The sequence below is a fragment of the Grampus griseus genome, assembly GCF_964374135.1.
Source record: "Grampus griseus genome assembly, chromosome: 14".
In the NCBI taxonomy this organism is placed as follows: Eukaryota; Metazoa; Chordata; class Mammalia; order Artiodactyla; family Delphinidae; genus Grampus; species Grampus griseus.
The window spans coordinates 85,119,087-85,375,471 of NC_139008.1; the positions used below are offsets into that span (position 1 = coordinate 85,119,087).

General features: G+C 49.6%; 1 protein-coding gene across 1 annotated transcript; it reads left to right on the forward strand.

Annotated features, from left to right (window-relative positions):
• Positions 1–4,861: 4,861 nt before the first annotated feature.
• On the forward strand, positions 4,862–241,475 carry PHACTR3 (phosphatase and actin regulator 3; the record flags this gene model as incomplete). Its single annotated transcript, XM_082671318.1, has 13 exons — positions 4,862–4,970; positions 143,594–143,755; positions 147,796–147,873; positions 155,048–155,230; positions 163,971–164,183; positions 166,707–166,881; positions 167,698–167,945; positions 206,013–206,166; positions 231,941–231,996; positions 236,044–236,105; positions 237,135–237,275; positions 239,083–239,159; positions 241,166–241,475. The coding sequence occupies 13 exons, from the start codon at positions 4,862–4,864 to the stop codon at positions 241,179–241,181; spliced, it is 1,674 nt and encodes a 557-aa protein (XP_082527444.1). The 3' UTR covers positions 241,182–241,475.
• Positions 241,476–256,385: the final 14,910 nt, after the last annotated feature.

A 256,385-nucleotide genomic window follows, 5' to 3' on the forward strand; every position in this document is an offset into this window, starting at 1 on the left:
ACCGTTGGTTCAGAGCTGGTCACGTAGCCGGGGTTATAAGGCCAGTCTCAGGGCTGCATCGGGAAGGAGAAGGAAGGTGTCTTGATGAGCGCTTGGACCCAGGTGTGCCCCTCACGCCCTCCTCCTCTGTAAGCTCGTGCATGCCCTTTCCGCTCCAGGTGGATGCATGGGGATTTCAGCCCATTGGAGGTGGAGTGAGGAGGCTCCAGTGGGGGGCTGGACGGCTGGGCAAAGTGGATGCCCTGTGCCCGTGGCTGGAAGGAGAGCTGCTAGCTGCCCTGCCTCTCTCAGCCCTGGCTTGTGTCAGACCCCGTCAGCGGGGACTCCTGCTGCCCCTCCTCTGTTCCGTGGCCCAGACACATCCACGGCCGTTCAGGACACTCCTGCTGCTGTAGACTGCCGGAGGTCCTGGGGCGTCTGTCCACTTTACCAGCCAGGGTCTCTTCTGGGGGACTTGCTGCCAGCCTGCCTGGCGCTCTGGTCTAAATCAATACACTGACAGGCCCTCGTGGGCAGGAGAGGCTGCACCCAGGACTGGCCTTAAAGGGCCTTCAGGGATCCCGGGGGCAGCGGTGGGCTCTTCGGCGCCCTGGATTTCTCGCAGGGGCTGCCCTCGCCAGCCTGCATTCGGCCTCAGAGCTGCTTGCAAGTAACATGGTCCGTGGCCAAGAGCGTGGGTCCTGGAGCCCAGCTCCCAGGCTTGAACTTGGTCATCCAGGCATTAGCCGTGGGGCCTTGGGTAACCTCTGTGAGCTTCCGTTTCCTCATTTGTAAGAGGGGGATAAGTCATAATCCCTTCTTCGTTGGATTGTTGTAAAGATTAAGTGGGATAAAGTGTTTAGTACGGGGGCCGGGCAGTGAGGCGTGTTCCATAAATGTGAAATATCATCACATTTCTTTCCCCCTCACGTTCTCTCCTGAAAGAACTTGCTCAGCCCCCAAAGAGACCAGGGACCCCAGACCCCAGCGGCTGGGTCGGGGGCGTCTGCTGAGCCTCGGGCGGGGCTCGCCAGCTTTGCTCCTGGTTGTGGCGACTCAGGACGGCCGTGCAGTCCTGTCACGTGGGGTGTTGTGTCGCCTGCAGACAGATGAGTGGCATCGAAGGTAATGGCCTGTGGACGGGCAGGGGAGCCCAGGAGCTGAGAGAGGGGGAGGGGGAGGGAGATGAGGGGACAGAGGGAGGGATGGGAGGACGGGGAGGGAGGGAGAGAGAAGGATATTAAGAGAGAGAGAGAGAGAGAGAGAGAGAGAGAGAGAGAGAGACCTGTCATAGTACTTTGCTTTTTATTATTGTTTTTTTATGACAGCCTTATTATTTTGCAGTCTTTGTGGGTCAGGACTTTGGACGCCCCTGACTGAAGGTCCCTCCTGAGTTCCGGTTGCTCCTGGGGGACAGTCTCATCTGGATGCTCCCCTGAAGGGCCTTCGCCCTGGCGCTCAGACACACACCGTCTCACAGACTCAGTGGCTCATGGCTGTGGGTGGCAGGCCACCGTCACGTCCCTGACGCCTGGGCCCTGCAAAGGGCGGCTCAGGGCGTGGCAGCTGCCCGCCATCGGGGAGAGCGAGGGAGACCTCACCCGGGACAGATACTGTAGTCCTTCTGTAACCTGATCTCAGGTACGACATCCCCCCTCTTTTTTTTCCAGTTTATTTTTATGTGGTAAAACAGACGACATAAAATTTACCATCATATCCATTTCTAAGTGTACAGTTCAGTGGTATGAAGTACATTCGCATTGTTGTGCAGCCGTCACCCCCGTCCACCTCCAGAACTCTTTTCATCTTCCCCAACTGAAACTCTGTCCCCGTTAAACACTACCCACCCACCCCCGCCCACCCCACCTCGTTCCCCACTCCCTCAGGCCCCAGCAACCACCATTCTACTTTCTGTCTCTATGGATCTGACTCTGCTAGGGACCTCAGGCAAGTGCAATCATACAGTATTCTGGGGGTGCTTATTTCACTCAGCATAAGGTCCTCCAGGTTCATCCATGTTGCACCATGTGTCAGAACTTCCTCCCTGTTTAAGGCTGGATAATATTCCATTGTATGGATGGACCACATTTTCTTATCCATTCATCCACCAATGGACGCTTGGGTTCTTCCATGTTTTAGCTGCTGTGAATATTGCTGCTATGAACATGGGTGTACACATATCTCTTCGAGACCCCGCTTTCAATTTCTTGGGAAATAGATCCAGAAGTGTAATTGCCGGGTCATATGGTAACCCTATTTTTAGGTTTTTGAGGACCCTCCATACTGTTTTCCACAGCAGCTGTACCATTTTACACTTCACACTCCCATCAACAATATGCAAAGCTTTCCATTTCTCCAAATCCTCACCAACCTTTGTTATTGATTATTATTATTTTTATTATTATCTGATGATAGCCATCCTAATGGGTGTGAAGTGATACCTCATTATAGTCTTGGTTTACATTTCCCTAATGATTCGTGATGTTGAACGCCTTTCTGTGTGATTACTGGCCATTTGTATATCTTTGGAGAAATGTTGAATTATTCAAATGCTTTGCCCATTTTTGAACGGAGTTGATTGTTTTCGTTGTTGGATTTTAGGAGTTCTCTGTGTTCTGGATATTAATCCCTTTTTAGCTATATAACTTGGAAATATTTTCTCTTATTCTAATGATCTCTTTTCGCACCAAGGCTGAGGGGGGAAAGGAGATAGCAGGCAGAGTGTGATTGAAAATTCTAACCCTCCGTTCAGCTACCTTCAGGCATAGCTGGAACCAGGGGCTCAGCCCCAGCATCTCTGAGATCCTCCCCCTTCCATGTTGTTTCAATTCTGAAGCATGTGATGGCTCGCAGAAGCGCTGACCACTCACATCAGGACCAGTGGATTAAAAGGACTCCTCTCCCAGTCCGGTGAAAGTCCTAAGTGTGTACCTCCATAAACAAACTTTCCTGAATCGGTTATTGAGGCCAAATGTCTGGACTATGCTGATTGGTCAGACTGGGTCACCCCTGGCATTAGGGAGGCCGGGGAGGAAGATGCCCAGAGGCAAATGGAAATTTTTTTACCAGCAGAGGAAGACAGAGGCTGCAAAACAGATGTTCATTGACCTGAGTGGGCCTGGGAAGGTAGCGACTAGGGCCAATGCCTGTCCTCTCCAAGCCCAGCCCAGTGGGGATGGGGCAGATGTGTGGGTGCCTGACTGCATAGTGATGCCGTTTGTGCCCAACAGAAGGTGCGCCCGAGGCTGGGGACATGGACACGGGAGAACCAAGCGCATAGGGTGGGGAAGCAGGGAGGCTGAAGGAAAGACTTCGGAGCAGAGGTAGTGCTTAAGCTGGGTCTTGAAGGATGAGTAGGAGTTCGTCAGGGTGTGCCCAGTGGGCCTGGCAGAGAGCAAAGGCACTGAGACCTTGACTGGGGTTTGAATCCTGATGCTTCCTCTTCCTAGGGCAAGTTACATCATTTCTCTGAGCCTCGGCTTCCCCCTCTAAAAAATGGGGGAGGATCACTGTGCCTCCCTCTGAGAGCTGGTGGAAGAGGCAATAGGATGAAGCAATTGCTCAACAATTCATTCAAAGTCCCTGCTCTTCTGGAACTTGTATTTTCTCATCTGTAAAGTGGGGATGATCATTGTACCCTCCTCAAGGAGTTGTCATAAAGGGTAAATGAATATATGAATATACGGCACAGTGCCGCCTAGTGTTAGCTGGTAACTGTTGTTATTATAATCCCAAACTTCCGAAGATGAGTGACAGGTCTGCGGGGGAGATGCTGGAAGCAGGTGTGTGTGCCCAGGGAGGATGCAGGTGGGTGGGATGCCCAGCTACACCCGTGACAGCACTGCACTCAGCATCCACGTGGCCACAGACAAGCCCTTCCTTTTTGTTGCCTGCCCTCCTGCATCTGGAAAATGGACCGTATGAGGGCACCTGCGCATGGAGTTGCTGGGCCTGAACAGGAGGACCACTGAGGCCCTGAGCAGAGCTGCATTTGGGTGGTGGTGATGAGTGTTGTTGCTTTCGGGCTCTCGGGAACTGTGCCTGTTACACTGAGCCGGTCAGTCTGATGGCCTTGGTGCTGACGAGGGCCCTGAGGCCATCTCAGGCCAGAGACCCTGCCTCAAATGCAAAGCCCCCAGGGTCAGCAGAGCCTTTTCATCCTCTCAAGACTGAAGGCTCCCGGGTGGGTGGGTGGCAGAGGAGTTGTGATTGTTCTAGAGCTCAGAGGGCCTTGGGAGAGGGGCCTGGGCACACGGTTCTTGAGCTGGTTGGTGGCAGCAAGCGTCCCACATACGGTTGTCACCAAGCGAAATAGTAATGTTTTATTTTATTAAAAAGATAAATACTACGTATGTACATATATATAAAGCGAGTGTATGAGAAGCGCAGCAATGACTCCTGCATTTCACAGCAGTTATAGCAAAGGCGGCCAAGGCGCCTCCCGCATCGGGAGGGTCAGGCCCTGGCGCAGTTCTAGGCTCACTCTCATCTCCTTTCACCCTCTCCACGCCCATTTTACACACCAGGACACTGGGGCTCAGAGAAGTCAAGCGACTCGCCCAGCGTCCCACAGCGGCTCAACTGGGCAGCTTTTTTACAACGTAATTACGCGGGCGGCTGCACCTCCCGCCCTACTCTCCCTTTAACGTTTCCAAGGCGTCCTGGCTCTGAGGTCCCTCATCCCGGGCTGCGGAGCCCGCCGGGTCTCGGAGATCAAGGTCACGGCGGCGCCCCTCGGCGCCCCCTCCCGGCGGAGGGGCCGGCCTCGCATGGCGGCCCCGCCCCCGCCCCGCCCCTCCCCGCCCGGCGCTTCCCGCAGCTCTGGGCTCTGCGCGGCGCAGGGCGGCCCCGCGGACGCAGCCCCGAGAGGCCCTCCGGCGGGATGCGCGGCCGGGGCGGGGGGCGCACCCGCTGGCCGGCCCCTGTGCTCTCGCTGCTCCGCGCCTTCGGGATCCGGGACGCCGCCGCCACCGCGCGAGGCCCGGCGCAAGGTAAGCGCGCGGCGCGGGGGGCGGGCGCGGGGCTGGGGGGCGGCTGGCCGGGAGCACGCGCCCTGCCCTGGGCCGCTGCGGGGTGGCTGGGATACCCGCTGCGCCCCCAGCACGGAGGTGGGCGCCTGCTGGCTCGGGCTGTCCCCGCAGTCGAGGCGGGCCACTCTGTCCCCAAAACAAGGGCAGTCAGTGCGCACAGTGGTCCGGAGCGCTGGCCTTGGCGTCGGCGGTCCCGGGATTGGAACCGTCCTGTGTTAGCTGCGTGAGCGTGTGCGCGTGGCACTTGACTTCGTTGTGCCTCGGTTTCCGCATCTGTAAGATGGGGTGCGATCCAGTACTTAAGTCTTGGGGCAGTAGCTGGGATCACGTGAGCAGCGCTTGCTACCCAGTGAGAGTTCCACACGTGTTCCTGGTCCCTTGTTCCCTCAGGAAGGACAGCGGGCCTCCCTCCACCTGTGCAGGGCGGGAGCTGCCAGGGTCCCTGCAGATAGACACCTGCTCCTGGAGTGGGTCCAGCTACAGTTAAAGGGACAGGATCTCAGGCGCGGGACTGAGGAAGCTGGAAAATGGCAGGCCTCCACCTGGTCCAGGGGAGAGGACCTGGGAGTGGGCGGGGCTTAGGTCTCCCCCTGTGGAGGCCAGAGAGCTTTGCCTGGATTTGCCGGCCATTGGTACGGTTGGCAACCAGGCTGAACACTGGTGCGGCCCTAGGAGAGTTAGGCCAATGTTTACCCCAGTGGCCCCTTGGTTGGAATCCCTGGGGGATCCCACCCCAGGCCTGCCCCTTAGAATCTCCTGGAGTCTGTCTTTTTAACCAGTGCCCCGGGTGATTCTGGGATCCAGCTTGTCTGGAAACTGGTTTAGAGACATCAGTGGTTCTCACCAGGGGTGTCCCCCACGCCGGTTTTGGTTGTTACAACTCCTCCCCGCAGTTCTACTGGCATCCAGTGGGGAGAAGCCAGGGAAGCTGCTGAACATCCCATGATGCCCAGAAACCCCCCCCCCCCGCCCAACGCCATCCCCCAGAAAAAGAAGGAAAAAGAACGCGCAGATCCAGGCCAGTGGTGAGGAGGTTGGGAAACTCTGAGATCCACCGAGTCACTGGGTCGAGAAGGATGGGACTCTGGGGTTGTTGGGACCAGCAGGCGTCATTTGAGAGCCTGTTGTGTGCCAGGCCCTTTGCGGGGCCCTGAGGATGAGAAGCCCGCGGAGAAGCTTTGGGGCACCTCCGTGTGGTGAGAGGAGCCCCAGCCTAGAGGATGGGCGGCCCTTCTGTTGGTGAATCCACTCATCGTGAATACCAAGCACCCGTAAGCGTGAGGCCTTGTGCGGAGCCCTGGGGGTGCAGCAGACGAGAGGGAGGTGGCCCCCACCCCGGCACTCACCCTCTAGTGGGGGCAGAGGCGCCCTCACCCCGTGCCTGTACACAGTGGGTGCACACGAGCACCAGCTTCCTCCCCTGAAAGCATTCCCCCAAGCTTTACTTGGGTACTGAGTTTGTAGCAAGGTGTATTTGGGGTTAGATTTTGAGAAAGGACATTTCAAATTGTGACCTTCAGCCTCTTGGGAGTGTATTCGGAGCCGTCACAATGTATGATCTGCCTGTGGACATGATGCAGTTCCTGCCCCACATGCTCATTTCAATTGTTGGGCATTTTTAAAATAGTTCCGTGGCTTCCGTATGAGCCTTGAAGGATGCAGGGCTCAGCCACTGCTAACCCACTTTCGCCAAGGAGGAAGCCGACTGTTTAGCGGGTCAGCAAGTGTTTGTATTAATCACTGAAAATGGCTCAGGCACTGACCTACATGCTGGGAATGCTGCAGAGCAAGGGGGTCAGCTTCCTGCCCTCAGGGAGCTTTGATTCTGGTGGGGGGAGAAAGACAATGGGCGTAGAGGCAAATAAAGTGAAACTAAAAGATAACCTCTGTGCAGAGCAACGTTGGAAGAAGATAAGGACAGAGAGGCGGTGATTGAGGATGGGAGCTGCTTTAGCCGGGGTGGCCAGGGGAGAGTCTTCCAAGAGGGATGTTTGGCTGCAGACTTGAATGGAGAGAAGCAGGGAGCCATGTGAGGATAGGGGGCGAGAGCATTCCCAGCATGAGGAAAAGCAGTGGCAGAGGCCCTGCATGGGACTTGGTGGCACTGGAGAACAGAAGAGGGTCATGAGGCTGGAGACCCTGGGCGAGGGGAGATGAGCCATGCCTGGCCAGGTGGGCCAGTAGACCCTGGACCCTGTGATGAGCTATGGGGGTTTCACATGTGCAACATGAGGCCATTGAGTATGTGGGTTTCACGTGTGTAGTATGAGGCCGTTGGCCAGCTTTAGGCTCAGGAATCGCATGAGTGGCCGTCCTGTGGCAGCAGGCCCCTGGTGGGGAGAGGGCCACCTGCTACTGGGAGGGCAGGGGTGGGGACAGTGGGCAGCCCCGGGACCCTTAGGTGGTGGAGCTCACAGGCCCTGCTGAAGCCTTGGGGGCCTGAAATCCGGGCTGCTGGCTCCTTAGGTTTTGTGTCTAAGCCTGGGGTGGGAGCTCCTTCTGTGGACTTGCGGAAGGCTCGCTGGAGGAGGAGGGAGACTGCTGGGGGGGAAGGTTGGGGAGAGGAGGCCACGTTCGCTAGGATAGGCCTGCTGACATCTTCGAGGATGTGCCGGATAGGCCGTCGTCTGTCTGAGTCTGAAGCTTTGGGTGGGCGGGCGGGCGGCCTGGAGCCTCCCATCCGAGATTCCCCGGCACCAGGCTGAGTCTTTGGGTTTCAGTGTTGCATTTCAGTGTTGGGTCAGTTAAGACCCCGTCCAAATACCGAATTTTGGTTTGGAGCAAGGGTCCGGGGACGCGGGGTAGAGCCAGGCTATGTGCCCGCCACTCTGGGTGTTCTGATGGTTGGGCAGTGGAGGTGTCCCCTGACCTCCCAAGGTCTGGACCCGGAAGGGGATCTGTCTGGCCGCCACCTGAAGCTCTGCTGCCCTGATTCCCGGAGCTTGCTTTGGGCAAGTCCTAGCTCCCAACCTTGAAGGGCTGACGGGCTGTGTCTGTGGCCGGTGCTGCTTTAATTTAGGGACAAATGACCTGCTTATTCTTCCAGAGTTCGAAGTTGGCTTTGGAAACGCTGAGTTGTACTGGGATATTTCTGCACCACATGCGTTGTGGTTTTTTGTTTGTTTGTTTTTAATTTTTTTGAAGGGAAAAGAATGATTGATGAGAGCATGACATGTTCGAGCCGATGCTCGTTACAAGTTGTGGCGTTAGTGGCTGCACGAGGCCACTGCAAATGGAATGCTGGTCTCCCTGGCCCAGCCCAGGGCTCAGAGTTAGGGCTGCGCCAGGCTCCCAAAGGCAGCAGCTCTGAAGACCCAGCTTGGGGCTGAGCTGCCCAATTCTTTGGAAATCATAATGACAACCAGGTGTATTTAGCAGACTTTTCTGGTAGCAAGTGACCAACAATTTAGGAAACGGTAAATCCAAAGCTGGGCAGTCTCGGTAGCTCCAGCTAGCATCCTTTTGGCTGTTCAGGGCTCGGGCTGGGTCCCACCTCCCGCCCTTGGGAATGGGGGGTGCTGCGTGGCTGAGTCCTAGCTCACGGGCCAGTCCACAGGCTGCCCAGCCAGAGATGGAGCCTGCATCACCTCCGTAGCCAGACCTGAGGACCCCCGCTCCCGCCCTCCCTGGAGAAAATCAGTGTGATGGCAGCAGAAGGAGAGTGGGTGCTGGGCATTGCAAACCCCAGCACGTTTCCAGCTGCCCCAGCAGCACGGGAACCCCATACCTGTGCGCACCTGACCTGCAGAACCCACCATGGATCTGGAATCCTCTTCTGGCCTCAGCCTTCTTTCCTGTGACAGGTTTGTGTTTGAAGGCAAAGGCAGGGATTGCAACCTCCAGGCAGCAGCAGAAGGTCCTGCGAGGGTTCGCCATCCAGCCGAGACCTTCCCTTCCCTCCTGTCACCTGCCCAGGTGCCCAGGGAATTTTCCCGCCACTTACCCCTCATCCACCTAAATCTGCACCCCATCATCTTAAAGCTGGCTGATGAACTGGGCCAAGATGAATTGGCTGGTCACTCCATTTTTGCTTGAAGGGAAATGAGTGGTCCTCAGGCTTTAGAACAGGTCTGGCCTGTAGCTGGCACTTGGTAAATATTTGTCAGATGAATGCATGAGATGTTCTCCCATGCAGGCAATAGGTTTCTTTGGAGGGGAAAAAAAAAAAAATATATATATATATATATATAATTACATTAGTATTTCATGAACACCTTCTCCAAGTGAGAAGTGAAAACATTACAGGATCTCCTTGGAAAAACACTCCTTCCCTGCCCCTCCCTGGAGGGAACCCCTGTTACCATGAGTGTTTTTCCCACCAGACTGTCTTGCCACGTGCGTGTGGGTCTCGGCAGAATATGTACAGGATGGTTTCCTGTAAGTGTTTTTAAAGAGGTGGCGTTTGAATACAGCCGTCTTGTTCGGAAACTTACTGTTTTTATTCAACAGCATGTCTGGGAGATTTATCTGGATTCGTGGATTCTTCCTAATTGCTTTAGAATATTCCACCATTTGAGACCTTCTGTGGCTGCAGGCCGTGGAGGGCGTCCTCAGACCCCCTGTTCCCGGTGGTGCCTCTGTGAACATCCTCTAGGTGCATTTGTGCAAGTGTTTCTCTACAGGGCACGTTCTAAGACGTGGAAGTCCTGGGGCATAGAAAGAGCCTGTTGTAAATTTTACTTGGTTTAGCCAAATTGTTTCCCACAGTGGCTCTGTCACCCCCAAGGGCAGTGTGTGAGGAGCTAGCTTCTCTAGGTCCATTTGTTGAAGGTTGTCAGTCCCACAGGAGAAGAGTGGGACTTCTTGGTTTAATTTGTATTCCCGTGATGGCTGGAGAAGGTTTTTCTCATGCTGATTGGCCCTTTGGATTTCACTTTCTGTGAGTTGCTTCTTTGCTGTGGGGTTGTTAGTTTCTTTTTGTAATTGGTGTGTAAGAGCTATTTGTGTGTTCTGGGTTCTAATCCTCCATTTGCTACAGAGATTTTTAATCTCCCTGCGGCTTGGCTTTTAATTTTGTTTATCGTGTCTTTGGCTGAGTAGAAATTTTAAAGTTTGTCTTTTTTAAGATACGGTTGACATATAACATGATATGAGTTTAGGTATATTACGCAATGATTCGCTGTTTGTATGTATGGCGAAATGATCAACACAATAAGTCTAGTTATCGTTCATTGCCACAGAGTTACGTGTGTGTGTGTGTGTGAGTGTGATGAGAACTTTTGCCATCTACTCTCTTAGCAACTTTAAATGTACACTTCCAGTAACTATTGTCACCAAGCTGTACATTCCATCCCCACGTTTTCAGTTTTGAAGGGTGAAGTTCATCACGCTTTTTCTTTTTTTTTTTTTAAATAAATTTATTTATTTATTTGCTTTTGGCTGCGTTGGGTCTTCGTTGCTGCACGCGGGCTTTCTCTAGTTGCGGCGAGCGGGGGCTACTCTTCGTTGCGGTGCGTGGGCTTCTCGTTGAGGTGGCTGCTCTTGTTGCGGAGCATGGGCTCTAGGCGCACGGGCTTCAGTAGTTGTGGCACGTGGGCTCAGTAGCTGTGGCTTAGGGACTCTAGAGCGCAGGCTCAGTAGTTGTGGTGCACGGGCTTCGTTGCTACGAGGCACGTGGGATCTTCCTGGACCAGGGCTCGAAACTGTGTCCCCTGCGTTGGCAGGCGGATTCTTAACCACTGCACCACCCGGGAAGCCCCCATCCAGCTTTTTCTTTATGCCTTTGCATTTTGTGTCTTCTTTAAGAAATCCCTTTCTGCCTCACATTTGGAGCAAACACCTTGCCCCAGTTTGCCCAGGATGGTCCTGGTTTTAGCACTGAAATTCCTGTGTTCTGAGAACCCCTGAGTCCCAGGCAAACCGGGACAGTCGGTCATAAACATCTTCACCCATGTTTCCTTTTAATGAGTGTACAGCGTTTTTCTTTACATTTATGTTTCTAATCCACTGTACTTTACTTCTGTGAATAGTACGAGGTAAAATACGGATTTTTAAAAAACTTGAAGTAGAGTCGATTTACAATGTTGTACTGGTTTCAGGTGTACAGCAGAGTGATTCAATTACACGTGCATATATATATTTCAGATTCTTTTCCATTATAGGTTATTACAAGATATTGAATATAGTTCCCTGTGCTCTACACAGGGTCCTTGTTGTTTATCTGTTTTATGTATAATAGTGTGTATCTGTTAATCCCAAGCTCCTAATTTCTCTCTCCTGAATACAGATTTTTAATCAGGGGTCCAGGAGTCAAATGTTTCGCTCAGGGAACCATCGGTTCTGGTGGAAACATCCAGCCGTGCATATGGGCAGAGGAGGAAAGGTGGCCTGGGGGGCAGGCGTGTGACAACGGGGCAGACCATGTCTCCCGAACCTAACATTGAAGCAGGTTTTGGGCGAGAGTTTCGTTTCTGATTTGATAAAATATATGGTTTTATTGATAACGATCAACGTTTCATTTTGCATTTGAGAAACCCCTTTTACCAAGAAGCACCGGCCCACAGGAGTCAGCTGTTTGGAGAATTCCAGGGGTTCCTCCTCATGGTCCAGCCGCTTCTCCCTCCCCCTTCCCCCCGGAAGGAGCCCTCCCCCCCCCGTGCCCGTGGAGACCTGCATCCTCGTGACTTAATAAAACCAGGGCACTGAGTCCCCCAACCCCTCCTCTGTTTGAGTTTCATTAAGGCAACCTGCCGCCTTTGGGATTTCTTCCAAAACTCAGTTGCAGTTTATTTTAAGGAAAAACACCACTACAGCAGCTCACACCCCTCGCATCAGACTCCTCCCAGCCGGACTGGGGAGCCAGCTGGGACGGTGGTGACGAGAGGGGCCGTGTCCCAGTGACTTGGGGTCTGCACTGTGTCCTCTGCAGTTGGGGGGGTGACGGAGGACAAGGTGGGGTGCCTGTTGTCCTTTGAAGACTGGTGACCTTGGTTACCTGGGAAGATGTTGATTTTGTGTAATTGTGATATTTTCTGGAAAGGTGACTCGTTCCACCAGCCACTGGGTGCGAGTATGTGTATCTTCATGAGGTCTTTCCCGGGATGGAATCCAGGAGCCCTGGGTGCTCAGAGCTGAGCCGTCCCTCTTCTTTTTCCTGCCCTTGGACACCAGCATCCTGGTTCCCAGGCCTTCAGGTTTGGACTGGGCCCGTACCACTGGTTTTCCTGGGTCTGCGGCTTGTTCCTGGCAAACCATGGGGCTTCTCTGCGTCCATAACCACGTGCCAGTCCGTCATCATAAGTGTCTGTCTGTACGTCTATACATCTCCTACTGGGTCTGTTTCTCTGGAGGACCCTGACTAATACAGCTGGTGTATTAGTCTGGTAAGGTTACCATAACAAACAAACTACCACAGAAATTAAATTTCTCACAGTTCCGGAGGCTGGAAGTCCAGAATGAAGGTTTCGTCCGAGGCCTCTCTCCTTGGCTTGCTGACGGCTTTGCCCTCACGTGGCCCGTGTCCTCTGTGTGCGCCCCGCTGTCTCTCCCTGTGTCCAGGTTTCCTCTTCTTCTAGGGACGCCAGTCAGGCTGGCTTGGGGCCTCCCCAGCAAACCTCATTTAACCTTAATCACCTCTTTAAAGGCCCTGTCTCCAAACAGCATCACATTTGGGTGTACTGGGAGTGAGGGGCTTAAGTTCATGAATTTTGAGGGGACTCAATCCGTCCAGAACCCCTGTGAGGTTAGTGCCACTGTCTGTCGGTGGGGAGCTCAGCGGGGCTGTGGGCTGAGCCTCAGGTCTGCTCCACGAGGCCTTTGCATGGGAACCTGGGTCCCAAGAGGGAGCTTCCAAGAGACACAGCCTCCAGTTCTGACACCTTTTGTGATCTGGCCTTGGAAGTCACACCTCATCACTTCTGCCGTAGAATCAGCCCACCCAGATTGGGGGTAGGGAAGCAGACACCCATCTCTTTTTAAACATTTTTATTAAAAAATTTTTCTTTTAAATTAATCTTTATCGGAGTATAGTTCATTTACAATGTTGCGTTAGTTTCTGCTGTACAACGAAGTGAATCAGTTATACATATACATATATCCACTCTTTTTGAGATTCTTTTCCCATATAGGTCATTACAGAGTACTGAGCAGAGTTCCTTAGGCTATACGGGAGGTCCTTGTTGATTATCTGTTTTATATGTAGTAGTGTGTATATGTCAATCCCAATCTCCCAAATTATCCCTCCCCCATCTTCCCCCTTGGTAACCATAAACTTGTTTTCTACATCTGTAACTCTATTTCTGTTTTGTAAATAAGTTCATTTGTACCATTTTTTAAGATTCCACATATAAGCGATATCAGATGACATTTGTCTTTCTCTATTTGTCTGACTTACTTCACTCAGTATGACAATCTCTAGGTCCAGCCATGTCGCTGCAAATGGCATTATTTCATTCTTTTTATGGCTGGGTAATATTCCATTGTATATATGTGCCACATCTTCTTTATCCATTCATCTGTCGATGGACACTTAGGTTGCTTCCATGTCCTGGCTATTGGCAGTAATGCTGCAGTGAACACTGGGGTGCGTGTATCTTTTCGAATTATGGTTTTCTCCAGATATATACCCAGGAGTGGGATTGCTGGATCATATGCTAACTCTATTTTTAGTTTTTTAAGGAGCTTCCATACTGTTCTCCATAGTGGCTGCACCAATTCACATTCCCACCAACAGTGCAAGAGGGTTCCCTTTTCTCCACACCCTCTCCAGCATTTATTGTTCGTAGATTTTTAAATGATGGCCATTCTAGTGTGAGGTGACACTAGACACCCGTCTCTTAATGGGGGCCATGCAGACCCATGTGGTGAGATGTGAGGTGGGGTCGTATCCTGGCCGTATCTGGGAAATACCACCGGCCACACCATCTGAATGACCCCGACACAGCCCCCTTCCCAGTTCCCGTGTGGCCCTCACCGCTGAGTGTGCATGAAAGAGTCGACCCAGCAGCCTCTCTGCTCTCCCTAGAAAGGCCTGCTCGAGGGGTCGGCCTTCCGCTGGCGTCTGAGAATGTGGACTTGGGGAGGGTCCCTTCCATCTCAGGCTGGGAGAGTGGCTCCCTGCGCTAACTGTTTGCACAGAGAGTCGGGTGCACACTGGGGCCCTGCTTTCCTTCTGGGGTCTGCCTTCCTGCTCCCTGCGGGCAGACGGTGCCCACGGGACCAGCCCCCCAAGAGAAACGCTGGGCGCTGAGTCTCCAGTGAGCTTCCCGGGGCGACCACCTGTCTCACGTGTGGTCCCAACTCCTTGGTGGAGGAATTGTGTCCCGTGACTCCACAGGGAGAAGGTTCTGGAAGCTCATGACTGGTTTACCCGGGTGTCACCCACTCGCCTTGTCCCTTTGCTGACTGTGCTCCGTGTCCCCTCTGTAGTGAATCACGGCCGTGAATACGAGCGTACCTGAGTTCAGGGAGCCCCTCTAGTGAGTCCCCAAACCTGAGGGTGGTCCTGGAGACCCCAGCACCGTGGCCGTCTGTTCACTCTCTTGTTCGTGCTCCATCTTTCCCAGCCAGTATCGACCCAGGCTCGCGGCGACCAGCTCACTGTTGTGTGCACACCTGTGCCTAGCACGTGGCAGGTGGCCTTACCGAGAGCACGAACCACAGGTGGGGCTGGGAAATCCCGCCTTTTCTCAGCCCACGGAGAGAGCCATCCTTGGGCTCCAGAAGTTTCTTCCTTCGGACAGCATCTGTTCTAACACAGAGCCTCTGGCTTCTCTGCAGAGGAGACCCATTTAGCAGAAAAAGCCCCCAACTCAGCAGCACTTTCCCCCCAGAATTGCAGGGAGCAGCTCACAGCCTCTCCGAAGCATCTCTCTCGGAGAGGCTACCCTGCTCTTCTGAAAGCGTATATTTTTAGACCGTTTCGAATTATTCACACACCCTTCCTACAGCAAACTTGAAACAGGTGTACGGAGGCCTACCTGGGCTCCATTCTCCAATACCGACCCCATGTACTTTGTACAGGTACTGACAGGCGCCCTTGGCAGGCACCTCCATCCGAGTCTTAATCAAAGCGTCTGCCTTGTCCGTTTCCCAGTCTGTCCGGGTCCGATTCTGCCACCAGCAGGTCTCCCGGAAGTCAGGCAGGCATCCTGCTGCTCGCATTGTGTGCATCGTCTATTTGGATGGTGGGGTCACTGCCACTGACCCACAGGGTGAGGACCAGAAATAGACCCTGCCCTAGATGAGGTTTCTGATACAAGGGAAGGACTGTCTCTCTCCACTTCATAGTGTGCAGAACAGCTGTGTGGAAAGGAATGTTATCTTTCGTCTGTGACTAAATCTCTTTTAACTCCTGTAATTCACACGCATGCAGATAATGGGATGCCAGCACGAGAGGAGGCTGCAAATTTCTGTTTCTATTTTTATTTTAAGGGCTTTGCTGTCTGTGCTTTTCCCTATAAGCCACACCCCCAAATCATGGTAAATTAGCTCCAAGTTTTTACCTCTTCCTTAAATATTGTGAGGATAAAAAGTAAGAGGAGGGATGCCTTTCATTTGTAGAACAGAGTGATTTCTAACTTGGAGAATTATGATGAAAGTGATGGATGTTTTGTAATGATCATCTGCGCCGGCTTTGTATGGGAGTCACCACGGTGGGAGAAGCCACGATGAAATCTCCCCTGGGGGGACAGTGATATCACACGAGCCGGGGCCCTCAGCTCTGCCCCTTTGCCTGCATGTCTGTATAGGAGGTGTGACCCCATTTGTCAGATGAGGAAAACCGAGGCTCAGAGAGATGGAGTAACTTGCCCAAGGTCACACAGCTGCCGGAGCTGCACCTGAACCTGGGCGGTCGACTTTGGCAGACGTTGGATTCTTAGCCCTTTGCTTGTTCCTGCCTCAGAATTTATGTTCTCTACCTTTTGTTCTGGAAGACAGTGCTAGTTCTTGGTACCTAATACAGGGGTCCTTAGTGAATGCCCCAACTCAGGCTGCACCGTGGAGGTGCCTGACTTGGAAACAAGGGGTCTGGTGGCAGGAGAGAGCCCTGCCCTGCAGGTGGCTTTCTGTGCCCCGCAGGTGGGACACCTGGGTGGCCGTCTCCACCTGTCCTCCTGTGTGGTTTGTGCCCTTCGTTTGAGTCTTGAGTGGTCTTGAGTCTTGGATGTGCGCACATCCCTCTTCCCAGGTGGTCTATGCGGGGTCACCCAGGGTCGTGCAGGGGTGGGAAAAGGACCCTTGCAGTCCGGCAGACCCGCATGACCAGCCCCCGAGCCTGGCCCTCCTGTGGGTGGAGGATACCACCGGGACTGGCGTCCTTGGTCACCCGGGAGGATGCGTGCGTTCCTCTTCTGTGGCTGCTGAAACGGAGGACTGCGAACTTGGTGGGCTAAGTGACATGTGTCTATCGTCACACGCCCCTTGTGGGTTAGAGGTGTGGAGGGCTCAGTGGTGCCCTGCTCTGGGGCCCACGGGCCAGAGGTGCGGGCAGGTCCTGGCATTCTGAGAGGGAAGCTGAGTCCTGCTCACAGGTGGCAGGACCCGGGTCCCCGTTTCCCTGTGGGCTGTTGGGGGTCCTTCTCTGCTTCCAGAGGCCGCTGTGTTCCCTGGCTTCTGGCCCCTTTAGGACCCGCAGTGGTGGGCCGCATCCTTCTCGAATGCCTGGCCCTCCCTTTGCGCCCCTCGTGCTCTTCTGTCTTCTCTCTGCTCTGAGGGCTTCTGTGATTACACAGCCCCGTCTGGATCATCTCGGATAATCTCCCTGTCTTCAGGTCAGCTGATTAGAACCCTGGTTCCGTCCGCAAAAGCCTTCACGGCAGTGCCTGGGGTCAAGTTTGATTGAGTAACCCGGGGCTGGGAATCTGGGGAGATTAGAATTCTGCCGTCCACACTGTGGGTAAGTGGATTAGCCCGGGGACCGGCCCATAATGAGCTACTAGGTGCGGACAGGGTGACACCACTGTGGTGAGATCCAGTTAAATCAGCCACGTGAGTTTGTGTTGGGGGAGAGCAGCAGTGTCCAGCTTCGAGGAATCCTGCTATTAAAACAGCCCCCCTCCCCAAATTATAGAGCACGTCAATCAGTTGGTAACTATCTGAATTGTAGCAGTTATCGTGTGTAGGAATTTTGTTTTATTGCAGTTCAGCCGGCATGGTACCTTTGCATCAGGAGTGGGCGGGACATACATAGTTACAATGTATCTGGGCTCTGCCCACCACCCTGCATTCTAGGCTGTCTGTGTCTCTCCCTGTCTGAATTGCAGCAGCCCCTGTCCACCCCCTCATCTCCCCGGCCCCTTTTGCCTCCCTCCAGTGGCCCCATAACCTTCCAAGAGAAGGGAAATCCGTTTTCTTTCCTGGATGGAGACCCTCCTGGGTTTTTCATTCCTCCCAGGATAAAATCTGTTCTCTGCCCCATGGGTCACGAGGCCCTTTGAGTCCTGGGGCCTGTCCCCCACTCTCACCGCGTGCCACCCCATCCCCAGCACTCCAGCTACCCAGCCCCTTCTCAGCCCTTCAGACCGCCCACTGCTCCCACCCCAGGGCCTTTGCACGTGCTGTTGTCGGGAGGGAGCCCTCCTCTCCCCTTCCCCACCCCCTGCAGTGCCTGGCACAACTATGAATAAATGAATCAATCAGTGAAACCCCAAACGGAGGCCTCATGTTCCTTAGGACACATCTCTTGAAACCCCAAACGGGGGCCTCACGTTCCTTAGGACACATCTCTTGAAACCCCAAACGGGGGCCTCACGTTCCTTAGGACACATCTCTTGAAACCCCAAACGGGGGCCTCACGTTCCTTAGGACACATCTCTTGAAACCCCAAACAGGGGCCTCATGTTCCTTAGGACACATCTCTTGACACCCCAAACGGGGGCCTCACGTTCCTTAGGACACATCTCTTGAAACCCCAAACGGGGGCCTCACGTTCCTTAGGACACATCTCTTGAAACCCCAAACGGGGGCCTCACGTTCCTTAGGACACATCTCTTGAAACCCCAAACGGGGGCCTCACGTTCCTTAGGACACATCTCTTGAAACCCCAAACGGGGGCCTCACGTTCCTTAGGACACATCTCTTGAAACCCCAAACGGGGGCCTCACGTTCCTTAGGACACATCTCTTGAAACCCCAAACGGGGGCCTCACGTTCCTTAGGACACATCTCTTGAAACCCCAAACGGGGGCCTCACGTTCCTTAGGACACATCTCTTGAAACCCCAAACAGGGGCCTCACGTTCCTTAGGACACATCTCTTGAAACCCCAAACGGGGGCCTCACGTTCCTTAGGACACATCTCTGGGATCAAGGCTGGTGGCTCCGTGTGGTCTTCAGACCCACACCTTTCCGAATGCAGGGCCAGCCCCCCGTCTTTGCTGTGTGTTCCAGGTTCTGGTCGGAGCTAGAACCAACCCCACTCTAGATTTCTGCCCCTCCACTCCCTCCTGCCAACAGACCCCCAGGGCCCATTCCCCTAAAATCCTGGGGTTCCCTTTTATACCACGGTACCCCAGGTAGCCCTTGAAAAGAATGAACCAGGAGGGTCAGAGGCCCCCCAGAACTGCCACGTGGAGTGCCAGGACTGATCTCTGCTGCGCCCCAAGTCGTAGCCTCCACTACACGCGGAAATGAATGCTGTTCCCCCGTCCGCTGTGGAAGTCACTGGCACTACTGTTAATATTCCAGAATGCGGACTGGTGAACGCACCAGGATCGAACTGCCTAAATGACTGCCCCTCCCCCCATGAAATCCCAGCGGAGCCACCAGCTTTAAACTGCACAGCGGGTTAGTGAAATGTAGGCTCTGAAAGCGATCACAGCGTCTATGAAAATACGGACGCAGCCATCATTATTTATAGGTTTGCACAAGTGGCTTCTTGGAATTATCGCTCCCGCCAAGGAACTTAGGAAGGATTTTTAAAAGTTTAAAGTACTATAAACCTGGTGCTATGAACTTTCTGTAATTAATGGATCGGGCTCGCTGCCGTGTTTGAACTGTTACCCGGTAAAAGGCTGTCTCCCGTGCCTGCGATGGGTTGTTAGAGACATAAATCCGTGTGTGGTGAGGCAGTAAGCCCAGCTCTGGGGTCTCCCAAGGGAAAGGAAAGAAGCCCCTTTAGAATATAAATCCAGTAAACATACTCCAGTGCACACGTTGAATTGGAGGAAAGAGAAAGTGTCTGGGTGACAATGACCATTGTTTAAACATGAATTATCTTCTTTTAAAAGCCAGAGTCAAGTGGCTGGACCGTCAGGGCGGTGAGCATAACTGCTGAAGAGCATTGCCAGTTTGCCCTTTTATTTATTATTAACATTCTAATCATCCACGTCTTTCAGAATCCCTTTCTCCACAGTTGTGGGCATCCCGTCCTCACGTGTGTCACTCCAGGGTCACAGGGTGGCTGCTGGAGCTCCAGACCCCGCAGGACACTCGGACAGGAGGCAGGCACGCTGCCGTCAGCACCTGCCAGGGTGATGGTGACAGCTGCCTTTTCTGTGTGTCTCCCCGTCCGTCCATCAGCGGCGTTTCCCACAGAGGAAGCCAGCCCACTCCCTTCATTAGCTAGAAACAGGGCACACGCATCCTCCAACAAGGGAGGTGTATAGGATGTACCCAGGACGGGAGGTCCCCTGAGACTTTCGGCTTTGTGCTCCAACGCACCCCGGACACGCAGAAGCAGGAGCTGCCTGGGGCTGTTTTCTTTCCTTCCTGCAGAGGGCGCCCCCATCCCTCCCCTGGTTCGGCTTCTTGCTCCGTATTCTTTTGCCTCCATCCCTGCCATCCTATGGGGCCCTCCCGGCGGCCTGGATGTGCTTGGGGCACGTAAGACATCAGAAGGCCAGCGTCTTGCACCAGAGGACTTTTTGTGTCTCGAGTGCTGGGACCGAATGCCAGCACCCTACGAGGGAGGCCCTTCCCCGACTCACACGCGGGCTTAGAGGGGACACACAGTTAGGAAGTGATGGAACCCCCTCTCGTGCCCGGGTCTTAGACTCCGGCTCTAGATAGCCTGAGCACGGAAGACACTCTGAGGAGGGCTAAGCCTGGGGCCACCCACGGCCGTTTCTCAGGCCAGCTGTGGCTGCCGATGCCTTTCAGGGCGGGGACCATGGTTGATGACATGGAGGCTTTTGTTTTAGAAGAGTTGGGTGTGTTTAGAAAAGAGCCACGGCTGGTATTGCATTGAGCACCACCCTGAGTAGCCTTATGGGCAAGGCTGGTGATGGAAACCCCAGCAAGGTCAAAGGGCAAAAGAAGCCAAGTTCAAGGCTAGGTCAGCCCTCAGGTCAGGGGAAGTTCCCACAGGCCATTGTTGGGCGCAGTTCCTTCTGTGACCAGCAGAGGGCGGGGCTCCCCTCCTCAGCGTGGGCTCCGTGGGACCTGCTTTGTCTTCACCCTTCCCTCTCCTTTGGCCTCCAGTCCCCACCCTGGGGGATGCTCTCTGGACCCTCTTCCATTGTTTCCGTTTCCCTAAGAGCTTGGACAGAGACTGTGGCTGGAGCAGTTCTTTTTAAGCGTTTGAGTTTGCTGGTTTAATTCTGTTCTGTGACGGGTAAGGAAGGGTCCCTGGAGCCTCAAGGAGAAACCTCAGGTCTGGAGGGCAGGAGCTGACGTGGGTCCTGAGGGTGCTGGGCCCCCCACTTTTGGAGCAGCGATGCGTTGACGCCCCCGTGCGCAGTCGTTGATTTGGTCAACGGATACCAGCTTCTTGGGCACCTGCAACGCCCCAGGCTTCTGCCTGACAAAGATCCCTGAACCCATGGTGGCGACCTGCTGGGGTCCCAGGTCCTTGGGCCATCAGCTCTGCAGGGGTCGTCGACATGCAAGGGGTCTCCAAGAGCACCGCTAGCACTGGTCCAGCTCTTGCCACGTGACCTCTGGGAACGGCCGGGCAGGAGTGACCATGCTCTTTCTAAGATGAGGAATCACAGTTCCAGAGAGGGGTCCCCAGCCTGCAGCTGGTACCAGAGGGCCTGTGGGACGCAAAGCATGTGCCCTTTTGTCCCTCTCTCACCTGGGGTCCCTTCTGTGTCACCAGCTGCAGGAATCCTCTGGGGACCCACTTCTGAGCTCAGCACTTGTCTTGCACCGTGCTCACGACAGGGACCACAAGACACTGCATGGACAGGGTCCACACCCCCTCCTCCAGCCTAGCTCACACCTGGCCCCTCACTCTGCCTCTTTTTGGGGACTTCAGAGCTCTGTGCTGCTCCCACCTCATGGCCTTTGCCCAGACAGTTCCCTCTGCCTCCTTGACTTGTCTGATTAATCCCACTGAGACTTCAGTTTCAGGAAGAGCATCACTTCCTCAGACCAGGCTCTGCTCACCCAGGTTGGGCATCCCTCACTCTTGTGTTCACTGAAATCAATGGATTGATGGATTGCTTAGTTCTGAATCCTCTCTTCTCTGCAAGATCACGAGCTCTGAGAATTCAGGGTCCAGTAACGTCTTGTTTCATTGTGGTATTCCCAGAAAAATCCTACGTTTTGTCACAAAATAGATACTCAGGAAATATTTGACGGATGGCAGTAATCTGCATCTTTTTAAAATTGAGGTATAGTTGGTGGACAATATTCTATAAGTTTCAAGTGTACAGCATAGTGATTCCCAGTTTTCGTATTTTTCATCTGCACTTTGTGTAAGAAGGAAACCAACCCTGGAGACACCTGTGGGCGGGCTTGGGCCTCTGTGTGGTCCTTTTTCCACACACCTGCTAACAAGGGGCACGTCTGTGTGTATGGGTGGCTCTGCCAGCCTCAGAGTCACCTCTGCTGTCGTGCCCCCACCACGCCTGTCCTGGGCAGAGGAAGGCCCTCCCTTTCCTTCACCACTTCGTGTTTTCAGAAGGGACGAATTTTACAGGCTTCGTCATCTTTGTAGTTCTTTGAGGCAGCTGTGTTGAGACTGTCAGGGCTGCCCGGAGTCAGCAAATGGCTTTGGGTTTCTGATCAGGGACCAGAAGGGTGACCCCTGGGAGGACTTCAGTCTGATTCGGAGCCCAGGTCAGGGACAGGGGAGGTTGCAGTGAGACTGTGCCTAGCAGAGGTGAGAGGTGGAACCCAGTCATTCTTCAGATCAAAAGCTCAGCCCAGGTGCCTCTGTGTACCTGGTTTTGTTTTTTAAAACAGCCTCATTGAAATACTTTACGAACCATAAAGGTCACCTGTTTAAAGTGTAGAATTCCATAGCTTTTGGTACATTTACAGAGTGGTGAAACCATCACCATAATCTTATTTTAAAACACTTAGAACGTTTCTATCACCCCAAAAAGAACCCCCTTCCTCATGAGCAGCCCCTCCCTTTGCCCCCGTGCCCCCTCCCTGCCCTAGGTAACCACTAATCTGCCTTCCGTCTCTGTGGACATTTCACATAATGGAATCATATAGTATATATATGTATATTTCACATGCTGGAATCCTAGAGTATATATATGTATATTTCACATGATGGAATCCTATAGTATATATATGTGTATTTGTGTGTGTGTGTGTGTGGCTGGCTTCTTTCACTTGGAACACTTTCAGGGTTCACCCATATTGTAGCAGGTGTCAGTATTTTATTCCTTTTTATGGCTGAATGATGTTACATTGGACGGTGCACCACATTTTATTTATCCGTTTATCATGGATGAAGACCCCCATGGGACCCTCCAGGCTGGGACCTGCGGACAGCAGCCTTCTGCACCCCTTGTGGGCCAGATCTTCCCAGGCCTCTAGACGGCCCTGGTCTGGGTGTGGATAACTTGGACGGCCTGAGTCTCTGCTGCAGGCAGTTCACCAGACTTCTGTTTCTACTGATCATTAGAGGTGGGGTCACTAATGTTTTTAAACCTCAAACTATTTTTATTTTGGATCATTTCAAAGCCAGAGAAAAATATGATGACCAGCTCCACCTCTACCCGACTCAAATCAATATTGTACCAACATACACGCTGAAGAACTAACGTATTTGGTGGTCACCCTTGTCTTCCGTCCCTCACCTCTCTGAGGGGACTGCTGCTAAGCGCCCAAAGCCCCAGGTGCAGTGAGGACCCACATTTCCCCACACAGTGCTGTCCTTGGCCCTTCACTGGGGTTCACCCAACACCGCCAGGTGCTCCCCCTGCACCCCAACCCTGCTTTAGGTGCTGGCCGGATACGAAGAAGCAGCCCCAGGAAGGTCCCCAGCCCCTGCCCAGCTTCAGGACCCCTGGCAGGCTCCTCTGAGCCCCGGTTGTTTTCATCACCCACAGTAGGGCTGAGAGCAGCACCCTCTACCTGGGGTGGCTTGAGGGGCTGAGACAGGATCCTGCCCATCAGAGCTTCTCTGCACAGCAAGGCCGGGGCTGGGCGCACCCTCCCCCGGCGTCCCTGTGGCCCTGCCACCTGAGAGTCTGGCCCCCTTCTTAGCCCAGGCTGTGTGACACAGCTCCCCTTTCTGTGTCCTTTACTGGGCTTTCCTCTTCTTCATCGCCCGAGCCTTAGCCGGAGGTGTGGGAGTTGCCTCTCTTTCTCCCACACCACCATCTAGAAGGGTTAGAATTGCTCATTAGCCCCTTGGGGGGCACTTCTGTAAGTGGCAGCCCTAGGCGGTGTCACCTCCCTTGCCTTGCCTGGTCTCATCAACTCCATCAAGGAATCTGGGGGAGGCCTCCCTGGAAGGTGCCAGGTGCCCCTCTGCCTCTCTCCTCCCCGGCGAGGGGCTGAGGGCTGGGGGGGAGGGGGAAGGAGGGCTGGGCAGTGGGGAGGAGGCTGTGGTGGGCGGGGACAAAGCTCCGGAGTGCCCCACCCCCCATCCCACGGTGGCCTCCAGATCCCCGAGAGAGGAAGGGCCCTGAAGCTGCTGGGGAGATTAGGCCCTGACCTCCGAGGGAGGCACCCTCAGGGTTTCCTCCCCGCCAGCGGGGAGCCGGAGGAAGCGGGATGTGGAATCCTTGTTTCCAGAGAGCGGCTGCGGTGGGAGTGGGCGGTTCAGAACCCAGGATTCAGCCCTCTTCCTCGGGGCGGGCGGCGTGCAGTTCAGGTATTTGAGACCCCGCCCCATCCCCACGCTGGCTCTCGCTCCCCTCTCTCGTGACGTCAAGCTCCTCTCGCGGGGCATGATGGGAGAATCCTAATGTTTTCCAACAGATGCTCCAAGAACAGCTTTCAGATTAAAGCAATCGCCAGAGCAAAGATTCTTCTTTTTTCCTTTTTTTTCCCCCGGGGGGTGGGAGGTGGGGTGGGGGGAGGGAGCGCCCCCAGAAATTCTCGGGCATCACCCCCTGCCCCAAGCACGCAATAAACACTGACAAGAAAAAGTTTTTATTTCCTGGTTCAACTTTTTTTTTTTTTCCTGGAATATAGACTGAAGAATGGGAATAAACACGAATAAATAACAGAGCGAGGCCGCGCACGCCGGGATGCGCCTGGCTGCAGCCGCGAGGCTATTGTCTCACCGCCCTGAAGCCAGCCCCGGCCTCGTCCTCCGGCTTCTTCCCTTTCCCTGTCCTTTTTTATTTTCCTTTTTAAAAAGCCGCCCCCTCCAGTCCCCTGGCCAGTGACCTTGGCCTCCTCGGATGCTCTGATTACACGCGGCTCCCACCAACTTGCCCCCACGCCGGCCGGGCCCATGGCCACGTCCGAGGACGGGAGCGGCTGCCTCGTGTCGCGGGGCCGCTCGCAGAGTGACCCCAGCGTCCTCACCGACTCCACGGCCACGTCCTCCGCGGACGCCGGGGAGAACCCAGGTAACGGGGTGGGCGGGGGAGGGCGGGGAGGGCCGGGGCAGGGGGCGCTGGGCGCCAAGTCCCGGGCGCTGCTGCGCGCCGGGGCTGCATTTGCGGAGCCGCGGCAGGACCCGGTCGCTCAGGCTCCCCATAAGGCGGCGGAGCCCTTTGTCCGGGGAGGAGCCGGTTCCCCGGGTAAAGCCCGGCACTCCGCATCTGCCCTCCTTGCGGGTTGGTGGGATCTGCTGGCCCCTCCGAGGGGCTTCCCTTCTTTGGGTGCTGACCAGCTGGGGGCCGGGAGTCAGACCTGTGGCCGCCTCTACCAGCGCCGGCTCCGAGCTCTGCTTCCCTCCCCCGCGGCCCCAGCTCCGGTGGCCCAGGAGGCCCGGCTGGGGCATCCCCCGCCCGGGCAGGGCAGCGCTTATGCGGCCGCCGCGCAGAGGGGTTCCGCGGGGCGCCCAAGTCGGCGGGGCCTGGCGCACCTGGGCGCGCCCGCCCGCCTCCCGGGACAGGTGTGCTGGCAGAGCTGCCACTGGGAGATGAAGGGCATGCGTGCACCAGGACGGAGCCTGATTTCATTAAATTATATGGACTTCGTTCATTCCCCCACCCCCCGCGGCAGCGTCGATTGTTTAGGTGATAAATCCGGTCACAAAGGAGTCTATACGGCTTGATTGATTACTTTCCAAAGAGGAAGAAAGGCCTAATAAAGCAGGAGGGGGGTGGTGGGAGGTGGGCTGTGCGCCCCGTCACCATGGAGACGCAGGAAGCAAAGTGATCATTAAAACCTTTCTCCACCAGAAGGCAATTTTCACTTCACAGGGAGAAGTCTGAGCTTCTGAAATGTAGGGTTCAAAAAAAGAATCAAAGCTGGTGTTTTGGTATCACGCCACAGGACTCCATTCGAATCTTAGAGAAGCACCATCCTGTCACAGGTTCTGTTTTGACAATAAGTTGCTCTTACCTTCCTTTGAGGATTGTCCCTCTCTAAATTCACTGACCCCAGATGGGGACTTGATCACGGTAAATGGTGGGCATCAAACTCCTGATACTCCCTGGGGCTGGGGTGAACCGGCTTTGTGGGGAGGGATTCCTTCACTCCGCTGGAACACAGAGGAGCTTCACTATTTAACTGCAAAGAAAGACGGGTTAAAAGGCAGCTCTGTGGGCGCCAGGGCCCAATCTGAAATTTTAAACAATAAACCCATGCAAGGCTTGTAAGATTTCTTTGTTAGGACTATTGACACTGTCATTTGGTCAAACTAAGGTACCCACCGGAGGAGATCCCTGGCCCTTTTTTTATATCTGGGAGGGCAAGTTAATTTCCTTAGAGTTTCAAGCAGAGGTAGCTCTGCGTAGACCCTTAAGGCTTTAATTAATCCATTTATTAGAAATCTGGGATTAAGCCCTCAGCACTCCATGGTGGATTGGTTTTCTCTGTGTTGGAGATGCACATCCATGATTGTTCCAATTATGGAAGTTGAGTGGCTCGTCATGAGAAAATCCTTTTCAGCTCCTTTTGTCTCCCTGGCAGTAAAAGGAAGCAAACTTGAAACAGGAATTATGGAGGATTTCGCTTTTTGGCTGTCTGTGAGTTGATGCCTCCGTGGGTGGGAACAGAGGGCTTGACAGGTGTCTTGTGCGGGTCCGCCTGGGAGAGAGGTGGAAGGGCTTGGATGTCCGTGATTAAGTGATACCACGGGAGGCTGAAAGCCCGAGTTCGTCTCTGGTTCAGATGCTCAAAATGGGACCCAGCGAGCAGACGCTTGAGGTAAAAAAAAAGTCTCTAGTAGGTATAATTCTGTGAGTGGTAGAACCTTACTAAAAAGCAAAAATCAGTGAAGTATTTAAGGATTGTGTTCAGCACAGGAGTTCACGGTAGAAAGAGATTCAGAATCTTCAAGTTGGAAGCGACCTGGGAGCTTGGAGTGGGAAGGGTGATCAGGGAGCATTATCTACACCTGCTTTGCTTGGTCGGCTTGGCATGTGCTTGCATGCCTCTTCTGATGGGGGACTCACTTCTTTCCGATGCAGTGCATGCGTCTCTTTGGGCAGACCGATTTGAAAAGTCTTTTTCAAACGATCTGGGAAGGTCTGCTCCCAGTCAGTTCTGATGTGATCTTCTCATGACGCACGTTACCTGGGTTTTCAGAGAGTCTGGTGTTGTTAGTTATCGCGCCCACCTGAGTCACTTCCTCACTAGGTTGAAGAGTCCCAGCCCTCGCCTCCCTTGCCCTGTGGGACCTCTCCCATTTGTCCGCCTGCTGCTCTAAAGAGCTGCTTCTGAAATGTGAAACTCACAAGCCAGCTGTGGAATAACCCGGTGCAAAGTCAGATAGAAGTGTCACCTCCTTCCGTCTACATTCTGTGACTTTATAAAAACAGCCCAAGGTTGCATTTACCTTTCCCCCCTCCAAAATGCATCCTTAACGCGTCAGTATTCTCTCCACAAAAACTCAGAACAGGGCTTCCCTGGTGGCGCAGTGGTTGAGAGTCTGCCTGCCGATGCAGGGGACGAGGGTTCGTGCCCTGGTCCGGGAGGATCTCACGTGCCGCGGAGCGGCTGGGCCCGTGAGCCATGGCCGCTGAGCCTGCGCGTCCGGAGCCTGTGCTCCGCGACGGGAGAGGCCACAACAGAGAGAGGCCCGCGTACCGTAAAAAAAACACAAAAAACTCAGAACATTATGGGAAAGGTAAGCAATGACACCCCTTTCTGTCACTCTCCAGAGGTTATCTCTGTGACGAGTTCGGTGGAGCATCTGGACCTTTTCCTGCGTGTTTATATCTACAGGTTCTTGGGGAAAGGCATTTAAAAGAACTCAAGTGGTAACACACTGTATGGAAGGTTCTTCCATTTGGGTTTCTACTCAACACTGGGTCTCAGCGATCTCCCTTTCTTAATAACCACATAGTGTCCCAGGGAATATATTTTTCTCAGTTGAGCTATTAGATATTTGTGTCTTCAATTTTTAACTATTACAAGCAGCACAGCAGCGGTCATCCAGGCAAAGCCTTCTTGTGCTCCTTTGTGAATTTCCTCTAGGGTATATCTGGGTCACAGGAGACTCACATTGAAAATTTTTCTGATACTGCGTCCTCCTGGAAAATGGACCATTGATGCTCCTTCAGAATCTGAGAGCACCCTTTCTCCAAAGGCTTGCCAGCACCTGAGGTCATCAATCTGGTTTTTTCTCTCACACGAAGGGTGACGGGGGTCTCTTGTGTTTATTTGTGGCTCTTTGACTGCTGGTGAGCGTGAACATCTTTTTGTGGCCTTATTAGTGTGTTAAATCTCTCAGCGGCCAGGGACTGCGTGGCAGGGATGAAAGATTCTCCCAGAGGGTCGCCCTAATGCTCTCTCCACACCGTTACTCCATTCACGATTCCTTTGGCAGTTTTACCGCGTTCTTCACTGCAAATCCTTACTCTGTACCCACAAGCATGGTTAAGATTTTCCCCCAGGGCCTCCCTGGTGGCGCAGCGGTTGAGAGTCCGCCTGCCGATGCAGGGGACGCGGGTTCGTGCCCCGGTCCGGGAGGATCCCACATGCCGCGGAGCGGCTGGGCCCGTGAGCCATGGCTGCTGAGCCTGTGCTCCGCGACGGGAGAGGCCACGACAGTGAGAGGCCCGTGTGCCGCAAAAAAAAAAAAGGTGACTTGGCATCCCATCACCTTGCCTCCCTCTGAGGGGTTCATACTCGCGAGGAGAAGTTTTGCTTTTTCTCGTTCCATTAGCTCTCAGGCCATGGGATGGGCTCTGCCCTGGCGTTGGTCCCGTGTGGACCTCCTTCTGGTCCGAACCCACGTCACCTCCTCACCTTGTCCCTTCACTGCTCTCGCCCGCTCATCCCCCACTTCCTGACACCCTCTCCTCCCCGGGTTTTCCCTGCATCCCGCGGCACGTCTTCCCAGCGCATCGCATGGGGGTTCCCACAGGGCCTTCTTCCTCCATTCTCAGCTCTCTCCCTGGTTCCCAGATGCCAGGACCAGAGACTGAGCCGAGTCACCCTGGACAGCTGTTTAGAATGTTTCCATGGGGACCTGCAATTTGTCTTTTTGAAGATTCTGCTGTGCAGCCAGGTGGGGGACCCTTTGATCTAGAGCGGGTTTCTCAACCTCGACACAGTTGCCATTGGTACTGGGATCCTCCTCTGCTCTGGGGGCCCCCCTGTGCTTTGTAGGATGTTCAGTAGCCTCCCTGACATCTGTCCACTAGACAACAGTAGCACCCCTGGTTGTGACGATCGAAAAATGTCCTCAGACGTTGCCAGATGTCCCCTGGGGGCAAAATCTCCCTGGAGAACTGCTGATGGAGCTCTTTCATTGTCAAACCCTAGCAGTGTATCAGGATCGCCTGGAAGGGTCGTTAACCGCCCCCCCCCCCCGCCCCGCGCCGCCCCGGTGTTTCCAGTTCAGCCTATGTGGTGGGGGCCGGTGATGTGCATTTCTAACACGTGACCAGGTGACGCTGATGCTTCGGGTCAGGTGAGCACACCTGGGGACCCACTGAGCCTAGTCCTTTGCCACGGTCTCAGTCTGTGCTGACAAGTTCCGTGTGTGTGTGTGTGTGTGTGTGTGTGTGTGTGTGTGTGTGTGTGTGTGTGTGTGTGTGTGTGTGTGTGTGTCTGTCCATGTCCGCGTGTGTGTCCGTGTGGGACCTGCCTTGACCTGTCTGGCTCCTGAGCTCCAGACGTCTGGGTCCTGCTGACCTCTGCTTGCCCAGGTCTCGGGCCGATCTTACCTCCTCAGAGGGTCCTCTTTGTTCACCTGATGAGACGAAGTAGCTACCCTGCCCCCACCGCCCAGACCCCCTTCCTCCGTCCCAGTTTGCTCATGATCACCACCTGGGACTCTGGGCTCACTCTCGGTGGGCCGGGCTCCCTAGGCCAGGAGCGCAGCACAGACTTCTCCCACAGGAGGCCTCGGTAAGCATCTGTGGAACCAGGCACAGTGTCTTAGTGGACGAGGCCTGGGGCTGGCCAGATGGCTGGCCAGGGCCTCCGTGGATAAGCAGCTCAGTGGCAGCCTGAGAGTGGCTGGCAGGTCAGTGTGGAGGAGGCTGGGACCACATCTTTCTGCAGGGACAGATCCACCTCTGCTCATGGCCGGGAGAGGGAGAAGCCTCTCAGAGCATCCACTCCCCTCCTGGGCTGCAGACAGACTCACAGACACATCCGCACCCCAGACTCCAGGCTCCGGCATCCCTTTGCCTGAACCTTTTATTGGTGCCCCAGCGCGGGGTGGGGATGAGGGGGTCGCGGCCTGCTTTCTCCACGGCGTGGTTCTCCCCGGCTTCGTTCCTTGCACGTTCCCTTGCTCCGGAGTCCTGAGTTTTGGGGATCTCACTCTTGCAGAGTGTCTCCATGGCTTAATTAGCAGTAGAACTATGCAGTAATTACCTTGTCAGCTTCTTCTTGGGGGTTATTAAAAACAAAAGCTGCATGCTTAAAGAAATATGGAGTTTAGAAAACTTAGAATTTTTTCTGCTTATGAAAGTAGGAGGCTTTTGAAACTTCCCTTCCTCAACCCTCCTCACCCTATTGTGACACAGAAGGCAGTGACAAGGGACAGCTTCATCCCTGGGACCTTCCCAGGTGCCAGGTGTGGCTGTTCAGCAGAAGGCCAGCCACAGGCAGAGCCCAGGGTCTCCCTCCCGCCCCACCCCATCCCTCTCGGTCACTTCAGCCACTTTGCTTCTCCTCACTGGTCGCTCTGTGAAATGATCTCACTTATTTGACCAACTAACTTATTCTCTGTCTCTCCTGCCACATAGCACCCAATACAGTAGCCACTAGCTCCTTATGGCAATTTAAATCTAAATGAAATAAATTAACCTTAAAATTTTCTTTCCTCAGTCGCACGGGTCACATTTCAAGCACTCAGTTGCCACGTGTGGCTGGCGGCAGCCATGTTGGATCGTGTGGATCTAAAACATTCCATCCTTGGCGGCTCTGTCAGACAGCACTAGTCGGTGGAACACCCTGAGGGTCCTCTTGGCTGTGCTGCCCTTGGCTGTCCCCCCGGGGATGTTTGTTGACTGAATGGATAAGTCGAAGTGTGATTGACGTGGTCATAGAGCTCTTCTGCTGGAGCCCTTGGTTGATCATCTCACGCCCTTAAGGGGAGGACACCCAAGCAGGAGTCATTTCTTATCCACACAGGATTAATTTATTTCAATGCATTGAGCTCCTCCAGAGAACCTAAAATGTGCCATGGTTGGCCCTGGCTGGATGGGTCTCTTTGACAAAGAGAACGATGACAACCGAAGAGATTCTTTGCCTGGAATTGGATGAAGGGGTCCCAGGCCTGGCTCTGCCACGTACATGCTGTGTGACCTTGGGCAAGTCATTTCACCTCCTCTGAACCTCCATTTCCTGTCTGTAACATGGTGGTAGAGAATGTCCATAACTCCGGGTGGGGGAGGATTACTCAGCTGTTGTCTGTAACAGATGCTAGTCATTGGTTTCACAGCTGTGAAGAGGCAAGGCTCTCCTAGGACATCCCCTAATCGCCTTGAGATAATTCCATCTTCTGTGAATAATGTCGTAAGGGTGCAGACCCTGTGATGAAGACGTGGAGACAGCCTGTGGGTTGATCTGCAGCCCCTCCTCTAACTGGCTCTGTGTCAGGGCCAAGCTGGTCAACCTCTCTGGGCTTCATTTCCTCCACCTGTGAAATGTTTGTGCTGCGTGGACCTGGCCGTGGTCCCTGCGAGGACTCGGGGACCCACACCCCTCGCTGTCTCAGAACAGTGAGACCACAGGGTCCGTCCTCAGGAAGCAGTGATGAGAAGAAGTGGGGGGGTCCGGTTCCGATTCTGATTCTGGTCTACCCAGAGGGCAGCAGCAGCGTGCCGTGTGGACATGTTGGTTCTAACAGTCTTCCCACCAGCCCGGGGCTCCTGACCTCACCTGCCCTTTCCCACACCGACCCTTTTCTACTCCCCGCAGCCTCCCTCCCTGCCCGGCCCCAGGTCTGTCCAGCCATCCTCATATGCTGCCCCCCGGCCCCCTTCCTGCCTCCCCCGCCGCCCCGACTGCAGGCCTACTGGAGTCTCCCCACCTTCTTTAAGTTATTGACTTTGGTTCTCTAATTATGGGATAGCACATTGGTGGTCTTGAAGTCAGATTTGAATGTGTATATATATATATATATATATATTTTGATTGTTTCATGAATTTGGTGACCTCTTAGGGAAAGGTACCTGTGTTGAAGGACACAGGTGACTCATTTTAACACTAGGCCTGGGAGTGGCCAGACCACCTGCAGGAGGCCGTGGGTGTGGAGGATGGGAATGTTCCAGACCCCTCACCCATGCTTCCATCAGAGCATCATGTATGGGGTGGATGTCAAATGTCACAGGAATAGAGGCGAAAGGAAAACGTTTGAATATCAACAATGTATATCAGAGGGTTTGAGACCTACCATTATTGAATTTGAGAGCTGGGATCTATTCCATGTCCTATAAAATGGTTTAACCCAGGCCCCCAACTACAGTGTCCACAGGGGCTGGTACCCCCGAAAATGGCCGAGTCAGGGAGTGGGATTTTGCACAGAACTGTTATCACCAGGCAGGAATGTGGTCCCAGGGGGACCCGAGTATCCTATTTTAAGAGACATGCTGGAAATCCCGATTTTTATGTGAAATGTGGTTTTTAAATATTAGCAAGTTTGTCAGTTAGGGATTGGTTTGGCTTCATGTAATAGAAAACCTAAGCGGTACTGGTTACAATAAGAGACGGGGCATTTTACGTTCACCGGAAGTGCGGGCAGCACACCGGCCTCCCTGTCTCAGGGCCAAGGCTCTGCGATTTCCTTGCCGCCTCCTGGGGGCAAGAGGGTTGCCGTAGCTCCAGCCACACATACGCTTTCTAGGCAGGAAGGAGGGGATGGTGACGGGTGGAGGCGTGTCCAGCTGCTTGGTCCTGACCTGGCTTTCCTGGGAGCCCCGCCCAGTGACATCCGCTTACACCTCCTTGGCCAGAAGGGTGTCAAACAGCCACTCCCACCTGCAGCGCCTGGGAAATGGGACGTTTGTTTGTTTTTTAAATTGACTATATTTATTGCAGTATAGTTGTTTTACGACGTTGTGTAGTTTCTGCTGTAGGGCAAAGTGAAGCAGCTATATGTACACACATCCCCTCCGTTTGGGATTTCCTTCTCGTTTAGGTCACCACAGAGCATTGAGTAGAGTTCCCTGTGCTATACAGTAGGTTCTCATTAGTTATCTATTGTATACATAGTATCGATCGTGAATATATGTCAGTCCCAGTCTCCCAATTCATCACCCCCCTTCCCCCTTGGTATCCATACGTTTGTTCTCTACGTATGTGTCTGTATTTCTGCTTTGTAAATAAGATCGCCTATACCAGTTTTTTCAGATTCCATAGATATGCGATTAATATACAATTTTTTTTTTCTATTTCTGATTTCCTTCACTCTGCATGACAGTCTCTAGGTTCATACATGTCTCTACAAATGACCCAATTTGTTTGTTTGGTTTTTTTGGGTTGTTTGTTTTGGGTATGTTCACGGCTACCCCTAACAAGAGCAGGTTCAGAACATGTGAAGAATGAGAGTGACTGCCAGGTGGTCACCTACTGTCCTCCTCACTTAAAAACAAAGCACGTGACCTGAGCCCAGCATATCTGGGGCTACATGTGGCCGGTAGGCCACCCTTGGAAAGCTCACACAGAATCTCAGGGGAAGCTGAAGCACTTTTTTTTTTTTTTTTTTTTTTGCGGTACGCGGGCCTCTCACTGCTGTGGCCTCTCCCGCTGCAGAGCACAGGCTCCGGAAGCGCAGGCTCAGCGGCCATGGCTCACGGGCCCAGCCGCTCCGCGGCACGTGGGATCTTCCCGGACCGGGGCACGAACCCGTGTCCCCTGCACCACTGCGCCACCAGGGAAGCCCCTGAAGCACTTTTTATACTTACGATATTTCTTTACCAAGAAATTAAAGGTTGGCCTGAGATGTGTGACTCAAGCCTGAACATTATGTCCATCCAAATTTTATTTAATAATATTAATCCTGGGAACAAGACTGACCCTCACGTAGCTGACAGTCTGGCAAATCATCAGTGGCTGGAGTGAAAATGTGCTTGTTGTCGCCTCTGTGTTACACATGGGGCATCTTACTTTTATTTAATCTTCCTCCAAACACTTGAGGTAGGGTCAGAGGGTGCGAGGGCCGTGGGCACATGTGTATGAAGAGCAGTTTGAATCTAGGTGAGTTTAATGCCTGGCCTACTCGGTATGCCCCGCCCACCCTGCATGCCCCGCCCACCCTGCCCCGCCCACCCTGCATGCTCCACCCACCCTGTATGCCCTTTATTGGCTTCATTCTGCATGTTACAGGAAGGCCTTCTGTGCTTTAGATGAAACAGATCCCTGTGTTTATCCCATTCCTGGTTCAAGCAGCCTATCCCGTAGATGCATGCACATCTGTAGTCACATAAACACACAGACACAAGCAGATGTACTCTTCATTTTCCCAGTTCATTTCACTAGCATGGCCACTAGGACAAGATTTATTTATCGAAGGTCAGGCAAGGTGATGGCGGAGGACCAGCCATGGGCAGAGTTGTGGAAGGTCCTGTCTTTAATGGGCTGGGGCGAGTCATTTGGGTGTGTCTCTTGGCAACACACCTTATCTCGTGGCCGTGACATAAGTAGACTTTGACATCGATTAGTCAGCAGTCAGAAAATGGGTTTGCCAAGACCCGAGTGGAAGGTGGGAGCTGTGGCTCTGGACTTAATAAATATGTTTATTGCACACTGTTGTGCAGCTGTTTTTGTTAAAGTTGCTGGGTTGGTCTTAATACTGTTACTCATGAGCGGTGTTGTCATTACTTCATTTTTTGGTCCCATTACTTCTTGGAAGTTTGCATCCATGTGCAGCAGAATTTTTGCCTTGCTGTAATCAGTAGCTCAGGGGATTTAAATAGTCAGGAAAATCTGCCAAAAATGATCTTTCTGCTTCCCTTTGGCAGGAAAACATTGTCTTGGGCAACGTGAATTGTGGGGTGACTGTGTTTCTGCAGTCACGAGTCAAGTCATTGCTGACCTTGGCTCATTTGTCAGCAGGGTCTTTTGTGCAGAACTCCCCAGAGCTCGCCAGCCTCAGGGCTGTCCCAGCCTGAGCATTGCTCTGTGGGGTCCCCTTGGCCTTGCCCCACCTGCTCTATTTCCCTGTTATCCTCCAGGTGACCAGGGTTACACTCTCCATAGAGAGTGGTGGAATATGGTCCTCCTTCAAGTCACATTTGTTTGCAAACAAAAGAAGATGGGCTTAAAATATTAATACAGTAGCTGTGGTCATCCGTTGAGGAGACACAGGTGTGGCAGAAGTCACTAAGGTGGGATGGGTTTCGGTGAAGTGGGGCATGGTTTTATCATCTTGTACATTATCATCCATTCCTACATGTTTACCTGCTGACGTAGGAAGTGCTGCTGTGTGCAGGGGGCATGGTGTGTGGGTGATGTGAAGAAGTATTGCCCCTCCTGGAAGCTCACCCTCTGGCTAGGGGCATACCGTTTTGACTTGTAAAATGACAGGACATGTATGTAATAAGTACCAGACCTCCCACGTTTGCCCCCTTCTGTGTGGCATCCACTTTGTCCTCTGCTGGAGCCTCCAGGCCTCCATGCTGCAGTGCTGGGCGCTCTCCCCTCAGCTGTCTGCGGCTGGGCAGGGTCTGCAGTAGGCTGGGCAGCTCTTCTCCGCGCGCAGCTCATCCTCCTTAGACCCAGCGATGTTGTCTCATGGCAGTGGGGGACAGGCGCGGAGTCCCTTAGCGTCCGGGGCTCTCACTTCAGTCTAGTTCTGTTAGAGTGGGCACATGGCCGGTTTAAGTTCAAGGGGAGGGAATACAGCCTACCCCTTGGTGGGAGGGGCTTGGTCACATTCACGTTGGACTCTCCTGCTGCCTCTACCATGGTGGGGCCTTGGCCTTGCGGGGGGGGGGGCAACAGACAAGGTCTTGAGAGGAGCTGGCAGGTGCATGGACTCTTTGGCGTCCCCTGGTTTGCAGAACTTTGACAGCTCCACCTGACATCTCTGAACCTTGGTTTCCCCCTACGTCAAATGTCCCTGCCTGAGGGGTGGTGGTGAGGATTTGACGGGTTGGTTTCTGTGAAGCTTTTAGCACGGCGCCTGGAGCGCAGGGAGGCCCTGTCGCCATGAGCTGGGGTTCGCCCCCGCCTGTCGTCATGGACGCGCTTCCACCAAGGTCCTCTTGGAGGCCTCTGAACATTCTGGCTGATGACGGTGGGAAGCCCTGATTCTGGGCAGTTTTGAGACATCCATGGCTCCTACTGGTGCCTCGAGATCTTGAAAGAAGGGTCCCTCCTGACCTGAGGTCACCACTGCTGGGAGAAATCAGGCAGCCCTGTAGGACTCTCCCATCCTCCCCCCTGCATGGCCCTGGCTGGTTCCAGGGGTCGCCGGTGTGCACTGGGGGCTCCTCCGGGGGCACTGTGCCCGGCTTCCTAGTCGGGGAGCTGATCCGGGGGAGCCAGGATGCAGAGGTTGTATACCTGGCCCAACTGAAAGGTCAACGTCAAAGGCTGAGTCACACTCCAGCTGGGACATGAGGCTGCGATGCTCTGAGCTGACCGTAGTCCCGGGGCTCCTTGAGGTCGGCTTGGGGCTCAGGAAGGAGGACACGTGGACGGTGGAGCCAGCCGCCGCCTGCGCCTCAACTTCTGTTCTTTCTTCTCCTAATTCTTGCGGCTAGCTGCCTCTGCCTTAATGGGAAATAATGCGAGATTTAGGGATAATTGATTATTTTATCTCGTCTTTTCAGTGGGAGGGGTGAGTAACGGGGGACATTTAATAACACACAACATGGAACAAACCAAGTGCTGCTTCCTGCTTGCGTTCTCCTGGGCAGGTGCTCTGGGTCGGGGGTGTGGGGACCGCATCCCGTTTGTCTCCCCGCCGGAATCTCATGGAAGTTGTCTTTTCCTTGAGATCCTTATTGCAAACAGCATTGACATTTTAATGTAATTATTTTCTTCTAATATTTTTCCAGCTCTTTCCGCCTTCTGGGAAATGTATTTGTTTCTTTTTACTTTATAAAAATATGTCTTGTCCACTGTTCTGTCTTCAGCTCCAGGCCAGAGTCTTGCTTATAGTAGGTGCACAGGAAACATTCGTTTTATCGTAAGTACATGGTAGTGATACCAAGCAGCCCCTCCTTGTTCCTATTCCTATTCCATAAGGAAAAGTAAAATCGAGGGAAAAAATCCCCCACACAGGCAACAACAGCAAAGCATCAGGTTAAATGGTCTTGCCCTGTTGGAAATTCCTGGAGCAGGTCAACAGGCAGAGAGGGTGGTAGCTCAGAGGACAACGTATCAGTAATACTCGTGGCTAAAAATAAGCCTACAAATTTGTTAATAATTGGTCTCTGTCTTTTTTTGGGTTTTTTTTTTTTTGTTTTTTTTTTTTTGCAGTATGCGGGCCTCTCACTGCTGTGGCCTCTCCCGTTGCGGAGCACAGGCTCCGGACATGCAGGCTCAGTGGCCATGGCTCATGGGCCCAGCCTCTCTGCGGCATGTGGGATCTTCCCGGACCGGGGCACGAACCCGTGTCCCCTGCATCGGCAGGCGGACTCTCAACCACTGTGCCACCAGGGAAGCCCTCTGTGTGTTTTTTTGTTTATTTTTTGTTTGTTTGTTTGTTGCAGTACGCGGGCCTCTCACCGTTGTGGCCTCTCCCACTGCAGAGCAGAGGCTCCGGACGCGCAGGCTCAGTGGCCATGGCTCACGGGCCCAGCCGCTCCGCGGCATGTGGGATCCTCCCGGACCGGGGCACGAACCCATGTCCCCTGCATCGGCAGGCGCACTCTCAACCACTGCGCCACCAGGGAAGCCCTCTGTATGGTTTTTTAAATTAACTAATAACACTTTATTCCAGGAGGATATTAGCACAGAGCAGCTGTTTGCTCATAGGAAATGGAAATTCCAGTCACTGGGGTTTTCTCTGTTTGGTTGCATCTTGCTTGGTGAGCTCTTTGACTGGGAGGCTGTGGGAGCCCATTCACACTGCCCAGGGCGACATCCCAGGAGCCAGTGCTGGCTGGAGGGGCACGTGCGAGCCTGGGAGAGTCACACAAAGATGGAGGCCGGTGCCTGCAGCTCACTGCGTGTGAGGTCCTCCTTCCCTCCCCCCCTCCTTTCTCTTTCCCACCCAGCAAATCGGTGCCTTCTATTAGGCCAGGCATGATGCCAGGCGAGGGGCTGCCGCGGAGAGCAGAGATGTGGCCCACACTGAGGGGTCTAGTGGGGTTGGGCTCAGATGCCAGTCGGGGGGGAAGGGGTAAGAGCTGCTCTGGGGCTGGCAGGCTGGGGGAGCTGAGGGAAGGTGTCCAGGGGCAGTGAGTTGAGACCCAGAAGGTGGTTGGAGTGAAGCAGCCCGAGTGGGAAGGAAAGGTGTGCTGGGCAGAGAGAACGGCCGTGCAAAGGCCAAGAGGCAGGAGGGAGCTTGGGGGGTTCGCGGGCTGAAGTCAGCCAGTGACTGGAGGAGGGTGAGGGTGGCTGGATGCGTCATGGCACGCGTGTGTGCACGTGTGCGTGTGCCCTGCTGTAACTTATCCTCATTTATAAAAGCCACAGGCAGTCATGGGCATGGTTAGGGCCATGACACGGCCCTCGTCGCTCCTGCAGACAGCTGGAGCCGTTGTGCCTGGGTGCCTCGGAGCTGGCCTTGTGGTCAGGCTAGAACCCCGGCCCTGCCAACTGCACCCGGCTGACCTCAGCAAGTCCCTCTCTCAGGCGGCGCCTCAGTTTCCTCGTCTGTAGAATGGGGGCAGTGATGGTTCCTAACTCCTGCGGTGGTTGTGAGGCTGGGTAAAGTATGTGACCCCAGCCCAGTGCCTGCGCTGAATGTAAGTTAACTGTCACCCGCCTTCGGGCGCCTGTCCCGTGAATGTCACCAGTAGAGCAGAAGGCTCGGCCCCGGGGAACAACACCCTTTTCCTGGTTCACGCTGGGCAGTGGGTCTGCTGAGGCCACCTTGTCCTGCCTGTAGAGGGTGGTGCTCCGTGGTTGCTGGGAGACCTCAACCCGGTGCAGTTAACCATCTGGCCGCACACAGGAGGGTCTCTCGTGTTTCTAGCCCCTCTAGCTCCAGGATGAGCAGGGGTCAGAGATATCCCGTGAGCTGAGTTGGGTGCCGGCCCCACAGGGAGGAGGGTGGCCATGCAGCTAGAGCCATCTCCGGCCAGGCTCTGGTTATTCCTGGCACCCCGGAGATGCACGTCTGTCCTGAAAGCCTTGAACTGCCATCTGAAGAAGTCCGAGCTTATCCTGTTGGAGGCGAACACTTGGGCTAACAAGTTGCCCCGTTGTTAAATTTATTTCGAGGAGGGCTTCTAACACGACAGCAGCTTTGACCAAAAGAAATCTTCAGCAAACACCCAGAACCGTGTAGCCACGTGAGGTGTAGCCTTCAAAAGTGACCGCCCCCTTGGAAATATTGGCAGGGAAAGGAAAAGAAATGCTTTTCATGGGAGGTGGGGGACATCATTCTTTTTACAAACAGGTTTCTGGAGATGGGAAGAGTGGTATGTGCGCATGTCTTGTGGAGAAGCGTCTGTGATGGCCGGAGACGGGCGGAGCAGCGTTGGGAGGTTGGCTTGGTGTAGTCAGGCCCGGGCTGGGGTCTGTTACTTGTCAGCTGTCGGTTCCCCTTCTTTGGGCCTCAGTTTCCTCCTCTGTCAAATGGGAGCATTGTGATCATCTCCGCACCATGCGGTCACGGGTAGGATGAACTGACACAGTCTGGCAAGTGCACGTTCAGTGAGCGCTGTCCTTATCGTCCTGCAGACCGACCCCCTCTTCCTAGAGGCACCGCCGATGTTTCTTGTTTCTGAGATGCTCTCAGAACATGTCTGTGCATTATATTCTTCCTCTTGTTTTTAATCACAGAAGGGAGTGTGCTCTCCCCACCCCTCCCCCCAGCCCTGTTCTCTACTTTGCTTTTTCCTCTTAAAACTATATCTTGGAGATATAGATATGAACTTTGAAAAAGTAGGGGCGAACCGGCCGAAGCGTGATGAGGGCAGAGGATGCGGGTCATGACCGTTCCAGGCAGAGGGAGCAGCAGGTGTGGTGGTCCCGGGCGGGAGGGGGCGTCGTGTTTGAGCGTGGGCCGCACGGCGGGGGGTCGGGGGGGAGATGGCAGGGCCCAGCCCGTGCAGAGTGCTGACGACCTCGCTGAGGCTTTGGGTCTTTATCCTGGGAACAATGTGGAGCCTTTGAAGGTTGTATGAGAGGGTGACCAATGGATTTGGGACTGGGAAACGTCACCTGGCTGCTGCCTTGGGGGCACATGGGTCGCGTGCGCACGTGTGTGTGTGTGTGTGTGTGTGTGTGTGGGGTGCAGCTCCCTGAGAGAGAAGATGGGCCAGAGTCTGGAAGAGGTAACGGAGAGAAGTAGATGGAGGTGGGGTTCACAGGACACAGGTTGCGGGTGCAGGCAGGGGCGGCGGAGGGAGGGAGTGAGGACGACACCAGGTGTGTGGCTTGTGCCCCTTGATGGGGGGATTGGAGGAGGACCCAGTTTGAGGGGAGGGGAAGAATTCAGTCAGAAGAGACAGTCAAAGGCAGATGCTCAGGAGGAACTGGATAGAAAAGGCTGTACTTGGACTGGAGAGAAATAAATCACATGGACATACAACTAGAGGCTTGTATGTCAATGGGATTTGTGAGTCTCCCTGCACAGCCAGGCTCCTGGGACTTTGGGGGTGACTTTAAATGTCCCCCAGACTCTTCCCTGTCCGGCCTTACCCTGGGAGACCCCACCCAGCCAGCCAGCCGTCTGTCCACCCGCCCGCAGTGCAGGCAAGTGAGTTCCCTGTCCCCGTGGAGCGAGGCTCAGTGACCTGTGCTGGGCACACGGATGGTTTATGTCAAAGTCAGAGCTTGAGCTCTGGGGGTCGGTGGGGGGTGGGCGCTGCTAGGTTAACCTGCTATAGGCAGGTTAGGTTGTGTGGCTTCCAGTCCTGACTCTGTGTGACCTCAGGCGAGTCACTTGCCCACTCTGTGCCCTCCACCTCCTGTAAAAAGGGGATTATGCTATTCAAGTTGTTTCTACAGTCGGCCTCACTCATTCCCTCAGACCCCACCGCCCTTGTGCATGTGACTTTGTCAGTCCTCCCATCAGGCAGGGAGGCTGCCCCCTGGCATCCTTGTACTTGCTCTGAACAGAGCACAGCAGGAGTGACGCAGCGTGACTCCTGGCCCAGAGCTTGGGCGCCTGGCAGCCTCTGTTCAGCCCTCTCACCTGCCGTGTGAAGCAGTTTGGACCATCCTGCTGGGGAGAACTGGGCGCCCCGGCCGACAGCTCTTGAGAGCAGAGCCGTCCAGGGTGTTTCCAGCCTGGCCAGACTCCCAGCTGAGGAGTGAGCCTGGCCCTCACCACGTCCAGCAGAGGGGCCCTGCCCAAGCCCAGCCCACAGCAAGTGGACAATGAAATGGTTATTATTTGGGGCCCCTGAGTTGTGGGTAGTGCGTTACGTCTCATAGATAACTGATAACCCACTCCAACTAGAGCATTTGAGGAGCCCGGGGCTACTTCTTGCCCTGAGTTACACTGTGGTCCTTTGTGCTGAGCTGCTGGGCAGGTGCTGACTTTTAAATGAGGTTTCTCTGTTTGTTTCTGGCGGACTCTGGCTCTGCGTTGAATTTGGAGGGGGTGCCCGTTACATCTGTGACCGTGTGCACCTGCCTTGTGGTGGCAGCTTTGGAGGTTTCTTTCCTGAGAGCCAGTAAGTGGGAGATCTCGGTGCTTGTGTTGTGCTGGGGCAGGCCGGCCCACCAAGGGCACCAGGGCTGGACCTGGTCTGTTCAACCCAGGAGTCGTGAGCCAGGAGTGGTCTTCACAACCCCTGTGGGGAGTTGAAAAAAATGAAATCAGTCTGAACTTTCTCCCTGGAATTCGCGATTGCTGGGTGTTAACAGGTGTTTCTTGGCCACCTGCTTTATGCCTGTCATTGTTTTCGGGGCTGGGAATTTAGCAGTAAAGACTGTGGTGTCCCTGCCTTCAAAGAGTCAGTAGTCTCCTGGGGCAAGGGAAGCAGAGAAAGAAATAGATGTGTAATGTGATGCCAGGTAGTTTTCAATGCCTACAGCCAGGCTGGCGGAAGGGGAGTGGTAGGGAGGGGTCAGAGGGCCTCTGAGCAAGGGCATCTGCAGAGAGACGAGGCAGAAGTGAGGGAATTAGTCCTGTAAATACCTTGGAGAATAGCCTTCCAGGCAGAGGGAACAGCAGGTGCAAAAGTCCTGAGGTAGCTGTGCACTTGAATGTTGGTGAACAGGAGACTGACGTGCAGTGACTGTTGGAGGTAGGCGTGCTGAGGCCAGTGAGCCCAGAGGCTCTGGGGGTTAGGATGTGGGGAGGCCCAGGTGGAGGCTTGGCCTGTGTCTCCAGAGCTAACACTTGGAAGGGGGTTGGTCTGCCTGCAGTGTAGAGGTTCGACCGTGCTGCGCAGGGCAGGAGGAGAAGGGCATTTAGTGAGACACTGTGGTGGCTGGGAGCACACTGCTTGCAGCGGGCATGTCTGGTGCCCGTGTCACCTGCTCCTGGACCCCCCCGCCTCTTTCCTCAGTTGTGCTTCCAACTCAACCCACGTGATGGGAGACAAGCTACCATGTTGGCACAGAAGAGGCAGTGGTTACAGTTTCAGGAATGCTGGGAGCTGGTGGATACTATGTTGGTACTTGAAATCCTCCAGGGTGGGAGCGTTTACACTGTGAACTTGGCGATGCCTCGTCACCTGCTCCCCTCCGTCCACCAGGGGGTTGTTAAACCAGCACACCACCGCCAGGACCTCACGTCCAGCGCGAGCTGGGTGCTCCGCAACCCAGTCCCAAGCGGCAGAACTGGGGTCAGGACATCAGCAGAGTTAATGCCCGAGGGATGATCCTCTACTGACAGGATGGGGTCAATGTCCCAGTGTCCCATCCTTCAGGTGGGCGGTTCGTACAGAATCAAAACCCCACTGCCGGGGTCCCGTGGTGGGGCAGGGCGGGGACTGGCACTGGGGCCGGGGTCCCGTGGGGCGGGGCTGGGGGGGGGCGCTGGGACTGGGGCCAGGACCCGTGGGAGTGGGTGGGGGTCGCGGCTCCGCAGGCGGCGGGGGTCCCCGGGGCGCTGTGTCCCTCGGAGCCCCGGAGAGCTGCAGGGCGGGTCTTTGTCACGTTGAGAACCTGGGCCGTCGCCTGTGCAGGTGTGCGGGCTCGTTCATGGGAGGCGTGCGCTGGGGGAGCGGGCTTCCTGCACAAGGTCGCCCCTCAGGGGCTGATTGGAAGGAATCTCGTGTCACCCCAGATTTTTACCATTAAAATGGTGGATTAAATGTTCATGCTGGTTCATCCTTTCCCATGATGGAGTGTGCACAGGACCCTGATTTGCAGCTCTGCTGTTTCTCTCTGTTTATTGAAAGCATCTACCTCACAGGACTGCCAGTATTGGTCCGTATCCTGTATTTCAGGAGCATTACCCTAACTGGCCATGAATACAGCTGTTGACAGGACCGAGGATTATGGAGTTTTGCACCTCCAGCTCTGTACCTGGATTCTGTGAGATGGTCCCCCATTTGCCCCGCACCGTTTGGTGAATGCTCCATGTTTTCTCCGTTGACATGAAACACATCCCAGGAGATTCTTGGGCAGACTTCATGGCTTCTGAGCTGAGCTTGTGGTGACAGTGGTTCTTTGTGAAACCTCTCCAGGTGGGCAGAGACCTCAAACACGCCATTGAGAGCTGCAAACAAGTCAGACCTGCACCAGTACCGGCGTAGGTGAGGTCTCCAAATTGCAGCTTGGAATGATGTGAGCACGTGATTCCCATCTGGTTGGTTTCTGCACTCCACATACCATCACTCCAATAAAGTCAGGAGGTGACAGGGAAAAAAAAACAAAATCAAAAACCCCACTGCCTACAGCCATGACCTTGAGGATGTACTGAGTTGGGTTTTCCTGCATCCCTCCCTCCCTCCCTCCCACTCACTGACTCCTGCTTTCTGTGACAATCTTCCAGATAAACTGCCCTAAGTCCACGTCCAGCTCTGCTCTCGGGGAAAATCCAGCCAAGACAGTGGTAGAGCCGGAAGTGGTGAGAAGTGGCCACAATCTGGGTGTATTTCGAGGCAGGGATTTGCTGATGGATCAGATGTGTGGGGTGAGAGATAGAGAAAGGTCAAGGATGACCCTGAGGGTTTCGGTCTGAGCACCTAGAAGAAGGAAGGTGTCCCAGACAGAGACGGGGAGATGTGGAGAGAACCAGGTTGGGAGTCTGAGCTGGTGGGTGCTCGCTTCAGTTTTGGGCAGACTCTGGTCCTGCCCACACTGAGTGGAAGTGGTGGAGGAGCTGGGGAGAGGTGTGTGTGGATACCTGGGCTGAGACGGTGTGGATTAGTCAGGGTCCCCAGCTGGCATCTGTGATGCAGCTGTGCCTTCCTGTTTAAGAAGTACTGTTCTGGGCTTCCCTGGTGGCGCAGTGGTTGAGAGTCCGCCTGCCGATGCAGGGGACGTGGGTTCGTGCCCCGGTCCGGGAAGATCCCACGTGCCGCAGAGCGGCTGGGCCCGTGAGCCATGGCCGCTGAGCCTGCGCTTCCGGAGCCTGTGCTCTGCAGCGGGAGAGGCCACAGCAGTGAGAGGCCCGCGTACCGCAAAAAAAAAAAGAAAAAAAAAAAGAAGTACTGTTCTTTCTTCCTTTCCCTCCTTCCCTCCCCCCCCACTCTCTCATATCTCATCTCTCTATCTAATCTATCATCTGTTTATATGTGTCTATCATCTATCTCTCATAAATCTAGCTTGTATCTATCTATCTCTTTATTATCTGTCATCTATCATTTGTCTATATCTGTCAAGCATGTATTTATCATCTATCTATCTATCTGTCTATCTGTCACGCACCCCTTTGTCCATCCATCACTTGCTTCCCTCCCTCCCTCCCTTGGCATCCTGCTCAGCTAGAGCCTTGCCCCTGCTTGAATGCTCCAAGCGGTAAGCAAGTCCCTACCTCTTAAGGATTCTGCTTACAAGTTTCCAACTCGTGGGACCACTTCAGAACACTGTCTTCCAGGGACGGTGCTCACTCCTCTTTCCCGCCCCCCTCCCCCAGGCTTATTTCCACTCTTCACTGGCCAGGAGAGAGGCGCTTAGGAGTTCAGAGCTGTAGGTGCTCCCTGGCAGGGCCAGCCCCCAGTGCAGGGGAAGGAATGGGGCCAGTCCCAGCGGGGGAGGTGCTCCCGTCTCAGCTGCAGCTCCCTGCTCTTGGCTGCCGCGCAAGGGCGTCTTTGTGCTCCTCGTGGACAAGGCTCGCCATTGAGACCGGCCTGGGGACACTGTGCACAAGCGAAGGACGGCTAGAAGCTAGAATCAGGCATTTCACAGGGAGCAACACCCGCACCCGTCCCCCAGCGGCTTCCGCGTGCCCGGAGGGGCCCTTGGCCGTGGGGCTGCGCTTCGAACAGGCTCTTCTCACTCGGGGAGAAAGCCCGCTCTGTTCTCTGCCCACATGAGCCCAAACACAAAGAATCGAAAGTGCGAGAGGATTGGTTCCTTTTCTCCTGCTCCTAGTGGGCCTCCAGCCCTGTCTGGGGGTGCGTGAGTGTTCTGGAAGGTTCCCCGCAACTCATCTTCAGAGGGGCCGAGGGAAGCAGGCATTGAGGAAGACTGGCAGGTAATCAGACAAAGGAGGTGGGAACACAGAGGAGACCAGACTTGGCTTTTTATAGTTTTGTATGTTTCCTAAACTTTTTTATTTTGAAATAAACTCACATGGAACTTGCAAAAAGTAGTACCGAGAGTTCCCCCAGCTTCTCTCAACGGTGACACCGTACCTGGAACAGGACGCTGGTGGACACGGGGAGACTGCCCTGGTGCAGTACTGTCACTAAACCAGGGGCCACAGCAAGTGTCACCACGCTGTACGTGCACCTTTTGTTTTTGGTGTAAGTTGCATGACACTTTATTACATCTATAGAATCACCACACTTTTGGCCCCTGAGACGTGCAGGGGTGTTGGTGCCCACAAGCGGGGAGGCAGGCCCTGCCCCCAGCCCCTTGACTCCACGTGGTGCCCCGTCCATGCCCCAGGGGCAACGTCCTCTGGACCCCCCAGGCCCTGCTTCCTTGGTTCCCAGAGAGGCTTGGCACCCCGTCCCCTTCTGCCCGGGAAAGGCCGGGCTGCAGGGGCCCCCATCCCCTTCCTGGGGCTACAGGGGTTTCCTGGGGTGGCTGAACAATACCGCAGGCTGGGTGGCTTGAGGAATGGAAAGGGATTCTCTCCTGGTTCTGGAGGCTGGAAGTCCCAGATCCAGGTGTCAGCAGGGCGGGTCCCCTCTGAGGCTCTGATTCATTCCCGGCCTCTCCCCTGGTGGGCAGATGGCCGTCTTCTCTCTGTGTCTTTTCACGTCATCTTCCCTCTTTGCACATCAGTGGCAGTGGTTGTGCATCAGGCCCACCCATACGTTTTAACTCGTTTTAACTCATCACTCCTGTGAAGACCCTCTCTCCAAATGAGGTCACGTTCTCAGGAACTAGGGGCTAGGACTCCAGCACGTGAATTTCAGGGAGTTTTGGGGGACACAGTCCAACATCACACTGGCCCTCCCTCCCATCCCCCTGAGGGCAGAGGCAGCCCATCTTCTTGCACCATCACCTCCTCCTGTTAGGCCCCCCTTAACCCACCACAGATGCGTCTCAGGCCTCCTTTCTCCCCGCTTCTCCCTTGGATGCAGGCAAGGGATTCCTCACCCTGGCAGCAGTGACCTGTGACCCTTTCTATTACCTGTGCCACCTGGGGTCTGCTTCCCAGCACGTCCCCCCGAAGCTGGACCAGTCAGCTTTCGGTTGCAAGTGACAAACATCCCAATTCAAATTGGCTTACCCTGGGGAGGTGGGAGTACTTACTGGTGCAGGTGGGAAACAAGCCTGGCCTCCTGCCCCTGGGTGTCAGCCATGTCACCGGAGTCTCCTTCTCTCCCTCCTCCTCTCTCGCTCTTCCCGTGTTGGACTCCTTCTCAGGCAGGCAGGCAGGCGTCTCCATAGGGTGGCTCTCGGAACTTCATAACTTCCTTCCAGCTTAGCAATCTCTGCAAAAAGGAAGTTCCCCAGGGAGGCAAATAAAGTGCATGGGACCGATGCTGATTCAGCTTGCCGGAGTCATGTGTCCAGCCTTGACCAATCATTGGTCAGAGAGTGAGGATGGAGGAACCTGATTGGCCAGCTGGGTAACACACCTGCCCTGAGCGCCTATGGGTGGATCAGCTTCATTGAAGCCCATGAACTGCGATGGGGAGGGTGGTCCCCAGAGGAAAGCTGGGACGTGGCCAGATGCAGGGGGAGTGGGGGCAGGGCGGGCAAACAGAGAACTGTCTGCCATGGCCACTCAGTGGAGTGGAGGTGAGCTTTCCAGGGCTGGCGCCCAGCCTTTGTTCCTGGGTGGTTCTCAGCTGCGTTTGTTGCACTTTCCATGCCATCAGCCACCTTCATCTTCAGTGTCTTCACCTTGGAGTCCGACCGGCCCCCCACCTCTGGCCCACCTCGCTTCCATTCTCTCTCTCTTTCTCTCTCTCTCAGAGCTTGTGAGCATTCTGTCCTAACATCCTGTTCTAACATTAAATACTTTTTTGCATTTACAATTCGTCCATGCTTCTAGGGATTCTTTGTTTACCATTTCCCTCTCTCACTAAGCTCCACCGCAGTTATGAGCTCCGGGGAGGAAGAGAGCCCATCTATGTTGTTCCCTGCATTGGCCAGCACCTGGGACAGCGACGAGCTTATTCTCAAATAGCTGTGTTGCCTGGGACAAGTTACTTAACTTCTCTGGTCTTGGGTTTCTTCAGCTATTACCTGTTGATCGTGGTTCTCACTTCACAGGTTTGTCGTGATAATGTCATGAGACAGCCTATGGAAAAGCACGTGGGACTTGGCACTTAGGAAGAGCTGAACACATGGGTCCTGCTATGATACGTGCTGTGGCTTTTGACCGTGAGAAGTGGTGGGACGTGGTGGTTAGACTCTGGGGGCAACTGCCCGGGTTCTAGTCCAGCTTTTACCACTTACTAGCTGGGTGACCTTGTGCAAGTTCATCAACCTCTCTGTGCCTCCGTTTCCTCATCTGTAAAGTGAGAGTGGCAATAACACCAACCTGTAGGAGTTATTTATTAGCAAAGCACTTATGACGTTGCCTGGCTTGGGTGAGCCTACAGAAGCATTAGGTGCTGTCCTCGTCATTGGTGTTTGTTACTTTCATGCCACAGCTCACACGTTAGTTCTCTGGAGCTAGCTGTTAGAAGCAAGTTTATAACATCTTGCAAGAAATGAACAAAGTGCTTGGGATCTGGGTTCTGTTTCCAGGTCATGTTACTCTGCTTTAGTACGAATCCCTAAAGAATCTACTGTCACCCTCCCTGTCATCCATTTCCCGAGTTCACGTGACCGTGCCTTATGTAGTGTGTTCCCCGTGTTTACCTCCTGAGCGCATGTCCTGCCTCTGTGGTCTTTGCCGAGAGAGGTCCCGTGGGTGTGTGAGCTGCACACGTGCCCCCAACAGATCCCGAGGCTCCAGGCTGCTGCCGGATGCCACACAGGGCGCTGTCCAAGGGCAGCTTCTGTTTTCATGTCAGAAAATGGAGCAGAATAAATACAGTCGTCTCTCTGGAATCGGAGATTAGCTCTTGTGATTTTGTGTAAGTTCTTCAAAACATAAAAAGAAAAGAAGTATCTTCCCAGTTCCATGGTTGTTTTCCTCAGAATAATCCCAGCGGGCGACACTGAGTAAGCGCCCTGCTCATCAAGATGGCCACTGTGGACCTGAGTTCTCACGCCCACGACTGATGGAGCGTCATTGGGCGGAAGCACCCCAGCTCCCGATGACAGTGATGATAAGTGACACCCGTGGGGATGGCTATAGACTAAGACCCCCCTGCAGCTGAAGGAAGAAACACTCGGGCAGAATTAAGAACACTGGGCAGTGGTTTAAATCCCAGCCCACCGTGGGGATGTTCGGATGCCCGCTTCCCAACCAGCCGATTAGAATGCTGATCTCCTGGGAGTCTATTGGGTAATTTTAGGAGGGAAGTGAACTGTTATATAAAGAATGTTTAAATTAGGTATACGTTTGCTTAATTTTTTTATTAGGAAAATAGTGCATTTCCATTCAAGTAGATGCCAAAGTTTTCCTTTTACACTTATTTAAGGAAACATTAAAAAAATCTATTCATTGCAGGGAGGGTGGTGGCCGAGCGAGTGCAATTTGGAAGACACCGTGTTGTGCAGAGTTATGAAGCCGCCGCGTGGCAGAAGTGCTATTGGAGGTCCGGGGGGCATGGAGGAGGGGGCACAGTCCCGCACACCCTCAAGGAGCTTGCAGTCTAGAAGAGGGAAAGAGCGGCACACGAGGTGTTGTCATGGAAACAGGGAGTTGATAAGCCTGTCCAGGAAGCTCCTTAATGCTCTAGGAAATTCGAAGAGGAAGATTACGTATGTGGTGGAGGTGGAGGTGGGCGGAGGGATTTGGAGACGCTTCATGAAGGACAGGAGAGACTCTGTGGGGATTCTGGAGGTAAGTGGCCCCTGGCACGGCAGCTGGCACGTGGTGCGGGCTTGGTGACTGTTGACCGTCCTTGTTGAATGGAAGTCAGGCTGAGAAGAGCAGTGTAGACCTTCCGTGCTGGGAGAGAAGTGGTTCTCAGGGATTTATGGTCTTGAACTAAAAACCCGGGGCCGATGCCCAGGCTCGGGGGCCCTCTAGTGGCATAATTAGTGAGAAGAGGTCCTTGGTCTAGCTCTTATTAGACCTCCACGTGCACCCTAATCTTCCGGGGAACTTGGTAGAATGTGGATTCTGACTCATCAGTCTGGGGTAGGGCCTGAGACTCTGCATTTCCAGCAAGCTTCCAAGCGATGCTGCCGCTCCGGTGCCCCCCATGGATACTCTCAGCCATCCCCCTCGAACGACAGGAGAAGACTGCTCGCTCAGCAGAGGCCAGCGGCCTGGGAGAGCTGACTAGGGCAGAGGAGTGGGGTATCGTCTTGGTCCCGTTGGTAAATATGGCTCAACCAAGACAGCAAGGGTGGGCAGAGGTTGCCAGCTTTTAAACTTTAACCAAATAGAGCTGTTTTAAAACAAAAGGACAACAGTGAAGAAAGCTCAGAACATCCAACTATTGTCACCATTATTTCCTAACAGAGGTAGAATTTTAAGTCCAAAGACTCCGGAACGCTCCACGCTCCAGCGGAGGACCACCTTTTAAAGTACGTTCAGCCAGTCTCAGGAACGCCTCACTGCTTGTCCTCGTTTCGGGGGGACTCGGGATGTGTCGCCCACAGGCTGGCACGGACCCACAGGCTGATGGTTGGGGCTGTGGCTGTGAGAACGGGGACTTCCGTGGTCCTCACCCGTGTCATCGTGTTCCTGAGAGCCCCCTGCGGGACCTCTGGTGGATGCTCTGTCCTTTCCCAGGAGGAAGGGGCCAAGCGGCGCCTGGGTGAGCAGAGCGCCCTCCCTTCCCCTGCACCTCCCTCCCCAGAGGTCTTCATCCTGGGATGTTGCATTAGCTCTGGGATTTGGGCTGGTGGCTCTCATCTGTAGCTACTGTGTGTCCCTCATGGGCCACGTGAGTCCCAGGCATCACTGCCTCAGTTTCACTTGCTTCTTCTCCACACGCTGCGGTTGAGCCCCAAAGCTGGGGAAGGTCCTGGGAGCCCACTCCTCTCCCTCCAGTGGTCCCCAGGCTGTCTGGCCGTGAGCGAGCACACACCATCTCCATCTAAGTGGAACCAGCCATCACCCTCCACTGTCCCTCTGCCCAGGGTGAGTGGTCCTTGGATGACTACATGGAAGGTTTGCCCATTGAGAGTCTATTCCAGGACTTCAGTTGGAGCTTTTGGAAAGGGGTGTTTTCTCTCCACTAAGAGGTCGCTAAGCTGGTGGGACTCGAGCCTGGAGTGGCCGTTTCCCCAACCTGCTCAGGTGGGGCCTGCCTGAGAATGGATCCAGCCCAAAGGAAGGCTGAGCGAGGAGGTGAACGTTGACTTCTGCTGGCATCCTTTCAGCCCGGGATCCGGTTGCGAGTGCAGCTGGCGCACCCCTGTATGTCTCAGTTAAACGCTTATATTCCCTTTAATGCTTCTGCTGGTTGGAATTGGGGTTCTGTCACTTGCACCCAAGAGCTCTGATTGTCACAGGCGCCTAGAGAGAGGAAGTGGCTTTGCACAGATCAGAGGACTGATGGAAGTGCTGGGACCACCATCCAAAGACCCACCTGCTTTCCCCACAGCTCACTCTCCATCCTTCTCCCAGGCACCTACCCAGCCCTGTGGAGATGCCAAAAGATGACCCGTCTTCCCCATCAGTCTTTGGGGTGTCTGCCTCACTGAAGATTCCTGAGGTTTCAAAGAGGAGTGTCCTTGGCCAGCTGTGGGAGTTGATGGGGGCGTGACAGGAGGCATCTATCGGTGGCCTCTGCTGCTGGGAGGACCTGTATGACACCCAGTGACTTAGGCGGTGCTGGGGGTTCAGGCCTTTTTCACGAAAATGGGGCTTTGCTTGGACACTTTCACGTTGCCTGGGCTTGCGTGTCACAGAGAGCTCCGTAAGTCACTGACGAGGGTATTCTCAGGAGTTGCTAATGTCATATTTGATTTTAATAATGAGACACCCATGCTCACTATTTATTACCCACTGGTTCCTTGAGTGGTTTAAGAGTTCGAGGTTAATGGATCACACTATTAATTATTTAGAACGTGGAGACAGGAGGCTCTTACAAAACCAAGACTTTGTAATAGGTTAATTAATAGGTTCCTAACTGAACTATCATTTTGAATTTTCCAAAACCACTTTTTCTCCCAAACCACGCAGCTGTGGAAAGTTATTGGGAAACATCTGATTTTTACATCATTTCTTTGCTAGGTTTAAATATTAATATTCTTATTTTCCCACAGCCATTCAGTTCAGGGCTTTTGTTCTTCATTTTACATTTTATTGCCTGTGAAATACATACAGTGGATTCAGACTTTCTGAAGCCTGTGGAAGGGTTCGCAACACAAGGTGATATTTTAATGCTTCGGAGGCCAGAAATTCGGTGGTAAAGTTTCCTTTCATTTTCACTGGACTGTGGATGGTTACAAGTGTAGCCGTTAGGGTCAGGGTGACCTAGGTGTGGATCCCAGCCCCTCCACTTAGGTTCGTTACTTGAACTTTCTGGCTCAGTTTCCTCCTTCAGGCAGTGGGGATACTGGTAGTCTTAACCTGCTTGGGTCGCAGTGAAGAACAAATTAAAAAATGCAGCTACAGCGTCTATGGTGGTACCCAACAACAGGGTAATAGGCTGAGTGTTGGCTGTTAGTGATCATAAAATACTAGTGTTCACTACAGCAAGCATCGGCAAACTATGACCTCCGAGCCCGCCTCCTGTGTTTGTAAATAAAGTTTTATTGGAACAGAAGCACGCTCCTTCGTCCACATAGTGTCTGTGGCTGCTTACGCACTTCAACAGTGGAGTTGAGTCGTTGCCCGGAGACGTCTGGCCCACAAAGTCTGAAATATTGACTTTCTGGCCCTTTATAGCAGAACACATGTGCTGCCCCCTGCACATCCTTTCATGCTTTTATCGTTTCTGGTAACACTTGAGAGGTTTCTTTACAGATGAGCCGTCTAACAGCTTTCTGCAAGGATGGGAGAGTTTGCATCTGGGCTGTGCTGTCCAGTGTGGCAGCCACTGGCCCCCCGTGGCTACTGAATGCCTGCAGTGAGGCCAGTGCTTGCAGAACTGAACCTTGCATTTGATTTAGCTTGAATTAATTTAGATTTAAATAGCTGTCTGTGGCTAGTGGCTAGCCCTTGGGGCCAGTGCAGCGAAGTGCTCTTTCTCCTGTCTCAGCGTGTCGGCCAGGTGGTATCTCATGTGGTCCCTGTGCTGAAGTCCTTTCTGGAGAATGCTGAGGCGGAGGTGCTTCTGTCTTTGGCAAGCGTCGGCAAGCTATGACCTGTGAGCTGAGTGAGGAGCACGCGGCAGGCTGCCTGCTTTGTTTGCTCTTATGTTTTTGCTTATTAAAAACATTTTTGGTGGCAAAAATAAATCTGTTTTTTTGGGGGGGTGAAATATTTGCTAAATGTAGAAAAGCACGAAGGAGAAAACTAAGATGTCTGATCCCGTGATTTAGAGACAGAGCCCCGTCAGCAGTCTGGTCTTCGTGTTCGGTGTCACTTTCACACATTTGTGTACTGCAGAAGGGGGATGGTAGCGTCCACACGGTGCCCCCCCACGTTGTCCGTGGCCCTACACACACGGGCCTCCTAGGAGTCCCGGTCGAGGGCTGTGGGACTCTCAGTGGTGCAGCCGCCTCTCCGCAAGGCTCTCTGGGCTCTTACAGTAGGGACTTTACAAGCAGTGCAGTGACCAGTGCCCTTGCTGTAAAGTGTCTTTGTGTTTTTCCTGTTTATACAGAGTGGCCATGCGTCCTCCTAAGAGGCTTTTATCAGTTTATGTTCCTGCCAAAGGCATTGGGGTCTCTGCTCCCTCGCACGTTTGTTGGGGGTTCATGCCCCCAAATTACTGGTCTGCATTTGCATCACTGTGATTTTGAATAAGATATGTCCCCGGAAGTCACTGCTTGGACATACCTCTGGTCACGTTTCTCACTCCTTTTAATTTCTGGGTTGGGCCAGCTGTTAGGATGTGGTTCCTGGATCTTTGCGCTGTTTGGTGGGGCATGGGTCGGGCCTGCAGAGAGCAGATTTTAACAGCCGCTTGTATTTAGTGAGGCCTACGCTGTGCTTTGCAGGTTTTAGCTCATTCATTCCCCATAACCACCTGCAGATCCAGATGCTTTCCATCCCCATTTTACGGATGAGGAAACTGAGAACTCCCTCAAGTTCAGATGAGTGGGTGACACAGCCTGGACTTGATTGGATGATGGACGCACACAGTGGGAGGTGCGGTGGAGGAGACAAGTGTGGGAGACGGGGCAGGAGACTACCCAGAGTAGGATTCACAGGCTCCGTGGCTCTGGCCAAAGACCTGTGGCCTTCTCAGAGCCTCAGTTTCCCCAGCTCCCAAGCAGATACCTTGCAGGGCCGTTTTACAGACACACAGAGAGTGTGGAAGGGCCCTGGCACCCATCAGTGATAAACGGTGGCTGTTATCTGTATCAGCAACTCTTATTAACACAATGATGGAAAATGTAGCGTAAAGATGATAAGTAGAAAGTGTCTGATACGTAGTAGCTACCAGGAGTGGTAGCTGTTATTTATTTTGTGAACATGTTACAGTGTGCGTGTTGCCACACTCTAACATAACAAGCGATCCAAACTTTGCTCTCCCAAGGACAGTGCTGAAAGCCCCTGATGGGCCTCAGACTGTCGTCTCGCAAACACAGACCTCTGATCCACGGCGGCCAGGAGCACTGCAGACTGACGTAGGCCAGAAGATTGCCGTGTTTCTAAAGCAGGCTGCTCCCCCAGGCTCCCCAGGGGTGTCGCATCCTCCCTGGCTTATCACGCCTCCACAGGCTGGCGGTATGTTTCGTCCGTGAGGTCTAATCATGGCTAATCGGTTCTGTGTCAGAGGGGGAACTTGCCACCAGCACTGGAGCCTCTGCTTTCCCGATGTTCTCCTGCAGCGCCTGACCGGCTGTGTCCGGGGACGGTGCTGGTCCTTCCGTTGCAGGCTAGAGACATCACAGCGTGAGCGGGTGGCCGGGGCTATGGGCGCATCCTAGGGCAACCTTCATTTCCAGTCCAGCTGTGCCTTCCACCCTCTCGCGGGGTTATGGAATTAGCCAGCCCCTGACATCTTAGTTCCCCCTGTGCTAAGTTGACTGCTGGTCAAAGTTCTGTGGATTAAATTCTCCACGAAGATGTACATCCACAGTGGAAGCATCTCTTCTCAGAAGTGACGTCTCTTCTTAAAGACTTGATTCCTGACTGTCCCTCTCATCCCAAGCATCGTGCCCAACTTGAACAGTTTGGAAATGAGCCTTGCAACCAACAAACAGACCACGATGAAAAAAAAATCCCAACAAACAGCAAGGAAAAAGTCATTCTTTTGGCAGATCTGCCTCTTCTGGGGCCCGGATGATGGTAACTTTCACTCTTCTGGCAGAACCATCCTCCTTACTGCATCTTCCTTGTGGGGAAGTTGCTAGAAGGGAAGGTCAGGGATGGTCCTGTGATGGCAGCTAACGTCTTTATTGACGACTGCTCCTCTCTGCCAGGTACCACGCTTAGCTCTCACCTCACCTCCCTCAATCTCGGGGCAGCTCTAGGGGATTCCCACTATTATTATCCCCATTTTGAACTTGAGGAAACCGAGGCCCAGGGAAATGAGGCTGTGCACCCACAGCGCAGGACAGTGGCAGGGTCAGGATTCAAACGCACGCTGTGTTGCCTCACGCCCGGCTCTTAGCCCAGTGCTGTATGAGTTGCTGCCTGGGTTCTTTGACGTCACCCCACCAACCCCAAACCAAGCGGGGTCTTCTTGTATCAGTTCTTTCAGCATTTTAAAAGTACCTTTGTAGACAAATACCATATGAGATCACTTATATCTGGAATCTAAAAGGTGACGCACATGAACCTATCTATGAAACAGAAACAGAATCAGGGATATAGAGAATACACTGGTGGTTGCCAGGGGGGAGGGTAGGAGTGGGAGGTTGGGATTAGCAGATGCAAACTGGTATATATAGAATGGATGTACGACAGGGTCCTCCTGTATAGCACAGGGAACTATATTCAATATCCTGGGATAAACCATAATGGAAAAGAACATGAAAACGAATGTATATATATGTATAACTGAGTCACTTTGCTGTACAGCAGAAATTAACACAACATTGCAATTCAACTATACTTCAGTAAAAAATAAATGAAAAAATAATAAAGTACCTCTGTAGCACTCATCAAAACTGTCACTTAATTGTTATTTGGGTACTTAGTAGTTGGAAGTCTGTTCTGTAGGCGGAGCTGTGGACTTGTGAACACAGGGCCAGTATCCAGCTTGCTCTCCCAGTCCCTATACAGTGCCTCACACATAGTGGGTCTGAAGTGCTGGATGGGTGGATGGACGAATGGATGGATAGATGGGTGGGTGGGGAGATGATGGATAGGTGGATGGATGAATGATCAGCGGATGGACAGATCCACTGTGGTTGATGGATGAATGGATGGATGAGTAGGTAGAAGGATGAGGTGTGGGTGGACAGGTGGACGGATGGACAGTGGTGGAAGAATGGGTAGCTGGAAGGACAGATGCTTAAAGTAGAAGCAGAGACGTACTCTGGAGTAGGGGAGTTTCTCTCATGGCCCCCCAGGTTTGTTGTGATCAGCTCCTGGAGAAGCTTGCGACAAAGAACCTTGCATGTCTGTGTCTTCTTTCCTTTTGGCCAAGATGCCCTCATGGCAGTGCCTTGGTTACAGTCAGGAGAAGGTTCTCCCGGCCACATAGAAACCCAAGAGGCGGACAGGCACATCCCTGGTCAGCCTCCAGCTAACTTGACTCTCCAAACTTGAACCTTATCCCCCCCGCCCCCCGCTCCTGTCCTGGGCCTCTTCTGGGATGACTGACTGGAATGAGAATATTCACAAACCTGACTCTGAAGGATCTTGGGAGGCAGCTACAGAGAGGATCAGCCTCAGAAGGACTTAGGTTTGAGTTCCAGCTCCACCACCTGCTCGCTGTGTGGTTTGGGGCGAGTCCCTTTACCTCTCTGAACCTCCGTGTCCACGTCAGGATGCCTGTGGTTCTGCTAAGGGGGGAGGGGTATGTATGCATGGAGCAAAGTCAGCACTACATCAGTGTCTAGCAGGTGTTAATTTCCCTTTCCATTTCACCCTCTTTGTTTCCTTTTTCTTAGACTCTTGGAAGAGATGTACTGTGTTGGAATTAGATTTCTGTAATTCTACTCTCTTCCTTCCTCCATATTCTCCATGAGAATGCAAAAAAAAAAAAGGACCTGACAAGCCAGCTGTGTTGCCCACTAGGCTGGCAGACGTTGTCTTGGTTCCAGTCCTGGCTCTGTGAGAGGAACTTCTGTGGACCAGTGGAAGAGGAGTCCTTGGTCCTGTGTGAGCCCATGGGGGGTGTGCCAGGGGATGGGGGTACAGCAGGAGAGCAGAGCAGATGGTTGATGGTGTAGGTGTGGATTCAGACCTACCTGGGTCAGCCCCTCACGAGCTGAGAAGTCCTGGGAAAGGTTTTGACCTCCTGTAGCACCAGCCTTGGAGGGTAGGTAGGACCGAGTGCAGCCAGTATGGAAAAACATGTCGGATGGACTCTATACCAAAGACTTTCCCCCGAGAGCCTGGTTGGATGTGGGCTGGGTCAGAGCAAGGTGGGGGATGCACATGGTCCTGGGGCCAGGCAGGCATTCACCGGCCAGGGTGAGTCATAGTGATGGGTCCCAGCCTCAAGGTGGGGAGACACGGGGAGCCCCTGCCCTGCCCGAAGACGATGCTGCTACTCTGCCCAGCTGGTTATGATGACGCGAGAACATGGGGTCAAGGGCGCTAGCTCTTGAACTTGAAAGTCTAGATTTTCATGGGAAATTTCTTGACTCTAAAAATGTTTTCTTCTGATTCATATCTTTAAAAAATGTGATGCACACCCAGCAGCGTATTTCTTACCCCAGCATTGCAGAAGGCAGAGATGAGAGTAGAAATGACGAGTCAGATGATGGGAGGAAATGGAAAATATGAATGGCCAAACTGATGAGTGCCTCAAACCAACAGGAGCGAAGGCAGCAGGAGAGGACATAAGCTTGGGTTCTAGGGAGATCACATGGACGACGGTGACTGTTTTGCAGTTGTGAACTTTTACCTTGCATCTTGGAGGAATGTGGTGTAACTTTAGAATAGGGGTGTTGCAAATGTAACAAACTATAAGGAGGATACTGACAAATACACCTGTCGTGCAAAAGGATTGTAAATGTGTCTTTGGAGATCAAGCCCTCAGCTTCTAAGTTATAAAAATGGACCAAAAAATGGACCAGCAGGGTAGGGACACATAACTGAATGTATGGTATTATTGTTATATGTCTCTCTCTTTCTCTCTCTCTCTCTCTCTCTCTCTTCCCCCCCCCACCCCTTTCCTCCTCCCTCTGTCTCAGTTTCTCTGTGTCCCTCTGTCTTTCTCTCCCTCGATAGGTACGTAGATGGATAAGTAAATCTACAGATATGTGTGTACGTGTGTCTATAAAATATAATTATCATGTCAAGGACAACTCACAGCCTTCAGGGAGCAGTTAACTCCGCCCTAATGGTTCTCAGCGTTTCTTTATGTACAAATAAAGTATACAGGAACGATGCCCTAGTCCTATTTTATTAATGACTCTTCTGTTTGTCTGTTTCAAGTCAAAGTTCTCAGAGCCCCAGTCTTCTCATGAAAAGCAGGTCCCTGTCGCTTAGGAAACCTGAATGGATGACCGATGGCTATTCTAGTCTCAGGGAGAATGTGGACAACTTCCCTTGTGACACACTCCCTGGTTCTCTGGGTGATTTTGTCCTGTTGAGGTCTGGACATAAAGTAGACTGCCTCTCTGCAGAGAACTAGACTCCCAGAGACTAGAACTAGACTCTCTCTGCAGAGAACTAGACTCTGGGAAGAAGAGGTCTGAATTAAATAGAAAAAGTGACTCAGACACGGGCAAGCACGCCAACCCCGATTCCACGTTCTCTGGCTTCCTTGATTGGGACAGTGTTATTTCTCTATTTCATTGTTTGCTTGTTTGTCTAATGCCCCTTTATTTTGTTTTTCTTTTTAAACTTTTTTTTTTAAGGAAAAATACTCACTATTGAACATTTAGAAAACAAAATTAGTGAGAAGGAAATAAAAACGATTCACAAGCTCCCCACCTCCATCCAGAGATAACTCTTATGGCTACTTTTCAGCTCCCTTCCAGACGTTTTTCTATGTAAACTATTTTTACTGTATTGGCATCTTTCAGTCTCTCCTTTATTACATTCATGTATCATAAGCATTGCACCATGTCTGTCTGTATACCTGAAACCATGATCTATAATGGTTTCATAATGCTCTCAAATACGAATTTGCCGAAATGTATTGATTGATTGCCCATTCCTCTTTCATCAGAAACTTAGTCTGTCTTGAGGCTTCTGTTTATTTTGGGGGTTTTCGCTATAATAAAGAACTCTGTGGTAGACTTCAGGCTACATACCTTTTTTGTGTGTATCTTTGATTATTTCTTCAGGCTAAATTTCTAGTAGCAGGATTCCTGAGTGAAAGGGAGTGGAGCAAGCCTTCAGATACGTTGTACCAGCATGTTCTCTGGCTGAAGGTGGAGTATTCATGGAGAGAAAGAGCAATCTAGTTGAACCAAATAGGCTTAAGTGATTTAACTTTTTTTTTTCGCCCTTTGGCCGCACAGCATGGCATGTGGGATCTTAGTTCCCCGACCAGGGATCGAACCCGTGCCCCCCTGCAGTGGAAGCGCCGCGAGTCCTAACCACTGGACCGACAGGGAAGTCCCCGCCTTAAGTGATGTAATTCTGCGCCTCAAAGCTGGGGATCCGAGTGAGGTGGGAAATGCCTAGCACCGCACCCCAGCACACAGTCAAGGAATGCTTTCCCCTTCATGTCTCGTAATTTTTCCCATCTGTGAGAATTGAGTTTACACCTGCTTCCTTCCTCTCTCTAAAGGGGCCTTAACTGGGAAAAGCACTGAGGGAATTCAACACACGTGGAGCGATCTGTTTTTATTATTATTTCAAGCAGCTTGATGTAATATGATCCAACCAATTTTGTTAAGTTATGCCTGTTTTTTGAGTAATTCTACACAAAACTGTGTCTTTACTCCAAGAGGAGAACAGACATTGGCGTCGATCTTCACGAGATAATTAGACTCTAAAATTAGAAGGCAAACGGTGCCTATTCAAATGCATCTAAATAAAACCCCAGGGGGGAATTCATCCTACTTGGCAGTGCAGGCGAACTTGGGTGCACGCCTGATGGAGCAGTGAGAAGCTGAAAGGGAGCGATGGGGGCTGATCCGCGTGGAGCGCTCAGGGCACCTGCCTCCATGCTGCTGACGCAACCCCTTTCTTTTGTCTAAAAATACTTGGTTCCAAACGAAAGGGAGGCGGGGTTGGAGACCTTCCTGAATGTCTTGCGTCGTCCCAGTGTTCAGATCCTGCGAGGGTAGCCCCGGGGAGGTGTCAGTCCCATTTCCTGTTGTTCTGTGAGCCCATTGGAGAGCATTCCTGGCTGTCCTTGAGGAAGGAGGTAGGTCAGACAGCTCAGGGCTGAAGTGGCGTTTCCTGCCTTGATATAGCTGACCTGGAAGGTTCCAGAGCAAGCCCTCCATCCACCCGTCCAGCCTGCAGATGTTTATTTCGTGTCTGCTAAAGGTCATGGATGCAATGGGCAGCTTAGAGTCTAGTGGGGTGAGAGAGGCTCCTTCAATAAGTTAAGGTCCATCGGATGCCTGCTACATGCCGGCACAGGGCTGGGGCCGCGGCCCCCCCATGAGCAAAAGGGACGTGACATCCTTCTCAACAGAGCTGGCCCTCTGCTGGAGAAGGTGGCCACTAATCCATGAATCACCAGCAAGTTTATAGTGAAAAAGGGAGCTAAGTGGGCCGTGTCCCTGGAGAAACATGTATGTGTTGCACTTTGTGGTGAAAACAGCCTTGGATGAACTTTTGTCTGTTGTGACGTGACATGAAATGAAGGGTGGAGAAGAATGACTGTCACATCAGTTGTTCAGTTTCAAGTTAATCTTCTCTTCCTTGTCTCTGTGTACCCCCCACTACATTGTGAACTCTGAAAAGGTGGGACCCCAGGGTCTAGCCCAGGGCTGGGACTTAGTAGCAGATCTTGTGTGTGGGATGGATGGATGGACGCGCTGAGTCTGCAAGACGCTCCCCTACTGTGCTGCAGTGCGGCCCGAGCACCTGGATATGGCGCTGTAGGGAACAGGTGCGTTCCCAGCCAGGTCGATCCCTTTACTGCCTTTGCACCTGCCCCTTCCCTTCGCATCAGCTACCCCGCCTTGCCGGTACTGCTCTGTTGGCGGGTCTTTTTTTCTGTTGTTTTTAACCAGGGCTGAGCTGACCTCCCTGAACCCAGATAACAGGTGCTCAGTCTTTTTAGAACAAACGGAAGTCCTGTTTAGACTCTGGAGGGAAGGGTGGGGGAGGGAGAGGGGAAGGGAGGGAGGGAGAAAGGGAAGGAAAGAAGGAAGACCTTTGCCTGGAACAGCCTTCCCTCAGATCTTAGCACCACTGGCTCCTCATCATTCCCGTTTCAGCTCCAGAGCGCCCTCCCCGGCCACCGCAGCTCAGTTGTCCCCCCACAGCCACCCCTGCACTCCCCTCCTACTCCCGCTGCATTTCCCTGGACACACTTAGCGCCACCCAGAAATAGATTATTTATACACAATTGAATCTTGCTTTTATCAGTTATATAGGAAATGCAAAATATACATTCGAGTGTGTGTGCACCTGTTTTCACCCTGTGAATATTGTTTAAATGAAAGCAGTCTTTCCCAGCACCCAGCACAGTGCCTGGCCCACAGTGAAGGCTGAAATATGACTTGAATAAATGAATGAGTTTCCCTTTTCCCTCCTCTTTGCTGTATTTTTCATGAGGCTGTTGAGCCCAGGACCCCTGCCCACTGGCTATTCCAGGATCTTAACACCCCTGAGGAGACCCCATGGCGTGTCTCCAACAGAAACCCTGACAGAGACAGTGTCAGGCCCAAGTCCCCTTTGATCTTTTATTCTTTTCTTTCTCCTTTCCCACTGATTTCCTGAATCCCTTTGACAGACGAGCTCCACAGTTTCAGAAGGAGAGAAACATGTTATCATCATGTGTGTCCACGTGTGGGCACACATGCCCCGTAGAAGGTCATCTCCCACAGCGTCCAGATTCCTAACTTGGTTTCCTGAGTGTAATAAGGATGATAGGATCCCCAGATCCAGGTCCCAGACCCGCCACTCACGTGCTTGTGACCCTCATGGCCTTCCTCAGCTGTGGTTCCTCATCTGTGAAGTCTAGGACTTGGATTATGTCATTTCTGCCTTTCCTTCCGGTTTTGGAACTTTCCACGTGACTCTGTTTCATGTAGCCTGTTGATTGTGGAGCACATCCCTGTGGTTAATTGCACACGATGTAGGTGCCTTCCCTTCAGAAGGCTTTTTATCTCATCGGTCAAGATTCTTTTGGTTGCGTGTGGCTTTAGTTGCCATCGAGAAACCCAAGTACACTGGCTTCATGTAAAGGGTATTTATTGGCTGAAAAATCTGATGAGTCCGGGGGACCCTGACGTGCGCCCGTTGGATCCAGAGGGTCTCATTTTATCATCAGTGTTCACTTCCTCTCCATCTCCTGACCTGGGACTCTGTGCTGGCCCGCTCCTAGGCCAGCTCTTCCTTCTTTTGGGGCCCTTGTAGGCTCCAGGCTCCAGCCCACTCGGGGAAAGAGGAGACTTCCCCTTTCCTACTAGTTCAAAAAGAAAACAAAACTCTAGGAAATTGTGTCTTATTGGCCTGGAGGTGGTCAGCTTCTGTGAAATCATATGGAAAGAATTGGCAAGGGGTGGGTCCCCCAAAGGAGACCCAGGGCTGCAACCAGAAAAAGGGCATAATGGCTGTTGGGTAAGAAAAAAAGTCCGTCTTACAGTCTTCAAAAGAGCTCTCCTTGAAAATTTCCTAGCGATTCCTTAACCAGCGAGAAAATGTCTTGAATCTGGGGGTGGGGGAAGGAGTTGGAAGACCTTCTGGGGTTGATGATACCATTTGCCTTCCTTCCCTGAAACAGGCTTGCACTGACCTTGGTGCTTAATGTGGGCCTGTCCTTTCCTTCCTCACCAGCATCCGTCCCTGTCACGTCCTTTCAGCACTCATTAAAGGGGAGACTTTGGGATTATTAGGCTGATGGTTTGGGTCGATGTGATTCAGTGTGGGGTGTGTGAGGGTGTGAGAGGCTCTTAGAGAAATGACATACAAATAGCAGTAGAGAGCGTGCCTCGCCGTGGAAGGGCTGGGGATGACTTGGGAACTACCTCCTCCAGAAGGTGTGCTCATAGTAGGGGACCTCATTCTCCTCTGTTGGAAACACCTGTGATGAAATGATAAGACGGGAGGTGTGGCCGTCGAGTCTTCCGTTTCCCTTGCTCCATCCAGCTCAGTGCTGCTGACTTAGAAGTACAATCAGGAATCAAATGATTTTCCACTCCAGAGTTTGCGTGCTGGGTCGTTGTTTACTGAGTTCAGTTAATTTCTGAGTTTTCTTTCTATGACTTGACCTCACTTTTTTTTTTAAAAAAAAGGCTAATGAGAGTGAAATTTTATGGTAAGCACCTTGAAAAGCAAATAGCAAATAATGAAATTATTATATGAAATTATTCCATCTATGAAATTGTTATAAGAAAAGTTATTATGGTAATGGTTAGAGTAAAACAACTCTATTTAATGCCTGATGGTTGTAGAGATTACAGCCAAGATATAGAATTGTATTTTTCTTTAAGTATTTTTCAAAGCATGCATTTTCATATGATCTCTGTCGTACACGGTCACATGCATTAATGCAGTAAACTCATCAAAGGGTAAACCACGTGTAGTGGCCTGATGTTTTCTTTCTTTAAATACAGTGCATATTTCATGTTGTAAATTAGGGGCTAAATTATACCAGGTACATTTTGTGGTAATATAATGGGGATTTGGGGTCTCATTGAGTTTCTATTTATTTTTACTTGGTTTTGAAGGCCTTCTCTGTACCTCAACCTATTAGAAAGAAGCATCCTTTTAGAATCACAGTTAGAAATGCTTGTTCCTATTAAGAACTCAGATGCCAGTACCAACTGATTACTTGAAGGCTTTTTACCGGTTCATGACTCAGTAATATTCAGTGGCGTCTTTCCCGTAGTGTAAAAATATCACTGATAAATTGGAGTGTGTCTTCCGTATAAGATACAGATTGTTCCACATGCACGTGATCAGTGTTTACCTTCACGTGTTGAAAATAAGAAACAGGGCTTCCCTGGTGGCGCAGTGGTTGAGAGTCCGCCTGCCGATGCAGGGGACACGGGTTCGTGCCCCGGTCTGGGAAGATCCCACATGCCGCGGAGCGGTTGGGCCCGTGAGCCATGGCCGCTGAGCCTGCGCGTCCGGAGCCTGTGCTCCACAACGGGAGAGGCCACAACAGTGGGAGGGCCACGTACCAAAAAAAAAGAAACAAAAACCTCATAATGCGGTTTTCCACATTATCTTTGTTGGCAATGAGAATACACTTCTACAAATTAGCTTTTATTTGACTTACCTGAGTTATTTTAGAGATATTATTGCACAATTGCTAATTGGTAGGTTTCTAAATTCTTTAGTGTTGAAACTCAAGTGGTGTTTTCCCGTATACTTTTTTCCCTTCAGGTCAAAAGTTAAATTTGGCACATCTGTTAAAACACAAATGAGTAATTTATAGAGGTGCATGTATTTTATTTTTATGGATATAGAAATAGATATAAAGGGACTTGTGAGACAAATGAGCATAAAAAATCAAACTATAAAGAATGAAATACTAGACTCTGGGTACAGGATAATATTCATAATACAAAATGTGGAGAGTTTTTTGGTCATGTTTTCAAAAACAGGGTTCTTAGAAGTCTGTATTTCAGCTGTGAAACACAGAAAACAAAGAAATAGTTGAACATCAGCAGAACCACCAATTCAGAAACAAATCGGGAAATTCCAAACGGATCTGCATGACTATGTTTGCATTTTTCTCTAAAATTAATGAAGTATATGCTTTATATATCTGCACACGTCCAAGATTTATATGAGGGGTTACAGATGCTAAGTTCTCAGGGATGAGAATAGATAATACAAGCTGTTCTCTGTCTTTTGCATTATGTCGATTGTTCCTGGAGGGGGAAAAATTCACTTTAAAAAGCCAATTGAAAGTAAATTTTCCCATTCCGTTAACATTAAAACAATGAGATCCTATTTCCACCCATCAGACTGGCAAAAACCAAGCCATAGGAGGACGGCAAGTTTTTGTGAACTTTGGAGAAACGGGAACTTTTACGTGCTGTTGATGTTAGCATAAATGGCTACGGCCAGTTTGGAAAGCAATGTGGCGTACGTCCTTGAGTTCGAAACGCTGTGACCCAGCAGTACCTGCCCAGGCCTTTACCCTGGAGAAGATCGCATCCATGAGCAGGAGGAGAGTCATCAGGGATGTTTATCACAGCATTGATTCAATAGCAAAAAAAAAAAAAAAAAAAAAAAAGGGGGGGTGCATAAAAGGGGAACAGGAAATCGTGAGCAGGAAAATTCACACTTCAGTCAGTAGTCATTGCCTCTGTAGTGGTGGCAGGGTTGGGGGATGTGAGTGGGCTCCTGAGGTTACTGCAGGGGCTTAAGCTCCATCTGTAATGTTTGTTTCTTCTAATAAAAAGAAAACCCGTCTTAAGCAACTGTGGTAAGTGTTCATCTTTGCAAGTTGTGGCTGTTGGATATACACACGTTTATTTTCTGTGCATGTGTGTTATTTAAAAGAGATCAACCCATTCAGACTGCATTCTCTAAACCAGTGGAATTTTTAATATTAGAAACTAGAATAAGAACCACCGAAGAATGTTGTAAGTCATGAAGTGTTGCCTTCATAGTTAGTTGCCAGGATGTCCTGCCAGTGTGTATTAACTAATAAAAAAAAATAGTTAAAAAAATAAAAACACTGTTATATTGTCATTACAAACTGGCTGTATAAGCCTTATGGAAGGAAATTGGGCTATATTTAGCAAAATTACTTATGCAGTTACCCTTTGAACCAGTAATCCCACTTCTAGGAATCTATCCCAAAATATCTTGGCAAAATATAAAATAGCACAAATGCAAACCTCTTTATTTTGTCATTATTCATTATAGCAAAATGTTGGAAACAACCCACATGTTCATGGTAGTGGATTGGTTAGATAAACAATGGTATATCCACACAGTGGAATACTGGATGGTTATAAAGAAAAATGAGGTTGCTCTCTTTACCACCGTGGAGTGATCCCTAGGATATATCACTGAGTGGGAGAAAATCAAGATAGAACAGTGTTTATAGTATACTAGCTTTTGTGTAATAGGGGGGAAGAGATGTATGTGTGCGTTTGTGTGTGTGTGTGTGTGTGTGTGTGTGTGTGTGTGTGTGTGCATGTGTGTACTGAGATTATCTAAAGGAAACTCTGGAAGCATAAAGCAAAAACTAAGAAAAATGGTTGCCTGTAGGGAAGAGAGCCACAGGGTGGAGGGGACAGATATGGAAGTGAGACCTCTATAAGAGTACTTGGTTACATAATTTTGAGCTCTGAAACGTATATAGTTTACATATTCAAAAACTTAAAAAGGGAAAAATTGAATCAGATGTATTAATAATAATTGAACCTAACTGTATATCAAGTTGGTGGCTTAACCTCAGAGGAAGTAATTTCTTCAAGTGACTTTAAAACCAAGTATTTTAACTGTCTATTCCTGGTGGGGTATAGTTTAAGGACACACATGCATATATAAAAACAAAGAAGTCATGAACTGCATTCATTAGTCTTATTGTTAGTTGTAATATTGATATTGTTACTTTGAAATTATTATAGGAATAATTTTGCAAAAAGCAAATAAGAAATACGGTAGTGTTAGGAATCAAGATTCTTAGCATGATAGAAAAGATATAATTTTTAAAGCTACCTAGACTCCTATAATATTAAATCTGAATTGGAAATACCAACATGAATTCATAATATTCTTTGCTCTTACAATATCTACTTTACAACCTGTTCACTGAAAACACTTGGAAGCAGTGATAGCCCTGTGGCAGTGAACACCCCCTACTGCCCAGATTTTGCTAGCTAAATACCATTTCCCATTAAAAGGAAGCAGTTTCTTGGAGAAATGACTGATTCCTCGTCTGAGATGCGTTATCATGCCAGAAAGCAAGGAAGCTATCAAAGATTAATGGGGTTATGTCAAAAGAATATAGGAACTAAATTGGATGATTTTCTGCTGGCTAAGAGGAGGTGCTTGCATGTCAAACAGAATAATGACTGCAATTGATTGAAATACATCAAAATTATTTTTAAAAATCCATGCTTTCAGAATGATACTTCAATAGATAATTGGTCACCATTTTATGTTGCTAGGGAACCAGCTCACTATTCTGAAAGTCACCAAATAAAAATCAAGCATTTATTCTGCCTACCATATTTCAGGGTATCCAAATAGTTGCTGATGCAAAGTTCTCCTCTGTAGAAAAGTTCCAATTAATACATGTACAAAGAAAGATAAAATTAGAAAATTACCTTTTGACCACCTTAATGAAATAACAGGTCTAGGTAATTATCATCAATGAGTGTTACATCTTTTCCCATCCTTTTACACACAACCTGTTTGCATCTTTGATTCTAAAGTGTTTCTCTTGTAGACAGGGTAAAGTTGGATCTGATCTGATTTTTTATTCAGTCTGTCAATCTCTACCTTTTGTTGGGTTCTCTAATCTATTCACCTTTAATGTTATTGACATAGTTGGTTTTGCATCTGGGTATTTTAGTTTTCGTTTCCTATGACTCATATGTCTTTTTTGTTCCTCTATTCCTCCTTCACTATTTTCTTTGAATTGGTGAATTTTTAGTGTAACATTTTAATTTCCTTAATGCCTTTTGAGTTATTTTCTTAGTGGTTTCTCTAAAGCTTACCAAATACATTTTAACTTATCAGAATACTTCAAATTTATGCTAATTTAATTTCAGTCAGGTATAGAAACATTACTCCTATAACGTTCTCTTCTCCTCTCTTTTTGTGCTATAATTATTACATATATTACATCTATATATGTTGCAAACGCTGATACATTTTTATAATTATTACTTTATATGAGTTTATATCTTTAAAAAAGCAAAGAGAATAAAGAATAGCAAGTATATATTTATAATGTTTGTTACATGAACCTTCTCATTTACCATTTATGGTTCTCGTTCTTTGTTACTGAGGATTCAAGTTACCATCTGGCGTGATTTCCTTACTCCCGTACAGCTTTGTCCCACACACTTCCTTTGTATTGTTACTGATATGTAATTGGTTTTTAAATCAGTTAACAAAAGAAAGCAGAAGGATATGCATTCACCCTGTCATATATAATTGCAAACATACATTTATAATTATGTAATCACTTTGCTGGTGTTCTTTGTTTTTGCATGTATGTTGATTTGAATTACTGTCTGGTGTCACTTGCTTTCAGCCTGAAAAATTTTCCTAGCATTTCTTATAAGGCAGGTATGCTATCAATGAATCCTATGTTTTATTTATATATGAATATCTTTAATTCACCTTCATTTTTAAAAGATAGTTTTGCTGGATATAAGATTCGTGGTTGACAGCTTTTTCCTCAGTTTGAATATGTCATCCCACTGCCTTCTGGTTTCCATTGTTGCTGATGAGAAGTCAGATGTTAATCTTGGGTCCCCTTGTTCATCACTAGTTGGTTTTCTTCTGCTGCTTTCAAGATTTTCTCTTTGTTTTTATCTTTCAACATTGTATCTGGATGTGGATCTCTTTGAATTTATCTTCTTTAGAGTTTTTTTAGCATCTTGGATTAATTTTTTTAAAAATCACGTTTGAGAAGTTTCAGCCATTATTTCTTCCAGCATTTTTCCTGCTCCTCTCTCACTCTCCTCTCATTCTGGGACTCCTGGCGTGCATACGCTGGTGCACTTAATGGTGACCCCAAATTTTCTGAGCCTTTGTTTATTTTCCTTTGTTCTTTTTCTTTACTTTTTTATCTCTGTTTTTCAGATTGAATACTCTCCACTTTCAGGTTTGATATTTCTTTTTTTCCTGCATGTTCAAGCTACTATTGATCTCCTCTAGTAAATTTTTCATTTTAGTTATTGTAATTTTCTATTCCAAATTTCCATTTGATTCTTGTAAATAACTTCTCTCTCCTGCTGATCACTTTTTGATAAGACATTGCTGTTAGACCTCCCATTTCCTCTCTAAGAATAGTTTTCTTTTTTTTCATTTTAACATCTTTATTGGAGTATAATTGCTTTACAATGGTGTGTTAGTTTCTGCTTTATAACAAAGTGAATCAGTTATACATATACATATGTTCCCATATCTCTTCCCTCTTGTGTGTCCCTCCCTCCCACCCTCCCTATCCCACCCCTCCAGGCAGTCACAAAGCACCGAGCTGATCTCCCTGTGCTATGCGGCTGCTTCCCACTAGCTATCTGTTTTACGTTTGGTAGTGTATATATGTCCATGCCACTCTCTCACTTTGTCACAGCTTACTCTTCCCCCTCCCCATATCGTCAAGTCCATTCTCTAGTAGGTCTGTGTCTTTATTCCCGTCTTACCCCTAGGTTCTTCATGACATATTTTTTTTCTTAGAATCCATATATATGTGTTAGCATATGGTATTTGTCTTTCTCTTTCTGACTTACTTCACTCTGTATGACAGACTCTAGGCCTATGCACCTCACTACAAATAACTCAATTTCGTTTCTTTTCATGACTGAGTAATATTCCATTGTATATATGTGCTACATCTTCTTTATCCACTTGTCCGATGATGGACACTTAGGTCGCTTCCATGTCCTGGCTATTGTAAATAGAGCTGCAATGAACATTTTGGTACATGACTCTTTGAATTATGGTTTTCTCAGGGTATATGCCCAGTAGTGGGATTGCTGGGTCATATGGTCGTTCTATTTGTAGTTTTTTAAGGAACCTCCATACTTTTCTCCATAGTGCCTGTACCAATTCACATTCCCACCAGCAGTGCAAGTGTGTTCCCTTTTCTCCACACCCTCTCCAGCATTTATTGTTTCTAGATTTTTTGATGATGGCCATTCTGATCAGTGTGAGATGATAATCTCATTGTAGTTTTGATTTGCATTTCTCTAACGATTAATGATGTTGAGCATTCTTTCATGTGTTTCTTGGCAGTCTGTATATCTTCTCTGGAGAAATGTCTATTTAGGTCTTCTGCCCATTTTTCGATTGGATTGTTTGGTTTTTTGTTATTGAGCTGCATGTGCTGCTTGTAAATTGTGGAGATTAATCCTTTGTCAGTTGCTTCATTTGCAAATATTTTCTCCCATTCTGAGGGTTGTTTTATGATCTTGTTTATGGTTTCTTTTGCTGTGCAAAAGCTTTGAAGTTTCATTAGGTCCCATTTGTTTATTTTTATTTCCATTTCTCTAGGAGGTGGGTCAAAAAGGATCTTGCTGTGATTTATGTCATAGAGTGTTCTGCCTATGTTTTCCTCTAAGAGTTTGATAGTTTCTGGCCTTACATTTAGGTCTTTAATCCATTTTGAGCTTTTTTTTTTTTTTTTTTTATTTGCGATACGCGGGCCTCTCACTGTTGTGGCCTCTCCCGTTGTGGAGAACAGGCTCCAGCCGCACAGGCTCAGCGGCCATGGCTCACGGGCCCAGCCGCTCCGCAGCATGTGGGATCTTCCCGGACTAGGGCATGAACCTGCATCCCCTGCATCGGCAGGTGGACTCTCAACCACTGTGCCACCAGGGAAGCCCTGAGCTTATTTTTGTGTATGGTGTTAGGGAGTGTTCTAATCTCATACTTTTACATGTACCTGTCCAGTTTCCCAGCACCACTTATTGAAGAGGCTGTCCTTTCTCCACTGTACATTCCTGCCTCCTTTATCAAAGATAAGGTGACCATATGTGCATGGGTTTATCTCTGGGCTTTCTATCCTGTTCCATTGATCTGTATTTCTGTTTTTGTGCAAGTACCATACTGTCTTGATTACTGAAGCTTTGTAGTATAGTCTGAAGTCAGGGAGCCTGATTCCTCCAGCTCCATTTCTCGTTCTCAAGATTGCTTTGGCTATTCAGGGTCTTTTGTGTTTCCATACAATTTGTGAAGTTTTTTGTTATAGTTCTGTGGAAGTGGTAGTTTGATAGGGATTGCATTGAATCTGTAGATTGCTTTGGGTAGTAGAGTTATTTTCACAATGTTGATTCTTCCAACCCAAGAACATGGTATATCTCTCCATCTATTTGTATCATCTTTAATTTCTTTCATCAGTGTCTTATAATTTTCTGCATACAGGTCTTTTATCTCCTTAGGTAGGTTTATTCCTAGATATTTTATTCTTTTTGTTGCAGTCGTAAATGGGAGTGTTTTCTTGATTTCACTTTCAGATTTTTCATCATTAGTGTATCGGAATGCAAGAGATTTCTGTGCGTTAATTTTGTATCCTGCTACTTTACCAAATTCATTGATTAGCTCTAGTAGTTTTCTGGTAGCATCTTTAGGATTCTCTATGTATAGTAGCATGTCATCTGCAAACAGTGACAGCTTTACTTCTTCTTTTCCGATTTGGATTTCTTTTATTTCCTTTTCTTCTCTGATTGCTGTGGCTAAAACGTCCAAAACTATGTTGAATAAGAGTGGTGAGAGTGGGCAACCTTGTCTTGTTCCTGATCTTAGTGGAAATTCTTCCAGGTTTTCACCATTGAGGACGATGTTGGCTGTGGGTTTGTCATATATGGCCTTTATTATGCCGAGGAAAGTTCCCTCTATGCCTACTTTCTGGAGGGTTTTTATCATAAATGGGTGTTGAATTTTGTCGAAAGCTTTCTCTGCATCTATTGAGATTATCATATGGTTTTTCTCCTTCAACTTGTTAATATGGTGTATCACGTTGATTGATTTGCGTATATTAAAGAATCCTTGCATTCCTGGAATAAACCCCACTTGATCATGGTGTATGATCCTTTTAATGTGCTTTTGGATTCTGTTTGCTAGTATTTTGTTGAGGATTTTTGCATCTATGTTCATCAGTGATATTGGCCTGTAGTTTTCTTTCTCTGTGACATCCTTGTCTGGTTTTGGTATCAGGGTGGTGATAGCCTCATAGAATGAGTTTGGGAGTGTTCCTCCCTCTGCTATATTTTGGAAGAGTTTGAGAAGGATAGGTGTTAGTTCTTCTCTAAGTGTTTGATAGAATTCGCCTGTGAAGCCATCTGGTCCTGGGCTTTTGTTTGTTGGAAGATTTTTAATCACAGTTTCAATTTCAGTGCTTGTGATTGGTCTGTTCATATTTTCTATTTCTTCCTGATTCAGTCTTGGCAGGTTGTGCATTTCTAAGAATTTGTCCATTTCTTCCAGGTTGTCCATTTTATTGGCATAGAGTTGCTTGTAGTAATCTCTCATGATCCTTTGTATTTCTGCAGTGTCAGTCGTTACTTCTCCTTTTTCATTTCTGATTCTATTGATTTGAGTCTTCTCCCTTTTTTTCTTGATGAATCTGGCTTATGGTTTATCAATTTTGTTTATCTTCTCAAAGAACCAGCTTTTAGTTTTATTGATCTTTGCTATCGTTTCCTTCATTTCTTATCTGATTTTTATGATTTCTTTCCTTCTGTTAACTTTGGGGTTTTTTGGTTCTTGTTTCTCTAATTGCATTAGGTGCAAGGTTAGGTTGTTTATTCAAGATGTTTCCTGTTTCTTAAGGTAGGATTGTATTGCTATAAACTTCCCTCTTACAACTGCTTTTGCTGCATCCCATAGGTTTTGGGTCGTTGTGTTTTCATTGTCATTTGTTTCTAGGTATTTTTTGATTTCCTCTTTGATTTCTTCACTGATCACTTCGTTATTAAGTAGTGTATTGTTTAGCCTCCATGTGTTTGTATTTTTTACAGATCTTTTCCTGTAATTGATATCTAGTCTCATAGCGTTGTGGTCGGAAAAGATACTTGATACAATTTCAATTTTCTTAAATTTACCAAGGCTTGATTTGTGACCCAAGATATGATCTGTCCTGGAGAATGTTCCATTAGCACTTGAGAAAAATGTGTATTCTGTTGTTTTTGGATGGAATGTCCTATAAATATCAATTAAGCCCATCTTGTTTAATGTATCATTTAAAGCTTGTGTTTCCTTATTTATTTTCAGTTTGGATGATCTGTCCATGGGTGAAAGTGGGGTGTTAAAGTCCCCTACTATGAATGTGTTACTGTCGATTTCCCCTTTTATGGCTGTTAGTATTTGCCTTATGTATTGAGGTGCTCCTATGTTGGGTGCATAAATATTTACAATTGTTATATCTTCTTCTTGGGTTGATCCCTTGATTATTATGTAGTGTCCTTCTTTGTCCCTTGTAATAGTCTTTATTTTAAAGTCTATTTTGTCTGATATGAGAATTGCTACTCCAGCTTTCTTTTGGTTTCCATTTGCATGGAATATCTGTTTCCATCCCCTTACTTTCAGTCTCTGTGTGTCTCTAGGTCTGAAGTGGGTCTCTTGTAGACAGCATATATATGGGTCTTGTTTTTCTATCCATTCAGCCAATCTGTGTCTTTTGGTGGGAGCATTTAGTCCATTTACATTTAAGGTAATTATCGATGTGTATGTTCCTATTCACATTTTCTTAATTGTTTTGGGCTCATTGTTATAGGTCTTTTCCTTCTCTTGTATTTCTTGCCTAGAGAAGTTCCTTTAGCATTTGTTGTAAAGCTGGTTTGGTGGTGCTGAACTCTCTCAGCTTTTGCTTGTCTGTAAAGGTTTTAATTTCTCCATCAAATCTGAATGAGATCCTTGCTGGGTAGAGTAATCTTGGTTGCAGGTTTTTCTCCTTCATCACTTTAAATATGTCCTGCCAGTCCCTTCTGGCTTGCAGAGTTTCTTCTGAAAGATCAGCTGTTAACCTTATGGGGATTCCCTTGTGTGTTATTTGTTGTTTTTCCTTTGCTGCTTTTAATATGTTTTCTTTGTATTTAATTTTTGACAGTTTTATTAGTATGTGTCTTGGTGTATTTCTCCTTGGATTTATCCTGTATGGGACTCTCTGTGCTTCCTGGACTTGACTATTTCCTTTCCCATATTAGGGAAGTTTTCAACTATCATCTCTTCAAATATTTTCTCCGTCCCTTTCTTTTTCTCTTCTTCTTCTGGAACCCCTATAATTCGATTGTTGGTGCGTTTAATGTTGTCCCAGAGGTCTCTGAGACTGTCCTCAGTTCTTTTCATTCTTTTTTCTTTATTCTCCTCTGCAGTAGTTATTTCCACTATTTTATCTTCCAGGTCACTTATCCGTTCTTCCACCTCAGTTATTCTGCTATTGATCCCATCTAGAGTATTTTTAATTTCATGTATTGTGTTGTTCATCGTTGCTTGTTTCATCTTTAGTTTTTCTAGGTCCTTGTTAAATGTTTCTTGCATTTTGTCTATTCTATTTCCAAGATTTTGGATCATCTTTACTATCATTATTCTGAATTCTTTATCAGGTAGACTGCCTATTTCCTCTTCATTTGTTAGGTCTGGTGGGTTTTTATCTTGCTCCTTCATCTGCTGTGTGTTTTTCTGTCTTCTCATTTTGCTTATCTTACTGTGTTTGGGGTCTCCTTTTTGCAGGCTGCAGGTTCGTAATTCCCGTTGTTTTTGGTGTCTGTCCCCAGTGGCTAAGGTTGGTTCAGTGGGTTGTGTAGGCTTCCTGGTGGAGGGGACTAGTGCCTGTGCTCTGGTGGATGCAGCTGGATCTTGTCTTTCTGGTGGGCAGGTCCACGTCTGGTGGTGTGTTTTGGGGTGTCTGTGGACTTATTATGATTTCAGGCAGCCTCTCTGCTAATGGGTGGGGTTGTGTGCCTGTCTTGCTAGTTGTTTGGCATAGGGTGTCCAGCACTGTAGCTTGCTGGTCGTTGAGTGAAGCTGGGTGCTGGTGTTGAGGTGGAGATCTCTGGGATATTTTCACCATTTGATATTATGTGGAGCTGGGAGGTCTCTTGTGGACCAGTGTCCTGAAGTTGGCTCTCCCACCTCAGAGGTACAGCACTGACTCCTGGCTGCAGCACCAAGAGCCTTTCATCCACACGGCTCAGAATAAAAGTAGAAAGAAAGAAAGAAAAGAAAGAAAGAAAGAAAGAGAGAGAGAGAGAGAAGGGGGAGGGAGGGAGGGAGGGAGGAAGAAAGGAACAAAGAAGATAAAATAAAATAAAGATAAAATAAAATAAAGTTATTAAAATAAAAAATAATTATTAAGAGAAAAAAAAATTTTAGTAAAAAAAAAGGATGGACAGAACGCTAGGACAAATGGTGAAAGCAAAGCTATACAGACAAAATCTAACACAGAAGCATACATATACTCAGAAAAATAGGAAAAGGGGAAAAATCATAAATCTTGCTCTCAAAGTCCACCTCCTCAATTTGGGATGATCCGTTGTCTATTCATGTATTACACGGATGCAGGTACATCAAGTTGATTGTGGAGCTTTAATCCGCTGCTCCTGAGGCTGCTGGGAGAGATTTCCCTTTGTCGTCTTTGTTCGCACAGCTCCCAGGGGCTCAGCTTTGGATTTGGCCCCCCGTCTGCGTGTAGGTCGCTGGAGAGCGTCTGTTCTTCGCTCAGACAGGACAGGGTTAAAGGAGCCGCTGATTCGGGGGCTCTGGCTCACTCAGGCCGGGGGAGGGAGGGGCACGGAGGCGGGGCGGGCCTGCGGCGGCAGAGGCCGGCGTGACGTTGCACCAGCCTGAGGGGGCGCCGTGCGTAGCTGGGGAAGTTGTTCCTGGATCCCAGGACCCTGGCAGTAGCGGGCTGCACAGGCTCCCCGGAAGGGGGCGTGGACAGTGACCTGTGCTCGCACACAGGCTTCTTGGTGGCGGCAGGAGCAGCCTTAGCGTCTCCCGCCCGTCTCTGGGGTCCGCGCTTTTAGCCGCGGCTCGCGCCCGTCTCTGGAGCTCCTTTCAGCGGCGCTCTTAATCCCCTCTCCTCGCGCACCAGGAAACAAAGAGGCAAGAAAAAGTCTCTTGCCTCTTCGGCAGCTCCAGAGTTTTTCCGGACTCCCTCCCGGCCAGCCGTGGTGCACTAACCCCCTGCAGGCTGTGTTCACGCCGCCAACCCCAGTCCTCTGCCTGCGCTCCGACCGAAGCCCGAGCCTCAGCTCGCATCCCCGCCCGCCCCGGCGGGTGAGCAGACAACCCTCTCGGGCTGGTGAGTGCCGGTCGGCACCGATCCTCTGTGCGGGAATCTCTCCGCTTTGCCCTCCGCACCCCTGTTGCTGTGCTCTCCTCTGCGGCCCCGAAGCTTCCCCCTCCGCCACCCACAGTCTCCGCCCGCGAAGGGGCTCCTAGTGTGTGGAAACCGTTCCTCCTTCACAGCTCCCTCCCACTGGTGCAGGTCCCATCCCTATTCCTTTGTCTCTGCTTATTCTTTTTCCCTACCCAGGTACGTGGGGACTTTCTTGCCTTTTGGGAGGTCTGAGGTCGTCTGCCCGCGTTCAGTAGGTGTTCTGTAGGAGTTGTTCCACGTGTAGTTGTTCCACATGTATTTCTGGTGTATCTCTGGGGATGAAGGTGATCTCCGCGTCTTACTCTTCCGCCATCTTCCCCCTCTCTCCAAGAATAGTTTTCTTTAGTCTTCGAACATATTTATAATAGCTGCTTTGACGTCTTTGTCTGTTAAGTCCGACATCTGGGTCCTTTCATAGGCTGTTTCAGTTGTTTGCTTTTTTCCTTATGTACTGGTCACGTTTTCCTGTTTGTTTACACACTTTATAACTATTTTTCCCCAAATGGGGGTTTTAGATAATATATTTTAGCAACACTGGATACTGATTTTCCCTTCTCTCAGGCTTGTTGTTTGCTTAGTTATATGTTTTGTGACTTAGATAGGCTGTTTCTTTGTTTAACACCACCCCCACCCACCCCCACCCACCCCATCCCCAATGTGGAGTCCTTGGCGTTGCTTCTCAGCGGATGCGTCCTTGGAGGTGTGCACAGTCACTCTGGGATGACGGTACTTTTAGTAGGTCTCTCTCTGAGGGTTTCTTTTCCTAATTTTTCTTTTAAGCTGTTGACTTCTGTTGGTGTCACACGAAGCTGTTAGGCCCCACTAACTGCCACCTGATTGCTCTGTTACTTCCAACAATACGCAAGGGCTTAAGTTGCTCTACAGTCTGATCCAATTATACGTGTACCCTTTTGCCAAAGAGCCGATCTTTGGCCAAGAGGGCTATTCTTAGCTGTCTCTTTCTCTGATAAAATAGCTGATCTACAATTTAGCTTGTTGCTGTTGTGGAGCTACCAGCCTCCTATACCTGTCTTCAAGTTCACTGATCATTTCCCTTGCTCTGCCTAGTCTGTCATTAAGCCCATATAATGAATTCTTCATTTCTGATATTGTATTTTCCACTGTAGCATTTCTATTAGGATCATTCTTTTAGTTTCTATGTGTTTCAATTCTCCATCTCTTCAGACGTGTTATCTACCTTCTACACGCCATTCTTTAGGATTTTATCATCGTTAAAGTCCCTATCTGTTAGTTTCAATAGCTAGTCTACTGAAATTAAGAGGAATTTATATTTGGAGACTACCTAGGTCTTCTCCTCTTGTCTATCTTCTCCCTTGATCATGGATCAAATTTTATTGCCTCTTCACGCATCTTACTTTTTACCACATGTAAGACATTTTGTATCAAATAACAGTATATTCCTCTTCTTTCAGGCTATCAGTGGTGGAGCACAGAGTCAGTCTTGTCCATGGTTGAGCTGAGTCTGGACTTTTTGTTTTGTTTTGTTTTTGTTTTTTTGCGGTACGCGGGCCTCTCACTGCTGTGGCCTCTCCCGCTGCAGAGCACAGGCTCCGGACGCGCAGGCTCAGCGGCCATGGCTCACGGGCCCAGCCGCTCCGTGGCATGTGGGATCCTCCCGGACCGGGGCACGAACCCGTGTCCCCTGCATCGGCAGGCGGACTCTCAACCACTGCGCCACCAGGGAAGCCCTGGACTTTTTTGTAGGTTTGGTTTGATACAGTTCACTGCAGCCTTCAAGTGCTTTGGAAGGAGGGTCAGGACTTTCCCTCTGCATGGCTTGGGCTCTGAGCACTGAGAGGTCTCTTTCTGTTTACATCTGAGGTCCCAGCTTTCTGAACCTTGAGACTTCTTCCTCTGTGTTGTAGCCTGGCTGGCAGACATGGGGGCCACAGAGACTTACTGTTGCTCTCTGGCCCCACTGGAGAGCTCTCTCTGGTCTGTTGCCCTGCTCCCAAACTTGGGAGGGCAGTTGTCTAACACTCAGTGAAGGTCTGTGATGCCTTGAAGGGGTTTCCTCCACTCTCCCCTGCACGCTAGACCTCAGTAGCTGAAAGCCTGGAGTTTCCAGGATGGATTTCTCTTGAGTTTCCCCCTTGGCCCCCCACTTTCAAAGGGCTGCTGTCTGTCACTTGGGGAAGCCACTCCCTATCTTGGGGTCTTTCAGTCTTCTCGATTTACCTGTGGGAAAGAGGAGCCCGTGGATACAAACTCGCTCTGTGGCTGGAGCTGCTCCACCCTCTAATCTGTCATCTGGCCATCAGAGCTTCCTTCAACTGGCAGCACGTTCCTGCCCGTCCTGTGCTTCCCTCACCACTCTCTCAGGGGTGAGAGCAGTCAGCTAGCAAACTCCTTCAATAATATTTTCTATCACTCCATTACCATACTCTGGATTTCATACACATGTTAGTCATACGGAAGCGCTGCATGTTCACAGTAAGGACAGCGTTTTCTTGGAGAGCCAGAAAGTGAGTTGTTTAATGAAACATCTCTAATTTAGTTAATTTTTTTTAAAACAGGGAAATTTTATGGTAGTCATTGCCTTTGTCTGTGAAGATTATAGAAAAGGGAAATCAGGAGACCAGCGAAGGAAATCACTCCACTTTTGGAAAATACTTTGTTTGCCCTTACTTACGTCCTTTTTCAAACTTCTGAAGGTTGAGGAAGAGAATGGGGCTGCCTGAATATCTGTTTGACGGGATCTCTTCATGCTGTGGTTTCTCATTTTTCTAATTTCAACTTTCAGAATTTTAAAGCAGACAGTGGCTTGTCCAACTTTACAAAGCTTCTTAGTTACCTGATAGTGAGAGGAGAATTGGGCTGAAGGCATAATTGGCAGAAGAGCTCACCCAAGTACCATGACTTTACTCTGATTTAAGGAAGTTTCAGCCAGAGAAAGTGGTCATTTCCAACTGGGCTGTTCTTATATTGCTATGTTGTGAGGTGTGTGATTCCAAAGTTATTCCCTGTAGTAGGGATAAATCCAAGTGGTCATTTCTATCGTAATGCTCCATGGGTAATTGCCAGGATCCTCATTTTAGGACTTGGTTCTTTGACTGCCATGACTGCAACATGTATCCGTGAATACGTTTGGTCCAATCTCCTTAACCGTGTTGGAAACTGGTCCAGCTTGGCCTCCCATAGGGAACTCTTTCTGTGGCCAAAGATGCCAATACATGTAATTTCCTACATGCTTGTGGCCTCAGCTCCCTCGGACGTCAGGCTGGCCATGCAGTGACAGACCTGCCTCTCAGTGGGAGTTCTCAGGATGTCTAATCAGATGGAAATCTGACCTGTATGCACGACTGGCCTTGGCAGTTAGATGGTGCAGAAAACCAAATCTGCCCTGGCTTTACTAGTTCACGAGGTGAGTGCTGGCCACAGTCCCGCTTGCTGTGGACCCATTGCCTTCCAGTTGGATGTCTTTGGGTTGGATCCGTTTCTCGTGAACCCACAAAAGGAAATCAGCGCTGTTAGGAGATCATGTGGAGACGTAAACCCGGAACTCCAGGGACTTTCCAGGTGCATCTGTGGACCATACATTCATTCATGCACTTACCTCCATCTGTTGGGGACCTACTATGTGCCAGGCTCCATGCAAGACCCTGGGGTTATGGGGGTAACCAGGAAATAGTTCTGCCCACAGGGGGATCATAGTCTAGAGGGAGAGATGGACACAGAACAAGAAATGACAGATGGGCATGTGTGCAGAAGCCAGGATCTGGTGGGCACTTGGCAGGGGACCTTGACCGAGCCTGGGGTGGGGGCAGGGGCAGAGGTGGTTTCCCCCAAGGAAGCCGCCTATACCCTGAGATCCCCAGGAGGAGTAACATTCCCAGATGAGGAGGGAGAGAAGCGGCAGGCGGAGAGTATTCAGGTAGAGAGGACCCGGTGTGCAAGGGTCCCCATTGGGAGCCGGCAGTGTGTTTCCACGAAGGCAAAGGCCAGCGTGTCTGAGGGCAGGAAGGTGAGATGATGTGGAGAAGTAGGTGAGACCACGTCATGGGGCTTCGTAGCTACGTGAAGGAATCTGGATTTTATCCTAAAAACAAGGGGGAAGAAGTAGAAGGATGCGAAGTAGAGGAGTGAGCTGATTAGATTTGCATTTTCTTTCTTTTTTTTTTTTTTTTTTTGCGGTACATGGGCCTCTCACTGTTGTGGCCTCTCCCGTTGCGGAGCACAGGCTCTGGACGCGCAGGCTCAGTGGCCATGGCTCACAGGCCTAGCCGCTCCACGGCGTGTGGGATCTTCCCGGACCGGGGCACGAACCCGTGTCCCCTGCATCAGCAGGCGGACTCTTAACCACTGCGCCACCAGGGAAGCCCTAGATTTGCATTTTCAAGAGATCCCCCTGGTGCAGAAGGGGCTGGAGGGTGCAGCTGGTGGAGGGAAGGGGGCTTCTTTGCAGACACCCAGGCAGGAGGCTCTGGGGCCCTGGTCCTGGGCTGGAGGTAGGGAGTGGGTTGGAGCGACCTGGAGTAACTCTGAGTATTTTAAGAGTAAACTTCATGTGACTTGATGATGGAATTAACTGGGTGGGTGAAGGACAGCCTGCGAGTTTCCTCAACAACAAGCACAAACTGGGGAGCTTAAAACAACAGAAATTTATTTGTTTCCCAGTCCAGGAGGCCAGCAATCTGAAATCAAGGTGTGAGCAGGGCCATGCTCCCTCTGCAGGCTCTGGGGGAGGGTCCTTCCTGCCTCTTCCAGCTCCTGGGGCTCCTGGCATCCCTGGCGTGTGGCTTCATCACGAATCCCTGCCTCCGTCTTCACGTGGCTTCTCCCTGTGTCCTCACCTCTTTTTATAAGGACGCCAGTCATCGGATTTAGGACCCACCAGGGAGATCTCATTTTAATGAACTAATTACATCTGCAAAGACCCTATGTCTAAATAAGGTCTCATTCTGAGGTTCTGGGTAGACATGAATTTGGGGGGGAGCACCCCTGAACCCACTACAGGGAGGGAGGAGGAGTCAAGGATGGATCCAGACTTCCTGCTTGAGTAGCTGGGTGGGACAGACAGAGAGCAGCGTAAAGACATCAGGACCACTGATCCGGGGACACGAGATCACGGGTGCGCGGGCGGTGAGACCGGACCTGGTGGCAGCCTCGGGCGTCTCGCCTTAACCTCTTCTCCTTTTTCACGTGAGTGAGGCTGGAAACCTTTCGGTTCATCCTTACTTGGCGAAAGCTGTTCTGAAAAGCTGATGCCTAGATTGTCGGCTCAGCTCAGTAAAGGCTGTGAGGACCTTCACAGCGTGGGGACCCCCGAGGCCTCACACAGTGCCAGGTTCAGCGTCGGGGCTGGGAGGGCCCAGCTTCCCCGGGCTCTCGGCGCTCACCAGCTTGGCCACTTCCCAGCTGTGTGGCCTCGGGGAGGTCTCTGAGCTTCTCAGGTTGCTTCCTTTGTACAACAGAGTTGAAAACACGAACAGGGTCATGGAAAGAATCATGTAATGCTTGAAAGTGCTCGACACAGAACCAGTCTGGGTTTGGTTTTGTTTTTACTTTTAATGGAGGAGTTCCGCCTCAGGATTCTACTTTACATTCACCAAACCCGTCGGCTGGAGAGTGTCCGCGATTACGCGACGCTTGGTGAAACGTCCACGTTCCTCCTGAGCGTGAATTATTGACACACGCTTGTGATTCGTCCTTTCCTAAACACTCAGGTGAGAAAAATCCCACTTCATTGTAGATTCTCTTTTATTAAGGAAATACTTTATTTAGGAGCCTGGGAAAATGGTGGTTGATGGATAAATAATAAGCAGGTGGATAAGAAAAACGGTAACCTTCCCTCAGAAAAAGACGGCAAGGAAGTGAAACATCAGCGAAAGGAGTGATGCTAAAGAACTTTGCATTTAGAGAGAGAGAGATCACTTGTCGGTTCCTGTCTTCAGTTTCCTTCGGTTGCCCAGCTTCCTTGCCGCACCCTTAGAATGGCTCTTCCTCCAGCACTAAGTCAAGCAGCCAGCACTCTATACAGCTGTGCTTGCCCTCAACCTCCACGTGACTCTGTACCCCAGCCCCCCTCCTTCCTGTCCCATAGCCCTTTCCTGGCACGGTTTCCTCGCTGACCCAGCCTGGATCCCAGAACCAGGCATGGTCTCAGTCTCCGTTGGATCTCAGCCTTGACCTATAGCCCCCATCCCCAGCCTTCAGACGTCTCTCTCCTGGTCTCAGGGTTCCGGCTCCTCATTGATGGCAGAAATCACGACCGTGCCTTAGCCATTTCCCCAGCCTCGGCCAAGCCCAGAGAGCTGCTTGCCCATCTTCTTGTATATCCCAGTCTCACAGACTTGTTAAGACCTTCATCCAGGTCTCATGTGCCTCACTTACTGGAAGCACCAGACATCTTCTGCCAACCATCTGGATGCCAGGATGCTGTCTTTCACAAGTCAGCTCTCAGAATCTGACGTCCCCTGTGAAACCTTCTGCCCTGATTCATCAGAGGACAGTGAATGTCCTTCTGTTAACCATTATAGCCTGGACCGAGGCTTCTCCTGGTCCCTTCACATGTTCTCAACCCTCACACGTGCCTAAGGTGCTTGCTCTTACCTCCTACCCTGAGAGTATGACACGCTTACTTTGCACCTGGTTCACTTTGTTTTCTTTTCTTTTGTCACCAAACGTAAGGATTTATTGCAAGTAGTCCAAACTGAAGTTTAGTTTCCAAAATTGCAGGCATGAGCAGTGTTTCTCAATGGAATACCCACTTTAGTGAAATTTACTTCAGTGGTCCTCCTTCTGTTGGATAATTTGCTTCAAAGTTTTCAGCCTGGTTGCGAATACAGCAGAAGAGCCTTCGTGCATGTGGTGTTCTCTGTATTTAGGGCTCTTTCTTCAGGATAGATTCTGAGACATGAAGAAGTTCAACGTTCTGCACCTCTTGAAAAATAATGCAGCATTGCCATTCCGGGGGCTTGTGGTGATTTAAAGTGCTCCTAGCAATACACAAAGGTGTTTGATTTCACCACTCCCCCTGGAGGAGTGGGAAATGAGATAGAACATCAGCTGGGGATGAGGAGAGAGCCTGGAAGTGCTCAGTGCCCAGTCAAATACAGTGAACGTCTCACCTTCCCATCTGTCCTAAAGGTCCAGGTAGAATCCCAATCTCATGTTGACCCAGCAGGTCACCTGTCTCTGGGGTTTGGTCTCGTAGACCAAAGGAGACGTGAGCACAGAGTTGGCCTCCCTGCCAAGCAGCTGTGCGAACTTCACCCTCTCAGCAGCGGATTCCCGGTAAGTCTGACCGAGAGCGTGTCTCGGGAAAGTGAGCTTTGCGTCAATCGTTTAGACCCTGCTCTTGCTTCAGAGTCGGAATCATCTGCTTAATTACTGGCTGGAGATAACCAGTGGGTTCTGCTGAGCTGGCCACAAGTGTGTGCTGGGAATGGCAGGCTCTTTCCTAAGTCCTAGTGGGGCTTGTTTGTTTCACGGAGATGGTACAGCCCCTTGCTCCGTGGCCGTTTTGATTTGTTCTCAGAGAATACAAAGCTGTCCCCCATCAGAAACATACATCCTCCCTCTCCATAGAGGATCCTTCTTCCGTATCAGTCCAGGTTCTCCCAAAGTAAGCTCCTTCCTGGTGGGCAACTCAGCAACGACGTACCAAGAGAGATGGACAGTTCAGCTGAGCAACAGAACCTTAAGCTTTGTTAGCAGACACGTGTCTTCAAGTTCTGCCCCTCTCATTGGCTCGTGGTGTGAGCTCAGCCTGGTGGCTGGAACCCTCTGAGCCTCACTTCCCACATCTGTAAAATGGGGACAAAGGCTGTCTCTGCCCCCTCGGGCTTCAGGCAGAGCACTCCGTGTGCTCTCCCCCTCCTCGCCAGGGAAGCTCAGAGGTAAGTCACAGTTCCCTCTAAGCCGTGATGCCTTCTCCTTTCTCTCTTAAGCCTGGTTGAAAGCCATAGAGTCTAGAGGCAGCCCAGGGAGGTGGCCCAGCCCTGCTTTTCTCTGAATCTGGCAGAAAGGAAGGATAGAAACCCAAGGTCCAAACAGGCAGCCCGGGGGCCAAGTTTAGCCTGTAGATGTGGTTGGTTTGGTTTGAACGGGGTGTGTGTGTGTGTGTGTGTGTGTGTGTGTGTGTATAACTGAACGAGGATTTAACAGCTGGGGGATTCTACACAAACATCTGGACTTCTGGCATGGCTTGAAAACCTCAGAGCTTCAGGCAATGCCGAGCTGCCACAATGGGCCTCTCTTGAGGACAAGGTTTCCCTCCATTTTGTTCACTGCTCTGTTTCCACGGCCTAAAGCCATGCTTGGAGGTGTTCTCGATTTGCAAAACTGGAAGAACGGATGGCCAAGTGCTGGCCGCCCACTTTGGGCAAGACCCACCCCGTCCAGTGTGTCAAAGCCCCCGCCCCCTGCATGGAGAGCTCACACCTGGTCCACCTTCACATACCTGTGTCCCCAGCCTGGCCTCTCGGTAACAGCCGTGGGCATAAAGTGTGTGTCCTTCATTCTAAAATGTGGTCCATCAGACCCCAGCTAGAAACGCTTCCAGAAATTCCGCCGCGAGGAAGCCTAGATGCCTGCGGCTGTGACCACAGCTCTCACGAGTGACCGCATTCTGGGGCGGGGTCAGGCAGACGTCATTGGCTGCCGTTGCCAGGGCAGTGCCCACAGTGTAGTGTCTGTGCTGCGTGGACAAAGAGAAGGGATGTTGTTTAAGGGGCCAGCAATGCTCCTCTTATTGTGCATTTTCCAGGGAAAATAAGTCTCGGACCCCCAGTTAGAGGCAAAAGCCGTACAACCCACGTCCAGATGTCCCCGTGTTCTTCTTCCTTCCAGAGCAGCGGTTCTCCACTGGGGGTGGTTTTGGCAATGTCTGCAGACATTTTGGTTGACACAACTGGGAGGAAGTTCTATTGGCCTCTAGAGGGTAGAGACCAGCGACGCTGCTAAACATCCCGCGGCGCATGGGGCACCCCCATGGCAGAGCATGGCTGGGCCGCAGCGTCTGCAGCGCCGGGGCTGAGAAGCCCTGTGCTAGGGCCACAACACCTGGTGCTCCCCCAGCCCTGCTTCATCGCTGCGGGCCTCGGCCCACCGCCTCTCTGAGCCTCAGTTTCCCGTCTCTAGTTCGGGGATGATAGGAAGGCCCATCCCTTGTGGACACGTGGGGCTGGAAAGGAGATAACCTGTGTGCAGGTCCCAGGCGTCCCGGGAAGGCAGTAGTCATATAGCGCTCGGCTGCGAGCTAACTGTGACCTCAGGCTTGTCACGTGCCCGCTCTGAGCCTCAGTTTCCCCTCCTGGACATCAGGGAGAGTGATATCGCACCCTTCTGGGATGTGAGATTAAACAGGACTCTGCCCGTGCTCGGCACACGGCACGTGAGGATACCCGTGAGCGTTGCCGTCTGCCTCTCAGCCCCTGCTCCTGGCTTCCCCTGGCACAGCTGTGCCTTAGGTGCAGCTCCCCGCCTCTCCCCCTGCCCTCACAGCCGCATTCCTCATCCACGAGGTGGGTAAACCCACCCCGACCCACACTCTCCAGGAGGATTCGGGAAGTCCGCTGAGTCTGACCTTTGGTGGATGGACAGCTCACAGGGGAGCGGGGAGACAGTGGATGGGCTTCCAGGGGAGAGATGGGCGTGGCTTAGTCTAGGCTGGTGTTGATGGGGGTGGCGAGGAGGGGACGGAATTGAGAGAGATCCTGAGGGCAGAGCCCAGCGGAGTTGCCAGTGGATGGTGTGGTCTGTCCCAGAGAACTGTGAGGTGTCCGGGGACGGGAGCGCACCTCGTTTCACTGGTTTCTCCCCAGCGTCTGGGTCGATATGGTTTGTGGATTTAAATAAGCTGGGAGCTTTCGGGGCCTCCTTCTGGGATAATCCTGACTCATCTGTCATCTTCTCATGGTTTATATGCCATTGTGGCAGGAGTGTCCTGAGACTGGGGTGGGGTCTCCCTCCCACCTGAGCCTCTTTGGGTCTCAATTTCCCCATCTGTACCATGGGGATGAAATCCCTCCCTCCATGGCCTCTTGTGAGGATTCAGTAAGACCTGGTATTGGAAGACCCGGCAGTGATGGGGTCCCTGGAGCACAGATGGGAGGAACGTGATGATGAATCGTCCTCGTGAGAGCTGGTCCCGGGGCGCTGCGTGCCTCCTGGGAGCCTGGCACCAGGCTCAGCGGCGTTTCTGCTGTTAACCCCGTCTGGCTCAGTGACTTGGCCTGGGTCACTGCTCACAGCCGGGTTCTGGGGCTCCGCGTGTGGCAGGTGCACAGCTGGGTCGGGAGCTCCCGGGAGCAGGCCTTGTACCTGACCTTGCTTGGTGCTCCCTTGGGACTGCCCTGAGCTGGACAGTGATTCGTGGACCCTGGATGTCGGCACCTCGGAGCTGCGGAGGGCCGCCCCCAGGCCCGGGTCAGACAGGAGTGGCTTCTGTGCCACCTCCTAACGTGTGGCCTTGGGAGCTCATTTTACCTCTTGCAGCCTCAGTCTCCCCGCCAGACAGAAGTGCCCGCCCTCAGGACGCTCACGAGTGAGGGTGAGACCAGGCCTGGCAAAGGGGGCCCGGCGCTCCCCCCGCCTGGCAGCCCCGCGCTGCCTGCGGAGCTGCTTTGCACGCGAGTCGAGGGAGAGTGAACCGTTTATGTTTCCGTCCTCTGCCTTCAGCCGAGATTCCAGTCCTCAGTCTTCCTGACCCTGAAAAGGGGCAGAAATTGGCTGCCCACTTCAGCTGTAAGCGCATCGGGCTGGCCCCTCCCCGGCGGGATGGCAGAGAGGTCCCATTAGCAGGGCAAGGCCTCTTTTCTGAAAGGCAGAAGCAGCCTATCCGTGGCTGCTGGAATTAGAGGTTTCCAGAGAGACCCCAAACGCGGCTAACTCCCAAAAAATGTTCCGCGTTTGTGTGCTCGCTCCAGGGCTGTGTGAGGGGGGCCTGACTCTCCTCTGAGCCCTGCCCTTGGGATTACCTCCCCCCCCCAACCCGCCCCCCCCTCCCAGCTCTTCGTTGGAGCCTTTACTGTGTGATAAGCACTTTGCTTACCTCACACCAGCCCTGGGGAGGGGGATCCACGCTGTACACTTGGGGAAACGGAGGTACACAGTGGGGCGTGAAGCCCTGGCTGCAATGTGGTGGACACAGAACTCAGGCCCGGGTCAGCCTTGCTCCAGAGCCCAGCCCCCAACACCTGGGTTTTTCCTCCATCAGCAGGAAGGATCTGGGCCCCTCTGGGTGTGCAGTGAAGCAGACTCAATAGCAAGACCTTCACTAATCAGCTCCTGGCCCTGGCCTAAACCCCTGACAGCCTTATTACCCCCTTTGCAGGTGAGAACACTGAGGCCCAGAGGAGTTGTTGCTTTCCCAAGTTGACACCGTCATGAGGTGGTGACAGCAGGATTCAGACCCAAGCTGCCTTTCTCTATATTAGAAATCCCAGCCAGGGACAGTTCTTCCCCCTCCAGGGGACATCACAATGTCTGGAGACACTTGGGTCGTCAGAATTGGGGCTGGGGGCTTCTGGCATCTCATGGGGAGAGGTCGGGGTGCTGCTGGACGTCCTACGATGCACGCTACGGGCCCCCGATGCCAACAGTGCTGAGGCTGAGAAACCCCGCTCTGGGCCCCTCCTCGCTGGGCGGTCATCCCTAAGCCAGCCATAGAGGTATAGATGCAATAGGTGCTGGGCCTTCAGCTGAGCCTCCCCTTCCGTCTGCTGCCCATCCGGGCCTGGAGTAGAAGGTGCAGTGAGGGTCCCTGCCGTCAGCACCTTTTGACTGAGGTTGGAGGTCAGAGTCCCATTCTCCTGCCGTGGTCCCTCCCAGCTTGGCTCTGGGCAGCCTCCCTGACCTAAGCCTGTAGCAGCCATCTCGTGACGGTGCAGGGCCAAGGTGCCCTCTCCCCAAGGTCAGCGTGGCAGCAGTGGGGGTAGAGGAGAGCACCCCTCTGATCGATGGGCCCCGCCTTAGGCCAGGAGAAGTTGCTGGCGCAGTGGGTTTTGAATGTGGGACTTAGGGCTTTGGTTCTGGTGACTTCTGCCAGACTGCGGCCAGCTGCTGGCCTGGGCAGTGTCCTGCCAGCGCTGGGGAGCAAATCGTGGGCACTCAGCAGAGCAGGGGGGGCTTGGTCCATGAGCTGATGGCTCAGGCCCTGGGCCGCTCTCCGCACCCCATCCCCACCTGCACTTCTGTAATGTCTGCATGTAGAAATGTTTACAGATAATAATGGTGTTCGGCCCCAAAAGGCAGACAGGAGCGTCCTGACAATTGCAGTGCGGCTCCGGGTTGGAGCTTTTCTCAGGGAGCTGAGCTAGTCCGGAGCGCTGCAGGGCTGTTTGCCAATCACTGCCTCCGAGGGAGGTTTGGAGAGACAGGATCCAGGCGCCTGCAGGGAGACAGAGTTCCCTGGGAGAATGAGGACCTTAATTCAGAACGATTCTTTGACCAGAAGGTAAGTGGGATTCCCCCAGACGCCTCCGAAGGAGGGAGGGGTGTAGGCGTCTTCTGTAGGGGAGGCCTCTTAGGAAGGCACAGACTTTGCAAAAGTGAACAGAACCAGGGCCAGCGGAGGGGGAAAGACTGCCCCGCCCCGCCATGAATCAGATGGCCAGGTTGGGAGTCTGGGCTGAGAGATGGGTGTGCCCTTCTCCCCACAGATGGGTCGATTTTATGTGTCTGGTGGGTCAGGCCAGGATTAGCCAGCAGTCCTGCCCTTCAGCCACAGAGACCAGAAAAAGAGTCTTTTGTTTCCACAGGAATGCTATTTTAACCTATTACTTCTGGGCTAAAAATAAAAATCCCACCTGGATGCCTTTTCATCTCCAGCTTGTAAGCTGATTCCCAGGGAATAATAGATGGTCGTCGATGTGCATTTTGACTGCGTGGGGTCCTATTCTGAAGCCAGGTTTTGTCAAAATTCAAAGTAGGGGAGGTTTCCAACAGTGGAGGTTTAAACCTTCATTTAGCATCAGGGAAAAAGATGGCACAGTCAGGAGGCTTTGCACTTTGGGAATCTCCACCACAGAATCCCTGCTTGGGAGGCGGGGCGTGGGGAGGAGCGTACATTGTGCTTTTCTGTGAGTTTGCATTTAGCATAGTTTTTGGATTTGGGGTTCTGAAGAATGGTTTGCCGGTGAGGTTGGATATCTGAAGTTGGGGCCAAAGAGGGAAATGGGGAAACTAATTCTGAGTGGTAATATGGGTCGTGGGCAGTTCTTGAGAGCAAAATTGGTTCCCGACTGTGCCCTGCTGTCTTCCTAAGCTGCAAGTTTTTGGCCCCAGAGGGAAATGGTGATCTGTATCCTAATTTCTTCAGGAGACGGCAGTTGTCTGAACGCCAGATCCCCTCCCCTGAAATGCTTGCTTTTTTTCTTAGCGGGGGGGGGGTGGGGGTGGGGAGCAAAGATGGTAAGTTAGCAGTTCTTTTGTGGGATGTCCTTGGCATGTTACGCTGTGAGGATGAATTACAGATTTATGCAAATTCATAATGATGGTAACCACTTACAAAAATCTAAGCGTAACAGATCATTAAAAAACACCATGCTTGAAGTTCATTCAGAAATCATCAAGGGTATATTGTTTGATTAAGGAGAGAAGGGAACACTTGTCCTAGAGCCATCATGTCAGCTGTCACCTAGGTGTGACTCTCTGAGAAGCAAATATTCCCAGTAAGACACGCTGCAAATTTGCTGCTGTTTAGTTTAATCTCACAACTTTTACCAGGCGAGCTGAAAGAAGAAGCCCTTATGAAAGCGCAGTTTCCTTACCATAAAGGACCTTCCCTCCAGAGCCACACCCGTGGGTGGCTTGGCAGTTTGTAGTTCTCTGCCCACATGGAGTAGATATAGACTTTCTTTTCCCTGTATTATTATTATTATTATTTTGGCATTAACTCTTTGGTTACCAGGCAATTGAGCCCTGAGTCAGTATGATTGGCAGCCTGTGACTTATGCGATTGTTAATTACATTGTTGTTACATAAGGCAATAGCTTTACTTGTGGGGTGACTGACTGCTGTACCTTGCAAGTGCAGAACGTTCTATTTTTAGACTGTAAAGTATCATCCTGGGAGCAACCTGCTCACTCCTGCCTCCCCTGGGGCCCTTCGCTTTGTACCCGTGGAGCTGTGGGCATGAGGGCACATGGTATATGGACAGAGCAGCCAGCTTCTTGTGTCCAGGGCCCGCTGGGACCTAAGGAGTGGCCAGAGGCTGTTTTTCTTTCTGGTCCTGGAGTTGATGAACCAGAGCCCTTTCTGCTCAGCCTTGTGGTGCTATTTTTAGCTCCCTTTCTTCATTGCTTCTTGACACAATTTGACATGTCACAGCAGAATCCCATCTACTTGCAGAGCTTACTGTGTTCTGCAATCTGTTTTTTGTGGGGCAGAAATAATCTTTGCCTGAGCATATTGTATTGTCGTTACTTAGGCGGGAGGTTAAGATAATACCCATTAACTTCAAAAGATACATGCAAAATAAAATCTAACGGTTTATTTTATTTCTGTGCTAATTTCCCGGCTGGCTGGCTGGCTGGCTGGCTGGCTGGCGTGAGCACCTGGATGGGAGGGAGGGAGTATTCTTCCAGCTGTTGGCTCAGAGGGCAGAGAGCAGTGGTCCAGAGTTTGAGAACCTGCATCAGAATCCCCCGGGGAGGGGGGCAGGGCTTGTCACAGGAGCCATTGCAGCCCCACCTGCAGAGTTTCTGATTCTGCAGGTCTGGGATGGGTGTGAGAATTTGCATTTCTAGTGTATTCCCGGGTGATGCCCCTGGTCCGGACCACTCTTAGAATCACAGTGAAGGTCAGTAAATAATTAGAGTGGGGAGAAAAGGCCTAATTCTAGAGCCAATTTAGAAAGTGTTCAGATAGCAGAGCAGGAGGTTTCTATTGGTTTGTATCCTGTCCACATGGTTGAAGATGAACTTGATAGGAAAAGAAATGTTTACAGAAAAACTTTATTTCACAAAAAGGCTGAGTATTAGATGATCCAGGGACTCAGTTGGTTGGATGTGACATTACTTCAGGGGGATAAGGCTGAACTGTGGAGAGGTGAAGTGTCACAATTTTAGACCACTTACTTTGAGATGGTTCAACAGTGCCCACGGTCTGTAAGAGACGTATGTGTGAGTAAATATATGAACACATAGAACAAAATATTAACAATTGCTGAACCTGGGGGTGTTCATTATCTAGTCTTAACACTTTTCTGCACGTTCAAAAATCACATTAGCACGTTAGGAACCGTAATAGGGCTGAGGGCTCATCTTGTCTTTTTTGTGTGTGCCTCATGATGGGTGTTTAGAGCTAAGTTGCTCTGGGTGTGTCGGGCACGTGCGTGGACACACACGCAGCCCCGTCGCTGTTACAGTTAGTCCCTGGGACACGATCATGCCCCTGGTTCATGTCTCTTTCGGGCTGTCTTACTGGCACTGGTGTAAAGTTCCTTCCTGGAACTCGGCTTCTTCCCTGACATAAGCCCCCTACTGCAGTTGCGCCCCTGTGTTGTTAACAGAAGAATTCCATACGCTTAGGACCTGTGACACTGCGGGGAGAAGCTCCTAGAACCTGACTGGGGACAAAGAGGTGGGTGGAATTAGTACCAGCTGGAGAGCTCTTCTCCCGGAACAAAAGGGTGGCCCGGAGTCGAGGCTCAGGGCTCTCGCGTCGAGGGGGAAACACGGTGCAGGGGTGTGTGGGGTCAGGCGCCCACCGTGGGCCCCGCGAGTCGCTGCCATCAGGCCCTAGGACTGTCTCCTTTCCTTCCTTCCTCCCGTTCCCATCTCTCCGTTTTCTTTCCTTCTTTTTCCCGCACGGCTTCTGATCCAAGTAAGTAGCACAATAGGAATCCAGAATTATTAAATTTCACCCTGGGAAATAAAGCACCTCACCTGTGTCTTCCCAGCAGCTCCCCCCCCCCCACCACGGGTGAGCACACAGCGCGTGCTGGCTCTTTGCCCATCTCCCTCATCCTCACTAGGGCCTGGAAGGCAGGTCCTACCGTTGCTGCCATTTGACAGATGGGCAAACTGAGGTTTAGAAGTGTAAGGAAGTTGCCCCTCATCCCAATCTTGAGCCCATTGACCCCCAAGCCCACATTCTTCCCCACTAATGTGGTGGGGAGAGCAGGGCAGGGTGGGGAGTCCTCTGGTCCCTTCTGGGCTCTGCTGCCCACCCTCAGGCCTGGCTACTCACTCCCTCGAGGGAGGGTAACCAAGTGCTCAGCCTTGGGGCTTGGAGATAGACTGGCCGGGTCTGCGTCTCCCGGCGAGTAATTCGTGTGAGCTTCCAAACAGGGGGTACTTGATACGGGGACCGTAGGCCCACACTGATGAGAATATTTACTGTCTGGCCTGTTGCAGAAAAAGTTTGCTGACTTGTGATTTTTCCCATGAGGTAGCTGTCTGGGTGGAGATCAGACACACACACCACACAGAGGAAATGCAGCAAGATGTTAACAATTGTGGAGTCTCGGTGGTGTATATATAATTGTTCATTTTACTATTTTTTCTACTTTTCTGTATGTTAAAAAAATGGTAAGACATTTTGATAACTGTAATAGTGCTGACCCCCAGGTCTCTAGAGGAATGCCACAGGGCTCTGTCCTAAGTCCTGCAGCATCAGTATTTGCCTTAACACCTTGGCAGGTTAACAACTGGGTAGACGATGGAATTGATAAAAGCATTAACAGTGTGACCGACGTACTCAGGAGTCCAAGAGGCAAACATATATCTCAGCAGACCCCTTGGGAGGCTGAGACGACAACAAGTTTCATGTTGCTAAACTTCAAGCCCCCAGATTAGATTCACAAAGCTCACTGCCCAGGCCCCACCGGGAGTAGCCGTGGGTGGGAATCTAGCCTCTTCATTGAACTAAACCGATGTCTACTGCCCCAGAGTGTGGGCACTGTTCTGGCTGTCGGGATATCGGTGAGCAGAGCAGGCACGTTAGCTGGTCCCTGGGGGCCTGCATCTGATGGGAGAGGGGCGGCAATAGCCAGTACCCATCACCGGTAGGGAATCACCCCGCACGCTGGTCATAAATGTGGTGGGAAATTGGCAGGGGAAGGGAGGGCAGGGGGACGGGAGCCTACATGTGGTGGGCGGGAGACAGCTGAGTGTTTGAATCAGGGTGGGCATCACTGAGGAGGTGACATTGGAGCCAGAACTGGAGGGCAGTGAGGAAATGAACCATTGGATATCGGGGGCAGGGGGGCGGGAACCATCAGGGCAAAGGCCCCCTGTGGGAGCCCCCGGGGGTCCAGGAGCTGTAGGAGAGAGCCGGCAAGGTCGTAGGAGGGGGCTGCCAGGACTTTGGGTTTTGTGCCCAGTGTGCCAGGAGCCATCGGAAGGTTTGAAACCCAGAGACTTGAGATCGGACGTAGGATTTCGGGGACCCCCAGGCCACTGTGTGAGGGCAGGCAAGGGCCAGGGAGTCAGGCCAGTCCCGAGGTCACTGCTGCGATCCAGGTGGAGATGGCAGTGACTGACCACGGCAGGGCAGGGGTGGGCGCAGGTAGAAGGTGGAGCCAGTGGGATCGGCCGAGGGAGTGACAGGACGGGAGGGCTGAGGGTGACCCTCAGCTTCTGTCCTGAGAATCAGGAGGACGGAATTCCCTTCCTGGCCTTGGAGGGGACGGCCGTGGGTAGAGCAGGTTATGGGGGAGAGAAGTTCATTTGGGCCACGTTGAGCTTGAGGTGTCAGTGGGACATCCACTGCTGTGGACACAGCAGGTGGCACCTGGTGGCCTGAGCCTGGCGTCCAGTAAAGGGCTGGGCAGCAGCTCTGCATCTTGACGGCTCTGCATCGCGGATGTGGCGGATAGACATACAGCACGTTCTCTGATGAGCCCTCTCCCAACTCGCCTGTCTGCCACCTTTAGGGTACTTGGCCGAATATTTTCTTTTAATTTTTTTTTTTTGTTTTTTTTGTTTTTGTGGTACGCGGGCCTCTCACTGCTGCGGCCTCTCCCGTTGCGGAACACAGGCTCCGGACGCGCAGGCTCAGCGGCCACGGCTCACGGGCCCAGCCGCTCCGCGGCATGTGGGATCTTCCCGGACCGGGGCACGAACCCGTGCCCCCTGCATCGGCAGGCGGACTCTCAACCACTGCGCCACCAGGAAAGCCCTCTTTTAATTTTTATTAAAAGAAAGTCTATTTATTTTTACCTAAAACTCGTTTTAAAAGGGAATCTTTTGCTGTGACTTCAAGTGGGAAACCCCTTGCTTTTAATAAAAGGTAGCCATAAAAGTAAAACAATGACTATAAAATAACATTTAGTTCAAACTAGACATGACCTCGCACCAAGATCTCTGACCCAGAAGACCCTCTGTACTTGTTAAAACACCAATATCTGCAAGGGTAGGGGGGCATCAGAATCATCTTAGCCCCGAACTAAGACTCTCCCCTACTGTCCTCTGGAAGAGTAGAGGGGAATTGAAAAGGGACTAACCTCTGTTACTTTGCACTGGGTCCATGAGCCCCCGAAAATCACCTTATCACCCTCGTATCTGTGCCTGGATCTTTCTGAGCGAGCAGCTGATAGGTGGAGAATGTATACAGTAGTGGAGCTTAGGGTCTAGCTTGACCCTCTGCTCAAGGTTGAGTTCCCTTTGAGATGCTGTGTTTTCTGGAGGACTTTGGCAAACTGGAATTTGCAAGAACACTGAGAGGGACTGTGGCTGTTTATTCTAGAACAGACTGAAGGGATAGCAACCCTGGAAAGAAAGGGGGGGATTTGTCCCTCCTGGTTCCAGAGGGTGGCACTGGGACCTACAGGGAGGCTACAGCAGACAGCTTTCAATTCCCTCTGAGCACACGCTTCCGCGCTGAGAATTCTCATTGGAGCTTTTGTTTTTAAATTAAATCATCCGCTTCCTGACTCATCTCTTTCCTCTGGGGTGTTGCTTTTTCCTGTTTCTGTGGTCTCTTTTTCACGTTGCAGCCTTTCCTGCAGTGCCATGGTTGACCTTTTCTGAAGCAGCAGAGAGCAGCAGAGCGCACAGGGGCTGGGCGCCTGCGTCACAGATTGTGCCTCAGGCTGTCCTGGTCTGGAGCTGGCCTTTGTGCTGAGGGCTCTTGCAGATGCTTCTCATTGCGCGTGGTCTGGGGGCAGGCACAGGGGGCCCAGTATTCTGTGCCTGGAGATGGGAGCTGTCTGTGTTATCTGTGGTCCTCCCTTTGGCTGATGGTGAGAAAGGAGTTCACCGTCATGGGAAGTACGTAAGCAGAATCCGCGGATGGAAGGGCTTTTGGACCTCTGAGGTCCTTCCTGTTGTGCGTTTGTATAGTTTTGCCTCTGCGACCTCTCCTTCAGGACTCCTTCCCTCGGTGGGGAGCGTCTGGAGCGTAGTGTCTGCTGACCTGCTGTCACATCACGCCCAGCCCCAGTCGGGCTCTGGAATGTTGACTGGGTGGGTGGGTGGAAGTATCTGCCGCTGAAGCCAGCTGCCCGACGCAAGGCCACCGAACCCAGCTTGGCCCCCATGTCCAGCCTCCACGCCTCAGCTGGAACGTCCTCATCGCTCCCCCCCAGCTCTCCAGGTCCTGCCTGTGCAGCCAGGACCCCTGTTGTATGAAGTCTTGACCCGCCACCTCCACCTCAGTCCCCTTTGTGGCCCCCCTGCTACCGTCCTGCGCCCACCCACTCTCATTTGGCTTCTCGTGGTCTCCCTGCTCCACCCTCACCTCTGGGAGAGCCCGGGAGGCTCTCAAAGTGCAGATAGATCTTGTCCCAGCCCTGCTTCCCATTGCCCTTGGATAAAACCCATCCCCCCAACCATGGCCTCTGAGACATGCCTCCCTCGGTCACCGCATCCTCCATCCCTGGGAGTGGCGGCTGTGTGGTCATGGTCGGGAGTTTGGAGTTGGAGCCTCGGACCACCTGGGTTTGGACCTGGCTCCCTGCTTGCTTGCTTTGTGGCTTCCTTTCTTATTTTCCTCCTCTGTAAACAGGTGATGCTGAAAGTACCCACCTCATAGGTTGTTCTGAGGATAGACAAGTCAAGGGTGAAAGGCTGAGCACACCTCCAGGCTCACGGTTGGTGCCACCTAAGTGTTTTCTTTTGTTGTTTCTCTCCTTGCTACGCACAGCTTTCTAGCCCCTTTCACCTTTCTTTTTTTTTTTTAAACATCTTTCTTGGAGCATAATTGCTTTACAATGGTGTGTTAGTTTCTGCTGTACAACAAAGTGAATCAGCTCTGTGCATGCGAATATCCCCGTATCCCCTCCCTCTTGCGTCTCCCTCCCACCCTCCCTATCCCACCCCTCCAGGTGGTCACAAAGCACCGAGCTGAAGATGTGACACATATATACAATGGAATATTATTCAGCCATAAAAAGAAACCGAGTTATTTGTAGTGAGGTGGATGGACCTAGAGTCTGTCATACAGAGTGAAGTAAGTCAGAAAGAGAAAAACAGATACTGTATGCTAACACGTATATATGGACTCTAAAAAAAAATGGTTCTGAAGAACCTAGGGACAGGACAGGAATAAAGATGCAGACGTAGAGAATGGACTTGAGGACACGGGGAGGGGGAGGGGTAAGCTGGGATGAAGTGAGAGAGTGACATGGACATATACACACTCCCCGTTCGCCTTTTTTTCACATTCCTTGAATTTGTCAGATGATTTCCCATGGCTGCTCGTCCTGTCCCTTCACTAAGGACACTGTCCCCTGTCTTGTCACTGTCCCTGTTATTTTGGGGGTCTCGGGTTAAATGTCACCTCCCCTCTAACCATCCCATTTAAGGTAGGTGCCCCCACCCACGTTCCATGGGGTGCTTTTGTCTGCTGATGAGTTGCGTTTGCGCCAACCAGAATGTGCCCGTCACAGGGCTGTGGGCCTTGCCTGTAGTTTCCTCCGCTGCTTGGAGGGAGGCCGCCAATGACTGTCTGTCTGTTACCAAACCACACTCAGGTCCTCTTGCCCACGTGCAGTACAGCCAGTCCGCTGACGCTGGGTTGTGGTGGAGGAAAGCACAGCGTTTATCGCAGGCGCCAAGCAAGGAGCTGTGGGCAGCTGGTGCTCAGGAAGCCCGAACTCCCCAGTGGGTTTCAGCAAAGCATGTTTACAGGCCAGGTGAAGGAGGGGGTCCCAGGGCGTGTGATCAGCTCGTGCACAATTCTCTGACTGGTTGATGGTGAGGTTACAGGGCGGTGTCACAGGGGTTAACAGAATCCTCTGGTGCAGGAGGTCTGGGGGCCGTGTGCTCAGTATCATCAGGTCGTTAATTTCTTCCATTCGGTGGTGGTTTTAGCACCTGATAAACAGCTCAGGAAACGTGCATCAGATACTTTTATGTGGGTGCTTCAGAGAGGAGCTAAAGCAGAGGATATGGGGGCGGGATCTGTCCCGAGAAGGCTCCACAGCGTCCCTCGGGGTTATGTGTCGGCTGAATGAATGAAGGAAGGAACACACGGACTGTTGAACCACGGTGCGAGGGGCTGTATCATTCACACGGCGTGAGGTGTGGGCCGCACCCTATGCCTAACTTCTCCTCTGTGTTTCCCCTCTGAATGCATAAGGTGCCGGCCTCAAGGGCAGGAATGCCAGCTCGTGCCTTGCAAGGTGTCAGGTTCGTGGGTGCAGCGCCATGCTATGAATGAGACTGAAAGGGGATGAGCAGAGGGGGTCAGGGTCGTGGTTCTGGAGGTCACGTGATCCTGACCCCTACTACTCATGAGCCCAGTGACCTCGGCCAACTTTATTTTATCCCTCAGTGCCGCAGTCTCCTTATCTGTAAAATGAGAGTGATAATAGTACCTGTCTTAAGGGTTGTTGGGAAGATTAAATGAGTTAGTTCTATTTCAAGGTCTGGACCAGTGTCAGTGTCTGGCACATGGTAATTGCTGTGTAAATGGGGCTGATTTGATGATGATGATCGATGATGATGATAATGTTTTGTAATAGATTTAAAATGTGGAGTAGCAGAGAATTAAAGAAAAGGCTAGCGAACTAAAGAGAGGAAAGCCAGGATCCAGGAAACGTTTGCCAGGGAACGCATGAGCCCTGTTTGCAGTGTCAGGTGGATTCAGACTCATGAACTTTACTGAAGCTGAAATGTACTGAAACTGATGGCAGGATCCATTTCCCAGAGCATGGACGCAGCCCCCAGCAGGTGTCAGAGATGATTTTCCAGCAGTGCGTTTCACATTCTCCGTGGAATAGGACCTGTTTTAAAATTTCCAATATGCTACAAACTATTTTCTTTAGTGCGGAGAGGAACATTGTGGTGCTTCACCCTAGAGGGAAGAGGGTGGAGTGAATGGTACCTGGGACAGATCCCTACCTTGTTGCCACTGGCTACACACACTTGCCCGGTGGGCAGTGGTCCCAGATGCCCTGCTGCTGTTTCTGATGTAACTCAGATGGGGCTTTGACTGTCATGGGATCCCATGGTCGGATGGCTGTTCTCTTTGAATTCTATTTCCGTTTTCTGGTTGTAGATCAAGGAGAAAATTTTAGTTTGTGGCTGGTGTGTCTTTGACACTGGATGCTGGTTGATTTCTCTTTTCTAGCAAGCAAAGAACAGCCTCAGACAGGGAGCCCTGCAAGGGTACAGAGCCTGCCGGAATAGAATTATATCGACTTGTTTCCATTGTAGTTATTTTGTGGCCACTTAACATTTCTGGAAATGGATTCTTTCTTATTAAAGCAGAGGTGTAAAGTTTCTTTAATAGATACATTTATGTAGGTACAAAAAGTGAGTTGACTTAAGATGTAAATTATCCTGTAGCTGATTGTACATATATGACAAATATAACGAAAATGGTACAGGAAGGATTCTTGACAAATCTGCAGAAGACGAATGGAAGGTGGGGTCAGGGAAGTGGGAGTTGATGGAGTGGAAGTTTGGGGGTCATTTGGGGCCATGTGAGCCCCTCCCCAGCTCCCTGGTGGGATAGCATAAAGAACATGCCTGCTCCGCCTTGAACATCCACTTTGGGAGAAGCCACAGGAAGCTGTTATTCTTAGTACCAGAGAAGCCTGGTTTGCTTCATTTTTCAGATTCGGAGAACGTTGTGTCTGGTTTTGTTTCTGTCTTCACCAGGGTTGCTAGGAAGCCCGGCATCCAACTTCATTTCAAACCTCCAATCTTTGCACAGAATATAGTATGTGTTTTGTGTATTTAAGCCAAAATCATGTATTTTCTTTCCTCCTCTAGTTTTATCTCTTTTTCTTTTTTAGATTGCTGTAGGCATTTTTGTAAGCCAGCTTACCTCCTTTTTGGAACACGATGGGGGTGATGATTAAATGCTGGATAAATAAATAATGATGAAACTCTCTTCTGTAACTGTGAGACTGGGGGCAGCTTCGTTACCGGAGCTTCTGGAGGTGATCAGGACCAAGAGGCAGGCAGAGCATCGTAGGACGCGAAGAGCCTTTGTTCTGAGAGGCTCGGGCTGGGTGACGTCACGGTTGTTCTGAACGCTAATTTCTATTATTTGGTGGTGTTCATATCTCAGGCCTCTATTTAAGATACAACATAGATTTCAAGGCACATATTTGCATTCTGTGTGGGCTGAGGTGCCTGGCTTCATTCTCTCTAAATATACCCACACCGCCCCATGGGTATTTTTAAATGCACGTCTTAAGAGCCAACTTTTCTACAGGGAGTGGGCTTATCATTGTGCCAGGGGAATTGCCATGTGGGTTTGCCAGGGCTGAGGGCAGAGACATTAACTCCCTGGGGGGAGAGCCCTTCCCCTTGCAGCCCGTGGCAGGGCTGCCCTGGGGGATCACTCCCTAGCAGGGCGGGACTCAGTCCCTGGTGTCTGTCCTCACAGTTGCTGGAATGGCCAGGAGGCCAAGTGGCCTGAAGGTCATGTCTGAGGTCAGGTAGGGAGGATGACTCAGGAGAAAGATGGTTTGTCAAATAGTGGAGCGTGACACAGACAGCAGGGCCTGGCGAGATTGAGTCCTGTGTTTTCTCACGCTTGTCTGAGGGTCGTTCAGAACATCGTGGGGATCCCCCAGGGGCCTGCTTGGAATTGAGGGGCGCCAGGCTGTGTGGGCTCCGTCCCCTGTCCCCTCTCATGTGACCTGTTTGGATACTAGGATGCTGTGTGAATTGGTTTGGAGTCCAGACTTGGCCCGTGAGACAAGGGGGAAGTCCCGCAGTAGCCCAGCCCCCTGACTTGACACGATGGGAAACCGAGGCTCAGAAAGGGACCCAAGGCTGCGATTCCTCATCCTCCTGCAGTGTTCCCAGGGGATGACGCTGAGTCTCCCCTGGCCACTAAAGCCAGAAACCTGGGAATCAACCTGACTCGGCCTTTTCCCTTCTCACCCTGCATCCCTGCATCCTGCAGGCTCCGCCGCTGAGTACCTCTCAGATCCATCTGCTTCCCATCACCCCTAGCCACGACCACCGAGGTCCAGGCCTCCTCCTGTCTCCTCTGGGAGGATGCAGCTGCATCCTGACCCACCCCTGCTTCCTCCGGTAGGCCCACCTAATTGGGTTTCTGGTGGGTAACTGGAGTGATCTTTTTAAACCTCAGATCTCATTATGGCAGTCTCCCAATCCCCGGCCCCCGCCCCCATGTTCTGATCTTGCTTAAAATTTCTCAGGGGCTGCCCATGACTTGTAAGACTAAAGACACCCACACTCCTCACTGTACCTGTCCTGCCTGCCTGCTCCGGCCCCTCTCTGCCCCTCTGGCCACATGATGGTGTGGCAGTCGTTCCAACCTCAGGACCTTGACACATGCTGTGACCTGCACTGGCACTCTGACGGGTTCCAACCCCTGCCACTTGTGTACACACAGGTCTTTCCTGGCGGACTTCTGCTCTTCCTTCCGATCCTAGACCAAGCACCCCGTCTTCATACGGCCCCAGCACGTTCCTGGTCCTTTGGGACACCCAGAACCAACTGTTCGGTGTCTCAGTTGGGGTCCTCTCTGACTTTCTCTCTTTTACCCACTGGACTGTCAGCTCCATGAAAGCCAAGTACCCCTACCTCATGCCCCCCGAGTCCCGGTGCCTCCCAGGGTGCAGTCAGTATGTGCCGAGGAGACAGAGACCTTAGGTGTTATGTGGAGGCCGTGTGATGTACGTAGACGTCTGAGGTCCAAGCGGGAAGTGTCTTCCTTCTCATAGTCCCGCTAGTAAATCCTTCTTCATTGGGCCACTGAAGCATCATGTTGTGGAGTTTCAGATTCAGGGACCCCAGGCAAGGGGACCATCTTCAGTTCACCATCCCCAGAGCCCCTGCCTTTTGTACCCAGAAGGGTCTCCAGTGCTGCCGGGACTCTCCCTATTTAACTGATTATTTGCCATCTGTCATAGCGCCAGAGCCTAGCCATCAAAGGTCACCGGTGACGGTCCTGCAGTAGATAAGCTAGTTTTGTTGCAGGAGGGTGTGTATGGGAGGGTGTCCACCCAGGGGCCTTGGTAGCATCCCGGCCAGGAGGGCTGGGAGGGGCTTCGTACATGGTTTGGGGCATGCGATGGTTGATAATAGAAGGAATGAGGAAGTGAGGCCCAGGATTGGATATTGTCCAGAATAGCCTTCCACTGTGGGGTATCTCAGTGGTCTTTGCTGAGGAGCTGGGAGAACAAATTGGGTGGGGATGTCTCGGTAGGAAAGCAGGATCCATTCATATGAGGGATCCTTTGTACTTTCCGTGTGGCCTCATGTGTGTCCTGGTGGAAACCTTGTCTCTCTTCTGCTGGAATCGTCCTCTGATTGTCAACAGGGATGATTTTCACTTTGCTCACTTCTCTACCATTTTTTTTCTTTCTTCTATTTCATATATTAGGGAGTTTAGCTGTTTGTCTGAGGTATGATTTGCAAATATTTTTTCTTGGTTTGATGACAGTCTTTTGACTTACAGTGATTTTTGTCATACAGAAATTTTCATTTTTATGTAGGGCGAATGTATCAAAATTTTCTTTCTTTTGTGGCTTCTGGGTGTCATGTCATCGTTAGAAAGGGCTTCTGTAGCCCAAGCTTATTTTTTACATGTTTTCTTTTAGTAGAAATAGAATGTTATACAGGTGAAACTGATATGATGCTATAAACCAACATGACCTCAATAAAAATTTTTTTTTAAATCAATGTTTCCTTTTACTTTTTCTATGCTGTCATTTTCTTTTTATGTTTAAAGCTTTCGTAAATCTGGGATTTATCTTGATGTCAATGTGAGGGACACCATCCTACTTTTATTCCAGTTTGCCACCAATTGTTGTAACTCCCTGTATTGAGTCATCCCACTTTCCCCTGATTTTCATTGCCTTCTCTATAAATATATTAAATCCATGTGATTTGGGGTCTGTATTTGGATTTTTCATTTTGTCCCATTGAAATCTGTCTGTTCTCGCAACAAAATCACTTTGTTGTCATTATGATCATGGTATATGATATGTTTTGATAAGAGGGAAGTTTGTTCCTTTCATCTTTATTCGTCTTTCAGTCTTTTCCTGGTTCTTCTTGTTTACTTTTTTCATTTAAATTTTAGCTTGTCTACTATCTGTCTTTTAAATCTCTGATCAATTTCTTACCAGGAATTTAGTCCCACAGGAATGACTGGATTTAAACCTGGAAGAAGGCTTGGAGAGCCCTTGTCTAACTCTCTCATTTTCTAGAGAGAACAGTGATTCTATGAAAGTGATGCTGTGAGTTAGCAGTGGTGATGAACCAGGAAATCCCCCCATTCCCGTTCCTCAACTCGATTCCCCACTCCCCAGCCAGAGCCTCTAGCTCGAAGGCTGGTCTTGCCCACTGCCAAGGAAACACTTCATCAGCGAGGCTTAGTGCACCCCTACGAAGTCAATTTGATCTCAGTCAAAGCTCCTCCTTCTGCTACGTTGATTTTACTGGAAAGGATGGAGCTGAGGGATTCAACCTCGATTTTCATTTTGCTATTCACATTCTGAGCAAAGCTACAATGTAGTCAACACCACTTCTTTGTTTCCGTGTCGGGAAGGGAGTTTTATTGGAAGGGTCGGCTCCATTGAACTTGTGGGCAAAATCTTAAAAGTACCCAGGGCAAGGCATTCAGCAAGGAAGTGAGCGGTGTGAGACGGAGTCTGAGGAACAAAGGCCTTGCAAGCATTGACCCAGCGGGGCCGCTGGACTGGAATGGTAATAAATAGAATTGGGTGAGAATCCAGGAGGTCACACGTGGTTCGGTTTCGGAGGCGTCCTTGTTTGTGCTTTGCTTGGAGTGAGCATTGGCTTATAAATAGCGCCTGGCCAGCTGCCCGATGATGATTCTGACTGTCCCTTGCCGAAGGCCTATACTGGTAGCTGGGTTGTGAGACTGTCATGGGTCTCTGTGACCTCACTCGGAGGGGGAGGGTAGGCAGTGACAGATGCTGCTGCTATTAGCAATGAACATTTCTGGACCACACGCCCGGTGCCGTCCTCCACATGCTTTGTGAATTAACCCTTTAGTCTTCAAACAACTTTTTATCCCCATATTACACACGAGGAAACTGAGCCCCAGAGAGGTGAGGGCAGAGCCACCTACTGCCCACAGCTCCCCGCTAGGATGTAGGTATAGGAAAATAAAAACAGCATCAGATGTAACCCCACAACCCAGAGATGAGCACTGTTGACATCCTGGTCGAGCCCATGACAGTGTTTTTCCCTCTTTGTGTGTGTGTAAGTATGGATTCCATAAACAAAACTGGAATCATGCTGTTTACGCTGTATCCTGTGTTTTAACCTCATGTTACTTTGTGGACGTTTTCACATGAATATCTTAGTGACTGAGTATTTTTGGCTCAGGCATTTTCATCTTACCTCTTGAAGTCAATTTCTATCTAGAAAATGGGGGTGATCACGAGATCAGCCTCATAGAGAGTGTCTATTTTGCTTTGATTTGGGGAGGGTTAAACGAACTCATGCACTTAGCCCCATCCTGTAACATCCGCTCTAAACTTTAGTACATGTGCATTTATTTGGGACGAGAGCAAACAGTGTGCTAGGCTATTTGGAAGGTCATATGTAGAGAGAAATGCTTTGAAGGCTTTGGTACTAGCACAAAATAAAATTAAATGGAGGTCAAATCATAGAGCACTTAGGGATTCCCGAAGTGTCCAGACCGACAGTGGCTGGCTGTAAATTACAGAAGTAACCCAACGGTGCTGCCTCTAAGATTCTGAACACAGCATCAATTAGCACCAAACAATGGACAGCCAGCCTCTTTTCAGGGCTTACTGAGAGCCTCTAAAGAGTGTCACCAATGGAGGGAGAGATTGGAACAATGACCTGAGATGCTGCCTTTAAGTGTGTGTTGACCTGTCCGGAAGGAGGGACCTGCCCGTTCTCCCTAAGTGGCCGAGCGCGGTGGGAGTCCACCTTGGGCTGTATTTCTTGCTCCCTTGCTGCTTTAGTGGTGCTCATCGTACCTAAGTGCAGTTTGTACCCTCAGACTGGGGCGTTTGTATTCCAGCCACTTCGCTGAGAAGGCCCAGGGCGACTCGGTGAATGCTAAGGAACGGCTCCTGCCCTGGCCCAGCCTGTGCCCAGCTCCCTGGGCAGCTGCCCGGTGTGGGGGGGAGGTGGGAGACGCATGCCAATGGGCTTTGAAGAGAGGCTGGTCAGCTTCTGACCACTTGGAGTTGACAGTTCCCAGAGTGGCCCCTTAGGATGCCCAGATCTGCTTCAGGGAGACCTTGAAGGCCTCTGAATTTCCTCCCTGCCTCATTCTGGCTTTACCTGAATCAATATGGGGACATTGCTGTGTGTCATGCTTTCCTATTGCGGGGTCTCTGGCTCACCAGGTGGATGGACACTGAGACTGCCAGCAATAATAATAATAAAAAAACTCTCAGCGTTGAACAGCGGATGCTGGGATTTAAGCAGATGTTTGGGCAGAGAGGAGGAGCAGGGCTGGGGGTGGAGCTGGAGGATGATGTGACAGTATCACTCATGTGTCGTCCCCTTTGCTTCTCACTAGGGATGCATGAGGTTAGTGTCGCCCCACTTACCAGGTTATGAAACAAAGGCTTAGCAGGTGGAGGTAAATCAACCCAGGTGTGGACAGGGCTTCTCTAGGGCCTTTGACAAAGGATGTAGGCACTTGTGGTCCCCGTGGGAATCTTCCTCGCCGCCTTCTTTGTCAGTGTGTGCGCTCATAATGTTTTGAGTTGCTGCTGGAAGACTGAATTCAGATGCTCCCTAGATCCATGTCATGACTGTACGGAAATAGGAAAACCATACTTATTTCCTTGCTGGCTCAGACCTACTTCTTTATCCCTGTCCTACACACAGAGGCCCCTACAACGTATCAAGTGGTGGGGAGGGGACTTCGGAAGCCAGGAGACTTGGCTGCAGACTCATCCACTGTTTCTTAGTCCTGGGGCCTTTGGCAACTCACCTCCCACTTCCTCGGCCTCCTAGCAGCTGTGGCTACTAGTCACCCGTGAGGATGGAGGACGTAGTCATTTGTGTGGTCATTTCCAGGCGAAGAAAGGACTGGAGAAGATTAGAAGGAAGGCGGGAGAGAAAAGAAAGGGCAGGATATCTTCCACCCAAATTTGCCAGTGTCATGTGTTGGCAAAAAGGTGGGTGAGACAGCTTTCAAACACTGCAGATGTAAACCGGGATGGCCATTCTGGAGTGGCAGTATGGCCATATCAAGTGAGATTGGAAACGTGCATGCACCCCATATCTATTTCTAGGCAAGGGGAAGTGGGCGCGGAGGCGTGGGCCAGGGTGGACCTCACGATTAGAGTGTGTGTGTCATAATGAAACCCTGAAAGCAACCTAAATGGCTGTTAGTAAGGGGCCAGATATATCAGATACGGTGTGTTCCTACCTCGAGGCTCTAGGCGGTCGTTTAAAGCAATGAACTAAATTTCTGTGACAGAGGAGAGTTGCAAGACCAAAATTTACAGTGTGATATTATGTGCGTAAACCTAAACCTCCCCAACAAAACAATATGACGCATATCAGATAAGCATGGTATGAGGAAGGGGTGCGGAGGGAGAGAAGGGGGAAGGAGGGAGGAGAGAGAGAGAATAAGTGAGAGTGTGTGAGTGAGCATTCTAAATGTTGGGCTAGAAGGACGTATAGGAAATCCATGATCATTGACCCCTGCTGGGGGTGTTGAATGCGGCAAAGGAGGAGTTCACCTTTATCAATAATGCTCCATTGTATATATTACATATATCATTATGCACTATGTATATTATATATGTCATTACACACTATGTATCATACACGCTATATATTGTATATATCATACATACTATCTATGTTTTAGATATCATTGCACACTGTATATGTCATATATATCATTGCACACTACGTATATCACACACACACACCAAACGAAAGCTTTAACAACCTCCAGTTTTGTACGTTTGATATATTGTTCTGTGTGCTTTAAATTTTTAAAAAATTATTCAGAGAAATTAGAGAAACAATTTTAAAAGAAAGAGATTTGTTTGGGGAGGGAAGAAGGCTGGACAGCTGAAGATTCATGGTTTAAGTTCAAGGTCAAATTTGACTGACTTTGTAAGGTACTCTTCTTTTCTCCTAGAGAGTGTTTTTCAGCAGACACTTATTAATCGCCTGTTGTATACACAGTCTACAGGACTGTCCACGGTGCTAGTTCTTCAACTGCTAGGCTCGCAAATAAATCCCCTAATTGAGATCATCTTTGATGATCTTTTCCTCTCTGATAAGGACTCACATTGTCACATAAGCTTTGGCCTGTATGAACTACAGAGTACTGAAAGTGAATGAGCAATGCCTGGGAAGTACATTCATTCAGAAGCATGACTTTCCCAGATGTTCTGGTGTTTCTGCTGATCCCAAATTCCCAAGGCCAAAATAAGTACAAAGGTCACATCTGAGCTGCACAAACATCAGAAAATTGTTGGCGTATTAAGTGGAAGGGGTGTCATTTCTTATTTTTTATGGGCCCGGAGGACTCCAAGAATAGGGAAACATCTCGGACCAAACCCGAAGAGGACAGACCTGGCTGGCCCATTGGCTGTTATCTTTATCTGCTTCCACAGCGTGGGGTTCGGGCTGTGGTTTGCAAGGAGACGGCACTGCTGCCTTATCTTGTTCTAAGTCTTGGGCTGGAACCAATATGGCGCCCTCTAGATTCTGAGCCAAGAGCTACGAGAAACATGGCCCGAACAAACCACTTCCTATCCAGAAGTCACTGGTTCTTGAGGAATCCACTGATTGCTCATTCACCCCTAGTGACTCGTAAAGACCTGACATTCCTCTTTATGCTATTAAAACGAAGGCTCCCAGTTCTGTCGACTCCGGTCTCCGGTATGTTCTGATTCCTTTCAAATCTCTGTATGGGCTTGGCAATTATGTTTGGTCTGGCAAATGTTTTTCTTTTTTCCCCCTTCTTCCTTACATTTATTCTAAAAATATTTGAATAGATAATATTTGACTTGCTTTTGTAAGGTAAACAAATTAAGCATCATGAGAGATGGGTAATGCTATTGTAAGTACTATTTCTACCATCACCATCACTTTTACTAGACAGTACAAAGGTTCCCTTCTCTGATTCTCTGGTGGTTCAGTCCTCTTCGGCTGGGGCAACCACTGTTCTGAGTTCCTTCTTTGTGACTCCTGGCAGATATACTTAAGTCTTCTATGTGCATATGTGTGCATGTGCGACCCTGCTTTTTCACCGTAATGATGGTTCACTATATACATCATTACATCAAGGCTGTTTGGTGCCTTTCTTACTTGCCAGTATTTCCGGTAGATCATCCCATATCCATTTACATCAATCTTCCTCATTCTTTTTTTTTTTTTTTGCAGTGCGTGGGCCTCTCACTGTTGTGGCCTCTCCCGTTGCAGAGCACAGGCTCTGGACGCGCAGGCTCAGCGGCCATGGCTCACGGGCCCAGCCGCTCCGCGGCATGTGGGATCGTCCCGGACCGGGGCACGAACCCGTGTCCCATGCATCGGCAGGTGGACTCTCAACCACTGCGCCACCAGGGAAGCCCCTCATTCTTTTTACATGTTCCTGATGTTCTAAGGAGAGCAGGTAGCAAACTGCTCTTCTCTGGCACCCCATAGGTGGGCACTGAGGCTGTTTCTAAACATTTGTCCATAAAATCAGCTCTACCGTGAATAATCTTATACCTGTGTATCCATCTTTAGTGTCAGGTTCAGGTTCATTTGTAACATCTGTTCTGAAGATTGTAACTGCTGAGTCAAATCATACGTGCATTTTAAGTTTGGATAGATATGAAACATTGGCCTGCAAATGTATTATACCAATTTATAATCACACCAGAATTAGTAGGGACTCTGTTTTCTGACCCCCTCACTAAGCCAGGTCACTGAAAATTCTAAGAGATGTGTCAACAAGAGTAGTGATCTTAAAACACAGAAGTCATTTTTTGACTTAAATTCAAGCTGTATTTACCATCGAAATGATGTAATGTCTTTGCTTCAAAATAATGCAGCGGGGCAGGGGTGATTGAATGGGAGTTGGCGGGGGTGTACATGAGAGGCTATCCCCCACGTATTAGGAGTCCTTGGAGCTGAGTGGTGGGTACATGGCCGCTCGTTTTTTTCATGCTCTGTACTTTTGTAGGCACTTGCATTTCTTTATACTTTTTATAACGGGAATTTTCAAGTCACATGTGAAACAGTTTTTACCGTCTAATCCACACAGTAAACATTTGGACAATAATCGATCATGGATTTTTATTTTTCTGCCTGCGTTCAGTAAAAGCTCATCGTGTACCAGGCAGCAGACGAAATGCCTGATGTGATCATCTTTACTCACTCCCGGAATCCCTGCAAGGTCAGGAGGTGATGATTTCATTTCTGTTTTACAGATGAGGAAACAGAGGTTTTGAGAGATTAGAACCAGGAAAGCAAGACATCTGACAAAGTGTCACACCATGTATGGCTGGCTGGCCCTTTGCCTGGTGGTTGCCCCCTGAATGCCACCTGCCTGCCAGCCTCTGGGGACACTGGTCACTCAGGTCCTGTCCCAGCAGGACAGGAGAGACTGGAATAGATGTGAATGGATTGTTTGAACATCCCACCAGCAACTCTTCTTTTATAATAGGTTTAATTTTCAAGAGCAGTTTTAGGTTTGCAGAAAAATTGTACAGAAGACACAGAGTTCCCATAGACCTTCCCCACTCCCCACACCCAGTTCCTCCTCTTATTAGTGTCTCGCATTAGTGTGGTACATTTGTTACCACTGAAACGCAACACTGATACATTGTTGCTAACTCAAGTTCATACTTTGTATCAGGGTTAGGTCTTGGTGGTGCACGTTCTGTGGGTTTTGACAAATGTGCCATGTTGTGTCGCCACCATTATGGTATCATACAGAAGAGTTTCACTGGCCTGAAAGTCCCCTTCGTGCCACCTGTTCACCCCCCCTTCCCCCGCCCCGAAGCCTTGGCCACTGCTAATCATTTTACTGTCACTGTGCCTTCCCCAGGCTGTCCTATCGTTGGAAACATACAACATGCAGCCTTTTCAGACTGGATTCTTAGCAACACACCTTTAAGTTTCCTCCATGTCTTTTTGTGTCTTGTTTTGTTTCTATCACTGAATACTATTCCTTTGCATGGATGTACCACAGTTTGCTCATTTACCTGTTGAAGGACATCTTGAGGGCTTCCAATTCTTGGCACACACACAAAATTGAAATTTACATTTTCAAAATGGTTAGATTTCACTTGTGAACCTTGTTGCACTTAGAGCACCATCAGATGCTCCCCACGGCCTGAGGCTCAAATGACCTGGGCTCCATCGCCCTCACCTCCCGGCCTGGCTTCCTCTCCTGCTTGCGTCCCTTCCCTCCTAATGTGCAGCCGCTCCAGCCTTCTTCCAGTTCTTCCACATGCCTTGCTGGATCCCGCCTCAGCACCTTCCGGCTTACTCTCCCCTCTGTGCAGAAAGCTCTTACCCCAAGTTTTTGCACTGTCTAGGTCCCAGCTCAAATGACACCTCCTCTGAGAAGCCCTCCCTCACTGAAAGAAATCCGTACTTCCCAGTAACCCTCCTTCACAAACTCCTGTTTTGATTTCCTTTAGTGCATTTTTCGCTCCCTGAAATGGTCCTAGCTGTTTGCTTGTTTGTTACCCGTCTCCCCACAGACAGAGGGCGGGACCACATCTGGCTCATCCCTGGCTGTATCCCCCAGCCCTAGAACAGTGCCTGGGGCACAGTGAAGAGGCTCGAAGAACATTTGTGGGATGAACGAATGATTCATTGATCGGTATGACTGCTCTGATGCCCTCAAGTTGATAGCCTTACCTCTGCACTGATCACATTCGCCCATTAAATATAAGATGGGGAAAGTACATCTTCAGTGACATGTGTTGTGTCTCGGGCAGCTTATGGGGAGACCTGTAACATGTTTTCACGCAGCTTCTGCTGGAGGTTAGTCTACACACCCCCTCCCTCTGTAACAGCAGGATGGAGCCGTCAGTGTAACAGAAGGGATGGAGACATCAGTGTTGTATCATTCTGAACCAACATGTTACAAGAATCAATTTCAAAGAGATCCCTTAGAAATGCCTCTTCTCTCCTTTACCTCCCCATCTATTTAGACCCTGAAAGGTGTTTATGTTGATTCTGCCATTCTCCATTCCTGAGGTGCAGATAAGCACCATAAATATGTTAGTATTGAACAGGTCTTGAAATTTACTGACATAATTTCCATTGTCTTGTCAGTTCTCACAAGCACGAATGGCCTTTTCTTGGTGTGTTGAATGACCCACAGTTGGGGACGGTTCGAAGGCATTTTATGAGGACATTTAGTCATTGGGGACCACTTGTTTCTGACTCATGCATTCATTTTAAGTCTAAATCTTCTGAAAGGTCATTTAGATTTTGCAAACGTAGTAGGCGGGTCCCTGTCTCACATCCTTTCTCCTTGCCCATTCTTGCTTTCAACAAAGGAAATTATTTTCAGGAAAAGAAGATTTAGATGATGTACAACCAGCCCAAGAAGAATATAGCTTTATACACACATTGGTGAAGTGTTTGCATCTTTTCTTGGGGGAAGGATTGTGTCCAAGGTAGGAGGTGGTGAGAATTGTAACCAAAGTCTCTTTTCTAATTATGAAATTCGCACATGTGTATGATGGAAACATTTTCAGGTAAGTGTAAGAAGAAAATAATTATTATGCAAGGACCTCTAAATATCACATTCTGGTGTATTTCCTCTGTGTGATCTCATTAGTCTGTAAACTCGGCCCCTGAGAAGATGCTCAGTGACAATTTACTGAATGAATGAACGTACATATGTGTCACATCTTTCAAAGCAAAGTTTGGCTAGTTTTCTGTATTTAGTTTTGTATTCTTTTTTTCCATTCAATACCAGCCATTCCTCATTTTCAAAAGGTTTTTTGAGAACAGGGTTTTAAGTGGCGGGATGTTATCTCATTTTATTCCCCAGGTTTTTATTAGTTATCTATTTTATACATATTAGTGTATATATGTCAATCCCAATCTCCCAATTCATCCCACCACCCTCCTCCCCGCTTTCCCCCTTTGGTATCCATATGTTTGTTCTCTACATCTGTGTCTCTATTTCTGCCTTGCAAACTGGTTCATCTGTACCGTTTTTCTAGATTCCACATATATGCATTAATATACGATATTAGCTTTTCTCTTTCTGACTTACTTCCCTCTGTATGACAGTCTCTAGGTCCATCCAAGTCTCTACAAATGACCCAATTTCATTCCTTTTTATGGCCAAGTAATATTCCATTGTATATGTGTACCACATCTTCTTTATCCATTCATCTGTTGATGGACATTTAGGTTGCTTCCATGACCTGGCTATTGTAAATAGTGCTGCAGTGAACATTGGAGTGCGTGTGTCTTTTGGAATTATGGTTTTCTCTGGGTATAGGCCCAGTAGTGGGATTGCTGGGTCATATGGTAATTCTATTTTTAGATTTTTAAGGAACCTCCATACTCTTCTCCATAGTGGCTGTATCAATTTACATTCCTACCAACGGTGCAAGAGGGGTTCCCTTTTCTCCACACCCTCTCCAGTTTTGTTGTTTGTAGATTTTCTGATGATGCCCGTTCTAACCGATTTGCATTTCTCTGATAATTCGTGATGTTGAGCAGCTTTTCATGTGCCTCTTGGCCATTTTTATGTCTTCTTTAGAGAACTGTATGTTTAGGTCTTCTGCCCATTTTTGGATTGGGTTGTTTGTTTTTTTAATATTGAGCTGCATGAGCTGTTTATATATTTTAGAGATTAATCCTATTGATTCATTTGCAAATATTTTCTCCCATTCTGAGGGTTGTCTTTTTGTCTTGTTTATAGTTTACTTTGCTGTGCAAAAGCTTTTAAGTTTCATGAGGTCCCATTTATTTATTTTTGGTTTTATTTCCATTACTCTAGGAGGTGGGTCAAAAAAGATCTTACTGTGATTTATGTCAAAGAGCATTCTTCCTATGTTTTCCTCTAAGAGTTTTATAGTATCCAGTCTCACATTTAGGTCTTTAATCCACTTGCAGTTTATTTGTGTGTATGGTGTTAGGGAGTGTTCTAATTTCATTCTTTTCCATGTAGCTGTCCGGTTTTCCCAGCACCACTTATTGAAGGGACTGTCTTTTCTCCATTGTGTATCCTTGCCTCCTTTGTCATAGATTAGTTGACCATAGGTGTGTGGGTTTATCTCTGGGCTTTCTATCCTGTTCCATTGATCTGTATTTCTGTTTTTGGGCCAGTACCATATTGTCTTGATTACTGTAGCTTTGTAGTATAGCCTGAAGTCAGGGGCTCTGATTCCTTTAGCTCTGTTTTTTTTCCCTCAAGATTGCTTTGGCTATTCGGGGTCTTTTGTGTCTCCATAAAAAATTTAAGACTTTTTGTTCTAGTTCTGTAAAAAATGCCAGTGGTAATTTGATAGGGATTGCATTGAGGCTGTAGATTGCTTTGGGTAGTATAGTCATTTTCACAATATTGATTCTTCCAATCCAAGAACATGGTATATCTCCCCATCTGTTTGTGTCATCTTTGATTTCTTTCATCAGTGTCTCATAGTTTTCTGAGTACAGGTCTTTTACCTCCTTAGGTAGGTTTATTCCTAGGTATTTTATTCTTTTTGTTGCAGTGGTGAATGGGATTGTTTCCTTAATTTCTCTTTCTGATCTTTCATTGTTAGTGTATAGGAATGCCAGAGATTTCTGTGCATTAATTTTGTATCCTGCTACTTTACCAAATTCATTGATTAGCTCTAGTAGTTTTCTGGTGGCATCTCTAGGATTTTCTATTTATAGTGTCATGTCATCTGCAAACAGTGGCAGTTTTACTTCTTCTTTTCCAATTTGTATTCCTTTTGTTTCTTTTTCTTCTCTGATTGCCATGGCTAGGACTTCCAAAACTATGTTGAATAATAGTGGCGAGAGTGGACATCCTTGTCTTTTTCCTGATCTTAGAGGAAATGCTTTCAGTTTTTCACCATTGAGAATGATGTTTGCTGTGGGTTTGCCATATATGGCCTTTATTATGTTGAGGTAGTCTCCCTCTATGCCCACTTTCTGGAGAGTTTTTATCATAAATAGGTGTTCAGTTTTGTCAAAAGCTTTTTCTGCATCTGTTGAGATGATCATATGGTTTTTATTCTTCAATTTATTAATATGGTGTATCACATTGATTGATTTGCGTATATCAAAGAATTCTTGCATCCCTGGGATAAATCCCACTTGATCATGGTGTATGATCCTTTTAATGTGTTGCTGGATTCTGTTTGCTAGTATTTTGTTGAGCAGTTTTGCATATATATTCATCAGTGGTATTGGTCTGTAATTTTCTTTTTTTTTGTAGTATCTTTGTCTGGTTTTGGTATCAGGGTGATGGTGGCCTCGTAGAATGAGTTGGGAGTGTTCCTTCCTCTGCAATTTTTTGGGAGAGTTTGAGAAGGATGTGTGTTAGCGCTTCTCTAAATGTTTGATAGAATTCACCTGTGAAGCCATCTAGTCCTGGACTTTGTTGGAAGATTTTTAATCACAGTTTCAATTTCATACTTGTGATTGTTCATATTTTCTATTTCTTCCTGGTTCAGTCTGGGAAGGTTATACCTTTCTAAGAATTTGCCCCTTTCTTCCAGGCTGTCCATTTTATTGGCATAGAGTTGCTTGTAGTAGTCTCTTTTGATGCTTTGTATTTCTGCTGTGTCCGTTGTAACTTCTCCTTTTTCATTTCTAATTTTATTGATTTGAGTCCTCTCCCTCTTTTTCTTGATGGCGTCCAGCTAAAGGTTTATCAGTTTTGTTTATCTTGTCAAAGAACCAGCTTTTAGTTTTATTGATCTTTGCTGTTGTTTTCTTTGTTTCTATTTCATTTATTTCTGCTCTGATCTTTATGCTTTCTTTCCTTCTACTAACTTTGGGTTTTGTTTGTTCTTCTTTCTCTAGTTCCTTTCTCTAGGTTCCTTTACACCTAAAGGTGTAAATTGTTTATTTGAGATTTTTATTGTTTCTTGAGGTAGGATTGTATTGCTATAAACTTCCCTCTTAGAACTGCTTTTTGCTGGGCCCCCAGGTTGGGAAGCCTCACATGGGGCTCAGAACCTTCACTCCAGTGGGTGGACTTCTGTGGTATAAGTTCTCTCAGTTTGTGAGTCACCCACCCAGCGTTTATGGGATTTGATTTTATTGTGATCGTGCCCCTCCTACCGTCTCATTGTGGCTTCCCCTTTGTCTTTGGATGTGGGGTATCTTTTTTGGTGAGTTCCAGTGTCTTCCCGTTGATGATTGTTCAGCAGTTAGTTGTGATTCTGGTGCTCTCGCAGGAGGGAGTCCAGAATGTTATCTCATTGAATGAAAAGCTGTGTTGGAAATCCTCTTGTACTGCAAAGTTTGAGACCATCTTCATTCATTTCCTTGCAATCAGTCTCTAGAAGTGGAAGTCTTGGATTAAAGGGCCTGAACATTTTTAAGGCTTTTATACATTTTTGCTAAATAACTCTCCAGGGAGAAAGTGCCTAGGTTCATTCCCATCAGCAAAGAAGAAACTGGTTCTTCTATTCATGCCCCCAGAAATGCGGTGCTGGGGGTCCTCTTACCGTATCGATATATTTCTGTTGTGTATGTTAATATTTTCTGCAGCGACTCAGTAGCATTCTCAGTTGTCTTTAATGGGATATTTTCACGTTCAGAAGTTCTAAAGATTATTAGAGCAAATGTACTAGTATCTTTTCTTTACAGCTTTGCCAATTGCTTTTATACTTAAGAAGGTCATCCCCACCACCAAGAACCTTCTTCTTGTTCTTTTCTAGGTTCTTTTTCTTTATATTTGACCTTCAGCTCATGCATTTTCATGTGAGGAGTGATGTCCTGACCTTCTGAGTTAGGTCAGAGACTCAGCCACACCCTTCAGGTAGTTCATATTTGCCACTGATTTGAAATGCATGTTTTGTAATATACCTACTTCTTTTATTTATATTAGGTTCTTCTCCTGAACTTTTAGTTTTCTTTTATTTACCTGGGTCTGTCCTTTTAATAACTACAGTTTTAGTATATATTTTAATATTTAGCCTCCCTAAAAACCTATTTATATATTAAAATTAATTATAACTATATATTAATTAAAGTATACTTAGTATATACTTTAATAGGAGGCCTCCCTCATTATACGTCTCTCAGTTTTATTGGCCATTCTATCATATGTATTCTATAAGAATTATTATGATTTATATCACATTAGATTATAATATACAGTTAGAATTGCATGAGATTTACAGAATCATCTTAGAGAACTGATATCTTCACCAAATTGAGTCATCCCATTCAAGAACCTGATAACATATCTTTGGTTTTTGAGACCTTTTTAAAAATCAGTGTAATTCTCAGTTTAGATGTTACTGTTTCCTCCCGAGGAATTCAACAATTTTTTATGAGTTTTATGTCTCTGTGTTTCATGTTTCGCACTTGTTACTGTGAATGGGATTTTCATTTTCTTTGTGTCAGCTGGGTGACTGTTGCTAACTAATTAGGAAGAAAATACTGATTTGGGTCCATTCATTTTGTAACAGATTATCTTAAAAACTTTCACAGTATTTAGAATAGTTCTCTAGTTAGCTCTCTTCAGTTTTCTGAGCGTAGATTTAATTGATCAGCTACCCACATAGCCAATAATGACTGACGCTTTCTGTAGAATGTTCAGCCGTGGCTCACAATGTCCACCCTAACTGAGATGGCCCTGGTTCAAGGGCAGTTCTGGTCCATGGTTCCTGCTCTGTCTTCTGTGGAGAAGGATGCTCTGGCTAGCCTTAAATTGCCCTTTCTCTCCAGTAGGCACGAGGCCCCAGAATAAGTAAATAAAGGTTAAGCAGCTCACCTCTGATTAGCAGTTAGTTGGCAAGTGGCCACGTAGGGCTGAGACCCTGCCTTCTGAGGGCTGGGCCCTCCTGTTGCCCCCGTCCTGCCTTTTTGGGATACCCTGCCGCTTGTCCGCTTGCTGGCTCCTGTTCTAATCCAGCGAAATCTCCTTACTTCACACCTCTTCTCTGCTGCTCCCTCTGCCAGGACAAGCATCCTCTCCCCTTCCGCATCTTGCTTATGCTGTGCATTCAGAACCTCCTCTTCCAGGAAGCCTTCCTGAACCTTCCCACTAAGCCAGTCTCCCTGGTCCCTGCTTCCAAGACGAGCGCTTTCATTCCTCCTCCCCACAGGATTGTAGGCTCCCCCGAAAGGGACCCTTGGGTCTTGTCCGCAGATGGGGCCCAGTATGTAGTGAGCACACTATGTATGCAGGACCTACCTGGCAGGTGTCAGGGGAATGGTGGGAGGGGCAAGGGTGCAAACTAGGTCTGTTTGTTATCCGGGTCTGCCCCTGCCCACCCTCGCCCAACAGGCAGGCAGCTGAGGGTGCTAGCCTGCAGCATCTGGGCGTCTGTAAAGGATAGTACAGTCGATGTGGGAGCTTCAGACTGTGGGTTTATGTCCCAGGTAACGGGAAGAATCGTGTACTGCTGACAAAGGCCCCTCAAAGGGCAGGTGAGGTCTGGGACTGTTCTCTAAGAGAGGAAGAAATGACCTCGAGGTTCCAAACCTGCAGCGAGTTTCAGATAATTCCTCCCCCGTGCCTTTCTGACAGTCTTTTCTGTGGCTTTTGCGAACATGGGAATAGTGACCCATGGCACCCGACACCCCCTGCCCCGCCCCCCAGTGGCCTGACCTGCAGGATGCTCGTCAACGCCACGCCCACCGCCAGGCGTCAGGCATTTCCAGCTCCCGGAAGCCAGGGCTCCTTAGCCTCCTGCCTGGACCACACTGGTATTAGTGGACATCACGCCTGGGCCTGGAAGGATAATTGGGCTGTTTCCCCGAGAGCTGTTAATTGGGGAAAGAAGTGTTTGTTCTGCTTTGCTGGTTCCAATCTTGTGATTTTGCATAGAACGTGAACACAATCGGTCACACACATACACGAAGAACCAGAACAACTGAGCCCTTCTGTTTGAGAAGCCAAGCTCGCCCAACGGAAGGGGAGCCGTGCCCAGCCTGGCTTCTGGGGGCGCAGCCCTGGGCTCTTTCTGCGTTGACCTGGGGAGGAGCCATCAGCATCCTTTCCTGGTTGTACAATACCCACAATTGCTCAGGACCTCAGATGTCTGTGGGCCGTTACCTCAGAGCTTCCCCCAAAGCATCTTATTATTTTCTCCTAAAGAAATGCACATCTCTTTGTGTTTCCTAACCTGCACAGGGGAAGAAGGGTCTGACTTGAAGTGGTGTAAATGAAAAGGGCACTGATGGAATCGCAAGGATGAAACGTCCAAGGTTGGCCAGGCAGCTGTGTCCAGTGGTACACACTGTGTCAGCAGGAACCTTCTCTCTCATGTCTGCTCTGTGCCCATCTGGTTTGGCTTCACCCCCCAGCAGGCTCTCCCCACGGAGTAGCAAATGGCTGTCAGAGCCCCAGGCTCGTGTTCTCATAGTTTAGCAATCCTTACTTGGAAACCCAAATGTTAATCCCAGCAGTTCCATAAAAAGTCCTGGAGTTGATTCTCATGGGTCCAGCCCAGTCACACGTCCATGCCTGAGCCGATCACTGCGGCCAGTGAAAAGCGACACTCTGATCTGCTCGCTCAGGCCTGGGTCACGTGTCTGTACGTTAGGGCTGTGGGTGGGTGGGAGGGAGAGCTGGCCGCGCCCGAGAGGGGGATTAGTCAGGATTAGCTGGGCTCCTGCTGCTATAACATCCTGAATGTTTGAGGGGCTCACGACCATGCCTATTCCTCTCTGATTCTCTGCGTTGATTATGGGACAGCAAAGGGACTCTGCTGACCACATGCTCGGGAACCAGCTTGAAAGAGGCTCCATCTCAACACGTGTCTCCATGGCCATAGAGGCCAGATACGGGAACACGGAGATCCATGTCGTGGCTCCTAAAGTGTCCGCCCAGAGTGGCACGTGTCACTTCCACGGATGCATTGGGTCAAAGCCAGGCTTGGAGTTTTCCTTCTCTCTACTTTTTCAGGTTGGTTCCTGGAAAGATTTCTTTCAATCCTCCCTAGCTCACCCCCTTGACTCAGTAGTCTTATCTTAACAAGCCAAGAGTCCTATTTATTTGGGTACCATGGATAAGAGTGGAAAAGTAGAAGCAGCCTCATTCATCCATCCCCTTCTCCCACTTTTGGTCCCAAGCCAGCTGATCCAGGGGTCTAAGTGGACCTCAGGAGGGATGAGTCTGTGAGACACCAGATGATAACAGTCCTCCTGGATGGTGACTAGGCTCTAATTTTTGGAGCTTGATTTGTTCTTTGAGAGACAGGGGTAGGGTTAAGTTGGGGCTCAGAGCATCATCTGACCTAGCAAAATGGACAGCTGAGTTCACTGGCCACCCCCTTCAGGCAGACACACACTTTCTAATTCCCCACAGTCTCCAGCTGGCCTTTTAATTTATTTATTTATTGAAGTAGGTTTACAATATTGTGTTAGTTTCAGGTGTACAGCACTGTGATTCGGTTATACCTATGTGTGTATATATACACACATATGAGATATCTATATTCTTTTTTTTCAATTCTTTTCTGTGATAGTTTATTATAAGATATTGACTATAGTTCCCTGTGCTCTACAGTAGATCCTTGTTGTTTATCTGTTTTATATATGATAGTATGGATTTGTTAATCCCATACTCCCCATTTATCTCACCCCCTTCCTTTTAGAAAACAAACCATAAGTTTGTTTTCTATGTCCATGAGTCTGTTTCTATTTTGTAAATAAGTTCATTTGTACTGTTTTTAAGATTCCACATGTAAGTGATATCATATAATATTTGTCTTTGTCTGATTTCACTCAGTATGCCAATCTCTAAGCCCATCCACGTTGCTGCAAATGGCATTGTTTCATTTTTTATGGCAGAGTAATATTCCATTGTATATACGTACCACATCTTCTTTATCCATTCATCTGTTGAGGGACATGTAGGTTGCTTCCATGTCTTGTCTGTTGTATATAGTGCTGTCCAGCTAGCCTTTTTCATTCTTTTTAAGTTCTTATGTGTTTCCTGGAAATACCTGACCCCTTTCACCAGAGCCTTCAGCTCTGCCAGTTTCATATGCAGCTCCATCAGTGACTTCCTAGTTCCCAGGTACATCTTTTTCATCCTTGTTAGCTGTTAGTCTGGAGTTCAAGTCCCTCCAGGGTCTGCCCCCACCTTTCCTTCTCACCTCTCTCTCCGTTGCCTCCCCTCATTCCCCAGCCCAACGTTTTGCTGTTCCTGCATCACAGCTTTCCTTTCGTCTGAAAGCTCTTCCCCACCCGTCAGGATCCTCCCCACCCTTCAAAGCCCAGGTCAAATGCTACACCGTCAAGAAGACATTGGATGGCAGGAATGGAATATTTTTCCTGCATCTGAGAACATTACATGCTTATTATAGAATATTTATAAATGAAATGAAAATCACCTTCCATCATGTCACCCGGAGTTAATCACTGCAAATATTTGCATATATCCCACGCATCCTTTTTAATGCAAACATATGCACAGACTCTTTTCTAATACTGATACCATATTGTAGATATAATTACAGATCCTGATTTTAAATATAGCATTGTGTCTTGAAAATTTTTCAACATCATTAAATATTTTTCAAATACATGATTTTTATTGCACGCCTGAAATTCTGTCCTCTCTCTCTTCTGCAGTATATATAAACATTCCTCTTACTGTTGGACTATTTAGATTGTTTTAGTGTCATAACTTATTATAGAGATTCTTTTGGATTTTCTAAAAACATTTCTCTAGGGAACAAAAGATGGCTTCATTTCTTCCTATCCACTCCTTAAAGTTTTTGTTTCACATTGTACTGGTTAAAATCTTCAGTACAATCTTAGACAAAGACATTTTTTTCTCATTCCCAATCAGAAAGAAAACTTTCAGTATTTCATCATTAAGCATGAGTTTGCAACAGATACTTTGCATGTATTCCTTTTTTTTTAACATCTTTATTGGAGTATAATTGCTTTACAATGTTGTGTAAGTTTCTGCTCTCCTCGTCCCAATTTGCTAAGTTTTTGTTTGTTTGTTTGTTTGTTTGTTGGGTCTTCGTTGCTGCATGTGGGCTTTCTCTAGTTGCATTGAGCAGGGTCTCCTCTTCGTTGTGGTGTGCGGGCTTCTCACTGCGGTGGCTTCTCTTGTTGCGGAGCACGGGCTCTAGGTGTGCAGGTTTCAGTAGTTGTGGCACGCGGGCTCAGTAGTTGTGGCTCCTGGGCTCTAGAGCGCAGGCTCAGTAGTTGTGGCACACGGGCTTAGTTGCTCCACGGCATGTGGGATCTTCTGGGACCAGGGATCGAACCCATGTCCCCTGCATTGGCAGGTGGATTCTTAACCGCTGTGCCACCAGGGAAGTCCCCAGTTTGCTAACAGTTTTTAATCCTGAAAGGGTGTGGAGTTCTAGCAAATGCTGTTTTTATGTCTATTGAAATGATCATATGATTTTCCCCTTTATTCAGTTAATGTGGTTTAATCACTGACTGATTTTTTAATGTTGAACCAACCTTACATTTGGAATAAGCTGGTTTGTGATGTTTCTCTTTCTACACATCTCTGTTTCTGATTTTTAACGTTTGTGTAGGGTTTCTGTGTCTGTTCACGAGAGAGGTTGGCCTCTTGTTCTCACTTCTAGTGATGCCCTTTTCTGGTCCTGGCATTAAGGTGATTCTGGCCTCCTAAAATAGGTTCCCTCTTTTTTGATTCTCTCTGAGATTGATGTTATTTCTTCCTTAAGAGCTTGGAGGGATTCACCATTGAGCCAATGCATCCTTCAACAGCTACTTGAATGTTTAGAAGAGGTGACATCATTCTCAGACGTTTGCAAACTAAGAAAAACGGAAAGAGGTAGAGGCAGAGGTGCCTGTCCACATTCCCCTTAGGGGGAAGGATTCATTCATTCAGTCAGAGCGTCTCAGATGTCTGGCCCACACCACACACTGCCAGGCGTGGGGATACGCGGGGAGGGAGCCACACACAGAGGTGCTGCCCCTGGGACAGAGGAGTGTTCTCAACTCGGGGATGAGCATGTGTCCATGCACTTAGGACCCCTCGTCCTGTTACCAAGTCCAAGCTCATACTGCTCACTGCACGACAAGCCAGTAAATTGAGAGATGAGTTGTTGGGACAAGGAATAGTGACTTTATTCAGAAGCCAGCAGACTGAGAAGAGGGTGGACTCGTGTGCCAAAGAACCATCTCGCCTGACTTAGAATTCAGGCTTCTTTATACTAGAATGGGAGGGAGTAAAGTCACACATTTCCTGATTCCGGTCGGCCTCCAGAGGGGATGTGTTCATTTCTTCCTCCCTGCAGTCATTCACAGGTGAGCCTGGTCAGGAGGTTTCCTGTGAGCAAAACAAAGGTATTTTAGCTTAATGCTCATTACCTGGGAGGCAGGGTCCCCAGAGATGGGCCACTGTGTATAATTTAAGCTTATAGGCAACATCCCTTTAGGGATGAACTTAGAACAAAGGCTCTTTCCTGTTACAGTCCCACCCCTCACCCTGCATATTGGCCCCGCCTCCTTCTCCAGCTTCACCTGGCTCTCTGCCCTCCATGACTTTAGCCTGCATTTTCATCTCTTAGGTGTGAGGTATATAGTATAGTAATAGATTACTTGGGGTATAATAGGGCAAGAAACTAGGAGCTGACCGCTACTGAAGAGATAGCTTGCTATAGTTCATGCTGTGCCACGGGGGGGCCCACTTAGGGGGTGGTCCCCGCAAGTACTGGGTGGGCGAGGGGAAAACGTGGACGAGAGCCTTTATTGTGGTTTCCTTGGGAGGGAACAGGCAGGGCAGGGAACCTAAGTTGGGGGTGGCGAGTTTGAATAATTCTAACAGGCTCTGGAGTGTGTAGGGGATGTCCCTCTTGGTCTGGTACCTGGCCCCGGGGTGATTAAGGCAGGTGGATAGTGGCCCAGAATATGAGACCCCAGTAAGGGCAGGGGCTGGAGTGTAACTCTGGGTTGGCTGGTCTATATTGGAAACCATGGTCATGGGCAAGTTGTATACTGTCTCTGGGAGTTGGCTCCCTGGGGGACCATAGTCCCTCAAGGGTCAGCAAGGCTCTAGATGTCAGAGCATCAGAAAACAGAGGACAAAAGACATGGTCATACACACACCCAGGCTAAGTGAGCTTCTCCAGGACCACAGTCTCAGAGCCCTGTGCTCTTCCCTCTCCACACGTACTGTGGTTGCAGTTTACAGACTTGCAGTTTAATTGTGTAATTATTTTGGTTTTAATGTCACTTGTCCTCATCAAATTGCGGTGCTACTTAAGGACAAAAGCTGTACTCATTCTGCTTGCCAAGGAAGCCCTTGTGCCCAGTGCAAGGCCAGGCACACAGTAGGTGCTCAATAAATGTGCCTTCCCTTCCTTTCTAAAGGGTTCCTGAGGGCCATTAGTAGGAAGAAACCCAAGTGCAGATTAAGACCAAATCCAGCTTGCTCCTGATGTGTCCCCATTCCCAGCACTGGTCGCTGTTTCATTATTAGTGGAATGAACGAAATGAATCAATGAAGTGTAATTGAAGTTTATTATACTCATAAAGGAAGACAGAGATTAAATAGAGTCATCACAGTAAGATGATTTTGAGAAATTACTTTAGTCCTGCACTCATTTTGTTTCCATCACTAATGGTACACAGAGACAATTTTTTTTGTTGTTTTCATGAAAAGTTAACAGGACCCTTGAGTGTTCATTCAGTGTATCCTTTTTGGCAGGATTAATGATCTTAATAATGAAAATAGCTGGCTAACTTTTTTAATTGAACTTTTTATTGAGATTATTGTAGATGTACATGCAGTGTGAGAAGTCATGCAGGGAGATGGTGTGGCCTTTGCCCAGTTGCCCCCAGTGCTAAACTAGAGAGTGATAACCCAACTGGGTTATTGACATGGATGCAACCCCCTGGACTTACCACGTCGGCTAACTTGTCATTTACATTCGCGGCGCTGTGCTGAGTGCTTCATCTCATCTAATGGATAAAACCACCCTCGAAGGGAGGCTGCATTAGGGCGTGTGTTCTAGGGCCTGGGGCTCCCACTCTCAGAGCTGGGAAGTGAGTTAGCCTTGGTCTTGCAGATCCTAAGTGGTGAAGCTGAATACACACCACGAAGACCGACATCCCAGCCTGTGCCATTTACCACGTTGACAGGAACGTGATGTCAACATGACCTGCCCCTCGTTAGAGATCTTTAGAGAAGAAAATGACTTGAGGAACAAAAAGAATTTTGTTGTCAGGTGTGTTTTTTGAGTATTCCTTCAGAATCGCATTTTCTGAAAGTCTAAAGAAAACTGCAAAAATTCAAGGCACCCAAGTCTCTGAGGAAGCTCTCTGAGTTTACCTGTGTCTGATTCATAGTCTTTCAACTTAGCGGTAGATGGAGTTATCCTCCGTGGCAGTGCCTTCATATCCTGGGGTAGCTCCCCCATCCAGGTTTGCAGACGTTCCTACAGGGCTTGGGGAAAGGTCCTAGGTGGTAAGAAACCTGCGTGGACAGTGTCCTCGTGTGTTCTTAGAAGCTAGGTGGCCGGGGCAGCCTAGACGTTAGGTGGCCAAGAGCAAAACAATTCTTTTTCTGTCTTTCTTCCAAACACCTTGTCACTTGGAAGATTTGAGACGGCTTCCGCAAGGCCTGGTGACTGGGCAGTTGTGTCAGCGGGCTGCATATTCTCTCCTGCTCATGGGATGGTGTTGAAGGCCACCTGGTTCTCCCGGTCGCCGTGTGGCTGTGAATGACCCTGGACTTCTTACAGCCCGACATTTCCATCTGGTCCCATCGGGGAGGGGAATGTGGAAGCTGGGTTTGTGGCCGAGCTTCAGTGGGACCTCAGCCCCAGGATCACTGGTTCCACTTGCCTGGCTGGACCTTTGGCAGAAATCTTTCCTTGTGTGTGAAAGTAGAAGAAAAGGGCAGTCAGTTACAGCGTAAGGAGAGGCTCCAGTGCGGGGATGACCCCTCTTGATGATGTAGGGAAGACTCTCCCCTGAACACTTCTAACCCTATTTCATCTTCGTTCATCTCGTAATAAAATGAGATCTAATTTTAACTTCTGTTAGGCTGAACTGTACAAAATTACCATTTTTGCAGGTCAGTGACTGCCGAATTTTGGCTGTTTCGAACGGCTCAGTCTAATCTACAACAAGTTAAATTAAACCTGAGGCATATGCAGATCATCACTTAGCGTGGCTCTTGTTTTGAAAAGGATGTCAAGATATTTCAGCTGCGTTTCTGTCCTGTGTTGTGAGCACCTGTTAATGGTTAAGGCACTGTGGTAGCGCTACGCGTGGCCTCCCGCTGTCACTGAAAGCCCTCGGCCTCTCCGAGGGGCAGAAATCTCATCGCCAGGGACATTCCTTATCTAGATGAGAACCCATCAGATCTCATGAAAACTTAATGTGGCAAAGGGTATAGTTGCATGAGGGTTTTTTTTTTTTTAAATAAATCAGTTCGTAATCCTTGGTAACACCAGATGAACATAATAATGGGTCTCCCCCGGGGGTTGTGGCGCTGACAACGCTAGGGTGGAATTCACTCTCTCTTATTTGCGGTTTTCCCTTAAGGAGAATTCCTGCCTTTTGTTTTTCCTTCCTGAAGTAGATTTCAGGGTTGACAGATTCTGGGGGTTTTGACTGGATTTTGTGCTCTTAGCCTGCAGGATGGAGCAATCTAGCCCTTTAGCCTACCCGCCCCCCCCCCCCGAGACGTGGTGGAATCAGACCTGCAGACCCGAGCTGAGCCTCGATGTTGGGGGGCTTTAAACAGGCTTTGGGGGAATTTGTCAGGCTCACCCAAGCATGCGTCTTTGCGGCGGGTTCCCCTCCAGGCTCATCACAGACGTAGCTGATGCTGACGTTAGCATCGTCGCATATCCGCATATCGCAGTCAAGGACCCCTGGGAGACCCGGAGGGGTCTGTGACCTGCCTGCGGTCATGGGGCAGCGTGACGTGGAGCCACCCGCCTCTCCTGGCTCTGGAGCCCAGGCTCCTTCCGAGATGTCCGATGGGATCGTAAGCTCCTTGAAAGCAGGGCCCTGTGCTTGCACGACTCAGTGTCCCCGCCGCCCCGGCTTTGTGCCATGAGGCGGGCCGTGAGTGCAGGGGAAAGGCCCCTTGTGCTGCGGGCTGTGGAGGTCTTCCAGTGAAGAAGGGGCAGCACCACCAAATGGCCCTCGGGAGGCCACCAAGCTCACCATCCCTTTGTGTGAGCCCTGCACAGAGCTGAGTGGCCACGTTGGGTGCACGTACATATCAATAAATGTTAAAACCACCCACGAGGATCCCAGGGTTCACATGGACAGGCACGTGGAGACTGAAACAGATAGAGGCCACGGCCTCTTAGGTCTCCCAATTCCTGTCCCCTTTCCTGTCCAATAATGCTGTCTCTGGTGACCCCAACCCCGGGCGACACACAGCTGACGGCATCCGCTCAGCACGCTGCCGCGTTCGCTGGTCCCCGTGTTTGTGCCTTTGGGCTGGTCTTCCTCGTTCAGGACCTCAAGGAGCATGAGCCACACAGAGTTCTCTACCTTCCTTTGATCTGAGAACGCTGGTTCTTCCTGGTTTTTGTTTGCTGTGCACTTCTTCCCAGATCTTTAAAAAGGACTGTGCTTCGTCCAAGCATCTTAAGGCTCTTGCTATAATGGCCACTTCTCCTAAAAGCATCCAACCCAGTCCTTGCAGATTCCAGGAGGAGCCACTGATCTTTTTTTCATTCATCTTTGGTGTTTTGCCTTTAGAAGGGAATATCCGTCCTGTTGAAAATGAAAGACTTGATAAAAGTGCTCTCTATGACTCCCTTGAAAATTGTGAGATCTAGCCCAGGATCTCCGTGGTATCTTCACTCATCCAACAGATATCTATTGAGTATCGACTGTGATTCAGGAAGGCCACCCAAAAAGCCTGGAAAAACGGATGACAAAGATGCTGTGTGCTGGGCACCGTATCAAGCTGTCCACATGCATGAACTCATTTCATCCTGCCAACAACCCTTTGGGGTAGGTACTCATGTCATCTCTATGTCATGGATGTCAGGAAACCGGGGCTCAGAGAGGTGAAGTACTTTGTCCAAGTCTCAACAGTTAATAAGAGCTTGCATCCCCACCCGGTCCGTTCTGGCTCGTGGAACCCAAGCGTGGCAATGCTGCATGGTGCTTTGTGGGATAAACCCACGTCGCCTGCTGTTTTTTCAAGGATCCTTACGGAGGGCTTTGTGTGAAATTCTGCCCTGACTGATGGTGGGCGAGACACACCTGTCTCTCCTGATGGCGTCATTCCAGCAAGAGATCCAGTGAAACGAGCAATTTGGATGCTGTGAGTGAGATGTGATGATCGGCGGGGGGGGAGTGGTGATGATATGAGGGCTCAGGGTGCACAGAGCAGGGCCCCCAGTCCTGAGCTGGGAATGGCTTTTGGAAGGAAGTGAAATTTAAGCTGTGACCCAGAGTAGGAGTTGGCCAGGTCAGGAGAAGGGTGTTCTAAGGGGAAGCATGGGTAAAATTCGTGAAGCAAAAAAAAAAGACCCTGCGGAACGAAGTTGCGGCCAGTCTGGTTGCAGTGATGAGCGACGAGGTGGAGGGAAGGCAGCACCAGACCCCACGGGGAGGACGCTCTGGGCCTCTTGCGCTCCCATCCTCAGGGCAGTGGATCTGAGCAAAGGGTGACTTGGCGTCCAAGAGAAAGTTACTGAGCCTCTGCTGCCCTGGGTGAACAATGGTGGACAGACAGGCAGAGCCCCCGCTCTTGCGGAGCTTGTGTTCCAGTGGAAAAGCAGGTAAACACACAAGACAGCGTCAGAGAGCAACATGTACCCCAAAGGAAGTGAACCAAGGTGAAGTGAGCTGCAGAAGGTACGGGAAGGCCGGGTAGAGAGGGTCGGAGGGGAGGGATTTGGGGATGAACAGTAAGCAGTGTGGCAATGTTGGGGAAAAACATTCCAGGCAGGGGTGACAGCGGGTGCAAAGGCCCTGAGGCAGCAACAAACTGGGCATGCTCAAAGACCACAGAGCACAGTCAGTGCGGCTGGAACGCAGAGAGCGAGGTGGGGCAGGTGCCGGGAGAGGCCAGAGGGGCCTCAAGGAGTTTGGATTTGATCCTAAATGCGGGGGAAGCCACTAGAGGCGTAGGCTGGGGATGGCAGAGGCTGATTTTATTTTTGACCATCACTCTGCTTCTGTGCGGGTAACATTGTGGAGCAGCAAGAATGGAAGTTGGGATGAGGGCAGGGACGTGAGCTCCTGCCGTTGTCTACACTACAGAAGGTGGTGAATTGACTTGAGCGGTGGCCCTGGGGAGAGGAACCCAGATGGGTTTGGGAGATGTTGCAAAGTGAGCTTGCTTTGATACGGAGCCTTTGATTGGATGCAGTGAGGGCCACAGCTTATGGGAGACAGTCCGGGTTCTGAGTTCCATCCCGACATCAGAGAGACTCCCACCCAGAGAGGGCGGGAGGGAAAGACCCCTGTGGTTCTCAACCAGCTCAGAGAAGGACCTGAATGAGGATGCGGGCAGGCCCTGACCACCTTGTGTTTTTCTCTTTTTTCAACAGCTTTTTTGAGCTATAATTCACATACCATACAAGTCACCCACCTTACAATTCAATGGCTTTTATTAGTATATTCATAGGGTTGTGCAACTGTCACCACAATCCAGTTTTAGAACATTTTCATTACCCTCCCAAAGAAGCCTCATACCCATTAATTAACCCCATGTCCCCCTCCCCCAGCCCCTGGCCACCACGAATCTATTTCCTGTCTCTGTGGATTTACCAATCCTAGATGTTTCATTTCAATGCAGTCATAGAACAAGTGATCTTTTGTGAGTGGATTATTTCACGTAGCGTAACGTTCTCAGGGTTTACCCATGTATCAATATTTCATTCCTTTTTATGACTGAATCCTATTCCACTGTATGGAGACCCTGCATTTTATGTATGTTCATCCTTTGTTGACTTTTCCCCCCACTTTTTGGCTGATATGTTAAAGCTGCTATGAACATTCATGTACTTAATGGTTGAGGAAGGAAATGATTTCTGAGGCCAAGACCTGAGGGGTCCCCAAGGGCTTCGTTTAGACAGTGCATTTAAACTTCCACGTGGGGATTTGCTTGTTATGCTGGGAATCGTAACCAAGGACCATCCAACATTTTACGTTGATAGAGGGATCTTGAGAGTAATGACTCTTTAAAAAGGCATTTCGATGGGAAGGACTGAGGTCGATTGGGGTCCACAGCCTCTCTGAGGTTTGTGAAAAGCATCCAGACAAGGTACCCTCGGGGCCCTGGTACGAGTTGAAGCCCACTCTTCACGTTACCAGTGCTGTGTGATCTTGGGCCAGTCACTGTGCCTTTCTGGTCTGTACTTGTCTCATGGTCCCATGGTTCCTGATGGAAATGTGGGCAAGATGCATGGGCAGTGAAGATTTTCATAGAAAGGTGTGAGTGTGAATATTCCAAGCTGCCTCTTTCCAGGTAGTTTTGCACTTCTTTTTTTTTTTTTCTGGATAAAAATTACTCAGCCCATCTCATCCTTCTCATCTGCTCTGGAGTACCTCCTTGGGGTAGTTTGTCTAGTCCCCCATCACATGCTCCCATGCAGCTCTCTCCCATCTACCCCAAAATGCTTACCCGGCTTTCGTGGTGCACTTACGCATTTGGTTTGATGGTTGACGTCTGTGAGCCCAGTGAGGGCAGGCACTGCGTCTAATTTTGCTCATTGGCTTTCCTCCGGCACCTCACCCAGAGTAGACGGTTGTCTTTGTTTGGTATTTTGCAGGGTGACCCTGGGATGAGGGTTTGAGGGTGAGTAACTCTTAAAAGCGCTCCCAGGAGAAACTGGTGACAGAACAGGGGCAGCTGCTCCGGGAAGGGGAGGGGCAGGCGGAGGGTGATCTCAGGCCGTGTGGCCCCCATTACCGCCTTCTCTCCGTGCACGAGGGCAAAGGGCAACTCAGCTGTAGGAGCCCGAGGGGTGAGGGGTGAGGGGGCAGCTTAGAGCAAAAGCACATGGAAGCCGGGCAGGGCCATGACCGTGGTGCAAGGACTCCAGGACCTAGGGAGAGCCCTGCCAGTGCCTGTCCTGGGTCAGTCCCCAGCCAGCGTCCTGGCCGCGCCTTGAAGAACTAAGGCGGCTAAGGGCTGCCGGCGAGTTCAGGATGTGCACCGTTTCCCGTGTGCTCAGACACAGGGAGAGTGTTTTGGAGTGCCAGCTCAGGTGGCCCCACGTGGCGACGGCCTGAGCCCAGTTTACCATCCCCGCAGCCAGAGCGCTTAGACATGTGTGATCCTTAACGCGTTTGTAGTTTAGGGGGATTGCAAAGTCTGCGCAAAGCGTGAGCCTTTTTGTTTCTATGGCTCCTTCAACTCGGCATGAATCATGGGCCTGATGTATGTGTGGGTTATTGTTTGGCATCCTGACCAGCTTTCTTCTGGATCCCAGAGTCCTAATTCTGTGAAGACGACACGTGTGAACGAGGAGGCCAGGCCCAGAGGCAGCCTGGAAGTGAGTTGGCATTGAGTACCCGGCACAGACCTGCTGGGGCTGGGATCATTGCATCCTTTATTCCCCGGGACACCGGGCTTCCTCGGCACCAGGCCAGGCCCCACTCAGATGCAGGCGAGCGGGAAACCATACGACCCTTTGCTTCTCATTTCACCCAGAAACCACTGGGTGGGCTTTACAGGTCTGCCTCCGGCTCTAGGACATGTCAGGGAGCTCCACTGGGTCGGACAGGCTTTCTGGTTTTTAATTGAGCTAAAAGACCCGTAACGTAACATTTAACATTTTAACCATTTTAAAAGGTACAATTCACATTGTTGTGCAACCATCCCCATTCTTTAATTCCAGAACTTTTCAGCACTAAACAGAAAGTCTAGACCCATTTAGCAGTCACTACCCATTCCCCTCTCCCCGCAGCCCTGACAACCACCAATTTACGTTGTGTCCCTGTGGATTACCTGTTCTGGGAGTTTCATGTCAATGGGCGCAGATGGTATGTGGTCTTTTGTGACTGGCCTCGTGTTTCCTGTGTTCATCCACACTGTGGCGTGTGTCAGTGATTCATTCCTGCTGGGGATGTAAAATGGTGCAGCCACCCTGGAGGATGGACTGGCATTTCCTCCAAAACCGAAACTTATACCAAAGGGGAAAGTGGGGCGGGCAGAGGGATAAATTAGGAGTTTGGGATTAACAGATACACACTACTATATACAATATATATAAACTAGATAAACAACAAGGACCTACTGTATAGTACAGAGAACTATATTTAAAATCTTATAATAACCTATAAAGGAGAATATATAAACCTGAATCACTTTGCTATATACTGGAAAATAACACAACACTGTAAATCAACTATACTTCAATTAAAAAAAAAAGTGAGGGGCTTCCCTGGTGGCGCAGTGGTTGAGAGTCCACTTGCCGATGCGGGGGACACGGGTTCGTGCCCCGGTCTGGGAGGATCCCACATGCCGCAGAGCGGCTGGGCCCGTGAGCCATGGCCGCTGAGCCTGCACGTCCGGAGCCTGTGCTCTGCAATGGGAGAGGCCACAACAGTGAGAGGCCCACGTACCCGCAAAAAAAAAAAAAAAAAAAAGTGAGGTATTTCCCTGGTGGTCCAGTGGTAAAGAATCTGCCTTACAATGCAGGGGACGCGGGTTCAATCGCTGGTCAGGGAACTAAGATGCCACGGGGCAGTTAAGCCCTCGTGCCACGACTACTGAACTTGCATGCCTCAACTAAAGCCTGTGTGCTGCAAACTACAGAGCCCATGCGTCCTGGAGCCCGCGCGCCACAACTAAAGAAGAGAAAACCCGCCCGCCGCAACTAGAGAGAAGCCTGCACACAGCAATGAAGAGCCCACGCACCACAACTAAGACCTGACACAGCCAAAAATAAATAAATAATAAAAATAAATCTAAAAAAAACAAACAGAGCTACCACAGGACCCAGCGATTCCACTCCTAGGTATATACCTAGAAGAATTGAAAACAGGTGTTCAAACAAAAACTTGTATGTGAATGTTCATAGCATCACTATTTACAACCACCAAAAGGCGGAAACCACCCAAATGGCCATCAGGGGATGAATGGAGAAACAAAATGTGATACATTCAAACAATGGAGTATTATCTTTTCTTTTTTTAGTATTTATTAGAGCTAACTTAACTCTTCCTGACATGTCAGAGCTCACCACAGGTGTCCTCACTTTCCCAGGAAGTCTTACCTGAGTCCGGAGACCAGTCCTTTCTCTGCCCACAGAATCCTGCCTCAGTCTCCATCACAGTGCCTTGTCCATCATCAGTTCATTCACTGATTCCTTCCAGAGTATCTCCCAGGACCCCGCTGTGGCTGGGCCTGCATCTCTCCAGCGGGCAGAGACTGTGAGATCAGCTCACCTCAGGGAGGGGCGCGTGCTCTGAAGGGGTGAGGTGTGCTGGGCCCGTGCCGGAGTCTCACTGTGCCTCAGTGCACCTCCCATGGAGGAGACCGTGGTACCAAGACCCCAGAGACGAGAAGGAGGCTGCTTCGTAAAGGCGGGAGGGAGAGGGAGCCTCCAGGGCCGCCAAGTGCAGGGGTCTGGAGGTGGAAGGAGGGTGGAGAAGCTGAAGACCCCCAGGGTCGGGGCTGCTGGTGAGGGCAGTGGTCACGGGGCGTGAGGAACCACGTGGGATTTTATTCCAGGTGCAACTGGAAGCCACCGGCGGGGTTTAAGCAGGGAAAGGTGGGGGTCAGGGGACATGGTGTGACATGACCCAGGGGAGGATGTTGCAGGAACCTGGGAGCAATGAGGGTGACCGGGACCCGGGTGGGTCCAGGGGAGGGAGGAGTGGTAAAGTCGCACTGTCTTAATTGCCCATTCACACGACTGTCACCTTCTTCCACCCCCAGACCCTGGGACTGGGCGGGCAGGGGCCAGGTCTCAGGCACAGAGTAGGCGCTCAGGAAAGTGGACCGAAGTGTGAGCGAGTCAGTGCAGTGTGGGTGCAGCGGGGAGTGGACAGAGCTGGCTGCATCCTCCACCCTGAGCGGCTCCCTGGCGGCCCAGAGTGGTGGCTGGGACCGGTGCCGCTTGGGCTGGCCCTCGCTGGGGACGCCAGAGGGGGCTGCTGTCCAGCGGCAGCGGGAGGTCCTTAGGGATGTCTGAGCAGACAGGTGACACCGCAGGAGCAGGTTCCCAGGACTGGCCCGTCACTGGCTGTTGCTTGTCCCCAGGAAGAGTGTGCTGTTCGGTTGCTGGCTTGTCTGCCGTCTCCATCTTGTTGTGTCGCTTCCGTGACAGTCACCAGAGGTGCCAGGGCCAGAACAGGGGCCTTCGGAGAAGCAAGAACCCCGATGACAACAGATGTGCAGATGCTTACAGGTGTTCAGGCATCACATCCATGGCTCTTGGGTGAAAGTTCTCGGTGAGCAGCCAGAGCTCAACCGATGAGGTGCCAGAAGGAGGCCGAGCCAGGCGAAAACATAGCACATGGCAGGAAGGCCCATTCAATTCACGAGGGAACCCAACGTGCGAAATCCTGAGAACCCTGCCTTGTTCTGGTAGGATGATAACCTTCAGATGTGCCTGGACCAGCTCCCCACCCTGGGCAGGGGCTGTGAACTTGATCATAGAAGGATCTGTAGCTCCCCTCAATACCTGCTGAGCCCTTGCTGGGTCCCCCTGGGCTGTTTGGGGGTTAGGGAGGCAGTTATACAGGACACACTTGGTCTCTGCTTGTAACAGGGAAGAACCTTCCGTGGTCTCTTACAAGTTCATCACTAAGGGGATGTTGCCTATAAGCTTAAAATTATGCATAATGGCCCGTCTCTGGAAACCCTCCCTCTCAGGTAATGAGCATTAGGCTAAAATACCTTTTGCTCAGAGGAAACTCCTGACCAGGCCCACCTGTGAATGACTGCAGGAAGGAAGAAAGTAACACGTTCCCTCCGGAGGCTGATGGGAACCAGGAAGTGTTTGACTTTACTCCCTCCCCTTTTAGTATAAAAGAAGCCTGAATTCTAACTCAGGCAAGAGGGTTCTTTGGCACGTGAGTTCACCCTCTTCTTGGTCTGCCAGCTTTCCAAATAAAGTCGCCATTCCTGGCCCCAGCAACTCACCTCTCGATTTACTGGTCTGTCGTGTGGCCAGCAGTACAAACTTGGACTCAGCAACTTGCTCTCGTGGTCAAATAGCCAAGATGGACATTAAACTAATGAACATGAAATCAATAGCTAATTATAAATTCTATTGAAGACTATGGCAGAAAAACTAACAGGAAACCTAACAGGTGAGTATAGAGGATGGGGCCATGAGGAATGAGTAAGAGTTCATCAGGGAAAAGTGTGGCCTCTAGAGGGATTGGCCTGGGAGGCGGCCCTGTGGTGGGAGGACAGAAAGAGACAGACAGAACTAGAGCATAGTGGGGCAAGGGCTTGGCATGGTGTGAGATAAGCAGAGACCAGGACTCTGGGGTCACAGTTGAGGTTTTATATTTCATTCTAGACGCCACTATGACATTAAGCAGGGCAGTGATGCGAGGCCCCGTTTGCTTAGGGGAGCAGGATTAGTGGATGCCTGGAAACCAGGGAGGAGGCTGCAGAATAGGGTGGGCAGAGTGCAGCTGGCCTGGAGCCCAGGGGTTAGAGGTGGGCAGGACAGTAAAGGCTCAGAATCAGAAAATGTTCCTTTTCTCCCTTTTTCTTCCTGGGGTGTCCAGTAGTACTTTTTCCCTGAAGACATTTCCAAAGGGACCATTTAAGGCAGGCGTTGGCAAGTGACAGACCGTGGACCAAATCCTCCTGCCGCTGGTTTTTGCAAATAAAGTTTTATTTAAATATAGCCACGCCCATTGATTTACATATCATCTACTGCTGTTTTCATGCTACGGCAGCAGAGTTGGGTAATTGTAGCAGAAGTTCTCTGGCCCTCAAAGCCCAAGTGACTTACTATTGAAGTCTAAGATATTTACTATCTGGCCCTTTACAGAAAATACTTGCCCATCCTTGACCTAAGCAAAATGCGTCTGGGACACATTTTCTAAACACAAATCTGTGGCTTAGAGTCTTCCCAGCATTTAAAACGTGTTTAGTTCCTGTGAAAAATGCTAACGTATGCATATTTTAAAATTAACATTTGTATGTCCTTAAGCGTTGACTGACATTATTTAAGAATCTCATCTTACACTTGAGGGTTGGAAAGTCAGAGTTGGAACTTGGGCTTTGAAGATGTTGGGCGATGTTATTTGTCTAAATTTATACTGTGATGCTAAACTCTCCTGATGCATTATTTTACCGTTTATGTCTTCTCTCTGAAACACTGCTTTGTCTCCGCTCTGTAAAATAGCGTCTTTAAGAGGATGCCTCTGAAACCAGCTTTTAGTCTTTGCAAAGTCTTTGGGCTTCTTGCAAAATCATTTTTATGAGCGTTTGCTTGTGTGCAGATACAGAGCATCCTACGAAACCCAATGACGACAAAGCCGATTTTCCAGATCCTTCCTTTTTCCTTCCCTGACCCCGTCGTCTTCATGTTTCAACTCCTGGTTCTAAGCTCGGTGCAGCCTTTTTGGATTCACTTGATTTACAGATTTGAGCTGATTTCACTTGGAGAATTGGCCATATGTCTGGCAGACACCCGCCACCATTGGCAGAATTACGGGGTTGATGCTAAACAGATGGGCTTTCTAGTTAGATGTGCTGTTTTTTCCACGATACATATGAGGGAAAAAAGAAGCCACTTTTAATAATGTCTTGATTTTTCCACTGGTGTCAGAGGCATGAAGGATGCCCATTTCTCTAGAGTTAATTTCAGCATCATTTCCGTGTAGGAGACCTTAGACAGCTGGAAGAGGCTTAGAGACTCGGGAAATTTTGAGACCCAACCTCTGCTAAGATCTTAGAGAATCCTGTTACCCTTGGAATACAGATATCGGGGAAAAGAGTGTTAACTTCCAAAAGTAAATTGTCCTTAGCACTACTTAGCAGGACTACGTTGAAAGTGCTTAATCTCAGGTCTAGTGCTCAAACTCCATGTGACAGCTTTTGTGGGGTTCTTGCTGTCTGGGCAGCAAGATGTAAATGCGGGTTGGCTGACCCATCTGTTTAGGAAAAGCTGGCCAAGCGGCTGAACGGGATTGCTTTTACTGCAGGACTTCTCAGAGGCTTTACTATGATAATATATGGCGGCGCTCTTCAGAGAAGGCTTTTGGTGTAGGTAGTGTTTCCCAAGTGTCTTCATTCACAAAGCATCGCCCCTGCTAGGGTTCCATGGGACGTGCTTTGGGAAACACTGGTGTCATGCCCAGATGGGGAACTTTAGGTCGGAGAACTTGGGCTCCAATGCCGGACCCACCACTTCCCAGCTGTATGACTTTCCACGCGGGCCCCCCATAGCCTCCACTTCCTAAATGTAAAATGGAGCTGCAAATGTAATCCCCGCCTCCTGGGGTTGTTTGTTTGTATTGAACATCCAAAAGGATTTGGTGGCCTCCCTGCGAGCATTCAAAGGTATGTTCTCCTACGAGAACATACTCCTACTGTTCCATTCACAGTATTCCAGGGGCTGTTATTCACTCGGAAGCTCAGCCAGGCTCTTGAGTTTCCTTCTGTATGTTCCTTAGCACCTCCACTAATGGGGAAGGGAGAGAAAGGAGATGCTGTCTGCTTAGGGGGTGGCTGGGAGAAATGGCGGGGCAGCATGGGGCCAGGAAGTTGCTTAGGAATTATAGTTATCCCCCTCTGGCAGGGGGCACAGAGGTGGCTCAGCTCTTTGTTCATTACCATTGACCCGCGTTTTGATTCATTTTCAGTTTTTGTATCACAGGATCAATCTCTTTCATTCCTTCATTCATTCACTCGGGTCCCCAGCACTGTCCTGGGCACCTGAGAAGGAGGAAGAGCCCGCTGTGGGGTCTCTGTTTCCTCCAGACTGGAAAGGCAGCAGTTTTTCCACCCCAGGGGGCTGTCAGCGTTCACAGCTTCTGATGCATTCGCTCGCAGAGCTGTAGGGAGGACTCTGCAGAGCTGCTGGGAATAGAGCCGCAGACCTTGAGGAATTCTTTCCCCCTAGAAATAAATGCTCCCGTCTTGCTAAGCCTGCCTCCCCTGCCACACCCCCTCCTGGAAGCTGTTCACCGGTGGCCCTAGTTCTGCGTATTGATCAGTGCTCCCCACCTATCCTGTGCTTCAGTCATTTCTCCAGAATTTTCCAGTAGGAGTGGAGAGGGTTGAACCAAGAATACTTTTACGTCTGGGAGATTTCAAATCCATTTCGTAACTTTGGTTTTGGAGGTCAGGACCCATCCAGGTGGTGGGTCTATTAAAACACCCAGCACTTTCTTAGAGGACAGCAGCCGTCAGGCCACATCTCTTGCAGCCTGGCCGCAGCCATTGGTCTTTTGACCCTAAATGCCGTGATTTTAGTATACGTGGCTTTTTTTTTTTTTTTTTTTTTTTTTTTGCTGTACGCGGACCTGTCACTGTTGTGGCCTCTCCCGTTGCGGAGCACAGGCTCCGGACGCGCAGGCTCAGCGGCCATGGCTCACGGGCGCAGCCGCTCCACGGCATGTGGGATCTTCCCGGACCGGGGCCTGAACCTGTGTCCCCTGCATCGGCAGGCGGACTCTCAACCACTGCGCCACCAGGGAAGCCCAGTATATGTTGCTTTAATGCTCTTCTCTCCTCCTTCACCCTGTATCCCAGATAACAGTGCTGTCATCATCTGCTCTGGGGTTAGGACGAGGGCTTTGGGAGCAGGTGTCCTGATTTCCAAGCCCACTGTGTCACTTTAGCCACGTGACCTGGGAAAACTGTTTCCCATCTCTGCTTCCATTTTCCTCATCATAACGAGAGTGATGACGGTAACGACCTGCCTTCTTGGGTCTTGATGGGACAGGAATGAGCTGATTCACGTCAGGTGCTCAGGACACAGCTGTCACACAGTAAGTGTCCAGCAGATGCTGCAGTTGCTGGTGACAGTGGTGACAGAACAAACCTTGGTTTCCTTGACTCTTCTGTGTGTGTGACTGGCCCACACTGGTTTCTCACCCGGCTCTGGCGAGGACTCTGCCTCAGCAACGTCTCTGGATTCCTGTCTCCCTTCTCTGCTGTCCCACTGCTCTCGCCCTGCCTGTCCCTTCTCAGTGGGCCTCCTGGCCGTCTGCTTTGTTCCATGAAGCTGCCGCCCACACGGACGTTCTCTGCGGGGCTGATCTGGTACCAGATCCCTCAGTGATTCCCTGCCCTCAGGGCTCCTATCACGGCCACATACAGCTCTTCTTGTCTGGTCCCCAGACTGCTGTCCATCCCCTCCATCGAGAAACCAAGAGAGCTCCAGCCTAAGGGTTCTCAGGTTCAAGTACACAGACCCATGCCAGCAAATTAGGAACACGAAGGACAACACAGGCTTGCTCTTTTTTCATTTATCAATATATTTATCGATATATCAGTAATAAAGATGCCTTTCTTACTTTGAGATGAGCTTTTCCTGTTACTGATAGTCGGTGGTGATGATGATGATTTTGTTTCCGTGTGTGTGTGTGTGTGTGTGTGGGTGGGTGGGTGGGTGTGTGTTGGTCGTTAGCTGGCACCGTGGGAAGCTGGTATCTCTCTGTGGATCCCCGTTTTATACACGGAGATTTTCCGGGGCTCTGAACCTCTGACTGGCGGTGTCAGATCTCGCTCCGCTGCTTTACCATTATCTTCCAAACACCATGTGCGATCACGCTTTTATGGGTTTGCACCTTTTATTCAATTCCTAGTCAACCTCCAAGGCCCAACTCCAAAATCACCCCCACCTGCAGTAGCCTTCTCCGAGTCCGCCCGCTCCAGGCAAGAAGAGTTACTTCCCCTGCGGTTGAAATCCTCCATCCTGGTTCCTCCTGGTGATTCCGTGCACCTTGATTTTCTCCGTGGTCAGTGGGCCCACTAGGGCAGGGGGGTGTCCAGCACCTCTTTCTTCTACCTCATACCTGGCACAGTGCTTTGTTTAAAGACGCTGGTCGCTACGTATTGCCAGATGGATTCTTTGGGGGCAGGGAAGGACTCACCGAAGAAATAGAGGCCACACTCTGTTGACCCACATCCCCACTTCCATAGCTCGTATCACGTTCTGAAGGCGTCTCACTGCAAGCAGGCGAGCTTCACGCAGAGCAAGACAGCGTGTCAGTGTGCGTTCACTGCGCTGTCTCAGACTCAGAGCAGCCCTGGCACACAGCAGGCCTCAGCGGACGCTTGATGAATGAATTTGTGAGTGAATGAATGAAACAAGCAAAAGGTCCTGTTCGAATATTGTCTGATACGGATGGTGCCTGTCTTCCCTGTGAGGCCAGCCGTGCAGCACGTGGCACCTGGTAATCGGGGAGCGGAGCTTCCTTTCCACTGTGTTTTGGGGAAGGTGACCTGGTGAAGTGGAAGGAGACAGGGCCGGGTCAGGGGATAGAAGATGACGAAGCAGAAATGCCAGACATCCCTAAGGCGAGGACTGTGGAGTCAGATGGACGGGGACCACATCCTGGCTCCAGCCCTGGCAGCTCAGCATCTCAGATTCACAGGTCGCACAGGTGTTTATTAGAGCACTTCCTGGGTGCCAGGCGCCAGTAAAGATGCCAGGGACCCATGACGAGCAAGGTGGCCACAGTTCCTGTTCTCATAAAGCTTAACGTTGGTTCCAGTGGGAAAGATAGATGATAACAATAAATAACAGATCCCAGGATGATATCTGAGGGTGATCAGAGCTAGGACGGAAGAGGATATTAGGAAGAAAGGAGTTGGCCCTGAGCCAGGCATGGAAGTTAGTCCGTAAGCTCAGTGCCCTCAGCCATGGCATTGGTGTCCTTCACTGCCTGGTTCTAGAAGTGCCTGACTTGTAGGTCTGTGGGATCCGTTGATGGCGTGGTGGCAGTGGGTCCTGGGGGCCGAGGGCCCTGACTGCCGTTAACCTCAGAGGGGACGGGGAGAGGGCTGGAGTTGTGGAAGGGACCAGAGATGGGAGGGGCTGGAGCTGCACCTTCAGCCCCAGGGCGGGGCGCCTGGCCCATCCATCGTTTGGGAGCCTGGACGGCCTCCTGCCTGCCCTGCAGCCGCATGTCGTACTTTCCCAGCAGATGCGGGGAAACATTTTTCATTAATTAACTGCTAATGCTTCACAGGTGGCAGAGGTGCCCCTGGAGCTTAGCGCCGCGTGCTATTCAGAGGCTGCAGGGGTCTGCTGATGTGTTGGATCTGGGAATCCTCCCTGATGTGGGAAGGAGGTTCCCGGGCAACTCCAGGGATGCTGAGCGAATTCAAGGGCTGGGGATAGAGGGTGGTGGCGGTCCCCCACCCTCCCTTCTCTCTGTGTGACGCACACGTACAGGTGCACGCACGCCCTCCCATATAGGCACACGCATGCACATATGCACACACCCTCTCTGCTAGACACGCGCCTGCCCACATTCACTCCCACCCTCCAGTGTGAGTGGGCCACACGGTACCCAGGAGGGCCCGCCCCCCCTCTGCTCCCTCGGACCCCCATGCACACCGTCCGTGACCCATTCATGCCCTTGGGTGGCTTGTAAGTGATTCCTTCACTGGACGGAGCATCTCTTCTGAAATTGCTGGCCTTGGGTTATGAGTGACGGCCCTCGGGAGCCCTCACCCTGCCTGGCCCCGGGTCCAGGCGGGCGGAGAGGGCGCTGGAGGTGCAGGCTTCAGACCTCTGGAGCCTGTCCCCACCTTTGCTCCGCCAGTGACAGCAGGCCCCTGGGGAGTCGCTCAGACTAAGGTGTCTTCCTGGTCGCGCACATTGGATATTTGGTAGATGAACAGATCAGGTCGTTTGAGCTGAAGAGACCCAGTCGCTCCTGCTGGATTCTGAATCAGGTTCAAGCCCTGCGTGCCTCCCCAGCTGCATCCGTGGCCCTCATACCCTGCGCTCTTCCTCCAAGCCCTCGACCTCGCTCTTCCTCTGCCTGGGACCCTCTTCCCTGCCCCCGCTCCCATCTACACTGCTGGCTCCCTTTCACCCAGGCTTCTGCTCCAGTAACGCGCTCAGAGCAGCCTTTCATAACCCTCCGTTGCCAGGCAGCCCCCGCGTCTCCCCCGGCTCCCTGAGCAGATGCTGGGTTCTGTCCATCCGTCCTCATGTCTGGAAGGATCTCCTTCACCACATGGGTTCCTATCTTACGTGTTCTGGGCACCAGGGATTCAGCTGCAAACCAACCATCAAAGGCAGACCCTGCTCTCAAATTAGGGAGGTGACTGAGCAAAAGGCAAACAAATAACTGTGCATCTGCGTGTGGGTCTGTGTGCGTGCGTGTCTGTGTGTGCGCACGCAGACATACACACACACACCAGGTGATGAATGTGATGGGGAAAGGTAAGGAGAGGAAGGCAGCAGGGAACTAACTATGGGGCGAGCAGGGTTGGTTTCTTAACGTCCCCCCTCCCGTTGTCCGTCTCCCGCTGGCCGCTAGAAGCCCCACAGAGGCAGGGATTCTTTCTGTTCACCTCTGCACATTCTCCTCCTGGTGCGATTCCGGCACATGGCTGGTGTCAATAAGTTTTTGTTGAATAGATGAATGAATGAGTGAATGGATGAGTGAATGAATCCTCAAGGGGAGAGTGGTGTGCAGTCTGTTCAGTGGTCGGCGTGCCCCGCCTGTGCCCCAGGCTGTGCGGTGAGGACCCAGGTGTGTCAGAAGTGAGGTGGGAACCACAGTACCTGCTCCAGCCACTGTGGGGAGGGAGCAGGGAGGCAACGTATTAAAATAGTGATGGTGGGGGCTTCCCTGGTGGCGCAGTGGTTGAGAGTCCGCCTGCCGGTGCGGGGGACGCGGGTTTGTGCCCCGGTCTGGGAGGATCCCACATGCCGTGGAGCGGCTGGGCCCATGAGCCATGGCCGCTGAGCCTGCGCGTCCGGAGCCTGTGCTCCACAACGGGAGAGGCCACAACAGTGAGAGCCCCGCGTACTGCAAAAAAATAAATAAATAAATAAATAAAATAGTGATGTGGAGGGAGGGGGGAAGGGGTGTTGAGGAGGGGGCCACAATGTCCCTTCTGCCCACCTCCCATTGGTTCAAGCAAGCCACATGGTGAGCCCCCAGGTAAGGACTTGGGAAATCCCTTGTACGCCCTATTCCCCCAGCAAGGCTGGGGTAAAGGTGAAAATGCAGGGAGGACAGTGGTGTCAACACTTCAGCCCCAGGTAGTGAATGACAGAGCCAGGGTGTGAGCCTGGATCCCTGCTTCTGGTAGCTGCATCCTAACAGTTACGACGTTCTGGTTTCCATAACATGCCATAGATGCTAATGCACAATAATGCTGCTGATGAAATGGAACAGGGGGCTAGTGGGCAGGGGTGAGGTGGGCGGGGCTTGGGAGCAGATTTCCGAGACCTTTACAGCCTTGGCAATTTTGCCCTAAATGAGAAGGGAGGCCACAGGGAGTAAGCAGGAAAGCGATACGATCAGAGTTACATTTATAGGGGTTCACGGGGACACCAGTTAGAAGGCTTCTGTGAGCATCTGGGGTAGAGATGCTGGTGGCCTGGACTAAAGTCACAGTGATACAGGGGGCAGATGGAGTGAGGTTTGGGGTCTGATTTGTAGTTTATTCTATGTGCTGCTCCTTTTTGCTTTGGCTGCCAGGAAGCTCAGAGCCACACGTGGTGTCTCTAACCCCTGATGCGGTGGCTCTGTCCAGACTCCCCTTCCTCTGGATTTCCTCGGACACTCATTTGTCTTGTTGGGCATGTGTTTCTGATAATGGCTGCCCATCCTTTGTGGAGTAAGATGAGATATAAATAAAGCGATGACAGTTCTTCCTCATCTACATGCGTATCTCTGGGGATCTTCGTCTTTATCTTCAAACCAGCCTGGAAGCTTGGGGAGACCAGGCCGTTTCTTTCTCCTTTGTGCCAAAAATGCCTCCAGGACAGTCAGCTTTTCTGGGGCCACATGGCACCGGCGGTTCCACTCCCATCTGGCATCCGTGGGCGGAGGAAGGAAAGGAGAGGATAATAACACGCAGTGAACTGACTCTTGAGGAGAGGAGGACCATCTGCATCCTGCACGCCTGGAGTGCGGCGCTGGGGGTCGTGACCTTGCCCTGGCTCACTGACTTCCCCACCCGAACTTCCTGGGCCCCTACTAGGCGCCAGGCACTGGGCTTACAGCTGAACCCAAGGTAGAAAATGTCATGGGCTTAGGAGTCTGGCTGGTTTGCTAAGTCCGCAGAGAGAAGTCCTCCAACGAGACCCCTGGGCTGTCTGTCCACACGAGGTTTCTTTGTGGACCCCCTGCGGACCCAGCCTCTGGTGTACACTTAACACTCAATTAAATAACAGCTGTAGACAGGGGCTTCCCTGGCGATCCAGTGGTTAAGACTCTGCGCTTCCACTGCAGGGGTCGTGGGTTCGATCCCTGGTTGGGGAAGTAAGATCCTGCATGCTGCACGGAAAAAAAAACAGCTGGAGAGAGTGGTTGGCTTTGTTTGGACGGTGTTGGTTTACACCTCCTGTTGTGTTCCATCCATGTGTGTCCTGCTTTGGGTGATAAAGTTATATCGTCACCCTAGAAGCAGCTTAGAGATACGAGAGGGGCCTCTGGAGTCAGGCCGCCCGAGGCCATCATCCCCTCGCTCTGGCAGCTAACAGAATGGCTTGTGGCTCCGAGCCCCAGTGCACCCATTTGTAAAATGGATATAATAACAGGCTCCACCTCATAGATTTACTATGGGGGTAAAATATGTTAGCACTCGGCCCAGAACAAGTAGTGACTAACTTTTGCTCCATAGTAATTATCGTATTACTTACACAATATAAATGATTATGAAAATGTCTACTGAGAGCCACCCGTGCTGGCACGGCATGTTAGGCAGAATGGGTAGACAGTTTCAAAACACAGATAACATTACTTCACGTGGATCGTAACATGCTATCGATAAACTGTGTATTATGTGTGTCTACCTGTTTCCAGACGTCATGGCCACCGTATGGTCACACAGAATTTTCCTCTCAACCCTAGGCATCAGGGATGATGATAAGCTTCATTTTCCAGATGTGGAAACTGAGGCTCAGAGGGGCTGAGTGGCTTGGGCTGCTGACGGGCACAGCCCTCTGGAAGTCAAACCTCAGGGGTTGCTCTGGAGGCTGCCGGCTGGGGCTGCCTGTCCCTGGGACGCCCGTCCCATGGGGCGTTGGGCTGGGTCTTTTGATGACCGCCCATCCCAGGTCCTGGCCCCTCCGACTGCTGGTGGCCCCCCCGGCCTGGTCCTCGCTCTCTCCAGCCCTGCTGTTCCTGCATCTTTGGGTGTCTCTAGGGCTTCTTGGTTCTGGATAAACTCTGCCCCTTCTCACAGGCAGCAGGAGGTGAATTAACCCAACTGAACGTGGGCTGGTACATGATGGAACAAGCCCCGTCTCCATCGCCTGGCCCACCCTCTTGAGCCCCAGGCTTTGGAGGATCACTGGTGGCCCCAGGGAGGAGGGGAGTCACCTCGGGCCCCCCAGGCTGTCGTGTGGGCTTGGTCATCACTGACCGCCTCGCTGGGTTTTCGCCTTCCAGATGAGATGGACCAAACCCCCGCAGTGCGCTCTGAATATCTGCTCTCAGGGATTCGAACTCCCCCCGTGAGGAGAAACAGCAAACTGGCCACCCTGGGCAGAATCTTCAAACCCTGGAAATGGAGGAAAAAGAAAAATGAAAAATTGAAGCAGACAACGTCTGGTGAGCACCAGGGAGAGGGGGCCTGGCGTCACCGTCACCGCGCTTTCTGTGGCTGGTGTTGGGAGGGGCAGGCTGTGCTCTGTGGCCTGTGACGGCCAGGAGCTGTTCAACCTCCTGCGGGTCCCCTCTCTCCACCAGCCCTTCCAGGTCCCTGGTGGGGGCGGGGGCGGGGAAGCAGCTCTAGGTCCCACCCGAAGCCCACTCACGCCCAGACTGTAAGGGGCACACACGTCACCCTCGACCTAGTTAAAAATGCAGACTCAAGGTCACTGCAAGGCCAGGCTGGAGCTGAGGCCTGGCTTGTAACCATCTCTCCTTCCTGACCACACCGGAGTGGGGAGCACCCAGCCCTCCTGCACCTGGACCCTCACTTTGACAACCCTGGGGCCTGGGTCCCACCGTCCCCAAGAGCCCCCTGGGGGATTCACTCAGAGGGTCGGGGCCTCAGTTTGGCCTCGATACTGACGCTCGCCGGCTCCTAAGCTCCTCCTGAAGAGGCAGCTCCTACCTGGGCAGCCCCGTCCGGATGCCCTCCCACTAAAGGACCCCAGAGCTCCCCTCACTCACCTTCAGCTCTGTGGGAAGCTGGGTTACGAGAGGCTGGACCGCTGCCCCCGCCCCCTCGAACTCCAAGCCAGGAGCTCTGGCCACGAGACTGATGCAGGGGATGCACGTGGTGACGACAACACAACTGGCCGTAAGAGTCAAAGCGACACCGCACGTTTCTAACAACGAAGTGCTCAGAAGCCCCCGTATCACAGCGCCCCTGCCCATGTCAGGAACGGGAAGCGGGATCAGATGGGCAGCCGCTGCCAGGGCCAGGCAGCAGCAGGTTGTGGGCTTGGGGTTGGAACCCTGGCAGCCGGGCTCGGGTCTGGTTCCTGGGCGATGGGGTGCCCTCGGTGAAGCGGAGGTCGGTGCCCTGAGAAGCAGACCCCAGGGGAGACAGCATCTCGGCTCCCACAGGCCTGTTAGCTGCTGCTGGAAACAGTCAGCGAGGGAGCTGCTCGTGTGGAGTTAGTCCTGGGCCTCGGGGACCCGCCTGCTAAGTGCCCGTCTTGGGCTGTTGCCTCTGGCGGTCCCTGTGGTCCCAGCCTTGAAGTGGTGCAGACTCCCGGGCTCAGGGGACGGCAGAGGCAAAGCCAGTGGGGCGGGGGGCAGGGGGGGCTCCTAACAGCAGCGGGGGGTACTTCCACCCACACTTTTTATGCAATTTACAAACTTATTTTTTTAACTACCCAAGAAGTTGATGGACAGATTCTCCTCGTCAAGGATGAAAGCAGAACAAACGTCGATATTCGATGAACCTCGTGTGGCTCCTGTGTGCCAGGCACAGAGTAGACAGGGAGACCCAGACCCTGCCCGCTTAGAGCTTTCCGCCAACTGGGGGGCCAGGCGACAGACAAGCACGTGTGACAGTCACGACCTTGGCGGGGCTGAGGAGGAGGTGGGGGGTGGGCGTTGCCCTGGGCTGAGTGGCCTGAGAAGGTCCAGGTGAGGAGGTGACACTGAGCTGAGACGTAATCGGTTCCCTGGAGGGAAGCAGGGAAGAGCATCGCAGCCAGGGGAACAGCTGTGCAAACGCACCGAGCTGGGGAAGCCTCGCCCGGGCATCAGTGAAAGGCTTAGGGGGCCAGAGCAGGGTGACCTCTGTGACCTTGGGGAGCCCCTGATGCTCTCTGGGCCGTGGGGTTGGAGGGTGAGCTGCGTGCTCTCGGAACCCTGTGTCCCTGGCCCACTTGGCACTGGGCTGCGGGGAGCAACCTGTGAGTTTTTCAGGATGCTGTGCGGGCCCTGCCGGGGGACTGAGGGTCTCCAGGTTAAGACCTGCAGCATCCCTGCCTTCGGGCAGGCATCCCCGTTGGGCCCTTTATCAGGCATTTGGAATTCTGCAGATAGCGCTGCATTTCGTTTATTTATGCTAAACCGTTCTTTCCCCCCAGAGTGTGGGATGTTATTTATTTCAGCCTATCCAATCCCCGTCTTCACAGGCATCCTTGGTTAGGATGAGATGAAGTAAAAATAAAGATGATTTAGAGAGAGGAAAAAAAAAAAAAAAACAATGCAGACAGTGGTTTGGGCAGAGTGGGGACCAGTGACACCATGAAGGTGGCTCTCGGAAGCCTGAAGTCTGGGAAGTGGCATCTGAGCCCGTACCTGCTCTGGGAGGAGGGGAGGGGGGCTTGGGCCGTGGGGACAGGTGTCCTGAGTTGCAGACAGCAGCCCCTGGCAAGTGCCTCTTCAGGTCATTGGGAGGACTTCCAAGTCAGTGCATCTGAGCAGGGTGCTACCAAGGCTGCCACCAGCACTGGTCACAGCGCGGTCCCTCCATCCTGGAGACCTTCACCCTCGTCCTGCTCGCCTCTTGTTTTTGGACTGGGCGGCACCTCCCAAAGCCAGAGTTCCGTTTCTCAGTTTTATCCACACTGCTGGCACCTGGAAATTGGATTGGAAATTGGACTCAGAAAGGAAATTATGTTCCCTTTGCCCCCAGTTGTCTTTTTCTCGGTATGTTTGGGTTTTCTATATTCATCCCTCAGCGTAAACACCCTCAGGGAAGCAGCCGTGTTTCCCCAGACGCCCTGCCCCCATGCCCTCTGGTTCTGGTTGATGCCACTCGCCCAGATGTTTGTCATCTGTCCCAAAGCTCTGGCTCTCAGGCAGAGTCCATGCCTGTCTTGCTCCCCTGTGCCCGGCACACAGTAGGTGCTCAGTAAATATTTTTTAATAAATAACTTCATGGTCATTGCCTGTTTGTCATTGGCCACTAGACTTTAAGCTCTGCTACTCGAGCGGCTGTTTCGTTCCCACGTGGGGCAGGGCATTCATACATGTGGGTGACCCAGGGCCCTTTGTGATCCAGGCTTATAGCCGGTACTTTGTCCGTATCTTTTAAAGAGAGGGTCTGAGGGGTGTCATGGGTTCGTGTTTGGAAATTGGATTCTACTGCAGGCAAATTGTTTTCTGGACAGTTAGGGAGAAGAAGGAGAGAAGAGTGAGACCGGCCCCTGGGAGGGGAGAGGCAGGGGCAGGGGGCCAGTCGCTGGAGGGTTTGCCCTGGGATGAGGGGGCTGGAAGGGCTGTTCCAAAGGAGGAATTGACGAGGTTCGTTCCGCACGTTGGGCTCGGTGGAGGGGGATCGGGGCCCGGCCGCCTCCTTCCTGTTCGATTGGCACATTTTTTTTTTTTAAAGCTACTATTTCTTTCTTTCTTTTTATTTTAAAGGAACATTATTTATTTATTGGCTGCATTGGGTCTCCGTTGTCTGCACATGGGCTTTCTTTAGTTGCAGCGCGCGGGGGCTACTCTTCATCGCGGTACGCGGGCTTCTCGTTGCGGCAGCTTCTCTTGCTGTGGAGCACGGGCTCTAGGCGTCGGGCTTCAGTAGTTGTGGCATGTGGGCTTCAGTGGTTGTGGCTCGTGGGCTCTAGAGCGCAGGCTCAGTAGTTGTGGCGCACGGGCTTAGTTGCTCCGCGGCATGTGGGATCTTCCCGGACCAGGGATCGAACCCGTGTCCCCTGCCTTGGCAGGCGGATTCTTAAGGGAAGTCCCTACTGGCACATTCTTTGAAAGCATGAACCTGGGGCTCATCGGAGGAGCCTCTGGTGGGACAGAAGACTGGTCTGTGAACAGACAAAAGGGCGGTCGGGATGTATTTAGCAGGTGAAAACAGAACCGCAGAAAAGCACCCCAGGGTATTTGGGGGACAAGGTCTTGGGCTGGAAAATGAAGGCGTAGTCGGCGGAGGGTGGGGATGGGAGCCTAGAGAGGGTGGTACACGGGGCATCGCTTCTCAGATGAGCCACGCAAGCCACTGCCTTAAACAGTGCTCACGGTACCTCCCTTCTGCCCTGCTCAGCACATTGCTTAGGGGGGAGCTCGGGTTCCTGAACCACAGCCCCATCTGGGGGCCCCTAACCCACGGTCACCTGCTGCCTCTCTGCTGTCTTCCTACGCTGGAGGTGGCGCTGGCCGGGCTCGGGCGGGGCCCTGCGGCGCTCTGCCCATGACTCACCTGGATGTCTGTGTTGTGTGTGCAGCCTTGGAGAAGAAGATGGCCAGCAGGCAAGGTCGGGAGGACCTCATCAAGAAGGGGCTCCTGGAGATGATGGAGCAGGGTAAGTGGGCCACCCCGGGCCGGGCTGGGGGTCTCACGGGGCTCCAGCAAGCCCATCAGGGTGGCGTGGAAGTCGGAGGAGTCCGGTGTCCAGCTGTGGCTCCTGGACCTGAATGAGGCCTCCGTGGGTCCAGTGAGGACCCACGGCTCAGCCCCCGGGCCTCTGAGGACCCATCGGTGAGTCTAAGAGTCAGCTGCTCATGGGGCGTGGAGCTGGGTGCAGCCACCTGCCCTGGGGATGAGGGGTGGCTTCCCGCCCCAGCTGGGTGTGGGTGAGGCTAGTGGCTAGGCCTGGTTTTTTGTTTTTTCATATTCAGAGTTTAATCCTGGATTCGGGTGAGTTATTTGTTCCCCATGACCACCTAGTGTTACAGCTACCGTTTATTAAGGATCAATTATATGCTGGGTGCTCTGCTGGGCGTTCTACCCACCTTCAACCTTTTGTCCTCACAGCATCCTTGTGACTGGGTGTGGTGTTATCACCCGGTCTCCAGGTGAGCAATGGGAGGGCCTGGGAGGTAGCTGCCCTGCGTCACGCAGCCGGAGGGCCCGGATGCTGTTCAGACTCTGGTCCAGAAACCTTCGTCACCGTGGTGTCTGCGAAGCCGCCCTTGTTTGCATCTTTCAGAAGCACCAGGTTTTATCACTCACACAATTAATTTAAGGATTCTTGGGTTCGCCCATCTTCCTCCCTTGGTGATGGCGTGAGGCACAGGACTTGGGTCCTGACACTAAACTTTCATGCTTTCCAGTTCTCTGAGACCCTAAAGCTTGGCAGGGGTGGTGGGGTCTCAGACAACCTCACTGCTGCCTGCAGGTCTCTCTGGAGCTGGACCAAGCTCTTGCCTCCTGATTGAAAGAACCTGGCCTCACAGAGCCAATTCTGTGAGGCTCACGTGAATAAATGGCATTCCTTTCTGCCTTTTAGCCTTAAAATATTATTGGTGTCTTTGTCATTTGGCCCAGGTATCAGGAAGTAGAAAGGGAGCCCATGGAGTCCGTGAATCCGGATTTATAACGTGCTCCGCGTCTGGTAGGGCCCTTGTGGTCATTCCTCTTCTTTAGATGCAAAGGGAAAAGTACTTTGGTGATGATGCTGTTTTCATGGGAAGCATACGTGGGAAATTGCTTAGTGCTAATAATCAAACTTTGTCTGTAAAAAAAACTTGGTATCAAGTCCTGTGACGTTCGGATGTTAGACGCTCCAGGCTGACTCAGATTTGGGAAAATGTCTTTGCCGAGATGGAGATCTGGACTGTGTGAATTTGGATGGAACCAAAAAGCTCCAAACTCTGGCATTTTGAATATGTTGCCAACAAAACTTACCTTAACTCTTGGGGCGGGAGGAGGGAAAATGAAAACAATTTGAAGGTCTGTTTATCATCTGTTTTTAAAAATATTATCACTGATGAAGGAAAACATGGATTTGATTTCCGTCAAAGATAAAGTGATAGGTGAATCATTAAAGGGAAAACCTTCCAGGAGAAGGGCGGTTTTTCCTTTCCTAAACTCTGAATCTTTGTAAAACGATTTTGTCTGGGGCCTCAGTACAGAGAGCCGGCCGCCGAGTTGATGGGGTGAGCCCGTGGCTGACGCGCTCAGGGGCCGGCTCTCCTGGCTTCTGTGTTTGGCGGGGAGATCTCACGCCGGCCCACCTGCTTTAGATTGGGGTCAGCGAGCCTTTTCTGGAGAGAGTCAGACAGTAGATTATTTTAGGCTGTGAGGTCCATACTTACCCCTGCTGTTATCAGGCACAAGCAGCCCCAGACACTACACAAAGTTGTGGGTTTGGCTGGGTGCTGGTAACACTTTATTTAGGGACATTGAAATTTGAATTTCATATAACTTCCATGTGCTATCAAGTATTATTTTTCTTTTTCAGCCATTTAAAGAGGTAGAATCCCTTCGTAGCTCGGGGCTCCGTGGAACAGACGGCGGGCTAGATGTGGCCCCCAGGGTGTAGTTTGCCAACCCTGACTTTAGATCACTCTTTCTCTCTGGCTAAGTGATTGTGGACCAGGAAATGGAGGGGCCTGAAACACAGTCTCTTTGCTCAAGAATTGACAATGCGCTCGTTAACTGACGCCGCACCATTTTACTGAGCATCTGCTAGGGGCCAGGGTCTGTGTTAGCTGCTGAGGATACAGGTGAGCAAAATACCTTTCTCCCAGAACTCACAGTCCCGTGGGGAACAAACATGAGATAATCCCACAAATCAATACAAAATCACAGCTGAGCTGAGTGTGGTGAAGGAAAGCACGTAGCACCTGAAGAACGTGAGTTGGGCCCCTGACCTGGTCCGGGGCTGGGGGGAGGTGATGGTGGAGTGGGTCTAATAGCAGGAGTCAACAGGCTGCTTCTCAGAACTTGCTACAATTAGGGTCACCTGGAGAGCTCTTCAATCAGAGGTGCTGGGGGTGGGGCCTAGGCGTCCGGAGTTTATAAGCCCAGCTGCTTCCAACGTTGGTGCCCCAAGGCTGAGAAGCAGAGAGCGATGGGAGGCTGGGGAGCGTCTTCCAGCCCAGTGGAGCAGCCCGCGCAGGACCCCGTGGGGGAAGGAGCAGGCACCCCGAGGAGGAGGAAAGAGAAGGTGGGTGCGGGTTAGGGGAGGTGAGAAAGCGGGGGCTGTCTGACAGGGTCTTGCGTCCTCCTGCCTCTCCCTGCAGCATGGACGGAATGGAGAGAATTCGACTCCCCAGCAGGCGGCTGGGTGACAGGCACCCCTGTGGCCGTGGCACCCCGGGCAGCCACGGGACACGTGGGCTGAGTCTGCAGTGAGCCTGCGGGGCTCCCGCTGGGGGGTGCGTGTTAGAAGCAGGGAGCAGGCGTTGCCCCTGGGAAGGGACCGGGTCTGGGGGAGGGGGCAGGGGTGTGGGCTCACCACCCACTCATCTCCCTTAAACTCTTAACTGTATTACCTCTAATGGATGCACAGGGGTAAGGGGAGATGTGAGAGTGTTTGCCGACAGGCTCCTGGGGTGCATACCTCTTGGAGCGATTGTTTCTGTCCTGCACTTGCTGAGAAAATGCCTTTTCTCACTGGGGTGAAGTCGAGCTCTAGGTCAGCCTCTGTCGGTCCCGAATTTGTCCTGGAGGTGGGACAGCAGGGCTCCTGCTGGGTTGATCCGTGGCCCCGGGAGTTGAACCGCCCCCTCCCCCTTCAGAGATGGCCCCCGGCTTGAATTCAGGAATCATCCTCATCGCCACCACCTGCGCCCAGCTCGGCTGGCCGGCTTCGTAGCCAGGAGCGCCCCCTGTGGTTGGCTGCCCCCTACCCCGCACTGAGCCTGGACTTCACACCCAGGGGGCACCTGGGGGGCTGAGCGAGACTCCGACACTGACCGAGGGGCCCAGAGAGGCCCCCCACAGGCTGGGGCCACAGACCCTCCCAGAGCTGCCTGCAGTTCTTAGCAGCCTCAGGAACTCACACTTGAACGTCCTAGGCCAGGCCAAACCCAGGAAGGTCCTCTGCCCTGCACAGGTGTGCACACGCGTGCACATGGACACGCCCCTGGGTCAGCCCCCTGGAGTCTGCCCACAAAGCGGTCAGGAGCCGGCTGCTTGAGCCGGCTGTGGACGGGCCTGCAGGAGAGAGCCTGCACGTCCCGGAGGTGAGCCTGTGTCCAGGGCATGGGTTTGCCCTCCCCGCTCTCCGGGGAGGGGTTGTTATTTTGTGATACTGTGAACACATGCGTTTTATGAACCCCTCTGACCTATCCTTGGTTCCTGAAGGTCTGGGAATCTGCCGGATCGAGGAAGGACCCTACTAGTATGGTTAGGAGTTGTGTGAGATGCGGCCAGGTCTGCATGAGGGACCGGGAGCTGACCTTTTCCTCTCACTCCGTCTTCACAGCTTTGACCAGCAACACATCTGTGACAGGCGAGGGCAGGCTGGTGTCCCAGCCCCTGCACCAGGTCCCTGGCCCACATACGATGAGTGAGGACAGGAGCTGGCCCATTTCTCTGTCCAGACGCCGCGTGTGCCCTGAGTGACGTTACTCCATCCTCCTCAATGTGTCTGCTTGACTTTGCCTTAATAGTTTAAGGACTTTCATACTCTATCACTGGATATAAGGAGGAGGTGGCTGTTACCGCGGTGCTGTGTTCCGTGACCTGAAAGACACGAGGTCCCTGTCCTCGGGGCAGTTGGCAGTGACGAGTCAAGTCTGTCTGGCTTCTGTGTGGCAGGAGCGCCAGGGGCTATGTGTGTGTGCGTGCACGTGCGTGCAGGCGTTTGCGTGCGGGGTACGTGTGCATACAGGTGTGTGCGTGCGCATGAAGGCGTTTGCGTGCGGGGTACGTGTGCATGAAGGCATGTGCGTGCGGGGTGCGTGCTTGCTTGGGGCATGTCCCCTCTCAGCGTGGCTGCTCTGCGTATAACCCAGCCTCCGGCCCCGGCTCCCCTCTGCCGCCCTCAGAAGCGCCTGGCCGGGAGGGAGCGCCCACAGTATAGTGAGAGGAGCAGGGGACCAGCTGCCCACAGCTCCCCCCGCCCCGCCTGCCAGCATTGCTTAGCAACGACCCTGCCGCCCAGGCTATTTTGAGAACTGTGACTTTTCACTGAACATGATTATGAGCCGGAGCTCTGAGCACAGCCCAGAAAAGTCCTGCAAGTCCGCTAAGACGTAAAAGTAGGTGGAGGAATCCCGGGGCTGTGCGTCCGGGTGCAGCCTTTGCTGAGCCCGGGTGGAGGGTGGGGACCTTTGGGTCTCGCAGTTTCAGTGTTCTGACCATTTCGTTGATGATGATGGAGATGCCGTTACTATTAACAACGGGGATCGTCACCAGCAGCAAATGACCCGCCGCTCCTAAGATTCGGTGTCACCATCTGTAAAGAGTGGGTGGTAGCCACACCTAACGGAGCGGGGAGCTGTGACATTCAGGTGAGATGGTGCCAGCAGAGTGCCGTGCTGTGTCTCTAGCTGTGCACAGCCTCAGTCAGTGCTGGCTGTCACCTCTGTCACCAGCGGCCAAGTAAGCTGGTAGCAGAGACTGTCACAGCTGTGTTTCAAGTATGAGTAAACCAGTCATGAGAGAGGGTCCAGGAAGCTGTAATTTTGAGCTTGGTGACCTCTCACTGTGTCCACTGGGTGGCTTCTCTTGGCTTGTGTCTTGGTCTTCTCCTGGGTGGAGGTTGGTTGGCTGCTGGTCACATCTGGCCCGAGGTCTGTCTTCTTAAAGCCCCCTTGAGCTAAGAATGGTTTTAAACTTAAAGGACTTTTGTAAAAAATAAACAACAAAGATGAATATGGACCATGGATTTGTGGCATGTGGCCCAGAAAGTCTAAAATACAAATACTGGCCATCGGCTTCTTTCTAGGGAAGGGTAGCCGGTCCCTGGTCTAGACCCACCCCCCAGGCTAGGTGACATGGCTGCATAGATGGCATCTTCCGAGACCCAAGTCTCTAGACTCCTGCTGTTCTGCCCTCCCCGCTAGGGGGCGTGCAGCAGACGGTAGATGGTGAACAGTGATTACAAGTGCACGTCCCCTGCAGGGTCACCTTACAGGCCTGGGCTGAGTCCTGGGCGTGGGGAGGGCCCTGTTGATACCACGTGGGCCGAGGGGCCCAGGCCGAGTGGCAGACCATCACCCTTGTCATCGTCCTCCTTGTCCCCTTTGTGAGCAGCAGTGAGGGTAATGACAAGCACGTGCATGGTGTTTGCTTCATGCCAGATGCGTTATGGACGTTCACTCACTGAATTCTCACTCTGACTCTGCGAAGCCAGGAGTATTAGCCTCATTTTATAGAAGAGGAAATTGAGGCCTGGAGACATTTGCTGCCTGGGCACAAGAAACCCCATGTGCTGTGGGGTGGGATGAGTAGAGAGGGTGACCTTATACCTTTTGTCCCACCTGGGCACTTTGGGGAGTGGAAGGGACACTGCTACCTGACAGCAGGGAGGAGCCAGGACTGACTTAAGCAACGGACCCCCGGTTCTGAAATAAATCTCTCCTCTCCCCGCTGCCTCCAAGCAAGGCTGGTTCCCCCACGCTGCTGCCTCCCAGCCGTGTGGACGTGTGCAGCCTACGCTGACACGCTGCACTGCGGCGGCCTGGATGCCCTGGCTGTGGGGCCTAGGGTTGAGCCGGGGGCTTTGTGGGTGCTGCATGAACTGGGCTGTGAGCTGTGTCTCCAAAGGCTGAGTACGATCGGCTGGCTGAGCCTCCCTGCCTGGACCTGCCACTCTGGTTGTGTGATCTGGACCAGTTGTTATGCTCTTGAGCGCCCGGCCCCACAGCACTAAGATATGACCCAAGGTGATCAACCAGTCAAAGGCCAGACCCTCAAAGGCTTCAGCCACTGAGCCCCAGCAAGGGGAGGGCCGGGTCCTCCTTTCAGCCCTACTAGGAGCCTGGTGTCCTCCGTTCTGAGATGCCACCTGCCTAGACCAAGGACTCCCTGATTCCCGCCTCAGCCCTTGGCTGTGCCTTTGTTGGACTGGCAGTGCCACGTGTGGCCAGCTGTGTGGCTGCCCACAGTTTAAGCCACCTGGGGGGGGTAAGGATTGTCTTGTTAATCTCCGTCTTTGCACCGTTGGCACAATGCTGGACCCAATAAACGAGAAGCGTTTGTGTGACGGGGGACTCATGGTAGGATGGTGGGTGCTGAGGTGAAAGGTAATTTGTAGCCTCGATAGTAACAACCCAGCACCTCCGGGATGGGCAGCAGTTAGGGCTTGTCATCACCTGTCTGGGTGGCCTTGGCTGGCAGGATGGGGGTGCCTTGGCTCTGCTCCCCTCCCCCGCCATCTCTCATCCCCAGCAGGCTGGCTGGGCCTGTCCTCAGGGGAAGGTCCGGGTACAGGAGAGATGTGCAGGAATGGGCAGGTACTTTTAAAGTCGCTGCTGCTTCACACCTGCTCACTTCCCATTGGCCGAAGCCACAGGGCAGAGGCCGAGGGTTGGGGGTGCCACAAAGGCGAGGACATGGGTGGGAGGCATTGTCGAAGTAAGAGCGCGCAGGCTGGAAGTGGTGCGGCCAGAGGGCAGCGGGTGTTGTGACGCTCGGTGCTGCCTTAGGAAGGCTCTGGAAAGGGATCCCCAGGGTGTGCGAGAGCGTGCAGGGACCACACCAGGCCTGGGATAGCGGACTTCCCAGGAAGTCACTTCGCGCGTGAAGGAAAGCAGGTAGGAAGGGAGTCAGGCTCAGCTGACAGCTGAATTTCCTTGCAGACGCTGAGAGCAAGGCATGCAGCCCCGACGGAGATCCCCGAGTTGCACAGAGTGAACCTTCCACTCCCAAGCAGGAGCCGCTGACCTCGGCGGAAGCCCAGCTGGGGAGCCCTTTGGCCACTGGGACGGACCAGGCTTCCCTGGATGAGACGCTGTCCTCGGACACCCCTTCAGACGATGCAGGTATTGATTGGACCCTGGGCTTGAGCTGCTCCCAGGAGGCCATCCGCCTGGGTGGCGACTGAGGTCCCCAGCCCGAGCTGGGCAGCAGCCGTGGTAGAAGACCGTCCTCAGAGGCGCAGCCGTGCCCCGAGCCCTGCCACGCTCCACCACGTGGTTGAGTTTAAATGTTTGCTGGGTGTTTCTCCAGCATCTTCCCAAGTCCGGCAGAGCAGTGGATGAAGGTGCTTCCAGATGGTCACAGGTCCCTTACCATCCACCCTCCTCCCGGGGTGTCTTTGCTTGTTCCCTCCGAACTTCTGAGCGGGAAAATTCTCTCCAAAGAAGCCGATGTCTGGGAGCATCTTAGCTACCCCAAGGCAGTAGGGCAGGATGGAGAAAAGAATGGCCTGTATCGGGTTATCTGCGGGGTGGGAGGAGCTCAGGGCAGCGTCTGCCACGTTGAGTGATTCTTGGTGGGAGCCGTGGTGGTGGTTCTTGTGATTTCAGTTGAATAGACCAGGGCAGTTGTCAGGTATGGGGAAGGGGAGGAGAGAGGGAGTGAGGGAGGGATGGAGAGGAGGAAAAGCACAAACCCACCACAGAAACTGTGTGCTGTGAAGTCTCTACCCCCTGCTCGCTCTGACCTGTTAGCAGTGTTTTCATAGAAACCTTCCAGGCAACCTGGCCGTCAGGCAGGAGGCCTGCTCCTTCGTAGAACTGCAGCTGTAAACATTGCCAGGCCCGGCGTGGCGGCTGCGACGTGTCCTGCGTCCCCACGGTGTTGGGCTGAGAAATTCGGGCGTGTGCACGGGCCTCTTTGGCCGGGGCCTCTCTGGCTGGCTCTTTGGTTTCAGAGCCGGGGGTTGAGGGGGGCACCTGTGCTCCGCTGCTGCTTCCCCAGACACCACTCACACCTGCACTTTCCCCTGCTGCCCCGGCATCCCTCTGGCCTTCGCGGGCACCTGTCGAGAGGCATGCCCTACTCTCCCTGGGGATGGCTGTCCCTCTCCAGTTTCACCCCAGCTTGGAGACACGATAGGAGTTTGGGGTCTGAAGGGCTGTGGCCCTTGGGACAGTCCTGGCCTCTCCTGCAGAGACCCTTCTGTCACCGCCGTGTCCCTGTGTCCCCCACCATCTGACTTCAGTCGGGCCAGCGGTTGGCGGGATTCTGATGGCCAGCTGAAGCATTGCCTTCCGCCTGGAGTCCTAGCAGCCCAGCACTGCCCTTGACCGCGGAGCCTCCCTTCTGCGGGCCGCTGCACCCCGCCTCCCACTGGCGCCCCTCCCTGGCAGACTTTCTGCTCCCGTCGGCGCCCCCTCTAACCTCAGGTGCTTTCTGTCCACGCTCTTGATTTGGGGATGGATTCTTGAGACCAGAGTTGGTTTGTTGAGATCACAGATCTGCATGAAGGACTTTTCTCCTGGTGAGACGTGCTGTTGGGTCTGGGGTTGTGATGATAATGTGTCTGGGTCGCTCCTCCCGGGTGGGTGTGAGCAGGTGAGCAAACCTGGTGACCCCTGGGCTAAGTCCCTGCAGGGCTCTGGAGCCTGGGACAGCCCAGCTGGGGTAGAGGGATGAGTAGAACTTGTCCGGCCAGAGAGTGAGGGAGAGAGCGTCCTGGCGGGCAGAGGGACCCTTGCAAGGACTGAGAACAGGGTCAGCTGCTTTCTCTGTAAAGGGCCAGCTGTAAATCTCATTGGCTTTGTGGCTAGGAAGGTCTCACCTCTGCCAGGTGAGGATGTGCAAAAGGAAGAGGAATGGCTGGGTGCTAGCAAGCTTTATTTGCAAACAGCCCACGGACTGGACTTTGGTTGCTGTGGGTGGCCTGGGAGTAGGAAAGACCGTGGGACTTTGGCAGAGCTGTAGGTAGATGTGGTCAGAGCCAGGATAGGCTGGAGAGAGAGAGGACTGGGCCGGACAGCCCTTCCCCGAGGGCAGCCCTTCCCCGAGGGCAGCCCTTCCCCGAGGGCAGCCCTTCCCCGAGGGCAGCCCTTCCCCGAGGGCGGTTGGTTGGAGCCACAGTGGGGTTTGCACTGTAGGAGAAGCCCTGGGCCTCTGGTCAGTGTGTAGTCTGTGGTGATGGGAGGCAGCTCCATCCCTCACTGGGCCTCTTCCTTCGCTCTGGCCCCAGAGGTCCTGAGCCCCTGGGATGGGAGAGATGATATTATCTGGTGGCACGCGTACACAACTTGAAAACGTTTTAGTAGTAATGTTCATTTTCATTAATTAGAGCAAGTGGTATGGGTTTCTCATTCAGGGTAGTGCTAGCTTCTTAATAAATAAATTGAAATTAAAAGCATGGCTTCACTTAGAGTAAAATACAGCAGACAAAAATATGGAAAAGTACAGGGCCATGTCCAATCTCCAAAGCAGGGCTGATTCATTCCTTTGGGCTGTGGTCAGTGTATTAGCAGCTACTGACCTTTATCATAATGCTGATGACAACAGGGGCCATCACGCTCGGCCGCTTGTGTGCAGGACGCTGTTCTAAGCGCTGTCATGTATATTGGCTCATGTGACCCCCAGGTGATCGATTGATGCTGTTTGCCCCCTTTTACTCATAAAGGAGGTACCCAGGTTAAGTAACTCATCCAAGGGTATAGAATTAGGGAATTGAGAGCAACGTCTTCGACATCAGGTTGACCTGGGTTTGAGATGTGACCGGGTGCCTCACCAAGCTGTGTGACCATGGACAAGTCACTCAACCTCTCTGAACCTGAGTCATCAACTATAAATGGAGATAATGTTGCACTTCTCAGGGTTGCTAAAATTAAACCACTTAGCTCAGTCGTCACTCACACTGAGCGCTCAGAAAGTGTTTGCTGTTGCTCCCAGGGATTGTCCTGTCTTTATCATCATCATCACTTTGTCATTGTCATGGAAAAGCAGCCCTTGGAGGGAGGGTGATGCATTAAAGCCTGGTATTGGGTTGCCTGCAAATGCCCCACAGAGGCCCTGCGTCTAAAAGCACGTGTGGGTGGGGATGTGGGTGCACCTGCACTTTGCTATTGAGCGGGGGATCCCCCCCACCCCCCACCGGAGTCTCTTGCAGCCCTGCAGGCCTGGAATCCTCCACCAAGAACACTGACCAGGGCTGCGGCTCCTGGTCTCTACCGAGAGGACTGGCCTTGAGCAAAGCCCCTTCAGTGAGGGAGTGGATTGTAATCTAACTCAGACACCTTAAACTCATTTCTTCAAACACTGCCTGGGCTTAAAAATCGGGAGCATTCGTGAAAAATCCACACGTGCAGCTATAGCTGCTTTTCAACAATCAAAGTCCGCGCCCACTGGGCCCGTGTTCCCACGCAGCTGCGGTCTCTGGGAGCTGAGAAGAGGTTATCTCCTTTGCGGGGGGAGCGGGGGGCAGGGTGCTCACCTCTCAGCTCCTGCTTGGGCCCTTGGGTGTATGAGTTTGTGATCCCTTCCATGAAGGTGAAGAGCCTGGTCTTGGGAATCAACCCCTGTGCTGCTCTGGGGGCGATGCCTCTCCTTGGCCAGGTGGTGACACCTGGATTGGGGCTGCTGCTTCTGTGTGCCCCAAACCGTGGGGTAGGGCTGGGGGCATGGGGGTTATAGCCAAGGATTGCAGATAGCTCAGGAAGGAAACACCGTCAAAGATTCTGACCGTGGTTTTCTTTGATCCTCAGTTTGGGTTTAGTGATTTGGGTTGACTTTGGACTTTTGTGTTTGGGGTGATTCCTGGTTTTGTTTGGGTCATGCTGTGTCAGCCACAGAGCATCCCCTAAACAAAGCCCAGGAGAACCCCTTGTTTCAATGTTAAGTGGGACAGGATCCCGTTCAGTGTTTCTGTCGTGCAGGGGCTGAGCTCTGGCGTGCCCAACAGTGCACTAATTAAAAGGAAAAGTGGCACTCGGCATCTTCTGTGTGTGCTATATTATCTTAGCCCCATTTTTTGTTTTTGCTTTTAGATTAGAAAGCAGTGGCCCAGAGAGGTTAAGTCACTTGCCCGAGGCCACAGAGCACATAAGTGGTAAAGCTGGGGGTTGATCCAGAGAACATGCCAGGTGTCACTGGGGTTCTGTGAAACTGACCACGGCAGCTGTCCCCCCATCCCTCTAGGTCCCTCCTCTCAGGCTGGTCTCTCTCGGTCTCAGAATGTCTCCAGTGGGTGATAACTGGGTATAAAGCAAGCCCACCACCCAGCAGCACGCCCCAGGCAAAAGGGCCTCGGCTGGGAGCTCAGTTGGTGAGAAGCGCCCTCTGCTGGTCAGGGCTGGACAGGGACAGCCCCGATGGAGGGATCCAGATGCGGGGAACATGCAAAGCTGATGTCGGCGTGTACATTTAAAAAAAAATTTTTTTTGGATATAACACTTGAGACTTTAACAGATGTTAACGTTTCAGTTTTGAGAAGATTACTTAATACAGTGGTAGCTGCACACTCGCGTGAGATGTGCAGAAAGATGTAGATTGGCAAAGGAGGCGCTGAGACGCCGGTTTCCTAGACCGAGGATCCCTCAGACAGGTCAGGGTGTGAGGGGGGTCAGTGTGGAGAGACATCAGAGGAGGGTGTTTGGGGTGAGTTCCTGGTGTGTTGGGTCCCGGGGCCCTCAGAGCAGAGGGTGGGGGACCCGCTGCATCTTGGGCTAGTGGCAGGGGGGACCTCCCTGGGGCTGTTAGAATCTTACTCTGCGACCTCTCTGGTTGAAGGGCTGTGACCACTGACTCGCTCCCAGAAATCCAGAGCTGCCCTGTCCACTAGCTGCGTGGCTATTTCAATGAATTAAAACCAAAGAAAATAAATCTATCTCCCCCGTTGCACCGGCCACTTGTCAGCTGCTCGCTGTAGCAGACAAGGAGGCGTTTCTGTCATCTGAGAAAGGTCTACTGGGTGGCACTGAGGGTGAGGGGTGGCGACACGTCCACTTGGGTGCACAACCAAGGGAGTTTGCTGTTCGGGTCGCCAGCCCTTCCAGAGTTTTCTGCACCAACAGAGACCTTATAACCTGCAAAGCCAAAGCCCTTTACAGAGAAAGCTTGCTGACCCTCATTTAGAGAATGGGTTTGGGGTGCCATGGGCGGAAGGGAAGGAGCTTGAAGGTCATTGCTGAGGTTCAGGCAGAGGCTGTGGCAGCTGACACTGGGAGGACAATATTTCCGAGACATATTTTGGAAGCAGAGTGCCCAGGATGTATTCGTGAATTAGATACGAGGGGTGGGCATGAGATGGAGAGGACAGGAGAGGGATTGAGCATTGTGTCCAGTCTGGCTGGACAGCTTGGGGGGTGGGGGGAGCGTGTACCGAGTCTGGTGAAGGTGGGGCTCTGTCTTGGTCAGTGCCGTGTCCACAGCTCCTAGGGCCCCATAACTGTTCAAGGACACTTGTGGGATGGATGGATGGATGAGTGAGAGAGAAGAGGGACTGGGGAGGGGTTTCTCCTGGGAAATCAAGAGATGGGTTTGCGCGTGATTCATTTTGACTATTTGACCTCCAGATGGAGGTGTCAATGTGGCCGATGATGGATGAGTCTGGAGCTCCGAGAAAGGGTCAAGGGGGTTGACAGAGATGAGATGGATTTGAAGCCAGAGGACTGGAGGAGAGAATTAGGTGAGAGAGTGGGTTAATGGGGAAGAGGACCAAGGGCTGGGTCCTGGGGCAGCCCAGGGGGAGCCTGAGAGGGGCTGAGCAGCTGCAGCTAGAGCAGCAGGAGGGAACCAGGGGACGAGGTGTCCAGGACCGCAGGGGAGGGTGCAGGGATGGACATGGCAGGACTGTGCTGAGACAGAGCCGGGGGGACCTGCTCTGGCCAAGCGGGTGTGGGGACCCTGACCCAGGGCCGTCTCCTTGTTAACCCTTCTCTCGGCAGCCCTCCCAAGGGGACCCATGGAGCCCAGTTCAAACACGCCCACCCTGTCCAGACTCCCAGGTCCGTGCGGGGAGACCAAGGCCCAGAGGGAGCAACTGGCTGGTCGGGGTTTCCATGATGGCAGCGCCCGGGAGAGTATGTCACAGCTGTGGGTCTCACCACAGGCCTCCCTCGCCAAGAGACACCACAGAGCATCCCCTTAGAAGTCTAAGTAGTGTCTGCCTCAAGCAGGGGCTCTCAACCACGGGCGTCCTCCCCTCCAGGGGGCATGGGGCAGTGTCTGAAGATAGTTTTGGTTGTCACTCCGGCATCTGGCAGATAGAGCCCAGGGCTTGCTGCTGAACATTTTACAGGCAAAGAATTATCTGGCCCCAAACGTCAATACCGCCGAAGTTGAGAACCCCTGACCTAGAATGAGAGGAAAACTCATCCATGTTCCAAAATAATGCTTCGATCCCTGGCAGTGTGGCCCGTGACCGTCCAAAGTGCTGAATAGCTTCAGACATCCCCTCCGCGACCTCATGGGAGTCTCCCTCCCTTGTAGTGGGCAGGAGAGGCTGTTTTATACAGATGTTTGTACAGATGAGGAAACTGAGGCTCAGAGAGGTGGAGACCAAGGCCGTTCCTCTGGAAATGAGTCAGTCACAACAGAGGCAAAGGATGGATGGGGGAGACTGGTGTGGTGAGCTTGAGGTCAGGTGAGCCATTCCTGTGCCACCTGTCTCCCCCGAAACCGTGACATTGGGAACATGCTGGATGCCTAGAGGATAGAAACCAAGCCTGGACCGAGTGCTCAAGCTCACTCCGGCCCCTCAGCCGGTGCTTCCGGCTGCAAGCTTGGCCACTGAGGGCCCGGGAGCATGGCCTCCCGAGGATCAGGGTCCACTGCCCTGCTCTGATTCACACAAGCCAGGAGGCCCAGTGCCCACATGGAGAAAAGGGACCTTTCCACACTCACCTGTGGCCTAACCGAGGAAAACACACAACTGTTTTTACCTAGAAGCACAAAATGTTTATTTTAATGTTATTTTTGCAAAACTTATTAACTAAAACAGTCAGAATTGTAGAGTCTTAGAAGTTGCGGGTCACAGTTCATGGGACATAACAATAGTCTTGAAGTCTAGGAGTCTTTAGAAAAAACGCCTATGAACAAATATTACTTTTGAGGACAGTTTTATTATTATTGTCAATAATAAAATAAAACCATGGTGTTTTCACATGGGTATCCGTGCAGGGCATAAGGTAAGGAGCCTTCTGTAGTGGCTGTTCTCAGCTCAGACTAACCTCATGATACAAACCTGACTCTGTCTCTGCAGCGGGTGGGAAGGGGACGTTTCTCTTCCCAGATCTTGCTTATCAGGATTTGGGAGGGCCACAGCCCTTCTGAGGCAAAGACTGCATTTCTGTGAGCTTCCCAGGGAAAAGGCCTGGCCCGAGAGGTATTCAGCTGCCAACAGGGATGCCAAAAGGACAGAAATGGTGATAAGCAATGGGATGCCTGGGCCTGCAGTGGTCCTTTCTAGAGGTTCACTGAAGCTTTGTGAGGGCCCTGATCAAGCCAGCCTCGGTCAGCACCATGGACAGTGCCACCCCCCCCCACCCCCCCCACAGAAGCGTTCTCATCCCGCACGGTGACTTTGGGGCCAGCTCTGTCAGGCTGTTCCCAGAGGATGTTAGGATCTTCCCCCTTAGGTGGTTGCAAAGATGAAATTAGACGTTGTGGGGCGGGGCACCCGGGGTGTGTGCTCTGAGCGGGCAGGGGGGCTGGGGTCCCGAGGTGGGGATGGGAGGCCGCCTCTCTTCTTGTGTCGGGGATGGTAGGTTTGGGTTTGAGCTCCCCCCAGCCCCTGGTCTGATGGGCTCATTTTCCCCTGTAAAGCTGGAGGTGAGGCCGCACAGGAGGAGGGCGTGAGAAGCTGCAGGTAGGAGAGAGAGAAGGTCTGAAGCAGAGTGACCACCTGCTGGGGCAGAACCAAGGGCCCTGAGGGTGGTGGTCCTGAGATGGCCAGGACTGGGGCTTCTGTGTCGCCGTCTGTCTCCCACAGCACTCCCCAGGGACAGGAGCTGGCAGATGAAGGCTTCATCCAGAGATGGGGTGTTCCCAGGTAGCTAAACGCAAAGGAAGGGTGGCAGAGGGCTTGGGGGTATTGGTGAGACGGCTCTTGAGTGATGGATGGTGGAACTCGAGCTGGAGAAAGAGAGGAGGGGAAGTTGATGGGTTGGGAGAAAGCCCAGGGGTGGACAGGCCAGGGGAGGGGGGAGCAGTGCTTCGGGAGGGGGAGAAGCCTGAGCCAGCAGCTGGGAGGAGAGGGGATGGGGGCTGTGGACGGGCTGACCCTTCCTCAGAGCTGAAGCTCCCTGCTGTTCCCCTGCCACTCAGCTCACAGCCCTCACTCGGGCGGGACTGTTGTTACCCGGGCACGTAAAATCAATCACTGCGGGATCTGAGGGTCTGCGGCGCGCCAGCCGCACATCTCATTGTCGCTTCTTGATTAAATCTCACAATCCTGTGAGAGACTCTTGCTGTTAGTCCGATGTCGTCCACGGGTAAATGGAGACACAGGAGATTAGGAACTCGTCCGAGGTCGCAGAGTAAGTGCAGGGGCCAACTGACATCTGATTCCAAAGCCTGTGTTTGTGACCAGCAGCCGCAGGTGAGGTGGGAGCTTCAGTACTACCTACTGAGTGGAAAAGGGACAGCATCGCCCACGCCCTTGAAGTTATTTCCCTCTCTCCCCGCTCCCTCCTCTCTGCTTCTGATGTTTCTGTTGATAGTAGAACTCACGGGGAGTGACATGTGTGCGAGAGGTGACCCCTCTGTACCCTGCTCCGTGATATCGAGCCCACCCAGCCAAGCTCCCTTGCTGTCTTCACACCCACCCCAGCCAGAGGAGCTGTGGTGTGTGAACTCTCTGTTTTGCTTTTGAACCAGCCAAGATGTCGTCCGCATCCAGAGATGAAGAAGCAGGTGCTGCTGGCAGCCTCCCACCCTCCACGGACGAGCTCTCTCAAGCCTTAGCTGGGTCCGACCCCCTGGACAGTCCTCCCAGACCCCTGGAGAGATCCGTGGGCCAGCTCCCCAGCCCCCCGCTGCTGCCCACCCCGCCGCCCAAGGCAGGCTCCAGGACCACGAGGAGCGTCACAGGTGGGCCTGCGTGCATCCACCCATCCACCTTGCTGCCTTTTTCCTTCCGTTCATCCATCCATGCCTCCGACCCATCCTGACTGGGCTCCCGCTGCGGGCCGGTTCTCACCCTTGGCTTCTGCGATGCTCTGGGGCTCTGGGCGGGTCCAGGGGAGCAGAGCTGGAGAGGGGAGGGCGGTCCTTAGCCAGGAGGAGCCCTGGTTGTCAGAGGCAGACAGCCCGGGCTCCCTCAGACACATGTGGGGCAGCGCTCAAAGGTTTCTTCCGGAAGGGATGCAGGAGGCGCAGCCACAGCCCCCAGGATGGGGGCTTTATCTTTCTGGACATTCAGGTGTCTGCCTGTCCTTCTCTTTCTGCTTCTGAGTCAGTGTCTGTCTGTCTGTCTCCTTACCTCCCCCCCCTCCCTCTCATCCCCTCTTTTCTCTCCCTCCCTGCCACTCCCTATCTCCCCTTCCTCTGTCTCTCTGTCCATCTCATGATCTCTGCTCATCTCTGTGAGAGCTCCGTCCAGCAAGGCGGAGCCAGGAATCCACCCTGGACTGTAGGGTGGTGGTCAGAGAGGGGAGCACGGCTGAGCAGAGGCCCGCGAAGGCATCGCCTCCTGTAGCTTTGGCCACACTGGCTGAAGGGTCCCAGGAAGTAGGGGCGTTGTCTTTTCAAGTTTGGGTATTTCTTGTCCCGTCCCTGCTGGAAACAGGAGACACACACTGCAGGTCTCAGGGGGAAAGCAGGCCTTTCACAAAGAGGCGATTGTTTAAGAGTAAAGCCTTGCGAGCCGCCTCTGAGGGCGGGGCCAGGAGGATGAGAGTGGATAGCAGGGTTCAGCTTTGCTCTAATCCTTGGCCACCACCTGTAATACGACTACTCACAGCTTGTCAGGATCTGCCCACCCCCAGGCACCGCAAGGAGGCCAGCCCCTCTGGGGAGGGAACGTGTCCCCACTTGACGGTTGAGGGAACTCTGCCATCACCCCTAGTCCCAGCGCCTGCGTATAGCAGGTGCTCAGCGAGTGTGGGTAACTGTGATCGAAGGAGCAGGCAGGTGATCTGACCCCTCTGTCTGCTTTCTGCCTCTTTCTCCATCTCTGGGAGTCAGTCACTCCCAGAGTGACATGGCCACACAGACTAAAGTTTTGAGGCAAATAGTCTGCATCTTGTTACGGTCTGTGTGCGAATCCCCCTTCCATCCATTGAAACGTGAGACAGTTGGAAATCCACTGGATAAGGCACCATCCGCCCCACTTCCTTCGGGCTCCTGTATAATTAGTTCAGGGACCCTCTGTCCCCGTTGTGCTTAGACAGGATCAGACATCAGCCTGTTTCATGTCCCGTGAGTCCTCTCTCCCCGTGTCCTAAGTCCTGGGTCAGCTTCTCTGACTCCCCCCAGCCCCTCAGGGGCGAGGAGCTCCTGAACCTCGGAGACCTTTTCTGACAAGTCACCGAGGAGGAGTCGGGACTGGATTAGGGCGGGAGGGGGGGGAGGGTTACAAGCTTTGGCCTGGATCTCTTACAGCTGAGACTGCATTTTGGCAACTTGGTCTTCATTTCCTTTAGGGGGAAATAGTTGCTTCAGCACGTGGCCACTAGGTGGCAGCAGAGGAAGAGAAAGGCCCTTCACCTGGGCTTAACTGGGGCACGAGGGGACGGGCGCTACACACTCCGTGCTCCCCACCCACCCCGGTGCTCGCTCGGCTGAGATAGCCACAGCGGCCCCCAGCCCACGCGCTTCCTCAGCCCACCCTCCCCCAGGTGTCAGGGAGCCACCTGCACCCAGATCCCACACACAGACTTGCTGTGCTGGGTCTGCGTGGTGTCTAATATTTTAAAACTGTGTTGCCAACATTTCAAACATATCAAACTATGTTTAAGTATTAAACACATTATATATCTATATTTATCTGAATCACCTTGCTGCACAGCTGAGACTAACACAACATTGTAAACCAACTATACTTCAATTCCAAAAAAGAAAAAAAGGAAAAAAATATCAAATATGTTTAACGGGCAGCCTTTGGGGCCCTGGGACTTGCCGTCATCAGGCCACATCTCGTCCCAAGGAGAATGGGAGAGCCGTGATCAGAAGGCCCCTTCTGGTGAGGTGCAGGGTTGGCGGCGGACGTGAACGGATGGCGTGGGGAAGCAGAGGGGGCCGTGGGAGTGGTCCAGGATGAGCGACGGCTGTAGAGCTTGGGGAGTTCTTCCACGTTCCGCAAAAGGAAGTATGGCTTCAGGAGTTTGTAGGAGAGACATGGGAAGGAGGCTTTCGGTGCCTGAGACCTTGCAGGGGGCCTGTGGGCACTGCCATGGGCTCAGCTCAGGGATGGAGGATGGACTGGAACCGGTCAGGGACAAACCTCGTCTCCGGCTTTGGGGGCGAAGGGACATGGTGTAGCATCTGGTACTAGTGGGTTCCCCTGGCCGGGAGCCCTGTGTCCCCTCTGCTCACAGGCTCCTGTGTTTCTGCAAAGCCCCACTTCCCCGCCCCCAAAGACTTATCTTCTTGTTGGTTCTTCTTACGCCCCAGGCCAGGCCACACTCTTCCAAGGCTCTGGCGGGAAGAGTACTGACCCTCCTGTCCGAGGCCAGCTTTCCACGCCCACGGGGTCCCCACATCTCACCGCTGTCCACCGGCCGCTGCCCCCCAGCCGAGTCATCGAGGAGCTGCACAGGGCGCTGGCCACCAAGCACCGCCAGGACAGGTGAGGCCCCTCCCCTGGCAGCGGGACCTGTGTGCCCACATCCCTATCTGCTGCCAGCCTTATGGATGGCAGTTATGGGGGGCGGGCTCCGGGTTGAACTCAATGCTCTGCTGTCCCCGGCTTGGAATTCCTAGCTTCTGAGCAAGGAGCTCGTGTTTTCATTTTGCACTGGGCTGTGCAGCTGGTCTGTAGCTGGTCTCAGTTGCCACTTTCCGGGCGGGGTCAAGTGGGTGACGTGCACCGTGGGGACCAGCCACAAAGTCCCTGCATTTCCCCCGGAGGATCCAGGGATCCAGGGTTGGGTGGGAGCATCCCGGGGGAGAATTGAGAGGGAGAAGTAGCTGTTACGTTGTCTCGGGACTCTGACGGCTTCCCGTTTTCATCAGGCAAGAGCACAAGTAAGCCTGCTCGGAAGCTGACTTTTATTCTTGGTCTCATATGCCTCATAGACTGAGGATAAGTGAGTCATCGAAGGGCAAAACAGACAATGGGATACACGTGTGGCTTGGCAGAAATATTGGACAAATAAAATGCCCTGCTCAGTTCTGAGGAAATCCTTGATCTGAGTGTTTGCTGCTCTCAGCCTTGGCGGGGTTTATTACGTGCATGTCTGTGACATTCGGGTCAGCACGTCCTAAGCAGCCGTTTGCCTTGGACTCGGAGCCGCGTGTGCCTCCGGCGCGTCTTGTCCTGTGTATCGGCTGCACATACTTGGGGGTCGTCTTTGCAACGCCCGTTATAAGTCTTCAAGTCGACTTTGCAGGGTTTGCAGGTGAAGCTGGACAACATATAACACGAACTGCCTTTCTGGTTCAGTTTCCAAGGCAGGGACAGTAAGGGGTCCCCGAAGAAACGCGTGGACGTCCGGCTGTCGAGGACGTGCAGCGTGGAGCGGGGCAAGGAGCGGGGCGAGGCTTGGAGCTTTGATGGAGTCTCGGACGGCAAGTGGACCGTGGCTCAGGAGTCCGAGGAGAATAAGGAGAACCTGATCATGAATTCCGAGCTCAAGGATGACCTGCTTTTGTATCAAGACGAAGAGGCCCTGAATGACTCCATCATCTCTGGTGAGCGGAGGGTGGATCCCGCGGGGTGGGAACCTCCCACCAGAGGTGCGCATCCGCCAGCACAGAGGGGGCGGGGGAGTGATGGAGAGAGATACCCCCCCCCCTTGTTTCATGAGCAGGCTGCCTGCGGGCAGGCTCAGGGCACAGTTAGGATGGACCTGAGTGAGTTTGCTTTATTCTGCCCATTGCATATTCATTTTCACGTGTGTTGGAAAAACAGAAGTGGCTCAGTAAGTGACAGAGCATCACTGCTTGGGATGACACGGCAGGAGGTGGTGTCGGTGGCACTCGGATGGCCAGCGTTTGGAAAATGTAGCAGAAAATGTTAATAGGAAAACGAGATGAGATGGAAGTGGGAGGGAGGGAAGGAGAGAGGGGCTGATGCCAGCAGTCGTCTCGGAAATACTATAAGCCCGGCAGCATCTGTTAGTTCAGGACCACGTGTTCACGAGGCCCTAGGAGGTCTCTGTCTGTCCTCACAACATGTTCTAAAGATCAGGGTATTTGGTCTGTCTTACCCTTGAAGATCTGGGGACTCAGAGAGACAGAGCATCGTAGACCCCTCGTGATGCAGGTAAAAGGGTGCTGAGTCCTGGTGCAGGCTGTGCAGGCTTCGTCTCTTGTAGGAGGGTCAAGGGTGGACGTGCCTCTAAGGCCTTTGGGGGAGGATTCTTGTTCCTAAGTGAGGGGTTATTGTTCTTCCTGAAAGCATCTCATGGTGACCATCACTGTCACAGGCAGAGCTCTGGGTGGAGCCACTGGGGACCTGGTCTGGTGTTGGTGGAGAGTCGGGAAGGGGCTGGCATTGAAACTGAGCTGGCTGGTATTAAGCGGGTACAGGCAGGGCGAATCGTGACCAGGTGGACAGACCAGGAGCCCAGGGCTAGACACTGGCCTTGACTGTCATCCCCTCCTGTGACCTCGCGTACCTCTGGGCCTTCTCCACGCTGGCCTAGAGAAGCACTTCCGGGAGCATGTGCTGCGGTACATGTGGGGTGACACGGCACCCACGAGGTTGGAAGAGGCTGATAGATAGTCGAACTGAGGTCTTCGTGGCAGAAACTCACAGCCGTAGGGCCCTGGACGTCTAAGAAGAGGATGAAGCTTGTGATGTTTCCCAAACTTCTCTGGCCCTGGGACCCTTTCCCTTAAACACCCGTCAGCATCCTGCCGGATGGGGTGACGTGGGACACATCTGAGAACGGCTGGCGTAGACAGGGCTCACGGGCTGGAGCAGGTCCCTCAACCTCGGCACCAGTGACATTGGGGGCTGGACAGTTCTCTGTGGTGGTGCTGCCCTGGGCCTTGTAGGGTGTCTGGAGCGTCCCTGGCTTCTGCTCGCTGGACTGCACTCCCTCTGGCTCTAGGCGAGGGTTCTTCCTGCCTCTTTCAGCTGCCGGGGGCTCCAGTGGTCCTTGCCTTGTGGCCACAGCGCTCTGATCTCTGCCTCCATCTTCACATCAGCTCTTCGTGTCCTCTCCTTTTCTTCTAAGGACACTCATCATTGGTTTTAGGGCCCAGCTGGATAATCTGGGATGATCTCCTCATTTTGAGATCCTTACCTTAATTACATCTGCAAAAGCAAATTACATCTTTTTTTTTTTTTTCCAAATAAGGTCACATTCCCAGGTTCCAGGTGCACCAATCTTTGGGGGTCACTGTTCTACCCAACACTGTCACCCCGATGGTGTAGCATGTTCCTTTTCTTATTGAGCCAAGGTCGCCCCTGGGACCTTTTACCCCCAACCCCACGCCCGGGTCCTCAGCAGTGGGACCAGTCCACGCGCCTCAGACGAGACCTGCTGTGGGAAGGAGCGGGTCCCCGCCTGCCTCGCCCCCGACCCCTCACTGATCAGCTCCGACCTTCTCCTCCCTGTTCTGATGACGGCGCTGTGAACCTCCCTTCAGGGCTTTGACACAGTTGCCGTTTTACCCTGACTTCTGTCCTTGTCTGACTGTTGTCTGTCTCCCCACGAGTCTATCATTATTCAGTTGTTACTGATGACCTAATGTATGTGTTTGACTACTGTGCCCCCTCGTCCCCATGTGCCTGGTTCTAAGCAGGAGTCAGTGAGCAGCTGCTGGATGAGTGGCTTTAAATACCACCTGCCAATCCGACAGGTCCTCCAGCCCACGTGGCCCGAGCTCCAAGGGGTTGTCCTGTTAACTCAGCACGTCCCCCTGGGGTCTTGGAGGTGCGGCTGACCCGACATCTTTGGATCGGAGCTCTTGATCTTTGCCTTCAAACCCAGACCGTTCCCTGTCCTTGTGAGCAGGGCCTCTGACCTTCCGTGGCCTGGGGCCACCGTGCCACTCTCTGGACTTTGCACCTGACACGCAAATGACTCCTCCTTGGAGACGTCGGGCCAGTCCCCCTCTGCTGCGCTCAGCCTCCCCCGAGGCTCCCTGCCTGCGCCATCACCTCTGTTCTAGCCTCTCCACACAGACAGACGTCAGGGAACGTCACCCCTTGCTCACATTCCTCCAGTGGCTTCCGAGGGGTTGAACGCCCTGACCTCACCAGGATCTGCATGGCCTGTCCCTGTCCCCCGGGCTGTCTCCTCTCCATGCCCCCTGGGACCCAGCCACACACCCTCCCTGCTTCTTACACGCCCTGACCACAGGGCTCCCATGCTCACCACGCAGGAGGTGTGTGCGGCTCCACGGGGTTTAAAACACCGCTTCCTCCAGGAAGCCGGCAGGCATAACAAGCGACTCCTCTGCCAGTCCCTACGCACACAATAAATGTCAGTGAATGATGGGGTGTCGGGATGAAAGGAGATGGTGTCTGTAGCCTCACGTGGCAGATCAGCCATTTCGCCACCTCCGAGGGTTCTCCCAGGATGTGGGGCAAACCTGAGTCTCTTGTTGTCTTCTCAAACCGGCGTCCTTAATTGAACTTGGCGTTTGACTGTGGTGACAGGAAGAGGGAGGGTGGAACTCATTCTAGAAACTCTGCTGTTGTTAACATGCCCAGGATCCCACCAGGCTGTGCTCAGGAAGGAGTGCACTGACTCTGTTTGCAAACCCAGGTAAAGCCACCCCTCTTGTGGGCATCGTTGTCTGGGGCTCAAGGTCAAGGGCTCACATCCAACCCTAAGAGCATCCTGTGGAGGGCTGGGCGCATTGCACGCAGTGAGGCAGATCTGGGGATTCCCGACGCCCACACACTGACCCCTGACATCTGTAGTTGAGGCCACGGTACACAGTCCGGGGTCCCTGAACCCCTGAGATCCAGGGCAGAAAGTGGATTCTTTGCCTTTATCATATTCTCACGTGTGTTTGCAACTCCCTCAAAGTTACGAATCTCTGGGACACTATGCTTGGAGGAAAAAAAATTCAATATCGGTTCTGGGAAAAGTCTATAAATCTTACTTTTGGGGCAAAGTGGTTCCTAGCGGGAAAGGCTCATAAACGTATTCTGCTTGGCCTGGTAGCACGGTGGCAAATATCAGCTTTTATTTCCTTTGCTCGAGTTCAAACCCCGCTCCCAGCATCACGCTGGTGTGTTCTTTGTAGATCTCTGTGGTGCAGAGGCAGCGGCTTCATCCATTATTAACCATAGGAACTGCACTGGTATTTATTTAGTTATCCTCATAACTCACTGTCGATGGAGCCTTTGCAGGTGGCGTCTCATCCAGCGTGAACACCCCAGGACGTGCTTGTTACCGAACATCTCGCCAGCCTGAATTCTCTAGTAGTAGCTACATCAGGGTTTAATTTCTGGGGGTGGTGGAGACCCCATCCGAGGCAGCCCTGCTCCTGAATCAGCTCCAACACTGTCCTGCTGGATCCGGTTGGAGTGAAAAATGTATTTGCTTTAGTCTGGGTCTGGCCGTTGGATTTCCATGCAGGGCACGTACGATGTCTCGATCAACACAAAGATGCGTTACAGGCTGTTGTGTTTGTGCCTCGTGTGCTGTGTTTATGCTCCCACATAGGCTTGCATGTGTGTGTGTCCACACGGTACCTTTGTGGGCGTGTGCAGTCAGTGCCAGGTAATTGGGGACATTCTCAAGTCCATCAAAGGTGATTTTTTAAAAGATTTTGTTTTTTAGAGCAATTTTAGGTTCACAGCAAATTAAGAAGAAATATAGACTTTTCCTTGTTCCCCTGCCCCATACCTGCACAGCGCCCTCCATTAGCAGCATCCCCTCCAGTTGTTACAACTGATGAACCTGCACTGGCACACGGTCACCTAAAGTCCATAATTTGTTAGAGTTTATTCTTGGTGTTGTACGTTCTATGGGTTTGGACAAATGTATAATGACGTGTCCGTCCTTACAGTATCATATGGAGAAGTTCCACTGCCCTGAAAATCCTCTGGGCTCTGCCTGTTCATCCCTCCCTCCCCCCAACCCCTGGCAACCACTGATCTTTTTACTGTCTCCATAGTTTTGTCTTTTCCAGAAGGTCGTATTTGGAATAATATAGTAGGTAGTCTTTTCAGATTGGCTTCTTTCACTTAATAATATACATTTATGTTTCTGCCTTGCCATTTCATGGCTAGATGATATTTAATTTTTTTTCTTATTTTTATTTTTTCTTCCAGTTTTGTTGAGATATAAATGACGCGTAACGCTGTGTAAATTTAAGGTGTATACAGCATAATGTTTTTCACTTACATACATCCTGAAGTACCACAATATGTTTAATAAACATCCATCATCTCATATAGATACAAATTTAAAGAAATAGAAAAAATATTTTTTCCTTGTGACGAGAACTCTTAGGATTTACTCCTTTGAAACTTTCATATGTAACACACATCAGTGTTAATTACATTTATCGTATTTCTCGTCTTGTACGTTACATCCCTAGTACTTACTTATCTTATACCTGGCAGTTTATACCTTTGGACCACCTTCATCCAATTCCCCCTGCTTCCATCTCCCATCTCTGGCAACCACAAATCAGATCTCTTTTTTCTACGAGTTTGTTTTTGAAGTACAGTTGACCTACAACACTGCATTAGTTCCTGGTATACACCATAGCGATTCAGTATTTCTGTACATTTCAAAATGATCTCCATGACGAATCTAGTTACCGTCTGTCACCATACGAAGATATCACGTAATTATCGGCTATATTCCCCACACTGTGCATTTCATACCCGTGGCTCATTTATTTTGTAACTGGGAGTTTGTACCTCTTAATCTCCCTCACCTGTGTCTCTCCTCCCCCACCCCCTCGTTTCTTTTTAATGCAGAATAATATTCCACTGTCTGGCTGTATCCCAGTTTATTTATCCCTTCACCTACTGAAGGAGGTCTTGGTTGTTTCTAAGTTTTGGCAACTATAACTAAAGCTGTTATAAACATCCATGTGCAGGTTTTTGTGTGGGTATAAGTTTTCAGCTCCTTTGGGTAAATACCAAAGAGTGAAGCGGTTGGATCATAGGTTAAGAGGATGTTGAGTGTCGTAAGAAACCACCGAACAGCCTTCCAAGGTGACTGCTCCATTTTACATTCCGACCAGCAACGGATGGAAGTTCCTGTTCCCCCACATCTTCGCCAGCATTTGGTGTTTGTTAGTGTTCTGGACTTTGGCCACTCTTATAGGTTTGTAGTGGTACCTCATTATTGTTTTAACTTGCATTTTCCTAATGACGCATGATATGGTGCATCTTTTCATGTGTTGATTTAACATCTGTATATCTGCTTTGGTGAGGTGTCCGTTAAGATTTTTGGCCCGTTTTTTAATTGGGTGATTTGTTTTTTTATTGTTGAGTTTTAAGAGTTTTTTAGTATATTTTGGATGACCTCCCTTTATCAGATGTGTCTTTTGCAAATATTTATTCCCAGTCCATGACTCTTCTTCTTATACTCTCAATATTGTCTTTAACAGAACAGAAGTTTTAACTTAGTAAACTCCAGCTTATCAATTTTTTCTTCCTTGGAGTGTGCCTTTGGTCTTGTATCTAAAAGTGATTACCATACATAAGGTCACTTAGGTTTCCTCCTAGGTGATCTAGAACTTTTAGAGTGTTGTGTTTTGCATTTCAGTCTGTGGTCCATTTTGACTTAATTTTTGTGAAAGGTGAAAGTTCTGTGTCTAGATTCATTTTTTATTTTTATTCTTTTGCATGTTGATGTCCAATTGTTCCAGCACCATTTGTGCAAAGATTATCATTGCTTTATTGTATTGCTTTTGCTCCTTCGTCAAAGATCAGTTAACTGTATTTATGTGGGTCTATTTCTGAACTCACTATTTTGTTCTATTGATGTATTTGTCTATTCTTTCACCAATACCACACTATAAACTAAGTCGAGTAGTGTCAGTCTTCCAACTTTGTTCTCCAGTATTGTGTTGGCTATTCTTAGTCTTTTGCCTGTCCATATAAACTTTAGAATGTCTGCCAGTATCCACAAAATACCTTGTTGGGATTTGGATTGGGATTGCATTGAACCTATAGATCACATTAGGAAAAACTGATGTCTTGACAGTATTCAGCCTTACTGTCCACGAACATGGAATATCTCTCCATTTATTTGGTTCTTCTTTGATTTTGTTCATTAGAGTTTTGTAGTTTTCCTCGTATAGATCTTGTGTATATGTTGTTGGATTTATATATAACTGTTTCATTTTGGGGGCTGTTAATATAAAGGCATTATGTTTTTAATTTCAAATTCCAGTTGTTCATTGTTGGTATAATGGAAAGCAGTTGACTCTTGTATATTAACCTTGTATCCTGCAACCTTGCTACGATTACTGATTAGTTCCAGGAGTTTTTCATTGATTCTTTTGGATTTTCTACATAGATATTGTGTCATCAGAAAACAAAGACAGTTTTATGTCTTCTCACTCTGTGTACCTTTTATTTCCTTTTCTTCTCTTTTTGCATTACCTCCTATTCCAGTATGATACTGAAAAGGAATGATGGAAAAGACATCTTGCTTTGTTCCTGATCTTAATGGGAAAGCTTTGAGTTTCTCACCATGAAGGATGTTGTTAGCGCTCGGTTTTTGTAGATATTATCAAGTTGAAGAAGTTCCTCTTTGCTAAGTTTACTGCTGTGGTTTTTTTAATTGAGGTAACGTTGGTTTATAACATTATGAGTTTCATGTGTACAGCACTATTTACTTCTGCATACACTACAGTGTGCTCACCACCCCAAATTGAGTTTCTATCCATTATCATGCAATCGACCCCCTTTGTCCATTTTGCCTTCCCCATTGTTTCCCTCTGGTAACTGCTACTCTGTTCTCTGTATCTACATTTTGGTTTGGTTTATTTATTTGTTTTTTATGTTGCACACATGAGTGATTTCATTTGGTGTTTGTCTTTCTCTGTGAGACTTGTCTCCCTTAGCATAATCTCCTACAGGTCCATTCATGCTGTTGCGAATGGCAGGATTTTATCTTTTTTATGACTGAGTAGTATTCTGCTATGTGTGTGTCCGTGTGTGTGTATGTATGTATGTACACAACTTCTTTATCCCTTCATCTCTTGATGGGCAGTTAGGTTGTTTCCATATCTCTTGGCTATTGTAAATCATACTGTGATGAACATAGGAGTGCATATATCCTTTTAAATTAGTGTTTTTGTATTCTTCAGATAAATAACCAGATGTGGAATAGCTGGATTGTATGGTAATTCTATTCTTATTTTTTGGAGGAATCTCTATATTGTTTTCCATAGTGGCTGCACCAACTTACGTTCTCAGCAACTGAGTATAAGGGTTCCCTTTTCTCCACATCCTCTCCAACCCTTGTTATTTCTTGCTTTTCTGATAATAGTCATTCTAACAGGCATGAAGTGATACTCACTGTAGTTCTGATTTGAATTCCCCTAATAATTAGTGATGTTGAACATCTTTTCACATGCCTGTTGGCCATCTGTATGTCTTTTTTTGAAAAATGTCTGTTCAGATCTGCCCACTATTCAATCAGATTTTGTGTTTTGGAGTTGTTGAGTTGTATGAGTTCTTCATATATTTTGGATATTAACCCTTATTGCATATATGATTTGCAAATACCTTCTTCCCATCAGGTAGGTTGTCTTTTAGTTTTGTTGACGGCTTCCTTTGCTGTGCAGAAGCTTTTTTAGTTTGAGGCAATCCTATTTGTTTATTTTTGCTTTTGTTTCCTTTGCTTGAGGAGACATTACATGGAAAGGTATTGCTAAGACTGATGTAAAAAGAGCATCCTGCCTATGTTTTCTTCTAGGAGTTTTATGGTTTCAGGTCTTATATTCAAGTCTTTAATCCATTTTGAGTTAATTTTTGTGTATGGTGTGAGACAGTGGTCTAGTTTCTTATCTATCTATCCAGTTTTCTCAGCACCATTTATTGAAGATACTGTCCTTTCTCTGTAGTATGTTCTTAGCTCTTTTGCTGTAAATTATTTGTCCATATATATGCAGGTTTATTTCTAAGATCTCAATAATATTCTGTTTTTGATCTATGTATCTGTTTTTCTGCCAATTCCATGCTGTTTTGATTACGGCTTTCGTAATATAGTTTGAAATCAGGGTGTGCGATACCTCAAGATTTGTTGTTTTCTCTCAGGATTGCTTGGGTATTTGTGGTCTTTTGTGCTTCCATATAAATTTTAGAATTTTTTGTTCTATTTCTGTGAAAAATGTCATTGGGATTTTGATAGGGATTGCATTGACTCTGTAGATTGCTTTAGGTAATGTGAACTTTTGAAAAATGTTAATTCTTTTAATCCAATTAGGACACAGAGTATCTTTCTGTTTCTTTGTATCTTCTTCAACTTATTTCAGCAATATCTTACATTTTTCAGTGTATGAGTCTTTCACCTTCTTGATTAAAATTACTTCTTTTTTGGTACCAATTGTAAATAGAATTGTTAATTTTACTTTATGCTAGCTTATTGTTAGTTTATAGGAATGCAGTGGATTTTCATATATTGTTTTTGTACCCTGCAACTTTATTGTAATCATTATCTTGAGTAGCTTTTCGGTGGAGTCTTTGGGATTTTCTATACATAAAAATTATGTTGTCTACAGACAGTGACAATTTTACTTCTTCCTTTCCCATTTGGATGTCTTTCATTTCTTTTTCTTGCCTAATTTCTTTAGCTAGGACTTTCAATACTGCATTGAACAAGAATGGTGAGAGTGGGCACCCTTGTCTTCTTCCTGATCTTAGAGGGATAACTTTCAGTTTTCCACTATTGTGTATAATGTTAGCTGTGGGTTTGTTTGTCAAATGAGGCCTTTATTAGGTTGAGGCACATTCCTCATATACCCATTTTATTGAGAGTTTTTCTCATAAATGGCTGTTGAATCTCGTCATATGCTTTTTCTGCATCTACTGAGATGATCATATGATTTTTATCCTTCATTTTGTTAGTGTGGTGTATCATATTGATTGATTTGTGTATGTTGAACCATCCTTGCATCCCTAGAGTAAGCCCCACTTGATCATGGTGTATGATCCTCTTAAGGTAGCACATGTGTTCAGTTTGCTAATATTTTGTTGAGGATTTTTGTGTTTATGTTCATCAGAAATATTGGCCTGTAATTTTCTTTTTTTGTGTTGTGTTTGTCTGGTTTTGGTATCAGGAAGATGCTGGCCTCTTAAAATGAGTTAGGAAGTGTTCCATTTTCTTCAACTTTTTGGGTGAGTTTGAGAAGGATAGATATTAAATCCTTGAATGTTTGGCAAGATTCACCTGTGAAGCTGTCGGCCCTGGACGTTTGTTTCTGGAGAAGTTTTTTTTATGACTCTTTCAGTCTTCTTACTAGTGATCAGTCCTTTCAGATTTTCTATTTCTTCATGATTCAGTCTTGGAAATTTGTATGATTCTAAGAATTTTTTCATTTCTCCTAGGTTTCCCAGTTGGTTGGGAGTACAGCTATTTTCTCTCTTTTTTTTTTTAAACATCTTTATTGGGGTATAATTCCTTTACAATGGTGTGTTAGTTTCTGCTTTATAACAAAGTGAATCAGTTATACATATACATATGTTCCCATATCTCTTCCCTCTTGCGTCTCCCTCCCTGCCACCCTCCCTATCCCACCCCTCCAGGCGGTCACAAAGCACCGAGCTGATATCCCTGTGCTATGCGGCTGCTTCCCACTAGCTATCTACCTTACGTTTGTTAGTGTATATATGTCCATGCCTCTCTCTCGCTTTGTCACCCTTCCCCCTCCCCATATCCTCAAGCCCGTTCTCCAGTAGGTCTGTGTCTTTATTCCTGTCTTAACCCTAGGTTCTTCATGACATTTTTTTTCTTAAATTCCATATATATGTGTTAGCATACGGTATTTGTCTTTCTCTTTCTGACTTACTTCACTCTGTATGACAGACACTAGATCTACCCACCTCATTACAAATAGCTCAATTTCGTTTCTTTTTATGGCTGAGTAATGTTCCATTGTATATATGTGCCACATCTTCTTTATCCATTCATCCGATGATGAGCACTTAGGTTGTTTCCATCTCCGGGCTATTGTAAATAGAGCTGCAATGAACATTTTGGTACATGACTCTTTTTGAATTATGGTTTTCTCAGGGTATATGCCCAATAGTGGGATCGCTGGGTCATATGGTAGTTCTATTTGTAGTTTTTTAAGGAACCTCCATACTGTTCTCCATAGTGGCTGAACCAATTCACATTCCCACCAGCAGTGCAGGAGTGTTCCCTTTTCTCCACACCCTCTCCAGCATTTATTGTTTCTAGATTTGTTGATGATGGCCATTCTGACTGGTGTGAGATGATATCTCATTGTAGTTTTGATTTGCATTTCTCTAATGATTACGGATGTTGAGTATTCTTTCATGTGTTTGTTGGCAGTCTGTATATCTTCTTTGGAGAAATGTCTATTTAGGTCTTCTGCCCATTTTCGGATTGGGTTCTTTGTGTTTTTGTTATTGAGCTGCATGAGCTGCTTGTAAATTTTGGAAATTAATCCTTTGTCAGTTGCTTCATTTGCAAATATTTTCTCCCATTCTGAGGGTTGTCTTTTGGTCTTGTTTATGGTTTCCTTTGTTGTGCAAAAGCTTTGAAGTTTCATTAGGTGCCATTTGTTTATTTTTGTTTTTATTTCCATTTCTCTAGGAGGTGGGTCAAAAAGGATCTTGCTGTGATTTATGTCATAGAGTGTCCTGCCTATGTTTTCCTCTAAGAGTTTGATAGTTTCTGGCCTTACATTTAGGTCTTTAATCCATTTTGAGCTTTTTTTTTTTTTTTTTTTTGCGGTACGCGGGCCTCTCACTGCCGTGGCCTCTCCCGTTGCGGAGCACAGGCTCCGGACGCGCAGGCCCAGCGGCCATGGCTCACGGGCCCAGTCTCTCCGCGGCATGTGGGATCCTCCCGGACCGGGGCACGAACCCGCGTCCTCTGCATCGGCAGGCGGACTCTCAACCACTGCGCCACCAGGGAAGCCCTGAGCTTATTTTTGTGTATGGTGTTAGGGAGTGATCTAATCTCATACTTTTACATGTACCTGTCCAGTTTTCCCAGCACCACTTATTGAAGAGGCTGTCCTTTCTCCACTGTACATTCCTGCCTCCTTTATCAAAGATAAGGTGACCGACCATATGTGCATGGGTTTATCTCTGGGCTTTCTATCCTGTTCCTTGATCTATCTTTCTGTTTTTGTGCCAATACCATACTGTCTTGATTACTGTAGCTTTGTAGTATAGTATGAAGTCAGGGAGCCTGATTCCTCCAGCTCCGTTTTTCGTTCTCAAGATTGCTTTGGCTATTCGGGGTCTTTCATGTTTCCATACAAATTGTGAAATTTTTTGTTCTAGTTCTGTGAAAAATGCCAGTGGTAGTTTGATAGGGATTGCATTGAATCTGTAGATTGATTCTGTAGATTGATTCTGTAGATAGGGATTGCATTGAATCTGTAGAATCTGTAGAGTCATTTTCACAATGTTGATTCTTCCAATCCAAGAACATGGTATATCTCTCCATCTATTTGTATCATCTTTAATTTCTTTCATCAGTGTCTTATAATTTTCTGCATACAGGTGTTTTGTCTCCATAGGTAGGTTTCTTCCTAGATATTTTATTCTTTTTGTTGCAGTCGTAAATCGGAGTGTTTTCTTGATTTCGCTTTCAGATTTTTCATCATTAGTGTATAGGAATGCAAGAGATTTCTGTGCATTAATTTTGTATCCTGCAACTTTACCACATTCATTGATTAGCTCTAGTAGTTTTCTGGTAGCATCTTTAGGATTCTTTATGTATAGTATCATGTCATCTGCAAACAGTGACAGCTTTACTTCTTCTTTTCTGATTCGGATTCCTTTTATTTCCTTTTCTTCTCTGATTGCTGTGGCTAAAATTTCCAAAACTATATTGAATAAGAGTGGTGAGAGTGGGCAACCTTGTCTTGTTCCTGAGCTTAGTGGAAATGCTTTCAGCTTTTCACCATTGAGGACGATGATTGCTGTGGGTTTGTCATGGTCTTTATTATATTGAGGAAAGTTCCCTCTATGCCTACTTTCGGCAGGGTTTTTATCATAAGTGGGTGCTGAATTTTGTCAAAAGCTTTCTCTGCATCTATTGAGATGATCATATGATTTTTCTCCTTCAATTTGTTAATATGGTTTATCACATTGATTGATTTGCATATATTGAAGAATCCTTGCATTCCTGGAATAAACTCCACTTGATCATGGTGTATGATCCTTTTAATGTGCTGTTGGATTCTGTTTGCTAGTATTTTGTTGAGGATTTTTGCATCTATGTTCATCACTGATATTGGCCTGTAGTTTTCTTTCTTTGTGACATCCTTGTCCGGTTTTGGTATCAAGGTGATGGTGGCCTCGTGGAATGAGTTTGCGAGCGTTCCTCCCTCTGCTATATTTTGGAAGAGTTTGAGAAGGATAGGTGTTAGCTCTTCTCTAAATGTTTGATAGAATTCGCCTGTGAAGCCATCTGGTCCTGGGCTTTTGTTTGTTGGAAGATTTTTAATCACAGTTTCAATTTCAGTGCTTGTGACTGGTCTGTTCATATTTTCTATTTCTTCCTGATTCAGTCTTGGAAGGTTGTGCATTTCTAAGAATTTGTCCATTTCTTCCAGGTTGTCCATTTTATTGGCATAGAGTTGCTTGTAGTAATCTCTCATGATCTTTTGTATTTCTGCAGTGTCAGTTGTTACGTCTCCTTTTTCATTTCTAATTCTATTGATTTGAGTATTCTTCCTTTTTCGCTTGATGAGTCTGGCTAATGGTTTATCAATTTTGTTTATCTTCTCAAAGAACCAGCTTTTAGTTCTATTGATCTTTGCTATTGTGTCCTTCATTTATTTCTGATCTGATTTTTATGATTTCTTTCCTTCTGCTAACTTTGGGGGTTTTTTGTTCTTCTTTCTCTAATTGCTTTAGGTGCAAGGTTAGGTTGTTTATTCGAGATGTTTCCTGTTTCTTAAGGTGGGCTTGTATTGCTATCAGCTTCCCTCTTAGAACTGCTTTTGCTGCATCCCATAGGTTTTGGGTCATTGTGTTTCCATTGTCATTTGTTTCTAGGTTTTTTTTAATTTCCTCTTTGATTTCTTCAGTGATCACTTCGTTATTCAGTAGTGTATTGTTTAGCCTCCATGTGTTTGTATTTTTTACTGATCTTTTCCTGTAATTGATATCTAGTCTCATAGCGTTGTGGTCGGAAAAGATACTTGATGCAATTTCAATTTTCTTAAATTTACCAAGGCTTGATTTGTGACCCAAAATATGATCTATCCTGGAGAATGTTCCATGAGCACTTGAGAAAAATGTTTATTCTGTTGTTTTTGCATGGAGTGTCCTATAAATATCAATTAAGTCCATCTTGTTTAATGTATCATTTAAAGCTTGTGTTTCCTTATTTATTTTCATTTTGGATGATCTGTCCATTGGTGAAAGTGGGGTGTTGGAAGTCCCCTGCTATGAATGTGTTAGTGTCGATTTACCCTTTTATGGCTGTTAGTATTTGCCTTATGTATTGAGGTGCTCCTATGTTGGGTGCATAAATATTTACAATTGTTATATCTTCTTCTTGGATCGATCCCTTGATCATTATGTAGTGTCCTTCTTTGTCTCTTCTAATAGTCTTTATTTTAAAGTCTATTTTGTCTGAGAATTGCTACTCCAGCTTTCTTTTGGTTTCCATTTGCATGGAATATCTTTTTCCATCCCCTTACTTTCAGTCTGTATGTGTCTCTAGGTCTGAAGTGGGTCTCTTGTAGACAGCATATATATGGGTCTTGTTTTTGTATCCATTCAGCCAATCTGTGTCTTTTGGTGGGAGCATTTAGTCCATTTACATTTAAGGTAATTATTGATATGTATGTTCCTATTCCCATTTTCTAAATTGTTTTGGGTTCGTTATTGTAGGTCTTTTCCTTCTCTTGTGTTTCTTGCCTAGAGACGTGCCTTTAGCATTTGTTGTAGAGCTGGTTTGGTGGTGCTGAACTCTCTCAGCTTTTGTTTGTCTGTAAAGGTTTTAATTTCTCCCTCAAATCTGAATGAGATCCTTGCTGGGTAGAGTAATCTTGGTTGCAGGTTTTTCTCCTTCATCACTTTCAGTATGTCCTGCCACTCCCTTCTGGCTTGCAGAGTTTCTGCTGAGAGATCAGCTGTTAACCTTATGGGGATTCCCTTGTGTGTTATTTGTTGTTTTTCCCTTGCTGCTTTTTTTTTTTTTTTTTTTGATACATGGGCCTCTCACTGTTGTGGCCTCTTCTGTTGCAGAGCACAGGCTCCGGACCCGCAGGCTCAGCGGCCATGGCTCACGGGCCCAGCTGCTTCGCGGCATGTGGGATCTTCCCGGAGTGGGGCATGAACCCGTGTCCCCTGCATAGGCAGGCGGACTCTCAACCACTGCGCCACCAGGGAAGACCCTCCCTTGCTGCTTTTAATATGTTTTCTTTGTATTTAATTTTTGACAGTTTGATTAATATGTGTCAGTGTATTTCTCCTTGGATTTATCCTGTATGGGACTCTCTGTGCTTCCTGGACTTGATTAACTATTTCCTTTCCCATATTAGGGAAGTTTTCAACTATCATCTCTTCAAATATTTTCTCAGTCCCTTTTTTTCTCTTCTTCTTCTGGAACCCCTATAATTCGAATGTTGGTGCGTTTAACGTTGTCCCAGAGGTCTCTGAGACTGTCCTCAGTTCTTTTCCTTCTTTTTTCTTTATTCTGCTCTGCAGTAGTTATTTCCACTATTTTATCTTCCAGGTCACTTATCTGTTCCTCTGCCTCAGTTATTCTGCTATTGATCCCATCTAGAGTATTTTTAATTTCATTTATTGTGTTGTGCATCATTGCTTGTTTCATCTTTAGTTCTTGTAGGTCCTTGTTGTTTCTTGCATTTTGTCTATTCTATTTCCAAGATTTTGCATCATCTTTACTATCATTATTCTGAATTATTTTTCAGGTAGCCTGCCTATTTCCTCTTCATTTGTTAGGTCTTGCGGGTTTTTATCTTGTTCCTTCATCTGTTGTGTGTTTTTCTGTCTTCTCATTTTGCTTAACTTACTGTGTTTGGGGTCTCCTTTTTGCAGGCTGCAGGTTCGTACTTCCCGTTGTTTTTGGTGTCTGTCCCCAGTGGCTAATGTTGGTTCAGTGGGTTGTGGAGGGGACTAGTGCCTGTGTTCTGGTGGATGAGGCTGGATCTTGTCTTTCTGGTGGGCAGGTCCACGTCTGGTGGTGTGTTTTGGGGTGTCTGTGGCCTTATGATTTTAGGTAGCCTCTCTGCTAATGGGTGGGGTTGTGTTCCTGTCTTGCTAGTTGTTTGGCATATGGTGTCCAGCACTGTAGCTTGCTGGTCGTTGAGTGAAGCTGGGTGCTGGTGTTGAGATGGAGATCTCTGGGAGATTTTCACCATTTGATATTATGTGGAGCTGGGAGGTCTCTTGTTGACCAGTGTCCTGAAGTTGGCTCTCCCACCTCAGAGGCACTGCACTGACTCCTGGCTGCAGCTCCAAGAGCTTTCATCCACACGGCTCAGAATAAAAGGGAGAAAAAGTAGAAAGAAAGAATTATTAGAAGAAGAAAGAAAGAAAGGAAGGAAAGAAGGAAATAAAGAAAGGAGGGAGGGAGGGAGGGAGTGACGGTGGGAGGGAGGGAGGAAGGAAGGAGGGAAGGAAGGAAAAAAGAAAGAAGATAAAGTAAAATAAAATAAAGTAAAATATAATAAAGTTATTAAATTAAAAAATAGGGCTTCCCTGGTGGTGCAGTGGTTGAGAGTCCACCTGCTGATGCAAGGGACAGGGGTTTGTGCCCCGGTCCGAGAAGATCCCACATGCCACGGCGCGGCTGGGCCCGTGAGCCTTGGCCGCTGAGCCTGCGCGTCTGGAGCCTGTGCTCCGCAATGGGAGAGACCACAACAGTGAGAGGCCCGCGTAATGCAAAAAAAAAATAATAATTATTATTATGAAAAAAATTTTAAAAAAACAACGGACGGGTAGAACCTTAGGACAAATGGTGGAAGCAAAGCTATACAGACAAAATCTCACACAGAAGCATACACATACACACAAAAAGCGGAAAAGGCGAAAAAAATCATAAATCTTGCTCTCAAAGCCCACCTCCTCAATTTGGGACGATTCGTAGTCTATTCATGTATTACACGGATGCAGGTACATCAAGTGGATTGTGGAGGTTTAATCCGCTGCTCCTGAGGCTGCTGGGAGAGATTTCCCTTTCTCTTCTCTGTTAGCACAGCTCCAGGGGCTCAGTTTTGGATTTGGCCCCGCCTCTGGGTGTAGGTCGCTGGAGGGCGTCTGTTCTTCGCTCAGACAGGACGGGGTTAAAGGAGCCGCTGCTGATTCGTGGGCTCTGGCGCACTCAGGCCTGGGGGGAGGGGAGGGAGGGGCACGGAGGCGGGGCGAGCCTGCGGCGGCAGAGGCCGGCGTGACGTTGCACCAGCCAGAGGCGGTCCGTGCGTTCTGCCGGGTAAGTTGTCCCTGGATCCCGGGACCCTGGCGGTGGAGGGCTGCAGAGGCTCCCAGGAGGGGGGTGTGGATAGTGACCTGTGCTCGCACACAGGCTTCTTGGTGGCGGCAGCAGCAGCCTTAGCGTCTCCCGCCCGTCTCTGGGGTCCCTCCGCGCTTTTAGCCGCGGCTTGCGCCCATCTCTGGAGCTCCTTTAAGCGGCGCTCTTAATCCCCTCTCCTCGCGCACCAGGAAACAAAGAGGCAAGAAAAAGTCTCTTGCCTCTTCGGCAGCTCCAGACTTTTCCCGGACTCCCTCCCGGCCAGCCGTGGTGCACTAACCCCCTGCAGGCTGTGTTCACGCCGCCAACCCCAGTCCTCTCCCTGCGCTCCGACCGAAGCCCGAGCCTCAGCTCCCACCCCTGCCCGCCCCGGCGGGGGAGCAGACAAGCCTCTCGGGCTGGTGAGTGCCGGTCGGCACCGATCCTCTGTGCGGTAATCTCCCCGCTTTGCCCTCCGCACCCCTGTTGCTGCGCTCTCCTCCGCGGCCCCGAAGCTTCTCCCTCCGCCATCCGCAGTCTCCGCCCGCGAAGGGGCTCCTAGTGTGTGGAAACTTTTCCTCCTTCACGGCTTCCTCCCACTGGTGCAGGTCCAGTCCCCATCCTTTTGTCTCTGTTGTTTCTTTTTTCTTTTTCCCTACCGAGGTACGTGGGGAGTTTCTTGCCTTTTGGGAGGTCTGAGGTCTTCTGCCAGCATTCAGTAGGTGTTCTGTAGGAGTTGTTCCACGTGTAGGTGTATTTCTGGTGTATCTGTGGGGAGGAAGGTGATCCCCGCGTCTTACTCTTCCGCCATCTTCCCCTCCGGCCCCCAGCTATTCTCTTGTAATCCTTGTAATCCTTTGCATTTCTGTGACTTTCATTGTTATTTCTCATCTTTCATTTCTGAGTTTATTTATCAGAGTCTTCTTTTTCCTTAGTGATTCTTCCCAAAGGTTTGTCAAGTTATCTTTCCAAAGAGCCAACTCTTAGTTTCATTGATCTTTTCTATCATCTTTTTAGTGTCTATTTTATTTTTTAAATTTCTGTTCTGATTTTTATTATTTCCTTCCTTCTACTGACTTTGGGCTTTGTTCTTCTTTTTCTAGTTCCTTTAGGTGCAAGATTAGATTGTTTATTTGAGATTTTCCATGTTTCTTGAGGTAGGCCTGTATTGCTATAAACTTCCCTCTTAGTACCACTTTTGCTGCATCCCATAGATTTCAGTATGCCATATTTTCATTTGTCTTTAGGTAGTTTTAATTTTTTTTGATTTTTTGTTGACCCAATAGTTGTTCATTAGCATGTTGTTCAGTCGCCACATATTTGTGATTTTTCTAGTTTTCTTGTAGTTGAGTTTTAGTTTCATACCGTTGTGTTCGGAAGAGATGTTTGATATGATTTCAGTCTTCTTAAATTTACTGAGCTTTGTTTTGTGTCCCAATACGTGGTCTATCCTTGAGAATGTTTCATCTGCACTTGAGAAGAATGTGTATTCTGCGTTTGGATGGAATTTTCTGTACAAGTTTATAAAATCCATCTGGTCTAATGTTTCATTTAAGGCCACTGTTTGCTTATTGACTTTCTGCCTGGATGATCTATCCATAGATGTAAGTATGGGGTTAACTATTATTGTGTTGTTGTTGTCAGTTTCTTCCTTTAGTCCTGTTAATAATTGCTTTATATATTTTGGTGCTGCTGTGTTAGGTGCATGTATGTTAATAACTGTTATGTCTTCTTGATGAATCGTCTGCTTTCTCATTATATAATGTCCATCTTTGTCTCTTGTTACCATTTTTGGCTTGAAGTCTATTTTGTCTGATATAAGTACGGCTACATCCACTTTCTTTTCAGCTGCTGTTCGCTTGTAGTATCATCTTCCATACCATCTCTTTGAGCGTATGTTTGTCTTTAAAGCTGACGTGGGTCTCCTGGAAGCAGCATATAGTTGGGTCTTCTTTTTTGTCCAGGTAGCTGCTCTGTGCCTTTTGATTGGTGAGTTCAATCCATTTATATTTAGGGTGATTATTGAGAGATGAGGACTTAGTACTGCCATTTTATCTTTTGTTTTCTGGTAGCTCTATATCGCTGTTGTTTCTTTTTCCCTGTGTTTCTGTTATTTCAACTTGGTGATTTTCTATGCTATTTCTTCAGTTTCCTCTTTTTTTATGCTTTGTGTCTCTGCTCTAGATTTATGTTTTGTGCTTACCATGATGTTTGTATAAAGCATATCATAGATAAAATAGATAAAATTTTATCATAGATAAAATATGTTTTTATTGTCTCAAATTATCCTCCTTTATGTTGTGAGTTTCTTACCAAATTGAAGGTAGCTATAGTTATTTTTACTGCTTTTTTCCTCTTTAACCTTTATACTGTAATAAATGTTTAAAAACCTATTCTGGGGGCTTCCCTGGTGGGGCAGTGGTTGAGAGTCTGCCTGCCGATGCAGGGGACACGGGTTCGTGCCCCGGTCTGGGAAGATCCCACATGCTGCTGAGCCGTTGGGCCCGTGAGCCATGGCCGCTGAGCCTGCACGTCCGGAGCCTGTGCTCCACAACGGGAGAGGCCACAACAGTGAGAGGATCACGTACCACCAAAAAAAAACAAAAACAAAAAAAAACCCAAACACCTATTCTGATACATAGTTGCAATTTCTGATTCTGTCTGTTAGCACCTTACTCAAAGATTTGTGTACTTTGGCCTTTTTGTATCAGGTAGAAGAGTTCCTTTCAATATTTCTTGTAATGCAGGTCTCGTGCAGGTCTAACTCCTTAGCTTTTGTTTGTCTGGGAAAGCCTTTATTTCTCTTTTGTATCTGAATGACGGCTTTGCTGGATAGAGTATTCTTGGGTGACAGTTCTTTCAGTATTTTGAGAATGTTATTCCACTGTCTGTTGGCCTATAGAGTTCTTGCTGGGAAATCTGGCGGTAGATAATGGGAGTTCCTTTGTAGGTTATCATTCTTTTTCCTTGGCTACCTTTCAAATTCTTTCTTTGTTACTGACTTTTGACAGTTTTAATATAATGTGTCTTAGAGAAAGAAGGTCTTTTCTGAGGTAATTAGGTGTTCCCTTAGATTCATGGACTTGTATATCCAGTTCCTTCCCCAGGTTTGGGGTGTTCTCAGCTATTATATTTTTAAAATAATATCTCTATGCCCCTCTCCTTCTTTTCCCCCTCTGGGATACCCACTATCCTAATGTCCTTCCTAAAAGAGTCATTTTGTTTTCATAGAATTTCCTCATTTTTAAAGATATTAATTCTCTCTCTTCTGCATGAATCATTTCTAGATTTCATTCTCCAAGTTCACTCATTCTCTCTTCCATGTGGTCTGCTCTATTTCCAGTGCTTTTCATTGTGTTCTCCATCTTGGTTATTGAATTCTTCAGCTCCATAATTTCCATTGGGTTCTTTTCTAGAGTTTCAGTCTCTTTGGTAAAATATTCCTTCTGTTCTTTCATTTTATTCCTGAGCTCACTGAACTGCCTTCCTGAGCTTTCTTGTAGCTCATTGTTTTTTTCATCACAGCGTTTTTGAATTCTCTATCGGTGAGATCGTAATATTCCGTGACTTTCAGTTCGGTTTCTGGAGAATTGTCATTTTCTTTCTGTGGTACAATGTCACTGTGGTTCTTCCTGGCACTTGGTGAGTTGTTCCTCTGCTGTTGCATTTGCACTAGTAAACACCTTTTTTCTTTAGGTAAAGCTTTTTTTTTCTTCTTTTTTAACTCGATTCTAACAACTCAACAGGTTATAAATTAGAGGCCTTTCTTTTCTTTTCCAGTAGGTCGTGCTATAGCACAAGTTTTTGGTTTCTCTTACCTGAGTCGCCTTTGAGAATCGGCACTTTGCGCCCTCCACTGGGTGCCCTTGTTGTCCATGCTTGAGTATCTGGGGGTCATTGGTGCCTTGCTGCTGCTGGCCACCACCTGGGACACTGGGATGACGGGCACTTCCACTGTGTCTGGGGTCTCCTGAGTCACAGGCTCCACTGTGGTAGGGGAAGCCAGGGTCGTGAGTGCCTCTGTCGTGTCCTGGGTTTTGGGGTTTATGGGTATTGCTGCTGCAGGCAGGGCGGGGGGCCAGATTTATGGGCACCTCTGTGACTGGAGGGATGGATCACAGGCCCTGCCTCCACTGCCACGTGTTCCCCTGTGGCTGTGGATGCCACCGTGGCCAGGAGGCTGGAGTTGTGTGCACTGTCTCCTCTGATGCAGCTGAGTTCTCTGGGGCTGTGGGCTTGGCTACTGGGGCTGGGGTTCCAGGATCACAAGTACCACCTCTGCTGTTCCCCAGGTTCCGCCGCCTCTGTGTGTTCCAGTCCACCCACCTTCAGATGCACGGATGTATGGAGTTTTCTGGTGTCCTGACACGGTGGGCAGAGGCAGCTTTGTTTAGCTGTGGTTGTAGATTGAAGAGGAGAGACAAGGGGGCGTCTCATCCACCGTCCTGCTGACGTCATTCCCTGACCAGGGATTGAACCCAGGCCCTTGGCAGTGAAAGTGCAGAGTCCTAACCACTGGACAGCCAGGGAATTCCCTGCTGACGTCGCTCTTGACTGAGTTTTTTAAGTCATAAATGGTTGTTGGACTTGTCAGATGCTTTTTCTGCATCAGTTGATATGATCATGTGATCGTTCCTTTTTAGCCTGTTGCTGGGATGGATGTTAATTGGCTTTCAAATGCTGTACCAGCCTTGCATACCTGGTATAAATCCCACTTGGTTGTAGTGTATAATTCTTTATACATTTTTGGATTCGATTTGCTAATCTTTTAAGGATTTTTGCATCTGTGTTCCTGAGAGATACTGATCTTTGATCTTGTACTGTCTCTGTCTGGTTTTGGTGTTAGGGTAATGCTGGCCTCATAGAATGAGTGAGGAAGATTCCCTCTGCTTCTGTCCTCTGAACGAGATTGTAGAGAATGGATATAATTTCTTCCTTAAGAGTTTGGTAGAATTCACCTGGCAACCCATCAGGGCCTCCTGCTTTCTGTTTTAGGAGATTATTAATGATTGATTCAGGGGATGTAGTAGAGGCTTGTTCAGATCATCTACTTCCTGTGTGAGTTTTTGCAGCTTGTGTTTTTTCAAGGAATTCGTCCATTTCGTCCAGGTTATCCAATTGGTGGGCACAGAGTTGTTCATAGTATTCCTTTAATATCCTTTTAACATCCATATTACCTATAGTAATGTTCCCTCTTTTATTTCTGATATTTGCAATTAGTGTCCTCTATCTTTTTCTCTTGGTCTGGCTAGATCCTATTGATTTTACTGATCTTTTCAAAGAACCAGCTTTTGGTTTTGTTGGGTTTTCTCTGTTGATGTCTGATTTTTAATTTCCCTGATTTCTGCTCTAGTTCTTGCCATGTCTTCTGCTTAGTTTGGATTTAATGAGCATGTCTTACTTTTATCATTAGCAAATCAGTAAGGATAGGCATTTTTGGAAAAGACCCCATTTCTGCTTTGGGGAGTTCTCAGTCTTACAAACACAGAGGCAGGCAAGAGTAACACAACTCAACGATTCCTGCAACAGAGGAGCTGACGCCTGGGCTAAGAACAGGTTAGGTGGTGGGCGGATGTCAGGAGGAGGACCAGAGGAGTTTTCAATAGGGTTTTGAAGAATGAGTAAGAGTTTGCTAGGTGGATAAAGTCTCAGAGACATGGCAGAGGTGGGCGCACTTAGGAAACTAAAGCTGGCTTGGACCACCTGGGGCCCAGCATGTGTGTGCAGGAAGGGGGCCAATTCTGAGGGTCTTAGTTGGTGTGAGCATAGCGTTGATGTGAGAATCTCATTCTCCATCACTTTTGTCAGTTTCCCAGGTAACCTGAGAAGGCTAAGAATCCCAGCCATGGTGTGAAGTGTCAATATTGCTAATGGCAAAAAAATATCACTCTTATTGGCAAATTGCATCTGTTTGAGGACGAGTGTAAAATAAGCGATAAACACCTGGAATTCTGAGCGCAGTGATTCTTAAAGGGACCCCAGCAGCTCACTTCAGGCAATGGTCATAGGAGGGAGTGATCCCTGCACAGCTTCAGGGCAGCTCCCACACCTGCCTGATCCTTCCGTCCTGGCTGCATCACCTGTCAGGGACAGAGGTCCTGGGGAGCTGTGTGACCTGCTTGGAGGACTCGCCCAGTGGGACCCCTGGGGCTGCTCTGTGTCCTGAGCAGGCAGGGTGGCATCTTGAACCTAAACAGAACCCGCAAGAGGGGTTCCACAGCTAGTGACACTCAGCGGCAAGGCTTGACGCTGAGAACAAGGGACCTAGCAAATCATTCTCAGTCGGGCTGTGACGAGATGAGCATTTAGAACCAACAGTCCGAGGGTCACAAAGCTTTCTGTTGGTGCGTCCCAGGCGCAAAGAAGAAGGATATGCTGGATACTTGTGCATCACTTATTTCATTATGTATTACATTTATTTATTTATAAACTGTATATATGAGCAGTACCATACTCATGGATTGCAAACGTTATAAAATGCACACAGAAGTAGTTATGAAGGAAAGAATACGTGAAATAAGCCACGGTGTTAATATTTTCGTTTTCTACCACAGCCTGACCTACTGAGTCCTGAAAGTGAGGCCCAGAGATTGGCATTTCGGCAAGTGCGTAGATGGGGGGGCAGTGATTCTGGTGCACCTGGTCCAAAGTTCATCCTTGGTAGGTCCACCATAGTATAAAAGCTAGAATTTTCCACAGAGCTTTATACAAAAATCTGCTTTGTCGTTTATTCAACAAGTACTTCATGTCCCAGCTCTGGGTCCCCAAGGATTCTAAGGAAAAACTAGACCACCTGAGGAGTTCCTGGCTACGTTAAAAGCTGCCGGTCAGCAGCAAGGCAAGGAGGCAGAAGAGGGCCGTGTCTGGATCAGAAATCCTGACACATCGGGCTGCATGGTGTGGTGACACAGGAACATCGCTGTGGGGAGAGGTGAGGCCGGGCACTTTGTGGTGTTTCCTGAACTGAAAGACAGGGCGGCCCTCTTTGCAGGCTCCGGCATCCTTTCGCCTGGACCCACTTGTGAAAAGTAAAAGCTAAAATGTGTAATGTTATTTGAATCCTATTTTAAATGTGGTGCAAGGTTATTGAAAGGCCCCTTGCGGTGAATCCTGTGATGTGAAGAGTCACTTGAGTCAGGTGAGGAGAGAGATCACCTGTCGTCACTGCAGGATGAGTGAACAGAACACCAGCGGTCACTGCCTGGGCTTGGCCTGGGGCTCTGGGGTTGACGTTACCTGGAAACCGGCCATTCCCCGCATGCACACTAGGTGGCGCTGTAGAGAGCCACTGGGATGCGGGATGCTCGGAAGAGGGGCCTCTTTGGGACAAGCTGGTGGGCCGTTTGCGGGTGACCCTGTGAGGGTCTGGTGGTTCTCACTGAGCACCAAGCAGCAGATCTGTGCGAGGGACTCGTAGGCCCAGTGATAATACGACATAGCAGAGCTGCTGTTTCTTTGTGCTATTGCTTCAACCTGGGTACTTTCCTGAGAGCTTCTCTCCCGTTCTATCACCTGATCCCCCGATGGGGCACGTACTATCTATCACTGTCCCTTTTTCACAGTTGAGGAAACCAAGGCAAAGGGGTGGGGGGACACGTGCCCGTTTTTTTGTTGTTTGTTTTTTTGAGCCTTCTTTTAATTAATTTATTTTTATTTTTGGCTGTGTTGGGTCTTCGTTTCTGTGCGAGGGCTTTCTCTAGTTGCGGCAAGCGGGGGCCACTCTTCATCGCGTTGTGCGGGCCTCTCACTGTCACGGCCTCTCTTGTTGCAGAGCACAGGCTCCAGACGCGCAGGCTCAGTAGTTGTGGCTCATGGGCCTAGTTGCTCCGCGGCATGTGAGATCTTCCCGGACCAGGGCTCGAACCCGTGTCCCCTGCATCGGCAGGCAGATTCTCAACCACTGCGCCACCAGGGAAGCCCCACATGCCTGTTTTGAACGCAGGTCTCTAGCTCTGTAGCCACGAGGGATCACCCATCAGCAAACTCTCCAGGGCACCTCAGCGTCCCTAAAAGTGTGTCCACTCGGGCCCAGCATGCACGGCCTTGAGGCTCTCAGTTCTCCTGGAGCCTCAGTTTCCCCTCAAAAAGGGCATCTCAATTCCCTTGGAGAATTACTTTAAGAACCTGAAGTCTTAATTCTGCGAGACTGTCCCTCAGGCCCTTCTGCAGAGGGCAGTAAGGGCTGCCCCTGGCTGCCCACTCTTCTCTGTCCTAATGGGGAGCAGGGCGGCCTGCTCTGGCCCAGGAAGCCACCCTCGGGCAGAAGTCTTCCAGGGCCTGAGGGAGCTGCCGTGAGGATGACACAGGTTGAGGTGGGCAGTGTGCTTAGCGCCACCCAGCGGTGGACAAGTGTTGATGGAGGTCCCTCTGTGCAGGGGACAGGACGTGGACATCTTTGGGGCCATTGTCCTGCTGACCACAGTGGCACACAGAGACCCCTGCACAGGAGGAGCTGAGCAGAGAGAAGGGTCCCCGGCCTCCTCACCAGTGGTCCCCGGGGAGCTCAGATATGCAGAGTCTTGGGCTCCACCCTGACCCTCTGAATCAGGGTCTGCATTGTGTGGGACCCTAGATGCTCCAGGTCACGGAGGAAGGGTAGCAGCCCTGGTCGGAAAGCCATCCTTTCTTTTGACTGCGGCAGCTGTCACCCACTCTGTGGGTGACCACAGAGACCTCCTGTTCTCTGGGAGGGGGCAGGTTTCAGGGGGACTGGCTTTGTCCTTGTCTCAGATTCTTAGTTCCCTTGCCTCAGGCACTGTGGCCCATTTCTGTGTCATTCTCAGCACAGCGCCCGGCACGTAGTAGGTCCTTAGTGACGACTGAGGTGATGAACCTTGGAAGAAACACAGGAGATACGACCTGGGCTGGGTTCCATTGCTCCATTTCACAGATGACAAGACCGAGGCCCAGGAGATTAATTGGCTGGTTTGGGCACCATGGGTAGTTGTTATGAGATGGGTCTGGGCTGGAGCTCAGGGCCCAGACTCCACCCCCTGTCCCTTGCACACAGCTCTTGACACAGCAGGGCACCCTCTCTTTCCTCTTGTGACAGGCAGCGATGCTTTTTCCAGGCTCCAAACTCCAGAGGACTCTGGGGCTGTGGAATTATAGTGATGCACAGACTTATCCACTGAAATGCAGTACTAGCCCACATTTGAAATTCACATTGAAATTCACTTTTATCCTTGGAAGACAGGGGTACACACAGAGTGAGCCCCGCAACTGGTAGTCCAGCTTTCTGCCCGGAGCATCTTCCTGGGCGGGGGTAGGGCAGGCATGTGGCCTCCAAGCAGAGTGGTGATCACACCAAGATGGGGAGACCTAGGTGCGGTTCTGTGTTGCTGAAGCAGCTGGAGTTCGTAGGTCAGGGTCCTGGAAAAGGGGGCTCTGTGAGGGGGGCCCCAGAAGTTCACGTGGAGATTCAGCTGGCCGAGGGCAGACAGAATTCCACAGGACTTAGCAGAGATCATCTGTAGGGGCAAGGGAGGAACGTGGTGCTGGAGGCCAGGGATGCTGGGATCCAGCCCAGACCGCGGAGAGACCTCGGAGAGCACCGTGGACCGTCTTTCAAAACCCCAGGAAGGCCAAGCCTCCGGAGTAAGGAACATGCCACGGAGTAGACGACCATGTTCAAAACCAAAATAGACCTGCCATCGTTGTGAACATGTTCAGGGTCTTAAGGAACAGGATGAATGAACAGATGGAGAATCTTTGCAGAGAACCAGAAACTATAAAAGAGAAAAAGAAACTATAAAATGCAGATTCCAGAATTGAAAAGTATGAAGTCTGAAATGGAAAATCCACAGCAGGTTAAAGACGGCCCCACAGCATCCCTGCTCGTGCCGAGGCAGGTGCGAGGACTCCTCACACGGGGCTCCTGCCGCCGTGGGGGGGGGCATCCCCGCCCTGCTCCACTCTCGGGGCACCCATGCCTTCCGCCGCCTCCCACTCAAATGCCAAAGCCTCAAGCGGCCGAGCCCCCTGGATTCCACAGTTGCCAGTCTGCAGTTTGGGGGGAAGACGGCGGGAGTATACGCATCCTTGTAGCCAAGACTTGGCGCGTCTCTGTAATGATGTCCTTAGGATAAATTCCAAAGTGTGACTAATTGAGGAAAAGATCCCGTGCTGAGTTTATTTTTAACTCCTCAGCCTTCTGTTCTTCTTTATACCCGACCCCATTTACAGCTCCTCTCAAGACCGTGGTTCTGGAAGCAGTCGCGAGGCAATGATCCAGGGGGGAGGGGGGGAGGAGCGTCTGTCTAAACCTAAAATACGTGGCAGCTTCGCTTCAGGGATGCTCGCCTTGCCAGGGATCGAGCTGATGGGAATATTCATCCACGTGCAGGGAGACACAGGGACGAGGGCAGTCCCTGAAGCTCTGGTGAAGAGACCAGGAATAAGCACTAACCTAGATGTCCGTTCACAGGGAGCTGGATCAACAAGCGGTGGGATTATGTGGCATCCACACTCGGGGGTCCTTTGCAGCCGTAAAAGAGAAAGAGCTGGATCAGTCCGTCCTTTAGGAGCAGATGTGTGAGCAACAGCTCTTTGCTGTACTGCGCGTGGTGCGATCCCGCTTCTGTGAAACACAAGAGTTAAGTGGGCGTGTCAGTGGTTAATGGTAGAGAAAGAGTTCTGGAAGCAGGTGCCAGAAAACACCCGTCGTGGTTTCTTCTGGAGGCGAGATGTGGGCGGGGAAAGGGGATCCTTTCCTCTCAGTACTGCTCTTGTGCTTCGGTTGTTTGCAATGTGTGTGCATTGTTCTTAGAGCTGAGTGAGAGATCACGCTTCTCGGAGCCAGAAGGCAGACAGCCTGAGCTCTGCACCCAGCTGTGACCTGGGACAGCTCCCACCTCCGTGAACTTGAACTTAACCTTACCTCTCGTTAACTCACCGTTGAGGTGAGCGGGCGGAACCCTCTGGGCCGGCGGGCTCTGATAAGAGTCAGCAAACACCCCGTAAATGGAAGGGTGACCTAATCTATTTTTTCTTTTTCAAAGCTTGTTAATTTGGTAAATGATATTGGTTGCTTCTCAAATGATAAACCACTTTGCCTCCCAGCTGGTCCTGATGTGTTACCGTTTGTATAAATCGTTGGATTGGATTTGCTACCGTTCTGTTTAGGATTTTTATATCCATGCTCACGAGGGCTATTAATCGAACGCGGGCTCCCTGCACTGGGAGCATGGAGTCTTACCCACTGGACCAGCAGGGATGTGTCCCTCCTTGCGCGTCTTCTGTCTGCTTGCTCTGTCAGTTACGTAGACAGAGGTCTGAAATCTCCAGCTATAACTGTAGATTTGTCCACCCCTCTCAGTTCTATTAGTTTTTGCTTCATGTATTTGACCCTCGTAATAGGGCCATCAATATCTAGGACTGTCCCATCTTCCTAATGAAGTTGTCCCTCTATCACTTGGGACGATCCTCCTTATCCCTGAGTAACTCCTTTGCTCTGGAATCTCCCTTGTCTGATGTTAATAGACCCCTTCAACTTTCTCTTGATTAATCTTAGAATGGTACCTCATTTTCCCTTTGTACGTTTCATCTATAATATTTGCATCTTTTTATTTAAAGTGCATGTTTTGTAGGCAGCATGTAGTTGGCTCTTGCTTTTTTGTCCATCCTAAGAATTTTTGCCTCTAGTTAAGGTGTTCAGACTGTTTACACTTCATGTGATCATTGATTTTATTGAGTTTACGTCCACTGTCTGGTTCTGCAGATCTCCAACTTCTGTCTGTGTTGCTCTGCCTCCCATTTCCACCCACAGACTCTTGCTGTCTCGGTCTCTAAGGCTTCATCTTTTCAACTCAGGTAGTTTTCCAAGCTCTTCCTGTTGCCTCTCCCCGGTCCATGGCCCAGGAAATCTCCAGAGGCAGTAAGCTGGGTCAGCATAGGGTTCGCTTTATTTGATTCCCATCTCGGGGGTCACTGTCTTTTCCAGTATCATCAAAACCATTGTTTCATATATTTTGATTTTTGTTTGTTTTATTTATGGGTGGGAAATTCAGTGTGTATTACTCCATCCTGGTCAGAAGTAGAAGTTAAAGTCACCACTCTTACTTTGGAGCCCGAGACAAGTTTTCATGGTACATCCCTTCTATGGAACCAGCTGGGTTCTGATATGACGGGTCCTCAGGAGGGAATCCTTCTCATAGGTTCCAGCCCAGATGCTGCTTCCTTCAGAAACCCTTCCTTGATCTTGACAAGCGCCCTTCCTCGTGTGGCCTGTTCATTCCTCCTTGTGCTGTGTAATTCAGCAGACACTTCCCGAGTTTGTGCAGGGAAAGAAATGAACAAGGCAGAGTCCGCTCCGTGGAGGAGCTCACCAGATTTGTTTTTCTCCATTGAGTGAAAATGTTTCAAGCTCAGATGATGACTGTGGTTAGGGAAAGCCACACAAACAGATAATTAGAATACGTTGTGAGGATGTGCAAATAGGAACACACATAATGTGTTTCAGATCGTTACAGGGGCTTGTTTTCACGTCTCCCTCCCTCACCTGAGTGAGCTCAGTGGGGCGTGCACCACGTGGTCCTCATTTCTGCTCTTGGGGGCCAGGCGTACAACAGGTGCACTAGAGATGGTGCCTTGCTGAACCTAACGGATCTGCGAAGGTCACGGCTAAGAGTGTGGATGCCGAGCTCAGGCCTGGGGATGAATCTCGGTTCTGTCGCTTGACCTATCAGCAAGAAAACAGGAGCTCAGTTGTGGACGTGCTAAGTTTGAGATGCCTGATTGGGGCCTGGGTAGAGACATCATGAAGGAAGCCAAAGATGCACCATGGATTCAGGAGAGAGGATGTAGCTGGAGAGGGAGATTCTGAGCGTTGGCAGCTGGTCCTTAGTGTCGTGGGACTGAAGAGGTTGTGTAGGAAGCAAGCGTGGAGGAGGGGTTTGAGGGTTGAGTCCTGGGCTCACCCACGTCTAGAGGGGAGATGATGCAGAACCAGCAAAGGAGACAGAGGCGTGGCTATGGCAGTGGGAGGATGCCGGCCAGTGGTGCGTAGGGAGAGAGAAGGGAGGCTTCACAAGGAAGAGAGTGGTCCAAGGCCTGAGACCCCCCACGAGCATCCTTTCTCCACCGGGTGGCTAATGGGCGCTGATGAGACGGGGTTGAGGGTATGTTCTGAGTCCCACACACGCTGGTGTGTCGGCCTGCGTGGAGATCGGGAGGCTGCCCCCCGCCCGGTGAGGTGGAGCCCAGAGCTCTGGGGTCAGCAGCTCTCTGGGCCATGCTGGGTCCTGGGAGAAGAGCCAGCATTGCCCACCCTGCTTCCTGAGCCCTGTCTGTCAGCTGTGTGTGGGAAAAACTCTCCAACATTCGCTGGAGTTGAGCTGGATCTGGTAACATCAAGGTTTTACTTTTTTTTTTTTTTAACATCTTTATTGGAGTATAATTGCTTTACAATGGTGTGTTAGTTTCTGCTGTATAACAAAGTGAATCAGTTATACATATACATATGTCCCCATATCTCTTCCCTCTTGTGTCTCCCTCCCTCCCACCCTCCCTATCCCACCCCTCTAGGCGGTCACAAAGCACTGAGCTGATCTCCCTGTGCTATGCGGCTGCTTCCCACTAGCTATCTGTTTTACGTTTGTTAGTGTATATATGTCCATGCCACTCTCTCACTTTGTCCCAGCTTACCCTTACCCCTCCCTGTATCCTCAAGTCCATTCTCTAGTAGGTCGGCATCTTTATTCCCATCTTGCCCCTAGGTTCTTCTGACGATTTGTTTTTCTCTTTTTTTTTTTCGATTACATATATATGTGTTAGCATACGGTATTTGTTTTTCTCTTTCTGACTTCACTCTGTATGACAGTCTCTAGGTCCATCCATCTCACTACAAATAACTCAGTTTCGTTCCTTTTGATGGCTGAGTAATATTCCATTGTATATATGTGCCACATCTTCTTTATCCATTTATCTGTTGATGGGCACTTAGGTTGTTTCCATGTCCTGGTTATTGTAAATAGAACTGCAATGAACATTTTGGTAAATGACTCTTTTTGAATTATGCTTTTCTCAGGGTATATGCCCAGTAGTGGGATTGCTGGGTCATATGGTAGTTCTATTTTTAGTTTGTTAAGGAACCTCCATACTTTTCTCCACAGTGGCTGTATCAATTTACATTCCCACCAACGGTGCAAGAGTGTTCCCTTTTCTCCACACCCTCTCCAGCATTTACTGTTTGTAAATTTTTTGATGATGGCATTCTGACTGGTGTGAGATGATATCTCATTGTAGTTTTGATTTGCATTTCTCTAATGATTACGGATGTTGAGTATTCTTTCATGTGTTTGTTGGCAGTCTGTATATCTTCTTTGGAGAAATGTCTGTTTAGGTCTTCTGCCCATTTTTGGATTGGGTTGTTTGTTTTTTTTGATATTGAGCTGCATGTGTTGCTTGTATGTTTTGGAGATTAATCCTTTGTCAGTTGCTTCATCTGCAAATATTTTCTCCTATTCTGAGGGTTGTCTTTTCATCTTGTTTATGGTTTCCTTTGCTGTGCAAAAGCTTTTTAGTTTCATTAGGTCCCATTTGTTTATTTTTGTTTTTATTTCCATTTCTCTAGGAGGTGGGTCAAAAAGGACCTTGCTGTGGTGTATGTCATAGAGTGTTCTGCCTATGTTTTCCTCGAAGACTTTGATGGTGTCTGGCCTTACATTTAGGTGTTTAATCCATTTTGAGTTTATTTTTGTGTATGGTGTTAGGGAGTGTTCTAATTTCATTCTTTTACATGTAGCTGACCAGTTTTCCCAGCACCACTTATTGAAGAGGCTGTCTTTTCTCCACTGTATATTCTTGCCTCCTTTATCAAAGATAAGGTGACCATATGTGCCTGGGTTTATCTCTGGGCTTTCTATCCTGTTCCATTGATCTGTCTTTCTGTTTCTGTGCCAGTACCATACTGTCTTGATTACTGTAGCTTTGTAGTATGGTATGAAGTCAGGGAGCCTGATTCCTCCAGCTCCATTTTTCATAAGATTGCTTTGGCTATTCGGGGTCTTTTGTGTTTCCATACAAATTGTGAAGATTTTTGTTCTAGTTCTGTGAAAAATGCCAGTGGTAATTTGATAGGGATTGCATTGAATCTGTAGATTGCTTTGGGTAGTATAGTCATTTTCACAATGTTGATTCTTCCAACCCAAGAACATGATATATCTCTCCATCTATTTGTATCATTTTTAATTGCTTTCATCAGTGTCTTATAATTTTCTGCATACAGGTCTTTTGTCTCCTTAGGTAGGTTTATTCCTAGATATTTTATTCTTTATGTTGCAATGGTAAATGGGAGTTTTTTCTTGATTTCACTTTCAGATTTTTCATCAGTAGTGTATAGGAATGCCAGAGATTTCTGTGCATTAATTTTGTATCCTGCTACTTTACCAAATTCATTGATTAGCTCTAGTAGTTTTCTGGTAGCATCTTTAGGATTCTCTATGTATAGTATCATGTCATCTGCAAACAGTGACAGCTTTACTTCTTCTTTTCCGATTCGGATTCCTTTTGTTTCCTTTTCTTCTCTGATTGCTGTGGCTAAAACTTCCAAAACTATGTTGAATAAGAGTGGTGAGAGTGGGCAACCTTGTCTTTTTCCTGATCTTAGTGGAAATACTTTCAGTTTTTCACCATTGAGGACGATGTTGGCTGTGGGTTTTTCATATATGGCCTTTATTATATTGAGGAAAGTTCCCTCAATGCCTACTTTCTTGAGGGATTTTATCATAAATGGGTGTTGAATTTTGTCAAGAGTTTTCTCTGCATCTATTGAGATTATCATATGGTTTTTCTCCTTCAACTTGTTAATATGGTGTATCATGTTGATTGATGTGTAAATAAGGAAGAATCCTTGCATTCCTGGGATAAATCCCACTTGATCATAGTGTATGATCCTTTTAAAGTGCTGTTGGATTCTGTTTGCTAGTGTTCTGTTGAGGATTTTGCATCTATGTTCATCACTGATATTGGCCTGTAGTTTTCTTTCTTTGTGACATCTTTGTCTGGTTTCGGTATCAGAGTGATCGTGGCCTCGTAGAATGAATTTGGGAGTGTTCCTTCTGCTATATTTTGGAAGAGTTTGAGAAGGATAAGTGTTAGCTCTTCTCTAAATGTTTGATAGAATTCGCCTGTGAAGCCATCTGGTCCAGGGATTTTGTTTGTTGGAAGATTTTTAATCACAGTTTCAATTTCAGTGCTTGTGATTGGTCTGTTCATATTTTCTATTTCTTCCTGATTCAGTCTTGGCAGATTGTGCCTTTCTAAGAATTTGTCCATTTCTTCCAGGTTGTCCATTTTATTGGCATATAGTTGCTTGTAGTAATCTCTCATGATCCTTTGTATTTCTGCAGTGTCAGTAGTTACATCTCCTTTTTCATTTCTAATTCTGTTGATTTGAGTCTTCTCTTTTTTCTGGACAAGTCTGGTTAATGGTTTATCAATTTTGTTTATCTTCTCAAAGAACCCGTTTTTAATTTTATTGATCTTTGCTATCGTTTCCTTCATTTCTTTTTCATTTATTTCTGATCTGATCTTTATGATTTCTTTCCTTCTGCTAACTTTGGGTTTTTATTGTTCTTCTTTCTCTAATTGATTTAGGTGTAAGTTTAGGTTGTTTATTTGAGATGTTTCTTGTTTCTTAAGGTAGGATTGTATTGCTATAAACTTCCCTCTTAGAACTGCGTTTGCTGCATCCCATAGGTTTTGGGTCGTCATGTTTTCATTGTCATTTGTTTCTAGGTATTCTTTGATTTCCTCTTTGACTTCTTCAGTGATCTCTTGGTTATTAAGTAGTGTGTGTTTATATTTCTTACAGATCTTTTCCTGTAATCGATATCTAGTCTCATAGCGTTGTGGTCGGAAAAGATACTTGATACGATTTCAATTTTCTTACATTTACCAAGGCTTGATTTGTGACCCAGGATATGATCTATCCTGGAGAATGTTCCATGAGCACTTGAGAAAAATGTGTATTCTGTTGTTTGGGATGGAATGTCCTATAAATATCAATTAAGCCCATCTTGTTTAATGTATCATTTAAAGCTTGTGTTTCCTTATTTATTTTCATTTTGGATGATCTGCCCATTGGTGAAAGTGGGGTGTTAAAGTCCCCTACTATGAATGTGTTACTGTCAATTTCTCCCCTTATGGCTGTTAGCATTTGCCTTATGTATTGAGGTGCTCCTATGTTGGGTGCATAAATATTTACAGTTGTTATATCTTCTTCTTGGATTGGCCCCTTGATCATTATGTAGTGTCCTTCTTTGTCTCTTGTAATAGTCTTTATTTTAAAGTCTATTTTGTCTGATATGAGAATTGCTACTCCAGCCTTCTTTTGATTTCCATTTGCATGGAATATCTTTTTCCATCCCCTCACTTTCAGTCCATATGTGTCCCTAGGTCTGAAGTGGGTCTCTTGTAGACAGCATATATAAGGGTCTTGTTTTTGTATCCGTTCAGCCAGTCTTTGTCTTTTGGTTGGAGCATTTACATTTACAGTAATTATCAATATGTATGTTCCTGTCACCATTTCTTAATTGTTTTGGGTTTGTTTTTGTAGGTCTTTTCCTTCTCTTGTGTTTCCTGCCTAGAGAAGTTCCTTTAGTATTTGTTGTAAAGCTGGTTTGGTGGGCTGAATTCTCTTAGCTTTTGCTTGTCTTTAAAGGTTTTAATTTCTCCCTCAAATCTGAATGAGATCCTTGCTGGGTAGAGTAATCTTGGTTGTAGGTTTTGCTCCTTCATCACTTTAAGTATGTCCTGCCACTCCCTTCTGGCTTGCAGAGTTTCTGCTGAAAGATCAGCTGTTAACCTTATGGGGATTCCCTTATGTGTTGTTTTTCCCTTGCTGCTTTTAATATTTGTTCTTTGTATTTAATTTTTGATAGTTTGATTAATATGTGTCTTGACGTGTTTCTCCTTGGATTTATCCTGTATGGGACTCTCTGTGCTTCCTGGACTTGATTAACTATTTCCTTTCCCATATTAGGGAAGTTTTCAACTATAATCTCTTCAAATATTTTCTCAGTCCCTTTTTCTCTAATAAGGTTTTTCTTTTAATTGACTTACAATATTTGGCCTATGCATTGATTTTTATTGCCTTTGGCCAATCAAGAACTCCATAGAGTATTGAGGAAGACTGGTCTAAAGATAAATGAAAGCCTTGCGCTTGGAAAGACAGTATTGTTTTTGACAAACACGCCCCTGGGGAGAAGGTAGTTTTGCATTGGGCCAGCTCTGAGTCAGATCCAATGTGGACAGCCTTGCAGCGGGGACTTCAGAGAACCAGCGACAGGTCAAATGATGACAGCTCTTTGGGAATGAAGCCTGTTCCCCTCCCCCCAGTGGCTGCCAGGTCCCTGGTTTTCAGCAGAAAACAGACTGCTTCGAGGCTGCTGCCAAGATGGAGAAAGGGACAGAGTAAAACATTCTTCCTGAGAGTCATCCAGTTTTCCTTGAATAAAGACGCCCTGTGTCGCTGCAACCCTTTAGTTAATTTACAGAGTTCTGAAAAAGTTGACTCTGATGATTTTGCAGTTTTCTTGTTGCTTTTATAGAGAGAATTTTCCACCATCTTCACTGCTGTCACTCCACAAAGGTGTTTCTTTTTAAGCAATTATTTTGATATAAGGAAGCTATGTTGATGATTAAAAATAAAATACAGAAAACCAAAATTAATAAGTAAAATCCATTCCTGGCATCTCTATGCCGATTTATAAGAAGATTATAAATTCTTACAAAATTAGATGCAAACACATACACAGATATATTTATATATAAAAGTACATGCTTTCCTACAAGTTGCTTTTCTTAGCAACATATCACGTCTGTCTTTTTGTCCCTCAGTAATGTATATACCACTGCTTTTAGGTTCATGATAGGTTGACGATATTCACATGCTACAGAGGCGCCGTAATGTAACACATGCTGTCTTGTATTTCGGCTGTGTTTACTTTCTGTCTTTCGTAAATGAGGCTGCGTGAACACCCTCTTATGTGTGTTTTGTGTGCTTGTCCCATTTGTTTTGGGAGCAGACTCTTGGAGGTGGGATTTCTGGCCCCAAAGGTAGGATCACAAGTGTGTTTGGGGGCCTTTGGGGGAGAGGGTGGCTTGTTCCCATCGTCAGGACAGGAAGGTCCCCTGGCCTCTGTCTCTCAGTGTCACATCCTGCTCTGGATCCCCTGCTCGTTTAGAAGAATTCCCTCAGTTGTGCAGAAGTGCCCCTCAACTTCATGAAAAGCCCTCCCTTTAAGCTATTTGTCTGGAAGTTTCCCTTTTTGACTTTTAAGTAGTCAAACCTGTTGACCCCCTGATAGCTTGGGGAAGACCGTCAGCCCAGACGTGTTCATCGTGGCCCTACTGGGTGCCATGCTGTGCTCTTAGGGCCTGGATGACTGAGCCGAGGAGAATTAATTGCTCTTAGCACAGAGATTTCCTGTGGAGTGAATTCTCATTTCATCTAGAAATCTCTGATTAAAGAATCTTTATCTCAGTTAAGAACGAATATGCTTAAAGTTTGTAATGACAAGTATGCCGCGACATTTGCAGTAGGCTTAAAGACATTCTTTATCGAAAGCTAGAAAGATGAAACCACATTCGGTGTAGTTTCGTGGTTAGCATATTACCGTTGTCTAAACATGGCAGTCCTTCTCGCCACCTAGCAGACCTTTGACATTCACGAAGGATTTGTCCTGAGGCCTTTGAGACTCCCTCAGTTCATAAATGCCAGTTTAGCTTTCAATTTCCCCCAGACCATGCAGTAAAGATCAACAGAAAAATGCATGTGACTGCCTTAGGCCTTCATGATTCTATAAATACAGGACTCTAGTCATGTATAAAGCTATTAAAACAAAATCGGGCTGGAGCCCTGGCTGAAATGGCTTTGGGGGTCATTATTTTTCTCTTTGTCTCTAATAAAACACACAGCAAACAAGTTCATATTAGAAACTCAAGCCTCAGTCAAGTCCAATATTTTATATCTTACTTTATCCCAGACTTATGTTAAACTGTCACCTTACTAGGCATTTCTTGCTTTGTATTCCTGTACCCCACAGTAGGAATGGGCTTTCTTTGGCCAGCCATTATTCTTAAGAAATAAAGTTTCCCTCCACCTGTGGGGTTGACCTCATTGGATGATGGTCTGAGCCCCCGGGATTTAAACCCATGCCCTAGTAAAAGGGCAAAACATCACGCCGGAAAACTGCAGTCTGTGTCGTGCTCCGGAGTTCCCTGCCCGTTGTCAGCGCGTGCGCTCGCCGCGGGGCAGGTAAGGACTCTGCTCTTCGTGCAGCTCCATGCCGTTTCCTTTTCCGCCCGTGAATGCAGCCAGCCCCCTTTTCTGCTCTTCAATACGTTTAAACGTCGTCGTTCCTTAAGACCTTACATGCACACCGATGTCACTCTGCTGCTTGGACGTGTGTAGAACTGAAAGTCAATGTCAGCCTCCTAGACCCTGAACCAGGCTCACTCAGCCGTGTTCCTTGATAACCTGTTGCGTCAACACTGTTCCAGGACCCAGGAGAACAGACTGTTGTCGAGCTTAAAAGCTAGTGGAGGGGATGGAGGATAAACTAGTGAACAAGAAAGAGACCAGGTAGGGGAGGAGTTAAGCGGGTGGGTGATGGCGATTGGAGGACCCATCGGGCCTCTTTGAGGGCAGGGCTCAAGGCCAGCAGTGTGATTCAGGAGGTGGCCGGCCCTGGATGGTCCAGGCAGAGCAGGGGGGTCGCCATGGGAAAGACATGGTGCAGAGACCCTGAGTTGGGATCGTCCAGGAATGGAAGAGGACCCACATGGCCACGGGGTCACAGGCAGAGGGGAGAGGGGGGTGACAGGGGGATGGGGGGACAGACCACCATGGGTAAAGTAACTGTAATTTATGATCTGCACCTGGGCACTTCTGAAGGAAAACGTGGCGCTACTAGTAACTGCTCTGGGGCAAAGGGTGTCGACCGGGACTGTCTCTGGAGACCCCGGCTGCATGAACGATCCCGCACCTGTGGAAGGCATGGTTGTGTGTGGGCCTTTGTGAAGGGAGGTGCGTTGCCCAGCGTTCGCTGGAGGGCATTACAGCTGCCAGACGTGCCCGCGTGGCTCTGGTCCAGGTTCTTTCCTGCAGGAGGGTGGGAAGTGCTGGCCGCACTGGCAGCCAGCGACCCCCTGACACCCGCTTTCTCGGTGCCCCTTGTCTTAGGAACACTGCCGAGGAAGTGCAAGAAGGAGCTCCTGGCAGTGAAACTGAGGAACCGGCCCAGCAAGCAGGAACTGGAAGACCGCAATATCTTCCCCAGGAGGACGGCCGAAGAGAGGCAGGAGATCCGGCAGCAGATTGAGATGAAACTCTCCAAGTAAGTGGCGCGTGGACACAGTGGGAGCTGGTCCCGGCCCTGCAGCCCGACCCCTCGGATGTCCCACCTTCCCCACACTGCGCTGTCCCGGCCCCAAACGCAGTGCCCGGGGCGGGGTTTCCCAGCCTTGCCACTGTCGACGCTCAGGGCCAGACGGCTCTTCACTGCGGGGGCCGTCGGGGCGCTGTCGGATGCTTGGCAGCCCACTGGCCTCTGCAGGCTGCACGCCCCTGTGACAGCCAACACTGTCCCCAGACATTGCCCGATCCCCCTGGGGCCACTCTTTCCTGGGGAGAAGCACTGGTTATAGAAGCCAAGCAAGGCCTATGGTGTGGACAGGCTCCGGGGGGCTGCCGGCGCTACTGGTCTGTGGTGCCCCCCTGCCCTCCGGAGGAGCGAGGGCCGGAAGCAGGATCTCCCGAACTCGGGGCCCCTGATGTTCAGGGCCGGATGACACTGATGGGGCCGTCCTGTGCGCGGTAGGACGTTTAGCAGCGTCCCTGGCCTCTACCCTGGAGATGCTCACAGCCCCTCACCCTGCCTCCCATGGTGACAAGCAAGTGTCTCCAGTTACTGCCAAGTGTCCCCTGGGGCACGGAGCCATCCCCCAGTCGAGGACCCCTGATCTGAAGGTCGCCCTGGACTTCTCCTCCAGGTGGTCTTTCCTCTGCCCGAGGCTCAGGTCTCCTCGTTTCGGGTGGACGGGCCCTTGTCTCTGCTCTCTGCCGGGGAGCTTGGGCCCCCGTGTTGCCACCCTCCGAAATGCTTTGAGTTTTTTCAGAGCGGGGGGCAATGAGTGTGAGGGGGTGAAGCCCAGCGCCCAGATGCTGTCATTGTGGGCCTCGGTTTTCTTACCTGTAAAATGGGGATGATACCAGCTGCGGGATCACGGTGGGGGAGGGGCGGGCTCAGCTTACCTGTAAAATGGGGATGATACCAGCTGCGGGATCACGGTGGAGGAGGGGCGGGCTCAGCTTACCTGTAAAATGGGGATGATACCAGCTGCGGGATCACGGTGGGGGAGGGGCGGGCTCAGCTTACCTGTAAAATGGGGATGATACCAGCTGCGGGATCACGGTGGGGGAGGGGCGGGCTCAGCATGGCGCCCATTTCTGCAGGGGCCGGGGTCCCCAGCTGGGGTCCTGAGGGCTTGGAATCACATAGCCCTGCTCTGTGCTGACGTGCTGGGGGACCTGGGACCAGCGGCCTTACCTCCCCGGGTCTTGGTTTTCTCGTCTATAAGGTGGGGTGCTGATGCTGTCTAGGTCATTGTGAATTTGGGGGGAGATCCCGTAAGGAAGGCATACGGCCGAGCCCTGGCACAAAGTAGGTGCTCAGTAAGTCGGTGCTCACCATGGCTCGTGGGGCCTGGGAGCCGGGTCCTCAGCCCCTCCTCCTGTATCGGCTCTGAACCCAGACCAGGGAGAAGCTTTTTAAAATACAGATTGGTGAGCCCCACCCCGACCTGATGAGTCTCCGGGCTGAGAGGGGTATTTTAACGAAATCCCTGATATTAACGGGTTGAGGGGGCCTCTGCAGGTTGGACGTTCTTAGCCTGATTGCAGTGAGATTGTCAACCCACCACACACTTATCACTCTGTGTCTGGTCATTCAGCAAAGGCTTATTTTACTCAAATGAGGGGCAGGCAGGCGCCGTGACCATTGCGAGAGATACAGTTGTGGGTAATGAGGGAGAGAGCTCCCCTGAGCTCCATATTCCCGGAAGCATCCTCAGACCTCTTCCTGCGTGGCTGGTACCCACTCTGGGGCTTTGTACAGACCAGATGGGTGCTCAGTAAATGCTTATGGGTGGGAAGGAAGGAGGGGTGGAAACACAGGTGCATCGATCTCATGGCCAAGGGGATATGCTGGCAGATGAAGCTTGGTGTCCTTGTTGCCTGTCTCATGGACGGGATGCACCATCGCAGGAGGCGTGGTTTCCTCTCGTTTCTAATGAGATTGAACTTTTTTTTCAGTGTTTATTAGCTGTCTGTTTTTTTTCAGTTCCTTTCATGTACATTACCTGCAGTTTTCTTTATCTTAATGATTTGAGGATTTTACCCTGGAAATTGCAGCTTCCAGTCTTTTCCAGGTCTGTGAATGACACCTCTTCTCCCTCTTCAGGACTGGTATTGTCATTTTGTTCATGCTTTCCTTTGATGTGGGAAAGTTTTTTATTTTTAACGTTATCAGATTATCGCTCATATACTTCAGGTGTCAGCAGACTTTTTCTGTGAAGAGTCAGATACTGAATATTTCTGGCTCTGTGGATCCTACTGTGTCTGCTGTGACCGCACGACTTTGTCGTCACGCTAACGCGTGGCCAATGCGTGGTGAGTGCGGCTGCATGCCAATGCGACTTTATGTACAAACATAAACAGCAGCCCACGGGGCAAGGTTTCCTGGGCCCTGATATACTTTATGGTCCATATTGTTTGTGCCATGTTTTAAAACATCCTTCCCTGCCCGAAAGTCAAAAAGATGATGTTTACACGTATTATTTTTGCAGTTGTCATCTAATCATGCCAAGCGATAATGGTTTTCTATTTGCTAAACAAACTAACTTCTCTTTCAAGATAGACTATTAAGTGAATTTAAAAAAAAATAGTAAACATTGTAGCATATGTGATTCAAGGATAACAAAATGGTCATGACGGTGCTCGGCTTAAGAGAACTCTGGGGACCCCACTCCTGTCTCCCAGTGCAGACGGGAGGTGGGAAAAGGTGGGGTGCTGGGAAACCTCAAAGGACTCCTAAGTAAGTGATACCCCAGACACAGGCCCTGGACGGAATCTGTAACTCATTTTAAAGCTTGGACTAGAACATAGTAGCTCCTTGGACGTTTGTCACCATGTTTAAAAACGGAAAAGCGACCCCAGAATTAGACACGAAGAGAGCGTGGTTGAGAAGTCACATTCCAGGCGGGCAGACGTAGCCTTCCTGGCCGGCCCGGTTTGTTTCCCCTGCAGAAATGGTTTAATTGGATCGTTTGTCTTTGTTTTGCCGCCTTTCAGAGGTTCTTCTGCCATCGCTTGCTGAATAATTCAGCCTCTGGTTGCTGTGGCAACGTGCCATTCACTGTATCCTGAAGTGCAGTCGGTGTTTTCGTACTGTGTATTTTTAAAAATTTCCAGACCCTTACTCTTTTTTTTTTTTTTTTTTTTTTTTTTTGCGGTACGCGGGCCTCTCACTGTTGGCGACCCCCCCCCGTTGCGGGACACAGGCTCCGGACACGCAGGCTCAGCGGCCATGGCTCACGGGCCCAGTTGCTCCGCGGCATGTGGGATCTTCCCGGACCGGGGCACGAACCCGCGTCCCCTGCATCGGCAGGCGGACTCCCAACCACTGCGCCACCAGGGAAGCCCCGGACCCTTTACTTTTTTATCTTTTGGGCGCTCCTAGGGCTTTTCTGGATGAAGTGGTCACGGTCTCCCCTGACTCTGTGTGCTGGCTCTGGGGATTTGCATGAAGTCGGAGTCAGCTTGGGAGTAAAGGAGGAGTAAAGCCCTGTGATCACGGTCACCCCCTTTCTATATGGGAGCCCAGCTCACCTTTACGGCGTGTGTAAGTGAATCCGCAGAGTATTACAGACCCGCAGCTCCCGTGCCTCACACAGTGGGCGAGTTCTAGAAATTTCTGTCTTGCTTCAGTTGGGTTGTGTGCACGCCATTTAAGGATGCCCGACAGCTTTCTCTTTTATTATTATTATATAAGCTTCAGGTGTCCAGCATTGTAATTCGACATCTGTATATACTACAGAGTGATCAAGTGACAACTTTCCCTTTTAAGTGCGGACCCCGTACAGTATGTTTTGCTTCCTTTCCCTCATTTCATTTAATCTTTACAGGAACCGATAGAGGAGGTGTTATCATCATCTCCATTTTACAGATGAGAAAACTAAGGCTTGATGAGAGAGGTTAAGGAACTTGCCCAGGGTCACACAGCTCAGAGGAGGGTGGGCTAGGAGTCAGGCGATGGGTGGTCCCTCAGAACCCCCAGGCCTGGGTGGCGGGGGAAGCAGAGCTCTGGGGGCCTGGCTCATCTAAGTCTCTGCTTTGCGTTTTCTCATACTGGTGTGGCTTCCATCAGGGGACATTCAGGCCTCCAGCCAGTGCCCTGGGCTTCTGTGCAAAACACTCCATGCCTGTGTTGGCGGGAACCGGAGGGGATGCAAATATTCTCCCACCCCCGGAACAGTGCAGTTAGCGAACAGAGACTCTCGGCCGACCACAGGCCCTGGGGAAACGTAGACAAGTAGGTTCAAATCCCAGGCTTTCCGTCACAGCGGTGTGGGTTTGGGCCAGCATGGCCTTCTCTGAATCTCCCCCTGGTTTGTAAATTCAACACTGTGGCAGCACCTTCCTCCTGGGGCCCCTTTGGAAAGTTCCAGGTTAGTCCCTGGACAGACAGGTGAAAGTGCATCCCTGCAGGAGGCGCTCTGGGGGGTGGAGCTGCTGCTGTTTGGTCCTGGCTGGACGCACTCGGGCTAGTTGTCACCTGGGCAGGGGCAGAGGCTACGCAGCAGGCCAGGCCAGGCCAGGGTAGTGAGCTGCTGTAGAGCAGCGCCTGGAGGGCCAAGGTCGTGTTAGCGTAGTTGTTAATGTCAGTACATTGTTGTTCTCGTCCGTGACTGTGGTGTGTTTTGCCCGGCCGGCACCTCCAGAGCGATGCACAAACCTTCTGTTAAGTCTCCCTTGGGGCGTCCTCTGCTGTGGGACCGCATGTGAGAAGCTGATTAATGCTCAGTAGCGCCCTCCAGTAGCACGTTAACACAGGCGTTCAATGCACGTGCATTAAATGACCCTCCAGCCGGTCCCTTTGTACGTTTTGTTCTCCCACATCCAGAACAGGCTGCCGCCACTCAGGCCTCCGGGAAACAGATTCCCAGGAAGGAGTGTTCTGTGCTGCTGCTCCCTTGCCCCGTGCTTGCCTTGAAATCTGCGGAATTTTAAGGAGGAGGTTTGATGCGTTTAAGGATGGGGGTGGAGATTGGCCCTCTTATAATCAGCACCATGAACCTAGCATTAGCCGTGGGACTTTCTTTCCGCTGAAGGTGTCAGGAATGCTGGGGCGCAGTGCAGGGTCTCAGTTCTGTGGACACAGGGTTTAGAAAATACAGAAACCTTACTTTTTCTGGCCTTAGCAGGAAAAAAAATGGCTTAATTTTAATTGCTGCAAAGGAAGCTGCTCCTTTGGGAAGTGTTGAGGCGTCATTGCAGCGGGTGGGGGATTGCATAATAACAGATGTTGATAAATATTTGCTACTTTTCCTCTTCCCGACCTGCAGTGCTGGGTGGGAGCCCAGCTCCTCCTGGGTGACTTGAATCCTGCCCCATAAGCACCATCTAAGGAGGGACAGAAAAGTGTGGTTATTAATGATGGTCGTTGCTAACATGTATTCAGTGTCTTCTGTGTACCAGCTTCCTGCTAAGCGTTTCATGCGTATTACCTCCTTGGAGCCTTGCGAGAGCTCTCTGGGGTAGGTGCTATTAATGGTCCTATTTTTCAGATGAGGATAACTGGCTCAGAACAGTGCAGTCACTTGCCTGTGCTCACACAGCGGGAAATATGGGGTGCGGGGGTAATTGGTCACCCGATCCACGCCAGTTCCAACATCAGAGCGTCCATCCAAATCACCAGGGAGCTTTGTGAAAGCACAGATTCCCAGGCCCCACCCCAAGTCTCTTGAACAGGAATCTGTATTTTAACAGAGCCCTTCTCCTAAGTGTCACTGTTGCCTTAGGCTGCACTGTGTCCCCTTCCTTGCCACCCTTGGAAGACCGTTCTTGGAGGCCTCAGGATCAAAATAAGCTGTACTTCTGTGTAACAGCTGTCTGTTAGTATCTTAAGGAGAATGCACATTTTATAGTTGATTGTGTTTCCCTTTTTGCCTTGGCCACCAGGAAGCTCAGAGCCAAGTATGCAGATACCTGTCACAAGTGTGTTGTATCGTTTGGGTTGTGTGTCTGTGTTTGATCTTATGTTGTATGGCCTTTGTCTTAATTTCCTCAACTCTTTTTTTTTTTTTTGGAAGGAAGGAGTCTCACATTTATTGACCATACTGTGTTCCAACTCTTTCACCTATGTTACATTTTTTCATGGTTACAAGAAAACTAAGATATAGGCATTACAACAGACTCTTGCCATTTGATGATTCAACATTGGAGGTTTTGCCTATTTGCCAGTAACTCCAAACATGTAGGACTTGAAATTTTTCTAAAGCATTCATGTGAAACTGATGCCCACCTGGAGGCTGAGGTCGTGGAGGGAGTGATTGTGAGCGAGACACGATTATTGGTGAGCATCTCTATTTCAGTTTGAGTTTGCTCTTGTCACCTCTCTTTCTGTCTGCTGTAGTTCTCCAAAGTGCTTCAGTAGTTTCCTTTTTTTTAAATTGAAGTATAGATGATTTACAATATTGCATTAGTTTCAGGTGTACAACTTAGTGATTGTGCATTTTTGAGATTATACTCCATTATAGGTTATTACAAGATAATGGGTATAATTCCCTGTACTATACAGTATATCTTTGCTGCTTATCTATTTTATGTATAGTAATTTGTATCTGTTAATCTCCTACCCCGAATTTGTCCCTCCCCCCTTTCCTCTCCCCTTTGGTAACCATAAGTTTGTTTTCTATGTTTGTGAGTCTGTTTCTGTTTTGTATACATATTCATTTGCATTATTTTTTAGATTCATATATACATGACATCATATAGTACTTGTCTTTCTCTGACTTATTTCACTAAGGATAATATTCTCTAGGTCCATCCATGTTGCTGCAGATGGTAGTTTTTCATTCTTTTTTATGGCTGCTTAATATTCTGTGTGTGTGTATGTACATATACCTTAAGCCAGTTGTCTGTTGATGGACACTCAGGTGGTTTCCATGTCTTGGCTGTTGTAAATAGTGCTGCTATGAACATTGGGGTGCATGTATCTTTTCAGAGTAGTGTTTTCATTTCTTTTGGATTTATACCCAGGAGTGGAATTGCTGGTCATGTGATAGTTCTATTTTTAATTTTTTAAGGAACCTCCACACTGTTCTTCATAGTGGCTGTACCAATTTACATTCCCACCAACAGTGTAGGAGGGTTCCCTTTTCTCCACACCCTCTCCAGCATTTGTTATGTATAGACTTTGATGATGGCTATTCTGACTGGTGTGAGGTGATACCTCACTGTAGTTTTGATTTTCATTTCTCTAATTATTAGTGATGTTGAGCATCTTTTCACGTGCCTGTTGGCCATCTGTATGTCTTCTTTGGAGAAATGTCTAGTTAGGTCTTCTGCCCATTTTTTCGATTGGAGTGTTTGGTTTTTTGATATTGAATTGTACGAGCTGTTTGTAGATTTTGGGTATTAACCTCTTGTCAGTCACATCATTTGCAAATATTTTCTCCCATTCGGTAGGTTGTCTTTTTGTATTATTGATGGTTTCCTTTGCTGTGCAAACGCTGTTAAGTTTAATTAGGTCCCCTCTGTTTATTTTTGCATTTATTTCTTTTGCCTTAGGAGATTGATCCAAGAAAATAATGCTACAATTTATGTCAAAGAGTGTGCTGCCTGTGTTCTCTCCTAGGAGTTTTATGGTTTCAGATCTTACATTTAGGTCTTTAAACCATTTTGAGTTTATTTTTGTATGTGGTATGAGGGAATGTTCTAATCTCATTGATTTACATGTGGCTGCCCAGTTTTCCAGCACCACTTACTGAAAAGACTGTCTTTTCTCCATTGTATATCCTTGCCTCCTTTGTTATAGATTAATTGACCGTAGGCGTGTGGGTTTATTTCTGGGCTCTCTATTCTTTTCCATTCATCCATATGTTTGTTTTTTGTGCCAGTAGCACTCTGTTTGATTACCGTAGCTTTGTAGTATAGTCTGCAGTCTGGGAGGCTTGTGCCTCCTGCTTTGTCCTTTTTTCCTCAGGATTGCTTTAATTTGCTCAACTCTTAATTTTATCTCTAGGGGGTATAGTTTTCTATACATGATTTCAAACCCATTTCTCAATTTTAACTATAAAAGTGTAAGTAAAAAATACATATTTTTTATGGAGGCCCTGTTAGCATGCGTAAGATTTTGCCATCTAACATCATGTCAGAAGGGTTTTCCATTCTTTTTCATAGGATTCAAATGTTCATTTTTAATAGTGGTCTGGTGTGTTAAGGAGGGGACAGACCTACCAGCTTTGCTTTTCCCTCCCACAATCAAGACTTTTAGTTTGCCTCAAAATCTTTACTTTTAAAATAAAACTACATGTAATGCTTATTTTCACACATCAGTGTTTTTTTTTTCTTTTTATGGATTATTTACATGAGCAACATTTCCAGAAATGTTAAAAGAGGAGGAGGAAAATGCATTGAATTAGATGATGTCATCATTCAAGAAAGAAAACCAGTTGTCAGCAGAACCCAGCAGATCAGTGGGTAACAGCCTGGAATTTGTGGTTCAGGAGGGAGGGAGCAAAATTTCTTATCAAATACATGAAAATAATTCAGTTTCACTAGTAACTACAGACATTAAAAAATTCATAGTAACAAAGAACCTTTCATCCTCAACTAAAATGACAATAAAACTTAAAATATTATTTTTAAATATTTTAAGTTATATTTTACTAATGTAAATACTGATCATGGTATAAGAATATCCCACCCTAGTGAGTTGGTGGTTTCCATTGCCATCCCACTGCTGGCAGCCATGTGACTTGAAAATAACTGGGCAGGTGAAGAGCCAGGATGACAATTTGCACATTTTAACCGAGCACTCTGCTTCTGGGAGTTTATATTCAGGGATTTAGAAGGAGAAGAAGCGTGCTGTGATGGTTAGTTTTAGTCCCAGGGGACTTTGTGTCTGCGGGGGCCCCCCCTTAGTGTCTCTGGGGACAGAGGGTCAGGACACAGTGTGACAGCCGAGAATCTCCATCCTGCAGATGTGCTGCAGGTGGGGCAGGTCTGTTTCGGGTCCTGAGGGCGTTACACGCTGCGACGTGGGGACAGTGTTCCTGCAGAAGCTGTCGTTCAGGCTTCGAAGGGGCCGGCTGGGGGTGGGCTTGGTCTCAGGGGCCTTCGTTCTGCTGTGAACTTGTACCGAAATCTGTGCAGATGAGCACTCACTTCCACTGAAGTGTCCTTTGGTAAATTTCAGGCAAGTGGAGGGGGGAGAGCCAGCTTCTGACCCAGGTTTCATGACAACATGACCAGCAGGGAATGGGACAGATTGGCCCTGACCGCAGGCTGGGCACCGAGCTGCTTGTGTCTCTAGCCGGACCGCAGTGCTGGGTAGGAGCGGTCCTCCCTGCTGGGTCCCAGTGTCTGTGGTGGAGCAGCCAGACTGTGGGTTCCAGAGCCCTCGCTCTACCCGCGCCCCGCCCCGGGAGCATCTCATCTTCCACAAAAGCACAGAGAGCACGTGACGCACTACGGCTCAATCCACTTCCTGGTTCATCGGAACTAACGCGTGAGTAACATCCTCATCCTCCGCTGGTCCTTCGCCTGCGTCAGCGTCGGCAGCCCTAGAACCTTCCCTCTGTGTTCCATGCGGTGTGGGCTCCTGTACACGGGCCTCGGCTTCGGTCCCTAGTAGACCCTCCGATGCCCACGCTGCAGCCTCACCTCGGATGCAGGACGTGACAGTCCTGGGTCAGGGCCTGGTGCGGCCACCCCCGACTTGTATAATAACAGCCGTTACTGCCGAACCTGAAGTTCCTCGCAGGTTTTGCCTCCTACCCCTCGGGTTATGCACGGTGGCCGTGACGTAAGAGGGTGTTGTAAATGACTTACGGGGGAGGTCAAGACCGCGGAAGAGCAGGCCTGCTTTCTCTTGCAGCATCGCATCTCACACCCTTGCATGTCTCCTGGGACGCAAAAGCCCCGTCACAAACCTCGGGTCCCTGCAGAGCGCAGGGGCCGGGTGCTGGGGAGCAGAGGTGGAAAGATAGGCTCAGAGGTGCATCATGTCTAATAAAATACGTGCAAAATAGACGTGTGAACCAGCCGTGGAAGTGGAGGGTCTAGGAGGGAGCGATGAATCTGGCAGGAGGGAGGAAGAGTTGGGGTGCAGGCATCAGAGAGGGGGTGACGTGGCGCGCGGTCTTGATGGCTCGATACGTGTCAGCGCACGTGGCAGCCGGAGCGCAAGGATGTCCCGGGCAGAGAGCAGCCGCAAGGAGGTCCCGCGGCCTGAACCCGCATCGCCCTCTGGAGAACGTGGTGTGGCTGTGAAGGGCTGGGGCGAGCGGGGGCAGAGGGGAGGCTGCAGGGCTACAGGGCCAGGTGGTGGGCACCCTTCTAGCTCCTGGTCCGCACGCGGCTGCCTCTGGTCCCTCCCGGAGGGACCTCCCTTGATGTCCCTCATTCTCCATCCCATCATCCCGTTTTCTTCACCGCACTTAACTGCTGTCTGAAATTCCCCTTTATTCCTTTCTTTGCCTCTTTGGGGTCTGTCTCCCCGCTAGAACACTGCGATCCTGCCTCTGCTGTTCGCCTGGGGTGCCCCCTGTCACACTGAGCAGCCGCTCCGTAAATTGGTGTCAACGGTGAACAGGGGCACCTGGCCTTTCCTGAGAAGCAGTGAGCGTCCCCTGAGGGCTCATGAGCAGCGGCATGGCAGGGCGACGGCACGTCTGAGGGCCCCTCTGCCTACACGTGTGGGGGGTGTCAGGCTGGGGGGCCTGACGGGGGCATGTGACGCTTGTCTTGCAAGAGCCAAGCTGGACGTCATCACGTGACGGTGGAGCCGCGGGGCGTGGGTGGGCGGAGGCGGATGAGGGGCAGGACCCCGGTAAGGGCTTGAGGAGGTGCTGGGATGGGGAGGGGCTGATGCTTTGCGCCGGGGTGGGGGATGCAGGAAGAAGGAAGGGAGGTGCTTGAGGAAGGCTCGTGCCCACGTTTGGGCACAGAGCTGGCCGTGTCTCTGGCACTGTTAGCAGGGGTTCGATCCACGAGCAGGGGCGCGGACTGCCTTGGGGAGCCTCCTCTGGCGGTTTTGAACTAACCAGGTTGCAGGTTACGAGCAGCACGAGCTGAAGGTCAAAGTCACTGAAGGACCAGTAAGGAGATTTCCGGGGTTGTGTGGTTCCTTTGATCATGGGTGCGTTTCCTACCACCGTGTGTTCCCTCCGACCTCACATCAGGGTGACAGGGAGAGCAGGTGGCCAGCCGTTGGCCCCTGGGGACAGAAGGGCTTTCTGTGTGTCAGGTTGAATAAGCCCCGTCCATCTGTGGAAACAGAGTGGCATTAAATGCAATCCAAGGGCAATGGGGGGACTTGAAACCCACTTTTCTTCATTCTGGAAGCCTGCAGGACTTGAGCCATGGGGCGTGGCTGAGTAATTTGGGGATTTCGGTTGGCACATCAGGGGCAAGGTGCTTCTGTTTGGATGAAACAGGACGAGGGGCGACTGAGTCCTTCCTCACATTGCTGGGGAGGGGCCGGGCCAGGGCTCCCAGCTCTGGGAGGGGGAATCTCATAGCCGACCTGGGGCTGCAGCCTGGGGGCCCAGCAGGATGGACTCAGGAGAGGCCTCCGGGCGAAGGCCGCTGCTCATTAACGAGCCGCCGTCCACGAGAGCACAAGATGTTCTCCCAGCTCGGCTGCACGGCGGGAAACCTCAGAGGGTTGAACTTGGCGTCCTGGTACACGAAAGGCCGTTCGTCAGCTCGGTCTCTGAAACGGCTGGTGGGACAACTTCCAAAGGGATTTGCAGGCAATAGAGGAAAGAAGGTAGATGCGTAATGAGGAGACTAGCAATTCATTAAGCCCAAGAGAATTCTTGAGCAGAAAACTAATAGCTGCGCCTCTCCAGCAGGAGGAAGTACAACTGTGGTGGGAAGGATGAGGTTTAGGCCTAATGTGCCCTCCACTGTACAGTGAACTCCGAACCTGCAAAGCAGGTGATTAGGCTGCAGGTCCTCAGGCCCCTGGGGAGGGATGCCCCCACCTCCCCCTTCACCATCCCTGGAAGGTTGGTGGACAACAAAGTTGATCCCAAAGCTTCCTGAGCACTTTCAGGGGGAGAGAAGAGACACTGTCCTGGGATGGGGGTGACTCTGGAGTGGGGAGGTCAGACTGTCCTCCTGGCTCATTTCACAGAACGGGAGTCACAAGCCCAAAGGCGCCCTCTGTGAGTGACGGGCCAGGGGCAGCGCTGTGGCAGGTTGGGAGATGTGTGTCCTTGCTGCAGGGGGCACCTGCCCCTCAGCAACTGTGGGCGTCAGCCTGGGAATGCCAGATCAGTGTGGGCAGAGTTTTCCAAGAGAAACTGGAAATATTTATTCCAATGTAAAATTTCCTTTATTTAAATGTTGGGGGCCGACTCACATATTTTAAAAAAGAAAGTATAGACCCCAGTATAGACCCCATAAAATACATTTGTGGGCTGTATTTGGCCTGAGGGGGTCACCCGTTTGCCACCCGTGATGTGATGTCACTTGTTGTATGAGAAGCTCGTTCTCGTTTGCACTGAGAATGGGGGATTTTGACTATTGAATTAATGTAGGGAAAACAGTGGGTCAGAATCTGAATTGAAGGTCAGCAGGAGAAGCATTAAGACCAGAGGCTGTGACCACCAACGTCCTGTGCAGCTCCGGCAGATCTTTTCTTTCCAACTGGCAGGGGAGGGGGCTGCTCTGGGAGAGCTTGTGTACACATCGCCCCCATGGCTCTAATCGTGATGGGAGGAAGCATCTCTGTGTGGTGGTGAAAGCCTGGACTCTGGGCAGGACGTCTTGGTTCCTGTCCCCGCTCTGCTGTCTTCCAGCTGTGTGACTGCAGGCAGGAGGCCTCCCTGGCGCCTGCCTCACTGTCCTCTTGTGTAAAATGGGGATAATTAAAACAGAGCCCATGTCCTAGAGCTGCGGAAAGGATGCAAAGAGACAGGACACATAAAAAGCCTGGACTTCTGTGTGGCAGGGAGGAAGCACCAGGGAATAAAACAAAGAAATATGGGGATAGGGAATTTTAATAGTGTGAGACACAATTTCCATACGATACAATGCACCCTTTCAAAGTGCACAGTCTAGGGCTTCTAGTATATCCGTGGAGTTGTGTGTCCATCACCACAGTCAACTTTAGGACATTTTCATCACCCACCAAAGGAGCCCTCACCCCTTAGCCATACCTCCAATCCCTAGAACAGTACCTGGGCCATGTGGACACTTAATACTTTTTCAGTTATTGTCGCAAGGGTTGAGGGAGGTATGTATGAAGACCCGTTACCACAATTAGTGTCACGTCCTGTTCGTCATCTGTGTCTCTACCAGCTTTATCCTCTCCCTCAGCGTCTTCATCACTGTTGCTGTCTTTATCCCCATCACCACCTTCATCACCTTGTTCATCTTCGTCATCACCACCGTCATTTCCATCAATGTCTTTCCATCTTTTTCTTCTGCATCTACATCAGGTACCGTCTGCATCACTTTTGTCTTTAGCTTCTTCATCTTCTTTACCATCATCTTAGCAACACCTTCATCCACACCTTTATCGTCATCCTCAACATCTTCATTGTCTGTCTTTGTTACGTAGGAAGCACTTAGGAAACAGTGGCTCTCGACCTCCTTGAGGTCCGGGGACCCCACTTCCAGGAGAATGAAGCCCACGTCTGAAGCCGGGTCGGGAACTTTGGGCTGACTCCTGCCTGGAGAGAAAGGGAGCCTTGAAAGTGGTGGAAGGTCAAGGGTGGGCGGGGCCAGGACCTCTCAGTTCCTGCAGGTCCAGCTCAGGACCGACCCGGTGCAGTGGCTGGCTGGGATGCTGATCTCGAGGTAGCAGCCACCCCTCGGCTGGGATGTGCAGGGCCCGGGTCTCTGCAACCCTCTGAAGAGGGTTTTGAGATCCCAGGAGCAAAGACTCTTTGTGTTCAGCAGTTTCTCTGCTTTTCTTCCTGTTTTGGTGAAGCAGACTTTCTTGACTCACTTCCCCAGCCCTCCAGGGAATCTCGGGCATGTTCCTGGGGCTTTCAGTCTTCCTCTGTTTAGAAACCTCAGGGGACACGAAGGTCAGGTCTGTTCTATCCAGATAAACCCTCCCAGGCCCTTGGCCTGGTACCGCCTCGCTGCTCCGCTGCTGTGGGAGGGGCCTGCCGTGACTAGTACCTAGCCTCCAAGGTGAAGAGGAAGCCTGGGATTAACGAGGCACTTTCAAGGATTTGTTGCAAAATACAAAAGGAAGTCGCGGGGCAGGCCTGGGAGCAGGCCCTGTGGGATGTTGTGGGGAGGGCAAGACGAGACCCCTGCCCTGGAGGGAGGGGTGCGATGGTCCTGGGAGGCTGAGGCCGGGACCGTCCAGGCTGAGCGGTGGCCGTAAGGTCGCGCGTGTTCTGCTTTTAGATGGAAGTAGCTAAGCAATAGAAAAACGGCACTCCCCAGTCGGGAAACGTTTGACAAAATCTACACCTCGGAGGACACACATATGAATCTCGGTCTTTGTTAGAATGCGTGACGTTGAAGGAAGAAGAGCCAGCACCTGGGGCTGGGTGGCCCTTGCAGGTGGGGCGCAGCCCCCCGGTGCTGTCAGCTCATGGCCCCTGAGTCCTCCCGTGGGGTCAGGTGGGGTGCAGCCCCCTGGTCCTGTCAGCTCATGGCCCCTGAGTCCTCCCGTGGGGTCAGGTGGGGCGCAGCCCCCCGGTGCTGTCAGCTCATGGCCCCCGAGTCCTCCCGTGGGGTCAGGTGGGGCGCAGCCCCCCGGTGCTGTCAGCTCATGGCCCCTGAGTCTTCCCGTGGGGTCACAGCTGCTCTTGTTTTCCTTGGTTGCTGGGGAGTCTGCCGAGGAAAGTACAGCGTGTTTTATAAGAAAATGCGGAACCATCTCAGCCCCCCTTCAGGATCAGTAACAACACGACTCCCATACCCAGGGGGGCAGGTGGACTGGCGGTTTAGAGCTCACTGGCTGGGGGGCGCGGGCCAAGGGGGCCCCGGCTACTCACTCTCCACCTGTCCGAGCCTGTGAAATGGGCGTGACACCTGCCTGCTTTACCCAGAGTCAGGGCTTATCCTGCGTGAGCTGTAGTCATAGGAATAATAGTGCAATGGTAGCTCGCTAACATTTATTAAATGTGTGTTGTGTGCCAGGGACTGGGCCTTGCCTGCATTCACCGAAGCCTAAGAGGTAAATGCTATTATTAGCTGTCTTTCATAGCTAAGGAAATGGTGGTTCAGAGAGGTTAGGTAAGATGTTCTGAGTCACACAGCTAGTATGTCATGGAGCTGAGATTTGACCCAGTCAGGCTGGTTCTGGACACTGGGCCTGGAGGCACCCTGCCTCGTGGAATGGTTGCAGACAGTCAGGCCTGGCATGGTTGTTGCTCAGTCACTGAGGGTCCAGGCTTCCTTCTATCAATATCTTCCTGCTCAGTTATCCTCACACTGGCACTTACCCTCTGTGGTCCAAGACGGCTGCAGGAGCACCAGACATCACATTTAAGTTCCAAAGGTACATAGATCCCAGCTGAGTCAGCTCTTCAAAAAGACTCTTTCTAGAGGCTTTTTGGCACACCTTTCCCTCCAGCTCCTTGGTAGAACCTCTTCACGTGGCCATGCTTAGCTGGAAAAGAAGCTTCCCTGAATAGAATCAGCTTTCTGGTGCTGTGTAAGAAGGGAGGATGGAGGTTGGGTAGGAAGCTAGCGGTCTCTGCTACAGTGGGTGTTCAGATTAATTTTGTTGAGATGGACTGAAGGACGGAAGGAAGGAGCAAACAGATGGACAAGTGGATGGAAAACCTTGTGTCTGTGGGGTAACAGCGATTTCTAAAGCAGTCCGGTCCAAGGAGTCTGTGTGGAAGCCCCTATAGGCTCTGGGCAATTTGTAAACGCCTCGTGTTCCCTACCATCTAGAGATGGGCCCAGGGATTTCGGCAAGTGGCGGGAAGCTGAGGGGGCGGGGGACTCCGAGGGGCCCCTGGGGTGACGTGGACAGATACCACTGTCCCTTCCTCAGCGATACCCCCCATGACATTGCAGTTCAAGGGCAGACACTTCCTGGGCAACCTCTATGTGCCCCCCTCAGCACAGGGCCCTGGGGATGGAGGAGAGAACAGAGGGATGCAGGGGCTGCCTTCCGGACACAGGGCGGGGAGGGAGGTCAAGGGAGAGAGGGTGAGATGCCTGTGGAACACAGGAAGTAGCGTGCGCACTGCACAGGGCGCTGTCAGGGTCCTGCATCCCGCCCTACCAGGCAGGTCCTAACTTCCCCTCTCCGGGCTGGTGAGGCCGGTGCTTCTTAGTGGTGCTGCTGAAGCTCCATGTCCTGTAGAAGCTCCCTGGTGTGTCGGGTGGTGCTCTTTCCTTTTTTTAAAATCGAGTGGAGGGCTTCCCTGGTGGCGCAGTGGTTGAGAGTCCGCCTGCCGATGCAGGGGACGTGGGTTCCTGCCCCGGTCTGGGAAGATCCCACATGTCGCAGAGCGGCTGGGCCCGTGAGCCATGGCCGCTGAGCCTGCGCGTCCGTAGCCTGTGCTCTGCAACGGGAGAGGCCACAACAGTGAGAGGCCCGCGTACTGCAAAAAAAAAAAAAAAAATCGAGTGGAGTTGCTCTTCTCTTGGCCTTGGTATTTTCTCACCCAGTATTTGCTTGTTTGCTGCAGCCTTGCTGAGCCCCTGCCCTGGGCCTCAGGCACCGTACTAACCTGCCTTCGGCTCCCAGACTTGATGGGGAGGGGAGCTAGGAACCAGGAGATGCGGCCCAGCGGATGAATAAGCCTCTTGGTGAAGGACGAGCTGGGAGCCCTCCAAGACCCGGGAGAGCTTCCCCAGGAAGGGGAGGAGGGAGGGGAGGGGCAGGGCCTGGTACCGACAGGCGCCCCATAAACACTTGTGGACCAGGGACCGAAGTGGTCCTAATGCCCCGGGCAGGCGGTGGGGAGCATCATGTATTACTTTAATTTTCCAAATCTGAATAAGGGACCGACATCCGTGGTAAAAAAATAGCACATCTCACTCCTACTCCATCTCTGCCCAGAGGCTGCCGCTGTCCGTGGGCTGTTTGGAAACACTCAGAGGCGGGTTTTACACGAGCAGTAATAACCATGATGGTAACTAGCCTCCTCTGTACTGAGTGGACAACCCTCCCTGCACGGGGCTGAGCCATCCTCGGGAGATCACAGGCCCGGGAGGGAGAGGGCAGAGCCCCCGACTCCACGCTCAACACGGGTGATTAATCCCAAAGCTGGCTAGAAGAAGAAATGATAAGCATGACTTGTCGTGCTCGAAGCACTTTATTTTAATGTAAGTCATTCAGAGGTGCATTTATTCGGGCGGCATCAAAGACTTCACACTGCAGAAGGATCTACAATTAGTGTTCTTTATTGTGTGAGACAAACGTTGGATGCATCTTCTACTGTTCCTAGCGCCGACTTCTCTGCAGAGGAGTGAGAATTCAAGACGCCTGGAAGCAGAGTCCTCCCAGAGATGGGAAACCCCATCGTTCACTCGTTCGTCTCCCACACTTGCCCGCGACAGCTGTGTTTCAACATCCTGCCTTTACTGACTTCAGAGCAGCCAAGTCGGTTCTCATAGAAATAACATTTTCTTTTTCCATCCATATTGAATCATTTAATCAACGTGCATAAAGTCTGATTAAATCACCTAATTACAGAAACGAGTTCACCTGGTTCGCATAGGTTAGGGAACAAGGAGACCAGTTCCTGACAGGTGCACCAGCTCTCTGTGGGAACGGACTGCACGGGGCCGGGGCTGCGTGCCACGTGTGCTCAGTGGGGTCTGCCTTTCCAGAAGGACTGGGAGTGTCAGTTAACCCGGGTTCAGATAAGTGGAGGTAACTCGAGAGAGCTTCTCCCATAGTACTGTCATCCTCGTTTATGGAGAATGGAGGCTGTGTCTGTGAGACCCAGAGGCCCAGCTCCAGTGGGAGGTGTATATTAAGCGGTTTATGGCAGGACATTGCTGACGGCATCTGTGGGGCAGGCCGTCGGGAAGGGCCGGAACTCCCAGGCGTGGACCGAGGCTGCTGTCTACAGGCAGAATTTCCTCTTTACCAGGGAGCCTCAGCCCTGCTCCTAATGCCCTTCCACTGATTGGACCAGGCCCACCAGACCATCTAGGACAGGCTCCCTTAGTTCAAGTCAACTGATTATGGATGTTAAATCACATCTACAAAACACCTCCACCATGGCACCTAGGTGAGTGATGGACTGCAGAACTGGGGACGGGGCCTTACCAGGTGGACTCCACCAACTGACGGCCCCAGGGCCAAAGGCAGCAAGAAGTTCGTGTGCAGATGGGGGATCCCAGAGCTGATTTGTGGAGAAGTTAGAATTCACACCAAGGCTGGGTTCGGAGCCCAGTTTTATTTTCATGCTCCGGAGTCCAGCCAGGTGGGCTTCCAGGGAGGACCCATCGAGAAGCGCCCGTGCTTTCCCACCCCTGCCTGGAGCTCTGTTGCTAGCGGACCACAGTGTCTCCAGCCAGGCTCTAAACGGACGCCAGAGCTCTGCCCTGAACTCTACCATCAGGCACCGTGTCCTTATGAACTCCCCAGAAAACATCTGCTTAGACCTGAACTGTTGGTCAAAGGATAAATACCTGCATTTGTAATCTTGGTAGATACCAAAATGTCATCATCAGAGCTCGCCTGAAGAGCACACTCTGAGGCCCGGGGTTGGAGGTGAAGGATGGGCCCCCCCTGTCCAGCCGGAGGTCTTCCTGGAGGAGGTGAGATGTCTGCCTGAGAGCACAGGGTTTAGGTCAGCTGCTCTGTGGCCCCTGGCAAACCTGGGGAGGTTCTGTGGGCTGTCACTGTGATGGGCCAGGCCAGGGGGTCGGGCGTCCCACAGGCGAGGGCACTTCCTGAGCAAGGAAGACTCACGCCCACCGCACTTGACCTTCAGTGTCCCTCGGATGCTCGGAGGGTCCAAAGCTGTTACAATGACCTGAGCCTGCAACCTGGGTGTGCAGTGGACACACACAGGGAGATCTGGCAGTCTCGTCACAGTTTCCCTGAACACAGGTGTCTTGGAAATTGACACACCTGGTTTCATTCAGAACTTTACCGAGAATTGCTCATTTCGGGAAATGGCTCCTCCGTGGCGCCGTCACTGTGGGGGTGTGACCAGTACAGAGCCCAGTCTCTGCGTTCGTAGCTGCCGCTGTTGTCATGGTGATGGTTTTGCGTAAGTGCTTTCACCACATCACGTGACGTGCTCACACTGAGCGCTTATGTATTGAGTATATGGTATTCGATTAAAACTTGCCTTCCCTTCTTCCTCCTGTGTGTTACAGCCGGACATCACACTGACTTTTAAAAATTACGCATGTCGGTGGGTTGCGGTAAAGGGGGCGTGACAGAACACTTGTTATAGACGGAGTGTAGAGTCTAATGGGGTTGGGGATCCTGAGTTAGGAGAAGGATGCCTGTGCCGAGGGAGACGTGAGCAGCTCAGTGTGGGAGTCCCTGGGCGCAGGGTCTGGGGAGGGTCCCCGCAGACTCGCTGGCCTCGTGGGGCTTGGACTTGGTCCTGAGTGTGGTGGGACCCCGGGTTTGAGGTCATGGTGAGAGTGGGGGTCACGTTTCAGAAAGGCCAGCCCGCGGCTGTGGGAGGCATGGAGTGAGGGGGTTGGACATCTGAGGTGTCGGTGCTGGAACCCTGTAGACTCGGAGATGCCTGGGGGCTGGGAGCAGAGGCTGGCTCGGGGTCTGGCGTGAGTGCGTGGACCACAGCAGGTGCCAATCTCTGAAACAGGGACACTGGACCGTAAGCAAGTACTAGGAGGTGGGGTCGGATGCTAGGCCGGCTGGAGTGCCTGGGTCACAAGATGCCGTGATGGGGACCTGCGGCCAGCGCCTCGCCAGGCAAGCCCCTAACAGGCTGATAATTCGTCCTCGCAGGGTAACTGCAAGAACAGAGGGGACTAAGGTTTGGGGGACGCTGCTGTTCCCCAGCGTGGACAGCTCCGCCCCTCAGAGCCTGCAGCCAGGCTCTGGTCTCTGTGTGGCCTCGTCTCCGTGTCATCTCCTGGAGAGGCTCCCCTCCCTGGCCCTCTCTCCCTGGTCTGCCTACGTGTCCCTGTGGTCCCCCCACCCTGACAGCACCCGTGGGAACACAGGGGCCTGCGCCTCTGGGGAACCCCGTCCCAGGCGGGGACTCCGGTGTTCCGTGGCGACTCGAGGCTGGCAGTGGAGGAGGACTGGTGTCCCCAGGAAGGAGCTCCCACAGTAGCCGGCATCCCTGTGGGCGGGGAGCTGTCTGTTCTGTAGCTGTGGCTTCTCCCCAGGAAGGCATTCGGCCTTGTTTGGCGGGATTGTGTCTCGGTTCTTGCCCGACGCTGAGGTGACTTTAGGCGTTTCCTTGAGCCCCGTGGGGAGGCAGTGGCGATTCGGGGCACGTGCAGTGCCGGGGGGCAGTCCTGGCCGGCGGGGGCATGACCCGCAGCCCCTGGAGCCGTGCCTGGTGCGAGGTCCCGCGAGGGTGTGTGAGGGACGATTCCGACACGGCCACTGACTACAGGCGGGCCTGCTGCATGTCAGGCACCTGGCTTGGGGCTTCTGGGCCATTTCACTTACCCCATAGCCACCCCGACAGGTGGTACTGTCATCAGCCCCTTGTGGGAGAGGAGGCGGGAGCCCAGAGGGCGCCACCGGCCCGTGCACGGAGGGTGCGTGGCGGCCCTGCGCCTGAGCTGGCGGATGGGAGACAGGTGTGCCTGGAAAGAGGTCTGACTGTGCGTTCATCCTCCCCAAGGAAGAAAGCCGGCAGCTGGACACTCCCGTGGGGCGCTCAGCCGGGGCCACTTGTCCACGGCGGGCCGCAGAGCTGAGGTTTGGACCTGCTATCCTTGGGCCATGTCAGGTGCTCCCGGGAACACGGACCACTCGCCCCCAATGTGTCTCGGAGGCAGAAGGGGGTCCTGAGGACGAGGAGGGGGTTCCCAGGGCCCAGCCCCCTCAGGACCCTGGTCCCACAGGTGACCCAGATGGAGGGCCCGCAGGGGAGCGAGGCCACTGGGAGGGGAGCCGCGGGGGCGATGAGAGTCAGCTGCTGTGCTCCAGCTGTGCTGCCAGGGGTGGGGAGGGCCAGGGAGGTGTGGGTCTGGAGTAGCCAGCTCTCCCAAACATCAAGGGAAGCTGCAAAACTGATTTTTTAGAGTGAAAACTCCCGGTCGATTAATACTTGGTTCATATTCACATTTTTTAAAATATCGGGTGAGCCGAAAGTGCGGCTCCTTGCTGAATTTGGACCGTGGTGCTCTGATGGGTCAGGCGGCCAGGCTGTCCCCCACCCCAGGGGTCAGGGAGGTTGCCGGCAGGGTGGAGATGGCAGCTCTGTTGGCTGAAGCTGGAGAAGACCTGGGCCCACCACACCCGGGGAGCTGTGTAGAAGCTGGTCGTCGTAATAATACCCGCACCTGCTCACGTGCCGGCCTCCTCCGTGTCTTAGTATTCTCGACCCCCTCGGCACCCCTGCAGGTGAGGGCCAGGGGATTGGAGGCTCAGGTAGGGGGGCACTAGCCCCTGTCACCTCACCGGCAGAGGGGCAGAGCTGGGACTTGAATTGAGACTCTGCCTGTGTCCTGCCCCTGGTGCTGGTCTGGGGGATCTAAGTTTGCAACCTGAGGGATGTGGACGGTATAACCACATCACTTATTCTCCTGAAACCCACTCCGGGCACCCTGGTCACCCGGCTGTCAGTGGCCTCGTGGCTCCCCTCCCTCCACCCGTTCTCCCCCATTCCTCCCTGTTCGTGCGTCACCTGCTCACTGACCGGCTGTCAGGTTGTTTCCCATATTCACAGCACAGGGTCAGGTGCAGAGTTCGGCCTTCACCGCAGACCTGTTCAGAGGAGATGCCGGAGGGCTGGGGAGCCCCTATGGGGGCCCTCACACCCACACTGCATGCAGACCCGCAGCTGCCATGCCCCCCACCCTGTCCTGTCCCAGGTGACCTGTACGTTTACCTCCTACTCAAGTCCCCAGGGCCTGTCCAGTGCACTCCTGGTCCCCCAGCATGCCCGCCTCTCTTGTGTGAACAGGCGTGGGGAGGGGAATGGCAGGGGGTAGGGCAGGTTCCCTCTCTCCTGGTTTCTTTTCTTGGTGTCGCTCCCACGCCCACGCAGCGCTGTAATTGGCTGCCACATTCCTGCTTTCTCAGCGGGGAGAGTCAGAAATAGACTGTGGCTTCCCCAGTTCCAGGCGGCACCTGCTCATCGCCCACAGCGGCAGCTTCTGAATAAGGAGGGAGCGGCCCGTGGGTGGAGCCGGGGAATCCCTCAGGGTGCTGAACTCTCCTACCCCACCGCTCCTGAGGCCCCGCCCCTCCTGAGGCCCCGCCCCTCCTGAGGCCCCGCCCCTTCACCCCCAAAGCCCTGCCGCCTTGGGGCTGTCTCTGCACGTCCTGGAGAGCCCTTTGCGGCTGAGGTGCCAAAGCAGGGGTGCTCTGGCAGCATCCCTCCTGGACCACACCAAGCACACGCCTCGGAGAGGGAGAGGAGCCAGCATCCCTTCATTTGCTCCTTGTTCAGGCTACTTGTGTTTGCCTGTGCCAGGCCCTGGGGCCTACGTGGGGAATAAGACCTGGTCTCATCTGTAAAGTGGGCATAATCATGTCTGCCCTTGATATTAGGGCTGTCGCCACTCCTGCTTTGGGAAGTCCCAGCCCGTGTGGAGAGTGGTGCTGAGTCTCAGGCAGCAAACGGGCAGAATATTGTGTTTAATATGTACTTAGTCCAACGGGTATTAATTTGGAATTTGCAGTGTTTTCAGTCTAGAGCCAATACCTCCCCTTGTCTTGACTAGTTCGTGGGCCCTCAGCCACTCACAGGCCTGTGGCACCTGTGCTTCCCGTCTGATGGGGCTCCCCCTGAACAGCTCGGGGGCAGGTTCTTCTCTGTCCTCCTCTGGAAAGCAGTCCACAAGTGCTTCCGAAGGTGCATCCCATCCTGGCCCGCCCGTGCTCCATCCTGCCCTGCCTGCTTCACACCTTCAGTGCCTTCTGGGCTCTGGGAATAAACCCAGACCTCACCAAGGACTGCAGGTTGGGTGGGTCCTGCCCCATGGACACACCCCCCCACTCAGTCCAAATGGCACTGCAAGAGTCCTTCTGATCTCAGGATCTTTGCACGTGCTGTGCTCTTCCCTCCCCTCCTGGCTTAGCGATCCCCACTTATCCTTCTGATCTCAGATCTCAAGGCAAGCATCACCTTCTCAGGCAGTGCCTCTGTCCAGGTGGGCCCACCTACTCTAGGCTTTCATAGTACTGTCGGTTCTTCTTCCTAGCGCTAGTCACCACGCAGAAATGCCTGTTTGTGTGATGATGGGCTGAATGTCTGCCCTCCCGAGCCTGTGCTCCTGAGGGCAGGGCTGGGTCTAGCTTCTCACCACCACATCCCAGGGCCAGGCGTGTCCTATAGGCTCACTGAACATCTGACACGGAAGGTCAGGTTAACTCAAGGTAAAAGTTCTCAGTCTCATGAAGTGGGGTGTCAGGTACAGGTAGGGGCGAGTCTAGATGGGGGCTCTCGACCTGCAGCACCACCCTTCCCCCTGTGATTGGGGTCCCACAGGGAGGGGATCGGGCTGGCGGTGCTACCCAGGGCCCTGGGCCCTCTCGTGCAGCCGTGGGCTCCTGGACTCCCTCTGGGTAGAGGGGCAAGTTGGTGAGAACCCAGTAGGCTGCACTTTGCTCACAGCTGTGTACCTGCAGGGCTGCGTCCACCCAGCAGACTTACCCCTTCTGGACCATTCGGAGGTGCCCTGTGGGCCCGCTTTGGCCTCACCCTGGCAGCATCCAGGAGGTGCATAACAGCCAGCTGGAGACCTGCCTTCGCGCCTCGGGCCAGTGGCGGAGGTTTTGGTGCTGAGATGTCCACACTTTCTGAGAACTCAGTCCATGACCAGCTGACAACCCACAGGCTGGGTTTTCTCCAGACAGTTCTTGAGAAACCATTGTCCTGAGCAAGCATGGTAACAGGTGCATTTGTGCATTTTCTCATTCAATTTTCTCACCTCTGTGAAGGTCTGTTATTAGTCCTCATTTTGGAAGAGAACAGGGCTCCAGGAAGAAAAAGCCTCTGTCGGGGCAAAGTGAGTGGAGGTTTGGGGGTACTTTTCAGGTTTGAGGAGATGTGTGGCCTCATCCTCAGCTGTCCCTGTGGGCGTCCTGGCTGGTCAGCTGGCAGCCACTAAGCACCAGGCTCTGCACGCCTTGTGGATTCTCCACAACTCTGCCAGAAGTTTCCTCTTCCAGGAAGTCTGCCTTGATCACTCCTCCCGGCCCTCCCCAAGCCCAGCACGTGAGCAGTTAGGAGACACCGTCTAGAAATGTGATCTTCCCAAGGCTGGCTCCTTCTCTTCCTGCGGTCTCTGTGGAAATGGATCTTCCCTGAGTTCCCCCTACCCCATCACTCATCCATCACATCCTCCCCGCCCCCCATGTTGTCTTCTCCATGGCATTGACCACTCCCTGGGGTGGTCTTGTTTGTTTACTGTTGTCTGCCGCCGCCTTTAGACTGTGAGCTTTCCAAGGGCAGGGACCACTGTGTCCTGGGGCTTGGAGCAGTGCCTGGCACAGAGCCAGTGCTTGCCAGTCACTCAGTGAGTGAGTGAGTGAATGGATGGCGTTTGGGGGATTTTGACCAGGCTGAGGGAGCCCCACCCAAAGAGCTTGGGAGGGATTGGGGGGCCGTGGCCCTGGCCCCTGGGTGCCAGCCAGGAGTTGTGGGGGGCAGGTTCAAGTCTCAGCAGACATCCAGACAAGATGTTAGGCAACCACCCAGCAGCCAGCAGACACACAAGCCCCCAGAAGAACCCATCAGCAGACTGAGCCCCCGGGCCGCCCTGGGCTGTGTGCTGCGACAGGGGTTATAAACGGGAGGCAAGTGTTTATGGAAGCGACATCCCCTTTGGGGCAGAGTATTGTGGACCCACGTTGTGGGCGTTCAGATGCTCAGCCTGTTGTCTCTGTGCAGTGGCTACAGGATCCGGAAGTGGGAAGCTTTCTGGCTCTGCCCCAAGGACAGCATTATTGGAGTTACAAAAATAATTGGAGCTTGGCATTAATTTTGGCTAATTATGCCTCCCTCTTCTGACAAGCCTTTTATTTATGTATGTATTCTTTTCGTTTTGGCTGTGTCCTCCAACTCCCTTAATGAGAGGCCATTTGAAAGGAAATGATCATTTGTCTTCCTATCTCTCAAACCGGGCGGGTAGGGCTGGTGGCGGGAGGGGAGCTGTGGGCGTGGCCGGCTCCGCGCGCTCAGCCCAGGAGATTCCCAGCCTGGATTGGATGCGCTTCCTCTCTACGCGCCTCGGCTCCTTGCCCGTAGAGGCAGGAGCTCCCTCCATCACCACCCTGGTGGCGGGTGGCGGGTGAGGCTGGACCGCGGTAGGAGCAGGACCAGTGCGAGTGCCAGTGTCCGGGTCGCCGGGAGCTGGGGACACAGAAGCTGGAGACGCGGCTGCCCGCCCCTCCCTCCGCCAGCGGGCAGGGGACCATCTCCCAGGTGGATCTCCGCGCAGCTCGGACGCGCCGCCTGGGGAGCCGTCCAGCCCGCCGGGCTGGCAGTAGATCTGGACATGAAGAGCTGCTCGTCTGGAGGGGGAGCGCGGACTGCCCCAGCCTCCCGGTGACAGAGGACCGCCTCCCTCCCGCGCGGGGGTCTAACTCGATTTGCCCGCAAGAGGCAGCCGCCGGAGAAGCCCCCCCTCCCCTCCTCCCGCTTTTGGGGAGGCGATCTTCAGCGGGTGCACCACCCGCCTGGGACCCTCGTAGACCTTGGGTGCAATCCGCCGGCAGCCACCATGGTGCAAAATGTAATTCTAGTGTTTTTCCGCAGACGGCTGAGCCAAAGACCCGCCGTGGAAGAACTGGAGAGAAGAAACATCTTGAAACGTGAGTAGCGGGTGATGCTCTGAGGCTCCCCTCACGTGTGCTGAGGCTGCTGCGGGAACCCGGTTCTGTGGCCTGAGCCCTCCTGGGTTCCCATTAGGTCTGAGGTGCTGAGGGACTCTGAAAGCAAGCCCCCGGGAAAGTTGAAACACCCAGGCACATCCTGTTTAAAATTAAAAAGGAAAAGAGCTCTCCTAGCACCGTTAAAGACGTCCCTACCCCAGGGTTATCTCCGTGGTCGGCCCTGCACATGGAAGGGAGACAAATCCATGTCCTTTTGCAGGCTGCGTCTCAAGCAGGTGTCTGTCCCTGGCAGTCTGGGACATCACAGGCAGGTGTGGACAATGTATAAATCCTACCAGGGAAGGACTCGCCCCTTGGTGGTTACAGCTGGGGGCATAAAGCAGCTCGAAGGAACGGAGAAGCCTTGGGACACGTTGCCTGTGGCTTAGAACCCCGCGATTCCAGGCCCCTCCCTCCTGGCTTCACACCCCTTGGGTTTCCCCAGTTAGGTGTGCGGTTGTAACATGTGCCGAACACCGATGTCCAGGGATAGCCTCCACGATGTAGCGAACACTGTCCCATCTCATTAAAGCCATTGATGATTTGGGTGGTACAACCCTTTCGAAAGTGTTTCTCACATACTTCTTGTGTGTCTGGTCAACAGACTTTAGTTTGCGAGACATTTTCTACAAAAAGTATCTTCTAAGGGCCTAGATTTTAAAAACATTTTCATTTTCTCCCCTCTTTATGGATGAACACTGCAGACATTCTCTGAGTTTGGTTTTTCATCCCATGAACATCTTTTTACAAAGTTAAGATGGTCCCGAGGCTGACCTTCTGTCACAAAGTAGACAGCAGAACCTCTGGTCCAGGTGCCGCGTCCTGTTGATTCCTTCCCCCTGTCTTTGCCTCCGCACCTTTATTAACTGCCTGGAAGACTCCCTCCTTTATAGACTTGGAAATATTTAAACCCTACGATTAAGAATTCTTTGTTTTAGGGGCTTCCCTGGCGGTCCAGTGGTTAGGACTCTGCACTTCCACTGCAGGGGGCTCGGGTTCGATCCCTGGTTGGGGAGCTAAGATCCTGTAAGCCGCGTGGCACAGCCAAAAAAAAAAGAATTCTGTGTTTTATTTTTTAAACTTAAGATACGGAAACTACTATATTACGTGAACTAGGCCACCTCTGAGGATTTCAAGAAAAGCTTTTCGTTGCTAACGTGCTTAATCAAGTGGGCAGCTAGAGATGTAAAGCTCTTTGTTACCAAATATTTGAATTTTAAAAAATTAAATCACTTACTTATAAAGTTCCTAAGTCACAGGTGCCCCTGAAGTAGTAATCCAAGAGTTGAATGGGGCAAGTTCAAGGCCCGGGCAGTGCTGTCCTCAGACTGGTCTGTTGCCCAGAGTCGGCAGAGGCTTTTCTCCCAGAAACCGTTTTCTCCCGTCAGTGGTGACCTCCTCTCTGGTCTTGCGGACGGCCAGGCCCTCCCACCGGCAAGTGCTTCTAATTGTGTCAGTCTTTGCACATAGACGTGGAAGCCTGAATATCAGAGCTGGTGCTTGGTGAGCAGAGATGGCAGGTGGACACCGGGAGCTGACGGCGCTCACCTTCAGGGCACAGCAGGGGCAGGAAAACAGGCTTAACCCCTGTGGCCCTGGTGGTCCCTCCCTCGCCATCTAGCAGGCAGGTCCATCCCTAGCCGGAAGCTTCTCGAATGCCCTGGGCAACGGTCCTTGAGAATTTCACCGCTGGTTTGAGGTGGCTGTTTGTTCCATGGAGGTGAGAATCGACTGACTGTAGCTGGTCCAGCCTAGGATGTCATCCTCTGAGGCCCTTGACACCGGCTCGCACTTACTGCATTTTCGGCTTTTAATCAACGCGCAGAGTATCATCACATTATATTTGCTCCCCTTCAAGTGGGGAGCTCATGACTAACTGCGATCGTGTCAGAGGAACGCTCGGAACTGGGCCTGTGCATCTGTGGGTACAACAGCGTAAGACACGGTGGCCCCTGTATATGCTATGATATTAAAACTGATCATCCCGCGTTGGGCCCACTCTGCTAGATCGTACGCAGTGCTTGCTTGTGTTCCCCCATTGAATTGTTACAGCACAGCTGTGAGGTTCGCACGGCTGTCCCCCTTTGCCTAGCGAGGAAGCTTAGACCCCAGGAGGTACTACAACTTTTTAACTTGAGTCTTGGCAAAGGGATGGAGCTGAAGTTCCCGCCCAGGTGGCCTGGCTCGTCGTCCACGCTCTAACCACTGCCTTAGGAGCAGCGGTGCATCTCTGACTGTTTACAGGGGACACATGTGTGACTGTCCAAGCTACCGGCACTATTCCCAGTAAATCTGGGTGTGGAAACTCCGATCATGGCTCCCTTGTTTTGTATAAGGCACCGGGCTTTCTGGGTCTGAGAATAAGAGATCCACAAACCCATCGCTGAGGGGAGCTCAGAGAATCTGTGGCTTAGGCTCTGAGGAAGGACGTCTTGGAGTTGGTGCCCCACCGAGCGCCTGGCCCTGAGAGGGACCCCGCCGGGCACCCAAAGCTCAGCTCTCTGAAGCTCATATGAACTCGTAATGAAGCTGATGTGTTGTTCACGAGTTAAAAAACAGAAAGATCTGATCTTGCTTCAGTGTTTTCACATGGAGGCTGTACTTGGGATTTTTTCATGGCCTGTTTTTAAGACATCTGAAGAATTCGTTTCATATCATCATTTAAATCCCTCATGGTTGGCCTTCTATGTGGTACTTTCACAGTTTTTTCTAACTGTATTATCAGCTTTCTGATTAGCGCTTATAACTGTGGTTTCTTCTGGTTTTTCACATGGATTAAGAAGCAGGAACATAACAGGGTTTGGTTTCCTTTTCTAAAACACCCAGATGCGAGATGAATCCTTTTTAAAGAAAACTACTGAAAAGTACAATGGCTAGTATGTTAAACGCCCATATACCAAATCCCCCAAATGCACAAATGTTTGAAATGTTTTAGATAAAGGCAGGTAATGTGAGCTCATGTTAACTGCAAGTCGCAGGATTTTCCTTTCTCAGACCTGGCGGTGTTTCCAGGAGAGCTGACAGATGAGATCCCTTTTCTAGGAGAGGAATTCTGGGCCCCCTCCAGGGACCTGAGGCTTTATTTAGCAACAGAGAGAGCCAGAAATAGGACATCCATTATCTGGTATCCCAGGGCAGAGCGTACGTTCTACGCTACATCTCAGCATTCTGTTCCATTTTTAGCTCCCAAGTGTAGGTGTGAGCACGGCTTGCATGTTAATAGCCACACTCCCCAGGCAAAGCCAATTTTGGTGAAAGACTAAGGGCCCTTTAAACGGCAGGTCATGCATCTTGCTTCTGCAGTGGAGAGTCAGCTGGGTTCCTGGATATGTTTGGATTTGAAATACACCCTGAAAATATGAATTCCAAGCAGGCACATGCTGCCCAGAATCTGAAGAGAATGTTCCTTACCTTATGCTGGTTGGCTGAAAGTAGGTGTACCTATTACGTGGAAAAGGGGGAAGAAAAAAAGCAGTGACAGTCCTATTAATATGCAATCATTCATATATATATATGTATATATATATGTATGAGTATATATGTAACTTGTCCTAGTAAAACTATTTTTGTCTGCTGTCTGTGTTCCTAAATGTAAATATACAGAGAGAGAGATGATATTTGATTAGGAGAGAGAGCCTCTTCCTGTTTCTCCCGCAAATAAATGCCCAGCGTCAATCTGTGCGGTTATTTCTGACACAGAGAAGGGTCCAGGAGAACCAGGCTGTGACAATGGCAAAGCTTCCCTTCTACAAGTGTTTCTGTGGACAGTGAGACCATAATCTTCTGAGCAGCAATTGGCAAAGCAGAGATAAAACAAACTGTGATGTGGAGAAAAGTGTCACCTACCAGGTGTCCTTTGTGTTACATCTTTAGCTTCCAGAAGTATGCAGATCTTGAGGACACCTCCCTGCTAAAAAGAAGAAAGTCTCAACCTGCTTCTTTTCTTTTCTTTTCCTTTTTTTTTTTTTTTGTTTTAATCTTTCACAGAAAGGAATGATCAGACAGAGCAGGAAGAAAGAAGAGAAATCAAGCAGAGATTGACAAGAAAGGTACTATCATTTAAGCACCTGTGTCCTGAATATTAAGGGGGAAAAGGTGGATAGAGAAAAGCTGCTTCTGTAGCAGCAGGGATGGGCGATACAGGGCCTTGCTCTGTGATAACGAGTGATGGTTTCTGGGGTAACAGTGAACTCACTTACCAGATGCTCGAAAAGCAGTGCCTTTTGCCACGTCCCGCGTGACCGACATGCCTGTGGACGATGTCCTTACCTAGCACCAGAGAGCGTGGCGTGGCCGTGCAGCCCAGATGACATTTCCATCTGTTTCCAGGAAGTCAGACGTTGACTGGGCATGCTCTTCATTTATTCGAGCTCCTTACACAGTGCTTAAGGAAAGCGTGCCTGGATATCAGTGTGTCGGTTACCTTTCACTTGTCTAGAAGCTCCTGACTGCAGAAAACTTTATTAGCCTCAAGGGTTTGTATCTGGGGCTCAGATAGTTAAGTCAAAACGTACTATGGCCAACATAGGTAGCAAGTCTATGAACTTTGATCTCCTTTTAAAGCCCTGACTATCTCTAAATTCAAGTGATCTGGTGTTATCCTTTCCTACTATGTTCTGTAATAATAATAATAATAATGAAATCTTGTCTTGCTTGAAGTTAATAGAATATCCTTCCTGAGCTTGAGTTATGAGCACTAGTAGTAGTATTTAGCATTTCAACTTTATCAGAAGCTTTTTTGGTAAAATCCTGCCTAATGACAGTTGAAAAGAAGCAGCTGCTGCTGTGAAATTTTTCCTAAGTTAATTCATCAGCCTTTCCTTGAGCTGTGCTGTGAACAGGGCGCCGCTAGCCTCCTGGGGTGTGAGTGCTCCTGATGGGATATGTTAAGGGGAGGAGGCTGTAATTTAAGAGTGTATAATTTAAGCCCTTCCCATTAGAGATTTTTTTTGCATTAGGATTATATTTCACAGTTTCAGACTTTTATATTTATTTGTACAAGGGTACTGTTTGTTCAGAGTACTTTAGGAAAGCTAGTTTGGCATGTGAGACCTAACTATGGTTATCTTTTATTTTAGCTGAATCAGAGACCCACGGTTGATGAACTGAGAGACAGAAAAATTCTGATACGATTCAGTGACTACGTGGAGGTGGCGAAAGCACAGGACTACGACAGGCGGGCAGACAAGCCCTGGACAAGACTGTCGGCAGCAGATAAGGTGCAGAACAGACCTGTCTGCACTGGCCGGGGGTGCATGTATGAAAGAAGGGCAAATCGTGTCATGCCAGGGAGTTTATTCTTAGACAGTGGGCGCCGTCAGCTGTTGCAGTCAAGGCTGAGCCTGACCAGATGTTGCTTTCACAAATACAACCCAGATTTCGGGTCTTGTTTTCAACCAGGGGATGGTTTTGCCCTTAGGGACATTTGGCAACGTCTGGGGACATTTTTGGTTGTCACCAGTGGGGCGGTGCTACTGGCGTCTGTTGAGTGGAGCCCAGGGATGCAGCCTACCACCCGGAAGTACACAGGACGGCCCGCACAGAGACTGATCCAGCCCCAGGTGTCCAGAATGTGAAGTTGATAAGCTCCGATCTGGGGCACAACTCAGAATAGGCAAGGCTGGCAAAAAAGAGCTGGATGGCATTGTTTGAAACAGTGAGCCGCAGTGGGGATGAGGAAGGGAGGAGAGGCGAGAGGCCCTCAGGAGACCCTCCCCCATGTAGAGGGAGGCAGCTCTGGGCTCTGTCCTGGGCCGGTCCGGTTTGAGGTGTCTCTGGGGACCTCCTGGTCAGAGGGGCGGGGAGAGCAAGGAGGCGGTGGGGCAGAGGCTGAGGGGTGAAGCAGAGGAAATTAACACCCACCGAGCCCTCACGCTGCCCTGTACTGAGCCCAGCCTGCCAGCTATTGTTTCATTTAATTCTCCAAAAGATCCCAAAGAGAGAGGTGTTGTAATTATCCCCGTAGAGGTGCCATTGAACAGGTGCCAGGAGACGCTGGGACAGGTAAGGCTTGTCTGGGGTCAGGTGCTATCGACTGGCAGAACTTAAACCCAGGAGCGTCTGTCTACACAGTCTCTCCTACCTTCCCGCCTCTAGTGATTTTCAGAACTCTTAAAGCCTTTCGGAAGAGGAACATAATACGTTCAGCCAATGAGTTTGCTGACTTTGCTAATTGTTCCTCGTTCTTCATATGCTGAGTGTGAGTCCGTGAGGTTATAAGTGAATGCACGTAAGCATTGCGGGCACTTGGAGAAACACGGACAGGCTGTAGTCGGACTGACCCTCTCTGTTGCCTGTGTTGGATGTGCTCAGAGGAGCATCTCCCAGCCGTGAAGGGAGAATTCAGGCATCTTTGGCAGCAGAGCTGGGAGTAGTACGTCCCTACATACTTGACGCAAAGCCTTTCCTTGCCCCGGAGGCTGTGTCTGATGTTTTTGTCTGGCCTGGTCCTGGAGGGTTTATCTGAGAGAAGCACACAATGAAAGTGGGTTTGGGAAGCTGGAGGAGGGCCAGATGAGAGGCCCTGAAAAGACTGAGATGCACATCTCACCCACATGTAACGGCAAGGTTATTTCTCAAATGACACAAAACAAAAATGTATTCTGAAGTTAGAATAACTTGTTTCTAGGTTATCTAATTGCTGAATTCCAAGTAAGTTCACCAAAAGCTGAACTTCACCCATCATTTCGAGGTTCCGACGTTATAAGTGCCCTAGGCATGTGCTTGATCCATCTATGCTGTGCCATGCGGGGGTGGGGCGGGGGGAGGGTGGATATCGTCCTACTCCAGCACAGCAAATAAATTCACTAAACCCTTCCAGAATACCAGCTATGCACTAGCTTGGTAGGACTATAAAAATGAGTAGGTAAACGTCTAAATGCTGAACAAAAGGTTTTTTTTAATCTATCACAGAATAACAAAAGCCAGCAAGTATTAGGAATGGCTGTCAATCCATAACCATGATACTCATTTCCTGCGTTAACTTTTTAATGTCCTGAAAAATAATGTGCAGTTTTTAAATTCCAGGCAGCAATTCGTAAAGAACTGAATGAATACAAAAGTAATGAAATGGAGGTACATGCGTCAAGCAAGCATCTGACAAGGTCAGATTTCTGTTTGTGTGGATTTCATGATACTTACATAACATGGTATTTATTTAAAAAGAAAAAAATGTCAGAAAGCACTGTGTGTTCAGGTAAAAAAAATTCAGTATTTCTGCAGAGAACTGTCTTGAACAGACAGAATGCAACTCAATTGAAAGTGCTGTTCATTCCCGTGGTTTCTTACAGGGCTTGGTGAAAGGTGGTATGTAGAACAGTATTACACAGGTCGTTGTTTTATTTAAGTGGTTAATGTATATTTAAGGAAATTAGTCGCAAAGCACTGAATGTACGTTGCCTATATGTTTAATTCCCCTTCTCTAATATTCAGAACTCCCTAGTTGATAGAACTCCCTGATTTATATATATAAACATTTATAATTTGTTTCCTCAGCAAATATTTGAGTATCACTATGTGCCATTCTTGGTGCTGAGAATGCAACTATAAATAAGGTAATGGAGGGTCCGGTCTTCATGGAGCTTATATTCCAGTGGGGATATATTGACTGATTCTTCCATAATCAAGACTTTTCACACAAGGGGGATATACTCTCTGTCCACGTGACCATAAACAAAAGTGGCACAGGGTGTCTTGCTGATGCTGAAGTGCTCGTTGGCTGCATATCCTTCCAGCGTTTCCCCTTCTTGTCCACGGCCGTGACAAGTCACGATGAAGTTCTCACATCCCTTTAATCCTAAAGAGGCTGCCTGTGATGCCACGTGCCTTCAACTGTGCCAGCTGCTCTGTCGTTTCTCCCTTGGTCTAGAGATGCTCAGGCCGCACATACAAAGAGAAAGGAAACCCTGAACGGAGATACTGCTTAAACTAAAACAATGGATTCCTTTCCTTTTCTGTTCCTCACAAAGTGGCCACTGCACCTGTTATTTAAAAGATCACTCTGTGAGCCACTGTGGCTGTAGAAGAGAAGCCAGGCACACAGAATTCCCTCCTATACGATAGTTTTACTTTGTATATATCAAGGGAGGAAGAGGAGGTTGGAAGAGCAGGAAAAAAATGAAACAAGTAAATAGTTTGTTTAAAAAGATTTGTTGCCCCCCCATGACTGGCATACTTTTGGGCAGGAATAAATCACCTTACTTCTGAGTGTTCAAAACACTAAAAAATGTTCAGGAAATAAACGTTCTCTGTAAAACATTCAGAGTTATTTTTAATGTTCAATTCTGTGTTAAAAAAAGATATAATTACTACATATTCTATGTATGGTAGTTTCAAAATATTTAATACATTTTTTCATTATACATTATTAAAAGAGATGTTTACTAAAGATATGTATTTTTTTCTCATAAGTCCTTGATAGCTTTCTTACAGGACAGAATTTTAAGAGTGAGCCCAAAACTTAGACAACAGGAAATACGATTTTTTTTTTTTTTTTTTTTGGCCGTACTGTGTGGCATGTGGGATCTTAGTTCCCTGACCTGGGATCACACCCACAACTCCTGCATTGGAAGCATGGAGTCTTAACCACTGGACCACTAGGGAAGTCCCTGAAATATGATTTTTATACCAACACATTTTAGAATTCAATGTCAACTTTTAAAAGTGAGAACAATATTTTTAGTCACATGAGATTTTCTTAAGTGCGTTAAACATTGCCACAAACACATTATCAACTCTACAAGAACAAAACTATAACTCTACTACTGTAATGTCCAATAATTTGTTGTATTAATCAATTCATTATTTCTACTGATTTAGCAAAGCTCTGCTCTTTCTGTGTACTTCAAGGGCTTACCTAGCATTTTTCAAACTAAGTTTTAGGCAGGCTTAAGAATTCAGCATCTGATTCCTCTTGGGTTATGGCTGGGGCCCGAGCAGTGGGCGCCGTCTGAGGCTTTACACTACTTTAATCCAGGCAGGTCCATCCTCACGTTTTACCCGTTGGACCTGCGCAAAGCTTTTATAGCAACAGAATTATTTGTGGAAGGTTTTGGCAATTTTAACTTAGAAATGTATAACCTTAAGTGCTTTGTCTTTTTGTAATTTCTAGATTCCACAGGCCATAGAGATTTTCTTCTGAGAAGAATTGTGTTTAATTTTTTGATACCAACACTGAACATTCATCAGGGAACTTTCCTGAAGTTCAGCTCACGACTCCCTGCTGTGTTTGTGCGAGGAGCAGGACCCACACAGGTGAAATCTTGGCCACACTCACCTGTAAGAGGACCAGCAGAGGACACTCTTCACTCTCTGGTGTCTGAGGAGTGTGAACTGCTGGGGTCAGTAAAGACCCCAAGTAACTCGACCAGAAGAAAACTGTTGTTTGCCTTCCCGCCTTGTTTTGCAGTTCTGCGGTGTGACCAGGGACGGCCGCGTGCGTGTGCAGGGTTGCCGCGCCGAGGCTCCGACCGAGGGACGTGTACGCAGTGTCTTCAGTACCGTGTGGAAAAGACGTTTTTATTCTGATCACAGTTAATTTGAGAACTCTTTAAGTTCGTGTCATACAAAATGACTTACTGTATTATTCTTTTTTTATATAATGTCTAACAAAAAATGCAGCTGCAACATTTTCATTCCTGTTAATTTTGTTCTTTAATTAAATGACTACTCATTGCAGGAAATTAACCTGGGTGTTACAGTTTCTTGGGGTTGGGGTGAGAGATTTTTTAGAACAGGATGTGAAACGAGTCCAATTTTATTACTTTTGAGCCATCAGAAGCCAAACACATAAAGGAGAATTCAAACTTCTCGTGCGTTTTGTTTTGTAAATTCTGTTAGTATACGTGGTTTGTGCCTTAGAAAATCGAATTATCCTTTTCAAGTCAATTTAAGTTTATGTATCATTCAGTAATGAACCTAGAAATAAGTAATAACTTGTTGAAAAATTCTACCAAAAGGAAAATTATGCCCTCTTTAAGAGTATTTTTAATTTCATATTTGCAAACATTATTAAAAACTCTGTTACAAGAGACAAAGGTTTAGCTGGAGTGGAGATCATAAAGAGGAAACTTACCCTGGCACAAATGTAAAAGGTAATATTGGCACAAAGGGGGAAAGTAAGTTAAATAAAAATAAATGTTCCCTGAAATACATTTTTACTTGGCCTTCGAGTAAGCATCCTCGTGAAAATGAGCCCTCCCTCCTGGTCCATCGAGGCAGGGAGCACAGTGCTTGGATAAGGGCTTTGGGATCTTGCTGAACCTGTGCCGAAATCCCAGCTCTGTGCCATTCAGCAAGGTATTTATTTCCTCTTCAGGAAGCTCTCCCACCCCCTCCCGGCCCCGCCCCGCCCCATCCCAGACTCTCTTTCTCTCTCTCACACACACAACACTACTGTAATCTCTAAATGAGATAAAGGAGGGACAGTGGCTGAAGTGCCAGCACAGTGCCCGGCAAGGTCTGTCCACCGCGGGTGTGGTTGCCAGGTAGCCCTGGAGCTGCCGAACCTCGCCTGTGACTTCTCACTGCTCAAGCTACCTCATTGCTCTCCTTGACTTTTCCTGTTCTGCTGCTTCAAGGCTGCAGTAGGTCAGGCGCCCGTGGAAACTGCTCAACCCTTGTGGTAGCACTTTGTCCTAAGGGACTTGCGATCAGTCCTAGATGCTAGCAAACATACTGTCAGTTTGTGGAATTGGGGTCTTTTATAAGAAATCACTGTATGGTAGAAAAATTCCAGCTCTACCTCTTACTTGCTGTGTAACCTTCTGTGAATCGCTTGACTTCTCTGAGCCTCAGTTTCTGTGTCTATGAAATGATATCTAAATCCTTTCTAATGAGAAGCCAATCCCTTAATTTTATAAGCATTTATGTGTATGTATATATATTGTATATTTAATATATATATGTGTGTACTCTTTTATACATAAGCTGTTACTTGTGGCCAGTCAACCCCCAAAATACTTATTTTCTATTTTAAGTACATACTAGCTCCCTATTTTATATTTTATTCAATTTAAAATATTAATTGGAGCCAGACTGTGTAAAAATAAGATTTCAATCTCCATCACCTAGAAATATCCATATAACTGCTTACTGTGAAGCAAAGAAAGGAAAAAGTTTCCCTTATTCTAGAAATCATTCTGGCCCCCGAAGCAAAAAGGATCCGTGCTTAGAAAATAACTAAACTGCAGCTATAGTCAGAGATAGTCTGATAGATGGGACACATGTTCAGGGTTTTTTGCCCAAGTAAAGACCCATAACTAATAGATAAATAAAATTAAAAATTTACGATAAAATACAAGATATCCAAAGCAGGGTTTTTTGGTTTGGTCCAGACTCAAGGGTTCTAAGATATCATAAAACCAGAAGACATTTTCATTGTAATCAAAATATTTGCAATGGTATCTAACTTCTATCACTGTATTTTTATTAATCATAAACTCTTTCCCTAAATTGTATTTCCATATTTCATGTTCTTAGCAGGTATTACAGAGGATGAGATAACCTAAAACTGTGAATCAAGTATGTGTATTTACTCTGCACCTACTAAGTGTATGGAATCCTGCACTAAATAAGTATATGACATGGCATCTCAAATCTCTCTCATCCTAGTTAGTTGGAGGAACAAAATTAAAAAGCAATTAATAAATCACATGGTACTGGTGATATACATGCATATGTATATGAATTTAAATATGCTGTATAAATTTGAAGAGGAAGTTTATATTCTTAGGAGCCTGAAGACTTAGAGAAAACAATTCTGCTTTCTTATTCATAACAATCAGATATAGTATCTGAATTATAAGAATTCTTCATGAGTGCTACTAGTAGTAGTCGTTAATGAGGTTTTTGTGCATTGACTTTATAACTTATTTTTATTTTAACAAAATAAAATGACAAAGTAAACAAAATTAAGTCATTAAAGAAATTGCTTTTAAGGAGTTTAAAAGACTTTAAAAACTTAACTGGTAATTTTGTGACAGGAAATTGAATCGCGTTTCGAAGCATCAGGTTTTAAGCCAGTGTGATAGGGAGAACAGTACATTGTGTGACTTTGTAAAAAAAGTACATTTCAAAAATTTTAAAGAGCCTTTAAAATTATGTAATTTTTGGACAATAGAAATGGATTAAAAAACACCTAACATCAAGAGGTCCACCGTGTGGAAATATATGGTAATTACAAGTCTAAATTTATTCTAATATATATTGGAAGTTTGAAAGTCAGTTTTTAGCTACATATCCACAGTTCTTCAATAGCAAAGTGCAGAAATGCAAAATTCTAATTATACTGTTAAAATTACTAGTCTCACATTATTCCAATACCCATATACCCAGTTTTTTTTCCAGAATTTTTTTTCAGAGTTTTTCATGTGAAAGAAACATCTCAGAAGATGCTCATAAACAGCTGAACTTACGGAAAGTCAAACTGACTTCAGGTCCTTCCTGTCAGGAAGGACCTAACAGTTTGCTCCAATTTTTACATTGCTCAGACTTCTATTTTAGGTGTTTATTCATAGCACTTATGATTCTTCCATGCTTACATTTTAATTCAATATGTTAATGAACCTAGACATAAATATGAACTCACGTATGATAACTCTGACTGGGTTAACTGTTATTAGGTGGTGCTGATGGAATGGCTGAAGAAATATCTCTAGCAACTTGGAGAGCTTCACCCTAGGCCCTGAGGTGAGAGACAGCAGAATTCGTCACCCTAGACTGCCAGTTTAAGGAAGAATTAAATGCTAGACGAAAACCACAGTCTACTGCCCCCTCAAGGATGTGCTGGGCATCTATGGAATCAGGATTGGGTGGCATTTAAGTCTCTGTAGTGATGTCTGTAGTTTAGTATTTAAGTTTCTGCCTGGCTATACTAATGCTGCAAAATTTTTTCTCTCTTCCGTGACCCTTCCCATGTGTTCTTCTGGAACAGTTAACCATTGTACAGCTCCATTTAATTGAAGTGTCGTAAACCTGCACCAACATCGTGTTAAATTGTGATCCAGGTAAGACGTATAAGTCATTAGCAACAATGCTTATTTATTTTTTAGTATGTTTGCAATAGGAAAATCAAGAAATGTTAGCTATATTAGTTATTTAACATAATCATTAACATCTACTAATGCAAAATTGATTTAAATCACTATAGTAAGATAAATTGAGGAATAAATTTTGTAGTAAAGAACAGAGATCTGATCTTCAAAATGTTTCTTCTAAACTAGGGGTCTTGCAGACTACAGCCCACAGACCAAATCTGACTTTTTTTTTTTTTTTAATGGTCTGCAAGCTAAGAATTGTTACTTTTTTTTTTATTATCTAGAGTGGGATTTCTGGGATATATGCTAAATATATGTTTAAGTTTTTAATACATGTTAAATTGTTTTCCAAGGTGGCTGCACCACCTTGCATTCCCATTAACAATGAATGAGAGTTCCATTATTCCATATCCATGCTAGCACTTGACATTCTCAGTCTTCTTCACTTTAGGCATTCAAGGAGTTGTGTATTTGTACAACATTGTGACATTAATTTTCCATGCAAATGTCTTATTGTTGGCTCATTTGAGTTGTACTGGTTCTTTCTTTGTGTGTGTGTGTGTCTGTGTGTATTTATTTTTGTGGGGTTTTTTTTAACATCTTTATTGGGGTATAATTGCTTTACAATGGTGTGTTAGTTTCTGCTGTATAACAAAGTGAATCAGTTATACATATACATATGTTCCCATATCTCTTCCCTCTTGCGTCTCCCTCCCTCCCACCCTCCCTATCCCACCCCTCCAGGCGGTCACAAAGCACCGAGCCGATATCCCTGTGCCATGTGGCTGCTTCCCACTAGCTATCTACCTTACGTTTGTTAGTGTATATATGTCCATGCCTCTCTCTCGCCCTGTCAGAGCTCACCCTTCCCACTCCCCATATCCTCAAGTCCGTTCTCCAGTAGGTCTGTGTCTTTATTCCTGTCTTACCCCTAGGTTCTTCATGACATATTTTTTCCTTAAATTCCATATATATGTGTTCGCATACGCTATTTGCCTTTCTCTTTCTGACTTACTTCACTCTGTATGACAGACTCTAGGTCTATCCACCTCATTACAAATAGCTCAATTTCGTTTCTTTTTATGGCTGTGTAATATTCCATTGTATATATGTGCCACATCTTCTTTATCCATTCATCCGATGATGGGCACTTAGGTTGTTTCTATCTCCGGGCTATTGTAAATAGAGCTGCAATGAACATTTTGGTATACATGACTCGTTTTGAATTTTGGTTTTCTCAGGGTATATGCCCAGTAGTGGGATTGCTGGGTCATATGGTAGTTCTATTTGTAGTTTTTTAAGGAACCTCCATACTGTTCTCCATAGTGGCTGAACCAATTCACATTCCCACCAGCAGTGCAAGAGTGTTCCCTTTTCTCCACACCCTCTCCAGCATTTATTGTTTCTAGATTTGTTGATGATGGCCATTCTGATCAGTGTGAGATGATATCTCATTGTAGTTTTGATTTGCATTTCTCTAATGATTAATGATGTTGAGCATTCTTTCATGTGTTTGTTGGCAGTCTGTATATCTTCTTTGGAGAAATGTCTATTTAGGTCTTCTGCCCATTTTTGGATTGGGTTGTTTTTTTGATACTGAGCTGCATGAGCTGCTTGTAAATTTTGGAGATTAATCCTTTGTCAGTTGCTTCATTTGCAAATATTTTCTCCCATTCTGAGGGTTGTCTTTTGGTCTTGTTTATGGTTTCCTTTGCTGTGCAAAAGCTTTGAAGTTTCATTAGGTCCCATTTGTTTATTTTCGTTTTTATTTCCATTTCTCTAGGAGGTGGGTCAAAAAGGACCTTGCTGTGATTTATGTCATAGAGTATCCTGCCTATGTTTTCCTCTAAGAGTTTGATAGTTTCTGGCCTTACATTTAGGTCTTTAATCCATTTTGAGCTTATTTTTGTGTATGGTGTTAGGGAGTGATCTAATCTCATACTTTTACATGTACCTGTCCAGTTTTCCCAGCACCACTTATTGAAGAGGCTGTCCTTTCTCCACTGTACATTCCTGCCTCCTTTATCAAAGATAAGGTGACCATATGTGCATGGGTTTATCTCTGGGCTTTCTATCCTGTTCCATTGATCTATCTTTCTGTTTTTGTGCCAGTACCATACTGTCTTGACTACTGTAGCTTTGTAGTATAGTCTGAAGTCAGGGACCCTGATTCCTCCAGCTCCGTTTTTCATTCTCAAGATTCCTTTGGATATTCGGGGTCTTTTGTGTTTCCATACAAATTGTGGAATTTTTTGTTCTCGTTCTCTGAAAAATGCCAGTGGTAGTTTGATAGGGATTGCACTGAATCTATAGATTGCTTTGGGTAGTAGAGTCATTTTCACAATGTTGATTCTTCCAATCCAAGAACATGGTATATCTCTCCATCTATTTGTATCATCTTTAATTGCTTTCATCAGTGTCTTATAATTTTCTGCATACAGGTCTTTTGTCTCCTTAGGTAGGTTTATTCCTAGATATTTTATTCTTTTTGTTGCAGTCGTAAATGGGAGTGTTTTCTTGATTTCGCTTTCAGATTTTTCATCATTAGTGTGTAGGAATGCCAGAGATTTCTGTGCATTAATTTTGTATCCTGCTACTTTACCAAATTCATTGATTAGCTCTAGTAGTTTTCTGGTAGCATCTTTAGGATTCTCTATGTATAGTATCATGTCATCTGCAAACAGTGACAGCTTTACTTCTTCTTTTCCGATTTGGATTCCTTTTATTTCCTGATTGCTGTGGCTGATTGCTGTGGCTAAAACTTCCAAAACTATGTTGAATAAGAGTGGTAAGAGTGGGCAACCTTGTCTTGCTCCTGATCTTAGTGAAATGGTTTTTCACCATTGAGGATGATGTTGGCTGTGGGCTTGTCATATATGGCCCTTATTATGTTGAGGAAAGTTCCCTCTATGCCTACTTTCTGCAGGGTTTTTATCATAAATGGGTGTTGAATTTTGTCGAAAGCTTTCTCTGCATCTATTGAGATTATCATATGGTTTTTCTACTTCAATTTGTTAATATGGTGTATCACATTGATAGATTTGCGTATATTGAAGATCCTTGCATTCCTGGAATAAACCCCACTTGATCATTTTGTATGATCCTTTTAATGTGCTGTTGGATTCTGTTTGCTAGTATTTTGTTGAGGATTTTTGCATCTATGTTCATCAGTGATATTGACCTGTAGTTTTCTTTCTTTGTGACATCCTTGTCTGGTTTTGGTATCAAGGTGATGGAGGCCTCGTAGAAGGAATTTGGGAATGTTCCTCCCTCTGCTATATTTTGGAAGAGTTTGAGAAGGACAGGTGTTAGCACTTCTCTAAATGTTTGATAGAATTCGCCTGTGAAGCCATCCGGTCCAGGGATTTTGTTTGTTGGAAGATTTTTAATCACAGTTTCAATTTCAGTGCTTGTGATTGGTCTGTTCATATTTTCTATTTCTTCCTGATTCAGTCTTGGCAGGTTGTGCATTTCTAAGAATTTGTCCATTTCTTCCAGGTTGTCCATTTTATTGGCATAGAGTTGCTTGTAGTAATCTCTCATGATCTTTTGTATTTCTGCAGTGTCAGTTGTTACTTCTCCTTTTCATTTCTGATTCTATTGATTTGAGTCTTCTCCCTTTTTTTCTTGATGAGTCTGGCTAATGGTTTATCTATTTTGTTTATCTTCTCAAAGAACCAGCTTTTAGTTTTATTGATCTTTGCTATGGTGTCCTTTATTTTTCATTTCTTTCTGATCTGATTTTTATGATTTCTTTCCTTCTGCTAACTTTGGGGTTTTATTGTTCTTCTTTTTCTAATTGCTTTAGGTGCAAGGTTAGGTTGTTTATTCGAGATGTTTTCTGCTTCTTAAGGTGGGCTTGTATTGCTATAAACTTCCCTCTTAGAACTGCTTTTGCTCATCCCATAGGTTTTGGGTCATTGTGTCTCCATTGTCATTTGTTTCTAGGTATTTTTTAATTTCCTCTTGGATTTCTTCAGTGATCACTCCATTATTAAGTAGTGTATTGTTTAGCCTCCATGTGTTTGTATTTTTTATAGATCTTTTCCTGTAATTGATATCTAGTCTCATGGCGTTGTGGTCGGAAAAGATACTTGATACAATTTCAATTTTCTTAAATTTACCAAGGCTTGACTTGTGACCCAAGATATGATCTGTCCTGGAGAATGTTCCATGAGCACTTGAGAAAAATGTGTATTCTGTTTTTGGATGGAATGTCCTATAAATATCAATTAAGTCCATCTTGTTTAATGTATCATTTAAAGCTTGTGTTTCCTTATTTATTTTCATTTTCGATGATCTGTCCATTGGAGAAAGTGGGGTGTTAAAGTCCCCTACTATGAATGTGTTACTGTGGATTTCCCCTTTTATGGCTGTTAGTATTTGCCTTATGTATTGAGGTGCTCCTATGTTGGGTGCATAAATATTTACAATTGTTGTGTCTTCTTCTTGGATCAATCCCTTGATCATTATGTAGTGTCCTTCTTTGTCTCTTCTAATAGTCTTTATTTTAAAGTCTATTTTGTCTGATATGAGAATTGCTACTCCAGCTTTCTTTTGGTTTCCTTCTGCATGGAATATCTTTTTCCATCCCCTTACTTTCAGTCTGTATGTGTCTCTAGGTCTGAAGTGGGTCTCTTGTAGACAGCATATATACGGGTCTTGTTTTTGTATCCATTCAGGCAATCTGTGTCTTTTGGTGGGAGCATTTAGTCCATTTACATTTTAGGTAATTATCGATATGTATGTTTCTATTCCCATTTTCTAAATTGTTTTGGGTTCGTTATTATAGGTCTTTTCCTTCTCTTGTGTTTATTGCCTAGAGAAGTTCCTTTAGTATTTGTTGTAAAGCTGGTTTGGTGGTGTTGAACTCTCTCAGCTTTTGTTTGTCTGTAAAGGTTTTAATTTCTCCCTCAAATCTGAATGAGATCCTTGCTGGGTAGAGTAATCTTGGTTGCAGGTTTTTCTCCTTCATCACTTTCAGTATGTCCTGCTACTGTCTTCTGGCTTGCAGAGTTTCTGCTGAGAGATCAGCTGTTAACCTTATGGGGATTCCCTTGTGTGTTATTTGTTGTTTTTCCCTTGCTGCTTTTAATATGCTTTCTTTGTATTTAATTTTTGACAGTTTGATTAATATGTGTCTTGGCATATTTCTCCTTGGATATATCCTGTATGGGACTCTCTGTGCTTCCTGGACTTGATTAACTATTTCCTTTCCCATATTAGGGAAGTTTTCAACTATCATCTCTTCAAATATTTTCTCAGTCCCTTTCTTTTTCTCTTCTTCTTCTGGAACCCCTATAATTCGAATGTTGGTGCATTTAATGTTGTCCCAGAGGTCTCTGAGACTGTCCTTAGTTCTTTTCATTCTTTTTTCTTTATTCTGCTCTGCAGTAGTTATTTCCACTATTTTATCTCCCAGGTCACTTATCTGTTCTTCTGCCTCAGTTATTCTGCTATTGATCCCATCTAGAGTCTTTTTCATTTCATTTATTGTGTTGTTTATCATGGTTTGTTTCATATGTAGTTCTTCTAGGTCCTTGTTAACTGTTTCTTGCATTTTGTCCATTCTATATCCAAGATTTTGGATCATCCTTACTATCATTATTCTGAATTCTTTTTCAGGTAGACGCCTATTTCCTCTTCATTTGTTAGGTCTGGTGCATTTTTATTTTGCTCCTTCTTCTGCTGTGTGTTTTTCTGTCTTCTCATTTTGCTATCTTACTGTGTTTGGGGTCTCCTTTTTGCATGCTGCAGGTTCGTAGTTCTCGTTGTTTTTGATGTCTGTCCCCAGTGGCTAAGGTTGGTTCAGTGGGTTGTGTAGGCTTCCTGGTGGAGGGGACTAGTGCCTGTGTTCTGGTGGATGAGGCTGGATCTTGTCTCTCTAGTGGGCAGGTCCACAGCTGGTGGTGTGTTTTGGGGTGTCTGTGGACTTACTATGATTTTAGGCAGCCTCTCTGCTAATGGGTGGGGTTGTGTTTCTGTCTTGCTAGTTGTTTGGCATAGGTTGTCCAGCACTGTATCTTGCTGGTCGTTGAGTGAAGCTGGGTGCTGGTGTTGAGATGGAGATCTCTGGGAGATTTTCCCCGTTTGATATTATGTATTATGTGGAGCTGGGAGGTCTCTTGTGGACCAGTGTCCTGAAGTTGGCTCTCCCCCCTCCGAGGCACAGCACTGACTCCTGGCTGCAGCTCCAAGAGCCTTTCATCCACACGGAAAAAGAGGAAAAGAGGAAAAAGTCATAGATCTTGCTCTCAAAGTCCACCTCCTCAATTTGGGATGATTTGTTGTCTATGCAGGTATTCCACAGATGCAGGGTACATGAAGTTGATTGTGGAGCTTTAATCCGCTGCTTCTGAGGCTGCTGGGAGAGATTTCCCTTTCTCTTCTTTGTTCTCACAGCTCCCAGCGGCTCAGCTTTGGATTTGGCCCCTCTCTGCGTGTAGGTCGCCGGAGGGCGTCTGTTTTTGCTCACACAGGACGGGGTTAAAGGAACCGCTGATTTGGGGGCTCTGGCGCACTCAGCCCGGGGGGGAGGGAGGGGCACGGCGTGCGGGGCGGGCCTGAGGCCGGCGTGACGTTGCACCAGCCTGAGGCCCGCCGTGTGTTCTCCCGGGGAAGTTGTCCCTGGATCCCAGGAACCTGGCAGTGGCGGGCTGCACAGGCTCCCCGGAAGAGGGGTGTGGATAGTGACGTGCTCGCACACAGGCCCGTTGGTGGCGGCAGCAGCAGCCTTAGCGTCTCCTGCCCCAGAATTGTTACATTTTTAAAAGGTTACATTTGACATGTTTAAACAAGTACCTACATGATACCCTCAAATTTACCTTTTTGACCTAAAACATTTACTGTATAGCCCTTTAAAAAAGAGTTTGCCAACTCCTGGTCTAAAAACTTTTTTTAACTTTTAAATAAATATATAATAGAAAATGTTGAATTACACAGAACAAACAGTTAATTTTGTTTGTAAATAAGCTTGAAATTTTAATAAATCTGTTACAAATTTCAGACTCATAAGCTCACACTCACAGTAGTTATTTGACGTGCGTAGAATGCACATCAAGTTAGGTAAAACTAACACAGGCCCTGTTGGTATTAAAGGCACATGTGTCATTAGTGTGACAGTGAAGCACACTGCTCCAACTTCAGTTTATTTCAAATTATTGCTATCACAGCATAAACCAAAATTATATTATCTACAGTTCAAGATAGTACAACATACAGATCTCATTCAACACATTTGTATTCCTGAAAAAAATATTGAGTTATTTCCCTCTAGATGTTGTTTTAGAATATTTCCATTGGCTCTTTTGACCTAATATGTTCTTTTGTTTTTTGTTTTGTTTTTTGCGGTACGCGGGCCCCTCACTGTTGTGGCCTCTCCTGTTGCGGAGCACAGGCTCTGGACGCACAGGCTCAGCGGCCATGGCTCACGGGCCCAGCCGCTCCGTGGCACGTGGGATCCTCCCAGACCGGGGCATGAACCCGTGTCCCCTGCATCAGTAGGCAGACTCTCAACCACTGCGCCACCAGGGAAGCCCCGTGACCTAATATGTTTTTAAAAAACAGAAACTAACCATTACAAATACGACATCGTCTTTGGTAATGCAGCCTGTGTACCTCTGATTTGCCTACACAATTCTTCAAAGGTGCCAATAAAAAAGAAATCCATATGATTCTACATGACCGCTTTAAAAACAGATAGATACCATTTTTAAGTACAAGGAGAGGGTTCATTTCTTACCTTTGTATATAGAGCTGAGCACAGTACATGTCACATGATAGATGGCTCATATGGCTGGTTGACTAATACTTTATCAATTTTAATAGAAATACCAACATTATACGGGATCTGAGGATCTGAAGAGTTTTAGGAGGCACATTGGCCCTCTCTGTACTTAGCAAATTCCTCCCTAGAAACACTACATCTGTTCACTCACTTATTCACACTGTGCAAGCCTGCTTTTCCAGGCACTCTTTTTAGGTTCTGGAAATAGTGATGAACAAGGTAGACAAGGTTCCTGTCCCCATAGAATTTTTGAAGTATACTGTACAAGAAGAAAGGAGTAGGAAATAAGAGTGAAGAAAGAGGCAGAGGCTAGCTCATGTACGGCCTTTTAGGCCATGATATAAAGGTTGGGTTTTACGGGCACAGAAAACCTCTGGAGAGGTTCTTTGTTGTTGTTTTTTAATTCAGGTGAAAAGGAGATAACATGAAACTAACAGTGTTAAAGAATACAGTTCAGTGGCATCTAAGACATTCACAAAGTCATACGGCCACCACTTCTGTCTAGTTCCAGAACATTTTCATCACACCCGAAGAAGACCCCATGCCCTTTAGGTAGCTACTCCTCGTTCTCCCCTTACCAAACACTAACCTGCTTTCTGATTCTATGAATTTATAATTCCTGGATATTACATGTAAATTGAATCATATGTGACCTTTTGTGTCTATTTTCTTTCACTTAGCCTAATGCTTTTGAGATTCATTCACACTAACATTAATCAATACTTCCTTCCTCTTACGGCTGAAAAATATCTGATGGCCATTTGGGCTGTTTCCACCTTTTAGCTATTGTGAATAGTGCTATTGTGGACATTCTTTTACAAAAGTATTTGTTAAGTATCTGTTTTCAATCCTTTTGGGTATATAACTAAGAGTGGAATTGCTGAGTCATATGATAATTCCTTGTCTAATTTTTTTTAATTGTACAATTTTTCTTCTTTTAAAAAATTTATTTTATTTTTGGCTGCACTGGCTTCTTCATTGCTGTGCACGGGCTTTCTCTAGTTGCGGCGAGCAGGGGCTACTCTTTGTTGCGATGCGCGGGCTTCTCATTGCAGTAGCTTCTCTTGTTGCAGAGCACAGGCCCTAGGCGTGCGGGCTTCAGTAGTTGTGGCGCCCAGGCTCAGTAGTTGTGGCTCGCAGGCTCTAGAGCGCAGGCTCAGTAGTTGTGGCGCATGGGCTTAGTTGCTCCATGGCATCTGGGATCTTCCCAGACCAGGGATCGAACCAGTGTCCCCTGAATTGGCAGGCGGATTCTTAACCACTGCACCACCAGGGAAGCCCCCTTGCTTAACTTTTTGAGGAACCACCAAATTGTTTTCCAGAGTGGCTGCATTATTCTACATTCCCCCAGAAATGCACAAGCGTTCCAATTCCTGCACATCCTTGCCAACACTTACTTTCTGTTTTTTTGATTCTAACCATCCTAGCGGGTATAAAGTTGGGATCTCATTATGGTTTTGACTTCCATTTTCCTAATGACTAATGATGCTCAGTATATGTTCATGTGTTTGTTGGACATTGGTATGTCTTCTCTGGAGAACTGTTTATCCAGTCCTTTGCCCATATATTTTAATCAGATTGTCATTTTGTTGTTGAGCTGTAAGTATTTTTTGTATATTTTGGATACTAGACCCTAATGAGATATATGATTTGCAAATATTTTCTCCCATTCTGTAGGTTGTTCTTTTTTCCTTTCATGAAAGTATTCTTTGATGCACAAAAGTCCTTTTTTAAAAAAATATTTTGATGAAGTCCAAATTACATTTTTTTTCTGTTGCTGGTGTTTTTGGTGTCATATCTAAGAATCCATTGCCAAATCCAAGGTCATGAAGATTTACTATGTTTTTTTCCTACGGGTTTTATAGTTTTAGCTCTTACTTTTAGGTTTTTGATCCATTTAACGTTAATTTTTATATATGGTGTAAGGTGAGGTGGATGAGTCCAGTTTTATTGTTTGGCATGTGGCTATCCAGTTGTCCCATAACCATTGGTTGAAGAGACTATTATTTCTCCACCAAGTGGTCTTGGCACCCTTGCCAAGGTTTCCAGGCACCACCTTGAAACTCAACTGACCATAGATGAATAGGATTTTTGCTAGACTCTCAATTCTATTTCATTGCTCTGTTATGTCTACCCTTCTGTAGGTACCATACTGTTTTAATTTAGCTTTGTAGTAAGTATGAAATTGGGAACTGTGAGTCCTCCAACTTTATCATTCTTCTATCAACGTTGTTTTGCGATGTTGGGTCCCTTCCATTTCTGTGTGATCTTTAGGATTGGCTTTTTCATTTCTGCAGAAAGGGCTTGGAATTTTGGTAGGGATTGCATTAACTGTGTAGAGTGCTTGAGAGAGTATTGCCATTTAACAGTGTTAAGTCTTGCAGTCGGATGGGATGACCATGGGATGTCTTTTCCACTTACTTAGGTCTTCTTTCTTTCAATAATGTTTTGTAGTTTTCAGTGTTCAGATCTTTCAACTCCTTCATTAAATATACTCCTTTTAATATGCTTCTGGATTCAGTTTGCTAGTATTTCGTTGAAGATTTTACACTTATATTCATAAGGGATATTGGTCTGTAATTTTCTTGTGACGTCTTTATCTGACTTTGGTAGCAAGGTATTGCTGGCCTCATAGAATGAGTTAGGAATGTTCCCTCTTCTGTTTTCTGGAAGCATTTGAGAAGGACTGGTATTAATTCTTCTTTAAATGTTCGGTAGAATTCTTTGCTGGGAGGTTTTTGATTACTGATTAAATCTCTTTACTTGTTGTAAGTCTTCAGATTTTCTGTTTCTTCTTGAATCAGTTTTGGTAGTTAGTGTTTCTAAGAATTCATCCATTTCATACAAGCTGTCTAATTTGTTGGCATACAGTCGTTCATAATTCTCTTGTAATCCTGTTTTTGTAAGGTCAGTAGTAATATTCCCAATTTTCATTTCTGATTTTAGAAAGTTTAGTCTTCTGTTGCTCTTAGGCAGTCTAACTAATGTTTTATCAATTTTCTTGATCTTTTCAAAGAATCAACTTTTTTCCCCCTTTCTAAATTTAGTTTATTTTAAAATTTGCTATTTTGTTCATCTTGGATTTTTGGCATTGATTTTGATTTCTTAAAATATTGCATTAAGATATTATTTATCTTGACTGATGAATTTTTTGGCATCCCCTTAAAATTCTGCCCCCAAGGCAAGTGCCTCATTTGTCACCTTAGTCTTGGCCCTGGGGACTGAAGCTGTAGTTGGAGGGAGGGAGGGAGGGAGGTTAGATCTGGGGGAGGGGGGAATTGGGGGTGGGAGACAGCGGTGGAAGTGGGGGGAGGCAGAGCCACCAAAAGACTTCCTTAGATTCTCTGCTTAGATGACTTCCTCAAGTCAAAGTTGGGATAATAACTTCCATAAGTTTGCTCATGAAGCCCCATGGCTCAGATTTGCAGTACTCCAGGAGGTGTCTTCCAGATTTTCTCCTTTTAGGGTTCCATTTCCAAGGACCTCAGACCTAGATAGGAGGGGGTTAC